Here is a 288,358-nt window from a genome sequence, read left to right as displayed (position 1 = left end):
TTAAAAAAGACAAGTCATTTTTGCTTATTTTACACAAGGCCACTAAAATAACCAGGCGCAGTGGAGTAACTTTGCTGAAAATGTTGGAGGGGTGTGGGATGTATTTACCCATGCATCCGAGCCCTACCTCAAAACTGTGCAGTACTGACATGGAAAACATCATGATGGCCAGAGCTTCCCAGAAAATGCACAGGGAAATGCATGAAGAATAGGCTGCCACTCATTTTTGCCGATGTTATGGGCACAGAAGGACACTGCCTAAAACCACCATTGGACTACCCACACAGTAGTCTGAAACCATTGGGAATGGCAATGCTGATTGCCAAAAGCAAACCCATAACTGTTGGGAATTCATTTTCTTAAATCCCAAAAAGGGGTGCAGTACCAGTACTCACCACTATCCAAAAGCCGGCGTTTTAAAACCACCAGATTTTGTAGAAAACTGAATAAATGAACCCAAAGCAAGCCAAAGAAAGACTTACTGAGAGGTGGATCCAATGTAAAGTTATATTCTGAAGTGACTTGAAGGTTTATAACAAGACTGGCTGAGCTGTGGATTTCAGCAGTTTAAGTAAATTTGGACTGAAAGACACTAAAAATTTAAATGTTTAAAAGAAATGAGTGACCTACTTTGAGTGTCACATAGGTTGCAATTGTTTAAATGTCATAGTTTTAAACTTAGAATCAGCATTCTAGCTGCATATGTAAAAAAATGTCTTGACTTAAACTGGGTAACAAAAAGTGGCATTTTATCTGAAACCTGGCTTAAGGAACTGAATTCTGCCTGGCAACTACCCCCATCAGGAGTGAAACTTGAGTCACAGCTGTGTTCCCATGCCTATCTGCCTTTTGCTGGCCACACTAAGGATATGCCATCTCTCTGATAATTGAATTAAGGGGAGCCCCCACAGAATACAGGAGCTCTGAACAAAGCCCTGTCCTGACTCAGGCAAATGTTTTATTGCAGATGTCGTAAAACAGCTTCCTCTTGGCAGAAGCTGGGAGTGGCAGGGTCACTGAGCTTGGCAGAAACTGGAAAGACTGGTTTCTGTACCATGTGACCTGAAAAGACACACCTCTATAGCCAGAATATGGTTTTAGAAAAAGATGAATAACTCATAGTACAGACTTGTGAAAATTATTTAAATGACACCATAATTCTTGTGATTTTTCTGCCCACATTTTAAGAGGTTTTTAGAACCGGTGGCATGTTCAGGGGGGTTTTAGCGGAAAAGAGGATATTACTCAAAATGTGTGCATGTGAAAAATCTGACACTTCATCAACTAATGTCCATACTCCTTGCGCACATGTGTGTAAATTTGGGGTAATGTCCGGTATTGCAAACCAGTTAAAAAGTGCAAAATATTGCCATTTCTGAATGCAAGCTCCCAGGAAGAGCAGAGTTTGAACAGGGTATACCTCCTGTAATGCATGATGGGTGCATATGATTTTAAAACAACATGTACCTCTGCAAATATGTATTTGGTTCAAATCTAGATTTGTGTGCAAGCTGACAGGAGGAGTGGACTTTCTGCAGGCTGTAAAATGACATCACACTGACACAACTTAGCTCCCCCAATCAGGGGAGAAATTAAAGCTTGGCCAATGATAAGTGGAGAGGGGTAGGGTCTAGTGATGATGCACACACACCCATTTTGAAAACACATAAAAGCAGACAGACAGGACAGATAGGGACCTTCAAATCCATTTGCAGCTGGAAGCTCTGCCGGGAAAATCCATACTTTACCTCCATCAACCTTCAGAGACCCAGACCAGACCAGCAGAGTAGAGCTGACCTGTTAGCAGAACCAGAGAGAGCTGACCGCGATCACTGTGAAGTGCAGAGACCAGAGTCCAGTCTAAAACCTGACCAGATCCGTGGCGAGGCCCATTTAATTCAAGAATATAGGGTGAGTACCTAGCAAAACTGTGCAGAACCCAATCTCTTAGTTAAAATAATCTAATGCAAGCTATTTTAACTTGAGTAAAGCTGTCACCGGTCATTTGCAAAGCTGTCACCTGTCATTTTCTAGTTGCAAGCTGCACTTGTCTTTTTGAACTTTAAAATTTCAAATCTGAAAAACGACCTTTATTTAATCGCTCATATCTCCGTAACCGTTTGTGCTAGAGACTTGCAGTAACTTTCATCTGGAAGCTGAGATCCTAGGCTGTCCTAGGACCCCAAAACGATAGTGATAGTCCTTATAGTTCCTCTGTAATCGCGCCCGGCGCACCCGCGAATTTTGCCGCGATTTGCAAATTTCTCCACGTGTAAAAATCTGCTGCTGCTTGCCTTTCAGTTGCCAAAAATTCGTTTAACCTGCTAGTTACATCCTAGATCCTTGCTAAAGTGAGCCTGGACTAATATTAACTAGATACCACTCACCCTGAACCTCTAGAGGGAATTAAAAGCATTTTAGCATATTTTTCACATCATTGCCAGCACATATAAAAGCATTTTTGGGCCTGTGTTTTCAACTTCTGTAGTCTAAGCTTGCTGGGGTGAACTGAATTACATTTGATTGCATTTCCTTCCATTTCCTTGCATTGCATAAAAGGGGGGGTGAATTGTACAAGAAAGTGATTACATTGTCTTTGCTGAAATCCTATCAAGTTATTTTCTTTACTGCATTTCATTCCACATTGCATCCATTTGAAACCATAAAAGTATTGTTGCTATCTTATCCATTTCATGTCAACTCCTTAGTGATTATAAAGAAGTGTGCTAGTGCCAGATTCTCCGTTGTTAATCTTTATCATATCAGATTAAGTGTGCTATTCAATTATTTATTTATTCTAAAGTGTGATATATATATCTATATTGTTTAAATTATCAAATAAACCTTTTAAACTTGCAAAACAGAACTACTTCTTGGCTCAGTGGGGTCAGGAGGATTCCAAGAGAGGGGTGTTATATAGGGGTAGTCATCCAGAACGCATGAACTGGACATAAAGATATATCAATAAGGGTTTTCATTCAGTATTCTAGACTAGGCGTTGACTTGGCTGTAGTGCTGAATGGAATCCTCTTACAAATTGGGGGCTCGTGCCGGACGTTTGGGTTAGATCTACCATTTGTGCAGATTAATACAGCGTGCCAGCTGACCAGATACACATATCCGGTCGGATCACCACGCTGTGTTACGCTGTAAAGCACTCCTCAAAGGAACGCTCTTAGGAAAAGGTCTGTTTTGCAAAAATAAAATACAAACTTCTGTAAGTCAGGACAGAGACCAATCTCTAGAATGACGACCTTAGTAGACATGAAAATAGCCAGAGAGCACCTCTTACATAAACTATTTGTGAGAGGTGAATGGACTGAACAGGGCCAGGATGCCTGGTTGCAGGCCATCACGCGACAGGTCACTGAAACAGGGTCAGACCTATGGAGAGATCAGGGTCCATTACATGTGGCCCTGAGTGAACTATATATGGCTCCTAAAGCCAAAGATGAACACAATAAGATTGCCAGGATAGCAGCATACCTGTACCTATATATGGGATACATGCAGGATAAATGCACTGAAAGCCAAGATCTGGCAAATAGGCAACAGATGGCAGTAGAGAAGGCCCGATCTGATCTGGCCTCTTCTGAGCAGAGGCTGCAGAGGAGCCAGGAGTCAGAAAATGATAGTAGGCAATATATCATTAAAATAAAAGAGGATATGGGCATCCTACAACAGGAAAAGACAGACCAGGATACCAGATTTCTGGCCCTGTAAGAAGGAGCAACAAGACAGTTTAGACTCCTTACTGCAGAACCAGAAAAAGTTGGAGCAACAGATCAATTTCAACAGGGCATGCGCGGAGCAGGTAGTCACCCTGCAAAGCCAGCTAGATAGAGAGAAAGAGGAGAGCAATAAACTGATTCTGAAAGACCTGGATACCCAGGCAGAGTTTGATGAGGAGCGCCAAAAAGCTGGTGCCTTTCAACGACAGAGGGACGACCTGGCAGCACAGATGCAGGATCTCAGTCAGGAAAGAGACACTTTAGGCCAGGAAGTCTGCCACTTAAAAAAGGAAATTGAAGAAAATCACCTGGCCCTCCAGGGGCTGGGTGACCTCCAAAAAGAAAACCAGAACTTGGTAGCGCACACCAGAAGGGTGGAAGATGCTCTGGCAAGAAAGGAGCAGGCCAGTAGGGATGGGACTCAGGAGGTAAACCTCCTGCAGCAAAGACTGGCCCAGTGCTCCAGGACCAATCAGGAAACGCAGAGAGAGAATGAGGCTCTCTGCCAGCACAATGATAGGCTCCAACAACAGGTAGCGATGCAGGAGAGACTGATAGAGTCTAGTAAGGCCTTAACTGAGGAACTGAAGGCGCAGGCTCTTGCATTGCAACAGGGAGCAGGGGCGGATAGAGATGAGGTTCGCTGGGAAAGAGAAACTCCTGAGCATAACCCCAGGAGCCCTAGTACCAGAGGCCTTTATTTCTCTCAGTCCCTGGACTCTGCCACCCCCATGTCCCCTGGCGCACATGAGCACAGGGCCACAGGGATGGCAGATTACTATCCAGCTAAAGGTATGGGGCTCATAGGCCAGTACCACTCAGGAATGGAGGGGTGGGCATCCGGGTATGGGCACCCAAGTACAGTACAGTTCAGTGGGGAACCCCAGGAGAGTAGGCCCCTTAAGGGCATCCTGAAAACCTCTGCCCAGTTAGGTCAGTGGGGGGGGGTACCCAGCAAATCCTGGCAGCAAGGAGGGATCTGAGGACTCCTCTGAGCACCACAGGAAACAGGAGACCAGGTCCCCACATTCTGCCAGCCATTCCCAGGCTCGCAGAATCCGGGAAAACCTGGAAGAACCGACAGGAACCTCTGGGAGCAGTGCCTCTGAGTCAGAGGATGAATGGACAAGGGTTACCCGAACCAAAAAGGCCAATAAGGCAAAAAGGGCCTTGCTTAAGGACCCCTTAAAGCAGATTAAGGCGATCAGGAGCGTCATCACGCCTTACCATAAGAACGCTAAGTATTCTGTTTGGGAGCACTTAGAGTTGTTTGAGCAAATGATGGAGACTTTCCATTTGAAGGACAGCCAAAGCTGTATTCAATATGTAAAGTGGACCTTCTCCCCGGAATACTCCAGTTTCTTTGCGGGGCTGGAGGACCAAAATCATTTAAGATGGTCCACCTATAAGGCGGCCATCTTGAAACATTTTTCCATTCATAGAAATCCTCAAGAGGCTCGCAAGGCAGCCTACAATTTGCAATGTGGGGAGGATCAGGCCCCACAAGAATTTGTGCAAGAACTGAAACGTGCTTTTGCGCAGACCACCAGAAGGGTGCGCACAGACAGTAGAGAATTCATCAATACATTTTTTCATGCCTTGCCCAAATACATAATGAAAATTAACAAGGGGGGTCCTGGGAGTCCCTCTGCCAGACATTAGTCCTGGTTACGAGAGACTTACCCAGAGTCTTTAGCTCACTATCTTTCACAGAGAAGAAATATCCCAAACATATCAGTCTTTGTCCTGCCCTGGGGCAGTCCAGCACCGAAATGCTAGGCAATTCTCCTCTGAACAAGAGTACCAACAGAAACCCCAGACACGTGTTTCGGTCTGGTTGGACCTCATCAGTAGGGTGGATCTGTGCCTCTTTAAGAATAGTGAGCAAGGGGTCCACGTCTGGATTCCCCTAGTAACTTAGGGTGAAACCCAAAGTTACTTGAATATGCAAATTAACAAGGGGGGTCCTGGGAGTCCCTCTGCCAGACATTAGTCCTGGTTACGAGAGACTTACCCAGAGTCTTTAGCTCACTATCTTTCACAGAGAAGAAATATCCCAAACATATCAGTCTTTGTCCTGCCCTGGGGCAGTCCAGCACCGAAATGCTAGGCAATTCTCCTCTGAACAAGAGTACCAACAGAAACCCCAGACACGTGTTTCGGTCTGGTTGGACCTCATCAGTAGGGTGGATCTGTGCCTCTCTAAGAATAGTGAGCAAGGGGTCCACGTCTGGATTCCCCTAGTAACTTAGGGTGAAACCCAAAGTTACTTGAATATGCAAATTAACAAGGGGGGTCCTGGGAGTCCCTCTGCCAGACATTAGTCCTGGTTACGAGAGACTTACCCAGAGTCTTTAGCTCACTATCTTTCACAGAGAAGAAATATCCCAAACATATCAGTCTTTGTCCTGCCCTGGGGCAGTCCAGCACCGAAATGCTAGGCAATTCTCCTCTGAACAAGAGTACCAACAGAAACCCCAGACACGTGTTTCGGTCTGGTTGGACCTCATCAGTAGGGTGGATCTGTGCCTCTCTAAGAATAGTGAGCAAGGGGTCCACGTCTGGATTCCCCTAGTAACTTAGGGTGAAACCCAAAGTTACTTGAATATGCAAATTAACAAGGGGGGTCCTGGGAGTCCCTCTGCCAGACATTAGTCCTGGTTACGAGAGACTTACCCAGAGTCTTTAGCTCACTATCTTTCACAGAGAAGAAATATCCCAAACATATCAGTCTTTGTCCTGCCCTGGGGCAGTCCAGCACCGAAATGCTAGGCAATTCTCCTCTGAACAAGAGTACCAACAGAAACCCCAGACACGTGTTTCGGTCTGGTTGGACCTCATCAGTAGGGTGGATCTGTGCCTCTCTAAGAATAGTGAGCAAGGGGTCCACGTCTGGATTCCCCTAGTAACTTAGGGTGAAACCCAAAGTTACTTGAATATGCAAATTAACAAGGGGGGTCCTGGGAGTCCCTCTGCCAGACATTAGTCCTGGTTACGAGAGACTTACCCAGAGTCTTTAGCTCACTATCTTTCACAGAGAAGAAATATCCCAAACATATCAGTCTTTGTCCTGCCCTGGGTAAGGCTCTTGTAACCAGGACTCATGCCTGGCAGAGAGTCTCCCAGGACCCCCTTTGTTATTAGCATATTTCAAGTAACTTTGTGTCTCACCCTAAGTTACTAGGGGAATCCAGACGTGGACCCCTTGCTCACTATTCTTAGAGAGGCACAGCTACACCCTACTGATGAGGTTCAACCAGACCGAAACACGTGTCTGGGGTTGCTGTTGGTACTCTTGTTCAGAGGAGAATTGCCTAGCATTTCGGTGCTGGACTGCCCCAGGGCAGGACAAAGACTGATATGTTTGGGATATTTCTTCTCTGTGAAAGATAGTGAGCTAAAGACTCTGGGTAAGGCTCTTGTAACCAGGACTCATGCCTGGCAGAGAGTCTCCCAGGACCCCCTTTGTTATTAGCAAATACATAATGACCCAGCTCGTGAGGGATTTTCACGAGAAAAGATCTTTAGACTGGGTCATTGAACAGGCTACCCGGATCTATGAGGTGCAGAAACCGGTAGATAGCAAAAGTAATGCCCAGAAAAACCCCAAAGCCAACAGCACCCCTGCTGCTGCCAAGGTGGCTGAGGTAAAGGTCACCCCCGTTTTGGATTTGGAGATGGGGGGGCCTAAAAACCTACCTGCACCTAATAATGCTAGGCCCAGGAGGTCCTCGGGTCAGTCACAGACAGGGAGCCAAGGAGGCAGCCCCACAAATGGGGTCCCTCGCTCTCCTGATTATGTAAGTCCCCGTTACAAGGGAAATCGACCCATCCTGGGTTATGTGTGGACTCCTCCAGCCCAAGGGGGGGGATCCAGCCAAGCACCTAACCCAGGGAACTTCCCTCCCAACTTCCCACAGGAGGGCAGAAATTCTCCAAATCCTGGGCAGAACTTTTTCCCCAGGTATCCACCCAATTTCCAACCCCAAAATCCTCCACCCTTCTTTCCCCAATTCCCTGAGCCCAGACAACCTAATCCGGGAGAGGGGAGGCCAAGGGTGGAGGGGTACCCAAATCTTCCCAACCCGGGGTATTACCAGAGGAGGGACAGCTACCCTTCCCGGGATCAGCCCAGGGGAGAAAACAGGGCCCCGTATCAGCCTGAGCGGGTTTCCCAGTTAGAGCGCCAGGTCCAAAATATGGCACGGGATCTGGGTCAAATACTGAGGGCGCAGCAGAACCCTCAGATCGGCATGCCGGCGCAGAACGCACCCAACTCTGGACCTGGTGCTCCAGAACAATGACGGGGGCAGCACCCCGATAACACACCGGTTCCCAGGGAGGAGGCACAAGGGGAAGGGGGGTGTAAAGCCTTGGAGGAAGCTTCCTTCCTCACTTGTAAACAGCCCCTGGAAATCCAGGAACCGGAAACGAAATCTCTTGCCCCTGAAAGTCTGCCTCCTAAGGAGCAGAGGGGTGGTAGGAGAAACAAAAGACCCAAACAGACTCAGTTTGAGGAGGAGGTACAGATCTTCCAATTTGAGGGAGAGGGATCCTCAGAGGATCCTGGGAAAAGGATCTTCTCCTTCAGAGAGGGGGGAACTCCTCCCAAAGAAAAATGGGTCCCTAGGGATGCAAATCCAGACTGGGGAGATGTGGAGACTGAGCTACCGCCGCCCACCATCTCATCCCAGAACCAACAGCAAGAAAATCCCCTGGTTCAAACCCATCCTGGTGACTGCCTCCAAAAGGGGGGGGGGGCGGCCCAGAACCGGAGCCAGGGGAACCCACAATGGCTCTGATCTCCAGTTGCCAACTTTTTCTTTCAGATTCCCAAGGCTCTCCACAGAATTCTGCCCAAATCTCTTCGCTAGCGATGTCCAAAACCAAAAAGTTAGCCCGCCAGTTGTCCAAAAATGTGCATTATCTGTGCCCCCTTGAGGAGAAGGAGGGAAGATACTATGCCCCGGTACAAGTACAGGGACAGGGTACAATTTTGGCACTGGTGGACACTGGATCTCAAGCTACCCTTCTGTCCAGAAGGGCCTTTGACGAACTGAATGCAGGAAGGGGAGAGAATTACCAAATTCCTCTCACCTCACTTCCTGGACAACTCCAGAACTTTGACGGGAAGGAAATTCCCGTCAAGGGGACGGCAGATTTGGACATTAAAATTGGGCGACACAAGTTGAAACACCCGGTCATAGTTGTGACTCCAGAGGGCACCCCTTGTTTACTAGGGAATGACCTCCTGAGGAGGTTGTCACCCCTAATAGATTGCGTAAACAAGGTCCTCTGGACCCAGACTAGCCGACCAATAAAATTAAAACAGAGTATCAACCATGTTAGTTTAAACGGCACCTGCCACATGGTTGAACAAAAATCTGACCAAGTAGAATTTCACTTCCAGAATAGCAAAATTCCAGACGTGACAGTAATAGCAGTAGGACAACAGACTGGTGATGGAGGGTCCTCTCTATTTCTGAAAATCAACCTTCCTTCCAGTCTAAAGTGGTACTCCACGCTGGAGGGAAACACTCTGAGATTCTATACTAATCCACAATCAGAAACTCCCACTCCTATAGTCCAGAAAGATGTGAAATCAGCTCAGAGCCTGGCTGATATTCAGCAAATTGGAGAGCAGTTGTTCATCCCTGTCCAATTAAATGATGGGAAGGACTCTGTTCTCGCTCGAGTGTGCATGAACAATGGTAAGAGCTTCATCAGCGAAGCCATGTTTCGCCAACTCCCAAAAGATCCAGCCATTCCCACCTTCAAATTGATAGACAAATGGGGAATGGACCTGGAAGCACCTAATTCCAAACATCTCCTGCCAAGCAGGTGTATGCTCAAAATCTCCATTGGCAACAAGAGCATAGTCCATAATTGTTGGGTCGTACGAGACGTCACTGCCGCCTTTTACTTAGGCAGTGACATTCTCAATCGCTTTGCCATTAGTTTGGACCTAATAAACTTCAAAGCTTGGTCCCGATTAGCGGATAATCCCATGGGCTTTGATGATCCAGAAAAAGCATTTAGGTCAGCTCAATTGCTACCTTATGCAGTTGAAATTCAGATTAAAGAGGAAGTCACCATCCCAGAAAGGACCCGACAATTCTCCCTGGAAGTGAAAGTTAAAAGAGGACAATATTTGCAAAACCCTGATGCTTACATACATCTAAACGCTTCTCTCCAACAGCAAGGGTTGGGGGTAAACCCAACACCATTAGTCAACATAGAACATGACACCATTCCAATAGAGGTGGATAACAGCGACTTAAAGAGTATTACTCTAGCCGCAGGCACCATTATTGGAATGGCGGTCGATGACCGACATTTCTCCATTGATCTTGGAAATGAACTGTTAGGGCCAATCCCCAAGGACTGCTTTGACAGTGACAGTGATGACAATACAACACCAGACAGGATTTTACCCGGCACGGGGGGAACTTCCTGGTGTACACTTCTTGCCCTTATGGTAAGGAAGATGTGACTTGTGACTTCAGGAGGGATGAGGTGATTTTCCAGGTCCATGAGGGCTGCCTTTCCCACCTGAAGCCTCCAGTCCAAATCAGCACTCTGACCAGGGACTTCTCCACCCAGCTGGAGGAGGCCGCTGAAATAGCCAAACCAGAAGTCTTTCCAGGCTTCAGGCAGATGTTGGAAGAGAGAGTTAACCTAGCTGATGCCTGTGTGACTCTGGAACAAAAGCAAAAGTTGAAACAAGTTTTCTTGGATTTCCAAGATCTCTTTGCGGTAGACTCATATGACTGTGGTCGCACCGACATCCACACAACAACAATCCCCACGGGCCCTGGCATGACTCCTGTGTTTGTGAAGCAATATCGCTTGCCTCTCGCATCAATGGAGTCCCTTACTGAAATAATTAAGAACCTTGAGTCCAGGGGAATAATCCGTCCAGTCCACAGCACCTTCAATAATCCGGTGCTGGGAATATTGAAGCCAAACGGCCAGTGGAGACTCTGCGCCGACCTCAGGGAGCTCAACAAACGGGTCCATACTTCCCGATGGCCTCTGCCCTACATTGACCAAGGGCTGGCCCAGATCCAGGGGTCACAGGTGTTCACTGCAATAGACCTGACCAATGGATACTGGACCGTGCCTGTCAGCAGGGAGGACCAATACAAACTGGCTTTTACCTTTGGGGGCCAGCAGTACACATGGACCCGGACTCCCTTCGGATACCTCAACTCCGGCAATGAATTCAACATTTTTCTACACAAGGCCATGCCCGACTTGGGTGCGAGGGGTAACCTGGCTTATGTAGATGATGTCCTCATCAAAAGTTCATCTGTGGAGGAACACATAGCGGAGATCCGTTATGTTCTGACCCAGTTGAGGGCCGCCGGAGCAAAACTTTCCTTTCAGAAAGCACAGTGGTGTAGAACCCGTGTTAATTTCTTGGGGCATGAGATTACTCCTCAGGGTCTCTGTCCCCAGGAAAAGAAAGTGGAAGCCCTTCAGAAACTGAAAGACCCCACAACTCTGCGGGAACTAAGGAGCCTCCTTGGACTGACTAATTACAGCAGAGAGTTCATTGAGGGCTACGCAGAGATCACCAGACCCCTGATCCATCTCCTGAAGGGGGGGGTCAAGTGGGAATGGGGTCCAGAAGAAGCCGAGGCAGTAAGACAACTCAAGAGAAGCCTCTCACAAGCGCCTTGCCTAGCTTACCCTGTCAGAAACAAGGAGTTCTTCCTGGAGACGGGGTTCTCTAATACGTGCTTGACGGCAGTATTATACCAAAAGCATGACAAGGTCAATAAAGTAATCTCCTATGCGAGCAAAACTTTATCCTCTGTGGAGGAAAAATTCAACGATTGTGAGAAGGCACTCCTGGCAACGGTGTGGGCATTGAAGAATTACCGCCCGTTTATCCAGGGGGAACACATCATAGTGGAGACCCCACACCAGCCTCTGCAATATCTCCAAAGTGACAGAATCCGGGCCGGAAATGTGAGTAATTCCCGAATTACTTCTTGGATTCTGTCAATCCAAGGCTTTCCTGTGGAGGTCAGATATGGCCAAAACAAGAAGAGTCCCCTCGCGCAAGGTCTGGCTGACTTGCATGATTGTGCCAGAGAAAACTGTCTCGAGGACGAAAGTCTAAAAATAAAGGACAACACGGAGGCATACCTTAATTCCCCACACAAAGTCTTTGAAGAGGACAAGTGTGAGGGAATGCCCACTGTCTATGTGGATGGATGCTCTTACCATGTTGACAACGACGGGGAGAAAGAACTGGTGGCTGGCGTAGGGAATGCATGGGTGAATGAGTCCCCAGAACCCTCCGCTGGATACAAAATTGGTCCCCGAAGTAGTCAGGTGGCAGAATTGATGGCGGTGCATCAGGCCATCCTCACTGCTGTCCAGAATCAACTCCGCGAACTGGTCATAATCACAGATTCGGATTATGTACGGAACGGGTTCGTGGAGCACCTGGTTAATTGGAAAACCAGAGGCATGTTATGTGCTAATAACAAACCCTTGAAACATGGGAAGTTGATCCAAAACATTGATGATCTGGTCACCTCGAAAGGAATGACCATCTATTGGAAGAAGATCAAGGGTCATTCCAAAGTAGAGGGACCAGACAAAACTGGAAATGACTTAGCTGATCAGCTGGCCAAAACCGGGGCCATCCAAGGGGATCTAATTGAGATTGAGTCCCTGTTGGGGGAAATCCAGGTCACTGCTATCACTAGGTCCCAGACAAATGCTCACAATGATCTTTCAATTGCACAATGGAGCAAGGAGACCCCTGATGCTGATTTGATTACCGCTCAGAAGGGGGATCCAATAATTGGTAAATTTTACCAACACCTTGAGGACCCTGAGAACTTTCCCCTGACGGATACCGATTACATTGGGAAAGAGGACCTAAGAGTGTTGATGAAATGTCCAAAAATGTTCCGGAACCAAGACGGTTTGTTGGTAAGGAAATCCAAAGCTGGCCACGATCAGTGGGTGGTTCCTACCTCATTCCGAAGCCTGATGTTAAGTCACGCCCATGATGCGGCCACCGCCGGTCATAGGGGGTTTCACACAACATTGGAAATCTTAAGAGAGGTTGCATACTGGCCACACATGGGGCAGGACCTCGACCAATACTTGAAGGGGTGTCTTGTGTGTGCACAATTTCAGCCGACGTCCCTCACACACCGCGCGCCTCTCCAAAAGAGGGGGATGACACTGCCATGGTCAGATTTACAAATCGACTTTGTAGGCCCTGTGATTCGCTCTGCTAGGGGGAATAAGTACATGTTGACTGTGACATGCTTGTTTACCAAGTGGGTGGAATGTCTCCCAGCCCCAAACTGCAAGGCAGAAACTGCAGCTGCCCTGATGATTAACCACATCTTTTCCCGTTTTGGTCTACCTCAAAGGATTGAGTCAGACAGAGGTAGCCACTTCACCAGTGAAGTAATGACAAAGATGTGGGAGATACTGGGGGTCAAAAGGAAGTTGCATATTGCTTATAGACCAGCTTCTTCTGGGGCAGTAGAGAGATATAACCGGACAATTGTGAGCATCTTAAAAAAGTTTGTGGCAGATTCTGGGCCAAGTTGGGATATCCGATTACCTCTGGTCCTAATGGCCATCAGATCTACCCCTTCATCTGCAACCAAAATGTCACCATTTGAGTTGATGACTGGGCGCAAGATGGTGCTTCCGCAGCATTTGCTCTACAGGACCCAAGAGCAGACACTGATAAATGCCTCCACTACTCATGAGTATGTGGAGAATTTAAGGAAACACCTTCAACATGCTTTTGCTTATGCTCAGCGGAATCAAGAAAGATCGGCTGATAGCATGAAGACCCATTATGACCTGAAAACTTCCAGGAAGGAATATCAGGTGGGAGACCGGGTCTATCTATACAACTTCCAAAGGAACCAGGCCAAGCAGCGCAAATTTTTGCCTACATGGAAGGGACCCTTTGAGATCATCGACAAGATCTCCCCTGTGGCCTACAAAATCCACATCCCCAAAGGCGGTTTGGCAGAGGGGGAAGACAAGTGGGTCCACATAAACCAGTTGAAATGTTGCCATCCTAGGCACACTCTGCAACAACTGGAGGAATCCTCTGGAATCCTAGCGGGTACTGTCTCAGACTAATTCAGTTCCAACCATAAAACATACCACATCTAGTCTCTAAAATATTGTGATTTGCATGAAACTGTCTCTTAGTTATACTGTTTTTTTTCAAAATAAGAATGTAATGTTTCGTTATGATGAAATGCATATGCTGCCCCACTATCTCAACAGTGGTGGAAAGACGTCTATGAGTAGGTATTGCCGCTTTTGCTTTATCATCCTAGGAGAGATGAAACTATGGAGAATGACCAAGGAGGATGACCCAGGGACGGGGAACGAAGATCCAACGGGCCCAGAGTACCGCCCAATATTCCCATCAGGACCGGCGAGGAGAACCGATCGATCCGACCGGATGGAGGAAAAGATGCTGAACTGTGCCATCTATTGGAAGAAGATGAGGAAACATCCCAGGTCTTGCGAGTCCCATCAGTGAAACCGAATGGCCATCGGAAGAGGGGGGCTTGTGGGATGTATTTACCCATGCATCCGAGCCCTACCTCAAAACTGTGCAGTACTGACATGGAAAACATCATGATGGCCAGAGCTTCCCAGAAAATGCACAGGGAAATGCATGAAGAATAGGCTGCCACTCATTTTTGCCGATGTTATGGGCACAGAAGGACACTGCCTAAAACCACCATTGGACTACCCACACAGTAGTCTGAAACCATTGGGAATGGCAATGCTGATTGCCAAAAGCAAACCCATAACTGTTGGGAATTCATTTTCTTAAATCCCAAAAAGGGGTGCAGTACCAGTACTCACCACTATCCAAAAGCCGGCGTTTTAAAACCACCAGATTTTGTAGAAAACTGAATAAATGAACCCAAAGCAAGCCAAAGAAAGACTTACTGAGAGGTGGATCCAATGTAAAGTTATATTCTGAAGTGACTTGAAGGTTTATAACAAGACTGGCTGAGCTGTGGATTTCAGCAGTTTAAGTAAATTTGGACTGAAAGACACTAAAAATTTAAATGTTTAAAAGAAATGAGTGACCTACTTTGAGTGTCACATAGGTTGCAATTGTTTAAATGTCATAGTTTTAAACTTAGAATCAGCATTCTAGCTGCATATGTAAAAAAATGTCTTGACTTAAACTGGGTAACAAAAAATGACATTTTATCTGAAACCTGGCTTAAGGAACTGAATTCTGCCTGGCAACTACCCCCATCAGGAGTGAAACTTGAGTCACAGCTGTGTTCCCAGGCCTATCTGCCTTTTGCTGGCCACACTAAGGATATGCCCACTCTCTGATAATTGAATTAAGGGGAGCCCCCACAGAATACAGGAGCTCTGAACAAAGCCCTGTCCTGACTCAGGCAAATGTTTTATTGCAGATGTCGTAAAACAGCTTCCTCTTGGCAGAAGCTGGGGGGGGCAGGGTCTCTGAGCTTGGCAGAAACTGGAAAGACTGGTTTCTGTACCATGTGACCTGAAAAGACACACCTCTATAGCCAGAATATTGTCTTTAGAAAAAGATGAATAACTCATAGTACGGACTGGTGAAAATTATTTAAATGACACCATAATTCTTGTGATTTTTCTGCCCACATTTTAAGAGGTTTTTAGAACCGGTGGCATGTTCGGGGGGGTTTTAGCGGAAAAGAGGATATTACTCAAAATGTGTGCATGTGAAAAATCTGACACTTCATCAACTAATGTCCATACTCCTTGCGCACATGTGTGTAAATTTGGGGTAATGTCCGGTATTGCAAACCAGTTAAAAAGTGCAAAATATTGCCATTTCTGAATGCAAGCTCCCAGGAAGAGCAGAGTTTGAATAGGGTATACCTCCTGTAATGCATGATGGGTGCATATGATTTTAAAACAACATGTACCTCTGAAAATATGTATTTGGTTCAAATCTAGATTTGTGTGCAAGCTGACAGGAGGAGTGGACTTTCTGCAGGCTGTAAAATGACATCACTCTGACACAACTTAGCTCCCCCAATCAGGGGAGAAATGAAAGCTTGGCCAATGATAAGTGGAGAGGGGTAGGGTCTAGTGATGATGCACACACACCCATTTTGAAAACACATAAAAGCAGACAGACAGGACAGATAGGGACCTTCAAATCCATTTGCAGCTGGAAGCTCTGCCGGGAAAATCCATACTTTACCTCCATCAACCTTCAGAGACCCAGACCAGCAGAGTAGAGCTGACCTGTTAGCAGAACCAGAGAGAGCTGACCCAGATCACTGTGAAGTGCAGAGACCAGAGTCCAGTCTAAAACCTGACCAGATCCGTGGCGAGGCCCATTTAATTCAAGAATATAGGGTGAGTACCTAGCAAAACTGTGCAGAACCCAATCTCTTAGTTAAAATAATCTAATGCAAGCTATTTTAACTTGAGTAAAGCTGTCACCGGTCATTTGCAAAGCTGTCACCTGTCATTTTCTAGTTGCAAGCTGCACTTGTCTTTTTGAACTTTAAAATTTCAAATCTGAAAAACGACCTTTATTTAATCGCTCATATCTCCGTAACCGTTTGTGCTAGACTTGCAGTAACTTTCATCTGGAAGCTGAGATCCTAGGCTGTCCTAGGACCCCAAAACGATAGTGGTAGTCCTTGTAGTTCCTCTGTAATCGTGCCCGGCGCACCCGCGAATTTTGCCGCGATTTGCAAATTTCTCCACGTGTAAAAATCTGCTGCTGCTTGCCTTTCAGTTGCCAAAAATTCGTTTAACCTGCTAGTTACATCCTAGATCCTTGCTAAAGTGAGCCTGGACTAATATTAACTAGATACCACTCACCCTGAACCTCTAGAGGGAATTAAAAGCATTTTAGCATATTTTTCACGTCATTGCCAGCACATATAAAAGCATTTTTGGGCCTGTGTTTTCAACTTCTGTAGTCTAAGCTTGCTGGGGTGAACTGAATTACATTTGATTGCATTTCCTTCCATTTCCTTGCATTGCATAAAAGGGGGGGTGAATTGTACAAGAAAGTGATTACATTGTCTTTGCTGAAATCCTATCAAGTTATTTTCTTTACTGCATTTCATTCCACATTGCATCCATTTGAAACCATAAAAGTATTGTTGCTATCTTATCCATTTCATGTCAACTCCTTAGTGATTATAAAGAAGTGTGCTAGTGCCAGATTCTCCGTTGTTAATCTTTATCATATCAGATTAAGTGTGCTATTCAATTATTTATTTATTCTAAAGTGTGATATATATATCTATATTGTTTAAATTATCAAATAAACCTTTTAAACTTGCAAAACAGAACTACTTCTTGGCTCAGTGGGGTCAGGAGGATTCCAAGAGAGGGGTGTTATATAGGGGTAGTCATCCAGAACGCATGAACTGGACATAAAGATATATCAATAAGGGTTTTCATTCAGTATTCTAGACTAGGCGTTGACTTGGCTGTAGTGCTGAATTGAATCCTCTTACAGGGGGAGGGTGGCATGACATCTGAAGAAAAAGTGCCCAAGCCAAATGAATGGGGACACAATGATGTGCCATGAAAGTTGTGGGGGACAAACACCCCTGCCCCCCTCTAAAATTACACGCATGACCAGGCGGACGGTGCCCACCCTCTGAAAAAAGTGAAGGACCTCTGTCCACCCGCATGTGCTCTCGACTTGACCCCTGGGTTGGAGCAGCGCAAATTTTGTTTGGTCAAAAACAAAGTATTTTGGCTGCAAATTCACTTTGCAGAGAACTGTGAATAAATCTTGTGAATACATTCCTTACACACCAGTGATTTGCCATGGGCAAAGATAGGTCCATGTTTGGGCTTATAGCTGTTTAAAACCCAAAAACATGTCGCATCGCAATAGCTTAAGAAATAAACACACAATGGGCCTCATTACGAGTTATGCCGGTAAGGGAAAAATGATGCCGGTATGTAAATACCGGCAAATGATGTCGGTATGTAAATACCGGCATCATTTAACGTTCCGTAGCATTCTGACCCACAAACCCGGTATTAACGGCACCATTATTTACGGTGCCGCTAATAGCGGCATAGGCGCGTACACGCGCCTCCTCAGGTAGTAAATGCCGGCATGCCGGTAATAGGGGGCAATCACAACCCATGCAAACATGCAAATACCGGCATCACGAACACGGTAATAACGGGCTGCATGATGCCGGAAAAACAGGCATCGCGGACCACCCGCAAACAGCAACCAAGATACAAGGCAGCTGCCACAGGTGCACACAATCCCCACAGGTGGAGTCAAAGGAGGCTGTGCCAGTATGAACTGAGCACACCCACACACCACAACCCCCCCCACAGGTGTAGGCAATGCAGAGTGGCGCAGTACAAAAGGAGCACACCTACACACCACACCCCTTCCTACACCAAAATGCTACCACTAGCATTTGCAATCATGGCGCAGGAGGACATGCCTATACTGCTACAACTACAGCAACAACAGCAACAACAACAACAACTACAGCAGCAAGAACAGGCAGCACAGAGGAGACGCAGGAGGAGAAGGAGGGTGAGACAGGCCCAGCAATTACCACCAGCGCAGCCACCAGCGCCTCGTAGGCAGCCACCAATCCCTCGCACCAGACCCAGCCCATTCAACCTAACCCCTGAGCAGATCCACACCCTGTACTGGTTGGAACGTGACACCATCACCACCATAGTGGACATGATACACAACGACATTGCCAGCCACATACAAATACGCAATGCCATCCCCCCACTACTGAAGGTGGTGTCTGTGCTACACTTCCTGGCCACAGGCACCTACCAACACACAGTGGGCCAGCTGCATGGCATTTCACAACCACTATTCTCACGCATGCTGAACCAAGTGCTGGATGCCCTCCTGAAGCACGCAAGCACCCACATATCCCTACCACGGACTGGCCAGGAGATAGCCGAAACCAAAGTAGGCTTCCAAGCACTGGCCGGCATGCCCAATTGTGTTGGTGCCATCGACTGCACCCATGTGGAATTGGTAGTCCCCCATGCCATAGAGGCGGTGTACCGCAATCACAAGCAATACCACTCCATCAATGTGCAAATGGTATGTGACTCCAGCAAAATCATCACCATTGCTGCGCCAGATTTTCTGGATCCACACATGATGCCATGGTACTGCGCAACTCCACGCTACCCCGTCACATGGAGCGACATGCTGGACCACGTGCCTGGCTGCTCGGTGAGTTGCACAACAGGCCCATGGCCATGCTGTGGGGTACTCATGTGTGCGGATGCAGAAGGGGGGATAGTACACCTGGGTGGGAAAGGGGGGGGGTAGTTTACCAGGGTGGGAAAGGAGGGGTAGTTTACCAGGGTGGGAAAGGGGGGTTAAAAGTACACCTGGGTGGCAATAGCCAGTGAGTGGAGAATTAATGCAGAGCTAAACACTCCTCACCTGACACAGCCAAACGGAAAATGACACATCACTGGGCCACATATCACAAATAATGCAAATGGATGACAACAAGTAAGAGGCACAACCGGGGCACCATGGTGATGGCAAGCAATGCATGACTGAATAGGATGGCAACTGTGCCAATGCGGCCAGTGTGACCATGCAAAGTAAAGAGTACACAGCATGAATTGGAGGCTAAACATTGTTGCACTGCCACAGCACATCTGCCTCAGCATGCATGATTACACCCTGCATCATCTATTCAACCCCATCCTGTGTTCCACACCTCTTTCCAGTATACATCCCATATAGGTGACTATTTGGTACACGTACAGGGACATGTGCATGCTCACACCTAATAGCTGCTGCCATGACCGTGCTCCCTGAAGGTGTCAGTTCAGAGTGACACACACCTATTTGTATCTGCTTGCAGGTGATGGAGGATATCCCTTGAGGCCGTGGCTACTTACCCCTGTGCGGAACCCGCAGAACAGCCATGAAGAGGAGTACAATCGTGTGCACACTCGTACCCGTGTCGTGATTGAGCAGACCTTTGGCCTGTTGAAGGCGCGGTTCCGCTGCAGGTCTGGTGGGGCACTCCTATATAGGCCTTAGAAGGTGGCAAAGATCACCATGGCCTGTGTCATGCTGCACAACATGTGCGTCCGAAGGAATGTACCACTGCCACCTGACATTGACATGCATGGCCCGGGTGAGGATGAAGGGGATGGAGACGGAGGTGACGGAGCCCCCCTGCCAGTACGTGATGCACGGGACGGCCATGCTGTACGTCAAGCACTAATTGACAAATACTTTTTTCGGAGTCATGGAGACATGGGTCATCCAGGCTCTCTGTCTCCGCCGGGGGGAGGGTGGGCCAATGGGTGTTGGGCTGGGCGATCCCGAAAATTCTTCGGCCTCTTCAACCACCTCTGTGGACAGGACGTCCATGGTGGCCGGCGGTACAGCTGGCACTGTCGCAGCAGGTGCCCCCTGCAGAGATGATGCCTTGCGTGGCACACTGGGAGTGGTCACAGGAAATTTTTTGGAGGAGGGGGTTGCAGTGTCCCTGGTCCCCTTGCTTGCACTGGATGTGCCTGACCCCCTGTCCTGGGTTCCACCTTCCTCATCGGTGCCTGGGGGATAGAAGAGATGCAGGTCATCAGTGAGATTGCCAAATGGCAGCTGTGATTTGTGGCAGTGTTATATCTTGATGCATTCAGGCATGATTTCATTTCTGTTTTGTGGCATTTGGTGTACTAAGGGGACATGTTGGCAATGATTGCATGGCTGGTGGCAATGGATTGTCTAGGTGTGGGGGGGACATGGGCATGGATGGGTTTACAGATTTCACGCAGCATGCGTGTGGTGCAGGGGGTGGCAATCAATATTCTGTTGGTGAGTTGATGTTGCCTTGAGTATGGGAATTGCCTTGCCTATTCTGACTCCCACCTTACTTGTGTCACATCATGTTTTGTTATGGGTCGATGTGATGGTTCACTCACCTTCCTCTGTTGTAGTAGCTGCCCCGTACTCCTGCTCTCCAATCCCCTCGATGGATTCTGGATCGATGAATCCACTTGCAATCTCCTCCCATGTGGTGAGCTTAACAGGGGAGTGTGTGCCACCGCCTGTTGCCATTGCGGCCCTCCGGTTCTCCGCAAGGATCTTCCGCACACGGAGGCGGAGGTCGTCCCAGCGCTTTCTGCAATCCTGGACACTCCTTGGGGTAACCCCCACTGCTGTTACCCTCTGCGCAACCTCCTGCCACACCTGTTTTTTATGCGTTTGGGCCGCATGCTTCAGGTCCGTGCTTCGGATAATGTCAGCATACTGTTGTAGGGTGTCCGCTAGCATTGTCAATTCTGCATCTGAGAAGCGCTGCTTCCTCTTCCTTTGTTTGCTTTGTTTGCTTTTTCCGGTGGCCTTTGACATCCTGGTTCTGTTTTGGCACTCAACAACACGGGTGTAGTGGTAGTAATGGAGGATGGCAATGGATTGTGTTTTTAAAGATGGCCGCTGGCCCATTTCCCGTTCCTGCGCGATAACGTAATTTCCGGGTCTGTTTTTTGCGAACACGGTAATACCATGGTGGTATTACTGTGCCGGTATTTACGGGTTAGTGTGAGGCGGTAGCGCAATTGGCGGGCCCCGCGATGCCAGTATAGGGGGCTTGGAGGCCCTTTACCGGCATGGCGGTGTTGCCACTACCGGCATGGGGGAACGCGCGTGCTCGTGCACTCGTAATGACCCGCTATTAGCGGGTTCATACGTGCACGGACCCGCTCATTCCGGCATGCCGGTAATGAACACGGTTTTACCGGCATACTCGTAATGAGGCCCAATGACTTGTAAAACAAATCAATAATTATGATTCAGCAACAATGATATTAATGAAATATCGTTTCATTTTTAAGGGACAAACAGTTTTTTCAAGAAAAAAAATTTCAACAAAAAAAGAAAAATGTTTCTTACTATTAATATTTGGACTTCTGATTTCCCTGTGAATTTTTTTTTTTCATTACTTTTAAGCATTTTGTTTAGACTGTCTCGATTTCGTTAACTATCTTCCATTTCCAAAACATGAAGTGACAACCGAAGAGGAGCCTCCAATTTTAGTGCAGAAGGAAAGGGGCAAAGTTAAAGATAGTATTTTCTTTTGCCAACAAAACCATGTCTAGCAATCAGGTGTCTATGACAGACGCCTTCATCTTGTAACTCTATCCCCTCACCCTTAGCAGCCTCGTTCTGTTAACTGCTGAGCATGCACCATGGACCAGACATGTTTCGTCCTTGTTAGAGCCACCTGAGCCGGACTGGGTGCAGCACTGCGTGTTTGCCGAAGCCTGCAACTCTGCTTAGGGCCGGTGAGCCTGCATCCGCACTTGGAAGAGAAGAGCAGCAGCAGATGCTTCAACACTGTGGTGCTTGAAAGGCATGCATAAAACATGTTCACCTTATTTTTATGTATCATTTGAGTTTTTATGCAGTTGCATAGCCGAGATTGGGCACAGATTGTAATTCACTATTCCGACTGCCCCTTCCTGTCTGCCATGCAAATGTGATATCATTTACAACAGCATAACATTTTAATGTCATGCTGGGGTAAATGCTTGGATTCCTATGGATTACCTCGACATGTCAAGCATAGACTATGCCAACAGCATCTACCTTGGAATGCCAGACTACCTCGCCAAAATACTGTGACAGAACGCAGCAGCAAATCTTCTCCTCAAACTCACTAAGAGAGAACAAATCTCACCAGCATTGAGTACCATACACTGAGTACCAGTCAAATAAAGGATTGACTTGAAAACACTCAACGTAATCCACAGGACAATCGATGGCGAATGGGCCGAATTCATGCAAGAAATCATCTCCATCAACAGGCCGTAAAGAATCCAGAGGTTTTGCTCTGACATTCAAATAATGTGGACTGCATTTTAGGGCATTGAAGAGTTTTCTTGAATATTGCTGAACAACTGCCTTTGGGGAAAACCTATGGTTGCGTGACCTGTGTTGGGTGAACCGTGTGGTCTGAAAACTGCACCTAGACCAGGAAGTTTCCTAAACACTGACATTGCCAATATCAAGAGTCAAATTACAGACAAAGCATGTGGTTGCGTGTCCTGTAGTGGGTGGACTATGTGGTCTGACAAATGCACCTAGACCAGAAACCATTAATACTGGAAAAGCAGCAAATAAGTGTGTGTCCGTGGTGAAGCTTACCAAAGTAAGGGTCAAGTGGACCGTGTATTCTTTTGTAAACTTGTGAACAGAGGAAATAAGTCAACTGCTCAGTATAGGTCTTGAGGAAGGGAACCCTGAGAACTAAAGAACTGGAGAGTGTTTATCTTGGGGAAGGGAGTCCCAAGATCACAGTATTGTATGAACGAGGTTACATTTGAATTTGGGGAAGGGAAACCCAAGACCCTCTTTTCAGGTTAACTGTGATACCTGTGAATCTACATAAGGTAACTTGAGAACATGATCAAACCTCTTTGAAACGAAGTTACCTGTCTCACATAGGGTTGGTTTTCTTCTAAATATGCATTTGCCACAAGTGACCCGCTATGGAAACCAAGGCATCACTGTGGGAAGTTTGGAAAAGGAAATGCCAATTTCACCTGTGTGGGTTACTTCAACTAGATGTATAAGGTGCCTAATAATGTAATTAAATATGAGTCTTCATTCAAAGCACCACCACCCATCCCCATTGAAGGATCTCCAAAGGACCAATAACGAACGTAAACATCAGGCTTACAGAATTATGTAAAAGTGATATTTATGTAACACACACCACAAGCTTTATATTGTTTGATGCTTAAAAAGATGATAGGATATAATAGGGATGTAATAATTAATAGGAAAGGATTTGGTTACAGTGTGAACTGTCGCGCTATGTAATAAGATACTTTCCACTAAGACTTCCTACAATTGTCTTATTCCTAACTGGAATGCGAAATCTTTGCTTTCAGCCATAGGAACGGCTTACATGTGATTGCTTTTAAAATTATATTGAAAGATTGGAAGAAAAATGTGTCATCCTTTTTTGAAAAAAAGAATAGAAAATATTTGTATTCAGTTTGTCTGATCTTCTAATGCATCATCAACTAGAAATTGCACTGATGGCAACAACTGGAGGAAAGTTAAACATGGTAGAGCTTGTGTTGCTTATTAGTTGAAAAGAAAACAGCAAACAAAAAAGATTATGAAAATGAAAGGGAAAGCAAATGAAAAGTAAATACCAATGAATGACAATGAATAAGGATTTGGAATGAAAAAGAAAGAAAGTAAAAAACGAATAAAGGGGAAGAGAAAGGGAAAAGAAAGAATGTGAATGAAAAAGGAATGAGAAAGAAAAGAAAGAGAGAAGTGTGGAAAAACATAGATAAAATAAATTAAAAGGACCATCAAAAAAAGTGTGCTTTAGTACCTTGAAGCATGTGCTGTACTAGATGGAATTTCCAAGTAAATACTTCGGACCCAATAACCAGGCAGACTCAAAGGAGATGGTAAAATACTGCTTTAATCTCAAGAAGTAAAGCAGGGCGCATATCCACTCATCAACTCCACTCATGCAGGATCACACAGTTTTTTCAATCACGCATAGTTTATATAATGCTAGATGCGTCATCTATGACATCATCCTACGTGGCAAACTTCAAAAACCTATCAAGGGGTGGGATTGGATTTGGGGATCATTTCTACATATAGAAAATGTGCGTGTTAGTCCCTCATTGGTGGTCTCTTTCTGTGAGACACACCCCAAGCTATTTCTAATCAAATGGTATAAAGCAATCGTCATAGCAGAAAATATGTCAGTGGACTAATATTTTGCAACATTATATGAAAAAGTGCATCGCAGGCAATTCTAATTGGTTGGCAATCCAAATCCAACCTTGGACATTCGGCTTGTTAGCAGCATGTACATCGAAACGAAATCAAGGTGGTTGGAGATCCGTCAGCTCTTCCTTTATTTCACAATTAGGCCATGTAAAGACTGGTAGGGGGTGTCTGTACTTCCGCTCTCTATATGGTAGAGGAGAGGCACAGAGGACCCCAGCCAAGATTCTCTATTATTGGTACGTGGTCGAGCAATCAAGGCCTAGCTTCTCAGGAGGTGATGCGGGCTGGTTCTTAAGTACAGTGTAGTCCCCGAACCCGCACAAAGGAATGTCCACACACTGTATTACTGAAAACACAGTCTTTATATAATTAATATTCAAAGGTATGTACACAATAACGCACTTTGTACTCGGAAGTCAATAATGATAAATATATACAATTCTAAAGTGGTACCACCAATGTTATCGAATCTCATTAAAGTGCATCAACTGTACGGTTAAAATGTCACAAAGATTAATAACGAGGAAACCAGCAATAGAGATAGGCAGGAACGTAAGATGGTTGAAACAATCGGCAGAATGCTGACCCCTACCACTAGGCACAGTTCTGTGTGGAGATCCCCCCACCTGGGCAACCTGTAAATAAAGATATATAGCACAAGCCCAGTCCATATATTGTCGGATAGTCTTACTTCCTCCTATTTAGGTTTTACCCCCCAATGTACCTGGTGGAGTAGAGTTCTTCGATGATGCAGAATGCATATTCTTCACACACTCTATTCACCCGGGTCCCACCACAGGAGGTACCCACAACGTACATCACCGGGAAGGCTCCGGCTAGTCTGGCCGGGCCTTCACAACAACACCATATATGGCATTTCCACCCAACAGCCAGTCAAGGGGAAGGGACAGAGTCAGGGCTTCCCAGGACTTTGGGAAAACAAGGTAATGGGTAATAGAAAGCAAGAGGCCACAGGGGCCATCTTGTTTTCCATCAGGAATCAACTGATCCCAATGGCAGGGCTGGGGTATCCCAAAATGGAGGATACTCCGCGCACCTGTCAAATTCAGCATGGAGCTGCCACCAGCCCATACCCTGCTCTGTGGGCCACCCACAGGTGCCCAAAAACATACACTAGGGTCACAGGGTCGTACCCCCACCCATGAGTGCCATAAGGGTATCCCATGGGTCCGTTCACCAAACCAAAAGAGAGAGAGCTGCACCACCAGGAGTCCCACATGAACTCCTGCGTGGAAAACACGACAGAACACACAATAAAAAGCAGTAAAGGACAAGGATGTGGAGGCCCTGTCTCTCCGATGCATTCCAGCATCACAGGCCATCCGGTAGGCCTCATGCCACTATCTTCCATTTTAATTTTGACCATGCCAGTCTGCACATTCTGGGGGCATCTGAGGAGGCTATGAATAGCCCTTGTTTGTGAGCTCTTCATCACGTGTTGCAAGACCATGAATTTGTCCATATCAACAGTGCTTTTAACCTTATTTGATTCCGCTTTTACTGGTTGCAGTTCTCCTTTTGTCCTTTAGAGACTTGCTCACTCTATCCCATATTGACTTTGTGCCTTTTAATCATCCAATATTTGGCATGAGGAAATGGTTGAGTTCCTCCTAATCTTTAAGAAATATGTCCTTGCACATGGTCAACTCATAGACTACCTTCATGCTTTTTCTTCATCTCTCGAAATAGCAACCTTGGTTCAAAGTTAATGTACTCCCCTATTTTGCAAAGAAAACAGTTTTCTGCATCGTCTCTCCATGTGTAAGATCCTGGGCCTGTGTTTTGAGGTAACTGGAATGATTGACATGAGCCGTCGTCCATCTTGTTCTGATGGTAGTCCTAAACATTGAATATATAAAACCCTCCCACTGTCAGGGAGACATCTGCCCAGCTTCTATCATTTAAGGAGGGAGCTAAAAAACCCTCATCACCACTCTGATAAATTATTCCTTCTCGTCTAATCAGGTTCCTAACAATCTTAAGGAAGCCTGGGTAATGCCTCTCTTAAAAAAAACAACCTTGATCCAAATATCCCCACAGACCACAGGCCCATCACCACCATCCCATTCCTTCTAAAAAATCCCGGATCAGGTGGCCTATCTGCAAATTCAGAATCACCTAGAGCAAGTGATATCCCAGGCCTTAGACAATCGGGCTTCAGACCCAGACATGGAACCGAGACAGCTCTCGACCTCAAGTTCCAAATGGACGCGGCAAAGGACAAATGTAAGATAGTGATCCTCCTACTCCTGGACTTATCTGCTGCCTTCAACCTCGTCGACCACCAAATTCTCACCAAACACCTTACCACAGCTGCAGCATTCTCTGCTAATGCATCTGACTTGGTCAAATCCTTCCTCTCCAACCGGACCACCAGAGTGTTCTCCCCATCAGCCTCAGCAGACCCAACACCCATACTCTGTGGAGTCCCTCAGGCTCTTGTGTGTCACCTACACTATACAATATATTTACAAAGATGCTATTCGACCGTCTAGACAATTTGGGTGTCATCTACACCAACTATGCAGATGACACCCAGTGTCACGACCCTCACCCAAAACCCCCTCTGGCAAACCCTTGGCCAGGTGGAGTCAGGACTCGGGTCTCTAGAGCCTGGCATCCTCTTCAAAAGCCCTCATGGGGACAGTCCTGGCGCCTATGGGGCCAGGCTCATACATCATGAAAAACAATGTGCTTGGGAACTACTTTATTGTATTGTCAGCCAACATGGAGGCATCGACATAGCTTGGTTCTTAAGAACCAAGCCATGAGGACTAGTGTTTTGGGTGTGGTAGCCTAGGGACTACTTTACCTGGACTATTTTGTTGGGGCTATTTAAACCACACCCGAGCAAGACAACACGCTTCGCGTTACTTTGCAGCTTGCAACGTGACGCTCACCGTGTCCAGCTATTCCCTCGAACCTCGGAGAAGAAGAACCTGCAAGGAGACAAAAGGAACATCATTAGCAGCAGCATCTTACCTGCAGTCTCCATCTTTAAACACTCGCAGCTACTGAGAACAGCTTCCTCGAATCTGCACGCCTCCCGGACAGAACGACCTGAAAGAGGAAGATAGAGGCAACATTAAAGAAAGCAGTAGAGACATTTACAAATTACAAACTGCTCAAAAGGCTTACCTGGCTGGCTGCCTCTCGGGTGGCACCACTCCGGACATTCCACTCGTGCTGAAGAACACCGTGACCTACAAGGAAGGAAAACACAGGTTAGCAAAGGCAAGACTTCGCAGCGCTGCGCATAGCGCTTACTTACCGCATCATAGTGCTCTTAATGCGCCAGCATTTACCAGCGTGGCTCAACCAAGCCAGTTTGCCGCGCTGAAGCTCTGCATACCTAAGGGAGAAAAAAGAGACATTTTAAACAAAGAAAGGCAGGCAGGATAGCAACAAAACTAAAGAACAGCAATAAGACCTACCTGAACAATATCAAATGGTCTGGTGTCAGTGAAGTAACTGGACCGCACTCGCCCATGATGGACAACGCGCCCCTGCAAAGAAGGCAGGACGGAGAGCACGCCTAATTCTACCACAAGGTCAGAAGAGGGCGCCAGAGGGACGGAAATCATACGAGGGTGGAGGGAGGATACTTCCCCCAGTCGGTCAGTCTTGAACACAGTCCTCCTGTATTTCAGGCAGAACCTTCCCCGCAGACCACATCAGGGCAAAGCTGAGAAGCATGCCAGCGAGTAAACCGGCTGGGTGGCGTCCCAGTGGATACCAGGTGAGCGTAACACCAAGTCCTCTTCCCCCTCACTGGCTGCTACGACCAAGACTCTAAACTACTGAACAATATTTATTTATCTTGAAATCCAAACCTGGATGGCCACTAACAGTCTATGTCTCAATGACAATAAGACTGATTCAATGATCGTGGGCACTCAGGTACGATTGAATAAACTTGACTCCAGGTATTCATCCTTCAGCATTGACGGCAACATAATCAATGTATCCAAAGAGATAAAAACACTAGGAGTCTACGTCACCTCAACACAATCTCTAAAAAAACAAGGCAGTAGTGTGACGCCCTCGACAGCTTACACAAACAAACTGATTTATTGCTGTAAATCATACTTATCTACAAATAGTTGCCTAACATTAGTTAGAGCACTCGCATTGTCTAAATTAGACTACTGCAATACTTTGTTCCTAGCATCCTCTGAACACAAACTAAATAGACTCCAAGTACTCCAGAATAACTCACTGAGAGCAGAACTCAGTGTACCCAGATCCTGCCGTATCTCTACTCACAGACACAACGCCAACTGGTTGCCCATTCATGACAGAATCACACTACACACTCTGGCCATCATGCACAAATGCCTCACAAACTCAGCCCCTAAATATCTGTCTGATATAATCTGCAAACTCCAACCCTCACGTACCACCAGATCATCTCACTCTCACAACCTTGTGTTTCCAAGGTTCAACCTAACCAATGTATATTGCCTCACCATGTATGTAACCGCTAAGTTTTTCAAGCGCCCAGTTAACCTAGGGGTTCTGTGCGCGATATAAATAATAAACAAATACAAATACAAAATATACCTCTCCTAAGCAAGCTTTTATTTATTCTTTCTACCTGGGTTTCAGCATACTTATAGTTATTGATCAAGGGGCCACTCCATTCTTCTTTATATTGGCAAATACTTAATCATGAAGTACATGTTTCTATTACTGCTTCAGTTACATCATTACTCTTAAGAATGTTCATATCATTTAAACATAAAGTCATAGATCTTCTTTTGGACATTCTTTTGCTGTTATAAGACTTTTAAAGTACACCCATATCACACAACAGTTTATTCATGGCTGCTTTTCGACAACTTGGCAAGAAAAATCCTTATTGGTAGGTTTCCTCCACTGTCTCAACATGAAGGTATCTTCTGAATTGCTGCCTGAGTGCATATCGGCTTTTACACAGTCGACGTGGTATGGACATGCTGCATCCACTTGTGCATGGTTTCCTAATTATGGCTCGTCATCTGTTACTCCAATAGGGTGATTGTGAGGAGGCATTGACTAGGGTGAATGCGTCCACTTGCTCCTCTACATTGTCCCTCTGGTAGTACTCTCGACCAGACTCTTCACCACCTCTTCGGCAATTCCTGTTGCTTCATCTTCTTCAATGATCGCATCATATTTTATTTTATTTCGAACCCATATTTTTGTCACCCCCATGGCCAGCATTCTTTATGTGTTCATTCACACTCCAGGTCATCAATCGACAATCTCCTGCTGGTGCACACAATATCCATCGTCCCACATACTTTTTCTGATCCTGGGGATAATAGAACTTTGTTCCCAGAGGTACAAGAAAACTCTTTATCTTTTCCTGAGTACCTTCATCTGTTTGCATCTGTTCTCCAGTATGTTTGTTAATCTCAATCATTATTTTCATTATATTGGCTGTTTTCTGACATTTTCCCAAGATGCTCCTTATGACAGAGAATCCCAACATTCCTAATAGTAATATTGCTCCAAGTAGTTTAAAAGCATTTTCCAACCATGATGGAATCCATCCAATCAATGATGAAAACCAATCATCTCCTGCTGTTTTATCAGTTTCATCTTCCATCTATCTATGCAAGGTTGTCAGCACCATAATTGCCTCTGTCAATGTCCCATTTTCTCCATCATGAGCAGGTGTAAATGTACAGCAAGAAGGTCCAACCTTGGCGCACACGCATCCTTCCATTGCTGTTATCAGAGTTCTGGAGAGTCATCAGCCTGATTGCTCTCAGTTCTTCCTTTATTGCAATTAATCCTTTTATTGTTGCATTGATCATCTGCTGCTTGAAGTCCTGGTACGAATATAGACATCATTATCATAGCAGTTTTGCTGAATGGTTTGTACTCATCCGGCATATTGTCGTATGCCTCATTGGACTTTGATGAGAAGTAATTCTCTCTTTTTAATCGACGAAGATGAAGTGATCTCTTCCTTCTGTTATATTCAGTCATTTTTGAGAACTCTTCAATATGCAAGTGACTTTTTCTGGAATCACTAGTGCTGGGACATGTACATTCAATATGCAACACACTACTCCCCAATCCATAGGCAACTCCATGTAGGCTCTGGATACACAAGCACAATATCGATCTATTAGACCTGCAGTTCCTCCATTCATTCCCGGTACTTCAATTATTTCTCCACATCCTTTATTTTTTCTAACATAGACCTTGCCATCATTCTTGAAGCAGGTTGTCACATTCTTCACTTGTAATATATGCACTGGTCCTGCTTCATTCTCAACCCAGGTTAGTAGTCTTGCATGCTTGGCCCATGATTCTAGGCATTCATCATTCACCTTCTGCACCTCGCAAATTCCTTCCTTCTCCAGTAAGTGTGCAGGGAATGATATTAAGCCATCTTCCCATCCAGTGCTGGTTGCTTTCCCAGCATCCTGGTTCTCCTGATTTTCAGTCATGTAAGAGCAATTCATTCTCTTCATATAAACAACTTGTATCTTCTCTCCAAATTGAGATGTATACATACATTTCTTGTTTGTCTACCCTTATCCATTCTCCATCCTTTTTGTCTTTACATATGTATCTTTGTATGGAAATGTTTGTCTTGATAGCCATCTTAAAGTTGCCCACTTCCTTTCGTATTTTCCTCTTGTAGTGCAGGCTGCTAAATGACTGAGACATTTTGTATCATGTGGACATATTTCTCTTGCAATAAATGTTCTTGCCACATTCATGGCATACAGTATTAAGCAACAGACATAGCAACTTTCTTCTGACGTTCTCTCTCCCACCTCTTTCAAGTGCTGATACCATACATTATTTGCCAATTGAGCCGATTTGTCTAAATATGAGTTAGTACTTTCATTATCTTCTCCAGCATCTCTTTTCATTCACGAAAAGGTTTTTTAATATCAGAACGTAATGGGGTCTTGGTCTCTAAATCTGGAAATGGGAATAATGGGAATGGTAGGGGATGTCGTATTTCCTACTTTCTCACTGCTTATAATATTTGTGAATGCCAGTGTTATAAGGGGAATGGTCAAAATCAGAATATCACAAAAAAATCAACAAATTATTCTGCATTTGACACATCTTTATCTTGGAGCTACAGCTCTCACTTCTTGAAACCTTTCCATTGTCACCACTTTAGTTTTGCTAAGTGTCAGTTTTTATCATTTTAATTATAAATCATAAATCCAGAGGCATTGCTCGGGGGGACTGATGGGACTATATCCTGGATAGAATCCCAGGAGCTACAACCAAAGGGCTATCTAGCCCGAGTCCCGACAGTCTCAACTTTAGCATAGCCCCAGACCTATTGCAGACCTACAGACCTAGCTATACCCCTGCAAAAAATCTATAGCAAGAATTGGAAAATGATTGCCAAAACAATTCTTAAAACAATGAAACCATTTTTTGGATCCCCGAAAATTGTCACTATATTCGTATTCTTTCTTATTAATGCTGGATAAGACTGAAGTTTGTAAGAGAAAACAGCAAGTAAAAATGTATGGAATAAATGCTCAAATATTGGGTTCCCGTTTTTGATTATTGCATAGTTTTCTCTATTCCAGTTCTAGAGAAGAAATTTCAATATTATTGCAGCTGAATTAATCCATAAATCGATTCTAATATAAAAGTGTTTTGTTTTCTTTATCCAAATCTTTGATCATTGATGTTTTGGTCATCCTTTGCTGTCCTTCTTGTGCTTCGCTGTGGACACTTGCTTCACTGGAAATGTTTGCTTTGCTGTGGACACTTGCTTCACTGTAAATGCTTGCTTCACTTGAAACGGGTGCAGGAAAGGTCAAGGTTGTTTCACTTTTCTATGGTTTGACATTGTGGAGGTGGATCCAAGCCCTTCTTCCTTTCAATTTAACAGCAGGAGGGCCTATGTCCTCCACCTCACATGGGCCTTCAAATTGAAGGGTACTCGAGGTGTGTACAAATTTGCATACTAACACTTGGTCCCATACATATACTGGCAATGCTTTTAATGAGTTTCCCAAATTGTTAGGCACATTGTCCTCTTTGTGTACACTTGACCCCACCCCTCCTGTTGACACTTGATTTGTTGAGAAATAAAAGAGAAATACTTGAAGTCATTGTTTTTGAATAATCATGCATTTCGTCACCTAGTGCCCTTGCTACACTGTGAGCATCTGTATTTGCTCTTGTTGGGGTGGTGAGACATCATATTAAATCCTTCTATATCCAACATGCATCACTCTTTCACTTTCTTCAACTCTTTTAACTCATCTTCACACATAGTTGAGTAATATGCGGCACGTTTGGCCTCTATGTATGCAGCTTTGTTCCCGCAAGAAATTAGGTGTGTCTTTTTGAATGCGCTGCACATTTCACGATTACTATGGTTGCTGGAAAGTTTAAGGCATCAATACGTTTATCTACTAGCCCTGCATGTTGCACTGTAGTGCCATCTGCGTCGAGGAAGCCCCTCCTCTTCCAACGTGCTAGGCCTGTGTGTTCTGTTGATGTCACATAGGCAGAGTCAGAGTACACCATCACTTCCTCATCCTCAAAGCCTCACAGTGCATAAATAAGTGCAGCTAATTCTACAACCTTCGCTGAATAAGTTGCCATTAATCGTCTGCTCGTTAGTACTTCAAAGGTGCCCTCTCGGGTCACCCTTACTACTGCCGATCCTGAATGCCTCACCCCAGTTTGTTGGTCAATCTTGGATGAACCATCATTGAAAACCAATGCCCCTTTCCCAGAGCATTCTCTCTAACATGGGGAATATCATTATAATATTTAGTGTAAGTGACACAGTCATGCACATCATCATCTTTTCCCACTGGTTAAGCTATGAGAGTTGCTGGATTCATTCTACTACACCTTACAATTTGAATCGCAGGGTTTGAGATAATTACTTCATACCCCAATGCCCTTTGGTGGTCAACGTGCTCTTGGGCTCCTCCAAAATTGCAAATAATGCATGCTCGGTAAATAGAGTTACAAAACCTCCCAAAAATATACTTGAAACCTTTTCTGTGGAAAAAGAAGCAGCCACCAAAGATTGCTCACACGGATAGTGTCCTTTCATAACTGGATCTAAGATCCCACTGTAATAAGCTAATGGTTTGTGACCATGTCCTAGTATTGTCTTTTGAGTAAGGCCTGTTTTCATGACCTCTCTATTTGAATGAGAAAATAAGTACCATTGTTCACTATAATTTGGAATCCCTAATACAGGATCTGTACTGATCGTATGTTTTAATTCATTAAATCCTTCAGGCATGTCGTCTGTCCACACCAATTAAGTCTTAGCCACCTGTGCTTCTTTAAGTGCTTTTAAAAGTGGTCGGATATATTTACTGTAGTCAAAGACACAAGCCCTACAGTAATAACATAAACCTAAATATTGCTGCATTTGTCTCATCGTATTTGGCTGCATGGTTCTCATAATAGCTTCTGCTCTTTCAGGTGTCACTCTTTTGCCTTCATTCGCAATTAACTGTGCTACGTATAATACTTCTTCTTGACAGTATGGTAATCTTACTTTGTCTACTTTGTACCCTTTTTCACGTATCATCATAAGTTTAACAGAGTCTTTTCTGCATCTCTCTTTTGTCGCACTTCACATTAAAATGTCATCTACATAATGAATAATGGCGCTTTCGAGCTCAACATTTCCTAAATCCATCTGAAGGGCTCTATTTAAAGTGGAAGGGGACTCACAGTACCCCTGAGGTAATCTAGTATGTTTTAGGCGAATTGTTCTTTATGAAAAGGAAGTCAAATCCTATGAGTCTTCGTGTAAGAGAATTGAGAAAAATGAATTTTTCAAATCAACAACAGTAAAATACCTGGCTGTTGATGGGATATTGCATAATATTGTTGCAGGGTTTGGTACTAAAGGGAACTCTTACAACCTTATGGTTTAAAAGGTAAAGCTCCTGGAAAAATCTCCATGACCCCCCCTTTGAATTCTTCATAAGGTACACAGCTGTGTTGCATGGCGAATCTGATGGTACCAGACTGCCTTGTTTCATTAAGGCGGACATGGTTTCAAATATCCCCCCATCTGCTTCTCTGGACATCGATCACTGTTTTGCACGTGGAAGAATAGCTCCTGGTTTAAGCTTAATTCTCACTGCTCATATTTCTTTCAATAGGCCAGGTCATATGGACGTGTGGTCCATAAGATACTTGCCACTTTTTCCATATCTTCCTGAAAAAGTGACGGCTTTATTTTTACCAACGCCATTCTCTGTTGTACCTCTACACTCCCAACTTAAATCCAATAAGCGAGACTTATAAAGAATGCTAATTTGTCATCTGAAATATCATCCCTAAACAGTTCCTCATCTGTTAAATCTGTCAGTCTATTTCCTTCATTGAGGGCTATCACTGTTCTCATCCTCTTCTCTCATCGTCTGTCCCATGAAGCATCACCCTTTCTTCTCTTACCACTGCTGCTTCTAATTCCAAAGGAACAACTTGCCCTTCCTCATCATCAATGGGAATTTCTGGCATGAACAAAAATGTATCCGGCAGCCTTATTATGTTACCTGTTAATTTAGGTAACCATGATAGTAAAATGTGACTCCATATATGAATACTTCCAGTGTCCACAAGAAATGAGTATGTCTTGCTTCCTATCGTCCCCGTAACCCTTGGTTCCTCTCCTAAAGGATGCTCCTTGTTTGCCCTGTTGAGTTCTGTACCCTTCCTTATCCCTCATTTGTCTATACAGTTTCCCCATTCTTGTTCCTATACTTTCTGTATCTTCTTCTCTCCATATTGGCATATCTAATGGTCCTCGCCATCCCCCATGGGATGTTTGCGATCCTCTCTCTTCTTCAGTTCGTTCTTGTGTTTTGTAAAGACGGGTGCCCCGCATTTCTTGAAGTGCATCAGAAATGTTTATTCTTAAGTTACAGGAACAACAAAAGACCTCCAACCAATACACAGGAGAGTAATAGAGCAACTGACCATAATCAAAGGATAACATTCCACAGCTAAGGATGGGCAATCTATATTCCATGCAATCTATATTCATGTCAGTGTTCCACCTAATGCTGAGCACATACATCACAAAACAGTTCCCTCCCTACACACACACTCACTCACACATACACTGAACGCAAAGTAGAACTATATACATGTAGATAACATCATGTGATAGTGTAGTGAGAAATGAGCATAACTATATACAAGGAATGACACATCATATTACATAAGAATGACAGCAAACATGACCATAATAATCAGGGTTTGGTCACTATATGAAGTAGAACTCTAGCTAGTCTCTCTCTCCACTACGACATCCCGCTGGACCGGTTTCACTCTCGCCACCCTACCCATATTCCACACCTGCAACACCACTCACTCCTACTGTACCCCCCAACACCTGCATTACCTGCACAGGTTCGGAATATAATCCAGCTCCCTTCCTTTTCACCACCCCCTTCTTGATTCAGATCCAATTTCCCATGTCAATCTCCAGCCCTTTGCTCCCTGTCTTCTGATTCACCTTCCTTACCCACTTATCTCTCTTCTTAATCATCCTTTCTCTCACTTCTTCCACAACATAATCAGAATCTTTTGTTCTTCCCAACCACGGTGGTGAAACTTTCGTGTTAGGGTTCCTTCCCCTCATCTATTCGAAAGCACTCATCCCTGTACACAAATGGGGAGCCACCAGTAAGGCATATAGCCTATCCCTCACTGACATTTTTTCTGTTCTTTCCACATGCTCCCGCCATCAGTACTGCTTCTACCATACCTTTGCTGTAAGGTTGGTACAATGCCATCCTCTTATGTTTCACTCCACACAGTTCCAAATATTCTTGAAAATATCCACCAGTGAATTGTCTTCCATTATCAGTCAAGATCGAAACTGGAAACCCTTTCCTCTCAAAAGTATCCTGTACAAACTTAACCAGGCTCTGTGCCGTCACGTCCCACACAATCTGAAACTCCATCCATCTCGAAAACAAGTCTACCAAGGGAATTATAAATCTTCCGTGGCCATTCCCCATATGAATTGGTCCTAGAATATACATCACCAACTCACTCCATACTTTACCGGGGACACCAACGTTTACCATAGGTTGCTGTTTTGCTACAACATTCTTCCCAGATATGTCATATTCAATGCATTTTCCCACCATCCTTTCCACATCACGATCAAATCCTGGCCACCAATACTCTCCCCTCAACACCCCTTTAGTTTTATACAATCAAATGTGCCCTCCATGGCCAACTTCTACCAATCTCCTCAATGCATTGGGAACTACAACGTGATCAAATCGATACAAGAATTTCATCCCGCACACCTAGCTCCGACCTTACCTCCCACAACGATCTCTCTTCACCACTCAATAGCCTTTTTTCCGGACAACTTCCTGGGCAAATCACATGATGCGCACAAAAATCTCCACTGCCTCCAACGCGGCTACCCATTCCTCTCAGGTAATCACCCCATCGTGAGATGCAAATACCATATTGGTAATTCCATCCTCCACCAACACATGTTCTATCTCACCCTCATCCTCACAAAGCCTTGACACGTAGTCTGCCCTCACATTCTCTTTTCCAGAAATTACCTCCACATCAAATTTGTGCCCCTGCAACCTCACCACCCAACATGCTACCCTCCTTGACACCTTCTCCAACCCTTTATTCTTAAAGATGGATTTGAGTGGTCTGTGGTCAGTTCTGATGGTGAACTCTACCCCCCACACGAAATTCCAAAATGTCTCAACAACCCAATGGCAAGCCAAAGCCTCCTTTTCCAAGGCCTGAGAGTTCCTCTCTGCACCCCGTAGCATCCTTGACGCATGTGTGACAACCACATCCTAGCCATACTTCCTTACCTGGTTTAACACTGCACCAATAACTGCATCACTAGCATCTACTGAAATGGTACACTTATTTCCGGTGTCAAACATCGCTACTGCTCTGGTCATATCAATTTCCCTTTTTATTCTTCGGAACTCTTCCTCGCATCTGGCATCCCACTGAAACTCAACACCTCTTGTGGAGCAAGCTTCTCATCTTGGTGACTTTGGCGGCAAAATATTTTACAAACTTATGATAGAATTCTATCATACCTAGGAAGGATAGTAACTCCCCTTTCCCTTTGGCAGATCTCACTTTCTTAATATCATCCACCAAGTAATTTCTTGACCGCAGCCTTCCGCTGATATCTCATGTCCCAAATACTCCACAGCCTCCTTCCCAAATGTACACTTTTATGCCCTAAATGTTATGCCTCTCTGTCCCAAAACCTTCACCACCCTTCTCACTTTCTCTTTATGTTTCTCCCAGGTATCCCAACAAGGAGCAAAGATTAGGTGAAGACCCAACCATACAGCCGCTCTCTGGAGTCCCAAATTGGGTTCAATAGTAGTTGTAGTTCTGCTCAATGTGAATCCTTTAGTTCAAATTCTTAATGAAATATGAAAGTCAAATGGTGGTTTTCCATCAAGTGAAAAATATTTATTTTATACAAAGAGGTGGCAAATAGCCACCAGAATATTCTTCATGAGGAAGAAATTGCCATTAATCATTCTATCCGTAGACTTCTATTGTGCCAATGCATTTCGGAATATAACATCCTTCATCAGGGCAAGTCTAAAAGGTGATTTTCAAATGCAATTATATCAACCATTTCGTAGTTATTACAAAATTAAACAAATTTCCATATTTTGAACAACACAAATATATCAACATTAACAGTCATCATCCAAATAATTGAAAAAGTAAAACAACACATACCGGGCCACGTAATGAGCCGGAACAGAAGGTAGATCCAAAAAAAAATAAATAAGAAAAACAAATCAATATGCAGGTAGATCAAGACATCTTGTAACTGAAAATGGAGGTAATCGGGTCTTTACCTGATTTCGGTGAGTAATGGCGGAAACTATTTTCCGGAGTGCAAGCTGCTTCCACCGAGTGCGGAGAGCAGGTGCTGTAAACGGTAAGAGAAAAACTCTATAGAAGACTTATTCTAGGTGTGCCTAATCACTAATAGTAAACTCGGGTGGTAGCTTACCCTCTGTGGAGAACGAAGCGGAGGAGTTCTCCCTGTGCCTACTGAAAGCAGACTGTCTTCGTTGCATCGGCGCGTTGCCGAGCAACCTGGATTTTGTAGGACACGTGATTGAAGGCTGAGTGCCTTCCTTGTTTAGACACGTTGCCGAGCAACCCGGCATGTGATCACGGCTCCATGTCCATAGGCACGAGCCGTGACCAATGTCAGGAAACTGTTCGATGAATAGCCTACAATCAAATTTGCTTACTAAGTGGCCCTCCTGGGGTAGAGGCGAAAAAAGTCAACACCTTAAAAGCGAAAAATGTGGATTGTAGTCCATAGACATAGAAAAAATACTAGGAAAAATTAATGAAAACTACAATAATGGGCGTTCCTAACTAGGATGGATGGAGCCTAGGGGTCAGCTCAATGGCTGTACTATATATGGAAACAAGTGTCTACATGCCGCTAGTGGTGTCGTCTAGACAGACGGCACCTTGGGTCCTGGAAGAGCTCCAGGATGCGCAGCATGGAGAACATTTAATTCATGTAAATCATTACTTTTTCAAATACATTCAAGTATTGGTGTCAATTTAAACCAAACGATGTTAGATATCACAAACAAAAACAATTGGAGAAAACAATCAGGTAACACACAATTAAAGTGAACGCAATTAGAGAAAACAGTGGTAGTTGATCTCCTCGTTTAACCCATTGGGTGCCAGACTTCCCAGTTTGTCGATCCAATACGTCTCTCTGCGATTCAAGCGTTGGCCTAAATCTTCGTGAGGGCTATTTTTGGTAAGTACTTCCAAAATCACAAATCTTATTTGTGACACATTATGTCCATTGGAGATCCAATGCCGAGCCACGGCTGAATTAATGTTTGCATTACGAATGCATGACCGATGCTCTCCCCATCTCAACTTGGCTGTTCGTGTCGACTGTCCTACATAGAATTTCCCACAGGGGCATTTAATACCATAAATGATATTGCTACTGTCACATGTGGCAAAAGTCTTGAGCAAAATCTTCTGCCCCGTCCTTGGATGGTTAATGGAGTTTCCTTTTATAACAAAGTCACAGTTAACACACTGTAAACATGGAAAAGTCCCAGTTCGCTGTGTCATTGGTTTTCTCGCTGTTGGTTTTGTTTGTACCAGTTCATCTCTTAAATTCCTACTTCGTTGGTATGCAAAGATTGGTTTTTCACTAAAGATATCTTGAACTCGGGTATCATTTTTGAAAATCTCCCAATGTTTCATAATAGTTTTCTTAATCTTTATGCTTTGTGTAGAGAACTTAGATACGAATACCGGTGACTTCAATTCTCTTTTTCTTTTGGAATTCTGTTCTAATAAAAGAGTCTCCCGAGGTAAAGCATCAACTCTGTCTGATGCCTGATCAAGTTCATCCTGCTTGTATCCCCGAGCCAGAAATTTCTCTTTCATTTCCATCTGTTGTGTCCTGTAATCTTCAGGATCACTGACTATTTTCTTGACTCTCAGTAGTTGGCTGTATGGCAGGTTCTTCAGTAAACTCGGCTGGTGGAAGCTGAGGCGGTGCAGGAGATTGTTTCGATCTGTCGTTTTCCGAAATAGTGAAGTGCTGTAGCATGCAGATTTCTTGTGAACTTGTACATCAAGGAATGTTATGATTTCGTATGAGAACTCTCTGGTGAATTGTACCCTCTGGTCGATATTATTCAGATACATGAAGAAAGTTTCAAAAGACTCTTTTGTACCTTTCCAAATCCCAAAGATATCATCTATGTATCTCGTCCATAGACGAATGTCATTCTTCCATTCCTGTTTGTTTAATACATGGTCAGTTTCAAATTTGTGCATGAAGCTGTTGGCATATGAAGGTGCCATAGTAGCTCCCATCGAGGTCCCTGCTACCTGTAGAAAAAATTGATTTCCATACTGAAAATAGGAGTTCTCAGCAATAAATTGTAATAATGCCAGTATAAATTCTTTTTGGGCACGTATCTCAGGTGCTTTCAGTAGCAACCATTCTACTGCTTCCATCCCCAGATCATGGGGTATGGAGGTGTATAAACTTTTCACGTCTATAGTGAACATCAGATCTTCAGGCGCAGGTGTCAATAAGTTCAGTTTCTGCAGGAAGTGGGTGGTATCCCTTGTGTAAGTGCTAGTCTTTTGTATCAAGGGCTGTAGGAAAAAATCTATATAAACTCCTAAGGGTTGGTTAATGCTCTCTATCCCTGCAACAATTGGTCTACCAGGTGGTTTCATGGCGTCTTTATGGATCTTCGGTAATGTATAAAAGTTGGGGATCCTTGGGTGTTCATTCAAGAGAAATTTCTGTGTATGCTCGTTAATCCAATCCAATTCAAATGCCTTTGTTAGGAGGCTCTTCAGATTCTGCTTGATCGAGAGGGTGGGGTCATGGTCCAAACTCGCGTATGTGGTCTGGTCTTGAAGCTGTCTTTTACATTCAGCGTCATAGTCACAAGAATTCTGAATAACCAGGGCTCCTCCCTTATCCGCCGGGCGAAAGGTAATGCTCTTGTCACTAAATAGATCTCTAATCAATCTCATCTCGTGTGGTTTCAAATTCCTGTATGGAGGATTTCTGTAGCTTATACGTTCGAGGTCCCGGGTAACTAATCTCTGAAATATTTCTATGGATGGTACTGTAATTGGTGGAACAAATCCGCTTTTAACTCTAAATTCTTGAAAATCTGGAATCTCGGTCGGATTCTCACGGGTCTCTAGTTCATTGAAGAAGACTTTCAGTTTGAGTTTATGAACAAACTTATAAAGTTCTATCTTTGTGTCAAACAAGGTGGTACCGTAAGTCGGTACAAAGCTTAGACCTTTCTGTAGAGTCTCTTCTTCTGCCTTGTTGAGTCTCCTATCTGAAATGTTAACCACTAACTTTTCTTGTGTTGTAATCTCGTTAAGGGTTTGTTTCTTGCTATGTCTATGGACTACAATCCACATTTTTCGCTTTTAAGGTGTTGACTTTTTTCGCCTCTACCCCAGGAGGGCCACTTAGTAAGCAAATTTGATTGTAGGCTATTCATCGAACAGTTTCCTGACATTGGTCACGGCTCGTGCCTATGGACATGGAGCCGTGATCACATGCCGGGTTGCTCGGCAACGTGTCTAAACAAGGAAGGCACTCAGCCTTCAATCACGTGTCCTACAAAATCCAGGTTGCTCGGCAACGCGCCGATGCAACGAAGACAGTCTGCTTTCAGTAGGCACAGGGAGAACTCCTCCGCTTCGTTCTCCACAGAGGGTAAGCTACCACCCGAGTTTACTATTAGTGATTAGGCACACCTAGAATAAGTCTTCTATAGAGTTTTTCTCTTACCGTTTACAGCACCTGCTCTCCGCACTCGGTGGAAGCAGCTTGCACTCCGGAAAATAGTTTCCGCCATTACTCACCGAAATCAGGTAAAGACCCGATTACCTCCATTTTCAGTTACAAGATGTCTTGATCTACCTGCATATTGATTTGTTTTTCTTATTTATTTTTTTTTGGATCTACCTTCTGTTCCGGCTCATTACGTGGCCCGGTATGTGTTGTTTTACTTTTTCAATTATTTGGATGATGACTGTTAATGTTGATATATTTGTGTTGTTCAAAATATGGAAAATTGTTTAATTTTGTAATAACTACGAAATGGTTGATATAATTGCATTTGAAAATCACCTTTTAGACTTGCCCTGATGAAGGATGTTATATTCCGAAATGCATTGGTACAATAGAAGTCTACGGATAGAATGATTAATGGCAATTTCTTCCTCATGAAGAATATTCTGGTGGCTATTTGCCACCTCTTTGTATAAAATAAATATTTTTCACTTGATGGAAAACCACCATTTGACTTTCATATTTCATTAAGAATTTGAACTAAAGGATTCACATTGAGCAGAACTACAACTACTATTGAACCCAATTTGGGACTCCAGAGAGCGGCTGTATGGTTGGGTCTTCACCTAATCTTTGCTCCTTGTTGTAATTTTGGGCCTGGGTGTCTCCAGGTCTTATTCAGCGTGCTCCTGTATACAGGATTCAACCTTCTAATAAGGATTAATCTCAGTAGAGACTTCTGTTAACAGCAGAAAGACGTGAAATCCCCGTGGTGCCCACTCAAATTTGCTTTCTCCCAGGTATCCCCACACACCAAGATGTGATCCTGAAAACAACATACTCCCCCCATTCCCTCCAGTAACTTTTCCATCACTTTTTGAAAGACTAATGACGCAGACACCAAACAAAATGGCATCCTGCTAAATTGAAAAAATTGCTCTGTGCATGATAAATGCTGTACAACCCTTGGATACGTCATCAAGCTGTACCTGGTGGTAAGCAGACGCCATGTCTAACTTGGTAAAAAAAAAATGTTGTCCCACCAATCAACACTAACATCTCCGACATGTTAGGCAAAGTGTGTCTTTCTGCTACAACACAGTTATTCACTTCCCTCCAATCTATACATAACCTCAATTCTCCACTGGATTTCATGACAACCAGGAGAGTGGACAACCACTCAACACTCCTTGTAGGTTCAATTATTCCCGAATCTCTCTCAACCTCTTGAGTTCATCTCTCACTCCATCCCTGAGAGCCATGGGAACTGGGTGATGTTTGCCGCCACTGCCCTACTTCCTTCAGAACAATTTTATGCACCATTCCCCTCACGCACCGAATCTTCTTCGAAAAGACGCACTACCACACTCATTGCTTATTCTACATTGAGCACTTGTTCATGCATATTAGGGTCCAATCTTATTGTTAGACCTTTCTGCTCCTTCCACCCCAGCAGTGCCTCTCCACTCTGTAAAGGAAGGTGGAGCGACCTCTGACGGGCCCATAGGATCAGAGCTCACCCTCGAGTACTTTAAGACGAGATAGCTGCACCTTGAGGTGGATGGGGTGTGGGATTCTCTTACTCCAACACCAATCAAATAGGGATAACTCAATGGTTTGGCAAAGGGAAGTCCGTTTAATGACAAGTACAAAAAACGGGGACACATGGAAATCAACAGTGATGCGATCACCCGTCTCGCTCCAACTCCCGCAATATTCATTCTAACAGCAATACTTATAGGCAAAATTTGTCATCATTGACGTGTAACACTCAAAAGTTTGTCATGCAATTCTATTGGTTGGAAAAGGTAACTTAAGTATAGGTGCTATATCTGTATATCGTAACATGGTGTGAGGATTGGATAATTCTTATCGGGTGGGCGTCTACACTCATCCCTCTATATCACTCGTGCTAGACGTCACTAAAAGTACGACGTCTCATTGGTTCTACTAGCTATAGGACCCTTGATTATTTGGTCCATTGTGATTGGGTCGGTTACACCCCTAGACATAAATCTCCACTTAAAATAGCAGCATGCAGAATGGTCACCCAGATGCGGTATGCCCCAAGATTCACCCTGCCTCCCTTCCATCAATCAGTACTTTAGGGCTATGTGTCAATTAGATGGCAGAGGATGGCCTCGAAACTGTAGCTTCTTATCAGGAAATGTTATGGCATCATGTGGTTTTGGTTGACATCAGACGTTGGTACATCTCCGCGCCTGGCTGGTCACGTGTTAGTACTCCGTGGAGCTGCTTCATTTTCCTTCTATTTGCGTATTTGATTCTCCCTTCAGCCTTGCCATCTGCCTGGGCCTCCTTATCTTGACCTTCACGAGGCAGGCTGCTATGCTCTTAAGTTTCGATCCTTCGAAGTTGCCGCTCTCCTACCTTTCTTGGGTTGACCTCGAATTCCCAGGCAGGAGCTGCTTCTTGCTGAGTTTCAATTCCGCTCTTTCGTCTGGCTTTGTGCTCGTTTATGAATCCTGGCCTGTTTGACCCCTACCATCCTGGCCTTAATTCTTTGAGGTAGATATATAGTTGGTGCTTGCTGCTCTATTCTTCTACTAAGCATAGCAAGCAGTACTGTTTCCTTAGCTTCTTCCGTTTCAAGCCTATTTACAGGCATTAGCTAGTTGCGTATCTTCATCCTGTCTTATGGTTACGTTTCTTTACAGTTTAGCAACGTCTCTTCTTATAAGTCCATTACATCTTTATTCATAACGTTTCGTATTTTGGTTATCATTTCGTTCGTCTGTAAGTCTGTCCGGGCCCTTCTGTCATTACCATTCGCCTTCAATTAAGGCCCTTTGGGTCCCTTCTGGGACAGTTTGCAAGTAGTCTTCATCGCGTGTCAGCTGCTGGTACGGTTGTCTCAATGGGTACCATGCTGCCCATGGTTGTCTGGTTATTGGCACTTCAACAGGTATTACTCTTCTAATGGGCACTGGGCAGAGCCCTAGTGCTGCTCTCTGCTGGTTAATTTGCTCATCATACGTCACATATCTCGGTGTGTACGTTCCTGGTACTTCAAAATGGGTGGCAGGAGTGCAGGCCATGTCTGGGACCTCCTCTACACTTCCCCCTCTGGTCAGTTCATGGACCACTTCCGCTTTCTTCTTTGGATTCGTCTTACTTGGTTCTTCTGTATCCATTTCTTCGTCTTCTGGGTTTGTACATGATGGTGTGAAGCAGTGTCTCTTTGGAGTCCATATTTTTATCACTCCTTTCAAACTTCCTGCTGTTTTTACATGTTCGTCTTTGTTCCAGGTCATTAGCTGGCACTGTCCATTTGGGCTGCCATAGATCCATTTTCCTTTATACTTTCTTAATTCCCTGGGATACACAAATTTTGTACCTTCTGGCGCATATTCGCTGTCCTTCACGAAGTCTCTTATTTCTTCATCAGTCAGGTCTCTGGGCTTCCATCCTGGTTTGACATCGATCATGATCTTCATCCCTATGGCTTTCTTCACAGTTTTCTGTAGTATCATCAATAGCAGGGTTCCCAGAAACTTGAATATGTCTGCCATCCATTGTGGGACCCATGAGAATAGTGTTCCAAACCAGCTGTCATCATCAACTTCGTCAGTTTCATCGATCATCTGGTTCTGTAGGTTTGACAACATACTTATGGCTTCTGTTAAGGTTCCATTTTCTTCGTCATGTGATGGTGTAAATGTGTAACATGATTCTCCAATTTTTGCGCAAACACCTCCATCCATCGCTGTGATCATGTCAAGTTCATATCTGTTCTGGAGAGTCATCAATCGAATTGCTCTTAGTTCTTCCTTAATCGCATTGAATACTTTTATGATCGTGTTGATGGTCTGCAATAACTCCCACCTGGTCATCTGCAACCATTTGGTATTTACTCCAACCTGGATTCTTGGCATGAAGATTGTTGTGAACACCGATGAAGTGAGGCTGAACAGTCTGTGTTCATATGGGATTGCATGGAATGCTTCTTCTGATTTGGCAGAAAAGTAATTCTCTCTCTTCATTCGGGATACCAATTCCACAGATCTCCTTTTCCTCAGGTGAACATCTGCTTTCGGGAAACTGTCAATATTCAGGTTGCTTTTCGGGATCACTAGTGCTGGAATGTGGAGGTTCACGATTGTGCATATACCTCCCCAGTTTTTCGGCAGTCTTGTGTACGCTTTGGATCCATACGCCCAGTAATGATCCGTAATTACTGAGGTTCTGTGAGTCATTCCTGGAGCTTCAAAAATTCGTCCGCAGTTCTGATTCTCTCCCATCTTCCTCGTGCTATTGTTCCTGAAGCACAATTTTGGGCTTTCCAGTGGCACTATCTGCAAAGGTCCTCCCCTGTCTTCGACCCATGTCAGTAATTTTGTGAGCTTTGGCCATAGAGGTTTGCACAACCTCTGTGAGTATTCTATTGTTTCTTTGCAGGCTCCAAGGACCATCCATGCTCGGCAGATCACCACTCCTTCTTCCCATCCATTTGGTGAAACCACTGTGCCCCAAATCTGCATTTGGCCTCTGTTCTTCCAAATTTGAGCTTCTTCTGGAGTTTTTCCTTGGACTTCAGTCTTGGGTTGATTTCCCAACTTATTCCTGCTCCTTTAACTTCAGGCTTTTCATACCTGATCACATGATGCCTAGTATGAGCTCTATTTCTCGTCTTAATGTCCTGGATGTAGTTATCTTTATTGGGGTAATCCGTTTTGGTTGCCCATATCAATGAGGCATCCCTCCCCATAAACTGTCCTCTGGTGCTGCACATTGCTACGTGTGAAAGACAGTGTGCTGTCCGTACATCAATCTCTACAGCCACGAAGATCTTGGATTTTCCCATGCTGCACGGTAGGAGTACACAAATGAAGCATTCTCCTTCTGATTTGTTCTTCCGACTTCTTTCATGTGTTGGTACCAAATGTTTCCTAGATGTGCTGTGCTGTCCAGGCAGTCGTTCAGTTCATTGTTATTTTCATGTAGGCTCCTCTTGACCCTTAGTGTCTTTCTGTAGTTTGCTATAACTACATCCCTAAATGTATGTGTGTGGCTTTTCCTTGCTGGAGGACTCTCAGGCATTCTGGTCCACGTTGCAGGTTTCTTTATCGGCATCGAAGGGGTAGATGGAGGTTCTGCAGTTCTCTTCCTCTCATCTTGCATCCTTTTCCTGCCCTCTACAAGTGCCTTTATCAGCCACCAGCCTATCACTGGCCCAGTGTATGGTTGCATCGTGGGTAAGGTACTTGTCCCTTGTGTTGGAACTTGTGTGCTTGTCAATACACTTTCTGCAGTTTTACTTTTCAGTTCCTCATGCCGTTTCTTCGCTCTAGCTATAAACGGGAATAAATGATCTATTAACATTTGGTTCCTTGCAGTGAATTCTCCTGCAGCCGCTTCTGTCTTCTTAAGGGCTTTTGTTATGTTTGCTTTTGTCAGCCTTTCTCTTGATTCTTCTCGGTTTCTCTCATTATTTTCTAGGACTGGTTGTGCAGTAGGCAGTCTCGTGCTCTCTGTTGCCTTTGCTCGAGGTTCTGTGGCCATTGACACTTGCCCTGGTTCGTGTGCATTCAGTGTGTGTGTGCGTGTAGCTGTCAGCGCTATGTTTCCATTCATTCCGTGCTGACCGTGTCTCCAGCTTTTCTCCTCATTCATTACCTCAAGTGTGTATGTACCGCTGCTAATCACATTAATTTTCGGTTCATTTACCTTACCATCAGATTTCCTGGGGACTGGAATAACTATATAGGGTCTGAGTGCTTTTGTGGGACTCATACGTACACCATCAGGTGGGTGCACTCTAATTGGAACGCTTCATGCACCAATAAAAAAGGCAGCTCTGATTGTTAAAGACAGCAGAATAATGATTAACACAATGCATAAATACATGATGGTGTGGTAGGTCAGGCGGCAGCATTTCCTTCCAGAGAAGCGGGGGTGCCCCTCTGCTTCTGGGAGGACCAGGTTACTGTCCTGGGCCCTCATCCCGATCATTTACTCAATGTCAACGTTATTGATTTCCCCCAATTCAATATTGTTCTTGAACAGTTTGTATCATAAAGTGTCTGGTGCTTCACAAGTGTCCCCCCTCTTGCGGGTGATGATTGTCTCTAGATACAGGATACAGTATCCTTGCTAGACTATGGAGAAATAGATTAGACTAACACTTCGATGAGTCACTTTTACTGTGCATGTTCAAAGTAGGTGAGTTCCCAGTCCATCCCCCGAATCTGCTTCAGTCCTGAGGACATGTTGGATGCTGGACAGTGTGAAGAAATGAGAAAAATGGCAATCAACAAGTATAAGGTGTCTCTGCTGCCTTGATCTGTCCCTCGGAGGAATGTTTCACTGGAATCTCCTCAGATAATCTCTCTGAAAGTTCGACTACTCCACCTGCAACATCATGCCATGGAGGAGTGTTCCCATCTGTGTGACATTACCTGGATTTCTGATGAAGGTGAGGATGTCAACCTCGATAGGTCTCCCCACCATCTCTGGAAAGTCTGTGACTAGGCGAAAAAGGACATTATGTGCCAGTCGGCTGTCTTCGGGTGACAGGGACATTTGACCTGCCTTGGGTTCAGGATTACAGGCTCTTCCCTTGATGTGAACAATGCTTGCACTTTCCGGACGCGTGGATTGCTACCAAATAGCTTAGTTTGTTCCACAGCTGGCACAAATGTTCAGTGTTTGCTGGATCTCGAATAAAGTTCAGAGTGTCAGTTGTTCTCCCGACAATGGATGGGCACTCATCGATTATGCGATAGAAAAGCGTATTGATGAGTTCATCTAGAATCGCCTATGGTGGAAGCATTTCTGTCTTTATCACTGTATTCAGGTAGTACAATGAAGGCTCCCGCGATGACGGTAAGTAGTTGCCAGATTACTTTCTTGTTGGCAGGCTCTTGGATAAAGTCTGTGACCCTCCCTACTAGTGACGGATATGATACCAACACTAACTGGAAGTAGGTAAGCACATCCTTTGTGATGTTTCTGCTGGGGGACACCATAAGTGCTGCCAAAGAAGGTCTCAATATAGCACGAATCAGGAAACTGTATTTTGCTTTCAGTGTGAAAGACCTTGGTCAAAGTCTATTATAGTCTTTTCCTCAACAAGGCTTAAGTGCGATTCGGTTCAAAAGTTCAAAAATCAACAATGGGCTGTGGCTTATGTGCGCAATTATCTTCTACACCCTGCAACTAGGATGCACAGAGTGTCTGGTTCATGTCCTTATCCCCTTTTTTACTTAGCGGAAATGTCCAAATTAAGCCACAACTTGCAAAGGGATTTCTTTTGTCTTGGCTTTGCTGCTCATGCGTCCTTCTTCCTCATCATGGATCTCGTCTGCATGTGCTGAGGTTCTTCCCCATTGTCTGTAGTTTCCTTGCGGTGGGGTGCAGCTAGAGGGCCTTCTCCGATATAGGGCTTAACGTCATTGAGGAAAATTCATGCTCTCCTGCCCTGCAGTTTCACAGCTGACGGAGTGCAGTCCTCCACGATGAAAGGACCATTGAATCTTGGCTCGTCCCACTTTTTACTCATGTGGTTCTTCACCAACACAGCATCCCCAGGGAAGATGAGTGGAACACGTAGACTTTGAACTGAGTCTGTTGTAGTGTCTCCTGCTGTGTTTTGTGCTGTCCTGCACCATTTTCGTCGTCGTTGCAGCTGGTCTGAAATTACAGTAAGGCTGGATGTCATGCAGTTCAAATACTTTTGCATTTTGGATCTCAGGACCTCTTGGGTTGACTGGGCATCAAATCTAGCTCTGTCTCGAGGGGTCAGCAGAGTGTTCATTCTCCTTCCTGTGACTATCTCGTGCTGCATAAAATGATGGTCGGAGCTTGGTTGGTTTCAAAGAGCATACAATGCCAATGGAAGGCAGTGCAACCATTCCTTCTTTAGAGTAAGCTTCAACTTGGCTATCCTTTCCTTTAACAAGCCGTTGAGCCTCTCACAAATACCATTACCTTCTGGGTGATACGCCGACGAGAACTTGTGCTTTACACCAAGCAACAAGCTAATCTGTTCAAAGACTGTATTTACAAAATGAGCCCCATTATCTGATCTCATCACTTCACACACCCCCCATCTAGGGAACACTTCCCTCACTAGGAATTTGGCCGCACAGGTAGAGTCTGGGTGCGTACATGGACCTGCTTCTATCCATCTAGAGAATGGACACACCACTACAATTAAGTATCTGTACCCGTTACACACTTGAATCATGTCAACATAGTGGATATGTAAGTGCTGAAAAGGCCCATTTGGCCGGGGAATGACTCATCTCACTACTTTTCATGTGCGCCCAGTGGTGAATTGCTGGCAGATTATGCAGTTCACCATAAAAAATGCAACGTGCTCTGCTAAATTCAGTATAAACCAGTCTTCCGTGAGCATTGCTGCTAGATTTTCTTTAGACATGCGTATCGGGTAGTGTAGTTGCTCCAATGCTATTTTTAGTAGGGCTACAGGCATTACTGGTTTACCAGTGCTGTCTTGCCACCACAATCCGTCTGAGGGGTTTAAAGAACACCCTTGATGTTTCTACAGGTTCTTTCGTACTGCGGTGCCTCCCCTTGAAGCTCCATTAGTTGTGTCTACCCCAGATTGCAATAGGCATCGGGTGTGGTACGTGCCACCATCATTCTCTCATGGGTGCATGCCACTTCCACCTCCATGATCGTTTCACTTTTTGATGCCATACACTTGGCTTCCGTGTCTGCTGCGTGGTTTCCACATGACACAAAATCTGTCCCTTTGGTGTGGGCGGCACATTTCACGACCGCTATGCCCACTGAGAGCTGTAGTGCCTTAATCAGCCTGTCCAATAAGGCTGTGTGCTGCACTGGCGTGCCGTCTGCTCGGAGGTGGCCCCTCCTTTTCCAGCGTGCTAGTCCTGCGTGCACTGTGGACATCACATAGGCAGAGTCACTGTACACCGTCACTTCCTGACTTCCTGGTCTGCGTGATTTTCAATGGTGAGTATCAACGCCAATAATTCTGCAGCCTGTGCTGAATAACGAGATGGTATTCGCGCACTGACGAGTACTCGAAATTCTCTGTTTGCTATGTGTTTCATAACAGCAACGCCTGTATATCTTTGTCCGTCTTCCTGGTCGATTCTCGAAGATCCATCAATAAAAACGATCTCCTCTCCCGCTAGGGGGCATTTTCTTTTACCCTGGGGATTTCATCATAGAATTCTTCATAGTTTGCACAGTCATGTATCAGCTCTCCTTCAGTGACTGGCTCTTCTATGAATGTAGCTGGATTGACTGTTTTACATGGGATTATTTTGATCGATGGATTAGATATGATCACTTCGTAAGCAGAAGCTCTCTGAGACGTCAATGTGCCCTTTGGTTTCTCTAAAATGGCAAATAGTGAATGTTTGATGTATAACGTCATGGAACATCCCATCACAATAGTTGTTGCCGTTTCTATGGCGAACCCTGTGGCAGCTAAATTTTGTTAGCATGGGAAGTGGCATCTGATTACTGGGTCCAGGTTCCCACTGTAATATGCCAGGTGCATGTAACCCAATGAAGTTTTTTGAGCGAGCACTGCCATCATAACGTTGCCATCTGTGTGCAAAAACAGGTAGAATTCCTCTGCATAATTAGGAATCCTGAGAACTGGAGCCGTACAAATCACTCTCTTGAGTTCAGCAAATCCCTTTTCCATTGCCTCAGACCATTCAATCTTTTCTTTTGTCACCTGGGCCTTCTTTAGAGCCTGAAGCAAAGGCTTGGTATATGAGCTGCAATCGAAAACCCATGCTCTAACATAGTTGCACAGGCCTAAAAAGCTCTGCATTTGCTTTATCGTGTGTGGCTTAGCCGTGTTCGATGGCTTCAGCCCTTTCTGGGGTCACCTTTTTACCTTCATGTGAGATTAGCTGGCCTATGCATAGCACCACCTGTTGACAATATTGTAAATTTTCCTTGTCAACCTTATAACCTTTCTCAGCCAGTATAGTCAGTAGCTGAACAGAATTGCGCCTGCATTGCTCCTCTGTGGTGCTGCAGATTAAGATGTCGTCCACATACTGCAAGACAACACTTTTTAATGCAATATTGCTTAGGTCCATCTGCAGGACTCTATTGAGATGGACGGGGACCCACAGTACCCCTGTGGCAACCTCGTGCTTTTCAGGCGCATTTGTCTGAATGTAAAAGATGTCAGATCTTGTGAGTCACGGTGCAACGGGATTGAGAAAAAGGCATTTTTCAAGTCAATCACCGTAAAGTATTTTGCCTCGATTGGTATATTACATAGGATTGTAGATGGATTAGGGACTAGAGGGAACTCGGCTTCAACAATATCATTTACTGCTCTTACGTCTTGGATTAAACGCCAAGACCCTCCCTTTGATTTCTTGACAGGATAAATCACCGTATTACATGGTGACTCTGACATGAACAAGATGCCCTGGTTCATCGTGGTGGAAATTGTTTATGCAATCCCTTCATCTGCCTCTCTGGACATGGGGTATTGTCGGGCTCTCTGTAAAATTGCTCCTGGTTTCAGTTTAATTTTCACTTCTCCCACTCCCTTCAGGAGGCCTACGTCATAAGGTCCTGCAGTCCATACTGAGACAGGCACCTGAGCCATGTCGTCATCAAAGTATTCCAGACGTATCAGAGCCAACATCATTCTCTGAGGCACTTCTCTTTTGATCATTTTTAACCAGAATACGAGACTCACTTCCACCCTTGTCTCTTCTGAGTCTGGTTGTTCTTCAAACAGATCGTCATCGGCGACGTCAGTCACTCGATACCCTTCTTCGATGGCGATAATCGCACACCATTGTCTACCTTCATCATCGTAGCCTTCGACCAGTGCTACTTTCCCTCGCATTGCTGCAGCAGCATGTATCATCAAGGGAAATACTTGTCCCTCCTCTTCATGCATTGGTATTCTTGGTCTGAATAAAAATTCATCAGGGGTTCTCATGGTCCTATCTGCAAGGCCTGGCAGAGCACACGCATGCCATATGCGAAAACTTCGGGCTCCAACGGTATAGCTCTCATGGCTATGTGTCCTGAATATGCTGTGATCATATCGCACACATTTGAATAATGCATTCCTGGGGTGGAGCATACTATGCCCTCCTCCGTGAACGAGATTGTCATGTTCACTTTTGTCATTAAGTCACGACCCAAAATGTTTACTGGGGTCTGCCGTGAATATAATAAAGGTACATTCATTTCGCACTCTCCTATGGAGACTGGGAGTGTGTCTCTAAAGGGAACTCGACTGTGAGCTCCTGTAAAACTCTGAGTATCTATGGCCTCGCCGGACAAGGAAAACTTCCCTTCACTTATGCACGAGCGTGTTGCACCCGTGTCAATTAGGAAGGAATATTCTTTACCCCCTATGACGACATTCACCCTAGGTTCCCTATTAAGGTCTGGTGTCACTGATAGGATAGAGCACATCAGGGTTCCCAGTGAGCTGTCCTAGTTCATATATAAGTTTGGTCCACTGTACAGTTGTGGAGTTTCTCCATTCCCAGGGTGGCCTCCTCTTCCGGAGTTTGTGCCCTTGTGTGCGGTGGTACTTGTTGGGATTGCCCTTGTGGCAAATTTCCCATGTTCGGTAGTTGAACCCCGTTGCGCACCTTGCTGCACGCCTGGCGCTTGCTGCTGCACCGTGTGATTCTGTGCACCTCCATGTGAGACTGCAGGGTGATTCGATGCGCCAGCTCCCATTTCTTGGCTATTTTGCCACGCACCTTGACTTCTGCACGTGCGCGCCAAATGCCCTGTCATTCCACACAGCCCATACTGGAGGTGGTTGGATTATTTGTCCATTTGACATATCTGGGTTGCCCGTTTTCATGTTTTGAAAACCTCCTAGATTACTTTGGAAACCTCCTTGATTACTCTGCCATCCTCTTCCTCTAAATCCTCTTCCCCTCGGTTACAGTCCTACGTTGCCATGGTTGTTCTGCTGTGGATTAGCCACCTGTGGCGTGTTTTGTTCAGCTGGGTTAGTTAGCATGGCTCCTTCAAGAGCATACTTTGATAATTTCTTTTGCACCAGCTTTGCTTCCTCACCCTTTTGAGTTGCCTCCTTTTTTCGATTCTTTTCTTGCAACAATCTACAGTAGTGTGCGATAGTTAACTGTATTTCAGCCCAAGGTTTAGCCTCAACCCCTACCAATTTCTTGAGCTGTTTCTGCACTGGATCAGGCAACCCTTGGCACAATATGTGATAAAACACCAGTATAGTTTTCGTCCAAGATTCATGCGTTTCAAGCACCAACGCGTCTTGGAAATTCTGGATATAAATCAACGGATCTTCTGACTCCTTCATTTTTCGATTATGGCTCCCATATCGGATGTGTCTGGGTAAAGCACTCGTAGTGCTTTCCATACTGCTGCTCTGCAATTATTAAATCGCGCTCCGTCGTGTGCAGTGTTAATTATGGTTACACCAAGGTACCTGCCCGTGTCCACACATCGTCTGCTCTCTCACCAAGTATGGCGATCAGGAGACCTTTGATGTCCCCTATTGCGAGCGTGAATCCCACCGTCATTTTTTCTAACTCATGTATCCACTTCCGGACTTCCGATGTCAGCATTGGAAGCTTGTTTTTTACTTTTTCTCGATCCATGTGTGGCCATGGAATATATTGTGGTCTTGCTCCCCACTTTTCTAGAAGCAGAAATTGGAACATGCAGCCTTCTTTCTCTTCTCTCATAGCTCTCCTATCTATTGCTGGGGTAACACTCCTGCATCGCCGTCTGCTTGGCAATGCCCTCAACCCGTCTACATAGGTGGGTGCGGATACCGCCCTCTGACCATGGGGTGTTCCTTCATGCAAGTCAGACTGTGCGGCAGATTCTGATGTCCTCGGTGCGGACTCGCTAGCGCCTGACCATCGTACCTCTTTGTCCCTTGGGAGCCGGCTTTCGCCCTGTCTACCTTCTTCATTTGGCTCGCACTCCTTCTCCTCTCCAGAGTCGGACATTGATTGTTCCCAGCTCACGCCACTCCCTGTGTCATTATCGTTTTTACTGATTTCTAATCTGTCCAGGGACAGTTTCCTGCTCCTGCCACTTCGGGTGAAATCCTCAGTATCATACAGCTGAGTGATTGCCAAACACTCGTCTTCCCACTCCCGTTGGGGTATTTGTTTTAGCCCCATTTCATCATATATTTTATCGATCGTTTCCCCCAATGCTTCTGGTGTCGAAGTGATCTTCAATATTTGCCCCAGTCGTGCCTGGTACTGAGTCGTACGCAGGAAAGAATTCTTCAATGTCTTCCCAGTCTACCACTGGTTCTGGTTTTTTAACTTCCCTCTCCAAATATTCAAGATTGTGTACCCTCTGTCTACACTTACGTTCAATATCATCATCAAATTCTTTACGCTTCCTCGCCACTCTTCGCGGACCTTATCTTCTTTCCTTCTCCTTTCATTTCTACATTCATCTGCCCTTCAAACTTCCTCATCTCTCTGTCTCCTTATCCTTTTTGCACATACCCTCTGCTCTTCTTCCAACCTTTGCTGTTTCTGTCTGTCTTGGTCACAGGCTGCTCTCTGTTTGCGATTGAGCTGCTTTTCTTGCTCTTCGCGATATAGCTGTTCTCGCCTCAACCTATCTTTCCTTCTTATCCTTTCATCTCTTAACTCCTTCTCTTTCTCCTTTCTCTGTGCCTCATCTACCCTTTCTTTGGGTCTCACATCATCACTTCCTTTCCCATCGAGTTTCAATAATATTTGTCCTCCCATCCATTCGTCTTTTGCGAATGCTATCTCATCAGTTCGGCTTTCACTTCCTTTCCACTTCTTACCCTCTCTCCTTATCGAGTGATGCACTTGTCTGTGCCTGGTCCTTTCTTTCATCATCGCGTCTCTCCTTTTTTCTAGTTTCTTGCCTGTATATGTGGCATGCAAGTAAGTCGCCATATGCTGTAAGACGGCTTTAGATAAGGACCTATTTTGTGGCCACGGCATAAACATCTTGGGGGCGGTACCCTTATCCCACTCAGTGCTATATTTCTTAAGATTGGGTGCATGTTTCGGCAGTTGCTTTCGTAAGTGTGCTAACAGTGTAATTTCTTCCATACTTAAATCTGTCCTACTTTCCTCTTATACAAAACTTTTCAATGCTTTCAAGTAACTTTAACTCTGTCAACAATATGAGCGAGCACCAAAACACTGCAAGCTCCAATCCAATTGTTTCCAACCAAAACTTTTATATCACCAATTTACTCAAAACATCAATTTGTGTGTGATTCTCATTCAACTATAGAATCGCGTAAACTCCCAATTCAGTTCTTATCAACAAAAAACAAAATTCCTTACATGTGACACACATCAGAACACGTACGACAGACACTTGACAGACTAGATTTACACCAGCTGGACACAAATATCTCTGTCTCTAATTTGTACCCCGACATGGAGTCTAAACGAACTGTGTTCACGATGTCTTTAAACGTGGTGGTAGCCTAGTTGTCCCCTACTATGCGGGGCTCTGAGTTCACGTTTCCTCTGACTGCTATATTAAAGCGCAGGAATAAGGCGTATCCTTTCTCTTTCTCTCAGGTGTCCACCCTGGTATCCTTTCTCTCCCCAGGTGTCTGCCCTGGTAATCTGTTTCTTCTTGGGTGTCTACCCCGGTAAACGCTATTTATTAAATTTTCTCGAGTCATTATCCCCTTATACATATACAGTCTTCTCTACTTCTGATGATTTATTTTTATCTGCCTCCCTCCGTTACCTTTTCCCTTACTGGTTCTAATGCCCATGACATTTGCCAAATCATTCAATTTTTCGTTTCACTCACCATTCGCATCGTTCCTCTCTGGACCCTTGGGATCACCACCTCTGTTACCGCCTCCTTCAGTCTTTCGCCTGATCCCCTGCCCGTAGAAATGGAAGGGTTATGTTTTTAAAACGGGTCCCTTCAGGCCCACTGCAGTTTTGGATCGATTTAAACTATCATTGTCCACAGAAATCTTCACAGTCTACTCAGCCGACTGGCAAAGGACTTGTGATATTGCCAAAGACCTAGAGTTACTTCGTGTTGACGGTCAATAGGTGTCTTATTTTAATCAATAATCAATAATCGATGGTCAAAACCATCCTCTCCGCTACCAAGCATACAGGAGGGTGGACCGACCTCTGACGAGCCCATAGGATCACAACTCACCCTCGAGTACTTTAGGATGAGATAGCTGCACCTTGAGGTGGATGGGGTGCGGGATTCTCTTACTCCAACACCAATCAAATAAGGATAACTCAATGGTTTGGCAATGGGAAGTCTGTTTAATGACAAGTACAAAAAACGGGGAAACATGGAAATCAACAGTGATGCGATCGCCCGTCTTGCTTCAACTCCCGCAATATTCATTCTAACAGCAATACTACAGGCAAAATTCATCATCATTGACGTGTAACACTCAAAAGTTTGTCATGCAATTCTATTGGTTGGAAAAGGTAACTTAAGTATAGGTGCTATATCTGTATATGGTAATGTGGTGTGAGGATTGGATAATTCTTATCGGGTGGGCGTCTACGTCCATCCCTCTACATCACTCGTGCTAGATGTCACTAAAAGTACAACGTCTCATTGGTTCTACTAGCAATAGGACCCTTGATTATTTGGTCCATTATGATTGGGTCAGTTACACCCCTAGACATAAATCTCCACTTTAATTAGCAGCATGCAGAATGGTCACCCAGATGCGGTATGCCCCAAGATTCACCATGCCTCCCTTCCATCAATCAGTACTTTAGGGCTATGTGTCAATTAGTTGGCAGAGGATGGCCTCGAACCTGTAGCTTCTTATCAGGAAAAGTTATGGCATCCGCTGGTTTTGAGTGGTATCAGACGTTGGTACCTCTCCGCGCCTGGCTGGTCACATATTAGTACACCGTGGAGCTGCTTCATTTTCCTTCTATTTGCGTATTTGATTCTCCCTTCAGCCTTGCCATCTGCCTGGGCCTCCTTATCTTGACCTTCACGAGGCAGGCTGCTATGCTCTTAAGTTTCGATCCTTCGAAGTTGCCGCTCTCCTCCCTTCCTTGGGTTGACCTTGAATTCCCAGGCATGAGCTGCTTCTTGCTAAGTTTCAATTACGCTCTTTCGTCTGGCTTTGTGCTGGTATATGAATCCTGGCCTGTTTGACCCCTACCATCCTGGCCTTAATTCTGCTTTTGTAAAATGGATTCGCACTTGTATAATGTGCTTCTTTGAGGTAGATATATAGTTGGTGCTTGCCGCTCTATTCTTCTACTAAGCATAGCAAGCAGTACTGTTTCCTTAGCTTCTTGCGTTCCAAGCCTATTTACAGGCATTAGCCAGTTGCGTATCTTCATCCTGTCTTATGGTTACGTTTCTTTACAGTTCAGCAACGCCTCTTCTTATAAGTCCATTACATCTTTATTCATAACGTTTTGTCTTTTGGTTGTCGTTTTGTTCGTCTGTAAGTCTGTCCGGGCCCTTGTGTCATTACCATTCGCCTTCCATTAAGGCCCTTTGGGTCTCTTCTGAGACAGTTTGCAAGTAGTCTTCATGTCGTGTCAGCTGCTGGTACGGTTGTCTCAATGGGTACTGTGCTGCCCATGGTTATCTGGCTATTGGCACTTCAACAGGTATTGCTCTTCTAATGGGCACTAGGCAGAGCCCTAGTGCTGCTCTCTGCTGGTTCATTTGCTCATCATACGTCACATATCTCGGTGTGTACGTTCCTGGTACTTCAAAATGGGTGGCTGGAGTGCAGGCCATGCTTGTGTGAAATATACCTTCCCTTGAGTCGCCCTCCCTTTGAACTCCAAGCATGCCATAAAATACCCAATGACATTAATCTTTCCACAGTTGTACCCACTGGGTCTCTTATCTGAGGGAGCCAGATCTGCCACTTTGCCACCCACAACACTCTCATACACTTTGCGCAACATCAAAGATTATTTTGCTCCAGAATCAGCCATCATTCGCACCACCTTCCCATTCATGCAAATATTGGCAAATGGACTATCACAACCATCTTCTCCACTGCACATTACCATATTCACTGTGACAACTTCCACTCGCTCTTTCTCTTCCTCACCAGATGACTGGCGTGCCTCCTCACCAACATAGAACACCTTCTTCTCACCTCCCACCATATAGTTTTTGCAGTAGTTCGCATAATGGCCCCATCTCTTACACTTATTTCATGTCACCTTTCTTCCTGGACATACTGGCGAGCTGGAAAAGTGACTCGCGCTCGCACACCGGAAGCACAACCTCTCACCACTTTTGGTCCCCTTTGCTTTGACACTCCTCACATCCGTCCCTTCAAACCCCTTCTGAACTTTTTCTTTCCCTATTTTTCTTCACATTCCTATATTCCTTGGTGGTATCCGCCACTCTCAGTATTTCACTCAATACCACCCTACTCTCCTTCCTTGCCAACTTCACTAGACATTGCAACTCCACCTTTTTTGCTATCGCCACCACCTCCTCCAAGTCTGGCTCGTCTTAGTGCCATATTTCCTCTCTTATTCTGTCATTCGAACAATGGATCATGAATTGATCACATACGTGTTCATCCAGTTTCTGTCAGGCTTTATTTTCAATCAGGATGTTGTCTGCGGAAGCTGCTGAACCCCCGCAGTCCCCTTTGGATGCTAAGCTCTTAACTGGTAACAAACAGTTCAGCTGAGAGCATCCCCAAGGGAAAGGGGGAAAATGGGACAAAATAATAAACTTCAGGTTTGGCTCAGCTTCTTAATATCTCTTAACCTGTAGATAAAATAACAACAATAAACTTTAGTCACTAACCTTTCTTTTCCTAGACTCTGACTTCTCTTTATCGAATTGAATAAATAAACACGCCACCATACCTGAATATCCTCTATTGATAACTTAGAGGAAGTGCTTGTTTTCTTACTGAAGAGAAAATAGTGTCCCTGATGCTATTACTATCTCCTTCAATTCAGAATTGGAAAACTGCTGTCTTTAACTCACTCTCTCAGTTCCATGAATTAGTTTTCTAGCAGTTCAAATTCCAAAACACACATGCCCATCTGAAAATGCTAGGTCGGTTTTTGTGTGAATCTCTAGCTTTAACACAAATTCCAAATATGAAAACACACACGCCCATCTCAAAATGCTATGTCGGTTTTTGTGTGAATCTCTAGATTTAACACAAATTCCAAATATGACACTCTTACTTCTTCCTTTTAGAATTGTTTGCGCATGTGGAAAGAAAGCAGTGTTCACTAATTGGATCTTTTGCTTGCGTATAAATATCGCTCTTCAAGGAAGCGTTCACTTGACTGGAGTCATGCGCATGCGTGAAGATATTCCTTTTCCTTCTGAAATGGTGTGCGCATATAAATAGAGAATAGAGTTCAAAAATGGCATAAGCGCATGCGTAGTAGTTCAGTATTTCTCCCTCCTTAATTTAATTTGTTCACGTAGGAAAGAGGAAATTACTGAGCTCTGGACACTGATCCTTGAAGAGGCAGCTTAATGAGGTATGCGCGCCAGGTTAGAATGTTAGTAAATAAAACATAACGTTTCTGGATCGCGTGTCTATAACACTGTCACTTGCGCAGACAGTGTAAGATTTCTAGCGCTAACCCGACTTTAAAAGAAAGCTCTGTTACCGTAAGAAGGAACAGTGCTCAATACTTTTTATACGGCCGAAAAACCCCACAACGCTGAAAAAGTGAACAGGCTTCCACACACCAACTTGCCACACGCTAAATATGTTGCGCAGTTCATTAAATAAGAGTACTGTTCAAGAAATCCAAAAATAATGTCTTTAAGGAACAAAACTAACTAACTCTTTAAACAAAACAAAAATAAGAAAACAGGAACTGGTTAATAAATTGTTAAGAAATATAACTCCTTCCTGAATTTAACAAAGTTCAGTTAAAAATTATGAAGTCGGGGGCGCTGTTGAGCAGCCTGCTAGATGGCTGCCTAGCTTTGAAGCTCTGTGCCCGACTGCTGTATATCCGCCTACATCAGCGGTTCCCTGCACCATCCGACACTGGGAGTGAGCGCATCGTCTTTGCTGCCCTCGGAGCGACATATTGATCCAAGTCGGGGTGAAAATCGTAACTTTATCACCGAGCAGGACCCTTTTTTCTCCCGACCCGGCACCCCGCTCATTGAGGCCTACCGTGCCACGTGATGCTGCGGTAGGCTCGGCCCCAGTGTGCTGCTGTGACTTCCAATTCCTAAGCCTGGCGGAGCGGCTGCCTGCCTCTGGTGCCCTGCGGAGCCGTGCAACTTCGTCGGGGGAGTGGCCCCCTGGAGGCTGCGGAAGCGGCGGACTATATTTCTTCCTGGCCTTGCCACCTGCGCACTTGACCCTCTACGAACCGCCCGGGCGGTGCCTCCCTCCCGGGCTTGTCCTCCTGGGCTGACCGGCGCCTGAAGCGGTTCCTATCCTGAGCAGCTCCTGGTTGCTGGCTTGCCCGCAGCTGAAAGATTCGAGCTACGCCCTTGCAGGTGAGGAGGTTGGTGGCTGCAGTTGATGTGTGGAGCCCCCGGGTGCGTCCCACCGGCTCTGGGGCCCCTATGTTTGTCAACTGCTGTGGAACTGTAGCCCCGGGGCGATAAACTGAACCGTTGCGGACCCAGCCCTCCTCCTACGGACCCGCCGCCCTTGGGGCCCTGCCCTGATCGCATCGGGCTGCCCATACTTGGTGCCTGAATTGCGGCCTCCGTCTGAGCCCTCCCTCCTCTGCCGCTGCTACTACCGAGATCTGCGATCCTGCTCTCGAACGTTGTTACCCAGTGAGCAGTTCAGCCCTACCCGTACACCGAATTTGGATTCCTGGTAGCGGGAGATTGGGACACCCCTGCCTGTCCCGATACTACTGCACCCAAGGGGCCCAAGGATTACGGTCCTAACAACCGGCAAGAGCTGCCCCGTGGTGCTCCATTGCACTCCCGTAGCATGCCAAGTAAATCACGCGGGACCGACAAGGTGGGAGCAATGGACAAATACGCTAAGTCGCTTCCCAGACAGGAGCGGGGAAGGTCACCTCCGAACCAGGACGACTCTGAGCCACCATCGGGACCCCCGCAGCATGACCTCACCACCCTGATGGAAACCATGGCGAAAAACTTCGCCTCATTTCACGAGAAACTGGACGACATAAATGCAAGTGTTGCCTCTATGCGGGCCAAATTGGATCAGCACGGTACCAGACTGGCGGAGGCCGAGACACGTATTGGGGCCACCAAGGATGGCGTGCACACTCTTCAAAACACTGTTTCTGAACTGGTGCGTGATATGAGGCAAGTCAAGGCAAAGTGCGACGACTTGGAATCCAGGTCCCGTCGGAATAATCTCTGCATCGTGGGGGTCCCAGAGTCCGCACTAAAGGGCAAGATGGAGCAGGCAGTTGAGAATCTGCTAAGAGAACTCCTGGGTAAGCCCCAACTTTCCCCGTTCTTCACGATTGAGCGCGCCCATCGGGCGCTTACCCCCGTCCCAAACCGGGAGACTTCCCCAGGCCGATCATTGCCAAGGTTTTGAGTTTTCTGGACAGAGACCACATACTACGTTTGGCCCGGGAGAAGGAGGAATTGAAATTTGAATCCCAGACCATTAGAGTTTTCCCAGACTTTTCCATAAGTGTGCAAATGGAGCGCAGGCAGTTCAACGGCGTGAAAAAACTGCTCAGAGAGAGGAAAATTGAGCATGCCATGCTATTTCCGGCACGCCTGAAGCTTACTCATCGCAACAAGTTGTACTTCTTCACAGTACCGGAGGAGGCAGTGAAATTCATCAAAGCCCACATTCCTCTTCCCGACTCGCTTGAAGAGCCAACAGCAGATGACTGAAGAGGTGAACACTGACCCATGCACATGGCCGCCATGGGCGCTACTTACACGCGCCGTTTATGCTTCCTTTGTTGTACTCATGAATCTCGCATCCTCTATATCCTCTGCTAAGCGTAACCTATTGTTAAAGCTCCCTGTAATGTACTAATTGATACCACTACATAATACACGGTGCGCTGCACCAATCTCACATTCAAGTTGGGTTAACGGCAACAGCGACCCCCGCTGCAGCTGCAATGCCGAGTTTGGCATGTTACGGCCGTTGTACGCGCCCCAGTTGGGCGCGCAGCCGGGTGCGCCCTTGTTCCGCTGGGCGCACCCCTGCTGGGTATTGGGGTGGGGTCTTATACACTGCTTGGTTGGGGAGGGCAGTGAGGGTAGAGGGTGGTAATGTTGAGGGATGTTACTGTAAAAATGGCAAGGAGCGTGTGGCTTGGAGGGTGGAAGGTTGTGGCCCTGCATCGATGATTACTACATGGTCAACAATCAAAGCTACGCGATGCTGGGATGTCCCTTAAGGTCGTAACATGGCTATTAGGCTAATATCATGGAATGTTCTGGGGCTCAGTAATTTCACCAAGGCTCGTAGGATAACTGCATACGCCCAGAGGCATGGGGTCAATATTCTCCTGTTGCAAGAAACCCATGCACTTGCGCACCTCTCCGCCTCCCTGGCGCCGGCATGGGGAGCCAATAAATTCTACACAGTGTACGCCTCTCAGTCCAGGGGAGTGCTAACCTTAATTCACAAATCAGTGGAATTTTCCTTACGTACTAGCCACATAGATCGAGAGGGTAGATACGTGATCCTCCACTGTCTATTGGCTAACACGGAATGCCTGCTGGTCAATACATATGCCCCGAGTATAGACACCCCCGACTTCTTTGATGATATCAATATCCTACTTTCGAGATACATAGGGATACCGGTTATTTGGGGGGGGACATGAACCTCCTACTAAACACCAAGCTTGACAGATTAGGCACTGCACACAGGACAATGTCCAGAGCCGCTCGTCGGCTCCAGGCACACATGGGCCCAGCTGGCCTAATTGATGTCTGGAGAGCACTCAACCCACTGGATAGGGAATACACGTTTTACTCCTCTGCACACGACAGCCATTCCAGAATTGATCTCTTTCTCCTGTCAGCGGGGCTGATGGGGAGGAACCTCAGCATGCAGATATTACCACGCACACTCTCAGATCACTCCCCAGTGACACTCGACATTATCCTACAACACACACTACCGCGTCACTCCGGCTGGTGCTTTAAATCTGAGGCACTGCATGACATTGTTTTCAAGGCCGACATCCTTGCGGATATCAATACCTTTTTCGACACCAATAAACGCCATGACACAACGGACGTGGTCCGGTGGGAGGCTTTCAAGTTGTTCATCAGAGAGATGTATATTTCTAGGGAAGCAGGGGTCCTGAAAGACATTAGGAACTCTCTACAATGCTCCGAGTCAAAACTCAAGGAACTAGCGCGTGAATACGCCTCTGCTCCCTCCCCGCCCAAGCTGGCACAGATACGGGCGGAATTGGAGACCTTCGCGGTGCATGCCCTCAGGGAGATATGATATTATGCACGACCCATTGCGGCTCGCAAATATGGCGAGGGGGAAAGACCCGGTCGAATTCTGGCCAGCCTGGCCCGGATAGAGGGGGGCAGAACCCGTATCAACAGTATTAGGAGCAAGGACGGCGTCCGTCACTGGGCTGACCAACCCATTCTGGAGGCCTTTTCCGACTTCTATGCAGCCCTTTACGCCCCGCAGAGTGAGCACAGTCCCCAGGACCTGGATCGTCTCCTCGATAGTATCCCCATGTCCTATATATCTCACGCCACCAAAGAGCAGCTGGACGCTCCCATCCCTATCTATGAAATTACTGAGGCTATCTCCACCCTCCCCAAAGGCAAGGCCCCCGGTCCGGATGGCCTGACCGCTGAATTTTATCAAGAGCATGTTGCTCTACTGGCCCCGCGCTTGCATGAAGTATGGGCGAGTCCCTTTGCCTTGCCATTCTCCCCCAGTCCCTACGCGAGGCTATAATCACTGTACTCCCAAAGCCAGGCAAGCCCCGGAGGATTGTGGCTCCTACAGACCTCTTTCCCTTATGAATACAGACACAAAATTTTCGCCAAGATAATTGCGAACAGGTTCCTTCCCATCATGACGTACCTTATTCACCCGGACCAAAGCGGCTTTGTCCCTGCCCGCTCTACCTCCTTAAATATCCGGCGCCTGTTCAACGTCATGTCCAGAATTGACCCTAAAGCTAATGCGGTCGCAGTGACACTAGATGCCCAAAAGGCGTTCGACATGGTGTCATGGCAGTACCTGTGGGCGGTGCTGGAAAAGATGGGAATTGGCCCACGCATGCTCTCCTATATCAAACTGCTTTACACGAACCCAATGGCCAGAGTCCTGGTTAATTCCCATATCTCGGCTCCCTTTGCCCTCCACAGAGGGACGTGCCAGGGGTGCCCATTCTCCCCCCTACTATTTGCGATGGCTATCGAGCCAATTGCGGACAGTGTAAGAGACAAACATACTTGTAAGGGGATACGCCTTCGTGACACACACGAAATTATATCTTTGTATGCGGACGACATGCTTCTGTATGTCAGGGACCCCTCGGTCCACTTAGACCCAATCATCCGCGAGATCATCAAAATCGGTACATTTTCGGGCTTCACTATAAACTACACCAAATCAGATATATTCCCTCTCACACCTGCAACCCCCCAACCATTATGCGAATTCCCACTCAGGTGGGCCCCAGAAGGCATTAAATATCTCAGGGTCCAGGTCTCACTGGCTAGGGCTTCCCTCTTGGCAGACAACTATAGTGCTGCTGCGCAGTACGCGGATGCAAAACTGGAGAGGTGGCGTAGTCTCCCCCTGTCCCTAGTGGGAAGACTGTCGCTAATCAAAATGATTATAGTTCCAAAGCTCCTATACATATTCGCCAACGTCCCACTCTGGCCCGGGAAGCACTATTTCACAAACTTGCATGCAGGGTTTGCCCGGTTCCTGTGGCACGCCGGGGCCGTCCGCAGGAAGTGGCAGCATATCACCTTACCATACGAGAAAGGGGGACTCAATGCGCTGGATATAGCACAATACTGGATTGCCGCACAGGCCCAACACGCAACTCACTGGTACAAACACCAAGACCCACCTCCCCATGTGAAACTCGAGATCCTGGCAACTGAGGAGATAAATGTTATGTCACTGATCCTTTTCCACTCGTACCAGTCTGACGCCCCGGCTGATCCAGTGTCCACCACTATCAGGTCATGGAAACATATGCTGCAACCCCACTCTAACCTTCGTCCGTACTATAAATGGCTTCCCATATGGTCATTCCCAGGCCTCGCCCCCACGCAGGATAGGCTTCTCATGCAACACTGGCAGGACCTGGAGTATCAGGCGCTCTCTGACCTGTTCCCCGAGGGGAAATTCATCACCCTGCTGACATGGAGGCCAGGACACTCTGGCTCACCACTGGAGTTGCTGCAATACTTTAGACTCAGAGCGGCAGTGCAGGACATGTGGCCCTCATACCCGGACGAACCCCCAGAGTCCACCGAAATCTGCTACATTGCTAACTCAGCGGGGGTAGGGACATGATATCTGCACTTTATGAAATGTTGGCTGAGCGTTCTACAGAACCATCCTACAAGATTTGTGATGCTTGGAGCCAGGAACTGGGGTTGGTAATCACTGACGAGATGTGGGTGAAGATGTGTGCGCACACGCGTAAGGTTTCCCTCAACTCTAGATTTAGATGTATACAATTCAAACTCCTTAATCGCCTTTATTACACTCCTCAAGCGGTTGGGAAGTTTGCATGAGATCAACCCCATGTTTGCCAGAGATGCAAATCCAACGAGGCGGATCATGCACACATGTTTTGGGCCTGCGGGGCGCTGGCCCCATTCTGGGAGGCTGTGCTAGAGGTCCTCTCGGAGATGGTGGGATTCCGGATAGACCCTGACCCCCTGGCAGTGTTGTTCGGGAGGTGGGAGGGTGAGAAGGCAAGACGGGTTGCAACATTTTTGAACATGGGAGCCATAGTGGCCAAGAGATGCATACTGCAGTGCTGGAAGCGGCGATTCCCCCTATGCTAGAAATGTGGCTTAAGGCTCTCACTTGGACACAGGTGTGTGAGGAGGACTATATCAACACATTGCCTGTGAATGCTCGCCCCAAAAACATATGGACAGAGTTTTGTAGTTACCTGAACGCTAAAGCTGATTTGGAACTCTTATCCTCGCCTCCAACGCCAGATCGGACAGAGGTGTAGGCTGTACTGTGGCTCCCCCCACGGGACTCGATCTGTTTTCTGTGAATGTGCCTGCTCTGTCACTAATGTATTGATTGTTTGTCCATACCCTTGTATATGCAATATGTTTTTGTTGATGTAGTATGTGATCCACTTGCTACTGCTCCTTGCCAATAAAGAGAAGTTTAAAAAAAATAATTATAAAGTCACTTAACTTGCTTCTTTCTTTTACCGGAACGTCAGGGTCGGACTGGAACAAGAAATAGGCCCGGACACCCAAAAAAAAGTGGCCCTCCCTCGCCTCAAAAAAGTGGCCCAGCCTTCAAGGTCACCTCAAAAAGTGGCCCACCCCTTGCATCAAGAAAAGTGGCCCTCAAACCATCATCAATGCAAGCAGACGTCCAAGGCCAAATGATAATATGTTATTGTATAGCATCTACTCTTAAGCTCTTTTTTATAGAACAAATATGCATACAATATCCCCCAACCTGTGTTGGTACTCATTTATCAACCTCAGAAGGATGAAAGTCTGAGATGGCCTTGCTGGGATTCGAACCTGCAACCTGCAGATCACACACACACATCGCAGAAGCAAGCGCTCAACCCACTGAGCTATCAAATCAGCAATAGTAAACTGAGCAATTGTTATGTAGTGGATAACATTAAACTGGTAACTGAGATTTAACAGCAGACCAGTTAAGTTCATCTGCAACAAGCTTTTAGGCGCAAGGATTTCCACATTTCCAAGAGGCAGGCAGCATTTAAAGAAGGTGCATCCGTTGCACCTTTTTTTTTATTCTTTCAGTAATGGGGCAATGGAAGCAAAGTGTTTTGCATAGGTTCAATCACACTGACATGTAAGCTGGAGTGTGAACTCAGGCATCCTGGCTTCACGGGACTACAGCTAAAGAGGCAGTGCTTTCTTGTTACTGACTGCTTGATTACCAAGCATCAGGTATTCCCCTCATAGGCTATTGCGGGGAATATGGTTTGCGGTGATACTGCATTACAAATCTGACTGTGCATTATTCTAAATAGTACGATGTGCTACTTCCATTCCCATCCCCCACACTGACTGGGATGGAACTTTTTTTTGGTTAGTTAATAGCTACCATGGCATGATTTCTGAAAAATCGGCACATTTTAGCAGTGGCAGTTGGGCAGCAATCCGTAACACTGCAGCAGGCCCTCATGTAGTCCGTATGATGTATACTGTATGCCGTCAGTTATCATTACATTCACTAATTTAAAATATTATGTAAAATGCCTGTTTTTTGCAAAAATGTGAGCTCTTTTTCAAAAGGTATGTTTCTTGCTTGGGCCCAATTATACTGGAGTGTGTTTACTATTTATAGTTCACAAACCACATACATGAAGAGCTCATCTGTTGGACACATGTGTGCCCTCAATGATGCATTCAGCAACTCCTCTCTGCGTCTCGTGTTAGTGTTAAGTGGATGTAAAAATCAGGAAACTGGAGCTTGTCTGTGGAAGCAACAGGGAGGAGAAAGGGAGAGGACTCAGGAGCCTTTGTAATAAATCACACTTTTTATGGATGACACACACAGAAACCCACTGACCGTCCACCCTGGCGAGCGAACGAACACCAAAGAAGGCAGAGCTGCCAGGGTGTTGCAAAAAATAACAATGAAGGGCACCTTAGGCTTCGAACACAACAACCCCCAGTAAGGAAAATCCAGGAGTGTCTCCTAATGTTACACTCAGACTAGAGCGTAGGTAGCCCCCTCCCTCCACCCAACAGCAACACACTGGCCCCCTTTGTGCCTGCGTGGTGCAAATCCACCCCATCAAACAACAAACATGAATGTATGTGACCGCAGTGGTCCTGTCAGCTTTGCCCTTTTATGGGACAGCCTGACAGCCAATGACCCAAAACATTTTCTGGAAATGAGTTCACACAAAGGTGCTTTCCAAGTATGGCGAAATTTGTGATAAGAGTATTTTTTTAATAAACTACTAAACAGTCAGCTTGAGCAAGCAAAGGTGTGCCAAAGCAACATGGAACCTTTGCTTTGAGATGTAAATGGCCCCACCCCCAGTCCACTGCTAATTATCCCAAGCATTCCCTCGTGTGTATGATGTAGACCACGCTAGATGTTTTTCCATTGCAGGCCATCATCAATTGGAGGGGTCTGCGAAGTTTATGAGCCACCTCGTAGACCGGCAGCTACTGCCATCCAGCACTGCAGATACATGGGGCTCGAGTCTGAGCATAAAAAAAAGGAAGTGCCCGTCTCCACAATCATGCAGAGTGCAGTGTGGAAAACATGCCACAGTCTGTCGCTCTACTTATCACGCAGAGTTGCGATGCCCTGTGGTGCATACCTCCATTCCCTCTCTTTGGGTGGGTGTCACCAGCCCTGGACAATGTACACCCTCACGCCAAACCCAAGACCCCTCCATAGACTTCAATGTGCCTAAATCATCAAAAACAAAAACATCCGATTTCATCTGCATTGTCCATTAACCAGATTTAGAGGCCAACCATAGTAGTCTTTCCTTGCTCCTAGCTGCCAGTCACAACTCTCCACAGCAACGCCCAATCATGGCAAGCAGTGAGTAGGAGCATGCCCTGCGGGTCGCTATCTCATGTTTTTGCCCCACATGCATGGCAGGAATGTTCCTCTTTCACCCCAACAGCATAGCTTGCTGCTCCTGGGATCTAATGATGCTGTGGTGGGCACTGGTGGAGAGAGAGTTGTAAGAGTAGTGATCAAAAAGGGTGAAGGGGAGGCAGTGGGAGAAAATGGAAGGGCAACAAAGAATTGAGCTTTGGTTATCAGGGTGTGGAGCTAAGAGATACAAAATGAGACAGGTGGGGGGGCATTAATGATAACGATGTGTTATTTATATAGCGCCTTAATCCAAAGCGCTTTACATACTTACATACAATATCAACCAACTAAAACTGGTACTCATTTATCGACCTCGGAAGGATGAAAGGCTGAGTTGGCCTTGCCGGGATTCAAACCTGCGACCTGCAGATCACGCTCAGATTGCAGCAGTGAGCGCTCAACCCGCTGAGCTATTTTACCGCCCATAACCACATTTACGGCCGGTGACTCTTACCTCCTCAGCTCAGCCAGGGGTGTCTCTCCATCTCCGCTGACGCTGTGGGGTGGTGACTGTGTGGGCAGGGAGGATCGGGGGGGTCGCCCGTGCCCGAGTGCCTGTGTGCCCTCCTGGGCTGGCCTCTGCTGCACTGCTGGAGACGAGTCGAGGGACTCTTGCTGTGGTGTGGAGACAGGGGCCTCGACCTCGCCCATGGCACTGGTAAGGTCCTCATTTGTGCGCAGCTTCCTGCAGGCTACAGCTCCAATCCTGACCTGGGCTGGGAGTGAGGGGTGGTGGCGGCACAGAGTCTCGCCGCATTTTCATTGGCCATGGCCAATATTAGTTGCTTTCAACTTTGCAAAGTGGCGTGCAACAAATGTGTTACTTGCTTCCTGCAAAGTTGAAAGCAACTTATCCTGCCTCTGGCCAAGCCCAGCCCTGCAGGCGGCCTCCAGGCTCCTCCATCAGACTGCCTGCTGCTGCCCCAGGTCCTTCAAGGACGAGCAGTTGCAGGAATCTGTTACTTTTTTACAAAACACTGGTAGCAGGCCAGGCTGAGGCCAGCCCGACCCACTACCAGTGTTTTGTAAAAAAGTAACACTTCCTTCACAATCACCTAGCAGCAGCGCCATGGTGTCAGTCTCGCGCCGACTTGCTGCCCGCAGGCCCTGATCATGCAGAGCAGATCAGCACTGCAGGCAGCCCTGAGCCAGCGCGAGACCGGCCCAGGCATGGGCTTGAAACCCGGCCCCTCGCCAGCCTCTAAGGATTTCGTATCGGCCACGGGCCGATCGGCCGACGGGCCAATCCGACACTGCGGAACGTTTCTGACTTTCTTCTTGAATTCTCCAACACTTTCCTGATCCAAATAAATCCTAGGCTCAAGGGCCCAGCTAAAGTTTCTAAATCTTCAGAACTTCAAAAATAAGACCTTCCTGCTGGGCTGTTGACAATGAAAGGCATTTTAGAATGTTCTAACAATGCCTTTCTTTTACTTCTGACCAATCACTGATCCTTTTTGAAGTCTCCATTTTGACTTGGGAAGCTCTCCACACTTTGCACTAAAAGTTAAGGCCCAAACCATAATTTTTGTTAATCATACACTCATTCCACCACATTCAACCAAACCCCATGAAACCTGACAGTTTCTCCCCAAATTTGCAACTCAGTGCCAGGTGGTGCAATGCTGTGATGTACTCCTCCACATTCTCCCCGTCTTGTTGCTCCCTTAGTCCAAAATTGTACCTCTCCAACACAGTATTGGTCTTAACATCATACTTGTGATCTAGTTTCACTAATGCATTGTCAAACCCCACTTTCCTGTCAAGGTCAGCAATCTCTGGCAGGGTTTCATAAATCCTCTGGCCCTCATACCCGAGGAAATGCATCAAGAGGGAAACTTTATGCTCAGCTGAAATGCTGTTCCCACGTGCAGCCTTCACATAGTGTATAAAGCCCTTCTTCCAGGCTGCCCACTTTATTTTCAATGGTACAGGGCTCGCCATGAACATAGGTGGTCCTGGAACTCCTGCTACAGCCATTCTTACAGTAGACCCTCCTCTCAATCACTGGTCACCACCCGCTTGTGTTTGCAGTCCCTCTGTACCAGTGGTTACTGTATTGTGGAGGATTTTACTCACTAGGCTTTAGCTTCACCTTCAAGATGTATATCTTATATCACATCAAAAAGCGTACTGCCCCTTTCAGTCCTTCCTAGCTTCAACTGGGGTTTGACATATACCAATAGTGTTATTTATCCTCACCTCATTATTATTTGGAATCTCTTCAACAATTTCGGTATAGTCAGCTTGTGTGTGCCCCTCGTCGCACTGGTGAGCCGCCTCATCAGCCGACCTATTGCCAAACTGCGTTGCTAGGGATGTACACGCCATCGTCACAGGCGCGCGCATTCCGCATTGATGTCACCGCGCGGTGCAGTGTTTACCAGCTGATCCTCGTAGTCGTTACGACCTGTTGTGAGAGTGCACACACCGTTGATGCGGTGATGTGCGTATCATCTGTTCCTGTGCTCCGAAACTGCATGCAAGCCTGTGTGCAGTTTTGGTGGGTGCACGCTCTGCTCTCCGTGCCTCTCAGCTGTTCCTTCTTTCCGAAACTGTATACAGGCCTCTGCTACAGTTCTACCTCTTCTGAATGGCTGCCACTGCATGCCGCTCTGCCCCTTCCTCCTGTACAAGTCTGTTCCGTTTCCTCACAGCTGATTGCTGGAAACGCTGAATGGTGGGGGTCTTACGCGTCTTTTTAATCCCACCTTTTTCGCCATTGTAAAGACAGGTGACAGACATTTCTAGAAGTGAATCAGAAATGTTTATTCTTAACAACAAAAGACCCCCAACCAATACACAGGAGACTAATGGAGCAACTGACCATAATCAAAGAATAACATTCCACAGCTCAGGCTGGGCACTCTGTATTCAATGCAATCTATATTCATCTCAGTGTTCCACCTACTGCTATGATATGATATGATAGTTTATTTATATAGCGCCTATACACAATGGGCCTCATTACGAGTTTGCCGGTCTGGATACAACGGTACCAGTAAGCTTGCTGGTATCGTTGTATCCGGACCGGCAAACTCTGAGTTGTGCTCGCGGGTGCCTTTCATTCCGCCAAGTCTGACCTGGCGGAATGAAAGGCACCCGCGAGCACAGCAAGCCTGTAGCACCAGCACGGTAATGAACCGTGCTGGTGCTACAGGCATCCCCATTCCCATTGAGAGCCCTATGGGGTTCAAATGGAAATGGGGATCTACCAGTTCTGGCACCCGCAAATGGGCAATTACCGTGGTTTGGCGGGTCCCGAATACCCTGGTAATTACCCATTCATGGGTGCCGGATATTTTCGGAAGTTTGTCAGTAGCCTGCCAGTTTTACCGGCAATGGTACCGCCAAACTCCTAATGAAGCCCAATGTGTTTCAAAGCGCTTCAGGGCAAGGGAGAGAACAAGGGAAAATACAAGGACATTCTTACAGGCCATGAACAGTAAGGATGTGAAATTACCAATTGTGCTCGGCCTGACGACATTTCAGATAGTGCAAGAGCTAAACCATGGATAAGGACGGGAGGGGGAGAGTGGGAAGGAAATGGAAACAGATAGGTGACTACCGTACTAGGCCTAACAACATTTCTGGTAGAGCCAGAGAAAAACAAAATGTGATGTAAAGGGGTGCAGAAAGGGAGGGGAGGAATAAAAGAAGCGACCATCGTTCTAGGCCTGACGACATTTCAGAAAGTGCTGGTGGGGGGGAATAACAAGTAAGGGGAGGGGAGAGGAGTCAGACGAGGTTGCTATCATACTAGGTCCAGGGTCAATTCTGATAGAGTAAGTGCATAGAAGAAAGTAAGGGGAGGAGGGGAGGAGATAGGAAAAGGGAGAAAGCGAGAGGGGAAGAGAACAGAGAGTAAGCCGTCAAAGGGAGAACAAATACAATTGCAGAAGTCAGTAGAAACACGTTGGGCCTCATTACAAGTTTGCCGGTCCAGCAGTAATGGCGCCGGTAAGCTACCGTCGCCGGTACTACCCGACCGGCAAACTACGAGTTCTGCTCACGGGTGCCTTTGCGGCCGCCAGGTCTGACCTGGCGGCCGCACCGGCACCCGCGAGCAGAGCATGTCGCATGCACCGGCACCATTTGCAAATGATGCCGGTGAATCCGGCTTCCCCATTCCCATTGAGCCTTATGGGGCTCAATGGGAATGGGGAAGAATATTTTCAGGAGGCCCAGGAATGGGCAATTACCAAGTCCAGCAAGGCCGCAATGACCCAGTAGTTGCCCATTCCTGGGCGCCTGAAAAAATATTATACCAGCGGCAGCCGGCTACCGCCAGTCTCGTAATGAGGCCCAGAATGTTGCAAGCCAGGATACAAGATGAAGATGGGAACAGCTTAATCCAGGGCCACCATGAGTACAAGATGCAAACGAAGTCCAGCATGAGAGTTGAGAAAGGGTGACGCACTGTGAATCAATGAAGTCCATAAAAGTCAAATCCAACATTGACCACAAGATGGTGATGGTGAAACCAGAATGAATCAGGACAGACTCCTGCAGAAGTAGGCTGGAGCGGGCAGGGGGACAGGGTAGAAGAATCAAGCAAAACAGGCAACACCTGTGTGCGGGAAGGAGGGGCACAAGGGAACATCACAGGGGGACCAGAGGGGTGGGGATGGACTGTGGGGAGAGAGGGAGTAAACACATGTTGATGCATCCTTACCTGCTGTCTAAGCAGGGGTTCGGGCCATAGGTCCTCCTGGTCCGAACAGGTCCAAACAGGAATTGCCCTTTTCTTCATCTGCCCTTCACTTCGGACGCCCTGGCAAGAGATGCCCTTGATCTAAGAGTTAAGAGTAGGAAGGAAGAGGCAGGGCTAAGAAGGTGGGTGGTGCTTAGGCCAGGTAGATCCACTTGCACCTGCTCCCCATCTGCAAAGGAAAAGACGCTGGGGGGCTCCTTAAGTAGGGGAAAAAGAGCGGCAACCAGGAAGGCATCAGGTGGGCGGGGCTCCTTAAGTAGGGAAAAAGAGCGGCAGCCAGGAAGGAACAAGGTGAGCGGGGCTTAGGCCAGATGACCTAGATCCACTTGCACCTGCTCCCCAACAGCTGAGCACATACATCACAACATGTTTCTATGGGTATTATGCTTCTACGGCATAAATATTCAATTTCATCATCTTTAAATCCCCTGCCTCTATTCATTTCTTCCTTCCTTCTCCTAATTTCCATTGATTGCTTTTCCTCACACCTTCTTTGTAACCTATGTGCTTTCATTCTTTGGGCTTCCACCTCTTCTCCCTTCTCCTCTTCTAACCTCTCTCCTTTTTTTGCCTAATGCTTCCTTCACTCTTCTCTTCATTTACATTTTGTGTCCCTCTCCTATTTATACAAACTCTCTACTTCCTTCTCTTTCACTTTTTTATCTTGTTCTTGCCTTTCCTCTCTTTCTCGAACTCCACCAATACCTATGTCATCTAACTTAAGTAAAATTTGTCCTCCCATCCATTCATTCTATACTATTGTTGTACCCTTAGTTGTATCTGTTGTTCTCCTTTGTTTCTCTGCCTCTTCTTCTATTTCCATCGGTTTATTCTGTCTATCTTTCTTCTCATCACGCTGCTTGCTTTAATTGCATGTCTGTATATATGTACGTTCTCTTCTTTTGCTCTCTTCTTCTGTCTCTTCACTAGTATAGGCAGGGGGTTCATATGGTTGACTATCATACCCTGCTGCTACTTCAATTCCTTTAAAGGGTAAAACTCCTCCTCTTTATTCTCAATGTCTTGTTTCTCAGAAGACTAAAGAGGAGCTGAAGGTGTTACATCTTCCCCGCTATGTTGACTAAGCATCCATGCCTTATAGACTGGGTCATCCTACTCATTCTGATACATTTTCCAGAGCTCTAATCTCTTCCTAGCTTTTTTCCCTTATACGTGGCATGCAAATATGTTGTAAAATTTAATAAAAAATGTTTTATTGACTGTGCCCTTAATCCATTCTGCATGGTACTGCATAATCTTGGTTGTATATTTTGGAAATCTCCTGCATAGGGGTGTGAGAGGTGTCTCCTCCATTACGACAAGCCAATTCAAGCTGCCAATACTTACTCAAATATTTCTCTTACTTCCAAATTAATTAAAAATATAATTTCCATATTTTTGAGTAGGCACCATCAATCGCCACTCGTGTTCCAAAAGATCAGGATGTTTCTCCTATCTTTGTTAATTTTTGAAAACATAATGTGTTCGACGTTACTTTTCTACCTCCTTCGTTTTAACTTTCCGTTAAATATTTGTATATTGTTCTTGGTTTTTTAGTATGTTTAGACGGTCTTCTTTACTTCTATTTCGGTTTTATCTAACTAAAACTTTTTGATCAACGTCAATCCTTTGTCAAAACCTGTAAGGACAAAATAGTTTTTATTTATTTATTTATCTTGCTCTATTCTTTCTTTGTATTTATTTTAAACACATTGGGCCTCATTACGGGTCCGGCAGTAACCCTGGTGGTGCTGCCGGCGGGTTGCCGCCAGACCCGTAAACAATTACCAGCGCCTGACTTCCCGGTGCCACCGGGCTATTCCAAGTCCTTGCCGCCGGGTAGTCAGACACCAGTAATTTCATTAATCCTCATTGCCACTATGGGAGTGGGGATACAGAAGCACCAGCTCCGTTGACAATGGTGCCGGTGCTTCTGTGACAGCTTTGCCTGGCACGACTGCTGGACCCGGCAGGGTCAGACCTGTCGGGCACAGCGGCTGCAGGAGGCAAATCCTTAGTTTGCCGGTCCGGAAACAAGGGTGCCGGTGAGCTTACTTGTAATGAATCCCATTATCTTTTATGCAATCATATTATACCCTTTATCTTTGTGCATTTGTAATATTTATATATTCGCCTTTACGTATGTCTTTTCCCACTGCCTTAGTGGGTGTATTCTCCTCTCTTTTTATTTACCCTCTCTGGGGGTTTGACACTCGCTCTTCTGCCTGGCTCTTTCAGTAGGAATCCTTAATGTTCTGCTTTAGAACTATAGTGTGTGCCCTTTCCGTCTCTCTTGAGTCCGTGAATTCGAGGTATCCTTATCTCTTTTTCTTTATATAATCCCCAAAAATCTAGTTACTTTCTATACTTTTGTTTACAACATAACATAATTACAATCCCTCCCCCATATGCTTTTACCAACTACGATGGTCTACTTACTTCTGGTCCTCAGCTCCAGTCCCCAGCATTGACTCTCTGTAATCAAACAGTTCGCCTTTCGTCCGCGGGGCACCTGCGGGGACCGAACAGGAATTTCTTCAAAGGGGGAACTGCCGACCATATATCAGTCACGTGACTTCAGTTTTAGAGCACTGCTCACTGCAGGCAACTCTGTGCTCGTCTGGTTTATGGCGGGAGTCATTGATTGTCCGGGAACCTGGGTCTGGGTTCTAGGTCTAAGTTCTAGGACAATTAGACCAGAACCATCTGCATTGCTACCAAATGTTCTTCAGCACCCTGAAACATTTGTTGTACTAGATCGAATTACCAAGTAAATACTTCGGACCCTATAACCGGGCAGGCTCAAAGGAGATGGCAAAATGCTGCTTTAATCTTAAGAAGTAAAGCAGGGCGAATAAACACTCATCAACTCGACTCATGCAGGATCACACTGTTTTTTCCATCATGCATAGTTTATATAATGCTAGATGCATCATCTATGAAATCCTATGTGGCAAACTTAAAAAACCTATCAAGGTGTGGATTGAATTAGGAGATAATTTCTACATAGTGAAAATGTGTGTGTTAGTCCCTCATTGGTGGTCTCTTTTTTGTGAGACACACCCCAAGCTACTTCTAATCACATGGTATAAAGCAATCGTCATAGCAGAAAATATGGCAGCGGACTGACATTTTGTAATATTATATGAAAAAGTGCATGGCAGGCTATTCTAATTGGGTGGCAACCCAAATCCAACCTTGGACATTCGGATTGTTAGCCGCACGTACATGGAAACAAAACCCAGGTGGTTGGAGATACGTCAGCTCTTCCTTTGTTTCTTTTATCGGTAGGCCTTATGCCAGTGCCTTCTCTTTGAATGTTGGCCTTGCTAGTCTGCAGAGTCTCGGGACATCTGAGGGTGGTTAGGTACACTGCTACCTTAACTCCAGACCCAATGAATAGCACTTGTTTGTGAGCTCTTTGTCACGTGTTGTAAGACCATGAATTTGTCCATATTGACGGTGCTTTAAACCTTATTTGAATCAGCTTTTACTAGGTCCAGTTCTCCTTTTGTCCATTAGAGACTTGCTCATTCTCTCCCATATTGACTTTATGCCTTTTAATCATCCAATATATGGCATCAGTAAATGTTTGTGTTCCTCCTAATCTTTAAAAAATATGTCCTTGCGCATGGTCTACTCATAGACTCTCTTCATGCTTTTTATACATCTCTCAAAATAGCATCCTTGGTTCAAAGCCAATGTACTCCCCTATTTTGCAAAGAAAACAGCATTGTGCATCGTTTCTCCACGTTTAAAATCCTGGGCTCGTGCTTTTGAGGTAACTGGCTTGATTGACATGAGCCGTCGTCCATCTTTTCTGATGGTAGTCCTAAACGTTGAATACATACCTCTAATAAGGAAGATTCTATGTATTCTTTCTACCTTGTGTTTCAGTGTATTTACAGTTATTGACCAAAGGGCCATTTCATTCTTCTTTATATTCACAAATAGGTCATCATGAAGTACATGTTTCTATTACTATTTCAGTTAACATTGTTAATCTTAAGTATTTTCATATAATTTCAGCATAGAGTCATAGATCTTCTTTCGGGCATTCTTTTGCTGTTATAAGACTTTATTTAACGTACATCCAGATTGCGCATCAGTTTATTCATGGCTGCTTTTCGACAGCTCGGCAAGGAACATCCTTCTTGGTAGGTTTCCTCCACTGTTTCAACATGAGGGTATCTTCTGAATGGCTGCCTGAGAGCATATAGTTTTTCATACAGTTGATGTGGTATGGACATGAGGCATACACTTGTGCATGGGTTCCCAATTATAGCTCCTCGTCTGTTACTCCAATAGGGTGGGGATGAGGGGGCGTTGACTAGGTAGATTGCGTCCTCTTACTTCTCTACAAAAGAATTAAAGACAGATGGATAGATGGTCAAAATATAATTGCAGGATTGCATCATACATGTCCTATTTGAGAACTAGTTCATTTCTATCTATTTATTTATTTATTTATTTATTTGATTTGTACAAAGCATGCCATGCAGAAAAAGATCTGCCTTACGGCACATCAGGAGATAGGAAAGAGGGAGTAAGAGTGTTCATAAGTGATAGACACATGTTGTTCAGGGGTCTGACACCTATGGCTCTTCAGACAATTTGCAATATGACTCCTGTGATCCCTCACCATTGAGTTTGGTGGCTATGGGTAATGGGTGTTGTAGTTGAAAACATCTGGAGAGCCAAATGATGCAGACCAATTGCGAAGGGCCATAAACAGCTTACAGATAAATGGGATACAATTGCATGGATTCACAATTCAGTGGGCATCTTTCTGGGGAATTGAGTAAGGCATGTGTTCCGGGTCACCAGGCTTAAAGGATAGTTCCGGGACTTTTTTTTTATTGTCCCTACGGTTCGGCCATGTGTTTTTAAGCATAAATCGGTAGATCGTAGAAAACTTTCCTATGGACCTTATCCGACTTTTCGTCCATTAACGCACTCGAAATCAGCCGCCATTTTCTGATAATCCTATCATTTCCCCCCATCGACCTGGCTCACCTGCTTTTGCGGCACTAAATCAAATCCCCCGCCCCTGAAACAGACTTTATCAAAACATTCATATTCCCTGCCTCTATCCGTGACGTGACTGTGCTGCGTAGGCAAACGCGCCCAGGCGTCTTCTACACGACTCCACACAGAACCCGGAAACCAACACAGATCAGCTCACAACACAGCGCGCCACAATTCGGAATATGAAACTGTACTTTTAAATCAAACCGCAAGATTGTAAATTTGGTAAAGTACATTTATTTGACATCAAATGTTTAGAGAATATTCAGCGATTTTCATTTTTATTTGCTCACGTTCCAAAAAGTTCGTTTTGAGGCACGCGATGTTCCTTTGCTGTACACAGGGTCTTAGATCATCTCACAATACAGCGCCACAATTCGGAATATGAAACTGTGGTTTAAAAGCAAACGGCAAGATTGTACATTTGGCAAAGTACACTTATTGGGCATCAAATGTTTAGAGAATATTCAGCGATTTGCATTTTTTCTCGATCCAAAATAGTTCGTCTTGAGGCAAGCGATGTTCGTGTGCAGTACACAGGGTGTTGGTTTCCGATAAAATAAGCTCTTCGGTCGCACTGATAATCGCATGGCTGTTCCAACAACGAGGCACTAGGCCACCACAACGGTCTGTATGTTACATCTAGCCGTTAGTACCGCGTAAGGGCATACTTGTACTTGGCGATCGTCCCATAAAATGGTCAGGGTGGTAACGTTGTTCACGCGGAGAAGCAACTGGCGGTTGTAAAAGCCATCCGCCGGTGTCTGGTACTCGTGACACATACAATAATGAAGGATGTACCTGTTTTAAAAACATAAAAAATGAAATTAGTCTCACCATCAGATCTTTATTAAAATTATTCATTTTATATATTAGGTCGGGAAATTATTTCATAGCTAGGACAGTGCAACTGGGTATTATACGTCAAGGGGGGGCTGTAGGATACTGAGACCGTCCCCCAGTGCAGGGGTTGACAGGGAGGCAGTGCAGGTGGAGAGTGGAAGGGCCCAGGACCGAGGTCGCAGACAGTGGACCAGTTGTAGCAGGGGAGAGGGAGAGAGAAAGCAGAAGCAAAGAGGAAGGTTTTGAGGTGCTTCCGTAAAAGGAGATGGTTCTCCTCAAGATAGTGCGCGGTACAAAACAATATGCCACATAGAACGAACAAGTACAACTTAACCCGTCTTTAAAGCTACTGTATAGTAATTAAATTGCGGTATAAACTCATCTAAAGAGTTACTTACATTATATTTGCATTTTCCATTGTGTCTGAGCGTAGGGCAGCCCCGAAATACCACTCCTTCTATGCCGACGTTATTTCTTCTAATGAAGGAACATTAAATGGCTTTCGTTTCTGAAATTATATTCATTATCGTTTCTTACGTTATTGCCCCACACCCCCAAAAAGAAGTCTTTCGGGATGGTCCCGGCCTGTCAAGGTCAAATAACAATAGAACCTTATACTGAGTCGTGGGCCATTCCGGCACCCGAGCAAAAAATCAAAGCAGCTGACCTTCACTTTGAACGAGCACACATTCCTAGTTAGCTACATTCAGTGTAAGGCCATCTCACAGGACTTGAAATTTACACTCCATATTTGCATTTTGTCTGCGTGCATTTTCAGCCCCAGCGAACCATAAATACGGAGACATTCTATATTTTTTGAAAAATGATTTATATTACTGTTTGGTTTAATTTAATGCGCAAATGAACAAGGGTGGAGAGACACATTGCATGTACACTGAGCAATCACTTTTATTTACACAATACATAGCTACACATATTCAATGGGCCTGCGACATGAGGAGACTCGAGAGAACAGACAATCAAATTACAATCATTTAAACCGTGATGTGTATTTCTCAATGAGCTCTGCTTTAGGTGGACATGGAACAGAGGCAATGTTGGGTGGCAATGCAGTTGTCCCCTGCACAGGTTCGTTCACAGCTCCATGTATGTGCCTATCTAGGACATCAACAATAAGTCTCTCAATAAACTCATATTGCATATCCTCAAACACTGGTTTGATCACCCATTGTTTACTTCTTTTAGTGAAGGCCTTATTGTAGCGAAGCGTCCCTAAAGTTCCGGTCGTCCTACTTTGTTGACGGCCAACATTATGGTTATGTGCCAAGACCGCTAGAAGAGTCCGATTTATCATGCCCGCCATGCCAAAATGCAATCGTTTTGGCCTGTACTTTAGGCACATATTGTGGAACACCTCCAAATCTCCTGTGTGGCAGAATTCCGTGAGTCCCCTCAAATCTCTTGTTATAGTTTTATCAAATACAATCTTTTCAATGGCTTTGTGAGTGGGTGATGAAGGAATCAACCACTTCTTCTTCCGTGCCTCCTCTGTGGACAAATGGCCATGTTCACAATTGTGGAAATGTTGGTTTGTGGTCCAGCGGTGAACGTTGCTACAGTGTAGCATTACTGACCGCCATTTTTCCAGTAGAATTTCCAACGACCCTCCACATGTTTTTGAGCTCCACCAAAGATGGTTGCCGATTGACTTGGACCACTGTGAAATACCTTGCATATCTTTTTTTTTACCTGCAGCCGACATTTTTTTATTGATTGTTTTTGCAAGATGCCAAACGTCAAATTGGTGATTTATATTTTTGTACTCTTCTCTCATTGTCTTGGCAATTAAAACGTGTCTGTCTGTGGCTATCAGGTCGATCACCATTCCCCGCGATTGTAGTTCTTGCAATGATGCTACAAAGCCAACTTTCTCCATGGCCACTGAGGATGTACTTTGTGACACCTGCACGACCACCGAACTCACAATTTTCTTACTTTCCATATCCTGAAAATGGTAGGTGCAGTACTTGGCTGAAAATCCTGGGCTGTCGCACTGTCCATCACCGGCTAGCCTGAACCGTTTGCCCGCGAATGTACTATCAATAGACATTTTTTCCATTCTCCAAGCTTCGCTAATGGCTGGAAATAGATAATCGGTTTGGTATTTGTAGAACTGAGTTTTCGCAATGAAATGGATTCCCACAAACTGAAAGAAAGACTCTAACTTTTTAAAACTTGAACCACTAAAAAGTGCAGCCGCTGCACAAAGTAGATTGCCTGCTGGCAGTTGCCCCAGCATGGGTTGTGCAGACCATGAGAAAGGATGATATTTTGTACAGGTGGCATGTATTTTAAGGTTAGTGCCTCGAATTGCACGAGTCACATTAATCAATGGCTCCCCACATACTTCCCCACCAACCGAATGCCCACATTTCATCCGAATAATAATATCAATCAAACAACTATCGAATACAATGAATTTGGCCTCTTTCCTTATACTGTCACTCTGCATCCCAGCTGGTTCGGCCTGTAACGTTGAGGACATGTCACTCACATGAAAGGTAGAATCTCTGATATCGTCTTCCGCTATGTTCAGTGATATTGATGGTGTTTCATTGTCGTCCACTTCATTCTCTTCCATTGCAACATTTGTTCCTTCTCCGGCGATGGGTGAATAAAACAATTTCTTCAACTTTCTCGCGGTCTTAGTTTTTGCGGGTGTGGATTCTGTGAATTGATCTCCGACTGCATCCGAACTACCAGGAGGACATTCACTATCAATGGCTGGTGGTGGTATAGCTCCGTTGTCAATCACTTCATATTCTTCCCATTGGCACGATGCATCTCCAGTCTCAAGTCCCTGCCAAAAGGTTTGACAAGCAACATCTCTCGTTCGCTTCACTGTCTGTGTAGATCTAGTTCGTACACCCACTCGCAACTAGAGGACAGATTGGAAAAGGGATGTTCAGTTTAAACACAACTTACAGTATTGAACTATTAACAGTGAAAAACAACATAATATAGTGACCAGGACACTAACCTTCTTTTGCTTTCTTTTCTTTGAAACTTTCTTGCCTCGAACTTCAACATCAGGACGCTGTTGCTCCGACTCGTGTGTGCATGTCTCCACTTCCTCTTGCGCTGCAACGACTATATTTTCATGATAAGCACATCCATCACGCACTGACGCTCCATCGACTCCCTGAAACATAGAACTTTCATTAGTATGTATAATAATATTGAAAACGCAAAATGTACTTGGGGACCAATACCCACGTACATCTCAATAGCAAAACACGAATGAACGCTTTGTGTAGAACATTCAAACGACAATTATTCACGCATTGTTGATCTAGTTAGATGGAACTGTCAAGATCCATACCTCGGGCTCCTCATAGACTTCCATTGATGATATTATTGAAGATAATGCTTCAGTAACTCCCTGAAACACAGTAATTGCATTAGTATGGTTTTCTATTTTGTTAAAAAGAACATAAACTTTGTGCAGGCGTCAACGGCTCATCTAAATAGACCTGCACAAATGATCAGTTGTCTAAAATAAATAATGGATATGTAAATATGATTCGATTTGCTCGATCGTTGGAAGAGTCACCACCCAGAGATCTGCATCAACTACTAGGGGTGATGTTCTTGTAGAAGAAGCTCCGTCATCTCCCTGAAACATAGTACTTGCGTTAATAAAGAAGGAAGTATAGCGGATGTAATCACGTCATATGATTTCGCTTGATCGAACTGTCAGTATCCATACCTCGAAATGCATAAGAACATCAAGGGACGATGTAACTGCGGTGCACACTTCTGCAAGCTGTTGCGCCGACCCGTAACTGCATGCTCCCCCTTCTTCTTGGACTAATGCTCCATCGACTCCCTGAAACATAGGACTTTCATTAGTAATGAACACAATATTGAAAAAAGAAGACACATAGGAGGGCGACGACAGAAGGACATATCAATGGCTAAAAACGAAAGAAACATTGTGTGTAACAATCACGCTACAAGAATTCAAGATCTGATGATCTCCATCGATGGAACTGTCCGGAAACGTACCTCGAGCATCTGAGTGACATCAACGGTTGTCATCAATACGTTGGACTCCTCAGCATCTCCCTGAAAGACAGTACTTGCATTATTTTGGATAACAATAATTATAACTGAAAACAAAGACTAGAGGACGAGTACAAGGGTGTACCATTAGAGAAAATAATTACACGATAAATTAAAACTATTGATTTACATGCCTAAAACAAGTCAGTGGCAGAATAGCCAAGTAAGATTACCCGATAGGCGCTTGAAGTGGCTGATGACTGCAATAACGACACGGATGGAGAATCTTCCGCCTTCATATTGAGTGGATACATAAATGGAGAAATTATTGTTAGCTAATGCTACACACTACCGCAAGGCCGAGAGATAAATACGTAAACTTGACTCACCAGTGGAGGGATGTGGACGAATAGAGTGGGAATAGCGGTTGAGAGCAATTTTCGCTTCGCTCGCGGTGTGTTCTTCTTTATTAGCAATGATGTGGAGTACATGTCTGAGCTAAAGTGCCTGCTGCAGATGCGGTATCGATCACCCCTCTTGTCCGCAAAGACTTCTAGGACTCTACTTTCAAGCTCAGACGGTGGATATCCGCAATATCGGACCCATTCTCTTATCTGATCTATTGTCTTAGGGAAAACATGCATTATAGTACCTTCAGATTTATTATGGGTCTTCGAAGGGCAACCGCCAATGGAACAGGCAGGCATTGTGGAAAGTTCTGAAAAGTAAAGATCAACAATTCTCTATGAATACCAATGTGTTAAAAAATTAAATGACACATAAAAGGTTCAATGCAAGGTTCGTTTTGGTTCTTGGAACTATACACGTTATTCACATGCGGATAAGTATTTGAATAACTTTAAAAAAATAGAAAAATAATTTGACTAAACTCAGAACATGTGACTAGTTCCTTGCATGTACTGTCTTGAACGAAAAGAAATTGGACGCAAAATGATTATGGTACATGGCCTTACCTTGACGAACAAACAGTTAGATGCAGGGATCAGAGTAGTTTCTTGTCGTAGAACAGGGAGCAGTTCACAGGTTGCAAACTGACGAGTTTCCTCGAAGTGGTCACGGAAGTTCACAGAGACGAAGAGCAGATAACCAGCACCTTCACGGGTTGACTAGCAAAGCGCAAAGAAGTTCTCATTAGAAATATGAAGTGGGTTATAAAGAATTCGAAACAGGGGTGTGTTTGTGAATGAATGACGTGTATATGTCGTGACATTATGCGGTTTGCAGGGGGCCGTCCAGCGTGAGGGGGGATGCTTGGCAGGAGACACGGGGTCTGGAGGTAGACATGGGAACAACAACCCATGCTCTATAGACCACTTTGAAGTGTACATGGTCTTTGGCACCTCTTGGCCTTTATCGCTCCCTGACAGCTCCACTTGCCAGCACAAGTACCCCGGTGCGAACTGCCTTTGATAGGGCGGGGGGTGGATTGGGGCGGTGGTCGTGCAGACAAGACACAGGAAGACTCGTGAATGGAGAGTACATGGAAGGCAGGGGGGTGAGTTTATAAATACCTCACCCTCCCAGGAGAATATATGGTGCAGTTCACCCTGGAGACCCTGGATGCCTAGGCAGTTAGTCAGCAGCAGGCTATTATGATCAACCATATTGATTATTTACCTATAACCATGTTTTGTATCAATAAAATCCAACGGCCTTTTATTGCCAACGCTTGAACAAAGTGGTGTGGTAAGTATTTTTGGGGGAGGAGGCAAGGCCGGGAGGCTTGATGCCAACCCGCAAAATAACATATGTATGTCTGCTGCATATGGGTTCAACGGTTATGTGGATTGAAGGTGGGCGGCCAGCGTGAGGGAGGATGCTGGCCGGAGACATGTGGTGTGACAAGACAAGGCACAGGAAGACTATTCAATGGAGACACACTAGATTAATTTAAAAAATCAAAACAACCATTGTTAAAATATATGTTGGGTTTTATTTTAGATCTTAATTTCAATTGAACATAAATAATAAACATTACACATTGTAAAGTTCCAGTTGCAGCACATCCAGGGAAAATCCGCGGTATTGTCCACTGTCGCTGGGGAAATGTTGTCTAATGGCAAGTACCGCACAGGCAGGTATTACTCTCCGAACGCGGTGTCCGAGCCTCCCGTGAAGCCACCAAGTGAAGCAACGATAGGCCACCAGCTTGTACCACCTGTGAAAATGAAAGATGCAAACTGTATTAAAATGACAAAACTTTCTTATCACTGTCGATTCAGGTAAAAAATGTCATTCTGCTTTGAAAAAAATTCTATCTAGAAAATGCACAATATGGAACCAATTTACATGCATTCGAATGATATGTAGATGTAATTTTATATGTGGGAGACGACCATGAAATAGTAGTGGCATCACTGACATCACAACCAGAGTATACTTACTCGTTACTCGGATTACGCGGACGAACAGTGCCGCGAAGTTCGTGCATAAGCACCATCATCATCCTCAACACGGTCCGTGAGGGGCAGGCTTCCCTGAACTCTGGCAGCTCGGTGATGCATTGCGGACTTGGCTCGCCTTCCGAAATGTAGGCCAAGCACCCGGAATTTTCACGGCAGCAGCAGTTCTCCTCCTCAGTTGGCATTAGCTCGCACCGATTGCACGTGCACCAGGTGGAGACGCCGTCCATGCGACATGGTCCAGGCTCTTCATCCGTTGACTGGTCCTCCCAACTGCCGTCCGAATCCCCATCGTTTTCGCGTGCTTGCCTTTCCAGTAGTTCTTCCTCGGTGTACTCGGGCTCGTACATATACGGCATTATTGTAGCCATTGTGTGGTAAAGAAAGTAAAATAATTTACAGAGATGGTACAGGTGTTCACAAGGCCTAGAAGCGGCGAAGGTAGCTGACCAGAGCACAGAAACGAGTCACAGAATACTCAAAGTAACACAGAGAGAGTAATGGAATCGAAAATCTGCTGCTGTGTGTTGTGAAACGGTGTGTTTATACTTATTGAGGAAAGAGGCGTCCTGCCATTTCCATGGCGACACTTCATTAGCTGAGGCGCAGCGATTGTTGACACGAAACGTGCTTTGGCGTTGGGAAATGGGCGGTACGCATCTGCTGATGTCAGGCTCAGGGGCGGGGGATTTGATTTAGTGCCGCAAAAGCAGGTGAGCCAGGTCGATGGGGGGAAATGATAGGATTATCAGAAAATGGCGGCTGATTTCGAGTGCGTTAATGGACGAAAAGTCGGGTAAGGTCCATAGGAAAGTTTTCTACGATCTACCGATTTATGCTTAAAAACACATGGCCGAACCGTAGGGACAATAAAAAAAAAGTCCCGGAACTATCCTTTAATGCCAAGTGGAGGAAAGTTATGAATATACTTGGCTGTTGAACAGTTACTTTTTTAGAGGTTGCTAGATCTTTCTTGAGATATGGTCATCGCAAGACCGTTCCAGAGTACTGTTCCTTGGACTGTTGATAGTTTTTTCCTATCTTGATTTTCAGTATTGTATCATTGCGCTTCAGTGTTGGAAAATGTTTCCTCCAGTCACGGCCATTATTGACCGTTCGTATAGCCAACCATTGCCTAACAGAGTTCTACGAATTGTTCTGCAGTGATCTGTCAAGTCTATTAATATTTGATTACAGGAGCCATGGGCTCATCTGAGGCAGTGGGAAAGATGACTGCCCTAGGAGCAAACTGGAGGCCTAATTTTTTCAAGTTATATATTTTATAAATTGGTTAGTTACGTCTGGTGAATACTTCAATATTTTTTTTTAAAAATGATGGAGACAACCCTTTTAAATAAATGCATGGATGGTATTCGCAAGTTCATTCCCCTGACTAAGCGACCCCCCTCGAAGATCTCCAGCACCTTGCACTACACACACATACCACCAAAGATGGCTGCCACAGGCCTAACCATTAGCACATGAACACTAAACAAATGATGACTACGCTCATGTCTTTTGCCCTATCACACTCATCAGGGGCTAACCAAGCTCAAAGAGCTGTAGTCTATCAAATCTGGTCCTCTTCCCTATGGATAACATACTCCCATGTCCCTCAGCCAAACCCATACAATGCAGATTGGCACACAGGTAGCCACTGTCCCACTAATGGCCCCCATGTCCCCTCATTCTAACAGAGCCATACAGAGTGAGACCACCAATAGTTGCAGATGGCCGCCAGACAAGACCACTTACATTATGACATTAGCTAACTTTCACCACAGCCTCTCATGCTTGATCTTGTCAAAGGCTGTAGCAAAGTACCTGAACTGATCCTGTCAAAGGCCGTGATGAAGTAAATGAACATAGACCAGATTTGCTGCCTTTGCCACAGTCTGCGATGACACAAAGACAAGACCACCTCATTAGGCAACAGACAGGCCCTTTTGAAACCCTGATTAATAAAAACGAAATGCTATAAGAGAGTTTGATAAGATGCCTTAACAATATCTTAGTAAATAATATACCTGGGGCATCTAATAAGGGTATGGCGTGATAGCTAGACAGGCTTCGGCATGGAGCTTTCTAATATAAAGGGCTTGATGTGCTGTGTCACCTCTTTAAACGCTTAGATGAGCACCTTTGACCACCACTCGGGGAATGTGTCTGTAAGACCATCGAGCCTCACAGCCCATTAATACTTCAGACATTTCCCATCCATTGCCATTCGCAGTAGCCTATGTACTTCTACCTCTTCACGTTACACGTTTGGCCACCACAAACCTGGTCTATAGAATTTCTCCAGGCAGAATCAAAAATACCTGTTCTTATAGAAAGGTGTTAATCGTATTGTGCTAATAATCCATCCAGAGGAAAACTCTCTTATCCTGTTTCCTTATTACCTCCTGCATTTGTATCATCCAACATTTCAAGCAAGGAGCTTTCATAGCTATCATTATACCCCCACGTATTTTTTTTGTATATTGTAGTCTCTCTTAATCAGTCTAGTTTAGATTTTTCCTAATGAATCTGAGTTATTTTAATATATGGTTTTGCTTAATAATAACATTTGCACTTGTATTTATTTACGTTACGTTATGTTCGCTGAATTTGTAGCACGCACATTCACCAAAGGGCATCTTGGAGCGAGGACAAGCACAGCAGGGCCGCAGCCATCAACGGTTTAACAGAAAAGGACGGTTTTAAGTAGATGGCAAAAGTCCAGATGGCTCTCGATCTGTTTAAGTTTAAGTGGAAGGCTATTCCAAAGTTTACCAGCTGCCACAGAGAAGGCCCAGCCACCAACTATCTTAAGGCGGAAGTTAGGAAAAAGAAACAGGCGATAATTTCTGGAATGCAGAGTCCGGTGAGGAATATAAGGATGGAACTTATCCCGGACTTTATAGACTGCTTAAAATAATCTCTTAGCAAAGAAAAAATGAACGGTACAAACAAAAGTACATGATGCATTATGAATTACAAAATGTACTTAAAAATGAGAAGAATTAAGGTTTCAAGCCTACTACGGAACACAGGCAAAGAAGCAGGCAAAGAAGCAGAGGAGCAGGAAGGAGAAGGATCAAAATCGGAACGAGGCACAGAGGGGAGAAAGAGAGGTTGGGCCTCATTCCGAGTATGGCGGTAAGGGATAGCGGCCACCGCTAACGAGAGCGGTGGCGGTAATCCCTTACCGCCATACTCCGAGTTCCCTTAGCGCCATGGTGCTTTTAACACCTGCTTTTAGCAGGCGTTAAATACCATGGCGCTAAGGGACCTTGATGTTAATTACGCCACCGTAATTTACGGTGGCGTAATTGACGCCTTCCCCACTCCCATTATGCCCTATGGGGCAAGAATGGGAATGGGGAAGGGTAAATGGGGATTGGGGAATTACCGCCCCGCCAACCTTGGAATGGGGCGGTAATTCCGCCAACCACCAAGGCGCTGCCGGTCCGGGTACGGCGTCAACCAAGGCGTTAATAGCGCCATTGGTTAGCGCCGTACTCGGAATGAGGCCCGTTGTCCGCAAAGAGAACGTCCGCAAAGAGAACGTGGAGAGGAGTAGAGCAAAATTTAAGATGTTCAAGCAAAATTCAAGATGATCGAAAACAATGAATACAAATTTAAAAAGAAGGCGAGCTTCAAACAAAAGCCAGGAGAGAGGGAGAAGGGCAGAGGAAATAGAGGCGCCAACAGGAAGAGAAAGAAGAGTGCAAATGGAGGGATGATACAGCCAGCAAAGTGGGGAATGCTGCTGTGCAGGAAGAGTAAGGAGTAATGAGGAGCAGTGAAAGAGGCGACAAAAAATAGAAGAAAATATTAGGGTTTTTGCAGCAGTAAAAGACAAAAGATGATGAATCCTGCGGATATTACGAAAGTGGAACCAACAGTTACTGGCAATATCATTAATATGATGGAAAGGAAAGAGTAGACTCAAAGAGTACACCCAAGTTCTGAGCAGAACCAGAGAGAGGTAACAGGACAGGAGGGAAAGGGAGAGCAGAGACTGGAAGAGAAATAAAGGAAGAGGAAAAAAAGAAAGGGACTTTGGTCTTTAAAGGGGAAGAGGAACAAAACGGGAATGCATCTAATGTTAGATAGCAAGCAGACAAGAGAAAAGGGAAGTGTGGAGAGAGTAAGGGAACTTAGAGAAGGAAAAGAAGATTTCAGTTTCGTCGGCATGAAAGTGAAACGAAAAAACAAATTTTTAGTTAATCTGAGAAAGAGAGGAAGTCGAAAGAGAGAAAAGGAGGCGACCAAGTGCAGATCCTTGGGGACACCGAGTTCCAGCTGGAGGGAAGGGATGAAAACCAGAGAAGAACAGAGTCAGAAAAAACCATGGAAGGGAGAGAGAGGAGAGAAGTGTAGAGTGATTAACCGTGTCAAAAGCAGCAGAGAGATCGAGTAGAATCAGTATTGAGGAGTGTTTAAGGCGTCTGCCAGTGAGGAGAAATCAGCTCCATATGAAATATCCTCAACCCTATTACACCTACCCCCTCGACTTTGAGTTACCATTATGCACAAAAACAGTTTCACCCTGCTCCACCCACATTTCCACAGCCCGGAAAGCTAGAAATCTTTTAAGGCTCACTTTTCACTCATTTCACATTACGGTCCTAGGTGTTTTCACGTACTTTTGCTGAGCTGAATCTGCTATTGCCTTAGAGCGGCTTCAATGTCAATCAGCCTCGGGGCCAAATTTAAGAGGTTACACAGAGTAACACTGAATTACACCTCGAGAGAGCTAAGCTATTTACAAAAGAAGTTGCATGGAGTAACTACCTGACTTATTTGCTGTAAGTCGGGTGTAAGCCAAATTTACTCGGGCCTGATTATGAGTATGCCGGTCTGGTAACAATGGTACCGGTAAGCTACCAGCACCATTACCGGACCGGCACCCTCCGAGTTCTGCGGGCAAATGCTATCCCGCCCGCAGACTTTGACGGAAGCACCGCCACTGTTGCACACACTGCCGGTGCTTCCGTCCTCCCCATTCCCATTGAGTCCTCTTGGACTCAATGGGAATGGGGAGTAATTTTTCCGGCACCTGGCTATGGGGAATTACCGGGACCTCCGGGGCTGTAATGCCCTGGTAATTGCCATTTCCAGGCACCGGAAAAAAATGAAGCCCAATGTGTTTCAAAGCGCTTCAGGACAAGGGAGAGAACAAGGGAAAATACAAGGACATTCTTACAGGCCATGAACAGTAAGGATGTGAAATTACCAATTGTGCTCGGCCTGACGACATTTCAGATAGTGAAAGAGCTAAACCATGGATAAGGACGGGAGGGGGAGAGTGGGAAGGAAATGGAAACAGATAGGTGACTACCGTACGAGGCCTAACAACATTTCTGGTAGAGCCAGAGAAAAACAAAATGTGATGTAAAGGGATGCAGAAAGGGAGGGGAGGAATAAAAGAAGCGACCATCGTTCTAGGCCTGACGACATTTCAGAAAGTGCTGGTGGGGGGGAATAACAAGTAAGGGGAGGGGAGAGGAGTCAGACGAGGTTGCTATCATACTAGGTCCAGGGTCAATTCTGATAGAGTAAGTGCATAGAAGAAAGTAAGGGGAGGAGGGGAGGAGATAGGAAAAGGGAGAAAGCGTGAGGGGAAGAGAACAGAGAGTAAGCCGTCAAAAGAGTGGAGAAGCAAGAGGGGAGAACAAATACAATTGCAGAAGTCAGTAGAAACACGTTGGGCCTCATTACAAGTTTGCCGGTCCAGCAGTAATGGCGCTGGTAAGCTACCGTCGCCGGTACTACCCGACCGGCAAACTACGAGTTCTGCTCACGGGTGCCTTTGCGGCCGCCAGGTCTGACCGGCACCCGCGAGCAGAGCATGTCGCATGCACTGGCACCATTTGCAAATGATGCCGGTGAATGGGGAAGAATATTTTCAGGAGGCCCAGGAATGGGCAATTACCAAGTCCAGCAAGGCCGCAATGACCCAGTAGTTGCCCATTCCTGGGCGCCTGAAAAAATATTATACCAGCGGCAGCCGGCTACCGCCAGTCTCATAATGAGGTCCAGAATGTTGCAAGCCAGGATACAAGATGAAGATGGGAACAGCTTAATCCAGGGCCACCATGAGTACAAGATGCAAATGAAGTCCAGCATGAGGGTTGAGAAAGGGTGACGCACTGTGAATCAATGAAGTCCATAAAAGTCAAATCCAACATTGACCACAAGATGGTGAGGGTGAAACCAGAATGAATCAGGACAGACTCCTGCAGAAGTAGGCTGGAGCGGGCAGGGGGACAGGGTAGAAGAATCAAGCAAAACAGGCAACACCTGTGTGCGGGAAGGAGGGGCACAAAGGAACATCACAGGGGGACCAGAGGGGTGGGGATGGACTGTGGGGAGAGAGGGAGTAAGCACATGTTGATGCATCCTTACCTGCTGTCTAAGCAGGGGTTCGGGCCATAGGTCCTCCTGGTCCGAACAGGTCCAAACAGGAATTGCCCTTTTCTTCATCTGCCCTTCACTTCGGACGCCCTGGCAAGAGATGCCTTGATCTAAGAGTTAAGAGTAGGAAGGAAGAGGCAGGGCTAAGAAGGTGGGTGGTGCTTAGTCCAGGTAGATCCACTTGCACCTGCTCCCCATCTGCAAAGGAAAAGATGCTGGGGGGCTCCTTAAGTAGGGGAAAAAGAGCGGCAACCAGGAAGGCATCAGGTGGACGTGGCTCCTTAAGTAGGGAAAAAGAGCGGCAGCCAGGAAGGAACAAGGTGGGCGGGACTTAGGCCAGATGACCTAGATCCACTTGCACCTGCTCCCCAACAGCTGAGCACATACATCACAACATGTTTCTATGGGTATTATGCTTCTACGGCATAAATATTGAATTTCATCATCTTTAAATCCCCTGCCTCTATTCATTTCTTCCTTCCTTCTCCTAATTTCCATTGATTGCTTTTCCTCACACCTTCTTTGTAACCTATGTGCTTTCATTCTTTGGGCTTCCACTTCTTCTCCCTTCTCCTCTTCTAACCTCTCTCCTTTTTTTGCCCTAATGCTTCCTTCACTCTTCTCTTCATTTACATTTTGTGTCCCTCTCCTATTTATACAAACTCTCTACTTCCTTCTCTTTCACTTTTTTATCTTGTTCTTGCCTTTCCTCTCTTTCTCGAACTCCACCAATACCTATGTCATCTAACTTAAGTAGGATTTGTCCTCCCATCCATTCATTCTATACTATTGTTGTACCCTTAGCTGTATCTGTTGTTCTCCTTTGTTTCTCTGCCTCTTCTTCTATTTCCATCTGTTTATTCTGTCTATCTTTCTTCTCATCACGCTGCTTGCTTTAATTGCATGTCTGTATATATGTACGTACTCTTCTTTTGCTCTCTTCTTCTGTCTCTTCACTAGTATAGGCAGGGGGTTCATATGGTTGACTATCATACCCTGCTGCTACTTTCAATTCCTTTAAAGGGTAAAACTCCTCATCTTTATTCTCAATGTCTTGTTTCTCAGAAGAGTAAAGAGGAGCTGAAGGTGTTACATCTTCCCCGCTATGTTGACTAAGCATCCATGCCTTATAGACTGGGTCATCCTACTCATTCTGATACATTTTCCAGAGCTCTAATCTCTTCCTAGCTTTTTTCCCTTATACGTGGCATGCAAATATGTTGTAAAATTTAATAATAAATGTTTTATTGACTGTGCCCTTAATCCATTCTGCATGGTACTGCATAATCTTGACTGTATATTTTGGAAATCTCCTGCATAGGGGTGTGAGAGGTGTCTCCTCCATTACGACAAGCCAATTCAAGCTGCCAATACTTACTCAAATATTTCTCTTACTTCCAAATTAATTAAAAATATAATTTCCATATTTTTGAGTAGGCACCATCAATCGCCACTCGTGTTCCAAAAGATCAGGATGTTTCTCCTATCTTTGTTAATTTTTTAAAACATAATGTGTTCGACGTTACTTTTCTACCTCCTTCGTTTTAACTTTCCGTTAAATATTTGTATATTGTTCTTGGTTTTTTAGTATGTTTAGACGGTCTTCTTTACTTCTATTTCGGTTTTATCTAACTATAACTTTTTGATCAACGTCAATCCTTTGTCAAAACCAGTAAGGACAAAATAGTTTTTATTTATTTATTTATCTTGCTCTATTCTTTCTTTGTATTTATTTTAAACACATTGGGCGTCATTACGGGTCCGGCAGTAACCCTGGTGGTGCTGCCGGCGGGTTGCCGCCAGACCCGTAAACAATTACCAGCGCCTGACTTCCCGGTGCCACCGGGCTATTCCAAGTCCTTGCCGCCGGGTAGTCAGGCACCAGTAATTTCATTAATCCTCATTGCCACTATGGGAGTGGGGATACAGAAGCACCGGCACCGTTGACAATGGTGCCGGTGCTTCTGTGACAGCTCTGCCTGGCACGACTGCTGGACCCGGCAGGGTCAGACCTGTCGGGCACAGCGGCTGCAGCAGGCAAATCCTTAGTTTTCCGGTCCGGAAACAAGGGTGCCGGTGAGCTTACTTGTAATGAATCCCATTATCTTTTATGCAATCATATTATACCCTTTATCTTTGTGCATTTGTAATATTTATATATTCCCCTTTACGTATGTCTTTTCCCACTGCCTTAGTGGGTGTATTCTCCTCTCTTTTTATTTACCCTCTCTGGGGGTTTGACACTCGCTCTTCTGCCTGGCTCTTTCAGTAGGAATCCTTAATGTTCTGCTTTAGAACTATAGTGTGTGCCCTTTCCGTCTCTCTTGAGTCCGTGAATTTGAGGTATCCTTATCTCTTTTTCTTTATATAATCCCCAAAAATCTAGTTGCTTTCTATACTTTTGTTTACAACATAACATAATTACAATCCCTCCCCCATATGCTTTTACCAACTACGATGGTCTACTTACTTCTGGTCCTCAGCTCCAGTCCCCAGCATTGACTCTCTGTAATCAAACAGTTCGCCTTTCGTCTGCAGGGCACCTGCGGGGACCGAACAGGAATTTCTTCAAAGGGGGACCTGCCGACCATATATCAGTCACGTGACTTCAGTTTTAGAGCACTGCTCACTGCAGGCAACTCTGTGCTCGTCTGGTTTATGGCGGGAGTCGTTGATTGTCCGGGAACCTGGGTCTGGGTTCTAGGTCTAAGTTCTAGGACAATTAGACCAGAACCATCTGCATTGCTACCAAATGTTCTTCAGGACCCTGAAACATTTGTTGTACTAGATCGAATTACCAAGTAAATACTTCCGATCCTATAACCGGACAGGCTCAAAGGAGATGGCAAAATGCTGCTTTAATCTCAAGAAGTAAAGCAGGGCGAATAAACACTCATCAACTCGACTCATGCAGGATCACACTGTTTTTTCCATCATGCATAGTTTATATAATGCTAGATGCATCATCTATGAAATCCTATGTGGCAAACTTAAAAAACCTATCAAGGTGTGGATTGAATTAGGAGATCATTTCTACATATTGAAAATGTGTGTGTTAGTCCCTCATTGGTGGTCTCTTTTCTGTGAGACACACCCCAAGCTACCTCTAATCACATGGTATAAAGCAATCGTCATAGCAGAAAATATGGCAGCGGACTGACATTTTGTAATATTATATGAAAAAGTGCATGGCAGGCTATTCTAATTGGGTGGCAACCCAAATCCAACCTTGGACATTCGGATTGTTAGCCGCACGTACATGGAAACAAAACCCAGGTGGTTGGAGATACGTCAGCTCTTCCTTTGTTTCCCAATTAGGCCATCCTCTTTTATCGGTAGGCCTTATGCCAATGCCTTCTCTTTGAATGTTGGCCTTGCTAGTCTGCAGAGTCTCGGGACATCTGAGGGTGGTTAGGTACACTGCTACCTTAACTCCAGACCCAATGAATAGCCCTTGTTTGTGAGCTCTTTGTCACGTGTTGTAAGACCATGAATTTGTCCATATCGATGGTGCTTTAAACCTTATTTGAATCAGCTTTTACTAGGTCCAGTTCTCCTTTTGTCCATTAGAGACTTGCTCATTCTCTCCCATATTGACTTTATGCCTTTTAACCATCCAATATATGGCATCAGTAAATGTTTGTGTTCCTCCTAATCTTTATAAAATATGTCCTTGCGCATGGTCTACTCATAGACTCTCTTCATGCTTTTTCTACATCTCTCAAAATAGCATCCTTGGTTCAAAGCCAATGTACTCCCCTATTTTGCAAAGAGAACAGCATTGTGCATCGTCTCTCCACGTTTAAGATCCCGGGCTCGTGCTTTTGAGGTAACTGGCTTGATTGACATGAGCCGATGTCCATCTTTTCTGATGGTAGTCCTAAACGTTGAATACATACCTCTAATAAGGAAGATTCTATGTATTCTTTCTACCTTGTGTTTCAGTGTATTTACAGTTATTGACCAAAGGGCCATTTCATTCTTCTTTATATTCACAAATAGGTCATCATGAAGTACATGTTTCTATTACTATTTCAGTTAACATTGTTAATCTTAAGTATTTTCATATAATTTCAGCATAGAGTCATAGATCTTCTTTCGGGCATTCTTTTGCTGTTATAAGACTTTATTTAACGTACATCCAGATTGCGCATCAGTTTATTCATGGCTGCTTTTCGACAGCTCGGGAAGGAACATCCTTCTTGGTAGGTTTCCTCCACTGTTTCAACATGAGGGTATCTTCTGAATGGCTGCCTGAGAGCATATAGTTTTTCATACAGTTGATGTGGTATGGACATGAGGCATACACTTGTGCATGGGTTCCCAATTATAGCTCCTCGTCTGTTACTCCAATAGGGTGGGGATGAGGGGGCGTTGACTAGGTAGATTGCGTCCTCTTGCTTCTCTACAAAAGAATTAAAGACAGATGGATAGATGGTCAAAATATAATTGCAGGATTGCATCATACATGTCCTATTTGAGAATTAGTTCATTTCTATCTATTTATTTATTTATTTATTTATTTATTTATTTATTTATTTATTTGATTTGTACAAAGCATGCCATGCAGAAAAAGATCTGCCTTACGGCACATCAGGAGATAGGAAAGAGGGAGTAAGAGTGCTCATAAGTGATAGACACATGTTGATCAGTGGTCTGACACCTATGGCTGTTCAGACAATTTGCAATATGACTCCTGTGATCCCTCACCATTGAGTTTGGTGGCTATGGGTAATGGGTGTTGTAGTTGAAAACATCTGGAGAGCCAAATGATGCAGACCAATTGCGAAGGGCCATAAACAGCTTACAGATAAATGGGATACAATTGCATGGATTCACAATTCAGTGGGCATCTTTCTGGGGAATTGAGTAAGGCATGAGTTCCGGGTCACCAGGCTTAATGCCAAGTGGAGGAAAGTTATGAATATACTTGGCTGTTGAACAGTTACTTTTTTAGAGGTTGCTAGATCTTTCTTGAGATATGGTCATTGCAAGACCGTCCCAGAGTACTGTTCCTTGGACTGTTGATAGTTTTTTCCTATCTTGATTTTCAGTATTTTATCATTGCGCTTCAGTGTTGGAAAATGTTTCCTCCAGTCACGGCCATTATTGACCGTTCGTATAGCCAACCATTGCCTAACAGAGTTCTACGAATTGTTCTGCAGTGATCTGTCAAGTCTATTAATATTTGATTACAGGAGCCATGGGCTCATCTGAGGCAGTGGGAAAGATGACTGCCCTAGGAGCAAACTGGAGGCCTAATTTTTTCAAGTTATATATTTCATAAATCGGTTAGTTACGTCTGGTGAATACTTCAATATTTTGTTTAAAAAATGATGGAGACAACCCTTTTAAATAAATGCATGGATGGTATTCGCCAGTTCATTCCCCTGACTAAGCGACCCCCCTCGAAGATCTCCAGCACCTTGCACTACACACACATACCACCAAAGATGGCTGCCACAGGCCTAACCATTAGCACATGAACACTAAACAAATGATGACTACGCTCATGTCTTTTGCCCTATCACACTCATCAGGGGCTAACCAAGCTCAAAGAGCTGTAGTCTATCAAATCTGGTCCTCTTCCCTATGGATAACATACTCCCATGTCCCTCAGCCAAACCCATACAATGCAGATTGGCACACAGGTAGCCACTGTCCCACTAATGGCCCCCATGTCCCCTCATTCTAACAGAGCCATACAGAGTGAGACCACCAATAGTGGCAGATGGCCGCCAGACAAGACCACTTACATTATGACATTACCTAACTTTCACCACAGCCTCTCATGCTTGATCTTGTCAAAGGCTGTAGCAAAGTACCTGAACTGATCCTGTCAAAGGCCGTGATGAAGTAAATGAACATAGACCAGATTTGCTGCCTTTGCCACAGTCTGCGATGACACAAAGACAAGACCACCTCATTAGGCAACAGACAGGCCCTTTTGAAACCCTGATTAATAAAAACGAAATGCTATAAGAGAGTTTGATAAGATGCCTTAACAATATCTTAGTAAATAATATACCTGGGGCATCTAATAAGGGTATGGCGTGATAGCTAGACAGGCTTCGGCATGGAGCTTTCTAATATAAAGGGCTTGATGTGCTGTGTCACCTCTTTAAACGCTTAGATGAGCACCTTTGACCACCACTCGGGGAATGTGTCTGTAAGACCATCGAGCCTCACAGCCCATTAATACTTCAGACATTTCCCATCCATTGCCATTCGCAGTAGCCTATGTACTTCTACCTCTTCACGTTACACGTTTGGCCACCACAAACCTGGTCTATAGAATTTCTCCAGGCAGAATCAAAAATACCTGTTCTTATAGAAAGGTGTTAATCGTATTGTGCTAATAATCCATCCAGAGGAAAACTCTCTTATCCTGTTTCCTTATTACCTCCTGCATTTGTATCATCCAACATTTCAAGCAAGGAGCTTTCATAGCTATCATTATACCCTCACGTATTTTTTTTGTATATTGTAGTCTCTCTTAATCAGTCTAGTTTAGATTTTTCCTAATGAATCTGAGTTATTTTAATATATGGTTTTGCTTAATAATAACATTTGCACTTGTATTTATTTATGTTACGTTATGTTCGCTGAATTTGTAGCACGCACATTCACCAAAGGGCATCTTGGAGCGAGGACAAGCACAGCAGGGCCGCAGCCATCAACGGTTTAACAGAAAAGGACGGTTTTAAGTAGATGGCAAAAGTCCAGATGGCTCTCAATCTGTTTAAGTTTAAGTGGAAGGCTATTCCAAAGTTTACCAGCTGCCACAGAGAAGGCCCAGCCACCAACTCTCTGAAGGCGGAACTTAGGAAAAAGAAACAGGCGATAATTTCTGGAATACAGAGTCCGGTGAGGAATATAAGGATGGAACTTATCCCGGACTTTATAGACTGCTTAAAATAATCTCTTAGCAAAGAAAAAATGAACGGTACAAACAAAAGTACATGATGCATTATGAATTACAAAATGTACTTAAAAATGAGAAGAATTAAGGTTTCAAGCCTACTACGGAACACAGGCAAAGAAGCAGGCAAAGAAGCAGAGGAGCAGGAAGGAGAAGGATCAAAATCGGAACGAGGCACAGAGGGGAGAAAGAGAGGTTGTCCGCAAAGAGAACGTCCGCAAAGAGAACGTGGAGAGGAGTAGAGCAAAATTCAAGATGATCGAAAACAATGAATACAAATTTAAAAAGAAGGCGAGCTTCAAACAAAAGCCAGGACAGAGGGAGAAGGAAAGAGGAAATAGAGGCGCCAACAGGAAGAGAAAGAAGAGTGCAAATGGAGGGATGATACAGCCAGCAAAGTGGGGAATGCTGCTGTGCAGGAAGAGTAAGGAGTAATGAGGAGCAGTGAAAGAGGCGACAAAAAATAGAAGAAGATATTAGGGTTTTTGCAGCAGTAAAAGACAAAAGATGATGAATCCTGCGGATATTACGAAAGTGGAACCAACAGTTACTGGCAATATCATTAATATGATGGGAAAGGAAAGAGTAGACTCAAAGAGTACACCCAAGTTCTGAGCAGAACCAGAGAGAGGTAACAGGACAGGAGGGAAAGAGAGAGCAGAGACTGGAAGAGAAATAAAGGAAGAGGAAAAAAAGAAAGGGACTTTGGTCTTTAAAGGGGAAGAGGAACAAAACGGGAATGCATCTAATGTTAGATAGCAAGCAGACAAGAGAAAAGGGAAGTGTGGAGAGAGTAAGGGAACTTAGAGAAGGAAAAGAAGATTTCAGTTTCGTCAGCATGAAAGTGAAACGAAAAAACAAATTTGTAGTTAATCTGAGAGAGAGAGGAAGTCGAAAGAGAGAAAAGGAGGCGACCAAGTGCAGATCCTTGGGGACACCGAGTTCCAGCTGGAGGGAAGGGATGAAAACCAGAGAAGAACAGAGTCAGAAAAAACCATGGAAGGGAGAGAGAGGAGAGAAGTGTAGAGTGATTAACCGTGTCAAAAGCAGCAGAGAGATCGAGTAGAATCAGTATTGAGGAGTGTTTAAGGCGTCTGCCAGTGAGGAGAAATCAGCACCATATGAAATATCCTCAACCCTATTACACCTACCCCCTCGACTTTGAGTTACCATTATGCACAAAAACAGTTTCACCCTGCTCCACCCACATTTCCACAGCCCGGAAAGCTAGAAATCTTTTAAGGCTCATTTTTCACTCATTTCACATTACGGTCCTAGGTGTTTTCGCGTACTTTTGCTGAGCTGAATCTGCTATTGCCTTAGAGCGGCTTCAATGTCAGTCAGCCTTGGGACCAAATTTAAGAGGTTACACAGAGTAACACTGAATTACACCTCGAGGGAGCTAAGCTATTTACAAAAGAAGTTGCATGGAGTAACTACCTGACTTATTTGCTGTAAGTCGGGTGTAAGCCAAATTTACTCGGGCCTGATTATGAGTATGCCGGTCTGGTAACAATGGTGCCGGTAAGCTACCAGCACCATTACCGGACCGGCACCCTCCGAGTTCTGCGGGCAAATGCCATCCCGCCCGCAGACTTTGACGGAAGCACCGCCACTGTTGCACACACTGCCGGTGCTTCCGTCCTCCCCATTCCCATTGAGTCCTCTTGGACTCAATGGGAATGGGGAGTAATTTTTCCGGCACCTGGCTATGGGGAATTACCGGGACCTCCGGGGCTGTAATGCCCTGGTAATTATCATTTCCAGGCACCGGAAAAAAATTACCCTGGCGGCAGCCGAGCCGTTTTTACTGACACCGCTACCGGCAGGTTCGTAATGAGGCCCAGTGTAACTTTGTTTCTGAGTAGCATCGCCCTCTACATATGAAAGACAAGTGTATGCCAGACTTACGCTGTGCAACTTCTTTGTGAATTAGGCCTTAGTTTCTTTAAAACAATATGCATTAAAGGAGATGATCACATTTGAGACGCACAGACATACACAGGATTTTACTTTTGCTCCAGAGTAATTTGGCAAGTGGGATTTTTGACTCAAATCACCCATTATTCTGTCATGTGTTATTTTCAAAAGATATCCCTCGAACAAGGTGCTCCACTTACCCGCTCTATCGTTCCTTGTATTCGCTGAAATACCCAGGTCAGTTGTATTCCACGTTGCATGTATCCTGTTATTTTCCTTATCCAATGGCAGGACGGAAGCATGCAACGCACGCATCACGTGCACCGCCATTGCATCACGGATTTGACGATTTATATAGAACGTCCATGTGGGCGTCTGAGAATACCATGCCTGTGCTCCAAAACATTTGCCCCACAGTCACTGCTCAAAAGCATTTGCCACAGGGATGTCATTTCACCGAAATGCCAGGGGTAGCAGAAGTGACATCACACGATCCTTGACCTCTGTCTGACATCACAGGAAGTGATATCATTTGAGCCCACCCAGAAGTGACATCACAGGAAGTGATGGAACACAACCTTTCACCCATTAACAAAACAGGAAGTGGCATCACATAGCATTGTTCCTAAGTACACTACGATAAATACGGTTACGATATCACTGTAATGTGATATACATTTCATACAAGCATGAATCACCATATGTGTCTTTAATATCAGTGTGTAAAGGCCCATGTTATCAAATTACTTTGAATGTAAGCAGACGTCCAAGGCGGAATGATAATGATGTGTTATTATATAGCACTAACACTTGAGTGCTTTATATGAAACAAATTTACATAAATATCACCCAACCTGTGGTGGTACTCATTTATAGACCTCAGAAGGATGAAAGGCTGAGATGGCCTTGCTGGGAGTGGAACCTGCAACCTGCAGATTACACACACATTGCAGCAGTGAGCGCTCAACTGACTGAGCTATCTTACCAGCTATAGCTATCTTACCGGCTATACCAAAATGAGCAATTACATGTCTGAATGTTCTCAAAGTCAGAAAGCAAATTACACTCTGTAGGGGATACCAAAAAATTGGTAACTGAGATTTAACAGCTGGCCAGTTCATCTGCAGGGCTGGTGCAAAGTTGGCCACATGCCAAGCCTGCATGGATCTAACTTTCAGGCTTCAGAGGGTGGCAAAATACATACCATTGGGAGGTATCATAACTGTGAATTGGAGAATTTAGAGTAGTGGTGGGAAAGCAGCGCACTCACACGGCTTCCCATACTCTGGGCACTCGTTACCTCATACATGCAAACAAACATCCTGAACAGCATGCCAGGGAGACAGGAAAGATAGACACATTACAACAAAGCATTAACTGTGGCAAAATGAAATCAAGGACCACTTTGTGTGCTATGGTCAAACCTTTCTACACTCTACACAACCAGGTTTTAGGCACAAGGATTTTATCAAGTGACCGAGGACACTGAGATGGAATGTCTTGTGATGATCGTAACAGAGACAACGGCAGAAAAAAACATGCTATAACTGCAACTGCGAAAAGCAAAATACATATCGTTTTTATCTGCATTGTGAATTTGAGATGTTTAAAAACAGACTAATTCTGACTAAATCAGTGACTCACCCCCTGAAGTGTGCCTAAAATAAACCTTTAATGAGTCTAGCAATTATTATATAGAATTCCACAAAGACTATGTGTTATTCCTGTTCTTTCTTATTTAGAGTCACTGCTCAAAGTGTTACACTTGTGGAAACCCCTGTTTTTTTAAGAGGCCTGAACAAGAAAGCCAGCCACTCCAGAAACAAAGAGCCACGTGGCACTGGCCAGAGCCCAGGAGCTTCCATAAAATAAAATAAAAATACAATAAAAAAAAGAAAAATATTTGTTTGAAGTTTTTTTTAGGGGTAGCAAGGGAGGCCACAGGAGTAGCAAGGGAGACCTGGGGGGTCACAGTTGCGACCCCTGGCGACCCCAAATGACGTCCCCGATTGGCCCCCACAGTCACTGTGGGACCAAGACTCATCGTGTCAATGGAGCTAACCACAAATTGATACTGTAATTCGGTGATCTGTGATTCCTGAGACATATTTGCTGATTAGATGAAACAACACATTGGATTGTAGTTGCTGGCGATCTGGCCACAGTGGCTCACGACGAAAGAATAACGTCACGTCAGGAAACGAGTAGTATTTTTCAGCATTTTGCACGAGGAGAAAAACACCCACTATTATTTGTGATTAGCACGTAGATCATTGCAAGTATTGGCATTTTTTCTTAATTTGGCCGTATCTGATATGAAAACAGGTGTAATGAGAACCAAAAGTACGATATTAAACTGTATCTGCCCTGGTAGCACATAACACATGAAACAGTCCTTGCACATAGAGAGAAGTAGTCTACCGATATTATAGTGCGGCTATGGAAGAAACATATCACCCTTTCCCCCTACGGATGTGTTCCCAATAAAGGCACCCAGGGTCTAACCATGCAAAAGGCAGAAAACAAAAATAATGTTTGAAAGAAAGGAGGGGACAAAGCTGCTGCGTGAGTCCTTCCCGTTAGGAAGCGGAGGAAGGATCCCTTGTGCCCTGTTATGAAAATAATATTAATGATAATAGCAATACTACGGACTCCCCAAGATACACAAAGACAAAGACAATCCTCCTCTTAGACCTATTGTAGCAGGAACGGAGAGTATATTTCACCCCTTGGCTATTTACATCGATAAACTACTGCAACCGATCATACAGGCAACATCCACCTACTTAAAGGACACAACCGACTTTTTGAACGGCCTCAAAGATTTTTCAGTTATCAGTGAAGAATGTATTCTATTTAGTCTTGACGTCTGCAGTCTGTACACCTCGATCCCCCATGGCGAAGGTCTGGATTCTGTTGAATGGCTACTACTTAACAATTCAGAGATTCAGGGCAATCCACAATTTGTCCTAGAGTTGCTCAACCTCATTTTATTTAACAGTTACTTCAGATTCCAGGGTAAATACTTCTTACAGACTTCCGGAACCTCGATGGGATCATCAATGGCACCTGTCTATGCAAGTACATTTATGTTTCAGTTTGAAAGCCAAAATGTGTTAGAACATCCCACATGGTCCCCTTACATCCTGACATGGAAGAGATTTATAGATGACATTTTCGGCATATGGTGTGGCACACGTGCAGAATTGGACCTGTTTTTTGAGTACATCAATTCAATACACCCTCGTATCAAGTTCACCATGGAAGTCGATAATCCATATCTCCACTTCCTGGATGTTAATTTGAGAATTAGTAACAACGTAGTCGCTACATCCATATATCATAAACCAACTGATGCAGACAACCTGCTACATTACTCTAGCTTTCACCGCAGAGCTATGCTCCAAAGCTTACCATATAGCCAAATCCTAAGGCTTAAGAGGATTTCTGATCCAGAGGTTCTAACACAGGAATGCAACAACCTGGTGGATAAATTTGAGAATAGAGGCTATCCTCAAGATGTTTTGGAAATTGCTAAAAACAGAGCATCAGAGATTACACGCACCGACTTGTTAAAAACAAAACCAAGTGGTAAGGACACACCGTTGTTATTTATATCGAAATTCTCAAGACAGAGTTTTCAAATCACAAGGAGCATCAAGAAGCATTGGAACATTCTTCACAATGACCAAACTTTGCTAGAATTATTCCCAACCCCACCAATGATGTGTTACAAAAGGGGTAGGAACATTAGAGATAAACTAGTAAGGGCAGAAAAAATACCGAAGGATAAGCAACTGTTTCTGACCACTAAAAAATTGGGCACCTTCCCTTGTTTGGGATGTACACACTGCAACAACGTCATCAAAGGTGATGTAGTAACCCACCCGAGAAATGGACAAAAAATTAAACTTAGAGACTACTCCACCTGTTTGTCATCAGGTGTAATATATTTACTGAAATGTCCCTGTAGGAAGGTATACATTGGCCAGACAAAAAGACCCATAAAACTAAGACTAACAGAACACAAATCAAACATACGATGTAAGAACCAATATTCACCAGTAGCCCGACACTTCAATTCTGAGAAACATTCCATTGCCCAAATTAAATTTCAGATACTTGAAGTTGTTAAACACCCAACAAGGGGCAGTGACTTTCAATCCCTCTTACTACAGAGAGAAGCCTATTGGATCGACAGAATGGGCTCTTTGCAACCTTGGGGCCTCAATGAAGATTTTACCCTTAATTGTTTCCTGTGAATAGGGTATGTTTGACCTCTAACACTAGCATCTTGTTTTTTTGTAAAGATCAAAGTTATGTCAAGTTTATTTTATCTGGAAATTTTAACTGCCAACAAGTAATATCCGATTGCTTTTTGCAATGACTTGTATTATTCTCTTGATACCCTTTTAATACATACTCCACTGAAGGTTGAACTAAAATGTATATATATGTATATACATATAATGAACTCTTGTGTTATACGTTGGACGACAACTTATGTATACAAACTGTGCTTATTTTCTTTTGTCCACCCTTCAGCCATACATTATGCAAATTAACCTTGTGAGTGGTTAAAATTCCCTCTTTCATTTGGACTCTGGCGGATGGAACTTGTTTCATTTTGACGTTTCTGTATTTCAGTGGCACCTCCTACTCTTTCTACTTCTCCATTGAATAGTCTCTTTTTGCTGACTCTGCAGGATTTCTCATTAGTATTGTTTACATTTTCTCTTCATACTTTTTCTATTTTCCCTTTATTTTTTATCTTTATTTTCATCAATTTTATTATTTATTCCACATATACTTTCACTCCTCTTGACACATTGTGGTTTACCTCGGTAGGCTCACGCGATGACTTCTTACTCCATTCTAAAATGGCCGATCCTTTAGGTGACTACTTTAGTCCCTTCTCTATCTTCACATTCGCCAACCTTTTTCTTCCACATTGCGCACCGTTCCCATAGCTGCTAGGACGCATTGACCGGCGGGAGCTGTCTTTGCGATTGGTCTCCTATTGTGCAGGTAAGCGCACGTTACCAGGCATTTTCTATCCCATTGAGATTTCTAGTTTAAGTACTTTCTTAACCTCGATCCGGGTTAATTCTCCGTTACACTTTTTCACAGATCATCATCTGCGCATTGAGACTCGTAGTGCACAAGTGCACTGTATTTGTTTTGCCTGAGTTCCTATCCTTACAAACCGCCCACTGAAGAAAGCGCATTGCCAGCACGCTGTGCCTGACAGCTCGCGCACCATAACTGCTAAGCGTATACCACAAGGTATTTTTTTCATCAGCTAACACTTTAGTTGTGGATAGTATTGTATCAATATATGTTGTTTTAGTATTCCTCTCAAGCTCACACTTATATCGTATTCTCTAGAGTGCTTTGCTGACTCTTGATGAACGTTGAACAGAAGTTACACAGTGTTTAACGTGAATTAACCCCGAATATATCAGGCTTCCATGCGTTCGAATATTTTCTCCAGCACTTGCCACTCCTCTTGTACACTCCACAGGTACTACATTTCTTCTAGTGCCTAGGGTTGAACTTACCTTTCATCATAGTTTGATTTCTACTCACTTGCTTCTCATTTTTGTTGCAGCTGTGTCTTCCTCTTGACTACAGCAAACTATATTTCCCGTGGAGGATCTACACATCGCTTGATTCACCACCAAGGATCTCTATCTGCACCCGATGCCCTCGAACACTTTTCTTACTGGTAATTATACTTTCTTATATCTTGTCCTATATGGCTCCTTTATCTACCTACATTCTTTCTAAACACTTCTAAACACTTTTGAACGACGACTTCTCTTGCACTGGACTAGAAACGTCTCTCTGAACCTCTTCTCCTCCCCTCACCCTGAATTTAACTGGGAATGAATGTGCCCTTGTGGTACTAGATTAATTTCAATTTCTCTGACAATGTAGTCTGTTCTGGCTCACAGATGAGACTGAAATGTACAGCATGAGTTTAATGAATTACCTCAAGGTATAAAAAACTTGTACAAACGTTCTCCCCTTTGTTTTTTTCCTTTTGTATGAAGAATTCAATTTTGGCCATATGAAGAAGAGGAAAGTATCCTCGAAACGCGTCGCCACATGAATTGGATTCCACCATTGTTTCAAATTTATTGTGACCTACTATTGCACTGCTTTGCTTCTTGAATTTGTAAATTTTTCTCCTTTTGAAATATTGTGTATTTGACACTTTAGATATAAACTTTTGCTATAAAAACACATAACTGAACTCTTTGGTTTATATGTTTTTTGTATTAATATGAGAAAACAGTAGTGGACTTAGTCCAAACATCCTAAAGTGTGCAGGGGACGGGAGGGTTCCCTTGTTGAATCCTCATTCCAATTGTCTCTTGTTTGTAAGGGTCTTGTGCCATGGCCTCAGTTCCTCCCCCGCACCTAAAATTAATCTACAGCATCTCTTAAATGTATGTTTCATTGCCATTTAATTTGAGGTGTGCATCAATAATCAACCTTTTTCAATAGCAATACTAGTTACAGTTATTTGCATTGCATGAGAATCAAGTACTTGGCCTCAACAGAACAGGAATTTGAAAATATCGAAAAGGAAGCTCAAAGCAATGGCACTGAAAGATCTTTTTGCATGCAAACATGTGCAATTTCGATGTAATAAATTTGGAGAGAAAATAGAACGGTTCGCACCCACCAGTTATCCCCTTGAGGTGTGGCTTCAAACATCAACAGTGCTGCCTCATAGTGTTTGCATTGTACAGTAGAGCTTCCATCCTCCAGGGCACTGTAAAAAGGAGCAGCCAGAAATTGGCAAATGTTCTATAAGATCAGATGTCCTTCTAATTTGACGGCAGGAAGTGAGGTGTGTGATCATTTCAATGACGGGGTGAGGAAGATGGGCTTGAGTCATCTTTTTACTCCATGAACATCTCAGAGGAGATCTGGCAGGAAGTGGCATGTCCAGACTCCTTTGACTTGGGTGGCCCAAGTGGGGCACTGATTTATGCAGGGGTGGCATTAAGTACGAGCGCACACACGCATAATGATCATAGTTTAAGATAATGGGGTGGCACCTGGGGTGGCCAATCAGATTTCAGCGGTAGCACGTGCCATCCCAGGCCACTCCCTGGACACGCCACTGCTGGCAGTAGAGTCAACCCCCTCTAGCTGGTCTTTGTGTGAGTTTTACTGGGCAATGAAACTTTGCAGTGAGCTATTTTTATCTTCTGCAGTAATTCTAAAGTTACTCCCTAGGTTTCAGTAGATGTCTACTCATGGCGTGTGTGTTCCAACCGCCTTTACAAACACATCTGGACTTGGTGCTTTTGAGGTACAAGAGGTTCTGCTGTACACCTGGTTCCATAAAACAGCTGGAGACAACTCTGTACACCTGGTCCCGTAAAACAGCTGGAGACAACTAATACTAATATGGATTACATTAGTGTGGTCAGGGGAGAGACCAAGAGTCTCATTCGAGTTCGGCATTAAATCTGCTGATTTACCGCCAAAATCGTTTACTGTTATTGCCACTTGATCCTGTGGGTTTACCACAGGAATAGGAGTGGTGGTATGGTGGTGAAAATCCCAATTATTGGTGTCCAAAGAACTGTGTCATGATTTTAAGTGGATTTACTGCGAGTGGTAATATGGCACGATAAATACAATGATTTTTGCAGATAAAGTTGAGGATTTACCTGAAGCTTTTTGCTGGTGGTGAATCCTCAAATTTACCTCAGAACTTTCATTTTGGTGGTGCAGTAAAAGTGGCAGTACCCCTTATGAGAAAAAGTTGGATGAACACATCAAGCTAGGTCCGGCGCTCTCCGTTGGAGCTCTTCTGGAGCTCACTGTTCAGATTGTGTTTATTTTCATGTTTAATAGGCTTACAGTTCATCGCTCATGGATATCTAAAATCGTATTTAGAGCCACTTTAGAAAAATTTCGAGAGTATAATCCTGAATCTGAGGAGCATCAACAGCTGGGTGTTTTGCTAAATGAGAAGCAGACTTGTTTCATTTTGTGTACGGTTGTTTTAATGCCAATGCATTTCGGAGCGTATCTCCTTCTTCAGGGCGTTAACCATACCACTTATTGTAAATTCTTACATAATTATAATGCAAGAATAAATGAAAATGTTTCAATCCACATCATGAGAAAATTCCAAATCAAAACAAGATTATAGTTCCAATCAATAGTTTGAGAGTAAATAACCAATATTCACATAGTTCACCATAGTTGAGTACACAAATCAACAAACACATAAAGTGAATAATTGAAAAACATACATACCCAGTAAAGGTCATTTGTTAAAGATGGAAGAATAGATGGTGGGGGGGGGAGAAAACAACAACAACATGGAGCCCTTGTAAGGTAAAAGTAGGTACATGTTTGCGCACATTCATTTCTAAATCCAAAATAAATCCCATGCATGACTATCATGTTTATAAAATTACCTTAATCATTTTCCTGTGGTGTCTAGCACGCTTCTTTAAAGAACAACTTCTTACGTACAGCACTCCAGCCGTCTGTATTCTAAATTTAAAGAAAAGTAATACTAACAATGATGTATACTGTAATCATTGTTCTATATGTATACAAACGTTATACCTAATTCTTCTTAATTGTGGGGCACAGACTCACCCGTAATGTTGTTTAAAAGTCTGGATGAGCTTCTGTCTAACACTTCACTCGCGCTCTGCCTATGTTGCATATACGCTGGTCCACGGGGAGCCGCGTTCCAAGCAAAAAAGGTGAAAAATGGCTTCTAAGTGGTTGCTGAGGTAACCACGTACATTGTGCGTGGTCACCTGACCACTATTCAGTACTACGTCGTCACGCGTCCCATGTTTCCTTGGAAACCAGGAAGTCGGACGAAAAAGTGCCGGCGCATACTGCGCTGCTGTCAGGCATTTCAAATAACGATTGCTGCGTGCAGGTTTCAATGGAGACTTATAGTGACTCAGTGATGCTATTAAACAAAAATCAATGTAACTGCCCCATTGAGTGTACGCTCGCGCCTGGCTGATGGCCTGCGTGGCGACGCCTTGAGTCCCGTGTCCCCATGGAAACGGGGAGACGGGATGTTGGGGGTAATTACATTCAATTATATCGCTGCATATATGCTTATGTTTCCCATACGATTACTTATTAACCGATGTCATTACGTAAGCCTTAGACGTACTAAGTTATATTCTAACTTCTATCTACATGTTCGTTAAGAGTGTGTTACACTAGGCATAAACTGAATATTAATTTGTACATACAAAATCACGTAAATAGGTGAAGTTAAATGATGACTGATATTCTCCACTGTCCGTAATGCTTGCGCCCAAAAATGTTATGTACGTTACTCTGTACGTGTAGTTTACAATAATGATGATAGCTTGTGCATGTTCTATCAGGCATGTATATTGCATTGTGTGTAGCAACCATCTGTCTGGATCTGGTTTTCGGACCTAAAATGCCTAAGTCTCATCCTTGCACCGCTTTTCTTTTTATATATCCACAACTGTTATTTAGCCATAATATATATGTCCATGTTGGTGTTCCCCTCCCCATCCTTTTACATAAACACTAGCATGTTTATAAGAAACATGCCCAGTTTATCTCTTCATTCATTCCTCTCGGGGTGAGACACCCCAGCGTTTCAATCCAATAACATTCCCTTCTGTCTAATTTGTTTTGTATGTTTTCATGTGGATCATTACTCTAGACAACCTCCAGCACCATGATTCGAATCTGTGTCAAGTTATGTCTCTCTTTGATCCAGTGTCTTGCGACCGCAGAGTTTAGATTCTTGTTCCGTATACACGAGCGATGCTCGTTCCATCGAAGTTTCGCTTTTCTTTGAGACTGTCCCACATAAAACTGTCCACAGGGACACTTAATACCGTAAATAATGTTAGTGGTGTCACAAGTTGCAAATGATTTCAGCATGATTTTTCTTCTTGTATGTGGATGGTTGATAGTTGATCCTTTTTGCACATAGCTACAGTTACTACATTGTAGACACGGAAACGTTCCAACACATTTCGTCTCAGATCGTTTCTTGCATTGTCTTGCCTGTACCAAACTGTCAAGAAAGTTCCTGCTTCGTTGCTAAGCAAATATAGATGGTTCTTTGAAAAGATCCTCGGTCTTCTGATCGCAAGATAATACTTATCAATGTTTTTTGATAATTGATTTGATGCGGCCACTTTGTGTTGAAAACCGTGTGACGAATACCAATGATGGTTCTGTTTTTGCTTTCCTTGCAGTTGTAAGTAATTAATTCCTGTTTTTTTGCTCTACCTTGTGTTTAGCTTTTCTAATTTCCTCCTCCTTGTATCCACGTTTCAAGAACTTTTCGCCCATTTCGTCAAGTTCTTTATCATAGTCTCTCGGATCACTGATAATGCGCTTCACTCTAAGCATCTGACTGTACGGTAAGTTCCTGATCAAGCTAGGTTCGTGGAAACTCAGTCTATGTAGCAGATTATTGCGATCCGTTGTCTTTGTGTATATATTGGTTTTGTATTCATGTTCCACGGACTCCACATTCACGTCAAGGAAATGAATGCTTTTTATAGAGAACTCATAGGTGAACTGAATTTTTTCACTAATTGTGTTGAGGTATGCAAAAAATTCCAATAGATCTGTCTCAGTACCTGTCCAAATTCCAAATATATCGTCTATGAAACGAACCCAAATAGCCAAATGTGCCTTCCATCTTTGCTGACTTAGTATATGGTCTGACTCAAATGTGTGCATAAATGTGTTGGCGTATGCGGGAGCCATCGTGGCTCCCATAGCAGTTCCTGTTATTTGCATGTAGAATTGGTTCCTATATTTAAAGTAGGAATTTGTTGAAATAAATCGTAATAGAATAATGATGAATTCCTTGTTAGCTTCGATCTCCCCTGTGTTTAAAAGTAACCATTCTATTTCTTCAATTCCTAGGTCATGAGGAATAGACGTATATAAATTCTTTACGTCAACAGTAAACAGAATATGTGACGATGAATGTGGTACTGTTGCTAGTAATTGCAGAAAATGGGTTGTGTCCTTAATGTACATTGTAGTCTTCTGGATGAGGGGTTGTAAAAAGTAATGAATGTATTTTCCGATTTGCTGCAATACACTGTTCACCCGAGCCACTATGGGTCTTCCGGGAGGATTAGTGAGATCTTTGTGAATTTTGGGCAACATATATAGGTTAGGGATGCGTGGATTCCTGTTCATCAAAAATTTGTGTATATGATGATTTATCCATCCATTCTCTTCTGCTTCATCCAATAAGGTTTCCAGATTTTGTTTGATTCTTATTGTGGGATCATTGCCTAGTTCTTTGTATGTGATGGTATCTGTGAGTTGTCGTTTACATTCTTTGTCATAATCCTCTGTGTCCATTATGACTAATGCTCCCCCTTTGTCAGCAGGTCTGAATGTGATTGATGTGTCACTGTAGAGATCCTTCAGTAGTTTGAATTCATGAGGTTTTAAGTTTTTATGTTTCGTGCTTTTGTAATTGATCTTCTTTAAGTCTTTTAAGACTTGTTTCTCAAAAACCTCCACTGCAGGTATGTTGATCTGTGGTATAAATTTGCTTTTTTGTTTGAATTCCTTGTAAGGAGACCCTTCTTGTGGGCCTTGTGGTATTTCTGTTTCACTAAAAAAGGCTTTAAGTTTCATTTTCCTCACCAATCTGTATAGTTCTACCTTGGTTTCAAATAATGAAGTGTCGAACGTAGGAACAAAACTCAATCCCTTCTCTAGTGTATCTGTCACTGTTGTAGTTAGAACTCTAGATGATAAATTGATCACTAGGTTCTCCTTTGTTGGAGGCGTGTCTGTGGACCTCCTCGACCTTTTTCTTTTGCTCATGCGGGTTCTTTTCCTCTTCCTAAAAAACCACCACTGACTGATGGTCCTGGTCTAGTGTCTGATGGTTCTGAGCTTGTTGTTGGTGGACTTGCTTCTGTTGGCCGAGTGTCACTGGCTTCTGTACCCACCAAAAAAAAGTTTGGGATATTGTTCTCTTTGACTCCCTGCTAATGTGAGCCACAGAGAGATCGCCCATGGAAAGACTAGAGAGTCCAACATCTGGCTGCGTACCTTTGAATGTTGCTTTTACATGTACACATTTGTGTCATCGTGATTTAGCCGATTCTTTCAAATTCTTGTACTACTTTTCAGGGCCACATGTATTGTGATGGCTTCATTTGTGATTTGTTTCTTCTTTTTAGTTGTAGCTATTTGGGGGACCTTCACGGCCACCTAACAAGGCTAAACAGTTGGTCTGCACTGTGACAAAAGGGCGAGGGAAGATCAGAGGCTGGAAGGATCTGCAGGTGCACCTAGGCTAAGTACTTTTGCTACACTCATGGTGCTTTAGCGCCACCATTAGTCATGGCTCAAATTTGGCACTTCCGCTTTTCAGAGACACATGACCACACACACCCTTTTTAGGAGACAGCCCACTCCCCCTATCTGCTTCCCGGCCCTGTTGCCCTGTCCCCAGGACCGTCATTGGCCCTCACTGATGTGGACACATAATTTGGCCCAGAGGTGGCAATCCAGGGCCAACATTAGTTTTGCCTCCTAGCACCAACCCGGGGGAGCTAAGCATCTTGTTATAGATGTATGGGATGCTGTATGCAATAGAGAGTGAATAATGTGAGGGAGGTAGGCATGACTGATGAGTGGGCATGGTAAGGGAGTGCAGCTGTACTGCGCTCCTCCCCCATCCCGTGGAGGTCCTCCTTGGGCCTCGCAGTTTGCCTCCCCAGTCTCTCTACCCGCGACTGTGGGAGTTCCCTTTAGTAAAGCCAATTCTGCTGGTGTGGTAGATGCTTCTTTCACGTCAAGATGTTCACACTTGTAATAAATGACCAATAGAGCGCTAGAATTATTCACTATGCGTGGCTCTCCATCATGTGGGAAATTGTCAACATGATCTGATGCAGTCTTCTAGTTATAATTATAATTGTTCTTTTATAACGCGCTTAATACCGCAGAACAGTTTCAAAGCGCAAGACCAGGATTCAAACCTGTGTTGCTATCCAAGACAAACGCATTGCCCCTGAGCTATCCTCCCGGCTCTGGGTTATTTGTACATAGTGATAGCTACGTACCCTAATAAATATGTGCTGTGGACTTATTTCATGTTTGAGAGAGAGAGAGAAAGAGAGAGAGAGAGAGAGAGAGAGAGAGTGTGTGTGTGTGTGTGTATTCTGACGCTTTCACATGTCCATTTTCATAAAGTATCTGTTACTGTGCATTTATCTGTACGAACTCAAACACCACGTTTGCACGTAAATTAGTCAGGTTAGTGTTGCAGTTCCTATTGTATTATGCGGAATTATATGATGTAATAACATTCAGCATTTTATATTGCACTGTATACCAGACATTCCAATTTCAGACTTCTTGGTAACAGGTGTTACTAATTGGCGCTCAGTTTACCACTGCAGAAGGATGACGTATGACTCGGACCATTGTCCGAGTGGTATAACCCCCTCATCGGAGATGCCTACACTAGGTGTAGAGCTATCCACTTCCCCACTGACAAGAGTGCACGCATAGTCCTGAATGCTGGGGTCTGCCACCTTTGATTTGTACTACAAATTCCATCTGCCCTAGCCAAGACAGTCAATGGTTATGGTCGGATCATGGAGTTGTAGTCCAAAAACATCTAGAGAGCCATAGGTTGCAGACGCCTGATCCATGGGCAACAGTGGAATAGGGGAGAGAGCAAAGCTGTGACCACAGTCTAGAACAGAGGTTACTCAGAAGAGGCTTGCATGTTTGAGAATGCTTGTCTGAATGCCTGGATTCTTAGCTTAGTGGAGAAAGCAGGGTCTTTTGATGCATTTGGCATAGATGAGTGCTAGGTTTGTGGATCAACTGGCAAGAAAGCCATCTCACTCCCTTTACAAGCCGATGTTTTGGGGCACCGAGGGGACCTTTGTAGGCATGGGCTTTCATAATTTTGTGGTCAGGTCAGCAGGAGCGGCATTTTTGAGTACCGTAACAGCCAAGAAGAGCCATTCTCTTGGGACTCTTGTTTATTTGTCACCGCAACCATGGGATCTGATGACTTGCTGTGATAATGAAGGTGGGGCTGCCACCTTCTGGGGACCCAACTGAGTGTGACCAGCTGCCATACAGGAAGTTCTGTGAAGTAGGCATTGCTGTGGGCAGTAGGCATCCCAAACAGGCTGTGGGATTAAATAGCTTTGAATGAATAAATAAATGTTTGATTAAAGAAGGGGGGGTTCTTTTGCAGGTGGACTCTTGATCATGAACTAAAATAATAATGCCCGACCACTATGAAGTCATATTGCCCATTTTCATAGATTTCTTTCTAGCATTTTAAGGTTTTTGCCATAAACACGAGGTTATCATGCTGCGGTCATATGCTACTCTAAACAACTTTTGAATAACAGAAGGAAGCAACAGGGATGTTACCACTAATTAATAAAAGGAAGATATGAAGGAAAGCTGAAATTGACGCAGGAATGCAAACTACGAACAAGAAACAAGCGCGATAATCTCAATGTACCATGATATACAAGAACAAGAGAGCCATCAGGACGAATGATCATAACAAATGTTGTGTGGATGAATATCACTTTAATGTGGAATTTGGAAAGTCGATCTAAATAATTAATGAATCTTGATTGGTTTGGATAAGCCTTGAAGAAGCTCACTATAGATCAAATAATGGTTAGTTGGATATATAATGTGAAACACATGTTGTTTGTTTAGGACAAATGAAATGTATGTTATGTTCTTAGCGAATCAGTGTTTCGGGCAAATTAGTGTTCATTGAAGGCAAATTAACACTATGTTGTGTTGTTGGCACATTAATGTTTTCGACAAAACAAATGAAATCGAAGTTGTTTTGTTGAGCCTCATTTCTTTGGAGGGAATAACCTGCTAATATTCACAACAAGGGCATGCTATTTGCATAAAACCAGTGATGATTTATAATCATAGATGTGCAAAGTCGTTTTCCCCTCCCTCTGGCTTTGCCATTGCTTGTTCTCTACGTGAGCCCTTATGAGCCTGCTCTCTGCGGTGGGCCAAAAAGTGCTGTTCAGCAGAAACTGATGCCAAGGTCGCCAGCGCCCATGTGATCAAGTGTACTGGCTAAAACTGCTAAGGACAACGGAACTTGTCATTCATGACCGGAAATCATCATGAGGGTGGAGGAACAAAGCCCCTCGGAACTGATAGTCTGACTGCACACTCTAAAATGACATCACAAGTGAACATAGAGAACGGACTGCTCCTTAATGAATGATTCCGATGTTTTGGTGGTAGGCAGAATGAGTGTGCCGGAAGGCCTATTAATGGTTTTCACAATTATCCTCACTGGTCACTAGTGCTCCATAAAGGTAAGGAGCCTGGAGGGTGGGTCATGTCAGTCAGATGGGGGTCTTGTTAGACGCAGGATGCTGTTTTCCTTGACCTGCGAACCAATGAATAAATAAAAGTGGCATCTGGTGCTATTCTCCTGGGCAGTGTGTTGGAGGCAGTCTGCTGCACAGCTGAGCGCGTCACATGGATAATGATAAAAAAACTCCATGACTGCGATTATGTAGGACATGGGTAACAGAAGTTGCAACATTTTTGCAAGGTTTGGAATCAGTTTCCAAACTCTAATATCAACCAAGCTCTTAAAACTTTCCTGGGCTTTATTACTGATAGCGGCCTGCAAACCTCATTAGGTGTGCCCAGAGGGTTCTTCTGGCGAACATATGCATGTGCTCCACCCTTTTGTTGCTTGCTACAGCGTCTACTGTCTCTGAAGCTTTTAACCAGGTTCACAGTGACACTAATTGGCTTAAAATGTGACATCTTTCATATCGAGACAAAAGACATATGCGGCAGCAGGCATAATCACAAACGACAAGCCGGCCCAGCCGCCAGATGTTGCATGCTCTCCCACACTTCAAACACTGGAAAATGAGTTTGCTGAAGACATCACGTAGACCCAGGCAGGAGCTGCTGCACCCCTCCCCAGCACCAGGCATAGCTGACAGTAATGGGCTGTTGACAAGGAGTGTACGTTGTTCACAGGCCCAAACACTCCATTGAAGATTGGTTTCGGAAACTGGCCCACTGTGTCGGAGAAAGTGTGTTTCCAAACTTACAGAGAAAACGCCGGAGCAATTATCCTAGAGCACACAGCAGCCTACCCACAACACAAGGCTGGGAATGGCCCACCCGTAGCTCCCCAAAGCCAGGGGTGGACTGGCCTACAGGGAATTCTGGAGATGTCCCCGGTAGGCCTGTGGACCAGGGCCTCTTTTGTGAGGGTACCCTGCTTTTCGGCTCCTCTTATCCTCTTCCCCATTTACGCGGGCCCTTCCCTTCCATCTCTCCTGAACCGCCACATCCATTTGAAGCAAATAATTAGTTATAAACCCTACGTAGAGGAGAAGGTCTTTCTCGCACTGTGTAAAATGGGGCCACTTTACAAAAGATGTCCAGGGCCAGTGTTGGTTTCCAGTCCCCCCCTGCCAAAGCTGACCAGATGGCCACCCTGCAGGCTGACCTCAGAAGCCAGGGCACGGAACCAAACTGCATGGTTCTTTGTGGTAGCATTTTTGGTCTTCTATGTTTGGAAGGTGTTGCCATGTTTTTTAAACAACTATTTCAATCCGTACATTACAAATAAGGCCGTCACAGTACAACTTTAAACAGCAATCGCGGCTCTTTCCAAAGGAGCATTGATGTGTCTGCATTTGTTGCCATCGTGAAATGGAGGTTACTGACGAGCAGTGCTCTGTTGCTAACTCTCTGAGACACGCTCTCCCTAACCCCCCTAAATCCAGGGTAATGGTTCCTTCCTTGAGACCGCTTTAGGAGGCAGGAACTGTCATTGGCGTGATGAACATCTGGGGGGTGCACAACTGGTTTCACTGCAGGGACGAATGCACCACACAAAGTCGCATACAGTGGGCAGCACTATCCATGGGAATGAGCAGGTGGTAGGGGCAGTGGTGAGCAAATGTGGGTTTAAGAACATGGGTTTTCCGGTTTATGTATTACTTTTCCACTGAAACTCATGTATACAGAGCCAGCTAATGACATAAATAATGTCCTGAAAGACCGCATGTTGTGCTCCTCTGGCCGAGGATGACAATGAGGACATTGAGGACACTCGCCTAAAGGTCGCTTTAACAGCACATAACGGTCGCTTCCCTCTTCACAAAGTTTAACTGTAACGGCACGGGTTTGACTGTCCAAATTGGCCAGAAATGGGTTCAGTGGGCCGATCCTAGTTCCCAGTGGTCAGGCACTGTCTGTTCATGTGTGCACTAGTGTGGCCCTTGCCACATAAACACTTGCACGACGTCACTCATCTGGAAGTCATCTGCTGTGTACAGCGCGCGTGTATGCTACATGGCCGCAACTCCAGTGTGCTTGTGGGTAAGCATGCAAACAAACAGCAAGGTCGAAGAGAGCCATGAGTGTGCATGTTGCTGTTATCAGCCCTCGCATTTTCAATTCTTGACTATTTCAAAGGACCCTTGTTGCAGTGGCGGTATCACAGGGGAGCTGTGTAAATGCTCTCGTGCATAATATGGATTGTAGTCGTTTTTCAAATCCCCCTTTATAAGGTATGGACTGGTCTACAGGGAACTCTGGAGATTTCCCGGTGGGCCTCTGCATCCTGGGACTCTTTTGCATTTTATTTTTTACATTTTCTCATAGGAAAAGGGTTGGGTTTGCTCAAAATGTCTAATATGGGGCCACTTTCAAAATTATTTCCAGGTCCTCTTTTGGTTCCCAGTCCACCCCTGCGGCCTTTATTTTTCGGGGAGATCTGCTTGGTGTCTAAGGCCTTCAATAGCTGTGTACGTCTGAGCTTGATGTAGTGATGTGGGTTCCTTGAGTTACAGAAGAAGCCAGATCCAAGCCTTCTTGTGTAAGTAGCTTTAATGTCTGTTGTGGTAAATCCTGCCTACAAGATAAATTGACAGAGAGACCCTGACAGTCAAACCACTGATATAGGAACTGAGTAGAGTCCAAGCTACCTCACCCTTAGAGCGCTATGGTGACCGTTGACACACATCAAACAAGGAGCTAGTGTAGCATGGTTAGATTTGTAGTTAAAACAAAGTTTATTCTAAAACAGAAAGCAAAAAAATGGTGACAGCAAACAGTATAACAACAAAGTAGTGTATGCACAAGCATATCTAATTACAGTTCATAGTTTGTCAGAGTATTTAATACACAACATAGTTTGTGAGCCATGGATTGGTTACATGGCCCATCTCAAGAGGGACTGTCGACACTATGTTATGTGTTTCTAGTTTGGAGAGTGTGTAATATCTGGGGTGCAGTCATCTTGTAAGACCATATATGCAATAAAGGCACAATAACCATATACTAATGACACGCCATTTATGAGGTTCGTTTCCCAAACAAGTCTGGTTTATTTTCAGAGTATCTCAGTCAGCCGACCGGGTCTCAACGCCTCACGACATGTGTTCACAGACACCGTGAGAGGAGAGAGAGCGAGCATCAGTAAAGCAGTAATATATATACATAACACATCATCATTGTACAGCGTTATTCGGCCATTTACGTGACATACAAGCTAAGGTTCAGTAATTGACAGTTATGCACGTAATTACATTCAGTCTAAACATGTGTTATTTCTAGCCGAGGCAGCAGAGACAGCTTTCTGTTTTGGGGAACACAGGCACTGGCACGGGGAAGGATATCGTGTTCTAGCAGGGAGACATTTCAACTAACTTTATCTACTCACTGCGCTCATGGGCTAAGGGTCAGACAGTTCTGAAGCATGGAAAATACCATCTTTCATGAAGAAGCACCGTTAGTTGCATATAATTCTTATTTAACTGTCTTCTACAACATTGTTTGCAAGACAGGCTGGCACCTGTTGCTGATTAGTCTCGGCTTATGTACAGCTTCGAGGCTTTACAGAATAAGAAAAACAACATATTTCTGCAGGGTTTCACATTCCTGTCTACATTAGCATTCAAATTTAAAGTTGTGGCTTTGCACCGTGTGTAGGTCTGAAGCACAGAATATATTTGCAAAAAGCGGTACAGAAAAGGAAATTGCAGGCAATTACAAAATGGACTCCCAATGGTCACATTCAGGCTCCATGGTTTGCAATGTTTGTCACATGATGAAATTTGCTTCTGGCCAACATACTATTCATACTATTCTGGCTATACGGTTCCATTATGGTTTTACCAACCCTCCTTATGGCCTTAAGCCAATAGCATCATCCAAACATTGCGTCACCATTGGACCAAGTATCACTTTCTGAACTACGCAGGTCGCTATCATAATCGTTATCAGAAATATTGATTGCCATAAACTCCTTGATTATTTCATTTTCATGTTTGAGACCACAAATTATCGCATTGGGTTCGGGCTTCAGGACCTTTGTACTAATCATCTGTACATATTCATTTGTAATTATGGAGCAAATGGCCGGCAAACATTGTATGCAACAACAGCAGAGTACGAGAATACTGAATATCATGATCAAAATTGCGATCAATTTCCATCCCCGGGATCGTAACAGTCCCCAGAACCACGTACTCAGATTTAGATTCCAGCCACCTGTGGGAACGTGGATTTCAGAACTTAGAGCGTGTAATTTCTTAATCGCTACAAATATTGTAGGGGAGGAGTCACTTACAAAAACACAGCACGCTGATCCCACTAACTTGCATACACCTCCACGGTCAGCCAAAATAATGTCAAGAACCATTCTATTTTGAAGTGCAACTAGCCTGATTGCTTTTTGTTCCAGTGTCATGTTATATAGCATGTCAGTGGTTCCATTAATTGTTTTTCTAACACCCTGGACAGTCTTCTAATATTCCATGAATTTATTGATTGTCCCCAAAAAGGTATAAAGGATTTAGCTATGTCACCAAAAATGTGCCCAGCATTATCATCTCGTTGCGGCCGAGATCTGGATACTTTTGCTATTTCAGAGGTTGTAGCGAGAAATACACCAGGCAAAAGTATCTCTAAATAACAGGTACCTTCCCAGTTTCTAGGTAACCATGGATAAGCTTGATCCCCACATACAAAATAGATTGGACCGCCTATATATAATGGTTTTTCTTCATGCTCAAGTACAGCAGTATTCACACATCTGGTAAATGTTCCCATTGGGTGAGAACCATTTTTCCGCAAACAGAATGGAACAGAATGTGGGCTATGTTAATGGTGTAGGAGGGAGGCATGGCATCTTTGTTACCTACAGGAGCCATTTTAAAAGTAATCAGTGACTGGTAAGGTCTAGAGACTCTATAAATGGGACTGGTCGATGCAGTGTTAATTTTGCTTCTATTTGAAAACACGGAACAACTCAAAGGTGTCAATACCAATCTTTCAAATTCATTTATGTTCGTTCCATCAAAGTTTCCAGTGACACTATCATTCCATCTCCCAAAAAATAGAGCTCTTAGTGATGCATAACAGGCAGTACTCAGGGGCAGAGGATGTATATACCAACCCATTCCTCTTTCCTCATGCTGGGGTAAATGCGGGCACACCCAACAATTAGACAGATTCAAGATTGCATGTGTCATATTCATAATTAATAACAGAGTATTGTTATCGTAACCTTTTCTGTGTTTAGCATCTCTTTGAGGGAGAGTGTAAGAAAGCACATGAGCCTAGGGTCATAGTGGGAGTATTGACAATAGGGTATTCATGGGATGTATATCTTCTAAATAACAGGACATTGAAATTAGCGTAAATATAATGCAAATTAGTATGATGCCCAGGAGCAGTTTAGTCTTAATAGACTGAGTCTTTCTTGAAGCGATTTCAATGTCAATGTATATAGTTCTATTGATGCCTTCATCAGCGCAAGAGGCAGGAGGAGCGAATACAGGCATGAACTATAAAAGGATTATTTCAAAAGTTTCTCAGCGTCCGTCGAAAAAGGTCTTACACGGCAACACACGTTTAGTCGGTAGAGTGTAAGCAAGTTCAGTTCAGCCTGCTTAAAATGGCAGCCAGCTGGTGTTTACCTCAGAGGATCCAAAATATGGGAGCAAGTATCAATATCAGTTTTTCATAGTGTTGGTACCTTTGCCCCCGCTTCTCCGCGCTAGGTTGCAAAGCCCTTCACTTTGAATGATAGCACCAGGAAATCGCATGTCAGAGCTTTCATCCGATGCAGCTCAAACGCTCCCTTTTCCTAGGCCTCCATTTCCAGCTCCATCCGTGAGCTGGAAACAAAGGCTGTTACAATGACATCCGAATTTGTGGACGCAGATTGTACCTTAAAGCTCCAGGTACAGTGTGATCGATGAACAATCACTATCATTGTTCGCAGCAGATACAGAAACAGTGCCAATTGGTGATGCAATTTGTGAGGATGAGGCAGCATCCAAACAAGGTTGAGGTAACACTGAAGTTTCAGATTTTGTTGCAGTCTCCCGAGGCCCCTTCTTGGGCTCAGAAAGTGGTTTTGGCAGAATTTTGGCGATGTCTTTGTGATCAATTGCAGCTGGTTCACTCTGGAAATCAGAATCATCGGTCTCTTTCTCATGTGACAAAGGAAACTGAATTCTTTTCATGTGCGTTTCATGGATCCAATGCTTGCGATGGTTTACTTGAACTGCAGTCTGCGTGGCCAGGAGTACCTGGTATGGCCCCTTCCACCGTGGTGCAAGCAAAGACTTTCTCTCAAAGTTCTTTATCAGGACCCAGTCCCCTGGTTGGACACGGTAGCCTGGGCCCTTGTATCTCATAGGAAGAGACTCCTGCACCTGCTGATCAATCAAATGCAAGTTTTGAGTCAACTGTTTACAGTATTCAGTAAGTAATGGATACTCTATATGCTTCAACCTTCTCGGACGTGGCACATTCCATACATTGGCTGGTCTCCCCATAATCATTTCGTAGGGGGAGAGACCAGCCTTTGCTTGCACAGACATACGCATAGATAACAAGGTAAGCGGTAAAGCATTGTGCCATTTCAAATTACTTTCGGCGCATACTTTCGCCAGTTTATTTTTCAAAATACCGTTTTGCCATTCCACAAGACCGGCACTCATCGGATGTCTGGCTGAATGGGATTGTTTATCAATTTGGAGGCCTGCACAAATCTGTAGTATCACGGCAGCTAAAAAATGCGGGCCGTTATCTGACCATATGACACGTGGTAGCCCAAACCTCGGAAAATATTCTTTTAACATGGATTTCACTGTTGACATAGTTGAACAATCTTTCAGGGGATAGGCCTCTACCCATTTGCTAAATGCAAAGACCACTACAGGGGCATATTTGAAGTTGTGGAATCTCTCCATTTCTATAAAGTCGAAATTGATTACTTCAAAGGGCATTGAGGGAGAACCTAAACTTCCTACTGGTGTCACTGTTCCCTTTCCAATGTTGTGTTGTAAACAAGTCATGCAGTTTTGAACCAATCTCTTGGCAGTTTTTGTAATATTGTCATTGTACCATCAGAATCAAGGTGCTGACAAATCTTTCTCGCACAAATATGTGTTGGACCATGGGCCATAGTAACCATTGCCATAACATATGCATTTGCCAACATCCATCTATGGTTCTCTTTGTCTACCCAACAACCCTCGGGATCTAATTCTGCTGGACCCTCGGACCATTGTTTTATTTCCTCAGGAGTAGCTTCTGCTTGTATTTCTTTTACATTCCCAATTCCATCCTCTATCATGCAGAACACCCTCTCTGTTGTTTTGACATACATTTTGGTGTGCAAATCAGTGGCAGTTTGTTTTGCGATTCTGTCCGCAAATGCGTTTCCTTTTCCAACATTACACGTTACCTTTTTATGGGCGTTACGTTTCATTATTGCTAATCGCTTAGGAAGCGCAAGTGCTGACAACAGTTTCACTATTAAAGTTCTATGTTGAATCTTGGTTCCATGTGACGTCAGAAAACCCCTTTCAGCCCATAATCGGCCAAAGTTGTGGACCACCCGAAGGCGTATTGATTGTCAGTGTATAATTTCACACTAAGGTTTTCCGAAATTTCACATGCTCTAGTTTAAGCTATTATTTCCGCAGCTTGTGCTGAGTTATGTGGGATTCGTTTGCTCTCTACAATAGTTTTCAGTGTAGTAATGGCATAAGCAGTAGTTGATATGCCATTCGGTAATTTAAAACAAGAGCCATCACAAAACAGTTCTCCATCTGGCCCTTTCAGGGGTAAATCGGTTAAATCAATTCTTCCTTTCGTCTCTTGCTCAGTTATAATTAGGCAATCATGTGATAATTTCTCCTCACTCCCTCCTTTACTTGGAGGAGGCAATAACTCGGCTTGATTCAAAGAGCAACATCTCTTAATTTGGATATGTGGTGCAAATAGGATCAGTTCATACCTTGTTAGTCGGGCGGATGTGAAATGTTGCACCTGCGTTCTATTTTAAAGAACGATTACTGAATGGGGTACCATCACAGTTAAAGAGTGACCTAAAACCATCCCCCCGGTTTGTTTCACTGACGTGGTAGCAGCGGCAACAGCTCGCAAGCAACGCCTCAAAGCACATGCAACAGGATTCAACGTGGACGTAAAATAACTGCATGGTCTATTTCTGCCTCTGTGTTAATGAGTCAAAACAGCCAAAGCACATCCATCGCTTTCATGTACAAACAACATAAAACACTTCTCATAATTTGGTGTGCCCAAAACCGGAGCTGACATCCTTCCTTGTCAGTGCCACTATGGGTGTTACGCTCACCTGGTATCCACTGGGACACCACCCAGCCCTGGTTGGATGATTTGCACTCTATAACCCTCTCCCAGTCTCTTGGTAATGCCTCTGGTTAAAGATGGGTCTGCAATATAGGAGAGCTGGATTCAATACCAGCTTGTCTTTATGTTTTGCCACCACCCTTGGCCTCAACTCCTTCCTCCCCCTTGGGCATTCTCCTCACCTTAATATTGTAAAAGGTGGATTGTCCATCCTGCTCCTCGTGGCAGGGGTGCGTAGATGTGGGGGCGAACAGCGACCAAGTTCCTTCACTGGTGCAAGCCCCCTGTGGGAATCCATGTCATGACCCGTGACCCAAAACCCCACTGGCATGGTCACATGCCAGTAGGGTTAGGACTCAGGGTTCATTTGGGGCCCCAAGGGCCTTGCATTATCATCATAGACTCTTCTAGAGTCAGTCCTGGCGCCTTTGGCACCAGGCTCATGTTCAGATTGGGACTTTACCTTGAAGGGACTACTTTTTCTGTGAAGGCCTGCAGCCAACATTGAGGCACCCACACAGTCTAGTTCCTAAGGACCAGACTGTGCGGTGCAGTGTTTTAGGGTGTGGCAGCCCGGACTACTTTACCTGGACTACTTTACAGAGGGCTATATAAACCACACCCAAGCTACAGAACGTGCTTCGCGTTATTCTGCAGCCAGCAGCGTGACGGTCATCGTGTTCAGAGACCAGCACCCGGCGATCCTTGAACAGCAGACCTGCAGAGGAGACAAAATAACATCATTAGCAGTCTCTGCTTACCTGCAACTTTCCATCCGTCGATTCCTGCTACTCGCGGTCTTCCATCCAGTTGGCAGCATCATCAGGACACCACGCATGCACTGGAACGAAGCACCTGGAGAGAAAGAGAAAGAAGGACAACGTTAAACAGGTTACTCACGGCATTCACAGCAGTAATCACAAAATCCTCACCTGGCTGGGCATTTCTTGACTGGTTCCGCTCCGGAAATCTTCACACGCCCAGGAAGACCATCGCGACCTGAAAAGGAATAAAGAATACAGGTTAGCAAGAAAAGACATTACCGCGCCGCACTTCACGCTTAACCTACCATCCATCATACGCTCCTGCATCCATCATCCTGGCAGGAGCCTGATCCAAGTAGCGCACCCACCGAACCTCCGTGCACCGAAGGGGAAACAAACAAGAAAAGACATTAATAGCAAGAAAGGAAAGCAAGGACATTTAACGACTGCTATAACCCGATTTACCTGCTTAAAGTCACTTGAATGGGTTAGCACCAGTTAAGTTAACTCGGTCGCTTCAACCCGCAGAAAACTACGCGCCCCTGCACAGAAGGCAGGACGGAGATCATGCCAGACATCATAACAAGGTGAGGAGTGGGCCATCAGGTCGAGTCCAGGGGGCTGGTGGGAGGAAACAAAATCTGTTCCTAAGTCCAGTCCTCCTGTGTTTTCAGGCCTGACCGCCATAGAAGGCATCATCCAGAATTGGGAACGTCCAAGGTGAATCTGGCAACCAGGGCATAAGGGCGTCCCCGTGGATACCAGGTGAGCGTAACAATCCAGGCCTGCTGCGACTCTGTAGATTTGCTGTTTTACAGTCTTTAAATGCAGTTCTTATGTTCCTCTTAGTTCGAATAATAATGTCTTGCTTCTTTCCTTTTAGGTATGGAAAGGTATTTTGGTGTTGTCATGCAGTTTGAAGATGAGCATGGACCGGTAGGCGAAAGCGCGGTGTGCGCAATGCTGTCCGGTGAGTAATGCGTGATGCGCAGCGCTGTTTTGCCTTTTATATTGCTAACCTGTGTCTTTTCTCTCCTTGCAGGTTGCGATGATCCTCGCCAAGCGCAGTAATGTTCCAGCAATGATACTGACCAGGAGATGACTACCCAGGTAAGAATTGTGTGGATTTCTTCATTCGGGAGGAAACCTAAGTAAACGCTTACTAATGCTGTCTTTCTTTCTCCTCTTTCCAGGTTATGGTATTCCAGGATGCATGCAGTGCCGGATGATGGAGTTCGTACCTTCAGGTGAGTGGAACTGAAGTCAGCGATGGATTGAAACAGGATACTGTTACAGGTAAGTTTCGTAGTGTTCTTTCTCTCTCTGCAGGTCCTTGGTTTCAGGTAAGCTGGCATCAAAGAACTGGACACGGTGAGCGTTACGCTGCCCACAGCAGAATAACGCAAAGCATGTTCTGCTGTTTCGGTGTGGTTTAAATAGTCTCAGGTAAAGTAGTCCAGGTAAAATAGTCCCAGGCCTGCCACACCCAAAGTAGTCCAGGTAAAGTAGTTCCAGGCCTGCCACATCCAAAAGACTAGACCGCATAGCTCAGTTCCTTGTAACTGAGCTATGTGTGTGCCTCCATGTTGGCTGAACCTCCCCACCCCCAAGTTAAATAGTCCCAAGTAAATAGTCCCATTCTAATGTTGGTCTTCATGATGGTTATGAGCCTGGCACCAACAGCGCCAGGACTGACTCCAAGAGAGTCTTGGATGAGGTTTTAAGGCCTTTGACCTGGCCCTAACTGGAAGGCTGACTTGATAGTTAGTGTCAGGGGCAAGGGTCATGACAGCACTCCCCCCCCCAAGGCCCCTCTCACGGTGGCACTTCTGCCTGGTCCTGGTTTGGCTGGGTAATTCTGATGGAACTTTTTATTTAAGCGAGGTGCATGGATGTATTCACTAGGTTCCCATGATCTGTCTTGAGGGCCGTATCCCTTCTAATCAACTAAGTAGTATAGTTTGGATCTGGTGTATTTTGAGTCTAGGATATTCTTTACTTCAAACTCTGGTTCTCCATCAACTAATACTGGTTTTGGTGGTATTGTAACCCGAGTACCTGGTTGTACCGGTTTCAGGAGTGATAGTCATATGTAGGGTTTTTAACCGCTGGCATTTCCAAAGGGGTTGGGAGATCCAATTCTGAAGTACGTGGATGTCTACCATATATAATCTAGAAAGGGGTTTGTCCAGTGCTGGTGTGTAATGAATTATTATAGGCATATTCAGCTATCCATTACAAGTCCTTCCAATTTCTTTCCACTTGATGTAACATGCAACATAAGTATTGCTCGAGGGTTTGGTTTGTTCTTTCTGTTTGGCCACCTGTTTGAGGATGGTGACTTGTGGATAGTCGAATGTCAATTTGGGTCATTGAACAGCATTTCCTCCAGAAGTTGGATACGAACTGACTACCTCGATCTGAGATCAAGACTGATGGAAAGCCATGTAGCCGTACGATTTCCTCCAGGAATACTTTTGCTAAATTGGATGCATTTGGAAGACCCTTAAAAGGAATAAAGTGTTCCATTTTAGAGAACAAGTCTACAACTATTAAGATGGTGTTGAATCCTTGACTGGGAGGTAGATCTGTAATGAAATCAAGGTACAGTGTGTGCCATGGTGCGGGAGGAATTTCCAATGGTTGGAGAAGACCAGCTAGTTTCTGCTTTTGGGACTTGTTTTGTGCACACACACCACAAGATTGAATAAATTGTACGATGTCTTTACGCCATGTGGGCCACCAATAGTTCCGTTTTACTTTAGCTAGAGTTTTGGCAATCCCAGGATGACCTTCAATCAGGGAGTCGTGATAACCCGAAATAACCTGCTCTTGTAAATATTTACTTGGCAAGTATAGACGGTTCCTAAAATATGGTAACTGGTCTTTAATGGTATAATGTTCTCCTTGAGTACACCACTCCTGTGATAAAGTGGGATCCATTAAGAGTTGGATCTTGTTTTGGAGTTCACCCTGTGGCAACGTTGCCGTAAGACCGAGGAGTTTGTCTTCCGGAATGATGGCTACTGGATCTGGAGTTATGTACACCTTTTCATCAACACCCATGCGGGACTGTGAAAGCAAAAAGAAAATATCGAGGTTGAGTACCCCAAAAGGAAATGCACCAACACGGGTTTACAAAGATACATAGATCTTTATTCTACAACTGAACAGTTTAAAAAAGGACAAAGCAACAGATAGCTATCAGGCCCTCAGTACAACACAGCGAATACCAGCCCTGTTCGGTGTGTGAAGTGAGTGGGGCTTTACATCAGAATGGTCGTGTCTTTTATACAATATGTAATCTGATGTTCAGCCCACTTACAGGTTAACCATTTCCTTGGACTAGGGGTTCATGCCGATTTCGTTCCTAATTTATGCATCTATACATTTATGGATTATCCTTAATACATACTCCAATAGGTTACAATAGCAACAGTGTGTCTTTGAATTCTACATTAAGTCTTCGTACATATTCTCATACAATATAGTCAAACAAGTTTTCACCTTAAATGCTCGAACAGTATTGTACATAATATATGTTCATGGATTAGTATCATTGGCACAGGTAATCCTCTATCCACAGGTCAACGAAGGACAAGGTCTCATTACATGACCCTAACATTTGGCCTGCGGGCAGTTAAAGCATTAACTCATATGCGGAGGTCAAGATGACCATGTTACAAGCAGAACAACACTGTCCACCATCTTAGAACCCAGGTTGACTTTGGAGTGAGAATCAAAATGGCAGATGAACCTAAAATGGTGGCTAAAACTGATCTAAGGGCAGGACCTTGCAACGTGGATTTCTTCGCAGAGCGACTGGGCTTAGGCCAATATATACAATAAAGGAGGCGTGATATGATTTCCCATTCAACAAACCAACCCTCCTTTTGGCCTAAGCCAAGCGCTAAACTACTTCTAGTCACTTTACAACTAACTCCACGTCTCAACTTCCATACACCCATCACTATCGGAGATATCAATTGCCATTAAATCGGTTACTAGAATTTCTTTCAGCACATATTCGTTGGAGTTCTTGTCTTGGGTGTATACCTTGCCTCCTAATGTACCCATCGCCTGTGCGCAACATCCTCCTAACATCAAACATATACCAGGAAGACATTGTATACAACAGCAAAGAAACAGCAGAATTCCTAGGATAATCAGCAAGACCGAAAGTAGCTTCCATCCCCAAGATCGCAAGAAGTTCCAGAACCAAGCGCTAAGATCCCAGTTTCCCTCAGGAACATGCACTTCTGAACTTAAGACATGTAGATTCTGTATTGCCTTGAAGATAGTTGGGGAGGAATCTGGCACGAAAACACAGCAAGCGGACCCCACTAATTTACATACCCCTCCACGTTCAGCCAGGATGAGATCTAATGCCATCTGTTCTGAAGTGCTACTAACCTTATTGCTTTCTGTTCTAAAGTCATATTATAGAGTATGTCAGTGGTCCGGTTGATGGTTCTCTCCAGTACTCTCGCTAGTCTCCTGATATCTTCAGAGTTCATGATTTGCCCCCAAAATGGCACAAAGGATTTAGCTACATCGCCCAGAATTTGTGTTGAAGTATCACCATCCTCGTCCCGCCGTGGACGAGCCTTTGAAACTTCTATGGTACTGGCTATGAATACCCCGGGTAACAGGATCCCTAAATAATAAGTTCCCTGCCAATCCCTGGGTAACATGGGAATGCTACATTACCACAAACAAAGTAGACAGGTTCGCCTACATACAGAGGTCTGTCCTCCCCAGTCAAATTCGCAACATTGGGGCAACCTTTAAAATCACCCATTGGCCCTCATTGCGACCCGGGCGGTAAGTGAATAACGATGCCGGTAAAGGATTACCGGCATCGCTTACCACTCTGCACGATTACGAAAGGACAACCCGCTATTAGCGGCACCGTACTTTATGGTGCCGCAAATAGCGACATGAGCGCGGGCACGCGACCCCTCATCCCAGAAATAGCGACATGGCGCAAACAGGGGAACATCACGACTCATGCGGACATGCAATTAACGCCCGAATGAAGGCCGTAAAGAACCTTACCGCCATGGTGCAAATACTGGCATCGCAGACCACCCGTAAACGGCCATGTGCAGTGTTCCCAACTGCCACAGGTGCACACAATCAGCACAGGTGGAGGCAATACAGACTGGGCAAGAACAAAAGGAGCACCCCCCACCCCTTCCCTTCCCACACCCAGTCACACTCCACAATGATTCCAATACTACTAGCAATGCTGGGGCTGGAGGCCCTGATTGCAGTGGAAGTGCTATGACAAAAACAACAACAACAACAGGCAGCACAGAGGAGATGCAGGAGGAGAAGGAGGGCAAGGCAGGGCCAGCATGCCCCACCAGTGCAGCCAGTGGCACCACGCAGGCAGCCCCCAATCCCACGCATCAGAGCCAGTCCATTCAACCTAACCGCTGAGCAGATCCATACCCTGTACCGTCTGGACCGGGATACCATCACCACCATTGTGGACATGATACATGACAACATTGTCAGCCTGATTGAAACACGCACCGCCATCCCACCCCTACTGAAGGTAGTGTCTGTGCTCCACTTCCTGGCCACAGGCACCTACCGGCACACAGTGGGGCACATGAATGGCATTTCACAACCATTATTCTCACGTACGCTGAACCAAGTGCTTGATGCCCTCCTCAAGCACACAGACGACCACATTTCCTTACCACGGTCTGCCCAGGAGATCTCAAACACCAAAGTAGGTTTCCATTCACTGGCTGGCATCCCTGGTTGCATTGGTGCCATCGACTGCACCCATGTGGAATTGGTGGTCCCACATGCCATGGAGCAAGTGTACCACAACCGTAACATATATACCACTCAATCAACGTGCAAATGGTATGTGACTCGAACAGGATCATCACACATTGTTGTGTCCGATTCCCCAGATCAACCCATAATTCAATAGTCCTGCGGAACTCCACAATACCACGCTACATGGAGCAACATGCAGGGCAGAGATCCTGGCTTCTCGGTGAGTCGCATGTTATGCCCATGGAAATGTGATGTGGGTAGGTGATTGAGGTATAGATGCATACATCACCTGGCTGAGATGGGGGGAGGAGATGCATACTTCACCTGGCTACGAGTGTCAGAGGGAATGGAGCATGCTCATACCCCAAAGCAGCCCAGACTGGATCTGACGCCTGACCACATAATGCAAGATGTAAGCAGCCCTACCATGTAAATGAAGCAGTGTCTCAACCATTCCACAGCCATCTGCATGTGCACTGTACCAAATCAGACCAAATCCCCCTTAACACAATGCAGCTACAAGCAATGACTATAGCCAATACACAGCACCAAACACCATCAACTGAAAGGACAGTCCCCCATTACTGTGTACAAAGGAGTCACATGAGGGTCAAATACATCAATACACCACTACACTGACACAGAGGCCCAACTGAATTGCATGACACCATTTGTTGTGCGTAGTGAGATCATCATGAGGCTGACATCAACGGTGCCAGGATGAAAGCATACAAATTACTGGACATCTGCCAGATCACAGATACAACCGCCGTGGTCTAACACAGTGCATGAGCACTCACAAGGAACTGGACCCCCCTGCGCCCACTAGTTGATGGCATGCACACCAGTCCATAAGAGGAATACACACATATCAGTCACATTGTGTGTCTCCATTCATGCATGGAAATGGGGTTGAATTGAAGACCTGCAGAGGAGACAAAATAACATCATTAGCAGTCTCTGCTTACCTGCAACTTTCCATCCGTCGATTCCTGCTACTCGCGGTCTTCCATCCAGTTGGCAGCATCATCAGGACACCACGCACGCACTGGAACGAAGCACCTGGAGAGAAAGAGAAAGAAGGACAACGTTAAACAGGTTACTCACGGCATTCACAGCAGTAATCACAAAATCCTCACCTGGCTGGGCATTTCTTGACTGGTTCCGCTCCGGAAATCTTCACACGCCCAGGAAGACCATCGCGACCTGAAAATGAATAAAGAATACAGGTTAGCAAGAAAAGACATTACCGTGCCGCACTTCACGCTTAACCTACCATCCATCATACGCTCCTGCATCCATCATCCTGGCAGGAGCCTGATCCAAGTAGCTCACCCACCGAACCTCCGTGCACCGAAGGGGAAACAAACAAGAAAAGACATTAATAGCAAGAAAGGAAAGCAAGGACATTTAACGACTGCTATAACCCGATTTACCTGCTTAAAGTCACTTGAATGGGTTAGCACCAGTTAAGTTAACTCGGTCGCTTCAACCCGCAGAAAACTACGCGCCCCTGCACAGAAGGCAGGACGGAGATCATGCCAGACATCATAACAAGGTGAGGAGTGGGCCATCAGGTCGAGTCCAGGGGGCTGGTGGGAGGAAACAAAATCTGTTCCTAAGTCCAGTCCTCCTGTGTTTTCAGGCCTGACCGCCATAGAAGGCATCATCCAGAATTGGGAACGTCCAAGGTGAATCTGGCAACCAGGGCATAAGGGCGTCCCCGTGGATACCAGGTGAGCGTAACAATCCAGGCCTGCTGCGACTCTGTAGATTTGCTGTTTTACAGTCTTTAAATGCAGTTCTTATGTTCCTCTTAGTTCGAATAATAATGTCTTGCTTCTTTCCTTTTAGGTATGGAAAGGTATTTTGGTGTTGTCATGCAGTTTGAAGATGAGCATGGACCGGTAGGCGAAAGCGCGGTGTGCGCAATGCTGTCCGGTGAGTAATGTGTGATGCGCAGCGCTGTTTTGCCTTTTATATTGCTAACCTGTGTCTTTTCTCTCCTTGCAGGTTGCGATGATCCTCGCCGAGCGCAGTAATGTTCCAGCAATGATACTGACCAGGAGATGACTACCCAGGTAAGAATTGTGTGGATTTCTTCATTCGGGAGGAAACCTAAGTAAACGCTTACTAATGCTGTCTTTCTTTCTCCTCTTTCCAGGTTATGGTATTCCAGGATGCATGCAGTGCCGGATGATGGAGTTCGTACCTTCAGGTGAGTGGAACTGAAGTCAGCGATGGATTGAAACAGGATACTGTTACAGGTAAGTTTCGTAGTGTTCTTTCTCTCTCTGCAGGTCCTTGGTTTCAGGTAAGCTGGCATCAAAGAACTGGACACGGTGAGCGTTACGCTGCCCACAGCAGAATAACGCAAAGCATGTTCTGCTGTTTCGGTGTGGTTTAAATAGTCTCAGGTAAAGTAGTCCAGGTAAAATAGTCCCAGGCCTGCCACACCCAAAGTAGTCCAGGTAAAGTAGTTCCAGGCCTGCCACATCCAAAAGACTAGACCGCATAGCTCAGTTCCTTGTAACTGAGCTATGTGTGTGCCTCCATGTTGGCTGAACCTCCCCACCCCCAAGTTAAATAGTCCCAAGTAAATAGTCCCATTCTAATGTTGGTCTTCATGATGGTTATGAGCCTGGCACCAACAGCGCCAGGACTGACTCCAAGAGAGTCTTGGATGAGGTTTTAAGGCCTTTGACCTGGCCCTAACTGGAAGGCTGACTTGCTAGTTAGTGTCAGGGGTAAGGGTCATGACAGCACTCCCCCCCCCCAAGGCCCCTCTCACGGTGGCACTTCTGCCTGGTCCTGGTTTGGCTGGGTAATTCTGATGGAACTTTTTATTTAAGCGAGGTGCATGGATGTATTCACTAGGTTCCCATGATCTGTCTTGAGGGCCGTATCCCTTCTAATCAACTAAGTAGTATAGTTTGGATCTGGTGTATTTTGAGTCTAGGATATTCTTTACTTCAAACTCTGGTTCTCCATCAACTAATACTGGTTTTGGTGGTATTGTAACCCGAGTACCTGGTTGTACCGGTTTCAGGAGTGATAGTCATATGTAGGGTTTTTAACCGCTGGCATTTCCAAAGGGGTTGGGAGATCCAATTCTGAAGTACGTGGATGTCTACCATATATAATCTAGAAAGGGGTTTGTCCAGTGCTGGTGTGTAATGAATTATTATAGGCATATTCAGCTATCCATTACAAGTCCTTCCAATTTCTTTCCACTTGATGTAACATGCAACATAAGTATTGCTCGAGGGTTTGGTTTGTTCTTTCTGTTTGGCCACCTGTTTGAGGATGGTGACTTGTGGATAGTCGAATGTCAATTTGGGTCATTGAACAGCATTTCCTCCAGAAGTTGGATACGAACTGACTACCTCGATCTGAGATCAAGACTGATGGAAAGCCATGTAGCCGTACGATTTCCTCCAGGAATACTTTTGCTAAATTGGATGCATTTGGAAGACCCTTAAAAGGAATAAAGTGTTCCATTTTAGAGAACAAGTCTACAACTATTAAGATGGTGTTGAATCCTTGACTGGGAGGTAGATCTGTAATGAAATCAAGGTACAGTGTGTGCCATGGTGCGGGAGGAATTTCCAATGGTTGGAGAAGACCAGCTAGTTTCTGCTTTTGGGACTTGTTTTGTGCACACACACCACAAGATTGAATAAATTGTACGATGTCTTTACACCATGTGGGCCACCAATAGTTCCGTTTTACTTTAGCTAGAGTTTTGGCAATCCCAGGATGACCTTCAATCAGGGAGTCGTGATAACCCGAAATAACCTGCTCTTGTAAATCTTTACTTGGCAAGTATAGACGGTTCCTAAAATATGGTAACTGGGTCTTTAATGGGTCTTTAATGGTGTAATGTTCTCCTTGAGTACACCACTCCTGTGATAAAGTGGGATCCATTAAGAGTTGGATCTTGTTTTGGAGTTCACCCTGTGGCAACGTTGCCGTAAGACCGAGGAGTTTGTCTTCCGGAATGATGGCTACTGGATCTGGAGTTATGTACACCTTTTCATCAACACCCATGCGGGACTGTGAAAGCAAAAAGAAAATATCGAGGTTGAGTACCCCAAAAGGAAATGCACCAACACGGGTTTACAAAGGTACATAGATCTTTATTCTACAACTGAACAGTTTTCAAAGGACAAAGCAACAGATAGCTATCAGGCCCTCAGTACAACACAGCGAATACCAGCCCTGTTCGGTGTGTGAAGTGAGTGGGGCTTTACATCAGAATGGTCGTGTCTTTTATACAATATGTAATCTGATGTTCAGCCCACTTACAGGTTAACCATTTCCTTGGACTAGGGGTTCATGCCGATTTCGTTCCTAATTTATGCATCTATACATTTATGGATTATCCTTAATACATACTCCAATAGGTTACAATAGCAACAGTGTGTCTTTGAATTCTACATTAAGTCTTCGTACATATTCTCATACAATATAGTCAAACAAGTGTTCACCTTAAATGCTCGAACAGTATTGTACATAATATATGTTCATGGATTAGTATCATTGGCACAGGTAATCCTCTATCCACAGGTCAACGAAGGACAAGGTCTCATTACATGACCCTAACATTTGGCCTGCGGGCAGTTAAAGCATTAACTCATATGCGGAGGTCAAGATGACCATGTTACAAGCAGAACAACACTGTCCACCATCTTAGAACCCAGGTTGACTTTGGAGTGAGAATCAAAATGGCAGATGAACCTAAAATGGTGGCTAAAACTGATCTAAGGGCAGGACCTTGCAACGTGGATTTCTTCGCAGAGCGACTGGGCTTAGGCCAATATATACAATAAAGGAGGCGTGATATGATTTCCCATTCAACAAACCAACCCTCCTTTTGGCCTAAGCCAAGCGCTAAACTACTTCTAGTCACTTTACAACTAACTCCACGTCTCAACTTCCATACACCCATCACTATCGGAGATATCAATTGCCATTAAATCGGTTACTAGAATTTCTTTCAGCACATATTCGTTGGAGTTCTTGTCTTGGGTGTATACCTTGCCTCCTAATGTACCCATCGCCTGTGCGCAACATCCTCCTAACATCAAACATATACCAGGAAGACATTGTATACAACAGCAAAGAAACAGCAGAATTCCTAGGATAATCAGCAAGACCGAAAGTAGCTTCCATCCCCAAGATCGCAAGAAGTTCCAGAACCAAGCGCTAAGATCCCAGTTTCCCTCAGGAACATGCACTTCTGAACTTAAGACATGTAGATTCTGTATTGCCTTGAAGATAGTTGGGGAGGAATCTGGCACGAAAACACAGCAAGCGGACCCCACTAATTTACATACCCCTCCACGTTCAGCCAGGATGAGATCTAATGCCATCTGTTCTGAAGTGCTACTAACCTTATTGCTTTCTGTTCTAAAGTCATATTATAGAGTATGTCAGTGGTCCGGTTGATGGTTCTCTCCAGTACTCTCGCTAGTCTCCTGATATCTTCAGAGTTCATGATTTGCCCCCAAAATGGCACAAAGGATTTAGCTACATCGCCCAGAATTTGTGTTGAAGTATCACCATCCTCGTCCCGCCGTGGACGAGCCTTTGAAACTTCTATGGTACTGGCTATGAATACCCCGGGTAACAGGATCCCTAAATAATAAGTTCCCTGCCAATCCCTGGGTAACATGGGAATGCTACATTACCACAAACAAAGTAGACAGGTTCGCCTACATACAGAGGTCTGTCCTCCCCAGTCAAATTCGCAACATTGGGGCAACCTTTAAAATCACCCATTGGCCCTCATTGCGACCCGGGCGGTAAGTGAATAACGATGCCGGTAAAGGATTACCGGCATCGCTTACCACTCTGCACGATTACGAAAGGACAACCCGCTATTAGCGGCACCGTACTTTATGGTGCCGCAAATAGCGACATGAGCGCGGGCACGCGACCCCTCATCCCAGAAATAGCGACATGGCGCAAACAGGGGAACATCACGACTCATGCGGACATGCAATTAACGCCCGAATGAAGGCCGTAAAGAACCTTACCGCCATGGTGCAAATACTGGCATCGCAGACCACCCGTAAACGGCCATGTGCAGTGTTCCCAACTGCCACAGGTGCACACAATCAGCACAGGTGGAGGCAATACAGACTGGGCAAGAACAAAAGGAGCACACCCCACCCCTTCCCTTCCCACACCCAGTCACACTCCACAATGATTCCAATACTACTAGCAATGCTGGGGCTGGAGGACCTGATTGCAGTGGAAGTGCTACGACAAAAACAACAACAACAACAGGCAGCACAGAGGAGATGCAGGAGGAGAAGGAGGGCAAGGCAGGGCCAGCATGCCCCACCAGTGCAGCCAGTGGCACCACGCAGGCAGCCCCCAATCCCACGCATCAGAGCCAGTCCATTCAACCTAACCGCTGAGCAGATCCATACCCTGTACCGTCTGGACCGGGATACCATCACCACCATTGTGGACATGATACATGACAACATTGTCAGCCTGATTGAAACACGCACCGCCATCCCACCCCTACTGAAGGTAGTGTCTGTGCTCCACTTCCTGGCCACAGGCACCTACCGGCACACAGTGGGGCACATGAATGGCATTTCACAACCATTATTCTCACGTACGCTGAACCAAGTGCTTGATGCCCTCCTCAAGCACACAGACGACCACATTTCCTTACCACGGTCTGCCCAGGAGATCTCAAACACCAAAGTAGGTTTCCATTCACTGGCTGGCATCCCTGGTTGCATTGGTGCCATCGACTGCACCCATGTGGAATTGGTGGTCCCACATGCCATGGAGCAAGTGTACCACAACCGTAACATATATACCACTCAATCAACGTGCAAATGGTATGTGACTCGAACAGGATCATCACACATTGTTGTGTCCGATTCCCCAGATCAACCCATGATTCAATAGTCCTGCGGAACTCCACAATACCACGCTACATGGAGCAACATGCAGGGCAGAGATCCTGGCTTCTCGGTGAGTCGCATGTTATGCCCATGGAAATGTGATGTGGGTAGGTGATTGAGGTATAGATGCATACATCACCTGGCTGAGATGGGGGGAGGAGATGCATACTTCACCTGGCTACGAGTGTCAGAGGGAATGGAGCATGCTCATACCCCAAAGCAGCCCAGACTGGATCTGACGCCTGACCACATAATGCAAGATGTAAGCAGCCCTACCATGTAAATGAAGCAGTGTCTCAACCATTCCACAGCCATCTGCATGTGCACTGTACCAAATCAGACCAAATCCCCCTTAACACAATGCAGCTACAAGCAATGACTATAGCCAATACACAGCACCAAACACCATCAACTGAAAGGACAGTCCCCCATTACTGTGTACAAAGGAGTCACATGAGGGTCAAATACATCAATACACCACTACACTGACACAGAGGCCCAACTGAATTGCATGACACCATTTGTTGTGCGTAGTGAGATCATCATGAGGCTGACATCAACGGTGCCAGGATGAAAGCATACAAATTACTGGACATCTGCCAGATCACAGATACAACCGCCGTGGTCTAACACAGTGCATGAGCACTCACAAGGAACTGGACCCCCCTGCGCCCACTAGTTGATGGCATGCACACCAGTCCATAAGAGGAATACACACATATCAGTCACATTGTGTGTCTCCATTCATGCATGGAAATGGGGTTGAATTGAAGAAATAAATGCATGCCATGGTGTCACTTAATAAGGTCCCATATGATGTGATGACTTACACATATATTGTTGCCCACATGCAGGTGATGCAGGCTATCCCTTGAAGAGGTGGCTCCTTACCCCAGTCCGGAACCCACAGAACAGGCACGAGGAGGACTATAATCGTGGCCATACACGAACCCGTGTGGAGATTGAGCAGACATTTGGCCTCTTGAAGGCACGGTTTCGCTGCCTCAGCAGGTCTGGTGGGGCACTCCTGTACCGCCATGAGAAGGTGGCAAAGATCATCATGGCATGTGTCATGCTACACAATATGTGCATCAGACGGAATGTGCCCCTGCCCCCTGACGCTGAACTTCAACCACCTGACGAAGAGGATGAGGAGAGTGGGGATGGGGCAGCACCTCAGGGAGGCAGCGATGCACAGGAGGGACGTGACATGCGTCAGACTCTGATCAACCAATGTTTCTAGCACACATGGACGGGGGGTGTTACATGGAGATGGCACTCGGGGCACTGGGAGTGTCAGGGACATGGACACTGTAGACTGTTAACCAATAAAGCACACGTACGCAACAAGCAATGCCACACATGTGAATTATGAGTAACCAAAATGTGTATTGAAGAAGCATAACTAAGTGAACAGCCCTCCACCCCACACACCCTCTCCCCTCAACTCCCCCACATACCCTCTCCTCCATCAACTCCCCCACACACCCTCTCCCCCTCCCCCCTCAACTCCCCCACACACCCTCTCCCCTTTGCCCCCTCAACTCCCCCACACATGGTGTGCAGTACTGTGCAACAGTGGACCACATGGCACCAGTATGCAAGGCTGTGCCTACTGGCATCCCCCTCTTCCAGCACCAGGTGACCCCCTGTCTGATCGGCGCAGGTTCCTGCCAGACCTGCGCACGGGGCTGGTCCTGGTAGAACTAGCAGCTGAAGATGTACTTGGTTGCTTGGATAACTGTGGTGGACGCATGTCCCGCATTGCTGCCACCATCTGAGACAGTACGTGCCGCACTGCGGCCAGTTCTGCACATATGTCCTTTGAGGCTGACTCTATTGCTGACTTCAAGGACGCAGCACATTCCCGGATGTCGTCCCTTACACTCCCACATTCAGTTATGTGCTGTGTCAAGAGGCCAGTGAGCTGCTGCTGGCGCCTTTGAATGTCCTGGACCCCCTCTTGGGTGTTTGGGGCTGCGGTGGATTTTTGAGGGGTTCCCAAAATACTATGTTTCTCAGGCACAGTTGGGGTGGGGCTGGGAGTTGCTGACCATGAGTTATCCGGAGACAGCCTGTGCATGCTGGTGTCAGGCAGGCTGCATGGGGACAGGAGTGGGGAATGCAGGGGGCCATTGTGGGGAGTTGCAACATGCAGCAGATCCCCTTCCTCATCATCCGAGATTGCTGCTGTGGCAGCTGTTTCGCCACCTGTGCTGCTTGCAGCCGATGCAGTCCCTTCTGCCGCTGACACTTGGGTGATGGTGGCTGTTGTGGGTGCCATAGTGGGGGACGTAGAGCACATTGATGCTGTGGCCTGTGGTGTGGTCTTGGCCTTCCGATGTTGTGCCGGTTGGCCTATGCCCCTTGAAGTGGACAACTATGCCCCAGTGTTGTCCCTCCTCAGCCCTGGCCTTCTTCCGTGTTGTGGCACCGGTGTCCTCATCACCGCTGTCAGAATGTGTGCCTGTGGGGGACCAAAGGAGGGAGAGGGTTAGTGATGGGTCTACGGGCATTGAGCATGCATTGGGGTGGCTGCATAGATATGGATTGGTAGATGAGTCACATTGGGGGGAGTGACATACAGGTTGCCTCACTCTTGGGTGGGTGATGCATGGAGGCATTTGGGTTGCAACACAAATGGGGTGCATCATGCATGTGGACAAGGTTATGCTCTGCACTGTCTGTAGACAGTCTTGTGCTTATGTGTCTGGTGGACCCTGATATACATCATTGCACTGTCAGTTCAGGTGGACATCATCGTGGTGGTATTGGCATTGTTTGATTAGAGACACCTACCTGCATCTGCTGATGACGGGGCTCCTCTCTCCATGTCCCCGACTCCCTCTATTGCCTCGGTGCCTATGGTGGAGGCACATATCTCCTCCCATGGTTGGAGTTTTATGGGTGACTCCGCACCTCCACCTGTCGCTATCCCAAGGTTTCGGTTGGCCTACAGTATACTTCGCACACGTAGACGTAGGTTGTCCCATCGCTTACGGCATTGTTTTGGTGTGCAGGGTGTGGTGGCGACAGCACTGACTCTCTGGGCGACCAATGCCCAAATCTGCTTTTTACGCTGCAGCGCGGGTCGGGACATGTCATTTGGAAACACCACATCTGCATGCTCCTGCAGTGTCTCAGCCAACATGGTGAGCTCCTCTCTGGAGAAGCGCTCCTGACGCAGCAGATCTCCAGTTTTTTTGACAGCTTTTGGCATCCTAAATTCAAACAGGTAGTGGTTGAGGTGTGTGGGAGTTCTGGGGGTCAGATGGCTCCTGGTTGTGGTGGATGGCAATGGATTGTGTTTTTAAAGATAGCCGCCATGCTTTTTCCCGTTCCTGTGTGATGACGCTACTTCCGGTTCCGCTTATTTACGGTCACCGCTAATAGTGGTTACCGCTATTTGACGTGACCACTATTAGCAGTGACCGCTAATGCCGATGGCTAGGATGCCGGAGGTGCTATTTCCACTGCAGACGATGCCGGAAAGGGGGATTTTTCAGGCTTTTGCGGCATGGCGGTGAGTTCATTACCGGCATGGCGCAAAGCTCGTGCCCGCGAACTCGTAATGGACCGCTTTTAGTGGTCTATTGCCAGCAAGGACACAGGAATTGCGCCATCCCCTGCCCGGGTCGTAATGAGGGCCATTGACTGAATACCATTCCTCTCTATGCAGAAAGAAACTGAATCGGGGCTATGGTTAACAGTGTAAGAAGGAGGCATGGCATCCTTATTGCCTATAGGAGCCACTTTAAAAGAAATCAAGGATTGAAATGGACGAGACAGTCTATCAGAAGGCCTAATAGAAGCAACATTAGGCTTACTCCTATTTGCGAAGAGCGAGCATCCCAAGGGAGTCAGAACACATTTTTCAAACTGATTCAAATTAGTCCCATCAAAGTTCCCTGAGATGCTATCGTTCCAGCGACCAAAGAATAGTGCTCTAAGAGAAGCACAGCATGCAGTTGTCAAAGATAGAGGATGAATATACCAACCTAGCCCCTTATTCCCGTGTTGCGATAAATGTGAACAGACCCAACAATTAGATTTGTTAAAGATGGCATGTGTAGCATTCATGATAAGTAATAGTGTATTATTATGATATCTTTGTCTGTGCTGAGAGTCTCTAGGAGATAGAGTGTGCAGATGCATGAAAGGAGTAGAAACAGTAGGTACATTTTCAGTCGGCAACAAATTCTCAAGTGGATGCACTTCTTCTAGATACCAGAAGCCTAAAACAATGACTATTATAAAACCAATTAACATTATCACAAAACAGCAGTACGTTTTCGGAGCCCATGTAACAGTTTGTCCTAATTTGTACGAGCGGTAGTGGTAGCAGGCATTGTAATCTTCAAACAAAAACACGAGTGTTCTTAGCTGGCGACCTCCAGGCCGAACGTCTTCTTAGTCTTCCAAAAACCCTAGCCAACAGAATCCCCTTTTCAATTAATCGGGCCAAAAGGCAAGCCCTTGATGACTTTCTTCTTCTCCGAGCGCACAGCCGAACCGTGCCGTAAGTCTATTTCCTTGGACGCAGATCGTGCCTTGTGATCCCTGGTACTGATTGATCCGTGAATAACGTGCCATCACTTCCCACTGGAAACGGCGAATGAGCGGAAGCAAGGTCAGAGGTACAATTGGGGATCGCTTCTGGAAACAAAATGGCTGGAGAGTGTGGGGATGTAATGGCTGTTTCCCCAGACCTCACAGGATCAGGGAGAATCCCTGACACACTTTCGACGCTAGTTACTGCTTCGGGATCGTTGGTTGCAGTACTGATGAGGGGTTCTGCTTCTTCTGTATCGTATGGCACTGGGTGTGGAATCTTCTTGGTATGTGTCGCATGGATCCAATTTTTCCAGCCTGCCACCCGCACCGCAGTCTGTGTGACCAGCCGGACTTGGAAGGGGCCCTGGCAACAAGGTTGAGGCAAGAGGTTCACTCGAAGGATTTTACGAGGACCCAATCCCCAGGTTGTATACTGTGACCGGGGCCCTCGTATCGTACAGGTAAAGCCTCTCGCACCTGGTCATAAATCAAATACAAGTTTTTAGTCAACTGGCTACAGTAATCTGAAAGAAGTACATTTTCAACATTTTGTAAAGAATGACATTTCGGAACATTCCAGATATTAGCAGGCCTCCCCATAACCACCTCAAAGGGAGAGAGCCCAGTCTTAGTTTGAGGGGTTGTCCGCATTGATAATAACACGATCGGTAAGGCGTCCGGCCATTTTAGTTTGGTGCCGGCATCAAGCTTGTTTTTGATGATGCCGTTGTGTTTTTCCACTAGTCCTGCACTCTGAGCGTGTCTGGCCGAATGGAACCGTTTATCGATCTGCAATCACGCACATATCTGCAGAATTACAGCAGCGATAAAATGTGGACCATTGTCCGACCAGATGATTCTTGTTAGCCCAAATCTTGGGAAGTACTCTTTTAACATAGTCTTTGAGTGGTCATGGCTGTAGCGTCTTTAACAGGAAAGGCCTCAACCCATTTGCTAAAAGCACAGATGACGACTAAAACGTACTTTAGATTATTACACCGTTCCATCTCAATAAAATCAAAGTGGATGACCTCGAAGGGGACAGAAGGTGGACCAAAACTACCCCTAGGAATTGATGTGCCCTTTCCCACATTATGCTGCAAACAAATCATACATTCCTGAACAAAGCGTTCAGCTACTTTAGAGATTTTATCATTTACCCATACTTTTTCCAACATTTATGTGATTTTACGAGCACATATGTGTGTGGGACCTTGAGCCATAACAACCATCATCATAATGTACGTGTCAGGAAGTAGCCACTTCCCTTCAACTCTATCCACCCAACGCTCATCATCATCAAGTTTCCCCAAGCCCTCAGCCCATTTCTTAGCCTCTTCTAACGTAGCATTGGCTTGGATATCCCTTACGGAATCAATACCCTCATCCATAGTACAGGCATTTGTGGCCTCCCTTGAAGTATACATGTCTGAAGAGAGATCAGTGGCAGTCTGTTTGGCTAGCTGATCAGCAAAAGCGTTCCCTTTTCCTACATCATCTACAATCTTCTGATGCGCTGCACATTTTAAGAGCTCTAGCTGAGTAGGGAGTGCAAGCGCTGAGAGTAGCAGTACTGTCAAGGAACCATGCTGGATTTTTGTACCATTTGAAGTCAAGAATCCTCTTTCTGACCAAAGTCTCCCAAAGTTGTGAACCACCCCAAAGGCATACTGGCTGTCAGTGTATATATTCACAGTGAGCCCTTCGGAAAGTTCACAAGCTCGGGTCAATGCTATAATCTCTGCGGCCTGCACAGAGTTATGCGTGATTCTCTTGGTTTCCACGACCGTGCTCAATGTAGTGATTGCATAAGCAGCTGTGAATGTACCATCCGGAAGTTTGAAGCAGGAGCCATCGCAAAACAGCTCCCCTTGTGGATTGTTCAAAGTATCTTTCAGATCAATTCTACCCTTTGTCTCTTGTTCGGTAGTGTAAAGGCAATCATGTGACTCTTCGTCACTGCAAGCAGTACCTTGCGGAAAAGGTAAGAGTTCAGCCGGATTAAGAACACAACACCTCTTAATTTGTATGTGTGGTGCAAACAAGATCAATTCATATCTCGTCAACCGTGCGAAAGTGAGGTGTTGCGTTTGAGTTCTGTTCAGTAGAACATCCACAGAGTGAGGTACCATTAGGGTTAAAGCATGGCCTAGGACCATTCCCTCACTCTGTTTTACAGATGCAGCAGCAGCAGCGACATCTCGCAAACATCTTGGCAAAGCGCATGCTACAGGATCAAGGGCGGAAGAAAAGTAACCGCACAGCCTATTCTTCCCTCCATGTTCCTGCGTTAATACAGACAAAGCACATCCATCACATTCATGCACAAACAACACAAAGGCCTTTTCATAATTTGGTATGCCCAAAACCGGTGCCGAGCACAATGCAGTCTTGAGCAAATCAAATGCATGCTGGTGCTCCATGTTCCACGGCAATGGCGAAGAAATGCCCTTCTTAGTCAGAGCCAACATCGGCTTAATCACTAGCGAAAAGTTGGGGATCCACTGCCTACAGTAAGAAGCCATTCCTATCAAGGCTCTAACTTCTTTCTGTGTATTTGGGATAGACATGCTAGAAAGGAGTTGTCGGGGGGAAATTCTGCCGGGGTCGGCCGGGCCGTCCGCAGACCTCCGGGCAGGGAGGCCCCAACTCCTCCCGTATATCCCAGATGAGATAGAGTATGAGACACACGCAAGAAGCAAGGTGACTCTGCTGTTTATTAGACAAAAACGGCAGGGATGGGTCAAGGAGCGTACGCGTCCGTCCTGACACACACACAATCGTAGGGCTCGCAGGCCCTTTTTACCTTAGTATGACGCGCTACTTGCGTCACCTTGGAAAGTTAGCAAAAAACCTATCGCCACTCTTAATTGGTTGCTCGAGTGGTAGGGTTAGTATAGCATACGTATAGAGAACAATATTAGTGGACAAGGGTTAGTCAGGTGATATATCTGGGTTGTCCCTACAATTAGATACATGAGAATTGTTACATGAAGACCCCTGATGATTGGTTAATGTTAATGGCGTCAGTGATAGGAGCCCCATGTTCTGATTGGTGCGCCCGCGAGCTTCCCAGCCTGGGACCATCGCTGTTCCCAGCTCTCGGTGTACCTGTCATTTGCAACAATGTTTCACTATGGGTACGTGCAGACAATGTGAGGACTTATTCATAGCTGGAAGACCGACTACTCCCACTGTCGCAGATGTCCATTGAGCCTTTTAATTGTATCTGCCTATGTCTTGTAACGAGGGATCCAGACGCCTTCTTCCTCCTGGGCTTGGCATCCTGTCAGGTTCGGCTTGGTCACGTGAGGTGGGACCGTGTTTGAGGCAGAATTCTGCACAATTAATATTGTTTTTCCACTGTGTGCCTGGTTTAATTTGCAGGTGTGACTTTAACGTTGATGTGCGGTGTGCGAGGTTGCAACATCGTGCCCTTGATGGTCTGCTTTCGGAATGTGGGTTTGCAACATTGCGACCTTGGCTGTTTGCTTTCGCCGGGCTCATTCTGCAGGATCAGCAACCTGACTCTTGTTCTTTTAACGTCCATGGAAGCTCTTGCTTGCGGCCTACTTAGGCCTGGTGTATAGGTGGAACCGTTTGGTGCACAGGCGCTTTAGGTTACAGTACCATAGTGTCTTATGACCAGTATCGTGTCTTCATTATATTTCTCATTGTGGCACCTGGTTTTAGGAGAAGCGTAAGCAAGCTCTTTTAGATGAGTTCATGATGCGTCTTGCGTTTCTGCATTTTGAAAGCCTATGTGGAAAATAATAAAGATGCACGTCCGTGAGTATGTCTGTCGCCTACGTCATAGCACTGAGTATATTCTTTGTGTAGATTGGTGCGGGAGTGTCCAGTGTGTATATTTGTACAGGTGTGCTGACCGTTGGCTAGGTCGTCATGGCATCTCTAACGACGTGTAGGTTTTAGTCTAGTTGATCCGCGCCGCAGGTGTCGGCATGGCCAGGGCGGGCTGCTGGGCAGGCAGATGGACACATCCGTATGTTCCTGTACCAGGGTATTTGGTCGTCTGGTAGATGGGCAAACTCTTCTCGTGGCGGGTGCCTGGGTCGTGACCCTTTAGGCCAAGCGCGAGAGGTGAAGGACGGGAGCCTGGTCTTCCATTCTCCCACTTCAGTCCCCCCTCTGGTCGACTTGTCGACCACAAACATATCCTTTTCATTATCTCCTCTTACTCTCCATATCTTAGTTATTCCTCCTAAATGTCCATAGTGGTTCACATGATCTTCAAATGACCAATACATATATTCACAGGTTCCTCCAGGAGTACAGTATACCCATTTCCCTATGTAGCTCCTGGGGTTTCTTGGGTTCTCGATCTTCACCGATGGTGGGTCCAGATGGTTGGTGATGATCTGGTTGCGCAACTTCTCTCTCTCTTGTATGATTATGCCTGTGTGTTGGCCGTCATCTGCTGGCATCAAGGGGTGCATACCGACCATTTCAAGCAACTCGTCAGTGGTGCGTGCCTTCCGGGCCTTCCAAAATCTTATTATGATCAGTGTAGCTCCAGCCAAAATAGTACAACCAACTATAATTTTCAGTCCATCTGACAGCCAAGATGGCATCCATGACCATAATAGTGAAAACCAGCTCTCATCCTTGTTCACACCGTTACTTTCATCCATCATTTTGGAGTGCATCTGGGCCAATTGTGAAACGCTTCTGTCAGTGTACCATTGTCAGCATCGTTGGCAGGAATGAACGTGCAGCATGATTGTCCTATCTTTGCGCAAACTCCTCCTTCCATGGCTGTGAGGAGGTCCAATACATATCTGTTCTGGAGTGCTACCATCCTTATAGCTCGCAGCTCCTCTTTTATTGCGTTAAATCCATTTACTGTAGAATTGATGGTCATCATTAGTTCCCATCTAGTTATCTGAAGCCATTTTGCGTTTGCGTAAGCCTGCAGTCCCGGATGGATTATTGAGGAGAAGAACATTGCTGCTCTGCTGAATAGTCTGTGTTCTGGCGGGATTGAAGTGAGTGCCGTTTCTGACCTTCCCCACAGGTAATTTCCTGTCAGAGGTTCTCCTTGTCTTTTCCTTCTATTTAGGACAGTATCATTGCTGTTGGTCCTGTTCCCTTGCTCCTCCTGAGGTGGTGCAGATCTCTTCTTTCTCTTGTCCCCTTCATCCATTTTGGGAAAGTTCGCCACATTCACATGCTTCTGGGGTACCACTAGTGATGGTACATTGACGTGCACCATTGTGCACACACCATTCCACAGGGGAGGCAGTGTATGGTATGCCTTTTCTCCACAGGCCCAATAATGGTCCATTATTACTGCTGTTCCTGCTCCCCCCTCAGGTAACTCCATCACGCTTGCACAGTTGGTGTTGTATCCTACGTCCACCTCTCCTTTATGTTGGTAGCATACTTTAGGCGCAGTCAGCGGCAGTATTGTTATTGGGTCTTCATCCGTCTCTATCCACGTGAGCATGGGTACGTACTTGATCCACGTCGTCCAACATCTGTGGTTGTGTGCCTCGATAGTTGAGATAGTTTCTTTTTTTACCATGTTGCTGCCAATCACTCCTATCTCCCAATTGTTGTCCAGGTACACCTTCCCTGTTATCGTCACCAGTGGCCTCTCCCAACATCCTGGTTTACCAGGAACTTCAGTGGCGTACCAATCACATGGTAAATACTGCAGTGTTACTTTCTTTGTTTCCCCTTTTGCAGGACCACTTGTTATGTATTTGAATGCTTCAGCATGTAGACTGCTCTTGTGGTAACTCAAATAAGTCTTGAGGAAGTTGTTTTCATATGGGTATGAGTCTCGTGTTTTCCACACCATATGCACCACTGTCCCTTGGAATCTTCCTTTCGTTTGGAACAGTGCCAAGTATATTATGCATCGTGCTGTCTTTTCATCTATTTCTGTGGCAACGAATGTTCGAGAAGCGCTCATGGCGTATGGTATTAATGAGCAAACGTAGCAGCTGTCCTCTGTTGTCTGCTTACCAATACGGGTCATGTGTTGGTACCATATGTTGTTTGAGACGTGTGCTGAATCTTGTATATAATTATCAATACCTTTATTATCTGAGTATGTGCTGCGTTTAACTCTATTTTGCTTTTTTGCAATTTTACTAGTATCACCTGACGTAACACCTGTTGCAGCTGGGGATGGGGGTGTATTAGGTTTGGGTGCAGCAATAAGATGGATAGCATAGCTGTACTGCCATACAGAGGCAGCCAAGAACCCGGTGATCATCAAAATCCCTATTATTTTTATTACATATGCTAATTTCACCGGCATTTTGCTCTTACCTTGCTGCAGTCCTGGCAGCGTATTCTTGCGACGTTAAAGTTGCCCGCCTGAAAATTCTCAATATGCTGGTTATTAAATGTTAGTTGTTTTTTTTTCTTTAAGCTCTCCCTATCAAATAGTCATTCAGTGCCCAGGCGAAGAGCTGTTCCCACGCTACTCTAAGTGATCTATCTCTTAGGACAGGCAAGTATGGGTGGAGGTGGGGCATTGAATATTCTATGGCCAAGAGGAATGCTGTGTAGTAGACACGTACCCTTCTCCTTTTCAGGTACGTTGGCCTTTTTATTTCATATACAAATTGGTGTGACAATTCTTCCGGGTAGTTATTGTCTGAGGGTACCATCTACTCCTGGGCAGTGAATTTGTTAGTTATCTATTTTCTTAGCAATACAATAATACGCAGTTCCTGCATGTGCGAGAGAAAAGAAAAGAGAGCATTCACGTGTTTACATGTGTACGTGTGCAAGGCGATGTTCTTCAGTTCAGTTATTACTGTAGTGGGGGTAGGGGTCAATGGGCAGGGGGTTTGGGCTCAGCTGGCGGAAGTATTTTTACTCTTTGAGCGTGTGACCATGGGGTGGGCAGTATGGGGATCACCCCTTTCTTCTTCAGTTATTGTCTCTAGGGAATCTGGGGAGTGACAGGGTATGGGAACACTTGGGTCGTTGGCTGTGGTAGAACTCTCTTCTTCCGTTGGTGATGTTGTTGCTGTTCTCCCAATGGACCTGTCGGTGGCGCTGGGGCGGGTCTGGAGTTTGTAGGCCTTTACATCGTGTAGGTGGTTCCAGGCACGCTTGTCCTGTAGCTTTACTGCTCTTGTTGATACTTCCTCTACCAGATGGGGGCCAGTAAATCGTGGACTATTCCATTTCCTGTTGAAATTGCGAAGTAGTACGTGGTCACCTTTAGCAATTTTACACAGTCTTTCCTTTTCCAATTCTTTATCCGCGTCTTCTTGTTGATTGCTGTTAGACCCGCCCCGTGTGCGCTCGAGCTGTTGAGACACAAACACTACACTAGTAATCAAAGAAGACACATATTGGTACATTTCATCACCAAGAACACTCGCTGTGCTTTCGTGGTCGGTAAATGCTCTTGATGTTGGCGTTAGGGGAAGGCGCATTTGACGTCCGGTAACCACCTCGTGTGGGGTGAGGTGGTGGTCGGACCCTGGTCTATTCCTTAGCTCAAATAGGGCTAATGGAAGGCAATATAACCAACTCTTCTTTGTTGTTTGCTGTATCTTTGCAATTGCCTCTTTTAATAGGCCATTCAGGCGTTCACATACACCGTTGGCCTGGGGGTGGTATGCACATGCAAATTTATGCTTTATGTTCAGCAAGGATGTGATGTGCTGGAACATTTCGTTTGCGAAATGTGGGCCATTGTCTGACCTTAACACCTCGCACACTCCCCACCTGGGGAAGACCTCCCTCACTAGGAATTTAGCTGCTCTAAATGCATCTGGGTGTGAACAGGGCCCTGCTTCAATCCACCTAGAGAATGGGCATACTACTATAATCATATACCTATTTCCTTGACATATGTTGATCATATCAACATAGTCAATATTGAGATGCCGGAAAGGTCCCTGTGGCCGGGGTATAGTACCTCTTATCACTTTTAGGGTATGGCCGGCCGTAAACTGTTGACATGTGAGACAATTGCTGATACAATTTGACACATGAGAATTTAACTCGGGGCAGAACCAATCTTCTCTAATTCGTGCTGCAATTACTTCCTTGCCTGTGTGGGCTGGATGATGTAGTTGGCTCAGGGCGGTGTTCAAAAGTGCCAATGGTATTACAACCTTTCCAGTGCCACCCTGGCGCCATAGTGCGTCGGTTGGTGACATTGTGCATCCTCTTTTTACCCATATTTCTTTTTCGGCCATTGGTGCAGCCGCTTGTAGCTCCATAATCTGCGTGGCTGGGAGATGGGTGTACCCTTCTCTTATCAACATCTCCTTAGCCATTCCCCTCCCTCTCCCTCTCTGTGACTCTGGGGGGTTCCATATCTCACCAAAGTATGCAGCATACTTCGCATGTGCGTCTGCTGCTGCATTCCCCTTCGAGACGTGGTCTTCACCATTGGTGTGTGCGGTGCATTTTACTAGGGCTAATTCTTGGGGGTCATTTATTACTTCAATTAGTTCAGCCAATAAGAGGGCATGTTGCACTGGAGTGCCATCAGCTCTCCTAAACCCTCTTCTTCTCCATTTTGACAGCCCTGAGTGGACAGTGGATATAACATATGCGCTGTCGGAGTATATGGTCACTCGTTTGTCAAAGCTTTCCTTCAACGCCAAGATCAGTGCAACTAATTCCGCTGCTTGAGCGGAGTAATGCTGTGGTAATTGTACACATTTCATAGCCACACACACCGGTACCTCCATCATTTTTACCACTGCTGCCCCAGTTCTCCTTATCCCATCCCTTTGATCGATAGTTGATGAGCCATCAATAAACAAAAGCTCACCTCCCTCTAGTGCGTTTTCTTCAACCTTTCTAGTACATGAGTACATTTCAGTTATTTGCGTACAGTCATGGGCATAATCTCCCTCCTCAATTACTTCTGCTAGGAACCTTGCAGGGTTGACCATGCTACATCTAACAATTGATAGTTCAGCTCTGGATAAAATGATCTCATAACCTGATGCCCTCTGCGTGGTTAGGGTGGACTTAGGTTTATTCAATATTGCAAATAGTGCATGTTCCACAAACAGTGTAGTTGGGCACCCCATGGTGATTGCTGATGCTTTTTCCACTGCAAAAGCAGCTGCAGCGAGACCTTGTTCACAAGGGAAGTGACCTAACATCACAGGATCTAAATGACCGCTGTAAAATGCTACTGGTTTGTAGCCCATGCTTGTTTTTTGAGCCAACACTGCTTTCATTACTGCTGAGTCGCAATGTGAAAATATAAAAAATTGTCGCTCATAGTCTGGGGATGCCAGTACTGGAGCAGTTGATATCGCATCTTTCAATTCATCAAAAGCCTCTTTCATCTCCATCGTCCACCCCAGCTTTTTCTCCCCTTTATTAGCTTCCCTTAACGCCTCAAGCAGGGGTCCTATGTACGAACTGTAATCAAATACCCATGCTCTACAGTAGTTGCACAGCCCCAGGAATTGCTGCAGTTCCCTCACAGTTTGTGGCATTGGAGTGCTTGAAATGGCCTGTGCTCTTTGTGGTGCAATCTTTCTTCCATGTTGGGATATAAGTTGACCAATGTAAAGTACCTGTTCTTGACAGTACTGTATCTTTTCCATGTCTACCTTGTAACCTTTTTCAGCCAATATTGTCAACATTTTTAATGAGTCCTCTCTGCATTTTCTTTCGTTTGTACTGCAAATTATTATGTCATCCACATACTGCAACACTGTGCTTTCCACTTCAATGTTACCCAAATCCATCTGTATTACTCTATTGAAAATTGAGGGTGATTCGCAATACCCTTGTGGCAATCTGGTATGTTTCCACTTTGTGTTTCTGTAAGTGAAGCTCGTCAGATCTTGTGAGTCTGGGTGCAATGGTATTGAGAAAAAAGCATTTTTAAGGTCGATCACTGTAAATCGTGATGCTTCTGCTGGAATGCCACACAATATTGTGGCCGGGTTTGCTGCTACGGGATATTCTGCTTCTACTATGTTGTTCAAGGGCCTGAGATCCTGTATGAAGCGCCAAGACCCCCCTTTAGCCTTGCGCACTGGGTACACAGCCGTGTTACATGGTGATTCTGAGGGGACCAATATGCCATTGTTTATAAGGGCCGTAATGGTTTCATATATGCCCTCATTTGCCTCTTTTGATAGTGGGTACTGTTTCACTCTGGGGAGTATAGCACCTTTTTTCAATTTTTTCCTTACTCTCCCTATGCTTTTTATGCACCCCACGTCATAGGGGCTAGTAGTCCACAATGATTTGGGTACCTTTGACATATCCTCCTTAAAGAAGGGGACTGGGGTGCATGCGGGTGCCTCAAGTGCCATTGCAATTTTCTGTGCTACTTGTTTGTAAGCCACTCTTAGCCATATTTCTACACTCATCATGAACACCATTTCACCTTCCTCCTTTTCTTCTGAGAACAGCTCCTCATCTGACACCTGGGTCAGCCTACATCCTTCTGCTAGTGCTATCACTGCCCTCCATGCTCTTCCTTCTCTGTCTTGGGCATGTACAGCAATGTAATCAGCTGTTGCAATAATGCTCTCAATGTCCATTAGAACCACCTTTCCTTCTGGTTCATTAACAGGTGTTTCTGGTCTGAACAGATAGGCTGCTGGCCTCCTCCATATTTTCCCTTCTATCCCTGGCATCCATGCAAATGCCATATCTGTTCCATACTGGAATAGTTCGCCATCTACTGGCTCCGCCCTAATCGCTGTCTGTCCGCAGTATGCTTGCATAATCTGTCGTGCTGTGAGCATGTTAATCCCTGGAGTAGAGCAAATTATGCCGTCCTCAGTAAAGGAGATCGTCATATTCAACCTGTTCATTATGTCTCTCCCCAGTATATTTACTGGTGAGGCACTATAATATAGAAGTGGAACTGACAGATCATAATCTCCAATAGATAAGGGAATGTTATCAGTAAAGGGAACCAACCCTCTAGCCCCAGAGAATCCTTGGGTGTTCATGGCTTCGCCTGACATCTTAAATTTACCTTCCCTTATGCAAGACCGGGTCGCCCCGGTGTCAACAAGGAATGATAATTTTTTGTCACCTATCGTTACCTCTATGCGTGGCTCCTCCGCACTATTAGGTGTTACTGACAGGATGGGACACACCAAGGCCGTCTGTGGGCTGTCCTATTGAGGGTACAACGATTGGCCATTTCCTGTGTAAGGGTTGTGTCCCAAGACCGTCGCCCTACCCAGTTGGGTTTGTTGTGCTTGGGGTTGTTGTGTCATCGCTACCTGTTGTTGTGGCAGTGAATATGTCTGTGGCTGTTGTTGTGTTATTTGTTGTTGTTGTTCATTTCCCTGTTGCAACGTCTGCTGTTGCTGTAGGCCCTGCTGTTCCTGTGAGGGCCTTGGTTGTCCCTGTTCACTCCATGATGGTGTTCCTGGTCTAACTCTACACGTGCGTGACATGTGCCCTAATAGTCCACAACTCCAACACACCGGTGGTTCCCTACTCTGCCATGGAAAGCTCCCTGTGTTGTCCTGGTATACTGGTTGCCCTGTGGGGTAGGAATTTCTAAGTCCTCCCACCTGCTGTTGGGTGTTATATCCGTATCCTCTCCCTCTCATAAATCCTCCTCTCCCCCTGTTATAATTATAATACCCAGCTCCTTGCATTGGGTGTCCTCCTCCCATGTTGGTTGTGTATGGTTGCAGTGGCGGCGCGTTACAGTCTGTGAAGGTGGTATTTGGGCGGAATCTTGTGCAGCCACTACTTGTGTGGGGCTTTGGGTCATTGTTGTGGGCGTAGTTATTAGTGCCCCTTCCATTGTGTATTTAGTAAGTTTTTTCTGTACTAGTTTAGCCTCTTCCGTTTTCCTGTCCTCTTCCTTTTGTTTCATTTTTCCTTGCCATGTCCTGCAATGATGCACTATAGTCAGTTGTATTTCTGGCCATGGTTTTGCTTCCATTCCCACTACTTTCTTTAGTTGTTTCTGAACTCCTTCTGGGAGCCCTCGTACTAGTATATGATAGAATATTGCTGGTGTTTTATCCCATTGCTCTCTAGTTTCCATGTGCCACTTCTCTTGGATCTCCTGGATATAATCAACATGATCTTCATTCTCACGCATCTTGCGGGAGGTAATTGCTCCTATGTCTGATGTGTCTGGGTACTGTACCCTCAGTGCCTGCCATAGTGCATGTCTGCAGTTTGCGAATAGTGCCCCATCATGCGATGTGTTTGTTATTGTTACCCCATGGAATCCCGCTCTCTTCCAAATGTCATCCGCTCTATCCCCTAATATTGATATTAAAAGGCCCTTTACATCTCCTACTGCCAGTTTCTGTCCTGCGGTGTGTTTTTCCATTTCATATATCCACTTACCCGCACCTCCACTTAATGATGGGAGCCTGCATTTTATATTTTCTTTATCTGTATGCTTCCAAGGGACATACTGTGGTCTAACCCCTCCTCTCTCCAAAAGTGGCATTAAGTTATGTCTCGTTTCACCCTTTGTGTTCCATAATATCGAGTCCTCACACCCTTCCTCCTCTTCCCTTTCTTCTACATCTTCAATTTCGTCCTTATTACCCCTGCTCGTAACTCTTTCTTCTCCATCTTTTCCCCTTCTTCCATCATTTCCTGTATTTAATGTGGGCATGTGTATTCGTCTGTCCTGCCTACGACTAGGGAGGTCTCTAAGCCGACATGCATAGGGTGTCAGTTCGTCTGTGAAGGGCGCGAGTTTTATTTTGCGCAACGTGCGTGAGGTGGTTGAGCATGTAGGGTGCGATGGGGGAGGGCGTGATGGGGATGGGGATGGTGCGGCCTCATGTGTCTGTCTTTCCGCTATTCCTTGCTCTCCCTCCTCACTTCTCTCCAGCTCATCCTTTCTCCTACTGATCCATGGTGAGTCTATGTTGGTCCGGGTGAGGTATAGTTTATCTAAGCTTTCCCTTTCACTGTTTCTTCCTTCCTTCTCCACTCCTTCTTCTTCCTCACTACAAAAGTCAGCCATAAACGGCACCCCCCACTCTGTCTTTTTCCCCTTGATCGTTACTGTTTGTAAGTCTATAAGGTCCAGTTCTCCTTTTTCTCCTTCATCAACCGCTCCCCTTTGTGCTGATGTTGTTGCTACTTCTGTGTTTCTATATACATCCCCCCATGCTCCACTCCCCCTTCTCCTATCTTCTCTTTCTCCTTCATTTCTCTCCTCAATCTCCCTACTATTTTCCTCCCTTTTCCTTTTTAATTCCTCCATCACTTCACTACTCATCTGTTCCAATATTCTTTCATCCTCTTTCTTCCTTTCCCATTTCACCCTTTCTCTTTCTACTATACTCTCTATCACCCTCCCTTCTTCATATTTCTTAGTTGTTTCTGATAGTAACCTCCTCTTCCACATTGCCATTTCTTTTTCTTTTTCTTCTTCTTCCCTTTTCTTCTCTCGCAGCACTACTCTTGATACCCTTTCTGCTGCTGCTTTTACCCTTTCAGCTTCTCTCCTTTGCTCCTCATTCCGTTCCCTTATTTTTTCCAATTCGTTCTTACCTTCTTTCCTTTTCCTCGCTCTCTCTCTCCTCCCTCTCGAGCTGTTTGATCAATTCATTCTGCTCATCCCTTAGCTTTGCTAGTCGTTCCTCCAAAATCTCTTCCTTTTGTCGTAATAGCTCTTCCCCCCTCATTTCACTCTCCCTGGCATTATCCTCGTCTGTTTTCTTTACTACCTCCTTCTCTTCTCCTGTTAATGAACCTCGTAATTTTAATAATATCTGTGCAGCTACCCACTCATCATTTCCTATTTCCACAGTCTGGTCTTCTCCAGTCCTCCTCTCCCCTGCTGCCATCTTCCTATGAGCCACATATGGTGGAGGGCTGTATGCCGGGTTCGAGTATCCCTCAGCCGCCCTTAACTGTCCTCTTTCTATTTCTCCTAATTCTCTTAAAGGGTATAACCCCCCTCCCTCTGTTTTCACTCCCTGTGCTATGGGTATCTCGTTGCCCGGTTCCTTTTTTATGTCATCTGATGTATTATTCTTTTCTCCTCCCTCTCGTCCGTTCCCCGTGTTCTTTGGGTCTTCACTCCCCTTTTTCCCATCCTCTCCTTCCTCCTTAATCTCTTTCTCTTCCGGTATTTCCCCCATAGTGAACATTCCATTTGGTCCTGGTCGGGACCCTTGGAACATCCTCCATAAGTTAAACACCTCCACATGGTTTGCCAACTTCTTCCCCTTGTATGTATTGTGCAGATGGTTTAGCAGTGAATGTTGGGCATATGGATCGAAGCTACCATTAGGCGGCCACGGTGTTAGCATTTTGTTATCCGTCCCCTGGGTCCATTCTATGCTATACTTAATCAGTTTCTCCCTATGGGGTGGCAGTGTTGTGCATATGTGTTGTAGTGGGGTAGTGAGGGTGTTCCCCCACCCTCCCGATCCTGTCCCGTATGACATAGTAGCGCTCCACTTGTTACCCTTCCCCTATCTGGTAGCAGTTTATCTCACTAGTAGTTTACAATATACAACCTTATATCGTTTACCTGGCCCCGTAAGTCTGGGGACTTGCGATAGTCCGCTAAGGAAAATTATAAGGAATATGGTATTTTACATTTGTATATTTTCTTCAGTCTTTCTTTCTTTATACAACACCCTTACGGCCCCCTGCGGCCGAGGCGCACGTAGCCCCCTGCGTCTGCGTACCCCTTATGACGCTCTTATACAGTCGTCCTATTTTCACGTGCTCCTCCCCCTTTTACACTTGCCATGGCCGGCGTTCTCCGTGCGCAGCCACGTCCCCCGTTTCGCCTTTCCCCGATCAACTCTTTTACCGTTTATCTCCGTTTCCACTCCCTTACCACAGTTCTCTTCCCCACCACTCTCAAAACGAAGATGCCTTGTGCTCGCGATATCCTATGAAAGCCCTACTGGTGATGTCACCGATCTCTTCGAGCTACTGGTAAGTTCTTCATATATTCTTTAAGTTCAAAATACACTTGCAATCTACCCCCGTTAACCCTACAGCTGTCTTCCTGTCACTCCTGGAACAAGGTAATCAAATCAATAATATAATCGGACTGCGCACGCTGCGTCGCCTCGCGTGTGATACGCCCCTCAACAGGAGGGCTTAACCAGCCAATTATCTTCCGTATTGGGCAACTAACTAGCTACCGCCTACAGGGAAACGTCATCTACCTATCGAGTGTCTTGCTCAAACAATAGGGATCCTCATCTACTCATTGATCAATAAATGCCAAATCGTAGGAAACCACACACACCCACCCTTACACGTAGTCGCTACCTAGGCCAATCAGTTTCTACGAGCGGCCGCACGTGATGTTTTCGTGCTCCGCCCCCCTCTCTCGCGTGACGTAGCCGACTGCTCTCGCACTCGTTCCACTACCATTCATTCCATTGCCAACACTAAATTGTCAAACCTTCGCCGCGCACCTGTGCAACACCTCCCACCTCCCGTATTTAATTCCTCCCCCCTCCCTCACAATTTCGCATTGCTTGTTGTGCGTGTCATGCTCACCAAGTTCTCTTGATGCGGGGCCGCTCGACTGCGTGCACCCCTCCAAGCGGCTCGTCACCTCCCCTCGTCTGGACCACGTCTGGACACTCGCCAACCGCGGGCGGGATACTTCTCAACCGGCTCCCGAGGGCCAATATCCGGATTGCGCTGTCCGGCCTTCTCGCAGCTCCGCGATGGTCCTGTAGTCCTCAGAAGGGGGCAACGGCAGAGGGGGCCGCGCCGCCGGGCCTCCTCGCAACGGGAGTGCCTGGAAAAAGTAAAAATAAAAAGGCGGATCTTAAACAGATCTCAGCAGTGCCTCCAACTTGTCGGGGGGAAATTCTGCCGGGGTCGGCCGGGCCGTCCACAGACCTCCGGGCAGGGAGGCCCCAACTCCTCCCGTATATCCCAGATGAGATAGAGTATGAGACACACGAAAGAAGCAAGGTGACTCTGCTGTTTATTAGACAAAAACGGCAGGGATGGGTCAAGGAGCGTACGCGTCCGTCCTGACACACACACAATCGTAGGGCTTGCAGGCCCTTTTTACCTTAGTATGACGCGCTACTTGCGTCACCTTGGAAAGTTAGCAAAAAACCTATCGCCACTCTTAATTGGTTGCTCGAGTGGTAGGGTTAGTATAGCATACGTATAGAGAACAATATTAGGCGACAAGGGTTAGTCAGGTGATATATCTGGGTTGTCCCTACAATTAGATACATGAGAATTGTTACATGAAGACCCCTGATGATTGGTTAATGTTAATGGCGTCAGTGATAGGAGCCCCATGTTCTGATTGGTGCGCCCGCGAGCTTCCCAGCCTGGGACCATCGCTGTTCCCAGCTCTCGGTGTACCTGTCATTTGCAACAATGTTTCACTATGGGTACGTGCAGACAATGTGAGGACTTATTCATAGCTGGAAGACCGACTACTCCCACTGTCGCAGATGTCCATTGAGCCTTTTAATTGTATCTGCCTATGTCTTGTAACGAGGGATCCAGACGCCTTCTTCCTCCTGGGCTTGGCATCCTGTCAGGTTCGGCTTGGTCACGTGAGGTGGGACCGTGTTTGAGGAAGAATTCTGCACAATTAATATTGTTTTTCCACTGTGTGCCTGGTTTAATTTGCAGGTGTGACTTTAACGTTGGTGTGCGGTGTGCGAGGTTGCAACATCGTGCCCTTGATGGTCTGCTTTCGGAATGTGGGTTTGCAACATTGCGACCTTGGCTGTTTGCTTTCGCCGGGCTCATTCTGCAGGATCAGCAACCTGACTCTTGTTCTTTTAACGTCCATGGAAGCTCTTGCTTGCGGCCTACTTAGGCCTGGTGTATAGGTGGAACCGTTTGGTGCACAGGTGCTTTAGGTTACAGTACCATAGTGTCTTATGACCAGTATCGTGTCTTCATTATATTTCTCATTGTGGCACCTGGTTTTAGGAGAAGCGTAAGCAAGCTCTTTTAGATGAGTTCATGATGCGTCTTGCGTTTCTGCATTTTGAAAGCCTATGTGGAAAATAATAAAGATGCACGTCCGTGAGTATGTCTGTCGCCTACGTCATAGCACTGAGTATATTCTTCGTGTAGATTGGTGCGGGAGTGTCCAGTGTGTATATTTGTACAGGTGTGCTGACTGTTGGCTAGGTCGTCATGGCATCTCTAACGACGTGTAGGTTTTAGTCTAGTTGATCCGCGCCGCAGGTGTCGGCATGGCCAGGGCGGGCTGCTGGGCAGGCAGATGGACACATCCGTATGTTCCTGTACCAGGGTATTTGGTCGTCTGGTAGATGGGCAAACTCTTCTCGTGGCGGGTGCCTGGGTCGTGACCCTTTAGGCCAAGCGCGAGAGGTGAAGGACGGGAGCCTGGTCTTCCATTCTCCCACTTCAGAGTTTTATCCATTCAGGCGTCAATCTTCTTCCCTCCTTTGACAGGAGATAGCCTAAATAGGCGACCTCCTGACAACAATATTGAAATTTTTTAAGCGAAGCTTTATGTCCATGTTTAGCTAGGTGAATAAGCAACAAAACAGTGCCCTCCTTACAAGTGCTCTCTTAGTCAGCGGCTGAAAGTAAGTTATCAACATATTGAAGCAGTGTACAAGTAGAGGGCAATTCAAGGGTGTCGAGCTGCTCTTTCAAAGCACTACTATAGATGGAAGGACTTTCCCTGTAACCTTACGGTGCATGGGTAAAGGTAAACGAACGTCCCCCAAAGGTGAACGTGAACAGGTATCTACTGTCCTTGTGTATAGGAATACTAAAGAAAGTATTCTTTAGATCCACAACAATAAAGTAAGTAGCTGAAGCCGGAATCATAGTCAATATCGTCGTCACATCAGGCACAATTGGAAATTGTGGAATGACGATCTTATTGATGGCACGCAGATCAATTATGAAACGAAAAGGAATTGCATTATCGCCTTTTTTGTACACGGGCAAAATCGGACTATTGCACAAACTACTTGCAATTTCCTCAATCACCCCTCGATGCACAAAATCAGAGATGATGCATTTCAAAGCTTGCTCACCATCGACTGAAATCTTATACTGTGAAATATGTGGCAGCTTTACTCCATGTTTCAAGACAATTTTAACAAGCTCAATTTGCAGAACACCAACATCATTGTCGTCAATTGCCCACAAACACTCCGGAACATCACTAAATTCCGGCGGCAAAGGTCTAGTCAAGAGTTGAGAGACGGATAATTGCTGTGGTGAAATCGTCAAACACACTCCATCAGAAGAACAATGAATTACCGCATTTAATTCCTTCAACAGATTCAACCCCAGCAAATTCTCTCCACAATTTGAAGTCAAAAGGAATGGACAATGGTCCGTAAAGGGACCCAAAGAAATAGGTACCGGCGAAGAAACCGGACAGACAACTGGTGCGCCAGAAATCCCTACAGAAACGTTAGTTTGCCCTGACAGTGGAATGTTTGGAACCCGAGAATGATCAATAGAACACTTCTGTGCCCCTGTATCTATCAAGAATAGATGTTTCCTATTTCCCACTATCATTTCAACGTAGGGACTTTTCTGATTAACGGGAATAGGCTTTGGTTCCAAACCCTGCTTTGGGCAATCCTAGCGAAACAAAATGTCGTCAAAAGGAAGTTCTTCAGAGAGGTAAGCGGCAGAAGGATGATCAGAAAATGTTTCTACTATCCGCACTTGGTGCCTGATTGTCCTGTGAAAAAGGTTGCTGTGAATCTTGTGAAAACTGACCTCTACCAGGGCCCCCTACACCGGGGCGACCTCTGGATCATCTGCCTTATTCCCAAATGTGTTATTTGACCTCTGTTGGAGGATCGGGCATTGTGCACGCCAATGACCCTCTTGCCTACAATAGGCACACTGATTAATATTTACAGTACAAAAGGGCGCATTTTCCTGTGGAACATACTGACCTCTAAATTGTTAATTACCCCCTCTAGGGCCTCTAAATCTGCTGCAATAATACTTTTGTCTTCAAATCCCCTTTCCTCTTTTCGACTCTTTCTTTTTCATGATTGACACGATTCTCGTAGTACTGATCCATATGCAGTACTTCTGATTGAGACTTTGCTTGGCAAGCACTCTCAGAAGACATAATTTGCGACTGGATGTCAGGCAGCAATCCACGCACAAATTTGTCTACGAATAATCTTTTCCCAGACTCTGTGCCTAAGTCTTGTCCACTGAAATCTGAAAATACCTGTTCGAAACGATTAAATAACTCAGTAGCACCCTCAGACTTCCCTTGATCACAGGCAGTAGGCTTGTCCCAAATAATTCTCTTTTCGGGAATTATAGTTTTCAGTTTCGCAACTATTCTATCAGGTAAAGTTAGTATCACCTGAGGCGGTCTTTCTCCATCGAGTCTAATTATGTTAGTCCATGTGTCTCCTAGCACTGCTACATCATCTATAGTTCTAATCTGTTTCTAATCTGTTTCCACAAGTCAACTAGCAGAAACACAATCAATATCACAGATCAATATCACTAAGCGTGAATACTGAGGATTGCAAGACAGACTCTATTTCTTTGTAGAACCCTGTCGGATTCTTCCTAATGTCGGGAATAGATTGTCTAATAGTGTTCACTTCCTGTCTCGGGAATGGGACATGAACAAACTGTGACACATAATGGGCAGGAATATCATGAGCAGGTGTACCTGCTGCAACATAAGCAGGAATCTCAACTTTTGGGACAAATGTCGGAGGAACCTCCCTCATAGGCAACTGAGAAGTAGGCAACTCCGAACACTTACTAAGCAACAGAGCCAAATCAAGCGCTAAAGCAGCCGAAGAAGTGTCAAACAAAAAAGCTCTCTTGTAAATACTCAATAACTCTGCAGGACAACAAATCTTTCTTTTTACACACTCATCCTGTAGGTATTTTACCATTACCTGTATCACTTTCCTCTGCATTTCTGGCGTATACTGACTATACGTGTCATATACTTCAACGGGAGTTATATCGATGTGTCTGAAATCCATCTAATTGCGTCTTTCATGCAAATTCGCGTTTCCTCAGATATCGATTTACGACAAGGAAGGGACCGTTTCTGCACATACATAATGTCCAAACTATCTCTATCTTCATCCTCATTCTGTAACCTTTCCAACTCCTTTCTATACTCAAGTACCCTCTCAACATGCTCTTGCACTTTCTCTGCAGTGTCTCTAGAGAACGCTGAAGTGTTCAGATCCCTCAACCCGTGTGGGAGATCTGTATCATTTAGCCTGTCCCACATTACACACAAATGAATTCCTAATCCCTCAATAAAAACATTTTTCTCATATTAGAAAGTGTGGAAAAATATTAGCTTGATCACCCTTCTCCATACAATACCTAGCCCATGCAGTTAACTCACGTTTCTTCTCTGGAGGTACAGCATAGCGGGTGACAACCCTCAATCCCGCTCCCCGATCTACTACAAGCAGTGTAGAACCACTTGGAAGAGGGCGAGTAGGCACATTTTGAACGTCAGGTACAGCAGGTAAAAGTGGAGGAGCAGGTAGGGGAGCAGCGACAAAAGGAGGACCAACAACTTGAGGAAGAGGAACAATATGAGGAGCAACAGGAGCATGAGGAGCAGGAGGAGGAAAAGCAGCAGGAAGAGGAACATACGGAGGTGGAGCAGTGGCACCAGGCCTTCGTTCATTTAACAATTTATCAATAAATACGTCAGAAACATGAAAGTCTTTAGAAGGATAGATTTTCTGAATACCAAGTGAGAAAGCCCTATCCATATTCCCAGCTGACTCAGACTGTTTATTTTGGTCATATAGCAATGCCTTTTCGGCGTTCGTCTTATGACGGCGCGCATGTTTTTCTCTACTCTTAAGCTGCTGCAAAGCTTCTTTTTTCCAATTCTGTAATATGTCAAATGCTGCAGGTCTAGTCTTTTTCTTTAATAAAATAGATTCTAAATACTCAATACGAGGGATTTCAAAACTACCATTGATTGGCCACTGAAGTTCGGAAGCATGTCTAGTTTGTCTGTGCCAAATATCATTAAATACTATACTACTAATGCCGTGCTTACAGTACATAATACATGCCAGCGACCCCTCCATTGGCGCCGGTCGGCCAAATTCCAAAGATTGTCTATCACTGCGGAATAACGCCCTGAAGAAGCCAGATAATTTCCCAGGCATATCAGAATACTGGTGTTACCTGGTCAATAATTGTACTCGCGAGTGCAATGCACCAAAACAAATGATCAGGATACTTAAGAATCGGGTCATGACTCACCTGATCAAATCCTAAGGAGGTCCGATCGGATTTCAAAGTTTTCTAACAAAGTTTACCTTGTGTTTGGTGATTTCGGCAAATCTGCCCGCCTCGATATGTGGACCCTCATCAAGATGCTGACTCGGACCGCGTGCTCACCGTCCAGTGATCGGGCCATGCAGCGCTGCTGAGGTGTCACTTCTCATTCAGGAAAGGGGCCCCCTTTACACTGCCCGATCCCGGTCCGATAGCCGCATCAACCTTCAACGAGCTGGCATCAATCTTGAGGGTCCCTATTCGGGTGCCATCTGTGAAAGCAAAAAGAAAATATTGAGGATGAGTATCCCAAAAAGAAATGCACCAACACGGGTATACAAAGATACACAGATCTTTATTCTCCAACTGAACAGTTTTCAAAGGACAAAGCAACAGATAGCTACCAGGCCCTCAGTACAACACAGCGAATACCAGCCCTGTTCGGTGTGTGAAGTGAGTGGGGCTGTACATCAAAATGGTCGTGTATTTTATACAATATGTAATCTGATGTTCAGCCCACTTGCAGGTTAACCATTTCCTTGGGCTAGGGGTTCATGCCGAGTTTGTTCCTAATTTATGCATCTATACATTTATGGATTATCCTTAATACATACTCCAATATGTTACAATAGCAACAGTGTGTCTTTGAATTCCTCATTACGTCTTCGTACATATTCTCATACAATATAGGCAAACAAGTGTTCACATTAAATGCTTGAACAGTATTGTGCATAATATATGTTCATGGATTAGTATTGTTGGCACAGGTAATCCTCTCTCCAAAGGTCAATGAAGGACAATGTCTCATTACATGACCCTAACATTTGGCCTGCGGGCAGTTTAAGCAGTAACTCATATGCAGAGGTCAAGACAACCATGTTACAAGCAGAACAACACTGTCCACCATCTTAGAACACAGGGTGACTTTGGAGTGAGAATCAAAACGGCGGATGAACCTAAAATGGAGGCTAAAACTGATCTAAGGTCAGGACCTTGCAACGCAAATTTCTTCGTAGAGCGACTGGCCTTAGGCCAATATATACAATAAAGGAGGCGTGATATGATTTCCCGTTCGACAGGACAAGGCGTCAGCCTTTCCGTTTCAGACTCCTGGCCGGTAGGTGATCACATAGTCATATTCAGCGAAGAAAAGAGCCCACCGCAGTTGACGGGATGATTGAGCCTTTGCTGTTTTTAAGTATTGCAGATTTCGATGATCAGTTATGACCGTGACAGTATGTCTAGCACCAAGGAGATAGTGTCGCCATGCCTTGAAAGCTGATTTTATAGCCAAGAGTTCTTTGTCTGTGATAGCATAGTTGAGTTCGGGAGGTGAGAATTCTCATGACCAGAAGGCCACAGGGTGTAACTGGTTAGTTCATGGGTCCCTTTGTGAGAGAACAGCTCCCATAGCCATGCTAGAGGTATCTGTTTCAACTGTATAAGGGTGGGGTCTGGGCGAGCATGCTGTAGAACTGGAGCAGAAGTGAATTTTTTCTTAAGTTCTTGAAAGGCCTTCTCTGCTTCTTCGGTCCAATGGAACTTTTTATTGTTTTTTCTCAATAGTGATGTAATTGGATGCACTAGTTGGGAAAAATCTGGGAAGAATCGGGGGTAAAAGTTTGCAAAGCCCAACATACTCTGGATTCCTTTAAATGAAGCTGGTGAGGGCCATTTAAGAATGGCATCTACCTTGTGCCTATCCATTCTGATACCTTTTGGTGTGAGGATAAAACCGAGGAACTCCACTTCGGTGACATGAAAAGAGCATTTTTCGAGTTTAGCATACAGTTCATGTTGGCAGAGTTTAGTAAGGATGGAGCGGACATGCCTGACATGGTCTTCTTTTGTAGCAGAATACACTAAGATGTCATCAATGTAAACCAGGGCGCAAACGTCGATTAACTCCTGCAAAACATCATTCATAAAGTACTGGAATGCAGCAGGAGCATTGCAAAGTCCAAAAGCCATTACCTGGTATTCATACAAGCCGTATTTGGTACGAAAGGCGGTTTTCCATTCGTCTCCTTTCTTCACTCGAACAAGATGGTGCGCCCCCCTAAGGTCCAGTTTGGTATAGATTTGGCCGTCTTTGACTTGATCCAATAATTTGGGAATAAGGGGCAGTGGATAAAGGTTTTTTACAGTGTTCTGGTTTAATGCACGATACGCGATGTAAGTCCTCAAATCTCCTTCCTTTCTTGGGTCGAAGAATAAGGCACTGGCTGCCGGTGATTTAGATGGGCGGATAAATCCATTTGTCAGGTACTGATCAAGATAAGATTTCAAATGGAGGTTTGCTGGTTCAGTAAGTGCATAGATTCGACCACAAGGAATTTGCGCAGCAGGTATGAGGTCGATCTGACAATTGTAGGGCCTGTGCGGTGGTAGAGTATTGGCTTGTTCTTTCTGGAAAACGTCTTGAAAATCTTGGTATTCATTTGGTAGAGTACTAGTCACATCTAGTACAATTGCCGCCGTACCGGGAGTAGCAGATGTACATAAGTCTGTTTTGCCCTTTTCTTGGTAATAACAGGTGCGAGCACAATCATCGGAAAAGGCCAACTTCTTGGCAGGCCAATCTATTAGAAGATTGTGAGCTAACAACCATGGCATCCCTAAGATAAGTCGAAACTGAGGAGCTTTGATGAGATCAAATGCAATAGATTCTCGGTGTCCATCCTGGCACAGTAGGGTTAGTGCTGCTGTACATTAGGTTACTGGTCCGGAAGCCATTTCTGTCCCATCAACAGTAGTAACTTTTTCAGTAGTCGACCTAGAGCATAAGGGAAGCCCCCTCCCTGCTGCCAGATCTTGGTCTACATAATTCCCAACTGCTCCGCTGTCTATGGGCCTCATTACAAGTACATCGGTCCGGACTTAACGCCGCTGGTATAACCATACCGGCACCGTTTCCGCATCCGCCCAATCATGACCTGCGGCCCCGGAAATAGCAACACCCCCAACCGCCACTGCGGAGTTAAGGGTCCCGTAAAGTCCGCCTGCACGGAAACCCCTCCGTTACCGGTTATACGAAACACTGCGAGCATCACAACTAGCACGGACATGGAAACACCGCCTGAAAAATGGCATTAAAACCGTGATCACGATGGCGGTACCGCCGCCACCGCGAACATGATGTTAAACAGTGCCTGCTGAACTGAATCAGGGCACAGGTGCACCAAATCATCCCAGCTGGACCCATCAGCCCACTGGGAGCCTACAAAAGGGCCACACCCAGCCAAACGCAATACAGAACCAGGCAGGCAGCAGCTCTAGTAGCATTGGGACTGGGCCTACTCAACCAATTGGCAACACTGCACATGATGGCAGTAATGGTGCAGAGGAGGAGGCAGAGGCGTAGGAGGCTCAGGCGGCAACCAGCCAACCCTGCACTTATGGCAAACCCCATTGTCCAGCCGGCACAACCCCGCAGGCAGCCTGCAATACCACGCATCAGGGCCTCACTCTGGAACCTTACCCCAGGACAGATCCACACACTATACCGGCTGGACCGTCCAACAATCCTGCACATCACCGCCATGATTGAGGATGACATCAGCAGCCACATAGACACCCCCACCGCCATCCCCCCCTCCCGAAGGTTGTGTCTCTATTGCATTTCCTTGGCACTGGCACCCATAAACACACAGTTGGTGAGCTGCACGGCGTATCACAACCCTGTTTCTCAAAAATCCTGGTACAGGTACTGGATGCCCTGTTGCCCCATGTGTCGGAACAGATAGCCCTACCCCGTACCCTCCCCGAGGTCAGTGCCACCAAGTTGGCCTTACATGCCATCGCAGGCATGCTAAATCGCATAGGTACAGTCAACTGCACCCACATTGAGCTGACAGTACAACGTGCAATTCAGATGGTGTTCCGCAATAGGAAACAATATCACTCGCTGAATGTACAGATGGTATGTGATGCCACGCAACTGATAACACACTGCTGCGCACATTTCCCAGGCTCAACCCATGACTCAATGGTACTGCAGAATTCCACGTTGCCACGGTACATGGAACGCTATGCCGGACAAAGCACATGGCTATTGGGTGAGTACAGCTGCCAATGCACCGATCATGTTGAAGTGGTGTGTGTGTGTGTCCAGGCCAATGACCAATGTGAGTGTGCTGCTGTGAATGCACATGCATCATCCCCCCCGGCTATCAACTGAATAGACAGCGGATCCTAAACATCACAAAGCAACACATGACAGGTCACCACAATGTGCCCGTACACACCCTGCCACATGACACACACAGCCGATACTATCACTGTCCCATACACCTTATGCCACTGCAAACACCCACCCACAATATGGAACACTGCCCTCCCAATGCACATGATGCCTGTACATGAGACGTCCTGCATCGACTACTTCATCACAGTGGAGTGACTCTGCCATGTGTGCACATCACTGCACAATGCCATACTCACAATCAAATGTCACCCGTAGGGCAGAGTACACATGCACACCAATGCGTTGGTCAATGTCCAGTTGCCAACGTCCTCTGTGATGGCCAAAGAACACAACCAACCACTGCATGGCACATATGCATGAATGAACAATGACACAAGATAGCACAGCATCAGATGAAGACATGATACCACAAACACTGACATACCCCCCCATCTATATCCCATGTAGGTGATGCTGGATATGCACTCACGCCATGGATGATGACACCTGTACGGAGGCCAAGGAACAGGCATGAAGAGGCGTACAATAGGGCACATGTCCGCACACGTGCAATGATTGAGAGGACATTCAGACTGCTGAAGGCCGGTTCCGTTGTTTGAGCAGATCTGGCGGATCACTGCTGTACAGCTCAGTGAATACGGGTAAAATCACGCTCGTATGTGCCATGCTGCGCAGAAACATCCCAATGCCCCAGGACGCAGATGAAGAAGATGTGGATGGAGATGGGGGTGGAGATGGGGATGGGGATGGGATGGCACCACCTCCTCCTGGGGGTCCACTAGATGCACAAAGAGCACGGGATGAACTGATTTGCATTTACTTTTGAGACACAGCACATTCACAGCAATGCATGGATATGGTGATGCCAATAAATGAATTGTTGTACTGTAAATGAAATGATAGATGTCCACTCATGTATGTTTTTTTTAAATGATGATATATTGATGAATTAACAACAGGGAAGGAGGTGCAATGGTTAGGGAAGCTGTACACCCGTGCCCACCCACCACCCAAATGTACCCACCCCAACCAGGCCCCAATGTTCAAACCCCCCAAACGACCTCCCCCACCACCCAAACGTACCCACCCCCAAACAGGCCCCAATGTTTAAACCCCCCAAACGAACTCCACCACCACCCAAACGTACCCACCCCTCACACCCTTCAAGTCCACATGTGTCCTGCAGTGCCCGACACACATGCCATCACTTCCGTGTGCGCTTCTGTGCTTGTGCATCCTTGCCCGAGAGCCCTGTTAGCCGACTCGAGCGCCTCCTTGGACTGGCAGTGGTGGAGCTGGATGGGGTGGTGGTATTTGATGGCACAGAATCAGGAATAGATGGCATATGTGCAATATTTGCCTGTTGGCCAATCAACATGGACTATATAAGCCTGGAGGTGTTGTCATTGCCCTCCCGCACATGGCATGCCAGGGTGACTATAGTGCTGGCAAAGCATCCAATGGACCTTAAGAGTCGACGTACTGACGTGCTGTAGCACACCCTCTGCAGCCTAGATTCCTCGAGCTGCCTCTCCTCCAGCTGGCTGAGGGTAGCCTGCTGCTCCTCCATCCGCTGCATGCAGGAATTTAGCTCTGCCATTGATGGGGTGGGTGACCTCATGGGACTTCGGAGTGATGTGGGACTGAACTCCAGCTGATGGAAGGATTCAAAGTCATCCAATGTGGGCATCTCCCCCTGTGGGCCAGTATAAGGGGCACTGTTGTCATTAAATGCCACCTCTTCTGCAGTGCAGCTGCTTTCTGTGGTGGGTTGGGTGGGCATGATGGGTGCCCGTGGCACCTGTGTTGTGTCAGGCAGCGTGGAGACGGTGGGGATGTCGGTGATGGTGCCCGGCACATGTATTGCAGTTGCTACTGGGGGTAGAGGTGCCGAACTGCTGGCAGCATCCTCCTGTGCAGGGGCGCTGGCTTGGACACGTGCCGGTGCTGATTGCCTGGGCTGTTGTGCAGTATCACTGTCACTTGATACGGCTGTGGGGACACAAAGGACATGCAATTAGTTATGTGGTGGTGCCTGATGGGTGCATCACATGCATCAGACAGGTTGATCATTTAATAGTGGCAGTTACATGCATCTGCTTGTTGGGGGTATGCATTGTAGTGATATTGGTTGCCATATGGATCATAATGGGTCCTTTGCCCTGGCCCAGTCATGCACTGCCTGGGGAGGTGGGGGGGGGGGGGTTTGTGAATGGGTCCTTTGGCCCAATCATGCACTGCCTGGGGGGGGGAGTTGTTAATGGCTCCTTTGGCCCAGTCATGCACTTCCTGGGGGTTGGGGGGTGGGGGGGTTGTTAAAGGGTCCTTTGGCCCAGTCATGCCATCAACATATACTCATATGGCATTCATGTTTGCCAACTTACCAGCATCTGCAGGTGGGCTCACTCCTGCCTCAGCCTCCCCGATCCCATGGATGCCCTCAAGGTGGAGGACACTGCTGCAATGCTCATCCCATGCTTGCAGCCTCAGTGGGGAAGGGGGTCCTTCCCCTATCCCACTGCTGCATTGGCGGTGTGTGGAGATCAGGTTCCGAACCCTTAGCCTGAGGTCGTCCCACCGCTTGTGGCAGTCCTTTACACTCCTCACAGTCACACCCACAGCGGTGCACTCGCGAGCTGCTTCCGCCCACACTTCCTTCCTCTGCTGCTGTGTGGTATGCCGTTGATCGGCACTGAACAGCATCTCTGCATGCTCCACTATGTGCTCCACCAGAACGGTTAGCTACGCATCACTAAAGTGCTGTTTGTGCTGCCTCTGGGCTGGAATCCTGGCAGACATGCTGGTGGTCCCTTTTGGCTTCTCACAGTGTGGATTCTGCTTGTGCTGACTCTGGATGGCAATGGATTGTGCTTTATATGATGGCCGCCTCTCTTTTTCCTGTTTTGGCGATCATGGTCAGCAAATATGTGTCTGGGGTTGCTGTTGGTACTCTTGTTCAGAGGAGAATTGCCTAGCATTTCGGTACTGGACAGCCCCCGGGCAGGACAAACACTGATATGTTTGGGATATTTCTTCTTTGTGAAAGATAGTGAGATAAAGAGTCTGGGAAAGGCTCTTGTAGCCAGGACTCATGTTTAGCAGATCGTACGTGCTGGAGTTTGTCCTACGGCAGGAATTTCTACTTTTGGGACAAACGTGGGAGGCACCTCCCTCATAGGTAATTGCAAAGTAGGGGATTCTGGATCTGAGCGTCTATTAAGCAACAAAGCCAAATCAAGGGAAAAAGCAGCAGTTCCGGTGTCAGACGAAAATGCTCTTTTATAAATCGCCATCAAATCAGCAGGACAACAAACCTTTTTCTTCATGCATTCATCCTGTAAATATTCCACCATAACCTGTAACACCTTTCTCTGCATTTCCAGTATATGTTGACTAAACGTATCATGTACTTCAATCGGGGAAATGGCAGCATCCATGATCCATCTAAGCGCATCTCGCGTACAAATTTGCATCTCTTCACTACAGGTTTCAACGGCGGAAAAAATTGTTTCTGGAAATATGACATATGCGATTCACGCTTACTCATAATATCTTTATGCAATCGGCCAAGCACTCGCTTAAACACAAATATTCGCCCTACATGTTCTCGTGAGTAGGAAAGGACAATCAAATCGTGCAACTCTTGCGGTATCACAGTATCAGTTAAGTCACTCCATACATTAACAAGATAATCTCCCATATATTCTAACAATACCTGTTGTTCACCAAGGCCTCTATGACCAGATGCGGAACTTTGCACAGCCACTTCATTGCTATCATCAATATACGTCTCAGCCCACTGTTTCAGTTCGTCTTTTCGCTCCTTAATAATCGTATTACGAGTCTGTCTAATACTTCCTCTTTCAGGCCCTACTGATGTAGAACTGCCAGCTAAAGCATATAACTCATGCTCTGTAGGAGGTGGAGGAAATGATGTCATTGGCGCAGATGGTTCGGTTACTGCAGGTACAGATGCAAGCGTGGTAATAGCAGCAGGAGGAGATACACAGGGAGGCAGTGCAACTGGGTCAGTACTTGCATGTTCATTTCTTCGCTCATTCAGTATCTTATTTATTCATTCATCTTATGTATGCAAATCCTGTGAAGGATATTTTTTCTGTATGTCTAATTGGAAGGCCCTATCCATGTTCCTTATGGCTTCTATCTGCTTCTGTTGATCATGCACTAACGCTTCCTCTGAATCTGACATATGTCTACGAGCATGTTTCTCTTTACTTTTCAAGCGTTGATTCGCTTCCTTCCTCCAGTCCCTTACAACGTAGAACGCTGCAGGCCTGGCCTTTTTCCGTAGCAATACTGATTCCAAATGTTCTATGCTCGCTAATTAGAAGCTCCCATTATTCGGCCACTGAAGGTCTGATACACGTCTGGTCTGCCTATGGCAAATCGCATTAAACACTATTGCCCCTATACCATACTTAATGTACATTTCATATGCAGGCGACCCCTCGGATGGCGCGGCCTGGCCTGTTTCCAAAGACTGTCTACCGTAGTGATAAAAACTCACTAAGCAGAAAGACAATTTCCCAGGCATGGTTAACTCTTACCTTTTTCACCTGGGTGTTTGTACTTGCAAGTGCAACACTAAACCAATATCAGGATGTTTAAGAATCGGGGCACGACTCACCTGACCAATCAATTCGTCACTCAAGACGCAATTCGCCCGTATACAGGCGCAACCAAGAATCGTCACGACCACGTGTCTGACACAATTTGCCTCACTTCCAGGACCCTCGCCTTGATGCTCTCTGGGCGCTGCTCGTCGATCAGGGATCGGCTGTGTACAGATCTGCGGAGTAGTCTCTAATCACTTCTGCAGGGGCGCCCCGAACACCTTCCGATCTCGGTCCGACAGCTTCATCCTCGACTCGGCGTTGCCTTCCACGTATGTGATGGTGCATCACATGGAGGGTCCCTATTCAGGCACCATTTTTGTAAGACCATATATGGAATACAGGCACAATAACCATATACTAATGACACACCAGTCGTGACGTTCATTTCCCAAACAAGTCTGGTTTATTTTCAGAGTATCTCAGTCGGCCGACCGGGTCTCAACCCCTCACGATGAGTGTTCACAAACACCGTGAGAGGAGAGAGAGCGAGCATTGGTAAAGCAGTTATATATATACATAACACATTACCATTGTACAGCATTGTTCGGTCCGCCCATATACGTGACATACAAGCTAGGGTTCAGTAATTGACAGTTATGCTCCTAACTACATTCAGTCTAAACATTTGGTATTTCTAGCCGATGCTGCAGAGATAGCTTTCTGTTTTGGGGAACACGGGGCACTGGCACGGGGAAGGATATCGTGTTCTAGCAGGGTGACATTCCAAATAACGTTATCTACACACTGCGCTCAGGGGCTAAGGGTCAGACAGTTCTGAAGCAGGGAAAATACCATCTTTCATGAAGGAGCACCGTTAGTTGCATATAATTCTTATTTAACTGTCTTCTACAACAGCGTTTGCAAGACAGGCTGGCACCTGGGTTACTGATTAGTCACGGCTTATGTACAGCTTCAAGGCTTTACAGAATAATAAAAACAATGTATTTCTGCAGGATTTCACATTCCTGTCTACGTTAGCATTCAAAGTTCAAGTTCTAACCTCGCACCGTGTGTAGGCCTGAAGAACAGAATATATTTGCCAAAAGGGTTAAAGAAAGGGAAATGGCAGGCAATTACAAAATGGACTCCCAATGGTCACATTCAGGCTCCATGGTTTGCAATGTTTGTCACATGATGCAATTCGTTTCTGGCCAACATACTATTCATACTATTCGGGCTATACGATTGCATTACGGTTTTACATTCTAATGCCATGAGTCACCCAAGAGTTCCGAACTGTCATCAGTACTCGCAAAAGCTGATGGGTATCAGGGTGTGTGAACAAAGGGCGAGTGCTTCACCAGTCGACCATTAATCAGTGGGTAATAGATGGAGAGCGCCTTTGGGATAAACACAAGCCTTCGTGATCCATCCTATGTCCTAATTTTTTGAAGTTTGATCACAGGATTGAAAATAGAAAATCATTTTGACCACTTCCACGACATGACCCATTTGGCACCACCGTGTTTAGCCCAAAGGCACTCTCCATCTATCACACACTGATTAATGGTCGACTGGTGAAGCACTTGCCCTTTGAATACCGCTGGTGTAGACCTTGGCTACCCACCTCCTCACGGCACCTCAGTGCAGCCATGAACCTCAACATACCTACACAGACCGTGTAGACCTTGGCTACTCACCTCCTCACGGCACCTCAGTGCAACCGTGAACCTCAACATACCTACACGTACCATGTAGACCTTGACTACCCACCTCCTTGTGACAACTCACTGCAACCATGAACCTCACCATACCTATACAGAACATGCAGACCTTGGCTACCTACCTCCTCACAGCACCCCACTGCAACCTTGAACGTCAGCATACCTAAACAGATTGTGCGGACAGTGGCTAGCCACCTCCTCACGGCACCTCACTGCAACCTTGAACCTCAGCATACCTAAACAGACTGTGCAGACCTTAGCTACCCACTTCCTCATGACGCCTAACTGCAACTGTGAACCTCAATATACCTAAACAGACCATGTAGACCTTGGCTACCCAGCTCCTCACAGCACCTCACTGCAACCGTGAACCTTAGCGTACCTAAATAGACCATGTAGACCTTCGCTACCCACCTCCTCAAGGCACCTCACTGCAACCGTGAACTGCAACATACCTACACAGATAATATAGACCTTGGTTACCCACCTCCTCACGGCACCTCACTGCAACCTTGAACCTCAAGATACCTAAACAGACTGTGTAGCCCTTGGCTACCCACCTCCTCACTGCACCTAACTGCAACCGTGAACCTCAGCATACCTAAACAGACCGTGCAGACCTTCGCTACCCACCTCCTCATGGCACCTCACTGCAAACTTGAACCTCAATATACCTAAACAGATTGTGTAGACCTTGGCTACCCACCTCCTCACAGCACCTCACTGCAACTGTGAACCTCAGTACACCTACACAGACCATGTGGACCTCAGCCATAAGCCTCTTTCAGCACCCCACTGCAAACGCGACCACTAAGACAACACCTATCCAGTTCATGTAGACCTCAGCTAGAAGCCTTGGTCACAAACCTCATTCAGAACCCCACTGCATCCGTGAACCCTTAGAGCATGTAACTACGATATAAGGCACCCCCAAAACAGACCAGCCTTGCAGCAGTGCACTGCAACCTCCTCAAGAAAACACAACCAGACAGCAGCCAACCTCTGCCAGTGAATTATGCAGCAACACTCACATCCTGAAACGAAAATACATACACAGAACAGAAAGAGCTAAAATAAAATATGCATGCACACCTGCGCACACATCCTCATTCAGCCATAACGCCATTGCCCCCAATCATAGGAACATGGTGCACTAGATACATGCAAGCACATCCTTCCACACTAGATGCATGCAAACACATCCTTACACCTATGAACATACTGCAGACATGGATGAGCTGGGGGCGGGGTATGGTTTTAAAGTATGCTTTAGTGCGGCGGATGTTTGCTGAAGGGTAGAATTTGCAGGGGGTTACAGGCAGTGTCCTGGCTACTGTCGTATGTGGCTGATCGGTGCATGCAGTGAAAGGTGGGAAGATGAGAACCTAGACAGCCACGCTATAGAATGAAGCTGAGTACTGGGACAGCACAAAGACACCGGTACCTTGGGTACTTGTGCTAAAAATGAATACCTCGCCAGTCTTCCATTTGCACGACACGTGTGGAGCAGTGACTAGACCCTATCAATGAAACATGTGGGTGTTATCTAGGCAGCCAAGCGACAGATTTACATTGTTCAAGTAAATGCATGTGCTGTGATAACAATATTCGTGTCTTAGAGGGCGATGGACAGGCTCGGGCAGCCTCTAGGGCAATATGCCTATGGCCTAACCAAAAACGCAAAATGCTTGTCTGGGCCAGTTTGTTGGCCATTGTGGCCCACTTTCATGAGATACTTCACCATGCGGCTAATAGTTTTTACCAGTGTTACTGAATAAATAGTCTTTCAAATGTCCAATTTGCATCACATTTGATCAAAAACCTCCCCCTTGGGTAATATTCAAACAGCGTCACAAAATGAATGACTTCCCATTTGCAACCGTGGGCACTTTTTCGTTAGTGCCAGAGAAAATGTTATGTCCCAGTCCGACCAAGGCGATGGAATGTAAATGGTCCATGGCCGTACCTTGATGAGGGGTGGGACAGACCATCCAATATGGAGGTATAATTATACCGCGAGATTTGAATGTAGTGTAGGGCTGATGAGACACGTGTTTTTACTTTCTCATAGGGAATTCAAGCCCTGGAATAATACAGGGAAATCAACATGTGGGCAATAAATGCATTTAAGATATACACGTGGCCTTTGCAGGTGTTGGCATTTAAATCCCTGAGAACCTAGGGCAGATGATGTACATGGCTGTAGTCGGTGCCGGCCCCAGGTCTGCCAGCGCGAGATGCCTGCGCCCCAAAACTCCCTGCCCACTGCAAATGCAGAACATCAGGGGGTTCAGTTCTCTTCGGCTGAATAATAGAATTGGCCCCCCTGCTGTTCTTGTAAAGTGTGTTTAAGGGTGTCTTGCCGCCAGCCCAGTGTCATGTAAATAGCATCTATTTGGCGCTGTTTACGTCACATTGAGCGACATTGAGCTGGCGGCAAGGTGCCCTGCGCCGTGGGTGCGCCCTTGTGCGGCTGCACCCTCTGAGCGCACCTTGAGCCGGCGCTGACTGTATTAGTGGTTGGAAGAGGGAGACGCAGTGGGTGAGATGTCCCAGAAGGAGAGGTTTGAGTCTCTTTTCTGAAATCAGGGAGCTCAACCACCAGATACACCTTGATCAGGAGCAAATCCCGGATTCTCAGGGACCACCCAGACAGGGTCTTTCGGGTGTTGTTCTTTCCTGGATGTTGGAATTCCTCCTCATACTCAGTCCTTGCAGTTATGCACCCGCCAGCCACTGTGAGCCCCGCCTCAATATGGACCCTTTTGAAAGAGGCTGTAGCTGGTGTGGTCATGTTGCCGTTTGGGTGAGTGACTAAGTCCAGTTTTTCTCGTCGTGTTATTATATTGGTGAGTGAGCAGCAGGCTGTACCACTTCAATGAATGTGAGGTGTTTTTTGGGGAGACTGTGTAGCAGTGTGTTTTGGTCAGGGAGGGGCGGGAATTGGGTGGGAATGGCCATAGGGATTAACATGCCCCCCCTCTGGCCACCACTCCTCCCTCTTTCTCTTCCTCTCCGGCCCACCTGTGGCCACCTCTCCTCCCTCTTTCTCTTCCTTTCCTCTGTTCTCCCCTGACCCACCAACTCTTTGTCCCGCACTAAGAAGAGAGCCCACATCCAAGCCTACATTTCTGCGGTATCTAACAACTCAGCCAAACTCTTTAAAATCTGCAAGGAGCTGGCCAATCCTGTTGCAGTCTCTACCTCTCTTGTCCCCTCCCGGGCCCTCTCCACAGCCCTGGCTTCTCATTTCATTTCTACAACCCAGGACATCCTGTCCACCCTCTTGTTCTCTCCTCCTCCTCCCCCTACTCTCTCCTCGACCTCCAACCCCCTGTGGCCACCTCTCCTCCTTCTTTCTCTTAATTTCCTCTTTTCTCCCCTGACAAGGTTTCTAGATTAGTCTGATCTATGAAAGTCTTGTCAAAACAGGTCTTCCCTTTTCTTCCAAAACCATTAAAGACCACATTGACACCCTCGCTGCCCTTGCTGACTTTTGCAACCACTCCTTCGCCACTGGAGCCTTCCCTTCCCCCCAAAGCACTCTCTTGTTCACACTCTTCTCAAGTAAACCTCAGCCGACCCCTCCTGCCCTGCTAACTATCGCCCGATCTCCATCACTCCTTCATGGGCAACCTCCTGGAAAAGCTGGCCATCTCCCAGCTTAATCTTCACACTGAATCTGTTGGTCGTCTCCATGAACATCAGTCTGGTTTCAGAGCAGCCAGAAGCACAGAAACTGCTCTCCTGAACATCCGTGAAGACCTGCTCTCCAACGTCTATTCTAATCTCCCCTCTGTCCTCATTTTACTCAATCTCTCTTCTGCCTTCGACACAGTCAACCATGCCACCCTGCTCAATCGTCTCTGTGATAACCTGGGTATCACCGATCAGGCCCTGGCCTGGCTGACCTCGTTTCTCTCTGATCGACCCTCCCAGGTCCCACTTGGGTCCTTCCTTTCCTCTATCTCACTCTCTACCTATGGTGTTCCTCAGGGGTTTAACCTCCCTCCCTGGCTGTTCAGCCAATACCTGGCACCGCTCACTCACTGCATTGCCGCTCTCTGCTCCAACTTTCAGTGCTATGTGGATGACACTCAGCTCGTTTTCAGGCTCCCCTCAACCACCTCTTCTCCTTCTCTCATCTCGGACTGTCTGCTATCCAGGAGTGGTGTGCCACCAATGATCTCTGCCTTAATGCCAGTAAGACAGAGATTCTCCTCATCGGCACACCTACACCCTCCTTGCCTGTCGCTCTCTGGCCAGCCTCCCTTGGCCCTCTTCCTGCTCCCACCTGTGAGGCTAAGAACCTCAGTGTCATCTTAGACTCCACACTCTCCTTTTCTCCTCACATCTCTGACGTCTCTAATAAGTCAAACTACCAACTGCACCTTCTCAGATGTATTCATCCTTTCCTCTCCTTCCCCCAGAAGCTCACTGTCTCTAGAGTTCTGGTTCTCTCTAGGCTGGACTACTGCAACAGCCTCTTTCTAAATCTGCCTGCTTCTACTCTCTGCCCTCTGCAACTCATCCAGAACAGGACTGCGAGACTTGTCCTCGGCCTCAAGCCCAGGGATCATATCTCTCCAGCACTGAAATCTCTGAATTTGCTCCCAGTGGCTGCAAGGATTAAGTTGAAGACTCTCTGCATTGTCCACGAGACCTTCTGAGGTCTGGGACTTCAATACCCCCAACTCTATCATTGTAAATAACTTCTTACTCGAGCTCTTTGCTCCTCCACCTCCAACCCCCTCAGGGTCAGTCGCTTCTCCAAGCAATGGGTTGGTGGTAGAACTCTTTCTTCGGCTGGGGCCTGCCTCTGGAACAGCCTCTCAGCCTCTCTGAAACCTAAGGAGGACCATCTCTGGTTCGGGAAGCATCTCAAGACCTTCCCCTTCGCTTCTGCCTTCTCTCTTCCTCTCCCCTGCTGATTTCCTGTCTGATACTGCACTGGCCACCTGGCTACCCTCTGATTTCGGGACCAGGTCCCTGCCCGCCCAGTTGCACACCCGCACTGCCTCTCTATCTGTAACTCCACAGTACCCCTACCTGCACTTTTGGACAACTGTTGTCTGCACTTACCTTTCCACCTGCCACCTGCTGGCCGCACTTCTTATTATTGTTTTGATCCCATGTACAGCATTGCCCCCCATCACCTTTCCCCTGGCACTTTTCCCCTCCCCCTCCCCTGCACTTGCGCAATCTCAATGTCACTTGACCTATTAAGATCATTGTTTCTGTCCTCCTTCTGTTCCCCCTTCCTTGCCTCATCTTACCTTGATACAGTTGTGTATAGGTGCGTTACAAATGCCATATCATATCATAGCTGTGCTGTAGCAACTTGAAGCAATTGTTGCGCCAGATGGAATTACTATGCAAAATACTTTGGACCCAATAACCGGACAGACTCAAAGGAGATGGTAAAATACTGCTTTAATCTCAAGAAGTAAAACAGGCCGAATATACACTCATCAACTCGACTCCTGCAGGGTCACACTGTTTTATCATTTGCTGTTAGCTTATATGATGCTAGATGCATCATCTATAACGTCATCCTACGTAGCAAATAGTAAAAACCTATCGAGGGGTGGGATTGGATAATGGGGTCATCTCTACCTATAGAAAGTATTTATGTTTATGTTTATGTTTATGTTTATTATTTGATAATGCGCACAAAACCCAGGGGTAGCCGGGCGCAGCAGGTACAAGGTTACTTGAGCTTAGATTACATACAGAGGATAAAAAGCATAACAATATAGTGCATGTTAGTCTCTCATTGGTGGTCTCTTATCTGTGAGACACACCCTGAGCTATTTCTGAACACAGAGTGGGTCATTAAGACCCTGGCGCTAAGTGTTTAACGGCACCGTAAAAGGCCATGGCGCTGTTAACCACTTAACGCCTGATTACGAGGTCCTTTTGCGGGACCCGATCTTAACGGCTGGTACAGACCAGCCGTTAAAGTAGGGTGCCGCAAAGGGACCTTGGTGCTAAGTACGGTACCGCAATTAGCGGTACCATACTTAGCGCCTTCCGCTTTCCCATTGAGCCCTATGGGGCAAAAATGGGAATGGGGAAGGGCCATGGCGGCATGGGGAATTACTGCCCCGCCAACCTCGGAATGGGGTGGTAATTCCCCATTCCGCCATGGCGGAGTCGGTAAATTACCGGCATGGACCATGGTGCTATTAGCACCATGGTCCAATGCCTGGGTCGTAATGAGGCCCAGAGTGTAAGGCACTCCAGAAAATGTGTCAGCGGACTAATACTTTGCAACATTGTATGTAAAGGTGCATGGCAGGCTATTCTAATGTGTTGGCAACCCAAATCCAACCTTGGACATTCGGCTTGCTAGCAGCATGTACATAGAAAGGAAACCCAAGTGGTTGGAGATACGTCAGTTCTTCCTTTGTTTACCAATTAGGCCATCCTCTTTCATCAGCCTCATGCCAGTGTCTTCTATTTGAAGGTTGGCTTTGCCAGTCTGCACAGTCTCGGAATATCCGAGGGAGTTTAGGTACACCGCTATCTTAGCTTCAGGCCTAGTGAATAGCCCTTGCTTGCCAGCTATTCATCACGTGTTGCAAGACCATGAATTCATCCAAATCAACAATGCTTTTATCCTTATTTGATTCAACCTATGCTGGGTGCAGTTCTTCTTTTGTCCTTTAGAGACCTGCTCACTCCATTCCATGTTGACTTTTGTGCTCTTTAACCACCCAATATTTGGCATCAGTAAATGTTCATGATCCTCCTAATCTTTAGAAAATATGTCCTTGCTCATGGTCTGCTCGTGAACTCCCTCTGTGCTTTTTCTTCATCTCTCGAAATAGCATTCTTGATTCAAAGCCAATGTTCTCACCTATTTCGCAAGGAAAGCAGCTTGTTCATTGTCTTTCCATATTAATACTCTGGGCTCACATTTTGAGGTAACTGGGTTGATTGACACGAGCCTTTGTCCATCTTGTTCTGATGTTAGTCCTAAACGTTGAATATATACCTCTCATAAGCAAGCTTCTATGTATTCTTTCTACCTTGCATTTCAGTGTATTTACAGTTATTTACCAGGGGTCACTTCATTCTTCTTTGTATTCATAACTACTGCATCATGAAGTATGTGGTTCTATTATTGCTTCAGTTACATTGTCATTCTTAAGTATTTTCATATTGTTTCAGCATAGGGTAATATATCTTTTTTCAGAAATGTTTTTGCTGTTGAAAGACTTTGTTTAACATACATTTATGTTGCGCACCATTTTATTAATGGCGGCTTTTTTCGAGAACTCGGCAAGGAACATCCCGCTTGGTAAGTTTCTTCCATTGTTTTAATGTAAAGGTATCTTCGGAATGGCTGTCTGAGTGCATATCATGTTTCATGCAATCTACCTGATATGGACATGTTGCATAAACTTGTACATGGGTTCCCAATTGTAGCTCCTCATCTGTTACTCCGATAGGGTGGGGGTAAGGGGGTGTTCACTAGGGAGAATGCATCCAATTGCTCCTCTACATGGCCATGGGCAGTCAATGGGTGGGCAAATAACCAAACAACATCTTCTAGCTTTGTGTCCCTCCTCATATGCCATTTCTCCCTATCTGTGATATAATGCCATAGTTTTGGCTTATAGTTCTCGCTAAAGTGCCACCTTAAAGCCTTAACTAAAAATAATCAATGATCTCTGAAGATAGGAACATGTGATCACCAGCTGGACGTAATCACAAACCCATCAAAGCACTTGTCTGAAGCCCTATGAAACATAAAAGGGCTCAGCACCAGCGTAAGGTATGATGTTGCCCGAGATGGACGAGCCGCCACTGCCCCAAACCATCCCGTAAGAGGATGTGCTACTATTTTCTTTAAACCAACAAACTGCACTATACATCTTGCTTAAATTGAAATCCTCTCAGTTACAATGTAAAGCTATTTTCTTGAACTTAAGTCACTTCTGTAATTTAATGTATGCTTATTTTTTGGCGGGAATATAACTCTTTTTCACATCATGCTTAATAAAATGTTTAACAGGATCAACCATTACATCTCAGCGGAGAAGATATAAACTAAGGTATGACCCAGTGGCCCAAGTCAGGGATAGGCTCCCCCAGGACTAGGTTTTTGTTTCCATCACAGTGCTTTCTGGTATTCCCATGTTTAAAGTGGGATATGGAAATTACAAATCCTGTCAAAAATACGCACTGAGGTGAGCTAATTAAAGTACTCTGTTTGCAAAACACCCCAACCCTTACCCAGCACAACTTGAGACCTAACTTGCTGCATTTTTCTATAAGGTTAGTGTAAACATCCAGCATCCTCTGGATCTTTCATTTCCATTAGTCCAGATTTTTGGAGGGTGGAGATCTGTAGAACACTTCCTTAACAAGTCTAAAAAGGGACTGATTTGAAATCCAGGCACACGTCATCCCTGCTCCCATTACACCTTCCCTTGCATGTCCCTAATATTACTATAAGGATGCAGACTGATATAATTCAACCAACTACTAATGGGAACCCATATTTTATCATGGGAAGAAATCAAGTTCACCTCAAGAAACGTTGGTTTATGCATCTAAATCCTTGGCCACAAGACATTTTGCTACCGTCGAGGAGGACCGATCTACTCTCAATAAGGACGTGACTTCTGCTGCCATTTCTCTGGGATCCCACTTTGTTTGCTCTGGTGATGTGTACACATGCCTATCCTATATCTGTAAATAATGATCTGGGTTGCGGGGATCCCCAATCTCTATTTCGCCCTTTGCTGTTCCCAGGGTTTGGATGAGACGATCAGTAAGGGTTGAAGGATTCAAACCACTCAATCACAGTGTTATTCTCTCCATCTTCCTGGAAAGGGCTGATTTGTATTTTCTGTCTTCCTCTGATATAGAATGCGTTTGTTTTTCCTACTGTACAATGTACTTTTGTGGTTGAAATGGCCTAGAAGACCCTGGTGGGGGCTAATGCTATTTTAGCTGCCAGTAATGATTTATTAGCTGGGGGTTATGAGGTCTCGAGCACTCCTTTAACTCCTCTGGATAAGGAAGTGTATGATATGAATATGCACACTGATCGTGATGGTCCTGCCAAGTCGTTGGTTGTAAGCGCTTCCAAAAATGTAAGGTGGAGCGGAAAGGGCCAATCAGGAGACTTGTAAGTGGTAGCCAAGTTTAGGGTTTGGAGTCTCTTGCCTGACATTTTATTACAAATATTTGAAAAACTGGGAGCTGTGGACGATTCACTTTAGTCAGCAATGAGTTTTGTACCACAGTTTGGAATACGAGGGGTTCCAGTTCCTTCAAACATGTTACGATCAGGGGAGGACATTTTTGGAAAGTGTGATCTGGTAGTGTTTCAGGAGACCTGGCTAACCATTTCATTTGAGATTGATGGGTTTTCAGTTGTTGAACAACTGGCAATAAATCATGGTGAAGGTCACCCTGTTGGCGGCCTCCTGACTACATTAAGAAACTCCTTCATATTAAAAATTGAACGAGTCAGTTGTGAAGTATTTGGTATCCTGGCAGTGAAAATTGACATAAAAGGGATTGCCTCTTCAATCCCTACAGTGGTTATAGACATCTATTGGAATCCCCTCTGTTACAGCCTGTCGGTCTTCCTGTCTTCCCTTTCGGATTTGTTATTGAGAATTAATTGTATGTTTTGTCCAGTGGGAATAATCCTAATGGGGGGCATTAACTCACAATGCATTCGGTCCTGTAATAGAGCAAGCTCCAATATTAAAGAGCCTACAGCAACTGGCAGTCAATGGTACTCCTTCCTATCAGAATGGGAGTTGATGATGGCCAATGAGAGCATAGAGGGGTATGTTCCCCCTGCTTTCACTTGGAAGAGAGGTACCCAAGGCTCGACCATTGATTATCTTTTTTGACCAGAGAATGGTTTGGGGATTGTAAGAACTTCCATATTAGAGAATTGGGCTCTATTGATCATAATATGCTGATTGGCTCTTTCACACTGTGTGCAGTTTCTCCATCAAAATGCCTGATAAGGCCAGTGCAGGTCAACAACAGTCGAAATAGAGTAGTGAGGTTTAAGGGGGGTGGGTCAAGGCTAAATCATTTTCTCCACTCCTCTGTTTCCTCCTCTTCGAGGGTTGAGTTGACAATTCTGAGTAATCCCTCAAACTTCGTAGACTGTATCTGGAATTTGAACTGTCCAAGTTCATCTACAGCCAAGTCGAAGTTCAATAATTTCCATTCCTTTGATAAAGCTTCTTGGGAGCAGAAAAACGATCTGAAGCACTCTATTAGAGCCTTTAAAAACTCTCTCCTAAGTCGCTCTGATAAAATAATTGGAGTGAGAAGCCTGCATAATGATTATAAAAGCTGGTTTAGATCTAATAAATATTTAAGCCTCCAAAAAGATGGGGACGATATGCTGAGGGTGGTTAATGCTTCAAACTGACAATCCTTCTGGTCCATTATTAATTATTCACAGGCCTCACAAACCAACAAGCAGAGTATAGGAGTGATGGAAACCGACTGAGTTCCTAGGGAGTTTATACAGGAAGCCTTCTGGTTTGGAATTTGATCTGTTGCCTGTTGTTTCCTGGCAACTAAATCTATCTGAGGATACATTAGTCGATTTGATCACTAAGGCCTCCTCTTCTAGGGCGTCTGGCCCTCATGGCCTAACTGATCAGATCATAAAATCTGACATTGTATTGTGGGCAAGGATCCTATTGATATTGTTTAAGGAGATCCTGAAAGAAAAACGTCTGCCTGATTCTTGGCGTCTGGCAATTGTAATTCCTATTTGTAAGAAGGGTGATGAGGGGGATCCTTCTAACTACCATCTGATTGCCTTTCAAGAGGCCAACAGAAACTTTTTTGAGGGACGGTGTTGAGGGACCTGGAGTCATTGGCTGAAGCAAAGGGTATTCTATTCAAGCATCAAGTTGAATTTTGGAGGGGCTTGTCTACCTCCTTAAACTGAATTTTTATGAGTACTGTGACCGCCAGCTCTTTTCTCAAGGGGGGCCTACCTTGTTCTGTGCCTGGGTAGATCTTACAAAGGCATTTCATACCAGAGACAGGGCACTCCTCTGGTCTAAATTCTTGAAATGGTGGCTTCCTCCGGCATTGCTGTCTATTATTGTAAACCTACACAACCGTTCTCAAATGTTGGTGAGATTAGACATGCAGGGTCATTTGTTAGATCCTGTTGTGGTAGATAGAGGTGTGAGGCAGGGATGCATTCTTGTGCTCTGCTCTTTAACCTCTACCTGATAGATCTTGCAGAATCATTAGATCAGGCTGCGCTGGCTAGCCCTTGGATTGGTCCGGAAGACTGAACTGGATAGCCTATGCTGATGACATAGTGCTCTTTGATTATACCCCCAATGGTTTGCAGTGCTGGGAGTGTATGCTTTAAATAATAATTTAAAGTCTAAAATCGTCAAATTCAGGAGGCCTTTATAGAAAGTGCCCTCTCATACCTGGTTTATGAATGAGCGCAAGGTTCCAGTCACAAATGAAGTCCTGTATTTGGGCTTCAACTTGTGATCCTTTCCAGTAATATCTAACTTCATTTCTGATTTGGAAAGGAAATTAATCCAACTCTCTTCGCAGATAAAGAAGCTAATGCGCACTTTTTGCAGGTTTTCTATTTGCCTCTAGTTACCTTTTTATAAAGGCAAGGTCACACTTGGAGGGAAAATTGTGGAAGGGCGTACTAAATCTCCCTCAAAGATTGCCAATTGCGATCCTAAGGTATGAAATGGGCTTGTAGTCGTTGACTGAATATATGGATTGGAGGGTTATCTATTATGGGCCTCATTACGAGTTGGGGGTAAGTGGTAAAATTATGAGTTTTGGCTTTGAGTGGAGGATTTACCTCCAGCAAAACCCTGGAGGTAAATCTTCCCATTCAATGCCCAAAAATCGGCCAAATTGGTAGAATTACTGCAGCCCCATTGGGTCTAATGGACCTAAAATAGTTGGGGAATTACACTGCCATCACCACTTGTAATCTGGCAGAAATTCCGCCTGACCAAGTGGCGGTAACGGTAATTTATTTTCTGCTGATTTACTGTGGAATTACCACCTAACTCGTAATGAGGGTCATAGGCTTCTGCTGGTACCACAGGGGAATTGCTTGTTTAAGGACATTGGTTTACAATTGACTGCCGCAAGTAATCTGTTTCTGGTGGAATTTAAAAAGGTAGCACTTACAATTCTCTGAATGTGTGATTGATCTGAAGATTACTTAATTTCGAACCTATTAAGTGTAAAAGAAGCGCTGAAGAGGACTGATTGGATTCCCACGATTTCTGTAATGCATAATTTGGTGTTGGCAAAACCGCTGTCCCAATTTGAGAAGCCCCGAGGATTTTTACCAGCTTACTTAAGACACTTCCCAAACTCAAGATGGTGCTATGAATTCTTAAGACTCCCTCTCAATTTACTACCAAAGAGACAAATTCAATGTTTTAGCTTTAAGAAAGTCCATGAAGATAACTTGTGTAATTTGTGTCGAGATCAGAAGATTCAAACTCTTAGGCATATATTGCTTGAATGTAAAGGGACTTGGGTTCTCCGAATAAGATTACTTGTTGTGCTTTGTGCATCATGATAAATGGTTATCTTCAGACTCCTTTTGGAAGAGTTTAATATCACAACACGAAGCTCGTCTATCAATAGAGGTTCTAAAAGTTCTGATGGAGCTGGAATTAATTTCGAAATGATGAATTAATTGCTATGTGATTAATTTATTATTTCTATTCTTAGCCTGTTTTAATTGTTAATTGGATGAGTGAAATGTTCTATGTTTTAAATTTTGTATGTATATATGAAAAGTCGTTTTTGTATCTGACTATATCACATTAATTAAAAAAAAAGTGTAAAAAGGGGGAGCATTGTGTGCCCACAGGGCAAATGTGCATGGATTTGAATTGTTTAATACAGGTTTGTGGGAGAGGTGAAATGTTGATGTTTATAGGGTGTGTTGGGAGGGTGTTGAATTGCTGTCTGTGGATGTCTTGGTCAGTATGCATACAATAAAGTAGAAAGTAGACTTTGAGAGTCTTATTGAAAGCAGGAGGCTACAGAGGCCCCAACAGGCATTGGAAGTATCTTATGCAGTGTAGCCGGGTGGACCCCCTAGTAGCGGTGCACCTCAGAGCTGAGTCGCTGTGGGGAGAGCTTTGGCGCGCCCTGCTGTGGGTGAGAGAATCACTGCCGGCAGCAACTAAGTGAAAATCACAGCAAAGTAATTGCAGAAAGGATTTGCCAACAAGAATTAGCAGATCAGTGGAGCAAAATAGCAGTGGGGAACTTAGTGATGAAGTGATGTACTCCAAAGTTTCTTAGGTGAGGGGCTTGATTGGGGCATGAATCAGCTGTGTAAGGGTCCATCAGAATGCTACTGTTACTTGCCTCTGCCTTGGCCTTGATGTCTCCACCTTCTACCCAGTTTCGGAGTAGGGTTGGTTCTGGCACTAACTTGCCTTGCTCCTGGATGATGCCTGCCACACATTTGTCTCCCCTCTATTCCACAGTCAAGGGTATCGGGTGGCACCTGCTGCTGACACTTCTGTCTACTGAAGGCTGGGAGAAGTCCCTCCAGGCATTAGACCAAATAGCAGCTCTGTTTGCTGCTCCCACCCTAAAACAGGAGGGCATGAACCATCTCAATTGTACTCCTTTGAAGAGAGGGTCCCAGGAATGCCCCTCCTCACCCCCAGGAACATGACATGAAGTAGAGCCAGGAATGCTTGAAGTCACCCATCTTATTTCAGACGAGTCCGAAGTGCACCGTTTGCTGACACGTACATGAAAGGTATCCCCTCAATCAACCATACAGACCCAATCCAGCGCACATTCTTACAGGTATTGGGGAGACAACGGAGATCGTGAATGGGAATGGACAGTCTCGACTAAAAACCAAGAAGCCACGATGCTGATGTCATTAGTGACACCACAACATAGCAGCATTAGTCATGAAGCACACTCACACTCCAGCACTGCATTACACGAACATGCATATGCATACACGAAGAACATGCTTTCACAGTTCTATAGCTAGAGGATGGATATATATATATATACTGTTAAAGCTTTTATTATGTTTCTCATTAGCCAAATGCAGCAACGAGGAAACGCAAGGTAGCAAGTGAGACAGAGCAAGCTTGCAGATGCTTATGGCAAACTAACCCTATGGAACTACAGGAGTATATATGGAGTCTGATAGGACCATGTGTGACTAACATATAGTTTACTTAGTATAACACGAGCAGGTAGAAATCACATTAATGAAAATTACAGAAGGCCTCAAGCGACAGCGCACGAGACGAGAAGAGCTGATTCAGGCTGCACAGAGAGCAAGGCAGGCTCACAGCCAAGGTAAGAGATACACAGCCACATTCCAAACTTTAGATTACAAGCTGCAGAGAAATTTAAAAAATCCTCACAAATGCAAGCTCAAGAGCTTGATTTTGTTGTCTACAAGCACGTGATGCAGCCGAGCCAGACAATGGGCATTTACCTGTGGTGGGAAAGCAGAGCTGATAGCAGCAAGCCAGATGGGGAATGAAACAAGTGTTGCAATGTAGGAGCGCACTCTCATAGGCAAAGGTGGTACACTACCAGTTACAATACAACCACATAATCATTTCACATTACCTTGAAGAGGTCCACAGAGGGCTGAGAACCAAATCGAGTCCCAGGCCTGGGTAGATCAGCTCTAGCCAATCTCAGATTAGAAAATCAGGGGGTGGATGGCAAGGGGTAAGAACCAATGGTAAGTCCATGACTGTGCAACTATGTAATAGATAATTTCTTGGGAACGGGACAGGCCAGCCCCCTGATATGCAAGGATCAGTAGAATAACCTCTATAGGTGACTTCCATAGGGATTACCACTCTCGATACCCAATCATTCGTGGTGATAGGTATTTTGGGGAAGGGCCCAGGGATGACATAATTTATTCACAAAAACGGAGCGTACACCATAGAATACTGAGTTCTACTGGAGAATCTTGATTGTCTTTTATGATCCCTGTTGGTTTTTGTAATAAACCGCATTTCTAACTTGCCGTTGGCCAAGTCCTCCGTTTATTCTGGGGAAGGGTGTTGGGCCTTTTGGAGTCGGGCGGACCCCCAGACAACCTCTGACATACCTAAGAGAATTACCCCAACACCTTTTATCAGTCTCAGAAGAAAATTGTTTACTGGCACATCACAGGTACAAACTAGTGAATTGCAGCTAGCACACATATCTGGAGCAGGTGCATCAACCAACTGAGCACCGTTACAAAATACAAAGTGTATATTCTACAGGTTTAACTACTGAACTATAACTGAAAAAAATATGTTTGGTACAAGAACATTTTATTTCGGAGGAGAGAGTGGAGCAAAATCAAAAAGTGGAAAACGCTATGCTTTGAATTAATCATGACCACTATCATTGATTTGGATAACCTTCCACGCCATAATTATTTATGCCTCTGCAATTACATAAGGGGACCAGCCATTGGCAAATGAGTCTTGGTCCTGCCACCCAAAGGTCCAGCTCATTGTCAACCGCTTGGCCGTGTCTCCTTTGCACTGGACTGCAAACCACGACAGGCATTTTTAGGCCTTGGGGCCTAGCACTTTGGGCAGAGCTGCTCACATTATTGGCAGGACAACGGCTAATTTGCAAGCAATGGTATGGAAGGTGGACCAGAGCAATGCCAGTGCTTATGATTGATTCAAAGCCTTACATCCATCCTTTTTTAGTTTTGGCTATTAAGTGTAAACCAAAACTATTGCATTGGGATATTGATGGGGAGATCGAATGTGAGGAGGGTCGCACAGCCTAAGGGCTTATTTGGTCATTGGCCTACCCATTCTCCATCGATGCTCATGTTGATCCCCATGGCCATTCCCACCAATCACCTGCCACTTCCCACAGAAAACATACGCCGTCATCGGGAACACTGTGAGCTAGCTCCATCATAGAGTAACCTCAAACTTTGGGCTGCATAGGTCCTGCAAGTGTTATTTCTAAGGATTTTTCCCAGAGTTAATGGCTTGTCACTGTGAAAGAACTCCTGGTGTAATAAAACATATCTTAATAATATGCACACAAAACATATATCTCACGTATGGCTGGACTGTTTGGGAAATGCATGGTGTAACTCCTTGGTATTTTGGGTACTCCTACACTGTCACCCCCCTGCCCCTATCCCCGATTTCAACCCTAGCCCACCCATGTACACATTCCTGGAGCCGGCGCTGATTCTATGGGTCCCGGCCAGCACAGCGTAGTTTATGCTCTTCTGGGCATCTGACGCCCCCGATAGGCTGTGTTCCACCTCGGCCTCCTGAGACGCAAATCGTTTATTCTACACAAAGGCCCAATAAGCCCAGAGTAGATTTCCAGAAACCGTTGCAATTTTCCATGGACACTGTAGCAACCAAACGCATGCACGTTCTCGGAAATGGGGATGGAGAGTGCACTGCTTCCAAGAATTAGGGCAGAGCATCGTCCCTCGTTCTCGGATAATTGCCCCTCTGTGGATGTCCTGTCCGGCCCCCGTGACTTATTCAGGCAGGACTGGCACGTCTGCAGTTGGGGACGTGCCCACCCTGGCTTCCTCCTTTCCCCTGGTGGCCTCATATGGGAGTTATCTGATGCTAGACTGAGGGGGTGGGGGCGGCATACAGATGCAACCACTCCCCCCCCCACCCTCCAGTACCAGCAGCGACCCATGCTGGGCCATGGAACAGCTGAGAAGGAGCCAGTCTAATAATACCACAAGAAGCCAATGACAATGCCTAGACCCTGGGAACGCTATGGTGGGTGAGGCAATCGCCTATGCTAGCAGGCTTGCTCAGAGAGTTAGGTGACATTCCAGAATCGGGTGTCATATTCCAGGTGTACAGGAGCAGGGCATATGCCAATGTTACTGGTTTCGAACGGTGAAGCTCCAGCTCCAGGAATGCCCCCAGGCCCAGGGTATCGGGGCGGCGTGCTATACCCACGCTGCACCCGAGCATCCAGCTCGCTCTTTCAGATAGCACTTACTACTAAGTGGCCGTGCAGTGCAGGCCGTCAGTAGCCAGCCAAACCCCAGGCCCGCCAACATTAACAGTTCAGATGCCAGGGCGTGTATTTCTGCGTTCATTCTCTCCTGTTCGGTATAGCGCTTTGAAGCGTCTTACATAAGAGGCGTGGGGCACATGTTCACACCCAGAGGAGCAGGCTGGCTCTATTGACAGATAACAGATGTGTTTTCCCCATTAGGGCAGTATACGTCCTATACGAGTAGGTGAGGCAACACAACAGTACATTGTGGGTAAAATAAGTCTTCCAGGTCAATGCAAAGTAGGTCATGTCCGCAGATAGCAACAGATTAAAACTTCACGCCGCCTTAATGCAAGAAGACTGCTCGCATCCCAAGGCTGGTGATGCCCATGCAATGCCAATGATACTGCTTCCACCAACATCAGATCCATGCCACAGGTGCCTGGCAAGAGTCCTTACCAGACTCTGGATTCACGTGTGTCTCCTTGCAGTTCATCCGCTTGTGGCACTCCTCGAGCACAGCTTAATAATGCATGGTTCAGGTGGGTACAACCTAGCTGACGTGAGGGCACTAATGGAGCGCTAATGCCTGCGCAAGAGAGTCATATTGTGTGGGCGGTGACTGCTGCCCAAGTAACTGGTCCTGAGTCAAGGCGAGGGCCTCTAATGAGGGTGGAGGTCACTTACTACACATTAGAGACAGATTGTAAGGGCTGTCACCCCATTAGAACCACTTCTGCACAAGGAAAAGGACTGCTACACATGTTGTCCATTGGCCATGCGTCCGTCATCAGTGCCCAATGTGTTCACATCACAGAAGGAAGCTTGGAATGCAGGCTTTACAGGCAGTTAGGGCCTCTGTTCCAAGCTTGCTGATTGGCTGGAGAGCTGGAAACAGTGAAAAGAGAAAAGGAGGAGCATGGCATGTAGGCTTGTATTCCGGAGAGCCTGCAATCCACACCTTCTGAATGTCTAAAGAGGAGAACAGATGCTCTACTAGGCGAATAAGACAATGGGGCTCATTACAAGTTTCCTGGTAATTCCAGTGGGATACTGGGAAACTGCCCCTACCGTCTCCGCCACCTGATATCCTGGTATCACCGGGGTATTACAGGCGGCAGAGACACTGGATTCCATGGGATGGGATTGCCAGAATTACCGGTTCCGGTAGTACCAGTAGGGGCCAGATCTAACAGCAGGTCAGGCCTGCCAGTAGATCTGTGCCCCCACCGGCAAACTAGTGTTTGCCCGGTCTGGAAAAAATGCTGGTGCCGGAATTACCAGCATTTTTGCTGGCATTATTTCCGGACCGGTAAACTCCTAATAGCAATGGTTGGAGTACACTAAAAGAAGTAGTGGAACTATGTTCCCTATTGGCCTGCCCTTGATCCCCACAAACACCATCACCACGCCCCCTCCCATGCGCAATCCAAACCCCCAAACACACCTGCTGTTTAAAGGAATGTTCAGTCCAGTGCACTAAAGTGCAAGTTTCAACTTCTTCCTACACTTTTTTTTAAAAAAAGTAAACCATTCCGGAATGGTTTCTTTTTCAAATAAAAGTATAGGAACAGTAATACATAGAAAAAAAAGTAGAGGAGCACCGCTCCCAACCGCTCCTGCCCACTTCGACCACTGGTACTGGGGCATTGACGACGGAACCCTCCCCGGGGTTCTGCTACTCATGTTTGGTAATGTGTTCAGGGCTTTAAGTGGGCCGGGCCGGCCATGGCTGGGCCCCGGCCATCTCCAGAAAGGGCTCTCGAGCTGGGGCCCTGCCGCGGCCCACCCCCAACTAGCCCCAGCCAGCCGGCACCTCAGTAGAGACTGCACGGTTACAGGACCTGCCTGCAGATGTCAGCATGGCACGCCTTTTCTTTTTTCTAAACCAAAGTACTGACCCCTGCAGGCAGCTTGTGTAACCGTGCAGTGTGGGCGGCCTTATGTCTATGTACTCGAAACAGTAGGAGGGCTGGACTGACCAGTTCTCCTGGACCCTCCAGCCCTCCTCCTGTTTCAAGTAGAGAGATACCAGCAGCAGGCAGACTTTTCATTCAAGGCGCCCGTGGTTAAAGGGGGCTCCTTGAATGAAAGGGCTGCCTGCTGTGTGCAAGCTGGGGCACACTAGTGTCACACGTTTTGGTGGACCCAGCCCCTTCTATTGTTTAAAAGGAGGGGCTGGGCACATCAAAGTTAATAATGCCAGTGTGCCCCAGCTCCACCTCTTTTACCACTGCCCCCGCCCTTAATCGAGGATGGCTCTCCTTAGTGGGCTCGTCCTTAGGCCAGACACCCTAACTAGAGCCCCCCCTTGATTTCCAATCCCACTTAAAGCACTGAATGTGGTGCAGGCAGTATTCTCACTCACTGACATACACTGTGTGAACTGTGCGGGAAGAGGCGGAGGGGCGCTTATTTGAGCAGCCTCTTTGCACATGCGCAGCTTGAATATTTGGATGGGATACCATCACTTTTTAAACGTCTCGGTATGGGTCCTTGCTGGGACGATAACTTCCTGCTCCCATGTGTTTGTAAGTGGCATTCCGCGCCCAAAGCAACACAGGTAATACGTACGGCACAACCCTTTACAACTAAGTGCGGGTGTGAACACAAAGATCGACTTTGTACACACGCTTTTCTCACACTTTAATGCAAATACTAATCAAAGACGGCTCACCGACAAGCAATTTGTGTCAGCTAGGCCCACGTAGCAGATCTAATCTGCACTATGGGAGACTGTGAAGGAAGGAGAAAGGTCACAAGTTAGCAGCTTGGGTCAGGGGTGCCTCCAAGACGGGTCAGGGGGGCCACGGCCACTCTTATAAAATGGGAGGCCCTCTCCCCACCCCCAAATAGAAAAACAATGGGCGTCATTATAAGGTGGGCAGTAAGGGATACCGGGCACCGGTAAGGAGACCGGTGCCGGTAATCCCTTACCGCCCTACTACAAGGTCCCTTAGCAGGTCCTGCCAGTAACGGCAGGTCTGACCAGACGTTATGGACGGGAACCACTAAGGGACCAGGGCGGTAATAACGGGCTTGACATGCACGAGCCCGTTATTTGCGCCCTCCCCATTCCCATTGAGCCCTATGGGAGCTCAAATGGGAATGGGGAATGGCATTTCAATGGGGACTTACCGGGCCCGCAAAGGTCGGACTTCACCGGCAGGGGTGTTGCTAGGGGGGGGCTAAGGGGGCTATAGCCCCTGATCTTTTGGTTGTAGCCCCTGATCGAATCTCAAGAGCTACAGCCAAAAGACTAGCTAGCCCCCAGTCCCAACAGTTCCAACATCAGCCTAGCCCCGGGTCTTTTCCAGACCTAGCAACTTCCCTGTTCACCGGTAAGTCCCCATTGAACTAGACCGGTGCCGGACCCGTTATTGGTGGCAGTCATGGCAGAAATAGCGCCATGACTACCACCAATCTCGGAATGAGGCCCAATATCGGTATTTTTATCGCTGTTTTTGTATCTTAAAATTGCCTGTCTAAATGTGTTTTCGCTATGATCACATAGAACCGTTACTTCGTAATTCCAACTGCTCTAACACCAGAGTGCAGGCTGTGTATTTCTCAGGTGTGCTGCCGCGTCAATTACTGTCTGTATTTATTCGTGGCAGCAGTTGCTTTCATTGGGGCTGGCTGGGCAGCAGCTGGGGACAGGATGTAGCAGCCGAAGGTTTGCACCCTGAAGACATACACTTCCGAGGGCGCAGGCAGGTTAGCAGGTTTCCAAGCTCCAGCTCGATCACACTGGCAGTAAAACAAAAACAAACAAAAATGTGGGGTGAGGGAAACAGCATGACAATGGGCCTCATTACACGGAAGGCAGTAAGGGTTAACGGTCACCGGTAATGGTACCGGTGACCATTGACCGTTAACCGTTAACCCTTACCGCCTTACTACGAGGTCCCTTTGCGGGTTGGTACTTTAACGCCTGCTTTTTAGCAGGCGTTAAAAACCAACCCGCAAAGGGACCAGGTTGCTAATTACGGTACCGCAATTTGCGGTACCGTAATTAGCACCTTCCCCATTCCCATTATGCCCTCGGGGGCAAAAATGGGAATGAGGAAGGGCAATGGGGGAAGGGGGAATTACCGCCCCGCCAACCTTGGAATAGGGCGGTAATTTCTCTTTCCTCCAAGGCGGTGCTGATATTTTACCGGCATGGACCAAGGTAAATAGCACCTTGGTCCACCACCTACCGTGTAATGAGGCCCAATATCCTTTCACAGAGACAATAATGCCAGCATCGGGCAAATCTAATGCTAACACGGAGTCATTGAGTGGGTGGCCTGGAGAGAACAGGATCCTACCCAAGCCCGGGGATGTCATTTCACCAAAATGCCAGGGGTAGTGGAAGTGACATCACACAACCCTTGACCTATGATGACATAACAGGAAGTGATGCCATCTGACCCCACCCCGAAGTGACATCACGGGAAGTGATGTAACACAATCTTTCATCCCTTGACAAAACAGGAAGTGCCATCACATAGCATTGTTTCTAAGTAAACTACGAAAAATATGGTTACGGTATCACTGTAAAGTGATATGCATTGCATACAAGAATAGATCACCATATGCATTGTTAATATCAGTGTGTATAGGCCCATATTTCCAAATTACTGTGAATGAAAGCAGACACCCAAGGCCAAACAATGACGATGTGTTATTATACAACACTATACATACAATATCCACCCAACCCTCTTTGTGGTACTCATTTATCAACCTCAGCAGGATGAAAGGCTGAGTTGACCTTGCCGGTTGTCGAACCTGCAACCTGCAGATCACACACACATTGCAGCGGCAAGCGCTCAACCCACTGAGCTATCTTACTGGCTAAAGCTACCAGAAAACCAGCCACTCCTGAAACAAAGAGACACATGGTACTGTCCACAGCCCAGGATCCTCAATTTTAAAAAAAAGGATTTAAAACTTTTTTTTAGGGGTAGCAAGGGAGACCAAAGGGGTTGCAAGGGAGACTTCAGGCGTTGCAGTTGCGACCCTTGGTGACCCCTAAATGTCATCCCTGCCCAAGACCCCGTTCTTGGGTTGGTGGGCTGGCCACATTGGATTCAGGAACACGCAGTAAGTTGCATGGAGGGGAAAGAAGAGATGTGTGACCGGACACAGATTATGATACCAGTCTATGCCGGGAACACTGGTTTACACATTCAATTTGGATGCCCTCACAGCCGGCCTTCCAGGGCCTAATTTCCCCCTGGTCCACATAACATGGGGCAACCTTTGGCCGGGTGGGGGTCAGTGAAAGTCAGGAGTGGGACATCAGACGGAACTTTGAACAGGTGAACAGAACAATCTATTCAAGAGTGGCCTAGAAACATTGTGTTTGATTATTATTATTATTGCATGGTATTTGTTGAGTGCAGACCTAGCTCCGAGAAGCAACGGAGAACTTTACAAAGGTATGCAACAATACAGAGACAAAACGGAGTGCTTTACAGAGGTGTACAACAGAACAGATATACAGCAAGGGGTGGGATACAGGAGGGCACAGCGGAGGGGTACAGCTGTACTGGGTGATATGATATGGCATTTATAACACGCCTATACACAAGTGTTTCAGGTGGTGGGGATTTGATGGGCCGGCGGCGTCTAGTGAGTCAGTTGGCAGGGAGGCGACGTGATGCCTAGGTGTTGAGGAGGAGAGATTCCTTGAAGAGGTGGGTCTTGAGTTCTTTTCTGAATTGTAGGAGCGTGGGGGCGAGTCTGATGCTGACGAGGAGGAGGGTTCAAAGGCTTGGGGCGTAGGCAGAGAAGGCTTGTTTTCTGGTCCCCTTTGCAGCGGCGGATTTCAAGTCTGCACGTGTCCTGGCTTCTGGTGGTGCGGTGTCCGCCGGAGATGCTGAGTTTCTCTGCAAGGTGGCTGGGTGACTTGTGGGCAATGGCCTTATAGATGATGCAGCAAGACATGATGTGGGGATGGTGTGCTCACTCATAAGGAAACTGCCCCCAGTTTCTTACAAACACTTTACATAAAATAGCACAAAACATGAGTACCGGCCCATGATCCACCCTGCTGGAGCTTTGCGTAGGCTCCAGGCCTGTCTTTACTTTATAAGTATCAAATCAAATACTGTATTTAGCATTTTAGTTCATACAAACCAAGCACAAAATACTGCAAAACATCTTAAAAACAGAATGGGCATTTAATCACCATCCACGTGTCCTGGCTCGCCCATCATTTGATGTCATAAAACTAATTGTCCTAGCATACCTGCTGCATTTACACTAAACAAGAAATTTAGCTCAGTGGGCTGACGTGTGTAAACTGCAGTCCACATGGTTGAATCGTAATAGGTTCAACACAGCCTTTCATGCACTGGCGGATAACATGTGGATTGCTGATGTGGTTAACAACTTTTATTTTAGTGCCAAGATGAAATCTATGTGTGTTGTGAGCTTTAAAGTCAAAATCTAACTGGTACACAGAAGGAGCTTTACCACCAGAGCCTTTACGCGTCTCCACGGCTGTATAGACATGTAGCCACCCCCGACCCCCCACCTTATTGCCTGTGACCCCTCCCACCATTACAACCTCTATATTTAGCTTCAGAGCGTTTAAACTGCTCTGAGCAGTAAAGCACTGTAGAAGCTTTCACATCATTTGGCATGGTGGGCTAGCATGCCTTTACCCCCATATTCCTGGCATGGGCCTTACACTCAGATCCTGATTTAATCCACATTTCCGTGCATTTACCATCCCTTCTGTAAAGAGCAACTTCATCAGGCTAGTCCTGAGTCTCCTGGACCATGGCTCTATGAACGCATGCCCAGTGGATTTTGAGTCTCTCGTATGTGGTGTTGCTCGTTGCTGTACATGTTCTCTGCTAGGCAAGGTCTGCGCTGTGCTACATCCAACACTTCTTTATACACGTGTCCAATTCAACACAGTTCCATCCTGTGACCTCCTTTTTCAACAGAATGCTATCATAGGAGTGGCCCCAAATCCCCTGATAATTCCTCCATGACAAAACTCAAAACACGTGTGTACTTACAATAGACTATACTGGCCAAAGCCACCATGAGTGTGTGCTTACAGTAGCAGTAATGGCCTTATTGGTAGCCAAAGCCATCATGAGTGTGTGCTTACAGTAGCAGTAATGGCCTTATTGGTAGCCAAAGACATCATGAGTGTGTACTTACAGTAGCAGTAATGGCCTTATTGGTTGAAAAAGCCATGATGAGTTTGCACTTACAGTAGCAGTAATGGCCTTATTGGTAGCCAAAGCCATCACGAGTGTGTACTTACAGTAGCAGTAGTGGCCTTATTGGTAGCCAAAGCCATGATGAGTTTGTACTTACAGTAGCAGTAATGGCCTTATTGGTAGCCAAAGCCATGATGAGTTTGTACTTACAGTAGCAGTAATGGCCTTATTGGTAGCCAAAGCCATCACGAGTGTGTACTTACAGTAGCAGTAATGGCCTTATTGGTAGCCAAAGACATCACAAGTGTGTACTTACAGTAGCAGTAATGGCCTTATTGGTAGCCAAAGCCATCACAAGTGTGTGCTTACAGAACTAGTCCTGATTATGTTGGCTCAAGCCATAATGAGTGGGTAGATCCAGTGGCAGTATTGGCTTTATTGGGGAAAGCGTGTCTGTGTGTGGCTGTGTATTTTCAGTGACAGTACCGGAAACATTTGGAAAAGCAAGTGGGTACTTACAGTAGCAGCACTGAGATGATTGGGCAAAGGCATTGTGAGTGTGTACTTACAGTGGCAATGCTGGTATATATTTTGGAGACCAGGTCTCCTGAACATGCATTGGACAATGATTCAGTGTACGCTTGGTGACCTGGCATCTATTGGATCTTTTTCATGTGTTAACCAACATGACCGATTGTAAACTGTATAGCATTTTACACAATTAACCTTTAATTTTACATTTTTGCTGGGGTAAATCCTCACACCCACCCTGGTGGGTTTGTGCTCTCTCACTGTTCTTGGGCACTTGCTCTCAGTTTTGAATGTTTTTTTAATTTTTTATTTTATTGTGTTTTGGTTTACAGAAAACCTTCCACAAATTTACAAAGCATGAAAGAAGATAAAACAAGAAAAACAGAAGACAAATCTTAGTTTGCACATAACATAGAGTAAAAGTCGAAACAATTATAAAAGCTAATTAGCATTTTCTCAAGTTCGTAGTAGATAAAAAAGTACAAAAACAATCTTCAATTCCACAATGAATAAAAACAGATAATTAACAATTAAAATCTATACCATCCAGAAAGTGTACAAGCGCAATAATCAATGATGTGTTCGTTCCCCACATCAGTCTAGACCAGAACAATTCTCTGAAATATTCAGCAAAAAAACTCTCCCTTTCCTTAACAAAAACAGTCAGTCTAATTGTACTGAGGGCTTCGCAGTACAATATCCAATGTTTGAGAGTTTAAGTGAAATCTTGGCATTTACAGAAACGACAATTTAATAGGGGCCCCACGCCATGATTGTACATAGTCCAGTGCCTAGTTCTCCCTCCGGTGTGGAATTGGTTAAGCTTGAAGCGTGAGAAAACCTGTTGGATCCTACGACAAGGAAAACACTCCAATATATAAGTAGATCTCCCCTTTTTCTGGAGAACTTGGCATATTCACTATAAAGTGAATAACTAGACAGGGTCTCGATAGTCAGACTCCTGTCATACTGGAATAATTTAAATTTAACTTTATCTCGATGCAACTTAAGTTCCATTTCTGATTAACCGATTTCTTCCAGTAGTTCCCTCATGCGAATCCTAAACACATTTACAGAGGGAACTCTACCACATTCTGCCATAAGTGGAAAATCCACAAATAAGGAGTTAGCTGGAGGCCTGAAGAACTTGGAGTAAACCAAGAGTTGTTTCCGTTGCTGTCGAGCATGAAGTGATACAAGATTAAGTTTGTGGCGATTTACCGCATTAGGGATCGATGATGCCACCCCCAGTACATTCTTCCACAAAAGCCCTTGCAGGTTATCGAGAACAGGCCACACATCGCCAGACGCCATATCAAGCCCGTGCAACAAGACAGGTTCTCGTTTTGAATGTTTACGACCCTCCATTGAAAGAATTTGCCAGCCACCACTGGTTTGGGGGGAGCTTGATTGAGTCAAGGTGTAGTATCTCAAGCAGAGATGTAAATGGCCCTCCATCTCTATGCTAATTTGTGTTTTTATAGCTGCTAGGCATGAACCACTGCCCAGGCCAAGCAAATGATCCCTGGCCGGGCCTACTGTTGTGCAGCTCTTCTGATGCTAATCGCTCAGAGACGCGACCCGGTGCTCAGAAACTAAATCCTGCCCACTCCCCAAGTCACAGTGTTGTTAACACCACTGGAAAGGCCTCCTTTCTACGGGGTGGGGCCGAGGGTGTCTTTAGACAGGCCTGATCCCCGTGGCCCACCTGTTGTTGCTGGTACTGAGTGGGTGGTTTTCAGTGTTCTCTCTTTGTTAGGGTCCCAACACGACTCTCCCACCCACCTGAGCAGATCTGGGTTCAATAGCAGACAGTGTGAGGGGCTGAGGTAAGTAGAGACACCTTGTTAAGAGATTGGAACACTGTGGGTAGACTGGAATAAATGGGGTCTGAGGGGCCTGGGCCAGATCGTCCAACATTGAGGAGATTGTGGCCCATGGAAAGACGCTGCAGCCATCTTGCAGAACGTGGGCATACCGTGTGTGGAACTCGTGGAGCATAGCCAGTGTGTTAGACTTGGTATTCTTTGGCAGAGTTAGGAACATGGGACACTTTGGCAAAGTGTGATGTAGAATGGGGCACACAGACAGTGTTTAGTAGTTTGGGGCACACGGGCAAAGTCTGATGAGCATGGGGATTTTGAGGCGTGTGGGGTAGTTTAGGATATGCAGATAAACATTGTGAGGGACATGGGGCACCTGGGAAGACAGTGACAAGGATAAATGCATGGACGGACACTGTGACATGCACGGAAGGACACTGTGACAATCAATGGGTACGTTGACGGAGAGTGTGAGGAATGGAGTTGTCATAATCAGATGAGAGGGTTGACACACATTGGCAGACAATGTTAGGAATTTGGGGTGCATTGATAGCCTGGCGTGGAGCATGGGGCACATGCACAGACAGTGTTCAGTAGTTTGGGGCACATGGGTATATTCTGATTAGCTTGGGGTACTGAGGCAATGTGAGGAACTTGGGGCAGGTGGACTGACAGTGTGGAAGCATTGAGGCACAAAAACAAATTGTGAGGCCGCTTTGAGGGCATGGCAAGGCTGCTAGGTGGTATGGGGCATGTCAACCGAGGGTGTGAGAGACTTGAGTCCCATGGACTCACAGTGTGATGGGCTTAGGACAGAAGGACAAACTGTTGGGATGGCTTTCGGTATGCTAACACAGTGTAACATAGCTTGCGACACATAAACAGAGTCTGAGATGAATGAGCCAAGGAGGCACATGAACAGACCGTGTGCCGCTTGCGACACATGAAGAGACAGTGTGAGGAGCTTCGGACACCTGAAGAGACATTATGGGGAGCTTGGTGTCCATGACAAAGTCTGGGGTATACAGGGTCGGACTGGGGCATAACATTGTCCCGGGCACCAATAGAAAAGTGCCTCACAGTTCCAAATGGCAATTTATTCCTTTTGTGACAGACCACTTGAGTAGTACCGAAGGGGGAGTTTTTTGATAAAAATGTGATACAAATTGTGCATTTTAAAGAATATTTATTCAGTACCACTGGTCAAAACTACTAGCCACACGGTGAAGTAACTTATCAACCTGTCCCACATTGGCCAAAAAGGTGGCCCACTTTGACCAAAAAACCGGCCCACACTAGCATTTTGTGTTTTTGGTTCAGGCATTGCCCTGTTGCCCTATAGGCCAGTCTGAGCCTGGTGCTAAAGCACAGGGAGATGAAACCTCACTGTAGACCCTCCTGAGTGGACACCATCCCATAGAACTGGCTGCTTGGCCTTGTTTCTTCTCAGTGTAGGAAGCCTCACACTTTTGGCACCGGGTGTGAGAAGCTTGAGGCACATAGAGAGATAGGGCCTCATTACAACTCAGGCGGTAAGGGTTTTACGGCGCCGTAAACAGCGCCGACCCTTACCGCCTGAGTACGAGGTCCCTTAGCGCCATGGCGGACTTAACACCTGCTTTTAGCAGGTGTTAAAATCCATGGCGCTAAGGGACCATGGAGTTAATTACGCCACCGTAATTTACGGTGGCGTAATTAACGCCTTCCCCACTCCCATTATGCCCTATGGGGCAAAAATGGGAATGGGGAAGGGTAAATGGGGATTGGGGACTTACCGCCCCGCCAAGGTCGGAATGGGGCGGTAAGTCCGCCAACCACCATGGCGTAAATGTAGTTTACGCCATGGTGGTAAAGTCACGGCCCAGGCGGTAACTTACCGCCTGGGTCGTGATGAGGCCCATAGTCTCATAATATTTGGTCGCATGAGGAGTGTGATGTAGTCACAGGCTGCAGGCTAGGGAATGGAGCTGGGGTGACCCTGGGAGCATGGATCACCAGCCACTTCAGAAGCAGGCCTTGGAGGAGGCATATGACATATCTCCCAAAGTTCACCATTACATATCTAGCCTTGTATGTATATCAAGCCTTGTTCTCCTTAACACGACTTGGCAGCCTAGAGGTCACCTCAGAGGAAACACAAGGAGACGTAAGAGGAGGACCATGCCACCTGCAGAGTCACGACTGCAGGCACCCACATGATATTCTTAAGTTCCGGAAACTCCTCAAGATCTTCCTCTTCTCCTCTGCCTTCTCTCTCCCCCTGCTAACCTAGGTCTCTGCTCTTCCCTCTCTCCCTCCTTCCCATACAGCTCACTCACTGGCCGCCTGGTGTACCCCAGAGTCTCACAGGTCCCAGGCACCCCTGCCAGTCTTTTCTGCACTTACCTCAGGGCCCTGCACCCCACCCATTAACTGCACTTGCAATAAATCCCGAGAGCTTCTCACTCCACACTTCCCCAGTCTCTACTGACTGGGTGCACTTGGTCCCCTGCCCCTCTCTCGTCCTACATGCTCTTACACTAAAGCTCTGCCTGTAGATCGTTATGTCCTTCCTTGTCCCACCCCTTAATGTGCACTTGAATAAAGCGCAGAATCGCCATCAGGCCTATTTGTTGTATCTTAACTGTTAAATGTACCACATTCACTTAATCTGCCTGTGCAGACCGTTATCGCTTCAGAAATTCAGGGGCTCTGAGCGACTATTGTTTTTTCCTGTGTTCCCACCCACCTTGAGCGCTTTAAAACACTTGCCGGTGTATAGGCGCTTTATACATAAACAATACCATACGATATCATACCACAAACCATGCAGTGCAGACAGAGAAAACTTAATCCCTGAAAGAGAGAGGGTCAAAAGTCCTACTCACTCAGCAGACTGTGGACACTTCTCGCTCCCACTCACAGGGACCCACACGTCAGAAGCTCAAAATCTTAAGTAATTGTCAAACAACTTGGACACAGACCCTTTCAATCAGTGGCAGCAACGCTGCTCATGGAGTGAATTCAAATATCAGACGGATGTGTTATAATCTTCGCTGGCAAAGCTGCAGTGCAGTTCACTAGGCAATTACTCGCACATGTGGAAAGCCCAAAGGAACAGCACCCAGTTGCATGATATGCTTATATGGCAGACACACCTGAATACACTCAAACAACTGCATGTCCCTGGCCTGATCCCGCAGAGGCATAAAAGTGGTGCATGGTCGAAAAGCATGGATGTGGGACAAGGAATAAACCAGGAGAAAACAAAGTGGAGAAGGTGGGAGATAAAGAAAAGAGGGAAGAAGTGTTATGCTCACCTGGTATCCAAAGCGTTGCCACCCAGCTAGTTGGTCGTTGGTGCCCTTCCCAATGATTCCCTGGTGTGGTCTCGGTGTCGATGGGATTCCGCCTGGAAATAAAGACTATATTAGGACTGGGCGACCAAAGTAAGTTTTCCCCCACCTCCCTTGTATTTCCAGCCCCTCCAGGTTCTCTTCTCACCTGGTTGTCGGAATCGGTGGGCCCTCCGCCCTGCTCTCTGGGCAGGGGTGCGTTGTCTTTTGTGGGCGCGGGCGGTCCAGTTACTTCACTGACTGCTGCCCTTGTAGTGTCTTTCAGGTAGGTCTTATTGCGATTGATGGCGTCGTAATTCTTGCATGCCTTTTCTCTGTTCTAAATATCTCTTTTTTTATCTCCCTAGGAGCGCAGAGTGTCCGCTTGGAGAACTGGATATGCTGGTTCTCACCGGGAGATGATGGCGCACTATAGCACTATGATGCGGTAAGGAGGCGCTTTGCGTAGCGCAGCGATGTCTTGTCCTCACTGACCTGTGCTTTTCTCTTTTCGTAGGTCGCAGTGAGTTCCCAGCGCAGATGGAGTTCTGGAGCTATGCCGGCTGAAAAGCAACCAACCAGGTAAGTCTTTAAGCGCTTTGTGGTTGTAATGTCCCCACTACCTCGTTTAATTATGTCTTTCTCCTTTTCACAGGTCCTTCGATCAGAGCGGTGAACTCCACCAACAGAGCTGCCCAGGAGCTGCAAGTAGTGAAGGATGATGAATGCAGGTAAGATTCTGCTGCTAACGATGTTATTGGTTTTTCTGCAGGACCGGAATTCACCAGGCTTGTGAGAAAGCTGGACACAGTGAGCATCACGTTGCTAGAAGCAAGGTAACGCGAAGCGTGTTGTCTTGTTCGGATGTGGTTTATATAGCTACCGTAAAGTAGTCCAGGTAAAGTAGTCCCTAGGCCACCACACCCAAAACACTGGACCACATAGCTTGGTTCTAGGAACCATGCTATGTAGATGCCTCCATGTTGGCTGAAAGCCTAAATAAAGTAGTTCCTCAAGCAGATGTCTTTCCTTACTGATGAGCCTGGCCCCAAGAGGGCCTGAGAAGTGGATGCCAGGCCTTATTAGTGATCCGAGCCCTGATTCCACCTGGCCGAAGGGGTTGCCAGTGGGGATCAGGGCTGAGGGTCGTGACAAGAGGTGGAGGATAGACACAGTGAGGAGAAGGTGGTAGAAGAGAGAAAAAGAAAGAAGAACAGAGGCGAAGGAAAGAGAGATCAATGAGGTATAGTTAAAGGAGTGATGGAGAAAAACAGATGTGAGAAGACAGAGAAAAGCAGAGCAAATGGTGAGAAGAGAGAGAAAAGTGGCAGAGATGGGGATAAGATAGCGATGAGTGGAGGAGGAAAAGAGAAGACAGAAAAGAGCAGAGGATGTGGGGAAAAGACAGAGAAGGATGGTGGAGAGAGAAAGGAGATCAGAGGTGAAGTAAGGACAAGGAACTGGGCCAGAGAAAATCCCCCACACTCAGACAAGGAAGAGTCCTGACATGTGACAAATCTTTCCATTTATTAAAAGCTGTTGCAACAGGGATTGAGAATCACATATCGCATGATTTCCAAAGCTCTCTCTCTCACAGTAACAGGCCTGTCATGGAGGTTTTAAGCCCCAGTGGCATCACAAACAAAAGATACATTCTAAACCTTCAGGTCAGATGGGATTGGGTGAACAGTATAGATAGACATACATTCTATAGGGGATTGATGATCTAAGTGGCCCGGCCATATCAGGTAACTCCTCCCAGTACCACCTACAACATGTTGAAAATACAAGCATGCCAGGCTGGCACATTTCTATTGGTCCTTTGAACAAAGTGTGAACTAGCGTCGATGGTGAGTAAGGGTTGGTTATTGCAGGCCGTCTCAGCCTGGTAAAGCAACCAGCACATGAGCACAATGGGGGTGGGGAGGAGGACCCCAGAGTGCCTCCTTTTCCCAATAAGGTTACCACTCTCTGACTCCTCTGGCCACGAGCAAGGACATTCTAGCTTTCAAAGTCAAGCTGTGTCATTTTTGTATATTCTCTGCCCCAGTGTGCAGGTCCCCAGACAGGATGAAGCGCAGGAGCTCTCACACGCTGGCCCCGGAGAGAGCTGTGTGTAGAACAGAAATGAAAAAGTAATGTTGGAAATAATCTCGCTGAGAAAATAATGTGGGATACAAATGTAAATAATGCCGAGGGATGATTACGATTCAAGTAGAGAAGTCCTTCATTCAAAAAGTGACAGATTGCGTCTACCCTGTTACCCACTTGGACTTAAACTTTGGCAATGAGATATAAAGATATTCATTACGCGTCTACATCCAATAAAATAATTTTAAAAAATCATACTTGATCTATCATTGTTTATCTATTTCTTGTAAACGTCAAGTCAACTACAAAATGCAATATGTGAAAGTGATCCAGCAATAATAACATGTTTGATAAGTTATTTTTTTTTTTAAATGATACAAATAAGGATGGCATGTTGGGAAAAGTAACCCTTTGGGAAGAGGAGAGTAAGGAAGGGAGACACTGCTGCCGGGGTGAGTGTCACAGTAACAATTACAACCCTTAAAGGAAAGAGGGTCTCAGGAAGACAATGGAGCTCATGTTGGCTATGTCATAGCGTAAAATGCATGCATGACATTGGTACTCATGCATTTCATGCCACGTCACACCTTCATTCATTTGTATGGCGCGGAGGTGGCACGAAGGCAATTTACGTTTCCGCCTCCCCAATACTCTGCAATGCAAACACTCTAGCACTTATGGCAGCATGACATTGTAAAGCTGGCATACATTCTCTGGATTTCTTTGCAGTCCGTTCGCTTTTGTACACCAGCAAAACACAGGCGCATTCCGTTGGAATCCATTGTAAACGCTGTCTACCATGTGTAAATGGCAGGCAGCGTTTACTCGGTTAGCACTGCGAACTGCAACTGGTGAAAAGAGTGTGAGGTGGCCTGTTTGCATATAAGCGCAAGCGTAGATGGTACCCTCTGCACAATTTACAGGGACTTGGAGCATACATAAACCCTAGTGTTGCAGACATGATTATCGTGATAATAATGACAACCCTTAAGAAAACAGAGGGCTGAAGTGAGAGACAGTGTTGCAACAAGCATACCCTGGAAGCGGAAGAGCGCTACAGAGAGAGACACTACTACTGCAAGTGTGAATGCCATGGTGAAACGAGAACCTGTGGGAAGGAAGACGGAATACGAAGGGAGTGAAAATCAGACAGCAAAGGCCGCTGATGGAATAGAAGAAGCGGTGCTTCGGTGTATAAACCGCTGTTGCCATCACAATATAGAAAGTGTTCAAACATACAAACTGCTTGTGAATTAACACAACAGTATTGTGGAGGGATTGTGAAGTCAAAGTACTAAGAGGCTGAGATTCAGAGAAATTGCCTATTGGTATTTTTGCTCATCTACTGCATAGTGAAAGACGACCCCCTGCAAGACAGACAAAAGTGGGACTTGCACAAATCATGACACCACCTGTGAAGCACTGAAAGCCACGCTTAATGCAGGACTGACACGCGCGTTCTTCGCCCAAGGCATCATCACTGGAAGGTGGCCCTTGATGCAGGGCAGATCCAGTGTTCCTCACCCGCGACAGAGTGCCACCACCGCTATTCTGATTGGTCCCCCTCACTGCAGGCTCGTCTAACGTGGGCCGTGCACAGGACAGGACAGCACCATTAAAGCACTGCCAGGGGACCCTCACTTCAGGACTGAAACAAGCGCACCTCACACAGGGGACCTGCAACACAGACGGAAGGCCCACATTGCTGGACTAAAACCAGTGTACTTTACACAAGTCACCACAACATAAAGAAAAGTGGCACTGACTGAATCTGTGATACAAGTGCAAATACAACACGACCAGATATCATCATGACAAATCTCACATGAGGCATGTGTTGTAAGTCTGTAAGTAGTTCTCTGATGGTAGTTCTGTGTCTGCAATACTAATGGCCTCAATACAGTTCTGATGGTAACAGTAAAAACAAATGGGGGGTCATTACGACCCAGGCGGTAACCATGGCGCTAGTTGCGCCATGGTTGCTGCCTGTATTTTACCGATTCCGCCAATGGTAAATGGGGAATTACCGCCCCATTCAAAGGTTGGCGGGGCAGTAATTCCCCATTTACCATTGGCCCTTCCCCATTCCCATTTTTGCCCCATAAGGCTCAATGGGAATGGGGAAGGCGGTAATTACGGTACCGCAAATTGTGGTACCGTAATTACCTTCAAGGTCCCTTTGCAGGTCCCGTCCTTAATGGCTGCCCCGTCCTTAATGGCTGGTACAGACCAGCCGTTAAGGTCGGGACCCGCAAAGGGACCTCGTAGTAAGGCATTAAGGGGTTAACGGCGCTGCAAGCTTTTACGGCACTGTTAACCCCTTAACGCCTGGGCCTTAATGAGGCCCATGGTATTTTAAATACCTCCGACTTTTAAAATACCACATACTTAAAGATAGGGATCCCATGAGTAATTTACAGCCTGGGGTGTGTAGGATGTTTTAATCAGGGAACAACTAGTTTGGGAGACTTTTTCACCCACCCCAAATCACGTGGGCCCAATTTTTATGTATTGAATAACGTTATTTTTATGAACCTAAGGCCCCCAACTTACAGCCATCCTCCTATTATTGGACAAGAAACACAGAGGTTTGACCTGAAGGTCTATTTACCAAAAATATGAATAATTAAATCAATCTAAATATCAGCAAGTTGTACATCTATGAAATCCTTACTTCAATGGCCAGTACAATGAAGAATGATCAATACACTGGTCGCATCACTTTTCAATGCTACATATACTTGAATATAGACTTTTGTAAACACACGCATCACCATCTATACATTTGGTTTCCCTGAGCGCACAGCCATCATGGACTGAGAAATGTATGGAGGGCCAGGATAAAGCTTTAATTTGGACTAAAACAAAATGAAATCAGGACATCCTGCTAATCTAAATCTTTATATTTCGTATTCATTGTAAATAAACATCTGCTCTTTCCCCAATAGACATGTGGGCATCTCAAACAGTTTTCCTGAAAACTAAATTTAAAAGAAAAGCTACTTGACATTCCTGCATCTAAATCGCTTGTAAAATGGAAATGTATGTTTAACATATATGTTTGCTATGTTGCCTTCAGTGGTGTCTCTATTGCATTAATGTATAAAAGTGCACATTTGTCATTTTCAATGGGCTACGTAAAGGTGAGAAATGGGTAGCAGTTACCAAGCGTTTCCCCTTTGGCTTGAATGGTTCAGCACTAATAACAAAACTCTGCTTGCGGATGTAACCAGGGAATGACTTCAATTACATTGTTTTTCTAGGTAAGTAAACAGTGGGATATCAGTTTGGCTCCCAAAATAATTCCTCCATACGTGTGCAGTACAGAGGATAAGTAATGGGATCTCCCGATATGCACACAAATTGACCTATTTTCTCATATCTATGATTCCAGAAGCACATATGCTTCTGAAATATCACTAAATTCCACAGGATGTACAGTCAATTTATATGCCCACCCCCGCCTCAGTACTTTCACAAATAAAAAGGGCTAGGACTCCACTCCACTTTACAGTAGAATTCCTGCCAGAATTATATTTTCCCTTAACATTATAGCACTGGCATAATGGGGCCCCCCGCAGCCCCTGTGGTGTGGGGGGGGCACCACCACATGTCCTGTGGGGCCCACTTGAACTAAAAAAAACAAAAAGGATTTTTTATGAAGGAAGAGTGACTACAAAAGAAAAAAATATTTTTGAAGCCCGAGGGCTCTCTCCACCCCATGACATGGGCACCTCTAGGCTGGAGGCCTTCATGTCATGGGGTGGGGGAGCTCTATGACTTCAAAAAGAAATAGTTTCTTTTTGAAGTCACTCTTCTTTCATGAAAAAAAAATCCATTATGGTTCAGTCCTTAACGGAAATAATTTATTTTTTAAGTCGGAGTGACTTCAAAAGAAACCATTTCTTTTTGAAGTAATAGGGCTTCCCTCAACCCCATGATGTGTGTGAGTGTATGGTGAAAGGGTGCAGAGTTAAATTAAATGTAGGGGTGGCTGGGTGTGCGTGCTGAGTCTATGGGGAAAGGGTGCATAGTTAAATGTATAGGTGACTACCTGTGTGAGTGTATGGTGAAAGGGTGCACAATTAAATGTATGGGTGGCTGGGTGTGTGAGTGTATGGTGAAAGGGTACACAATTAAATGTATGGGTAACTGGGTGTGTGTATCAAGTGTATGGTGAAAGGGTGCACACTTAAATGTATGTGTGGCTGCCTAGGTGTCCCTGAATGATGAAAGGGTGCTTACTTAAATGTATAGGTGGCTGCCTATGTGAATGTATGATGAAAGGGTGCACATTTAAATGTATGGGTGGCTGGGTGTGTTTGTGTGTGTATGGTGAAAGGGCACACAATTAAATGTATGAGTGGCTGGGTGTGCATATAGAGTGTATGGTGAAAGGGTGCACACTTAAATGAATGGGTGGCTGCCTAAGTGTCCCTGAATGATGGAAGGATGCACACTTAAATGTATGGGTGGCTGCCTGGGAGTGCATGTGTGGTGAAAGGGTGCACAGTTAAATGCATGGGTGGCTGCCTGATTTTGCCTGTATGGTGAAAGGGTGCACACTTAAATGTATGGGTGGCTGACTGGGCGTGTCTGTTTGGTGAAAGGGTGCACACTTAAATGTATGGGTGGCTCTGTGTTTCTGTGGGTGTGTATGGTGAATGGTGTGTGTGCTTTTGTTCTGGGGCACAACAAAAGCTACATTTTCAGGGGGTGCTAACCCTTCAAATGTTGAGAGAGGTGCTAACTTCACAGGTAGTGGGGGAGGGGCAAACATAATGTGTGGAGCATCTAACTTCTTTATGCATTCTAAAGAGACTATTCTAGTGCAGCTTCAATGTTACAAGCAGTTAACTCTCTCCTTTAAGTTTGAAAGTACCCACTTATGGACTGCTGTGACAATACGCAGTCTCCTGTCATCTCTCTACCCTTCCAATCACTTCCCTGTCATACCAGTACTAAACCCACATCAAAATTTCAATTGCCTAAAGAATTATGCATTTGAATGCAGGTACTAACAGTGAAATGCTTTATGTTAGTAATTGCTGGGCCTTTGTTAAAAGCGAAACCGAGGTGCCGTTTAACATCTGTGTCCTGTACTGTCTGGCAACGGCTCTGTAGGTCAGCCATTTCGAGTCAACATAGCCCTTAATTTCAAGGGGGTGGGGTGGGTGGGACAGCTCAATGATTTCGTGCCACTACTTGTGTTTAATCCCTTGGATACTTATTGGTCATCTGCATTACTCATAGCCTTATTCTTCTTTGTCCCAGTACTTGTTTATGAGGCACTTTAACTCATACAAAAATACTGGGATGAAGTAGAGGGACATGGAGGCAATGCCTGGCTTAGTTACCTATGATGTTCGTTACTCCTAGTCCCACTCCTCCTCATCCCACTACTTACCCATGAGGCAAGGAGCCTCGTACGCAAGCAATGGAACAAGGAAAAGGGACATGGAGCTAATTCTGGGCCAAGAAGCTGATTTTGGGGGTTGGGGCAGGGGGTGCGAGGGAGAGGGGACCTGTGGGGGTGGGGGGTGGATTGTACGATAAATCGTAATGGTCATCAATGTCCAGGCTAAGCAGCCGTGATATGTGGTATTAGTGGCTAGAGAGTCCTTTTGGTGCAGTCAGTCTAGTAATTGCTAGTTTGGCTTGACTTTGTTTTAATTGGGCATCTCTGATAAAGCAGCCCTGCTAAGTGTAACGACCTGGCTGGCTACACTGGCATTTGAGTGCTGCCAGTCTAGCCGTATCTTACTGCAGCATTGTATATTTTTCTGGGGACATCTGTGATAAAATAACCATGATAAAAGTGTTATTGCTTCGACTGGCATTTTGGTGAAACCAGTCTAGGTATGTCAAAATGTGGCCTGACATGCTTTACTGTAATATGTTATTACGTGTCTAGACTGATCTACATTGTGCAGCCAGATGGACATGTTTTCATTGTGGCAATGCTTTTTTGATAGCAAAGCATAATATTAATGAAAGCATTAATGTTCCTGTGCACTTTTGGTGACTTGCATGCATTGGATTTTTGGATTGGTGTTACCCTACAAAACAATTTCAAACACTCTGGCCTTTTTGCCACTTTTTCTCAGAAAGTGTGCTGTGTAATGCATTAAAACACATATTTATATTTTTCTCCTAGTGCAGTGTGCGGCGTACCCCTGCAGCAGCACATTCGTACACATTGCGCAAGCATGGTAATCTACGCCAGCCCAGAGAGTGGCCCAACCCGTGATTTGTTGCTGATTTCGGGGGGACCCTCAGCATGGCTCGCATGGGGGCCCCCAAATTTGATGTTACACCACTGCATTATAGTTATATAAAACAAAATATTTTGGCTGTCTCACAGAAAGGTGGCCCACCTCCTAAGGAATGGCTACATTCCACGGCTTTAACACTAGGTGGGCATCAATCAGCAAGATGGGGTCATCATCCCTCCACAGCCTGGTTTCTCATATAGTGCACAGCTAGTAATTAGAATTAGAATTGTTCTTTTATTATTATTATTATTACATTTTTATAATGTGCCGCATGCCCATAGGCCACATGGTGCACTTGATAATTCGCTTAATACCAGAGATTGGTTTCTAAGCGTGGGATCAGGTTCAAACCTGTGTTACGCTGTGTTTTCTTGCTTCCAAAACAAATGCAGTGCCCCTGAGCTATTACCCTCACCGGGGTTCAAATGGGTCCGGAGGAAAACAATCTATTCTATTCTCCTTTCTGATGTTGTCAATTCTCCTTTCTTTGATTCTTCCTAACAATCAGTCAGTCTTTCAGTCAGTGAATGAGCGTGTGGGAGTTCCCCAAATCCATGGGTTTGGACTACAACAGATCAGATACTCCCCCCTTTAGGGAGGTGTATTATGTCTCTAAACTAATTGGCCAGTGTATGTGATTCGATACATGGTTGTTTTCCTAGGCCTGACCCCACTGTAATGGATTGTCTTGTTGTTTATCTGCTTCCACTGCATGTAACCATCTATGTTGCAAGTAACATGTTGTAACCGCGCCTCGATGCCAACGGGTTGCTGCGCACTTTATAAATGTAATAATAAATAAATAAATAATATTCCAAAAGTGACATCCCACCAAACCATCCCTTTGGTGCTCATTGGTCATATTAATGACGAGGGCAGTGTAATGGGAGTAACCTCTAAACTCACTTTCCCTCCCCTTTCATTTCATGTCATTTTACATATTTCCACATTAAACAATTGTGGTTTTCTAAAACAATATGTTCCTCACACGTGATCATGCCACTAATCAGTTTGCCAAATTTCCCTTACTGACGTGAATCCAATGATGTTAGGTGATTCCGGCTCCACATGTGATGTGTGTGTTACTGATTTTTGCTTTTTACACTGTGACACTTTTACACAAAGAGTTGTTCTCAGCTCTGAATAATGGCCTCGCCGGAAAGGAAACTGGGATATATGAATCATTGGTGTGTGACATTTATGCGCAAAATATCTACATTTGTCTAATAGGCATTATTAAACAATTATTTCAGAAAATGATTTAATAGTCAGATAGAGCTGTTCACCAAGAACAATTTTAAAAAGTAAGTTTCTATGACCTTCTGCCAAAATGTTTATTTAAGAAAATGTGATTCCATATGTACAATTTTAATAGGGAAATGTATTGATCACAACTTGAAATGACATTACAATCCCTGCCTGGTAACAGTCATAGGGTGTTAGTACCTTTTGAAGCACAGAGCTGGGCCATTTACAACTCCTTTATAACTCCTGAGAATGTGGCTGCCATGTGACTCTTAGTCACCAGGCTCTTTGAAATAAGGATGCCCTGGGTCATTTGTTGACACTGGTTGCTGCCTCTTGCTTGATTACAGCCGCCTTCTGTCACTTGAGCCAGTCTCCAGGTCTCCAAAGGTGTAAATGCATCTTCCTGGAAGGACCTTACTGATGGGAAGATCTGATTATTTGGAGAGAAGACCATTACTCAGAATCTATTCTTTGTATTTATAAGGCATTTGTTTTCCTCTGGAAGGCCTGGATTTTGAGAATAAAATCAAGTCATTTGATCAATTAATCTAAGCAGTGTCAACATTTTATAGCACATATTTAAAGGCCCTGGGTTAACTTCCTTGAAGCAAACCACCCGCACTCCCCAATTCAGCTGGGGGAAAAATGTAATGTTTATGTCCAGGCCATGTTGCTGGCTTTATTCAAAAATGTTGCATTTAAAGTCACATGCTTTCTACACTCCCACACTGCATTTGTCACTTTAAACAGGGCACCAATATACCATTTTTGCAATCACACTCCTATCAAAAACTTCTATCTCACGTTTCTGTATGTTTTTTTTTTCTATACAAAGCGGATTATAAATCCTGTAAGGGAAAACAGACCCTATTCAGGCCCCAATTCGGTGTTTTACTTCTCTGTAAAATGCTGTGGTTTTCATCCCATATTGGACTGTTCCTTCTTCTGATAAAGGTGGCTGGATACTTTCATGTAACTGAAAAGATTTCTTCTTGTGCCATGTCACAAATTGTGGACGAATACACTCTTGTTGTAACTGAACTGCTGACATCACAACATTTCCTCGCCTGTGTCTTTTTCAGATTCGCTTTGTACAGAATGTAGTTTTCATGTTTTTAAACAGGGCATTTTTATTTGCATCTCAGTAGCCTACAGACTGCAGAGGAAGGGGACAGTTTTAGCCCCCACAGGTCTGAAAACAGGACTTTTTTTACCAACCGGGGCATTTTTTCCCAGCTGATGTATCATCAGGAAGACCCTACAGCTGGGAAAAATGCGTCGACCACTGGTTTCTGGGATTCTGAATACCAGTTTTCACACTTATTTTTGTTTAGACCCATGGCCTGCTAATGGTTAACAGTTTAATGTAATGGCTGCAGCAAACCCCTTCACATTTGGGCCATTGCTGAAGGGACCTGCTCACCTTCCCAGCTGTCAATAGCTGAAAAAGTACAGATGACAAAAGACATTTTAACAATGGCCTCCCAATTACTGCTGCAAAACATTTCTTTTGTTAGTAGAACCTTTCTTAGGCATGAGTGTTTAGTAACTTGGCAGCGTGATGGGACATTTCCAAGTAAAAGTATTGACACCAGACCAGTTACTTACCAAATCTGTGTCTACTACCAAGACATTTGAACTGAGTAACGTAATAAAGCTCCTTTAAAGGTTAATTTATATCCATTCTGTCAACTAGCTTGACATGCAAAAAAGGTTTCCCATGTATGCGCATAGTCAAATGATAGCAAGCCGGATGTTTGTGGCAATCTCTGTACCAAGGAGAACTTGCTACAAATCTTTTTTGACTGTGTATCTTAAAGTGCTCAAAGTACAGTGGTGTGAAACTGGAAATGTTTGAACTTGCACTGTTTTGCATTCTGGTACTTGTAGTTTTCCACACATGAAGTGGAAATAAAGCCTCAAATATGTTTGTTTGCCTTAATGGCCAGGTTGCTTTATTATGTTATGTGTGTCTGTTGCAGGTCATCACAACAATACACTATTATTGTAGTCCTAGAACACCAACATGCAAATATGTGTACCAAGTAAAGCTCAGAAAGTAAGTGGTCAATTGACTAAATTGCAGAGTGGGATAAAAACCTGGCTTCAATGCGCAAACAAAGTGGGTGATCCCGGACAAATGGTTTAATCTCACTGTGCCTGAAATGCAAAAAATGTAGTCCTAATAAGTGATTAGGTTCACAACATTCAAACAAATCTTTCTTACAATAGGGCAGATTTAATGATTTCAGAGACAAAATTGTGTCTCCTCATGCTCCTTAGTTTGTGGCCCCTGAGGCCATCACATAGAGGTGCATTATTATTGTACTGGCTCTGCTTTTGTCTCATAATAATTGTTTTTACAGGCATATATATAGTCTGACTAGACAGTCAGTGTACCAAAGGTTCTAGTTTAGCGAACTAACTCTGGTATAACCAACATTAATTTTCTCCACTGTTGACAATCACTGAAGCAACTTGGGCTGCCCCAACTACTATCCCACAGGCAATACGTGAAACACTTTCCATATGCCCTGTAATGTTATGCTATTTAGTCTTGCATTGTCCACCTTCTGCTGTGTTTATGGGTTCTTGGTGCTTTATGATTTTCAAGAGGTGTGGTAGGGGACTGGTGTAGGAGTAGAGGGAGGAGGGTAAGGTTGATTTGCAGCAATGTTGGTTTGTGCAGATCTGTGGTGTGTAAGTTTTAGATATTTTGTGGGTTTCCTGATACAGTGGTTAATGTACGCTTCATGTTCCTACTGTAAATTGCATGTGTGGTGATGTCACAATTAGCCTGTAATAAGAAAGTTATTTCCAGGCTTTTATACGAATATTGCAGGATTCCACGTATTATAACAATATAATGCCTGGCAGCTGCAACATCTGTATATCTGTGACATCACAACTGACCTGTAATAACAAAAGTGCATCACAGCTGCTCTGTAATTAGTTATCACGCTTCAGTTGTGATGTCACAAGGCCTGCTGCTTGAGCCAGCAGAGAGAATTCCAGCAGTCACTGCAGTACCTAATTGAAATGGTGAAAAGTTTTTCAAATTCCTTGGTTGCAGAATAGTTTTCTGTGTCACTTTAAATGACAAGGAACTGTTTATGGTAGAATGTTTAACTTGTGCACCGCTGGAGTTTAACACGTGAGCAAGAATATGCATGTTATCACTTATTTTAAAGCAAAAAATGAAAACTTTTTTGACGCATTTAATTAAACTGCTTAACTATTTTTCTGCAAAACATTAGGAGTTTCATTTTTGCTTTTTTAAATCCAAATTAATTCTATATTAATTATATGGATCAGCAAATGGAAAATCGCTTACAGTGTACTATATAAGAGACGAGGTATTAAAGGGAATGGCAGTGTGTGACCATGTATTACAAGGAATCAAATAGCCCCTACCATACATAATAACGATACTGTACATCACTTTGGAATTCGTGACCTTAAAAAGCAACTCGTTCGGCCTCATTTCTCTATTTGGTCATGAAACTCCTCATGGACTTACAATATCCTTAAAATGTACGGTAGTGGGTAATTTAACCCATATTATAAGTACAGGCGTCTATATAAATAATGGAGAATTCCGTGTATTATACAGGTGTAATAAGTCACAACAAAGTGCAGTGCCAGTATGAACAGTACATGCATGCTGGCTGCCTTATATTACACAGGCCTCGTAAACGATTTATAAAATACATTTGTGGGTACATGAATGACTGATAATGTCCATTTTCAGGTACATTACCATGAACATATGCATGCGACTACAGACACACACACCAACCGAGCAGCGAGGTCAGAGACTAGGGCAGGAATCAATAACACGCGCTCTTCTGACCAGGCCGTGCCTAGCACCCCCAGGGATGGACCTGAACAGGGAAGCTCTCTCTGACCGAATCATGCTCCGATAAGCGTGCTGCCTGCGACATGCCCAGGGATACAGTCTTAATGGCGGATGACGCAAGAGCGTTCTGCGTGGGAGTACCTGTGCTCCTACGCTTGGTGAGAGAAGCCTGTCAAGACCGGAACTTCACATTTCAATGCTCAGACACTAATGTGTGCTTCTGATGTACTGTATCCCCCACTCCCCCGAGGCTGAAGACGAGAAGAGACATTATGCTCGATGCATTACATGGTTTCCTCACTTGTTAGTAATAAAGTACAATCAGTCTATGCACAGACCATCTGCATCAGTGGACACCCATATACGGCCTTCCACAGGCTCTTCTCCAGGTCCCCCCTCCACCTTAACACTCACTACCTGTTTTACTGCACACTGCATGTTCATTCCTTTTGCAGCGCGGGTGTTACCAGTTTCTATTTGCCCCCGTATTTTCAGGCTGACATAACCCTCGATGTAGCATTCTGTATAACCACATTGTGGTGGCCCGCCTCCGGTCACCGGGGCGGGCCACACCAGGTGTCGGGACCACCCGACACAGGTCCTTTGGGGGCTGCGCTCACGCAGCTCTCCTGCGGCAGGGGTCACCCTGCCCAGTCCGGATCACCGGACAGATCAGCTGGGGCATAGCTCTCAACTCACACGCTTTTGGCAGGTGTCACCCGCCTTGTAAAGGGCCGAGTCACCCGCCAAGCCCCCTGCACGCCCATTCATTCCAATGGGCCTCTCACCCGCCAAAAACGAAATCGGGTGATTTCACCCGCCTTTTCAACACAAATGGTTGAGAGCTATGCTGGGGGCACCCAGCACTTGGTGGCCACGGCCTTGGGGCACCCAAGCCCGTCCAGCACACACAGGCCACGATCACGTGGCAGACCCATTCACAATAAATGACGCAGACACGAGTTGACGCTTTCTGGGGCTCTGCTGCACTGCACTCAACCACTAGACCTACACACAACATCCCTCCTTTATTATAACAAAAGAAAAATCACCCCCCCGCTACAAAACAGCGACTCTATACTGGGTCTAACTTGGTGCATTCTAGTCCGCGCACCCATTCTACTCTTACATCATCACTGCAAACACATGGTGCATTCCAGTCAGAGCACCACCTACTAACTAATCAGAACCTTGAACTTTTAACACTGCAAACAAACAGGTGTGTTCCAGTCCGCACACCACAGGGCCCGACAGTGGGCTGTTTGAACTCAGAAAATTCCAGGATCAAACTGGCCAGTGGTGCTGCTGCAGGACAAGAAGAATACAATTTCTTCATCTTCCTCCTCTCCCACATCATACTGCGTTCTCCTTTGGTCTTCCGCCACTTGGACCGCAGCCACTCTGGGGGTCTTTCTCCCCTTCGACTCACTCCCCCCTCACGATGTCCCCACCATGCTGGCTGGTGTCGGGGCGAGGCACACCCGTGTGAAGTGATCCACCTTCCAGCACCTCCCACAGATGTGTCCTTTCGCAGGGCAGTCCTGCGGGTGTGGAAGATCCCACCCACACTGATGGCATATTGTGCCACTGGGGTCTCTCCTTGGCCAGTCTCCCCTCTTCGTCAGCTTTCCACCTTGCCATTTGCCGACAGCTGACACCTCCCCCAGCTTGACCCGCTAAATGGGGGCCTCCAGCTTGAGATGTTGTCTGGATGAGTCCATGACTGAGGCCCGCATCTCTGCCAGTTCCTGGGCATGGCCAAGGTACAGTATCCAGTCGAGGGTCAGCGCTGGGTCCCTAGGACTTGAATGTGCAGTTTCAAAGAGCTGCAGCCATAGATGATCTGCGCCCTGATCTCATCCTCCTCGAAATTTCCCAGGGCACAGGACAGTGCAATGCTGGGCAGCTTCCCGTGAAAGGCATCGAGGCTCTCCCCTTCCTCCTGCCTCACACACTTCATCCTGAATTGTTCATAGTCCCTGTTGACCATGGGTCTGAAGTATTCGTTCAGGGCTGCGATGGCTGCACCACAGGTCTGATTTGCGGGCCTTAATGTCTTGAACAGCCTCTGAACGGCCAGTCCGGCGGAGTACAGGAGGGTTGGGCATTTGGCCTTGTCCTTGATTTACACTGCCTGAAAGTATAGTTCCAGGTTCTCTACCCAGGCTGTCCACTGGGGTCCCAGACTGGCAGGCGCACCCACCACATCAAAGTGAGGTAGCAGTGCGATCTGCCCTTGACATGCCCTCTCGTCGTCTGACATGATAGACCCTGGGCAGGCACAAGATGTAACTACGGCTGGTGGGTCTTAGGGTGCCTGTCCCTTGTGGATGTCTTTGAGGGTGCAGGAGCACTCCCCCAGGGAGCCGCTACCCTTGGGGTCTGGTAATTGGTTAGTACGGGTGATACAATCACTGTTTGTTGGCTCTTGTGTGCTGAGGTCCCAGAGGGCGCACAAGCACTGCTTGGGGAGCCGCTTCACTGTGGGACGTGTGGGAGAGAGTGGACAAACCGGGAAGGGTTAGTGACGCCCTGTGCCCTCCCACAACACTGGGCACTCAGGTCCTGCAGCACTGTCCAGGGGAGGACCTTCCTCCTACTTATTGCCTCACAGCCATAAATTTGGGAGGGAAAAGAACAAAATGTTAGTCACCTCCCTTTCCTGTTGGCCCGTTATTCATGGGCTCCCTTTTCAGGCTCACAGCCAGGGCCAGCTGTGTCAAATACAATCCGCTTCACCGCTGAGGCCCGAATTCATAGGCCACACCCCTTGCCTTTGTCTCTGGGGTCGAGCAGTTGAGGCTGTGCCCCTTACAGGCTGCACTGCTACCAAAACGAGATGCTGCTTTAATCTTGCAACTCGTATGTAGATTCCACCCTGTTGCAGCCTGGGTCCTGATGGGGCGCTCTCAATTCCCTCACACTGGCGGGATGATGGGATAGTTCACAGCCACGGCCCGGCTGATGGGGAAAATCACTGCCGCAGCCCAGAGTAGTAGGCCTGCCCCTTGTTAGGCGACTACACCGGCAGAGGCCTTGAACATCACACTTTTTTTCCCCCGCCGGGCCCGGGTGGCAATTGGCCCTCCACCTCAGCAGACTCCTCACCGGGGTTCCTCCAATGATGCTGGGGGCTCACGAGGACCAGCCACGGCCCTCCTCTCCTTCACCGCTGCAGGCCCAGGCAAGCTCTGCCCCCTTTGCTTTGTCCTGGGTCATGGGTGTGTCTTGCCACGTGGCCCAGCCGGCGGTTCCTTTGTTTCGTGGCTACAGCCGCAGATGATAGGCCCCTTTTTCAGATAGTCGAGGTGACCAGCGCAGACACCCAGCATCCGGTACCAGGCCACTTGCCATGCGGCCAATGCTGCTTCTTCACTGCGCATGGCCGTAGGCTGCGACCGCACACACGGATCCGTGGCTGCGCCCCCCATGAAATGCAAACAAAAGACAACAGCTCCCGGGAGTCCTTCACACGGGCATGTGAGGGGGGCGAGACCACCTCATTGCCAATGTGGTGGCCTGCCTCCGGTCACCAGGGCGGGCCACACCAGGTGTCGGGACCACCCGACACAGGTCCTTTGGGGGCTGTGTTCACGCAGCTCACCTGCAGCAGGGGTCATCCTGCCAAGTCTGGATCACCAGACAGATGCCTCAGCTGGGGACAGCCAGCACTCAGCGGCCACAGCCTTAGGGGAACCCAGGCCGGGCCAGCACACGCAAGGTCACAATCATGTGGCAGACCCAGACTCAATAAATGATGCAGACAAGAGTTGCAGCTTCCTGGGGCTCTGCTGCACTACCTTGTGCATGTCAGCAGAGCCCCTTTTATTAGAGAGGTGTCATGACGATGTCATGACGCTCTCTCGCACTGAACCACTAGACCCACACACAACACACACCATGTCGTTATGTGATTTGGGCCTCATAGGAAAAGGCCAGAAATGACGTCAGGAATAAAGCAGTTAAGCCTTCATCATGGGTGGTCGTCATTATTTACAGCTGCACATCCTCGGGTAGAGGATACTGCCCTGGCGACGAGGTATTACGTTGCACACCCTGTGTGTGCTAAGGCGGCTGCATGCTCTGTGGACGAGCAACGCCGACCGCCCACCCATGGACCGGGGCCAAAAAGGTTGATGTTGATAGTGCAGTAAAGGAGCCGGACCTGCGTACCTCCACCCAAGCGCATCAACGGCCCACCCATAGAATGGGCTGGAGAGGTGTGTCGTAAAGAGGTCTCACTAAATACTCTGGGAAATCGTATTGCAAGTGTGGCTTTAATGTCACTATTGTCTTTTAGTACACTCAGGATGGGAGTGTCTTCTCCCGGGTGAATTCTAACTCGTAGAGCAGCTTGTTCTTCCCAACCTACAACAGACAAAACATTTTTTGCTATGTACAGTCTGCAATATGTTTCTCTGTCACAGAACTTCAATTTTACCCAGGTGCACCCGATGATATCAATAGGAATCTTTCCATTACCCGTTGCTCTCACACCAGTGCACTGTATCTCCTGCAGTTTGCCATTCAATACCTCAACAAAAGTTCTGACATCAACCATGGTGTACGGGGACCCAGTGTCCACCATGATGGGCAAGGATATCCCATTTATTTGCATGTTTACCCGTGGTCCTCTATTCTGTTCTAACAAAGAGACAGTGGGCCTCATTACACAGTAGGCGGTAGCCATGGCTAATAGCGCCATGGCTACCCCTTACCGCCGTCGGAGTCCGGGTTCCCAGAATAGGGACTTACCGGTCTATTCTGACCTTTGCGGGACCGGTAAATCCCCATTCCGGGAACCATTCCCCATTCCCATTTGAGCCCCTATAGGGCCCAATGGGAATGGGGAAGGAGCTAATAACGGTACCGCAATTTGCGGTACTGTTATTAGCTCTGAGGTCCATCAGTGGGAACTGCTCATAACGCCTGGGCAGACCACACGTTAAGGACGGACCCGCTGAGGGACCTCATAGTAGGGCGGTAGGGGATTACCGGCACCAGTGCCCTTACCGGTGCCGGTAGTCCCCTACCGCCTACCGTCTAATGAGGCCCAGTGAGTATCTGTACATGCTGCGTGTTCTCACTGCTGATGGCCAGCATGCTGTCATGTCCAGGATTCTCTTAAATGGCTTTCACTGTGTTTCTTGATGGCCTGCTGAAGGGGTACCTGCTGACTCTGCTCATTCTACCATGCATATTTCTGCACACCTTGGCAAAATGCCCCATGTGACCACACTTGTAGCACTCTACAGCTGCTGCAGGGCATTCCTTCTAAACATCGTTGTGTATGTTCCAGCCGCATTTCTGACAACGGCTCTGGTTTTGGTTCCTGTACCCTGCATCTCTGCCTCTTCTAGAGTTGGCTCTTGAGTTGTTAGTGGACATCCTCCTCACCATTGCTACTAGAGATTCCTTGGTGTCATCTCTTATTTCGTCTTGAACCATCTTGATCTCTCTGTCTTCTGTCTTGTCATATCTTTCTCTCATGCAGCGATCGCCACGTTCCATACTTCTGGCTATCTCCATGGCCTGCTACAGTGACGGATTATTGGTTTGCCACAACCGTTGTTGTATCTGTGAGTCTGCTACGTTCAACACAAGTTGATCTCTTAGGCATTCCTCGCCGATGCCAGTGAAATTGCATGTGGACATGAGTCCTCTGAGAGATGTTATGTAAGCATCAATTGACTCTTCTTTCAATTGTTGTGTTGAAAAGAACTTGTACCTTTCCAGTACTAGGTTGGTTTTGTTGCCAAAGTGTTTGGCCAACATTCCTAGTACGCTCTCAAACTTGTGGTTATTGTCACCGGAACCACCTTCTGCATTGTCCAAATCAGGGGTGTCCTCAAAATTCTTAAGGCCTCTGCCCCAATGCAGTTTAGCAACGTAGCCTCTTTGAGGTCATCATTATACTTGCTGCCACCAACAGCCCTCAGGTATACCTGGAAGCCGTCAATCCATTGCTCCCAAGGACATGTAGGATTTCCAGGATGTGGGAGAAATTGTACTGGCGCCGTGACATGCTGCATTGTGATGGGATATAAGCTTACTTGTCTCTGTTCATTTGTTTTCTCTTATAGTATGGGCATAGCTCTCAACCATTTGTCTCGGAAAGGCGGGTCAAATCACCCGATTTTGTTTCTGGCGGGTGAGACGCCCATTGGAATGAATGGGCGTGGAGGAGGCTTGGCGGGTGAGTCAGCCCTTTGCAAAGCGGGTGACACCCGCCAAAAGCGGGTGAGTTGAGAGCTATGAGTGTGGGTGTAGCTTTTTTTTTTTAAACAAAATGCCTTTCCCGAATGGTTGTTGCTGCAGACTTGAACGTGTTGACAATTCTAGAAGCAGTCCGTCTTTTACTATTATATTTCCTTTTTATTTTTTTTAAACACTTGGTGTATGGCGTATATGGAGTTTTGTTGTTTTATTTCCCACTGCTTGAAAAGTTCTTAAGGTGTTTTCCCAAACGTGACACAATAATATTCCTTTAAATGTACTGTCAACATTATCTACGGTCCACACAAATGCAGCCCCTCGCTCGCATCCGTTTACATTTATTATTCGTTGTTCACGTTACTCTTATGCTGTTCGTCTTTTGTTGACTTCCTGTTTTCCAGCTTGTCAGCTGATGCCCAATACATATGTGCTTCGTAATCCGGTTGCCAGGGTTACATATCCACAATCAGCCTTGCCCTTAAAATGGCTGCCACGCTATGGCACGTCTTGGGGTGCTTTACTCTAATGAATCATAACGTCAAGGATTCGTAAGATGCTTCGCGCTCGCGCCGCGTGGACCAATAATGCCCCTCGATATTTTCTTTTTTTTTCTTTTTCGTGCCAGCAGCTCACCTTGCACCCTTATGTGGGGACGTGTGGGGAGCAAGCATCCTCAACTGCTTAGACAGCAGTCCTCCTGCATCTGTCCAGCGATCCGGCGTCGGGCGGCGCAGCCTCGATCTTCATGTATTGGGCTGCGGTGTTGAACTGAACTCCGGGGGCTCAGCTTACAAGGTACCTCCTCGCCAAATGTAGTAAAGAGGTCCGTCAGACATATATGATTTAATGAGGTTTATTTCTTGGAGCCCCCGGAGCCAAACATCGCCGGGTCAACCTCACATCCACAAATGGTTCGAGAAAGGCTACATTCTCGAACCATACTACAACATAGATTCTACATAACGTGCATACACATTTACTGAAGAACTACGTAACAAGGTGGCTGAATACTGCGACTGGGAAGAGGCTGGGCCCGTGTGTAGTAACCCGTGAGCTCCCACCCAGTGAAAAAGCCCTGTGAAGGAGTCAAGCAAACCACCCTCCCAGAGGATGTCGGAGGATGTCATGGAGCCCTGAGACTCCCTGCACGAGAGTGGTGCACAGTATGTGAGATACCGCCCAGACACTCCCGCCCAGCGGCAGTGAGCACCACCAGGCTCAGCTGACGCGGCAACGCCTTAGAGCTTCCAAGGGGCCCATATCAGATGCTGGACCAGTGCATAATTACCCTGGCGCACCATTGAAGCACACGCCACAAGGGAGTAGCGGCCAACAAGGCACTGAATGACAGTGACAGATAAGATACAAGTGAAGGGATTCCGTAGACAAGAAAACAAGGGTGTGCACACTTTGTGACCAATGAAGAGAGAAAAACACAGTGACTCAAGACCAAGGAAGAGACAATGTGGTCAATTCATGAAATTAATGTGCGCCGAAAATTCCTGCGCAGAGGTGCCAAAATGTGCGATTCGCAGTAAAAGTGCGAAAATCGCAGTGCAAGTGCAAAAATCGCAGGGAAACCAGCGCACATCGATTCATTGAAGTCCGTGCGCGAGAAAAAAATTGGATGTGCGCTGAAAATGTGCGCCGCGCACGCCGGCGCACAGGTCATCCAACAGCGTGCGCCACGGCCACTGCGAAATCGCACATAGCGCGGCGCACATCACAAAAGTAGGCGTAACACGGGGCGTAACACTCGGAATGGGGAACAACGCGTGAAAATATGAGCGTCACAGGGGAAGTACAGCAGGCAAGTGTGCGGAACGCCCACAGGCTCGCCTACAACACATATTCATGGAATCGAATAGGGCAAACCAGCGCACGGTCAAAGATGCGCACAGGGCCAAACAAGTATGCCACAAGAAAGCAGGCGGTAGTGTCCCTGCGCCTGAAGAAAATGTGCGTCAAAATGTGCGATAACAAAAAGCACCCATATACAGCCATGATGAATGGTCCATACAGTGGCCCTCTAGGACAAATGAGGTGCAAAGGGGTACCGACAAACACGGACACCCGCTGTGTGAAAAATAGTATGTGCATGTGTTCCTGGGTGCGCGGGAAGTTCCACACGCGATTGACCTGGGTACGTGTGTTTCGGGGTGCGCGGGAAGTTCCACACACGATTGGCCTGGGTACGTGTACTTCGGGATGCGCGGGAAGTACCACACGCGATTGGCTTGGGTACGTGTACTTCGGGTGCGTGGGAAGTTCCACACCAATTGGCCTGGTTACGTGTATTCCGAGGTGCGCGGGAAGATTCACACGCGATTTCAGCAGGGTACGTGTATTTCGATGGTGTCGGGGAATGCTACACGTGATTTGGCCATGTGGGTCCTCCCGGGTGTTCCCACTACACCCTCCACGGCCCCTGCAGGCAGCCCACACCACAGGGGACTACTCTGCACCCCTGCTCATGTCCCACAGGCAACCCATCCACCATGGCCATGCCCCCCAGCCAACCCACATGTCACCTTGCACTACTGATCACAAACACATGTCTCCCAGCACCCCCACCCCCCAGCCACCAGGGGCAGCCTCCACCAGGCCCCCACTCATGTCTCCCACCACCCCCACCCCCCAGCAGTGCAGGGGCACCCTCCACCAGGCCCCCACTCATGTCTCCCACCACCCCCAGCCACCAGGGGCAGCCTCCACCAGGCCCCCACTCATGTCTCCCACCACCCCCCAGCCACCAGGGGCAGCCTCCACCAGGCCCCCACTCATGTCTCCCTGCACCCCCACCCCCCAGCAGTGCAGGGGCAGCCTCCACCAGGCCCCCACTCATGTCTACTACCACCCCCACCCCCAGCAGTGCAGGGGCAGCCTCCACCAGGCCCCCACTCATGTCCCCTATCACCCCCACCCCCCAGCCACCAGGGGCAGCCTCCACCAGGCACCCACTCATGTCTCCCACCACCCCACCCCCCAGCAGTGCAGGGGCAGCCTCCACCAGGCCCCCACTCATGTCTCCCTGCACCCCCACCCCCCAGCCACCAGGGGCAGCCTCCACCAGGCCCCCACCCATGTCTACTACCACCCCCACCCCCCAGCAGTGCAGGGGCAGCCTCCACCAGGCCCCCACTCATGTCTCCCGCCAACCCCACCCCCCAGCCACCAGGGGCAGCCTCCACCAGGCCCCCACTCATGTCTCCCACCACCCCCAGCCACCAGGGGCACGCTCCACCAGGCCCCCACTCATGTCTCCCACCACCACCCCCCCCCAGCAGTGCAGGGGCAGCCTCCACCAGGCCCCCACCCGTGTCTACTACGACCCCCACCCCCAGCAGTGCTGGGGCACCCTCCACCAGGCCCCCACTCATGTCTCCCACCAGCCACCAGGGACAGCCTCCACCAGGCACCCACTCATGTCTCCCATCACCCCCAGCCCCCAGCAGTGCAGGGGCACCCTCCACCAGGCCCACACTCATGTCTCCCACCACCCCCCAGCAGTGCAGGGGCAGCCTCCACCAGGCCCCCACTCATGTCTCCCTGCACCCCCACCCCCCAGCCACCAGGGGCAGCCTCCAGCAGGCCCCCACTCATGTCTACTACCACCCCCACCCCCCAGCAGTGCAGGGGCAGCCTCCACCAGACCCCCACTCATGTCTCCCACCACCCCCAGCATCCAGGGGCACCCTCCACCGGGCCCCCACCCATGTCTCCCATCACCCCCACCCCAGCATTGTAGGGGCAGCCTCCACCAGGCCCCCACTCATGTCTCCCACCACCCCCAGCCACCAGGGGCAGCCTCCACCAGGCACCCACTCATGTCTCCCATCACCCCAGCCACCAGGGGCAGCCTCCTCCAGGCACCCACTCATGTCTCCCACCACCCCCAGCCACCAGGGGCACCCTCCACCAGGCCCCCACTCATGTCTCCCACCACCCCCACCCCCCAGCAGTGCAGGGGCAGCCTCCACCAGACCCCCACCCATGTCTCCCACCACCCCCACCCCCCAGCAATGCAGGGGCAGCCTCCACCAGGCCCCCACCCATGTCTACTACCACCTCCACCCCCCAGCAGTGCAGGGGCACCCTCCACCAGGCCCCCACTCATGTCTCCCCCACCCCCCAGCATTGCAGGGGCAGCCTCCACCAGGCCCACACTCATGTCTCCCACCACCCCACCCCCCAGCAGTGCAGGGGCAGCCTCCACCAGGCCCCCACTCATGTCTCCTACCACCCCCACCCCCCAGCAGTGCAGGGGCAGCCTCCACCAGGCCCCCACTCATGTCCCCTATCACCCCCAGCCACCAGGGGCAGCCTCCACCAGGCACCCACTCATGTCTCCCACCACCCCCAGCCACCAGGGGCACCCTCCACCAGGCCCCCACTCATGTCCCCCACCACCCCCACCCCCCAGCAGTGCAGGGGCAGCCTCCACCAGGCCCCCACCCATGTCTACTACCACCCCCCAGCCACCAGGGGCAGCCTCCACCAGGCCCCCACTCATGTCTACTCCCACCCCCAGCAGTGCAGGGGCAGCCTCCAACAGGCCCCCACTCATGTCCCCTATCACCCCCCAGCCACCAGGGGCAGCCTCCACCAGGCACCCACTCATGTCTCCCACCACCCCCAACCCCCCAGCCACCAGGGGCACCCTCCACCAGGCCCCCACCCATGTCTCCCATCACTCCCACCCCCCAGCAGTGCAGGGGCAGCCTCCACCAGGCCCCCACTCATGTCTCCCACCACCCCCACCCCCCAGCAGTGCAGGGGCAGCCTCCACCAGGCCCCCACCCATGTCTCCCATCACCTCCACCCCCCAGCAGTGCAGGGGAAGCCTTCACCAGGCCCCCACTCATGTCTACTACCACCCCCAGCAGTGCAGGGCCAGCCTCCACCAGGCCCCCACTCATGTCCCCCTGCACCCCCACCCCTCAGCCACCAGGGGCACCCTCCACCAGGCCCACACTCATGTCTCCCTGCACCCCCACCCCCAGCAGTGCAGGGGCAGCCTCCACCAGGCCCCCACTCATGTCTACTACCACCCCCACTCCCCAGCAGTGCAGGGGCAGCCTCCACCAGGCCCCCACTCATGTCTCCCACCACCCCCAGCCACCAGGGGCAGCCTCCACCAGGCCCCCACTCGTCTCCCTGCACCCCCACCCCCCAGCAGTGTAGGGGCAGCCTCCACCAGGCCTCCACCAGGCCCCCACTCATGTCTCCCACCACCCCCACCCCCCAGCCACCAGGGGCATCCTCCACCAGGCCCCCACCCATGACTCCCATCACCCCCACCCCCCAGCAGTGCAGGGGCAGCCTCCACCAGGCCCCCACTCATGTCTCCCACCATCCCCCAGCCACCAGGGGCAGCCTCCACCAGGCCCCCACTCAAGTCCCCTATCACCCCACCCCCCAGCAGTGCAAGGGCAGCCTCCACCAAGCCCCCACTCATGTCTCCCACCACCCCCAGCCACCAGGGGCAGCCTCCACCAGGCCCCCACTCATGTCTCCCACCACCCCCACCCCCCAGCAGTGCAGGGGCAGCCTCCACCAGGCCCCCACCCATGTCTCCCATCACCTCCACCCCCCAGCAGTGCAGGGGAAGCCTCCACCAGGTCCCCACTCATGTCTACTACCACCCCCAGCAGTGCAGGGCCAGCCTCCACCAGGCCCCCACTCATGTCCCCCTGCACCCCCACCCCTCAGCCACCAGGGGCACCCTCCACCAGGCCCACACTCATGTCTCCCTGCACCCCCACCCCCCAGCAGTGCAGGGGCAGCCTCCACCAGGCCCCCACTCATGTCTACTACCACCCCCACCCCCCAGCAGTGCAGGGGCAGCCTCCACCAGGCCCCCACTCATGTCTCCCACCACCCCCAGCCACCAGGGGCAGCCTCCACCAGGCCCCCACTCGTCTCCCTGCACCCCCACCCCCCAGCAGTGTAGGGGCAGCCTCCACCAGGCCTCCACCAGGCCCCCACTCATGACTCCCATCACCCCCACCCCCCAGCAGTGCAGGGGCAGCCTCCACCAGGCCCCCACTCATGTCTCCCACCATCCCCCAGCCACCAGGGGCAGCCTCCACCAGGCCCCCACTCAAGTCCCCTATCACCCCACCCCCCAGCAGTGCAAGGGCAGCCTCCACCAAGCCCCCACTCATGTCTCCCACCACCCCCAGCCACCAGGGGCAGCCTCCACCAGGCCCCCACTCATGTCTCCCTGCACCCCCACCCCCAGCAGTGTAGGGGCAGCCTCCACCAGGCCCCCACTCATGTCTCCCACCACCCCCAGCCACCAGGGGCATCCTCCACCAGGCCCCCACTCATGTCCCCTATCACCCCCACCCCCCAGCAGTGCAGGGGCAGCCTCCACCAGGCCCCCACTCATGTCTCCCACCACCCCCAGCCACCAGGGGCAGACTCCACCAGGCCCCCACTCATGTCTCCCACCACCCCCAGCCACCAGGGGCAGACTCCACCAGGCACCCACACATGTCCCCTATCACCCCCACCCCCCAGCAGTGCAGGGGCAGCCTCCACCAGGCCCCCACTCATGTCTCCCACCACCCCCACCCCCCAGCCACCAGGGGCAGCCTCCACCAGGCCCCCACTCATGTCTCCCTGCACCCCACCCCCCAGCAGTGTAGGAGCAGCCTCCACCAGGCCCCCACTCATGTCTCCCACCACCCCCAGCCACCAGGGGCAGCCTCCACCAGGCCCCCACTCAAGTCCCCTATCATCCCCACCCCCCAGCATTGCAGGGGCAGCCTCCACCAGGCCCCCACTCATGTCCCCTATCACCCCCACCCCCCAGCAGTGCAGGGGCAGCCTCCACCAGGCCCCCACTCATGTCTCCCACCCCCCAGCCACCAGGGGCAGCCTCCACCAGGCCCCCACTCATGTCTCCCACCACCCCCACCCCCCAGCAGTGTAGGGGCAGCTTCCACCAGGCCCCCACTCATGTCTCCCACCCCCCAGCCACCAGGGGCAGCCTCCACCAGGCCCCCACTCATGTCTCCCTGCACCCCCACCCCCCAGCGGTGTAGGGGCAGCCTCCACCAGGCCCCCACTCATGTCTCCCACCACCCCCAGCCACCAGGGGCAGCCTCCACCAGGCCCCCACTCATGTCTCCCTGCACCCCCACCCCCCAGCAGTGCAGGGGCAGCCTCCACCAGACCCCCACTCATGTCTCCCACCACCCCCAGCCACCAGGGGCAGACTCCACCAGGCACCCACTCATGTCCCCTATCACCCCCACTCCCCAGCAGTGCGATTTGCCTGGGTACGTGTGTTTCGGGGTGCGCAGAAAGTTCCACACGCGATTGGCCTGGGTACGTGTACTCTGGGGTGCGCGTGAATTTCCACACGTGATTGGCCTGGGTACGTGTACCTCGGGGTTCGTGGGAAGTTACACACGCGATTGCCCTGGGTACGTGTATTTCGGGGTGCGCGTGAACTTCCACACGCGACTGGGCCTTTGAGAGTGGGGTACGTGTATTACAGGGGTGGGCGGGAATATTTACTCGCAAATGGGCCTGGGAGAGCGTGTTACGAGTAGCCTTTTTGGGATGCCTGATGACCATGTGTATGGGAGGTACAGGTTTCCACCACACATAATACTGGTCCTGGTCAGTGAGTGGGAGGATGACCTCACATCACCCACCCTGTGCTCCCAAGCACTCAGCCCCCTGGAGAAGGTCCTCAATGTACTGCACTTCCTGGCCACAGGATCATTTCAGCGGACAAATGCCATAGTGGGTCGGGTGTCACAGGCCACGCAGTCACGCTGCCTACACCAGGTCTTGAACATCATCACTGCACGCCCATCAGTCCGTAGGCACATATACCTGCCCAGGACACCTGCAGAAAGGCAGGCTGCCGCCCTCGATTTCTACAGTGTGGCACAATTCCCCAAAGTGCTAGGTGCCATTGACTGCACCCATGTGGCACTACGTCCCCCCAGGGCATCTGAGCACATCTATAGGAACCGCAAGCACTGGCATTCCATCAACGTGCAGGTAGTATGTAATGCCAAGGGAATCATCACCTCAGTATATGCCAACTATCCAGGGTCCACCCACGACAGCTTCATTTACCGAATGTCTACCCTAAGCCGGGACCTAGAAGCTGGGCGGCATGGCGATACATGGCTGCTTGGTGAGTATGAATGCCACTGCACATGCATGCATGTCAGATGCAGAGTTATGTCACTACCCCACTAATGATACCCATCACCTCCTCACCAGGGGACAGTGCACACCCTCTGAGCACCCACGTGATGACGCCAATTCGGAACCCCATCACGCCTCCAGAGGTAAGATACAACACAGCCCATATTGCAACCCGGGGCATAGTGGAGCGCACATTCGGAGTGCTCAAGTCACGCTTTCGCTCCCTTGACCGTTCTGGCGGGAAGCTGTTATATGCGCCCCCAGTAGTGTGCAGGATCATAGTGGCAGCATGTGTCCTGCACAATGTTGCAACACGGCGGGGCCTGGCTGTGGACATGGTGGTGCCCCCACATCCCCAACCACATGCACGCCCGCTGCGCATGGGAGGGGAGAGGGCACGGGGTGAGGCAGCCCGTACGCAGCTGGTGGCTAATTACTTCACATAGCAATCACACCCCTGTGGAGTGCACACAGCCCTGGCACATACCATCTGATAAGCAATGATGACTCGACCTGACAATTATGTCCAACAAAGGGACAGTCAACTGTCAGAACCATAGCAGCCTGAGATTGTTCATGTGGAAGTGTCACAATGTGTGCATCCCTACCTACACAAACACCACCAATGCAGTGTCATCAAAAGACACACTTCCATGCTGCAGAAATGAATACCCACTTCCAAAATACTACATGAAAACAGTGCCATGTCACCCAACCCCTCCCCGGCACGGCCACACAACACACCATGTCATGTCATGCAATGTGAGAGCAAACAAATTAATCCCCACAACATGCCCTAAGTGTCACCAAGTACAGTGTGCCTAATGGAAACATGGCCACACATGAAATGCTCACAGTAATGCCGGACCTACAACACACATTACCAAATACTTACCAAGAATACCAATCACCTACACAACCTCCAACCTACCTTAAACATGACATTACAGACTTAAAAATTTGCTAGCCTCACTACCTGATAATGCCAGCACTTCAAACACTTCCAAGTATACAGTGTCAGTGCCACGCAAGACTGTAGGTGCACTGCTTACAACAGGGACTCCAGTTCCAAGGTGGACCGCCTTGTGAAGACATGAGAAATGGACCTGCAAATTAGGAGGATGAGATGGATGCAGAGGCACATATCAATACACCATGCAGTGTACAATACAACAACAATATGCACTATGAATGTATACACAGTATTGACTACAGACTGCCCACACATCGAATGGGAGTCCAATGTCACCATGTACGTCAATTTCACTTGGGCACACCCTTTGCAAGCCCATGGAAACGGGAAGCAGGAGGGGTGTGTGTCACAAAAACCCAAGCATCTGAACCAAATGCATGACAATCCTGCATGTGCCCAGCCACAATGCAGCGTATGCCCACGGGAGCCAAACAAGGCAACACAATGTCCCAAAACAATGTCCCAAAAAAAAAAGGCCAGTAATGGGCCCAGGGGGGTGGGGGAGGCCACCCAGGAGGTCCGAGGACAGGGTGCACACCAAAACCCACCTGTGTGGTTCTTGCGAAAAAAAAAACACCTCCATGGGCTCATGGCCTACACGGCTACCCTATTGTGGGAGAATCACTGCTGTTGCTCTCCTCACCGTCTGCAGCTGCATCAGGAGGTGGTGGCACTATGGGAGGCAGCCCACGCAAAGCCCTAGTCTGTTCCTCCATGGCTGCAAGCATGCGGGTGTGGTAGGTCTCGTTCTGGAGGATAATTGTGCGGAGGTCCAACAACTCACAGGATGCCCGGACCTCTGCCCTAGTTGCCTGCATCTCAGCTGAGAGCGTACATGAGAGACGCGCGAGCTGCTGTTCTGTCCTTCTGTTTGTTGAAGCCTCAAGCTCTATGGAAGTCTATGGAAATGGCTTCCTGCAGACTCGGCAGTGCCGCCCGCCTGTCCCTGTCGGACGCCAACATGTCCTCCCTGTGTGACTGGCAGATGGAGTCTGTTGCCTGCTGTAGTCGCTTCATCAGCCTTTCGGGTGGGGACAATGGAAGTGGCCACCCTATCCATGGCCTGAGCCATCATCTCTGATGATGCTGCCTATTGGGTTGCCATACCGTATATGGATTGCTCCCATGCGGTATTGCCAGGTGGCTGACGGCCACCACGTCGGCGGGCACCACACCTGTCTGGGGCAAGGCGAACTGCGCCTTGCTGTGCCGGCACTGCCTGAGGCTGCAGGACTGCATTCCCCCTCTGATCTGCTGGCCCAGGAACAGGATCAGATGTCGCGGAGTGTGACCCTGCATCCGTAACCACCAAAGGCATACCTGCCAACACTGACATCCCCATTGAGGGTTCTAACCCTGGTGCAGGTGGGTCGGACAGAACAGAATCCCTCCCAGGAACACTCACCTGCGACGGCACATAGGTCTCATCATCCGAATCGACACCTGAATACAGCTCGGGAGAGGTGCAGCCAGAGACACCCCTTGAGAGCACGACCTGCAGCAGTTGTGGGTTCTCACCCACCACCACACCACGTCCCTCACTGGTGGTCGGTCGGCCCTCAGACCCCTCCTGGATCTGCACCATCTCCACAACCCCAGCAGTATCAAGTGCGTCATCCCCTGCAAAGACATAAAAGAAAACAAATGGAAACAGGCATTAGCACTATGGCACACAATTAGGGCTGAGAGGCTACAGAAACAGTACTTGATTGACACATGTCCCACATGACTAAAACTCTCCCATGCATGCACCGTCACTGCGTGTGAAGGGTAGGCAGATGGCACACATTGATGACACCAAGATGGAAGATGAACACATTTGATGCATGCTGCCTAGGAGTGGCATCACACATTGGCCAGTGATTGGCAGGTCGAATACACATGCCATCACACAGATGGCATGTACCCTAGCCCTGAAGTGAAGAGGGAGAGGAGGTCACCAATTGTTCATTCAGTCCAGTTTGCTAATGAAATTGATTTTTTCATTGAAATGGTTCAAATGTTTAACCTGGAGCTGCCAGTCCAAAATGATCCTATAGCACAGGGACATGTCTAAACAAATCATGTCCAGGAAACAAAGCCAGTCCACTGTACCATAGCCATGTCAGAGATGTGACAATAGGACTGAGAAATCCCGAGTAAAAGTGGTGGTATGCAAACAATCTGCCTGAATAAACAGAGGTAAATAAGCAACAATGTTGTGGCAAGATGACACTCGAAGGGCAACTGGCGTGGTGTTGGGCTGGATGTCTAAGGTTGGCAGAAGGGATGCTGCTATACCCAAATGCTGGTGCGCAGAATGTATAGGAAGAGGCACATGGGTGACCCAAACCAATCAGGCACACACACCCTCCCCTGGCACCCAAACAGAAGCCCTCCCACACACACCATGCACATGGTTGACACACACATGCATGTGCAGTCACCGGACAATGCCTCGTAATCTGCCAGTTCTCCCACGCCTTGGATCTGTTCCTCCGTGACGTAGGTCCCAGCAACCTGCTCATGTGGAGTGAGTTCTATGTCGTCTGCTGGAGACCCACCTCCAGTCACTAGAGTTGCGGCATGACTTGAGGCCAGCTTATTCTTTGCCCTGCGCTTCTGGTCATTCCAGCGCTTGTAGCATTCAGTAGCTGTGCGCCTCACGATTCCAAGGGCACTTATGATGTCCGCAATGGTCTGCCAGTGTGCCTGACGTTGTGCAGGTGTGGTCTTGGATCCTGCAACAATCACCATTTTGCGGTCATGTGCGGACACATACTCTACAAGTGCATTCAGTTCGGCCTCATTGAAGCTGGGCTTCCTTGACGGGCCGGACTGTGTAGCTGTGTCTGGGGCATCAGCCTCTACTGGACGAGCACTCTTCCTCTTCCGCTTGGAAGGTGCTGGGGATCCTGAGTGTCCTACGCCGCTCTGGACACTAGGGGCAGGAGCCCCGGTGGACTCAGTACTAGGAGTGTGGGATTGCAAACTCAGCATGGGAGTTGGTGCAGGCATTAGCTCAAGTGTGATGGTGTCAGGGGGAATGTCAGCATGATGGACTTGGACCGACACTGTCCTGGCTGGGTGTGTGAGAGGTGGGGTGGATGGAGCCGCAGCTGCCCCTGCAGCCTCCCCAGCCTGCCTACGCGGGGCAGCAGATGACCTAGCTGCCCCTGATCCACGTGCCCTGATGACGCCAACGTTCACCGGCGCACGTGGCCTAGACCTGCTGACCTGGAAGTCAGCCATGGAGTCACCCTGTGCCAGGTCTGGTTCCACAGTGGGCTGGTCCAACAAGGGCTGAGCATGGATGGTGTCAGCCATGTTAACCTCAACGAGGGGGGGGCATGGGTGTCCCTGACTGCTCCTCCACACATGGGGGGTTAGGGGCACCCTGCAAGTCATGGCCACGTCCCCTACCGGATCCACCACGGCCACCACTTGGGGCTCGGCCACCTTTGCCACCCTTACGGCTTGTTCGTCTCCCAGCCATGGCACTGATGTTATTGTGCGTATGGGAGTCGATGTGAACTATTGTCCTGGGCAATTGGGGGTCAAAGGGTTGGGTACCAGATGGTAATCGTACCCTAGTGCTCTAGCAAGGCTGTATGTCACCCCTGGGGAAAGATGACGGGTCACGCAATGCACAGGCACCCCAAAAAAGGGAAGTAAGGTGCACGCAACCCCTCCTAGACCACGTGCGTGGAAAAATAAACCTGCACTACGCTGTGGCACCCAGAAACACAAGAATGAATGTATGCGTGTCACACGCAGCCTAGAATGACCTCTGAAGGGGTACGCAACACACGGGGCAAGCACAGATGTTAAATACGTGCGCGTCTCACCATCTGCCAGGAATAAAAGCGTGAAAAATATGCGCGTGTGCGCGTTGGCAACACCCCCGCCAAAAGAAGAATTGTACGCTGTCTGAGGAGACAGGACAACAGTAGAAGGGAACGCTGTTTCAGGAAACAGGCCCAGGAAAAAGAGGAAAAGAGAAAAAGCTGTCAGAGGTAACAGGGAGTACGAACTGGAAACGCCGTGAAGTAAATCGCGTGTGAACCGACAAGCAGTACAGATTTCACCCACTCGCTCTCCACGAAAAGCACGTACAAGGAAATGGCGTTCTACACGTACCTTTTATACACACGTCACAGACGTGCATACGCGATGAGGCCATTTCCACCAATTACACGCTTTGACACTCGGACGTGTATCTCTTTTTTTTTACATGCGCCATTCTCAACGGCCATGCGCGTGACATCACAGCTGCGCGCATGGGGCCCTTTGGGCCAATGAAATTGCGTATGCGTGCAGACGCGCTTATGCGCTAAGGGCTTTTCCTCGAATTACACGCAGATGTGCAGGATTTTCACGTGCCAAATCACTCCGTATCAAGCTGGCCACGCGTAAGCACACGGAAGACCACGCTCCTGCCCAGCAAGCCGATTTACTGCCCCCCAGAGCCCCGAGCACGCTCCCACCTGCCATCTGCTGCTGCCTGACTGCCTGCTGCCCACGTACCCTGCCATTTGCTGCCTGCACATCAGCCAGGGGTGCTGTTGCTGTGACCACCCCTGCTGGAACCGAAGACTCCCGACTGGGATTCCATCGCTCCACAGCCCAGCCCCAGGACCCAGTTGCCCACCCACTCCTGCCTCTGGGGTTGTCATGTCGGGCACTGCAACATCTGGCACCACTGACAACCCCCGGCCAGAGAGGCAGAGGGGCACCAGCTTCAGTGCCAGGGAAGTTGGTGTCCTGGTGGAGCAAGTCCTGGGGCAGTATGATGCCCTCTTCGGAAGTTCCCGCGCCGACAAGGAAGGACGGACTCGGATCTGGACGGACATCGTGACTGCCATCAACGCGGAGGGGGTGGCAGTCCGCGACTTCCAACATGTCAAGAAGCGCTGGGAGGACTTCAGGTCCAGGACCCTGAACAAGGCCCAGCGCCTCTTGAAGGCAGCGGATGCTAAGGGGCGCCGGGGCCACTTGTCAGAAGATCAGATGAGGGTCCTGGAATGCATATCCCCAGCGCTCCACATCCAGGTCCTTGAGAGGCAGACCCGTCTGGAGTCGAGCGGTAAGTGTACATGCATCCTGATTGTAAGCTGTGCATGTGGTGATGTTTCAGTAGTGTGCAGGTTGCACATCTGTTTGTGTGGGGTCGAGTATGGGTGGGAGTGTACAGGGCCGTGAGGCTAACACATGCGAGGGCTGTCATGTGTGAGACATGGATGGTGTAGGCTTGCATGCCAAATGCAGTTGTGTGGGCACACATGTTTGGGTGAATGTGTATGTAAGTAGGCATGTTTGTGATGTCACGCATGTATGTTGTTTTTAGCTGCATGTATCAGCACTGTGTACATGTGCATGTGTGTGTATTTGACAAGGGTGCAACAGTGATGCAACATGGATGCATGTGACAGCGGGATGTGGAAGCCTGATTGGCAGATGTGACATGGATGCCCATCCTAACACTGCGACACTTGGCAGAGGTGTACACATGCATGCAAGTGTGGTGGTGTGTGTGCATGTGTAGTGCTGTGTTTCATGTGATGTCTGGCTCACCATTGCCTGCTCATGCTGTTGTATGTGTATGGATGGTGCTGGCAGTTGCGATGTGGCTGTGGTATGGCTCATGTGTGCAAGTTGAAATGACGTGTGTTGGGGATTGTGATGGCATGTCTGAGGTTTGCCAATGCCACTCATGTACAACTGTCATGTGTGTATGTGTCCATTGTACAGTGCCCTGATGCCTATCTTTTATTTCTCCCTGTCTGCAGCGTCAACTGATGAAGAGGGCGGAGAAGGTGCTGTGGAGCACAGCGGCGGGGATCCCACCGCCAGCCGGAGACGCAAGGCCCGGCTCCCCTCCCAGGTTGTGATCTCATCGGGGAGTGAGGAGTCCGGTGCCGCGTCCCAAGCCGCAGCTGCCGGGGGGAGGTCCAAGAGGCAGAGGTCGGAGTTGGACTCCTCGGCAGCAGAAGGGGCAGCTGGGACCCCATAGGGCCCAACGGGGGAAGATGGCACAGAGTCATCCAGGTTGGTGGAGGGTTTGGTGGAGGAGGAGGCCGTGCAAGCAACAGAGACGGGGTCTGGTGGTGGGGATTCCACTGGTGCTAGTGGTGCAGTGCAGGACCAGGGACAGGAGGCAGCACAGGCCGCCGCGGAGGTGCCTGTGTGCAATCCTGTCCCTGATCCTGTCCCTGATCCTGTCCCTGCATCATCTTGCACCAGCAGGGATGCCTACGTCCAGACCCGTTTTCAGGCAGGGGATGAGCTCACGTCAACTGGCCTTCCTCTGCCTGCAGACGTGGCTATCTGGGTCCGGGTTGAGCCTGTCCTGACTGGTGTGGCGTTGCGTCAACGGGCCATGCGAGGTGACCTGCAGTCTTTTCATGAGGAGACTGCACGTCATCTCGAATGGCTCGTTGACCGCGTCGGCCTACTGGGACAGGTCACCCAGGCCGGATTCCTCCGTTTGATGGGGCTTGCTCAGACCCCCTCCTCAACTGAACCCCCTATGCGCCAGTCGTCCTCCGTGCCATCTTCCCACCCATCAGTCACCTGGGTGCCCTGTGGAGCTGCCTCTGACGGTGCGGCCAGGCTGATGGAGGAGGCATCCCTGCCACAGTCGGGAGTCGGACGTCCAGCAGGGGTGGCCTCATCAACGACTGCACCCCAGCCAGCGGAGGACGTGCAGGCAGCAGGAGGCAGTGCACGGGCAGAGGCACAGCAGCAGCAACGTGGTGGGAGCCATGATGGCTCGGGGCCTTCGACATCGGAGGGGCAGGCATCGGCCGGAGGGCAGGAGGACCCAGGACGGGAAGTGTCTTCCGTGTGGCAGCGGGCGGGCCACGCTATAGATGCGGAGCGGCAATGGGCGGAAGAGGAACGGCTCACGATGGTCAGGGCGGAGAACTCCATGCGGAGGGCCCTGAGGCGGGCCGAGTGCCTCGAGGCAATCCGCAGGGGGTTGGAGGTGGACACGTCGACGGCCCTGCGGACCCTCGGGGCCATGGAGGAGGACCGCCTCCGGGACATTGAGCAGGGGTTCGATGATGCCCTGGCCCGGGACATCCAAAAGTGAGCCGTCAGACTAGCCCGCTGCCCTTGTAAATAGTTCTGTAGTTAGTGTTAGGTTTCCTTTGGTTTTGCATTTTTTTGGACCTTTTGGACAATGGGCCACATTTTTGTATATAGTTTTTTTTTTATTAGGTAGTGTTATTAGATAGGTTTCATTTCTTCTGTTGGGATCATGGACCCTGGCTTGTTTATCTGTATATAGTTGACTGTTGGATTTTCATTTTTTTTTACTATTTACCCATGGAGCAATGGCTTTCAATTATGATTTTCCATTGGATTTACTTTTGTGGACTGTGACTTTGGACACCTTTCCTTTGGATTATGATTGTGTTTTTGCATAATTTCACGGACATGCTGCTTTTTATTTTTTTAAATTCCCATTTCTATTTGTTTATTTTTGATTCAATTTCTGTGGCCCTCATTAGGACCCTGGCGGTAAGGGGTTTACGCCAGCGTTAGCTGCGCCGACCCCTTACCGCCAACTACGAGTTCCCAAAGCGCCATGGTCACTTTTACGCCCGCCTTTTGCGGGCGTAAAAATCCATGGCGCTATGGGACCTTGGTGTTAATTACGCCACCGTAATGTACGGTGGCGTAATTAACGCCTTCCCCACTCCCATTGAGCCCTATGGGGCCGAAATGGGAATGGGGAAGGGTAAATGGGTCAATGGGGACTTACCGCCCCGCCAACCTCGGAATGGGGCGGTAAGTCCGCCATCCGCCATGGCGTAAACGGACTTTACGCCATGGCGGAAAAGTCCGTCGATGGCGGAAAAAATCCGCCAGGGTTCAAACTTCAATGTGTAGTATCGTCTCATTGGTTTCATGCATATCATGATATGGGTTTTGAAATTCACTGACACCCATTTGGTGTATGTGAGGGACATGTGTTCATTTCCAAACTTGCAATTGTGGTTCTATCATGTTATTGCCATTTCGAAGTGGGTGGATGCAATATTCGGGTGGGTGTTTGGCATTTGGAGGCTGACCATAGGGGCCAGGGATCTAGATTGTGATGACATGTTGGCTGGGGGACATGAGTGGGGGCCTGGTGGAGGCTGCCCCTGCACTGCTGGGGGGTGGGGGTGATAGAGGACTTGAGTGGGGGCCTGGTGGAGGCTGCCCCTGCACTGCTGGGGCGTGGGGGTGATAGGGGACATGAGTGGGGGCCTGGTGGAGGCTGCCCCTGCACTGCTGGGGGGTGGGGTGATAGGAGACATGAGTGGGGGCCTGGTGGAGGCTGCCCCTGCCCTGCTGGGGGGTGGGGGTGATAGGGGACATGAGTGGGGGCCTGGTGGAGTCTGCCCCTGGTGGCTGGGGATGGGGGTGATGGGACACATGAGTGGGGGCCTGGTGGAGGCTGCCCCTGCACTGCTGGGGGGTGGGGGTGATAGGGGACATGAGTGGGGGCCTGGTGGAGGATGCCCCTGCACTGCTGGGGGGTGGGGGTGATGGGAGACATGAGTGGGGGCCTGGTGGAGGCTGCCCCTGCACTGCTGGGGGGTGGGGGTGATGGGAGACATGAGTGGGGGCCTGGTGGAGGCTGCCCCTGCACTGCTGGGGGGTGGGGGTGATAGGGGACATGAGTGGGTGCCTGGTGGAGTCTGCCCCTAGTGACTGGGGGGTGGGGGTGGTGGGAGACATGAGTGGGGGCCTGGTGGAGGCTGCCCCTGCACTGCTGGGGGGTGGGGGTGATAGGGGACATGAGTGGGTGCCTGGTGGAGTCTGCCCCTGGTGGCTGGGGGGTGGGGGTGGTGGGAGACATGAGTGGGGGCCTGGTGGAGGCTGCCCCTGGTGGCTGGGGGGTGGGGGTGGTGGGAGACATGAGTGGGGGCCTGGTGGAGGCTGCCCCTGCACTGCTGGGGGGTGGGGGTGATAGGGGACTTGAGTGGGGGCCTGGTGGAGGCTGCCCCTGCACTGCTGGGGGGTGGGGGTGATAGGGGACATGAGTGGGGGCCTGGTGGAGGATGCCCCTGCACTGCTGGGGGGTAGGGGTGATGGGAAACATGAGTGGGGCCTGGTGGAGGCTGCCCCTGCACTGCTGGGGGGTAGGGGTGATAGGGGACATGAGTGGGTGCCTGGTGGAGTCTGCCCCTGGGGGGTGGGGGTGGTGGGAGACATGAGTGGGGGCCTGGTGGAGGCTGCCCCTGCACTGCTGGGGGGTGGGGGTGATAGGGGACATGAGTGGGTGCCTGGTGGAGTCTGCCCCTGGTGGCTGGGGGGTGGGGGTGGTGGGAGACATGAGTGGGGGCCTGGTGGAGACTGCCCCTGAACTGCTGGGGGGTGGGGGTGATAGGGGACATGAGTGGGGGCCTGGTGGAGGATGCCCCTGATGGCTGGGGGTGGGGGTGATGGGAGACATGAATGGGGGCCTGGTGGAGGCTGCCCCTACACTGCTGGGGGGTGGGGGTGCAGGGAGACATGAGTGAGGGCCTGGTGGAGGCTCCCACTGGTGGCTGGGGGGTGGGGGTGGTGGGAGACATGAGTGGGGGCCTGGTGGAGGCTGCCCCTGGTGGCTGGGGGGAGGGGGTGGTGGGAGACATGAGTGGGGGCCTGGTGGAGGCTGCCCCTGGTGGCTGGGGGGTGGGGGTGGTGGGAGACATGAGTGGGGGCCTGGTGGAGGCTGCCCCTGCACTGCTGGGGGGTGGGGGTGATAGGGGACTTGAGTGGGGGCCTTGTGGAGGCTGCCGCTGCACTGCTGGGGGGTGGGGGTGATAGGGGACTTGAGTGGGGGCCTGGTGGAGGCTGCCCCTGCACTGCTGGGGGTGGGGGTGATAAGGGACATGAGTGGGGGCCTGGTGGAGGATGCCCCTGCACTGCTGGGGGGTGGGGGTGATGGGAGACATGAGTGGGGGACTGGTGGAGGCTGCCCCTGGGCGGTGGGGGTGGTGGGAGACATGAGTGGGGGCCTGGTGGAGGCTGTCCCTGCACTGCTGGGGGGTGGGGGTGATAGGGGACATGAGTGGGGGCCTGGTGGAGGATGCCCCTGCACTGCTGGGGGGTGGGGGTGATGGGAGACATGAGTGGGGGCCTGGTGGAGGCTGCCCCTGCACTGCTGGGGGGTGGGGGTGATGGGAGACATGAGTGGGGGCCTGGTGGAGGCTGCCCCTGCACTGCTGGGGGGTGGGGGTGATAGGGGACATGAGTGGGTGCCTGGTGGAGTCTGCCCCTGGTGGCTGGGGAGTGGGGGTGGTGGGAGACATGAGTTGGGGCCTGGTGGAGGCTGCCCCTGCACTGCTGGGGGGTGGGGGTGATGAGAGACATGAGTGGGGGCCTGGTGGAGGCTGCCCCTGCACTGCTGGGGGGTGGGGGTGATAGGGGACATGAGTGGGGGCCTGGTGGAGTCTGCCCCTGGTGGCTGGGGGGTGGTGGGAGACATGAGTGGGGGCCTGGTGGAGGCTGCCCCTGGTGGCTGGGGGGTGGGGGTGGTGGGAGACATGAGTGGGGGCCTGGTGGAGGCTGCCCCTGCACTGCTGGGGGTGGGGGTGATAGGGGACTTGAGTGGGGGCCTTGTGGAGGCTGCCGCTGCACTGCTGGGGGGTGGGGGTGATAGGGGACTTAAGTGGGGGCCTGGTGGAGGCTGCCCCTGCACTGCTGGGGGTGGGGGTATCGCACGGGGACACTGTGCGCCAACCGCGTGCGCCATTTTTGTGCGAATTTCTATGAATTACCCTCTATGTTGTTCCAGCACCAGATGGAATAGCACAACAGGCGAGAGATATACAGCTCCCTGTAGTGGATATTAGTTGAAAGCAAGTCTTGCAAGCTAGGTGAGAAGCCGAACGAACGGAAATTTGAAACGGCTGTTAAAGAGGCGGACGATCCCGAGAGTCAGAAGTTGAAAAAAACGAATGGTGAGTAAAACTGAGTGAGGTGGCAAAATTGTGAATGGGCAGTGGGTGAAGAAAGTGATAAGGGAAAAAACAAGTAAAGGAGGGAGGTTAGGGTAAAGTAACATGAGAATATTGAGCATTGATATATTAGGTAATTGACTTGAGGAGAGGCCAATCAATTAAAAGGTATTGTGAGGGAAGGTGCCATGGTAAAGGTTATGCCCATTTTTCCTGCGTCATGAAGACGTAACAGAAGGAATCATTCCTAGAGCCCTATTGATGGGTGATGTAGACTACGAACTCGATTAAAGATGAGTTTAAAGAGGATGATTCACATCCAAATTGGGATATTTTTATGGTTAGGTAAAGTTCGGTCTTTAGGAGAGGACTGAAATATATGTGGCCGGTCGAGTATGTCCGTTTGTCTATTTGTTTTATGTGACTGAATATGGTGAAAAAGCAATAGAGGAATTGATAGATGTGAAAAGAAAACACAAGATTTGAGAATGATTATTAATTTAGTGGAAATTGAATTGATGATGTTTAATGAAAAAAAGTCGATTAAAGTTAAACAAACGTGATATAAAGGGTTTGGAGCCTGCAACGATTGATGCACGCTCAAATTGTGTTGTTTTTCTGAAATGTATTTTTGAAATCTGCAAAGTGTAAGGGTGAGTATTGACAGTCAAGTGTGACGAGTCAGAATGGACTTATGCACCGCTGCAAGCAGTTGCCGAAACACGCACCCAAGCTTAGACAATACAGTGCGGAATGGGTTAAAGGAACGTCATACAAAATGTGCATACTATGGCCACAAGGGGGATCCTTATCGAAGGTAGTTTTGCAGCATATGATGACATATTTGCATGCAGCATATATGGGAAAAAAGTTAGATAAACGACTAGCGAACTTGGAGCTCTGGAAAATGTACCAGGAGGAGAGAGAAGAGCCACCTCCTGAAGCCTGGATATTGAATATATGCAAAGAAGCGGGTGAGGAGCCTTCTGCTCTACCCGTCACGCCTGAATCAGACAGCAATAGTAATAAAGACGATGGGTTATACCCATTAACAGAGCTTAAGGCAGCAACGGGGTACAGTAATCCGGCATATGAGTCGCCTGCGCAAAGCAGCGTTGAGGGCCAAGAGAAAATACCAGAGAGAGATATAATCTCTAAGCTCCTGAGGGACAAGGAGAGATGCAACAAGGAGAGAAGTGATCAACCAAGTACATCCTTAGAGATAGACAAGAAATAAAGAGATGGAAAGGAGAAAAAGATGAGACTGATGAGTTAGCACTTGTACAGAACGAATGGATGGGTGGTCAGATTTTGCTCAAACTCGATGGTAACAGCATCGAGGATGTAAGGCAAAAGGAAGATCAAGACGAGCAGGACAAAAAGGATAGAGAAAGAGAGAGGAGATTGAAAGAAGACAGAGTGAAAGGGAAGGAAAGGAAAACACCTGAAACACCTGTGTGTAGGCACGTTATAAATGCCATATCATATCATTTCTAAGACGGGAACAGTTGTATCAAGAGGAGCAACTGAGAAAGCAGGAAAGCGCAGAGGAACAGAGATAGTATGAGAATAGACAGAGGGCAATCGAAGAACGAGAAAGACAAGAAAGAAAGAGAGAGGAAGAGGAGGAACAGAAATTAAGGGATAAAAGAATGCAAAGACAAAAAGACGAGGAGATACTAAAGGCAAATGAGAGGAGAGATATGAAAAGAAAAGAGGAAACAAGAGTAAGGGAAGAAGCAAGGAAACAAAGAGAGTATGATGATGAACTAGAAAGAAGGAGGAGGCAGAGAGCACGCGATCCTGAACGTATGGAAGAGGAAGTAGACGATCCTAATCCAGTAGTAGCATGGGAAGACATAGAAGATTTCTTCCCAGCTCATGAGCCAATAGCAGGTCCGTCTAGAGCATGGGTGCACAACATACGGCACGCGGGCCAGTTGCGGCCCGCCATGCTCTTTTGTCCGGCCCACGAGGCACAAAGACTTTAATAATGGAGGGCGGCCCGCGGCCGCCCTCCATTAGGAAAGTCTTTGTTGTCTTCCGGGCCGGACAAAACACTGGCCCTCATTGGCTCAGCACACACACGCACCACGTCGCTCCTACAAGCCACGTAGTGCGTGTGTGCTGCACCAATGGAGGGCCAGCACTACGGCTGGCGTGGTCCATAGGCTTGATGCCGGAAGGCATTTCAGCCTTGGACCACGCCAGCCGTAGTACGATTCCAGCATTCCAGCTTACCTGCCGCTTACCTGCCTTCCAGCACGTCTCCGGTAAGTGGTCTGTTTGTGTTTGTGTGTCGGGTTTGTTTTGCTTTATGTTTGTGTGTGTATGTTGAGATGCGGGGGTGGGGTGGGTGTGTCAGATGTGTATGAATGTTTGGATTTGAATGTATTTTGTATGTATGTTGAGATGCGGGGGTGGGGGGGTGTGTCGGATGTGTATGAATGTTTGGATTTCAATGTATTTTGTGTGTATGTTGAGAGGCGGGGGTGGGGCGGTGTCGGATGTGTATGAATGTTTGGATTTGAATGTATTTTGTGTGTATGTTGAGATGCGGGGGTGGGGGGTGTGTCGGATGTGTATGAATGTTTGGATTTGAATGTATTTTGTGTGTATGTTGAGATGCGGGGGTGGGGGGGTATGTAAGTTTGAAATGCAAATAAAAATCGTTACCCCTCAAAAACATTCTTTTTCCATGTGTTTAGTACAAATTGGGGGTTTAAAAAGCCTCCTGCCACGCCCCGCCTACTGCCCGTCTACTGCCCCGCCCACATTTACTTTTCGGCCCACTATAGGCCTCATGTAAGGTACTTTCGGCCCTCTGTCAAAATCAGTTGTGCACCCCTGGTCTAGAGCAAATCTAGATGATGAGTTTGACTCTAGAAGCATTGAGGACGCTATCAATAAAGTCTATCATGATATGAGGACTAAGAAAGAGCTGCAGGTGAAGGGTAAAAATGATTGTCTTGAGAGTATGCAAAGAGTATGCAAAGAAGGAGACTCATACAGTTTTGAGCCAAAGGAGCGGTCTTTAGATAGACTGAATCTGAATAAAGATGAAGAGGAGAGAAGTTGCACGAGTGTGGGACAGGATATGTCAGACGAGGACAGGGAAACCTTCCATGGGGAGGAGGAAGGCAATGCACGTGGCCATGAAGGGTGTTTTTCAATGGATAGGAAGTAAGATGTTTGGATCTAGACCTACCCAAATCTCTGGTGTCAGAATCATTGACATGGCCAGATCCACCTAGAAGGTGATCCCATGGTGAGAGTGGGGACTCGGGACCTTATGTGGGCAGGTCAAGGTCGCTGCCAGGTAGGAGGCAGTGCGGAACCATTGTCCCTGCTATGGAAAGACAGACAATGGGAGACGAATGTGAGTTTGGGATTTTGCAGTTTCCTTTGTTAGAAAAAGGAGAAGCTGGGCCACAGTATATACCTTAGCCACAGATGGATAAGGATAATTTAAGGTGTAAACTCCAGAGTTTATCTTCCGTCGCTGGGAAATGGATACATGAGTTAGAGAAAATGACAGAAAGAAACACGTTAGCTATAGCGGAAATTAAAGGTCTCTTGATTGCCATCCTTGGGGAAAGGGATGATGACATATGGTCAAGAGCAGGGTATTCTAGTGTTACCACAGTAAACACTGCTCATGATGGAGCACTGTTCAATAACTATAGGGCAGCAGTCTGGAAAGCGCTTAGAGTACTGTATCCAGACACGTCCGACATGGGAGCTATAATGGCAGAGAAGATGCAGGAAGGGGCGGATCCTCTTGTTCACATTCAGAATATACAAGAGCAGTGGGCTTTGGAGACACGTGGGGCTTGGGGAAAATCCATACCTGTATTTGATCATGTATTGTGCCAAGGACTGCAAGAAGCAGTACAAAAGCAGCTCAAGAAATTAGTGCGCGTGGAAGCAAAGCCATGGGCAGAGATTCAGCTAACTATCGTGCATTATTGCAGGCTTTTGCAAGAGAATAATCGAAAGAAAGACGATGCTAGGAAAGGTGAAGAGGCCAAGTTAGTACAGAAAAAACTATCAAAATACGCCATTGAATGGGCGATGTTGACTAGTGGAGATGGATTGGGTTTGCAGCAAGCAGCAAGCATGCCGCAGGTGAATAACCAAAGACAGTTCAATCAAGGTAATAGTGGATTTGCACCACAGGGAAGGGGAGGCTTTCAAGGTGGAGGGTTCCAGAATAGTCAGGGAAACTTCCAGAGCAATCAAAGTGGGTTTCAAAACATGCAGAACGATAGTCAAGGCATGCAGGAGGGGCAAGTTATGAGACCTTCTCCTATTTGTTGGACATGTGGTATGTCAGGACATTATGCTTGCACATGTAGAAGTCAAGGATTTGTGCAGAATGCGCAATTCTCAAGAGGGGGGACAGCAAACCCGCCTGCATACTCGCATAACCCCTTGATCAAAATTATCAGGTGTTGCGTGGTAAACCCTGCCAGATTTATGGCAGAGCCAGTGAAGGAGGGAGAGTACATGAACGATTGCACAAACTATACTGAATATCATGATGAGGTACCCCATGTCAAGGAAAATGCACTAGGCAATTATTTTCATTGATGGGTCCTCATCGATTGATCAGAGCACCCATGAGAGGCAAGGTGGGACAGCAGTGGTGAAAGCAAAACCAAATGTCAGCTTTGAGACAGTGACAATCGTGATATTTCCAGTTCATTTCTCAGCACAAGCAGCAGAATTGGTAGCTTTAAAAGTTAGCACTTGAAACACATGAAGATGAGGTGGATGGTGTGTTCCAACTCTGCCTACGTGACATCAACAGTACACGCAGGACTATCACGGTGGAAAAGAAGGTATTTCTTGCACACAGACATCATATCAGTACAGCATGTACCATTACTAGACAGGCTCATAGATGCACTCAAACTCTATTGCCATGGTGAAGTGCGCAGCGCACACTAGAGGTGCAGAAAGGATTTCCCACGGCAGCGAGGCAGCTGATGCAGAAGCAAAAAGAGCAGCATATTTTCCAGGAATTACAAATATTGCAACTGTACCAAACACATACACATGTGCATGCAAGGCTTTAATAAATTGCCCATAGCACAAATAGTGGAATTACAGGGAAGGGCACCACCAGAAGAACAGGAATTATGGAAAAGGAGAGGATGCTCATTGTACCCCACTGATGCAATGTGTCGGCCAGACAGCACAAGGCAACCTGTTACGCCCCAAGGGCTGCTTACAATAGCCCTAGAGCAACTGCACCACCCAGCACACACATCCAGAGAAAGTCTTGCAGTTCTGATTTCGGATGGGTGATGTGTCCCTAATTTGGGAGAGAATGTTGCTATCTTTGTGTTTAACTATTTGATATGTCAGAAGCTTACCGCTGGCCACATACAGAGAACTGTGAGGGGAGCAATACCTCATCCAACAGGACCATTTCACCATTTTCATATCAACTATGTAGATATGTTCCGAAATTGTAAGGGACATGTTGGTAGTAGTATGCCCCTTTTCTAAATGGAATTAAGCAGGTCAATGCACCCATCCAGATGCCACTTGTGCAGCAACATTCCTCGCTCGAGAGATAATTCCAAGGCGGGGAGTGTGCGATGTATTGCGTCCAGACAACAGACTGCATTTTGTAAATGAAGTATTCAAGCACATAACCCTCCTACTGGGGTTAAAGCACAAATTCTCGTCCACTTATCACCCACAAGCTAATGCTATTTGTGAGTGTCTCAATGGCCTTTTAAAGGAAAGAATTGCCAAAATAAAAGAGACTTTAAAAAAAAGCTGGTTGCAGTGCCATCCCTTAGCATTAGTAGCATTATGTAATCAGCCAGGCTCTGACCATCACCTGACTCCACATGAGCTGGTGACGGGATGGCAAATGCCCACGCCCATTGCTCCTCCCACACAAGCTCACACTGATGCCGAAAATGCGGCACTGTGTTAGGAAAAGAAATGCATGATTATTTGACAGTGATGACAGCTTCTCTTAAATGTATGTCTCAACAGGTGAAGACGTGGGAGGGGGTACAAGGCACACAGATGAAAACATTGAACAACCTAACAGTGACACCTTTGATTTACTCCGGCGACCAAATACTATGCTGGAGTTTCATCAGGAAATGGCACAAACCCTGCTTTGAGGACCATTTGTCATAGAAACTGTCACCCCATCTGGAGTAAAAATAGAAGGGTGCAGCACCTGGATCCACTTCCACGATTTCAAGCTGTACAAAGGAAACACAGCTCTGTCCACAGATTTTGAACTCAAAGGTAAAGAATACATTCAGCAACCTGAAATGTGAGCAGTGGCAAGAGCAAATCAACAGTGACAGCAAGAACAACTGAAATAGAAATAAGACATTTTCCAGCACAAGAACCTTTTTCCTAGCTGACATTCGTCAAAAGAGGCACTCACACTTGTGTTGTTCGGATCCTTTCATTCCCAGTGAAAAAACTATTTTCTGTCAGGAACCCGGAATGTCAAACAAGCTGCTATATTGTGTAGAAATAGAAATAAAAAAAAAATTTGTATAACATTTCTTTTATATGACTAACAAAGGGTAACCTGGTAAGAAGAAGGACAGAAACATTTTCTTTGGTAGAACCATGCGTGCATTAAACACGATTATATATTGGGCCTCATTACGGGTCCGGCGGTAAGAAATCGTAATTACCGGCATGCCGGTGCTACCATTTCAGTGAAGTACAGCTATCGGAAACAACGGCTGATTCCGTGTTGGCTTGCATGTGCATTCCGGCATACCAGATATGGTGGCACCGGCATGCCGGTAATTACACTAAACATCTCCCAAAATCCCAACACCACCACCCTCAGTGCCGGTGATGCTGATTCCAGCACCACGCTCCCTGTTCCACCAGCACCGGTAACAACAGTGCGCTCTTAACATGACCGGAAATACAGTGATCGCAGGAACAGGAAATTGACTGGCAGCCATTAATAAAACACATTCCATTGTAATCCTCAGAGACCAGGACTGATACACATATCCAGAGCATTGATCTTGCAAAATAAAGATGACATCAAGGGTACCTGCAACCCGAAGATGCAAGCCACGCTTTAGCAAGTCAGAACTGTCCATGCTGGCAGACACAATTGTGGAGCATGCCGACCAACTGTTCAGCACAGACCTACGCAGGCAGCACAGATGAGAAAAAAGGCCATCTGGGAGGAGGTGGCACAGATGTTACTGCAGTTGCCACAACCCCCCGCACCGTGCGTGACTGCTATAAAAGGTGGGAACACCTGCGCTTGAGGGTGCGCAACCTCCTGTTGGTCCAGCGCACCCAGGGTATCGCCACAGGAGTTGGTGCTGCGTAGGCTGGTGAGTACACGTAACCCCAATGTCACATCAACATCCCTGTCCACCGTGAACACACTAGAGTTGCCAAACACATCAAGTGCATTGTGCACAACACCAGTACAGCCCTGCCGGGCACCCACCCCTTGCAACCTGGTTGCACACATCGACATACACCTTGTCCCCAAACCTCACTCATACAACTTATCACAGGCACCCTGTATCGCCAACACTACATGCTCCTGCTGGCACTCAGACACACATCCCCCTTGCCACAGCATAACTTGTGTTGTTTCCGCCGTGCTAGCACAGGCACAAAGTCACGTCAGTGCTAAGCACCTACACCACCAACAAATGACCAGCATCACACACCAAGGAAACATGTGACTTCCTCGTCCCATCCAGCATGACCCATGATGCCAAATTATCACTGACTCAATAAGTGCCACAGGCAGCAGGCACTTGTGGAAAACATCCATGGCACAACCCGCCACAACACAACATCATACAGCTTGTGTGCCACACCCCTAACACACCACCCAAAATTCACAAGTACACCACAAACGTATCTACAGCACTGCACACACCATGTGGGCTCATCACACAACCACCCGCACAGTATCCATGACACAAGCATGTGTGCACCATGCCATGTCCCAGACACAGCACTGTCATCAATAAGTCAAAGCATTCATGTCTGTCTCATCAATCCACACGCATCACTGATGCCCTGCCTTTCTGACTCCCTCAGGCATATCATCTGGCAATGAGGACAGCCAGCCCAGTACATCATGGGGCACCAGGCGTCGCCGCCGAAGGACCACCACCACCTCAACACAGGACTCCAAAGCCTCAACAGGCTGATGTCCAAGTGCTACCACAGCTGCATCCCTCCAGTCACGGCAGGCCCCTATGGAACCTCCACCACAGCCACCACGGATCCCTGTTGCACCTCCATCACAGCCACCACAGATCCCTGTGGCACCTCCACCACAACCACAAGGACGTGCACAAGGGTGTCTTGAAGAGAACTCAGCTGACGAGGGCGGCCCGAAACTGGCAACAGAGACCAGAGCATTGAAGAGGCCCTGCCCTTCAATCCCATGGGCCCAATGAGCACCCTTCTGCAGTGTGAGGGATATAGAAGGCTGTCTAACCAGGATGTAGCAATGCCAGTATGCTCTCACATCCCTGGTGCAACAGCACCTTAATGAGGCACAGCTAATGCGAGAGAGCATGCAGGCCAGTTCCAGGTGAAATTCACAAGCACTTGGTCAATGCACACGTGCCATAGTTCAAATGTCACGTAGGGTGAGTGAGGGCAACACCGTCATGTCTTCAATCTCTGAAACTATGGCCATGTTGTGTAAAATCAAGGAAATATCAAGGCTTGGTACCACCAAAAATTGGATCCGCCAGTCACGAAGTTTCAAAGATTTATTCTGCACAGATTCAAATATCAAAGCAGATAGCTATCTGGTTCACAGCACCTCGCAGCGTGTACCAGAAACACTGTGAGGGGAGTGAGTCCTGGTCATCACAAAGCATGCAGTATATATGCACAATCCACATCATATCTCAGCCAATCGCCATACTAATAAGTTACAAATTTGGGTTCATGCCGAGTTCACATAGCAAATACAACAATATTGTCTCTACATACGTCAAGTGTTTTCCAGTCCTCAAAATACAATGGTTACAACTTTGTTCTGTCTGGTCATGTTAGTTATTCAGCTTAGGCTGATCCTAGTTCCAAGAAACAAATTCAATAGCTTTTTGCTAAGGTACACAGTTTATATTTTGCCTACATTCAGTTCTTATGTTTGAAAATAGCTGAGGCTATTGATACAGAAAACACTTTAAATTGGAGTTCACTTTAGCTCTAAGGTTCCTGAAACATATTGACAAACTTTGTTGCCGTCAGCTGTGTGGATCTTTAGCTTTCCAATGTACAGAGGATTTCTTCAGAAACTCGCAGCATCAGTTTGCATTCATTGTATAACACTGTGGGAAGATGAGGTTTGTAGACATAGAAAACCCTTTGAATGGGAGTCGTTCTGACTGAAAGGTCTTGTTTGCACAGGACAAATAGTCTGCTCTGCCAGCCCTGGTGTTGACATAGGCTCAAAGGTCGATTCTGTTTTTGCAGTTGAAAACATAGCTAATTATTTACTGAAGAGTGAGCAGGAGTTTCAGAACCAAAGATGGAGGGCTTTTTCCAAGATGGCGCTTGAAGTCAATTCTAATTCAGAACTTTGCAACGCGGATTTCCCCATAGAGCAACTAGGCTTAGGCCAATAGGAATCAAAAGGAGGCACTAATATGATTTCCATTTAACAAACCCTCCTTTTGGCCTAAGCCAAGTGCTAAACTAAAACTAGTCGCTCTACGAGTAACTCCACGTCTCAATGTCCATACATCCTGAATCACATTCATCAGATATATCAATCGCTATAAGGTATACAGCAGAAATTTCCTTCAACACAAATTTGCTTGTCACTTTCTCCGGGGCGTGTACCTTTTGTCCTAATGTTCCCATCGCCTGTGGACAACATCCTTCTAACACCGAACATATGCCAGGAAGACACTGTATACAGCAACAGAAAAACAATAGAATACCCAAAATAATCAGCAAGACTGAAAGTAGCTTCCATCCCCAAGATCGTAAGAAGTCCCAGAACCAAGCGCTAAGATCCCAGTTTCCCTCGGGAACATGCACTTCTGAACTAAGGACGTGCAGATTTTGTATTGCCTTAAAGATGGTTGGGGAGGAATCTGGCACGAAAAAAACACAACAAGCGGACCCCACTAATTTACATACTCCACCACGCTCAGCCAGGATGACGTTTAATGCCATCCGGTTCTGAAGTGCCACTAACCTTATCGCTTTCTGTTCTAAACTCATGTTATAGAGTATGTCAGTGGTCCGGTTGATGGTCCTCTCCAGTACTCTCGCTAGTCTTCTGATATCGTCAGAGTTCAGTATTTGCCCCCAAAATAGTACGAAGAATTTTGCTACGTCACCCAGAACTTGTGCTGAAGTATCGCCATTCTCGTCCCGTCTTGGACGAGCCTTTGAAATTTCTACAGTGCTTGCAATGAATAACCCGTGTAACAGAATCCCTAAATAACAGGTTCCCTGACAATCCCTAGGTAACCAGGGGAAAGCTACATTACTGCAAACAAAGTAGACAGGTTCGCCTACATTCAGAGGTCTGTCCTCACTGGTCAAGTTCACAATATTGGCGCAACCCTTGAAATCACCCATTGACTGAGTACAATTCCTCTGTATGCAGAAAGAAACTGAATCAGGGCTGTGGTTAACAGTATAAGAAGGTGGCGTGGCATACCTATTGCCTATAGGAGCCACCTTGAAGGAGATAAAAAATTGAAAAGGACAGGACAGTCTATCAGAAGGCCTAATAGAAGCAATATTAAGCTTGCTCCTATTCGCAAAGAGTGAGCATCCCAGGGGTGTTAAAAGACGTTTTTCAAAGTCATTCAAGTTAGTTCCATCAAAGTTCCACGAGATGCTATCGTTCCATCGGCCAAAGAATAGTACCCTTAGAGAAGCATAGCATGAAGTCGTCAAAGGTAAAGGATGAATATACCAGCCCAGCCCCTTATCTCCGTGTTGCGGTAAATGCGAGCAGACCCAACAATTAGATTTGTTAAAAATGGCGTGTGTGGCATTCATGATGAGTAATAGAGTATTGTTATGGTAACTCTGTCTGTGCCGAGAGTCTCTAGGGGATAGAGTGTGCAGATGCACGAAGGGTATAGAAACAGTAGGTATATTTTCAGTGGGTAACAGAATTTCAAGCGGATGTACTTCCTCCAAATACCAAAACCCTAAGGCAATGACTATTGTGAAACCGGTTAACATAATCACAAGACAACAATACGTTTTCACGGCCAATGCATTTGATTTGTTCATTCTTACGATTGGCCACACAGTCTCTTATCTGTTCCGTACGAGTGGGAGCGGTTGCGGGCATTGTTTCTTCAAACGAATACACCAAAGTTAATGTGCTGGCAATCTCCAGATCAAGCGTTTTCTTAGTCCTTTCCCAAACCCTAGCCAACAGAATCCCCTTATGTACAAAAGATCAGGCCAGAGAGACAAGCCCTTCAATGATTTTTCTTGATGGCACAGCCGAACCGTGTGGTAAGTCTATTACCTCGGACGCAGATCGTACCTTGTGATTCCTGGTACTGAGTGATCTGCAAACAACGTGTTGTTACTCCCTGATGGAAGCGGTGAATTCAAAGCAGGATTTAACACAAGATTCGGAATGGAATTTGAAAAAGGAACTGTTGGAGAGTGTGGAGATGAAGCAGCTGTTTCCCCAGACCTCACGGGCTCAGGGAGAGTCTCTGACGCACTCTCGATGCTGTTTGATGCTTCGTGATCATTGGTTACGGTATTGGTGAGGGGTTCTGTGTCTTCTGTATCATGTGGCAAAGGGAAGGGAATCCTCTTGATGTGGGACGCGTGGATCCAGTGCTTCCAGCCCTCCACTCGCACCGCAGTCTGTGTGACCAGGAGAACTTGATGCAGGCCCGCCAACGAGGTGCGAGGCAAGACGATCTTTCAAATGATTTTATCAAGACCCGGCTCCCCGGCCGTATGCTGAGGCCTGGGCCCTCGTACCTAACAGGTAGAGCTTCTCGCACCTGTTGGTAAATAAAATACAGATTTTTAGTTAACTGTCCATAGTAGTCAGAAAGAAGTACATGTTCAACATCCCGTAGCGAGCGGGGCTTTGGAAAATTCCAAATGTTAGCTGGCCTACCCATGACCACCTCAAATGGAGGGAGCCCAGTCTTAGTTTGAGGGGTCGTTCTCATATATAATAACACGATCGGTAAGGCGTCCGGCCATTTCAGTTTGGTGCTGTCACACGTTTTAGCGAGCTTGTTCTTGATGATGCTGTTGTGTCTTTCTACTAAACCAGCACTCTGAGCGTGCCTAGCCGAATGGAACCGTTTATCGATCTGTAATCCCGCACATATCTGCAGAATTACAGCAGCGATAAGATGTGGACCATTGTCCGACCAGATGACCCTTGGCAAACCAAATGTAGGAAAATATTCCTTAAGCATGGTTTTCGACGTTGTCATAGCTGTGGCATCTTTAACAGGGAAGGCCTCAACCCATTTACTAAAAGTGCAGACAACCACTAGTACGTATTTGTAGTTGTTGCAACGCTCCATTTCAATAAAGTCAAAATGTATAACCTCGAAGGGGACATAAGGTGACCAAAACTACCCCTAGGAGTCGATGTGCCCTTTCCCACATTATGCTGCAAACAGATCATAGAAGTTTCGACGAAGCGCTCGGCTACTTTGGAGATCTTATCATTCACCCAAACAGTTTGCAACATTTTGGTAACTTTTCGTGCACAGATATGGGTGGGACCATGAGCCATAGCGACCATCATTGTAATGTACGCATCTGGCAGTAACCATTTCCCTTCCACCTTATCCATCCAACACCCGTCATCATCCAATTTTGCCAAACCCTCAGCCCATTTCTTAGATTCCTCTAAAGTGGCATCAGCTTGAATGTTTTTCACAGATTCGATACCCTCATCCAAAGTACAGGCATTTGTGGCTTCCCTTGAAGTATACATTTCTGAAGAGAGATCAGTGGCAGTCTGTTTGGCTATCTGGTCAGCGAAAGCATTCCCTTTTCCCATATTATCTATGACCTTCTGATGTGCCGCGCATTTCATGATTGCTAACTGAGTGGGGAGTGCAAGCACTGAGAGTAACCGTACTATCAAGGAGCCATACTGGATTTTAGTGCCATGTGAGGTCAAGAAACCTTGTTCTGCCCAAAGTCTGCCGTAGTTGTGAACCACCCCAAAAGCATACTGACTATCGGTATATATATTTACTGAAAGCCCTTTGGAAAGTTCACAAGCTTGAATCAATGCTATAATCTCTGCGGCCTGCGCAGAGTTATGCGTGATTCTTTTGGTTTCCACAACCGTGCTCAATGTGGTGATTGCATAAGCAGCCGTGGAAGTTTGAAACAGGAGCCATCACAAAACAGCTCCCCTTGTGGATTGTTCAAAGGAGTATCTTTTAGATCGATTCTGCCTGTAGTCTCTTGCTCTGTGGTGTAGAGGCAGTTGTGTGACTCTTCATCACTGCAAGCAGTACCTTGCAGGAAAGGTAAAAGTTCAGCTGGATTGAGAACACAACATCTCTGAATTTTGATGTGCGGTGCAAACTAGATCAATTCGTATCTCGTTAATTGTGCGCAGGTTAGATGTTGCATTTGTGTTCTGTTTAATAGAACATCTACAGAGTGAGGTACCATCAGGGTTAAAGCATGGCCTAGGACCATTCCCTCTCTCTGTTTCACAGATGCAGCAGCAGCAGCGACAGCTCTCAAACATCTTGGCAAAGCACATGCAACAGGATCAAGGGTGGAAGAAAAGTAGCCGCACAGCCTATTCTTCCCTCCATGTTCCTGCGTTAATACAGCCAAAGCACATCCATCACGTTCATGCACATACAAACAAAAGCCTTCTCATAATTTGGTGTGCCCAAAACTGGTGCCGAACACAGTGCAGTCTTGAGCAGATGAAACACTTGCTGGTGTTCCAAGTTCCACGGCAATGGCGAAGAAATTCCCTTCTTCGTCAAAGCCAACATTGGTTTAACCGTTAACGAAAAATTAGGGATACACTGCCTACAGTAAGAAGCCATTCCTATCAAGGCTCTGACTTCCTTCTGTGTATTTGGGACAGACATGCCAGAAATGATTTTTATCCACTCAGGCGTCAACCTTCTTCCCTCCTTTGACAGGAGATAGCCTAAATAGGCGACCTCCTGTCGACAATACTGAAACTTTTTGAGTGAAGCTTTGTGTCCATGTCCTGCAGGTGAATAAGCAACAACACGGTGCCCTCCTTACAAGCGCTCTCTGAGTCAGCAGCTAAAAGTAGATCGTCTACATACTGAAGCAGTGTACAAGTGGTGGGGAACTCGAGTGTGTCAAGCTGCTCTTTCAAAGCCATACTATAGATGCTAGGACTCTCTGTGTAATCTTGCAGCGCACCGGTGAAGGTAAACGAGCGTCCCCCTAGGGTGAACGCGAACAAGTATCTACGGTCTTTATGTATAGGAATACTAACAAAAGCGTTTTTAAGATCCACAACACTAAAGTGAATAGCTGAAGCTGGAATCATAGTTAATATTGTCATCACATCAGGCACAATGGGAAATTGTGGAGCAACAATCTTATTGATGGCACGTAAATCAATAATAAAACGAAAAGAATTGCATTTTCACCTTTTTTGTACATGGGCAAAATTGGACTATTGCACAAACTACCTGCAATTTCCTCAATTACCCCATGATGCACAAAATCAGAGACTATGCACTTCAAAGCTTGCTCACCATCAACCGAGATCTTATACTGGGGAATACGTGGCTACTTTATTCCATGTTTCAAAGTGATCTTAACAGGCTCAATTTGTAGAATACCGACATCATTGTCATCAATTGCCCACAAACACTTTGGAACATCACTAAATTCCGGCGGCAAAGGTCTGGTCAAGAACTGAGAGACAGAAAGTTGCTGTGGTGAAATCGTCAAACGCACTCCATCAGAAGAACAATGAATTACCGCATTTAATTCCTTCAACAGATTCAACCCCAACAAATTCTCTCCGCAATTCGTAGTCAAAAGGAATGGTCAGGGGTCTGTAAATGGACCTAAAGTAATTGGTACCGGCGAGGAAACCGGGCAGACTACTGGTGTGCCAGAAAACCCTACAGAAACATTGGTTTGCCATGACAGTGAAATGTTTGGAACCCGTGAATGGTCAATGGAACACTTCTGTGCCCCTTTATCTATCAAAAATAGATGTTTCCTATTTCCCACCATCATCTCAACGTAGGGACCTTTCTGATTAACGGGAATAAGTGTCGGTTCCAAACCTTGCTTCGGGCAATCCTAACGAAACAGAATGTCATCAAAAGGAAGCTCTTCAGAGAGATATGCAGTAGACAGATGATCAAAAATGTTTCTATTATCCACACTCGGTGACAGATTATCCTGTGAAAAAGGTTGCTGCGAATCTTGCAAAAACTAACTTCTACCAGCACCCACTACCCCATGGCGGCCTCTGGATCATCTACCCATGGCACCAAATGTGTTATTCGACCTCTGCTGGAGGATCGGGCATTGTGCACGCCAATGACCCTCTTGTCTGCAATAAGCACACTGGTTTATGTTTACAGGACCCAAAGGCGCATTACCCTGTGGAGCATACTGTCCCCTAAATTGTGTATTACCCCCTCTAGGGCCTCTAAGAATCTGTTGCAATAGAACTTTAGTTTTTAGGTCTCCCTTTCTCTTTTCAATTCTTTCTTTTTCGTTATTGACACGATTCTCATAGTACTGAGCCATATGCAATACTTCTGACTGAGACTTTGCTTGCCAAGCGCTCTCTGAAGACATCATTTGCGACTGGATGTCAGGCAACAATCCATGCACAAATTTGTCCACAAATAGTCGTTTTCCAGAATCTGTGCTCAAATCTTGTCCACTGAAATCTGAAAACACTTTTTCGAACCGATTGAAGAATTCAGTAGCACCCTCAGATTTCCCACACAAGCAGTAAGTTTGTCCCAAATAATCCTTCTAGGAATTATTGCTTTTAATTTTGTCACTATCCTATCAGGCAAAGTCAATATTAACTGCAGCGTCTCTCGCCAGCTGGCCTTTCTCTATCTAGTCTAACCATATTATCCCATGTATCTCCTAACCCTGGTACATCGTCTATAGTCCTAATCTGCTTCCACAAATCAACGGGTAGGAGTACGGGAAATAACAAATCAATATCGCTCAAGGTAAATACTGATGATTGCAAGACAGACTCTATCTCTTTTTAGAATCCTGTCGGATTTTTCCTAATAGCGGGAATAGATTGTTTAATGGTGTTCATTTCCTGTCTCGAGAACGGGACATGAACAAACTGTGACACATAATGTGCAGGAATATCTTGAGCAGGTGTACCTGCTGCAACATGAGCAGGAATCTCAACTTTTGGGACAAATGTCGGAGGAACCTCTCTCATAGGCAACTGAGAAGTAGGCAACTCCAAATGCTTACTGAGCAACAGAGCTAAATCGAGCGCTAAAACAGCTGAAGAAGTGTCAAACGAAAATGCTCTCTTATAGATATTCAATAATTCTGCGGGACAACAAATCTTTCTTTTTATACATTCATCCTGCAGATATTCTACCATTACCTGTATCACTTTCCTCTGCATTTCTGGCGTATACTGACTATACGTGTCACATACTTCAACGGGAGTTATCGACATGTCTGAAATCCACCTAATCGCATCTTTTGTGCAAATTCGTGTTTCCTCATTTAACAACTTACAACAAGGAAGGAACCGTTTCTGTACTAACATAGCGTCCAAACTATCACCATCAATATCTTCATTCCGTAACCTCTCCAACTCCCTTCTATACTCAAAAACCCTCTCAACATGCTCATGTACTTTCTCCGCAGTATCTCTTGAATATGCTAAAATATTCAGATCCCTCAACCCTTGTGGGAGATCTATATCATCTAATCTGTTCCACATTATACGTAAATGAACTCCCAATCCTTCAATAAAAACATTTTTCTCAGGAAAATTATCTAAGTTAGAGAGTGTGGTTAAAACATCAGCTTGTTCACCCCTCTCCATACAATGTCTAGCCCATGCAGTCAATTCATGCTTTCTCTCTGGAGACACAGTATTACGAGTTACAATCCTTGATCCCGCTCCCCGCTCAACTACAAGCGGTACAGAACCACTTGGAAGAGGAAGAGTAGGCAAATCTTGTACATTTGGTAACAAAGGTGTTATTGCTGGTGCAGCAGGTAGACCCACCAAACCCGTAACAGCAAGCAAAGGTGGAGGAGCAGGTGGAGGAGCATCGACCAAAGGAGGAACAACAGCCGGAGGAAGAGGAACATTAAGAGGAGCGACAGGAGGAGCAGGAGGAGCTATGGGAGGAGGAATAGCAGCAGGAAGAGGCAAAACAGCAGGAAGAGGAACATACGGAGGTGGCGCAGTGGCACCAGGCCTTTGTTCATTTAGAAGTTTGTTAATCAACTCATCAGATACATGAAAGGATAGATTGTCTGAATACCAAGTGAAAAAGCCTTGTCCATACTCCTTACTGACTCAGACTGTTTATTTTGATCATATAACAATGCTTTTTCAGCATTGGTCATATGACAGCGCGCATGTTTTTCTCTACTCTTAAGTTGCTGCATAGCTTCTTTCTTCCAATTCTATAATACATCAAATGCTGCAGGTCTAGCCTTTTTCTTTAATGATATGGATTCTAAGTATTCTATGCGAGGAATTTCAAAACTACCATTGATTGGCCACTGAAGTTCGGAAGCATGTTTAGTTTGTCTGTGCCAAATATCATTAAACACTATACTACCAATGCCGTGCTTACAGTACATAGTACACGCCGGCAACCCCTCCATTGGCGCCGGTCGGCCAAATTCCAAAGATTGTCTGTCTCTGCAGAATAATGCCCTAAAGCAGGCAGACAATTTCCTAGGCATATCAGAATACTGGTGTTACCTGGTCAATAATTGTACTTGCAAGTGCAATACGCCAAAACAAATTATCGGATACTTAAGAATCGGGTCACGACTCACCTGATCAAAGAACTAAAGGAGGTCCGATCGGATTACAAAGGATCAACGTGGCTGGTGATTCTGGCAAAAATACCCACCTCGATATGGGGACCCTCGTCAAGATACCGTCTCGGACCGCAAGCTCACCGTCCAGGGATCGGGCCCTGCAGTACTGTTGAGGTATCGCTTCTCATCCAAGAAAGGGGCCCCCTTTTTTCACCGTCCGATCCCGGTCCGATAGCCGCATCAACCTTCAACGAGATGGCATCAATCTTGAGGGTCCCTATTCGGGTGCCATCTTGTAAAATCAAGGAAATATCAAGGCTTGGTACCAACACAAATTTGATCCGCCAGTCACGAAGTTTCAAAGATTTATTCTGCACAGATTCAAATATCAAAGCAGATAGCTATCTGATTCACAGCACCTCGCAGCGTGTACCAGAAACACTGTGAGGGGAGTGAGTCCTGGTCATCACAAAACATGCAGTATTTATACACAATCCACGTCATAGCTCAGCCCATCTCCATACTAATAAGTTACAAATTTAGGTTCATGCCCAGTTCACATAGCAAATACAACAATATTGTCTCTACATACTTCAAGTGTTTTCCAGTCCTCAAAATACAATGGTTACAACTTTGTTCTGTCTGTTCATGTTAGTTATTCAGCTTAGGCTGATCCTAGTTCCAAGAAACAAATTCAATAGCTTTTTGTTAAGGTGCATAGTTTATAGTTTGCCTACATTCAGTTCTTATGTTTGAATATAGCCGAGGCTAGTGATACAGAAAACACTTTAAATTGGAGTTCACTTTAGCTCCAAGGTTCCTTAAACATACTGACAAACTTTGTTGCCGTCAGCTGTGTGGATCTTTAGCTTTCCAATGTACAGAGAATTCCTTCAGAAACTCGCAGCATCAGTTTGCATTCATTGTATAACACTGTTTGTGGGAAGATGAGGTTTGTAGACATAGATAACACTTTGAATGGGAGTTCGTTCTGACTGCAAGGTCTTGTTTGCACAGGACAAATAGTCTGCTCTGCCAGCCATGGTGTTGACATAGGCTCAAAGGTCGATTCTGCTTTTGCAGTTGAAAACATAGCTAATTATTTACTGAAGAATGAGTAGGAGGTTTGGAACCAAAGCTTTTTCCAAGGTGGTGCTTGAAGTCAATTCTAATTCAGAACTTTGCAATGCGGTTTTCCCCATAGAGCAACTAGGATTAGGCCAATATGAATCAAAAGGAGGCACTAATATGATTTCCGTTTAACAGTTGCTCCAGGCCTTCCTGGACCAAAGCCCCTGGCAACACCACCTACTCCATCAATTAGCACCACACCAGGGAGTTCAGTACAGAGCAGCCCAGAAATATGCTCCACGCGACTGTCTCGCCCTGCACACAGCCGCACACTGGAGCATAAAAGGGGCCACAAATAGGCAATGGACCCATAGGTGCCCTGTCAGTGACGTTAGCCAATGTACATGGTAAAACAGAACAGGAGTAGGCTACAGACAGTTGGGGAGGGGGTATGGGGAGAATTAGTTGAGGAGGGATTGTGGCGAGGGATAGTTGGGGAGGGGGTGGGAGAGGGATATTTGGGGAGAGGGTGTGGGGAAACGAGGGTGGGTGTGCTGCACAAGAATTGGACCTTCTTGCTGCATATGCACACCTGCCCATGATGAAGAGAAAGCAACCCTCACAGAGGCAATATACACCCTGACTGAATTGCACACAAAAATGGTGGAAGAAATGGGCAACATTATGGATGATGACTTGCCCAGTTATCTGTTCTTCTGGATAACCATGTGGTTGGCTAATGGATGTAAAGTAGTATTGGCTATACAAGGGATTCTCCATCTTTTGAATAGCCATAAACCAATGTAAGAAAACTGCAAAAAAGTTAGTGGGAATGAAAATAGTGATAAACCTGGACACCCTTGTGCATGAGTGCACACACGAAGATTGCTTCTTCCATAACTCAGAAGTAAAGAATCCTATATAGCCCCTCCTGGGTCAAAATTCAAATATCCTCCATATCCACAGAACTACACAGAGCGCTGGGTGAGTTGTTGTAAAGACCAGAGGGGGGTGTTTGTACTTCTACTCTCTATATGGTAGAGGAGAGGCACAGAGGACCCCAGTCAAGATTCTCCATAAGGTAGCAATGGACGAGCAATCAAGGCCTAGCTTCTCAGGAGGTGATGCAGGCCGGTTCTTAAGTGCAATGTAGTCCCCAAACCCCCACAAAGGAATGTCCACACACTGTAATAGTTAAAACACAGTATTTATATAATTAAGATTCAAGGTTATGTACAATATCATGATAACTCACTTTGTGCTCAGTAGATCTACAATGGCAAATATACAGTTCTATGTGGTACCACAATTACTATTAGATCTCTTTAAAGTGCATCAACTGTATGGTTAAATGTCACACAAATCCGTTTGTAAAGGAAACCAACAATAGATATAAGAGGAAAGCAGTTGGTTAGAACAATAGGCAGACGACTGGCCCCGTTTACCTAGACACAGTTCTGTGTGGAGATCCCCCCACCTGGGCAACCTGTAGAATAAAGATATATCACAAGCTCAGTCCATATATTGTTCACAAGAGTCTTTCAAATAGTTCAGCAACACCAAAGTACCTGGTGTTGTAGAGTTCCTTGTCGGGAAATCGACAGCCCTTCTTGGGTGCACTCCCTTTAAGGCAGGAGCCACGGGTCATCGAACATCCAGCGATGAACACGGTGAACTTCGGCGGTGAAGTGGCAGCTTCGTTCCCAGTGGTGCTCATCGATGGGGAAGCGCAAACGTCCTGCAAGGAAGAGGCGTGTGGGGCACCTCGATGTCGATAGTTCTGGACCACAAAGAGTTTGAAAAACTGTGGCCCAGCAAGGGCGTTGAGTCATCAGCGTCTCTGTGGTCTTTGGGTGGCGGGAAACCCACCAGCGGATGCTCCTCAGACGTCAATGGCCTGGCCTTCTCTGGCGGGATAAGGCGGGCCGTGGTGCAGACGAGCGCATGCGTGAATTGAAGGTTCATAGGCAATGGGAGCATGGCGGCTCCGGTCGGTGACGGTGGTCATCGATGGTAGCGGATAACAGTCCGGGCGCTTCTCTTTGGGATTCCTCAGCAGTCCCTGTCTCCGGTCGACAGCCTGTTGAAGGTCTGTCTACCAAGGAGCTTTGGCAAAGATCAGCTGGTGCAAGATGGTCCCTCATAGCTCGGGAAGAGGACGCCTTACCAGGTCCTCTCTGGGTCAGTCCTTGGAGACACAGCAGCTTTCAGATTGATGAAGAAGGGCAACAGCAATTCTTCTCTTCCAGCAGGGCTTCAAGGTCAAGCTTCAGTTTCACTCCAGTTACTCTTCGTAGTTTGGACTTCAGCTTCTGAACACGAATTCTAGCACTGAGAGGCCACCAGATATACTAGTTGACCTCCCATTCATTCTGCTGGGTCACACCCAGGCAACCAATCGGTCAGAAGGGCATTCATGCAGGCAGGCAGCCAATCAAGTGCATAGTGCATTCAGGCCATTCACTTCTCTCCAGACACTCTCAACAAGTTATGTATATTGGGACAAGTACCCAGACATTCAACACTCCACACTGCATTCATACCAGTTTCGGGCAGGGCTGTCTCAGTCATTGTGTCAAACACCAGTAACCAGACATCCACAACAAGAAGTGCATATTGGTCATACACTCCGTTCACCGAGGTCCCACCCACAGGCGTACCCACAACATAAAGTCACTGGGAAGGCTCCAGCCAGTCTGGTCTGGACTTCACAACAACACCATATATGGAACTTCCATCCAACAGCCAGTCAGGGGGAAGGGACAGAGCCAGGGCTTCCCAGGACTTTGGGAAAACAAGGTAACAGGCAATAGAAAGCAAGAGGCCACAGGGGCCATCTTGTTTCCTATCAGGAATCAACTGATTCCAATGCCAGGGCCTGGGTATCCCAAAATGGAGGATACTCAGAGCACCTGTCAAATTCAGCATGGACCTGCCACCAGCCCATACCCTGCTCTGTGGGCCACACACAGCTGCCCAAAAACATACACTAGGGGTACAGGGTTGTACCTGCATGCATGGGTTCCATAAGGGCATCCCATGGGTCTGCACACAAAACCAAAAGAGAGAGCTGCACCACCAGGAGTCCCACATGAACTCCTGCGTGGAAAACATGACAGAACAAATGATAAAAACAGTAAAGGACAAGGATACGGAGGCCCTGTCCCTCCGATGCATTTCCAGCATCACAGTTGTGATGCCTCTAGGGTGTGCAACTACATGCCATGTGGCATTGACAATTATGTGAGATGTGGAGGTGACCTGTGGGGGTTGGGTAAAATGTGGATATCCATGGAGCCTTATTTGGGGGAAGAACAAAAAGAAGAGCATGGTCCAGAACTCGACCATAGGAGGAATGTTGGGAAGCAGATGTATAAATCATTCATCGCTTCTGCCCTGCCCCAATCCAATACTGTACATGTTAGGAGCGTTACTCACTCAGGCAACCTTACTGCCCTTATCCCAGGCAGGTACAACAAGCCTTGCAGACAATCTGAACTGAAGATGGCAAAAGATTTCAAGCTGACATCATAACGTCAATAGGCGCATACACTAGACATGAAGTAGATATGCACTCCACATGAAGAACACGTACACTAGGTCAAATGTGTATTTAGACATGAAAAAATGAACTTAGCAACCACAAGACATGAAGAACATAACAGAACTAACGTATAAGCTGAATGCAACACAAACGATGCATGAGTACAGATCACTAGCATAGAAAACCAGAGTTTAATAGGGCAGCCATCTTCTTTAAAAGGGAGGCTGCAGCATGCTTTTAAGTAGACAAAAGCCTCAAGACCTTCAAAGAACTCAAAAGGATGTATCCGCAAAAATACAGAGCTGTGCAGAGCTCAGGAAGCAGTTAGTGGGTAGTGCCAAGAACAGAAGCAGATAGGTTGGATGGAAACGGAAGATCAAAGACATGAGATAGTGATTCCCAGAACATAGGTAGGATACTCCATATATTAATTCAAGCATACAAGAGCACAACCAATCCTTGTTAGTTGAAGACCAGGACACAGTGAGCAAAACGGACCCCGTGGAGAATAACTCACGAGAGTCCCCAGAGGCAGCAGAAAACATGGCACACGCATTAATAATATCTAAAATCCCAAAACAATAAGAGGTAATTCCACCTCATACATGGTCCTCTAACACTTGACTCATAGTTGGAAGACACTTGGTATGAGTTTTTCGTGTAAATAGTTGTTATGGTAATAAAGTAAAAAACTACTGTATAAGTTTAAGGTGTGGGGGAGAAAAATCAGTCCTGGCACTTGGGCTGAACAATAATAGCAAAAAGATAAGTTCCCAAAAGAAGGGAACTCACGTCCCCTGCACTCTTTCACAGGCAAGAGTAGCCAAACCTTTAATACATGATCTTAAAAGAAAATGTGTCTTGCATCTAATATCATAGATAGTCTAGATCCATCTTACTAACTTCAAGAAATTCAATAAAATTTAAACATAATACACTTCAATCGAGATTTATCATAAAAAGGATACATTTAATCAAGTGACCCAATGCATTTCGAGAGTTCATCCCTTCATCAGGGTGTCTTGATCAATTGATATTTCTACAATCAAAGAAATATTTTCTTGTATGAGTATATTCCATGAGGTAATAATCTCAAAAATGATATTTCCAACATATAGCCTGTTAACATATGTTTAGACATCTACCTTGTGACTTTAATGTCCTAATGGCACCAATGTTCTAAATAGTAGAATTGCAGGAGCTAGGAATGCAAGCATGGGACTTTCAGTCCCTAATAACACAAAATAATAAAGTGTTGTAGTCTCTGTAGTTATTACAAGATATAAAAGTGTAGGAAAAGAATGAACAATTGCCTCATCTTTCATTTTTCAAAAAACTTGCTCCAATTCCTGTAGGATAGATATAGGAAGGCTGAAATCCTTACAATACAGAGTTGTTTATTAGTTGATATCTTCCTCCTACCAATGAAATTCATAAAGGGAGAAATTGTGGTAGCTGACCCAGTTCAACATGGTGGGAGCCAGGCATGACATCAAGAGATGACACAGACAAATAGATAGATTTGAAAACCTTTATTTTTGGTGGTCAGGATGGAAAAATACCTATCTTGCCCTAACTCTAGGGTGGGAATGCTCCCTAATGAAAAGAAAACTAAGGGAAGTCTAAGTCTGTCCATAAAAAGTAAACTACTGTCTGTGACAAAACCTATGCTTGCCCACACTTAAATAATAGGGTAAGTGGGTTTTTGGCCGACTTAACAGTGTTCAGAGCAAAGTCAATGTGAAAATGGAGCTCTTCCACAGCTCCCTTCCCATGTTCAAGACAATCAGGGTAAGAAAGGTCCACAAGGATTTACGTGGCAAAATGTACTGTACCTTTCCTTATCTAGCTTCACTTATTCACAGGGTCTCTCAGGCTCCTCTTGAGCTGTGACCCTCCTGGTTATCCTTCAAAATGCCAATGTTCAAGGTTACTTTGATTTCAAACATAAATGTATAATTCACAACAGTTCCTTCAGGAAATATTACTCTTCTCGGTTTGCTTGTGGGACTCCATTCCCATTCAAAACCAAGTCCTTGTGCCCTACAGCTTCATTATCTCAAACAAGTCCTTAGTAACTTTTTTTTTAAACACAAAAGTATATTTCACAACAGTTCCTTTGGAAAATATCACTCTTCACTTATTGCTAGCGGGACTCCCTTCCCCATGCAAAACCTTCTTATTTTGGGCCTCCCCTGGTCATGGCACAGTTTGCAGACCACACGGTCCACCCATTACAGGCCCTGCAACCAAGTGCCTAACTTTACTCTTAATTTACTCACAGTTTATTAGGGTGGGGTCTCTTCGGCCCTCCTGGATCAGCCTCCTGGCTTGGGGCCACCCCAATGCTTCTCAACACTCGTGGTTCAATCACAATGGGCCACATTACAAGTATACCGGTCCGGTAACAGCGGTGCCGGTAAGCCTACCAGCACCGTTGTTACCAGACCAGCACACTACGAGTCTGCGGGTGGGTGCCGTCCCTCCCGCCAGGTCAGACCTGACGGGTGGAACGGCACCCGCTTGCAGCCTTTCCGGGAAGCACCAGCACCATTATTAACAGTGCCGGTGCTTCCCTCATGCCGATTCCCTTTGAGTCCTGGTTGACTCAAATGGGAATGGGGGTTTACATTTTTCTGGCACCTGACTTCCAGGAACACTAGGGTCGTAATCCCCCAGTGTTTCCGTGGAGCCAGGTGCCGGGAAAAATGCACAAGTTTTGCACAAATGCCGATTTTACCGGCAAGGCTACTGCCGGACTCGTAATGAGGCCCTTTGTCTTTTAGTAGTAGGGATTCACAGTTTTGCTCTTACTTCAATTTTCATGTAGCTTTCTTTTTTCCTATTTCCACTTTGCTCTTTACTTCAATGTTCTTCCAGCTGCCCTTCAGATGAGGAGCTCCTGTCAGGATCTCTATTTTACTCAGTTTTAAACTCTGCAAAGTTTTCCTGACATTGCGTCGCTTTCCTTTACTTTCACATAGACTTTCGAATGTCTATATCCTTATACGTGACCGCTTACTAGTACAGTTTCCTTCCCAAAACGCTTTTACCAGTGTCCTTTTGTTAGCAGTATCTTTTTTGCATTGCTCATTTGTTAAACTGGCTAACGGAGACTTTCAATAATGAGTGCTTTCACTCGGGGTCACCCTGATACAATGTAGACCATTTTATCTTTCCCGACAAAGGAATTAACAGCCTCCTTCAGCTTTCTGTTCTTAATGGTCCTTGCTTCTGAGGTCAGGGTCTCCCCACCTGACCCTCATATTCTCCTGGGCTCTTGTTCTTCCCAAGGGGAACTAGCCTGGACTGGGCTGCATGCAACATGGGATAAGCACGCCCCTCGGCTTCTTCCTGCAGACACTTCCGCCACAATTTCCTCGGCTTCACCTGACATCCCCTCAGTGTTTTGGCATCCCATTCTCCTTCGCGGTTTCTGGTTCTGCTGTAATCCACCCCCCACCCCCAACTCACGTTCCAGATCGTTCTCGAACCCGCTCACTTACTTGCCAAGCATTTGTGTTCCTTCTATATTAATCTAAATAGTTAACAGGCTGCAGGTGGGCATAGTTGAAGTCAATTGGCTGACCCTACCTGGCCTTGTTAGTGAGACATGTCCATTGGGGAGGTTTGTGTGCCTTGATCTGCATCTTCCTCGTCCCAGTAGCATAGTGGTGTTTCTCGTGAGAAATCTGTACTCTTCTTGATTTCCTCTTCTTTGTCTCAGTATTTGAATAATGTTTAGTGAAAGGAGAAGTATGTGCTTTAATGTACCCTATAAAGGCTGGGGGTGGGTTGGAAAGAACATTATCAAGAAGAGGGTGATACCATGTCTCATCCTCGGATATTCTCTCCCCAATCCCTAAGGACCCTCTATCCAGATGATCCTCCCTCGCTTGTCTGCCCCCAGGGTCAGGATCCAAATGCAATGGCCCACCCCTGGCCATCTGCGTAGAAGATCCCTGTGGAGTAGGTTGGGAAAGACCTTTATGTTTTTCACAATAGGTAATGTGTTTAAATGTAACAGACCCTTAAGTGGTCTAACAGCAGTATTCACCTCCTCTCTTCTCATTGATACGTTGAAGAGAGTGAGAATGGTTGAGCTGATAAAAGTTACAGCTAAACAATTAGACAGATCTGTGGTCTGTGAAATAAAAAGTCCTTGTTTCAGTGGGATTAGGTCACTTGTCAGTGAAAAGTGCTCGTTGTGTTGTTATGTAAGTTTGCAAAAAATCCACACACCCCTTCTTAGGTGTATGAGATGTGAAGATGTGGGTAGAGTAGTCCAAAACTAGCTCAGAGCGAGGACCTTATGTTCTGCCCCTATTATACTAAAACAAAACTGTAAGGTATTCCATTTTAATTATATCCTAATACCATACATATTTTGTATATTCACAAGTTATATGATTAATTCCCAAGTACTTACTCCCAAGTTGTGTCTGACTTCTAAATTCTTCATGGCATGAGCGCTGTATCCGTGTTACAAACATCACCACAAAATCATTCAACAAAATGGGTGTTCTAAATAGCAGCGTACGTTCCAGGTGTGATGACGTGGTCCCGTTATGATGGAGATGACATCATTAATGTAAACTAATAGACCTGTTCCATGACTAACTCAGGACTTAATGGAGTTGAAGACACTGAGTGTTCTGTGCTAAAGTTGTGGAAAAGACAGACAGCCTCATTACGAGTTTGGAGGTAGCCATGCCGTTTTAGCGGCACGGCTACCCCCAAACCGGGTACCGGGTCCCAAAAATAGGAATTACCGGATCATGCCGAAATTGGCATGCCCGGTAATTCTCATTCTTGGCATCAGGACCCAGTACATCCCCATTTTAGCCCCCAAAGGGCTCAATGGGAATGGGGAGGATGCTAACAATGGGCCCGTTAATGACAGGCTCATTGTTAGCATCCTGGTCTGCTCGCAGGTGCCTCTAAGGACGTCTGGTGTAACCAGACGTCCTTAGAAATGTGGCGGCCCGGAATGAATGGTGCCAGTCCCTTACCGGCACCGTTCATTCTGCGGCCGCCCTCATTGTAATGAGGCCCAATGAGTGTTGGTTGTCTTTAATAGTACTAGAATGCAGCGAAGCGAATATTAGTAAATGGTAATCCTTGTATGGGTAATATGATCAAAAGGATAATGTCAAAACCCACCTTTCTTGAGATCAATGTTTATATTAAAAAAGAAGGAGAAGACTAAATGGTCTTGAGGCACATAAAATACACAGAACATCTTTCTTAAGGCTGGACATGAAATAAATGCGTAATGTTATACTACATAAAAGTTTGAGTCATATTGTGGCTCAATTTTCAGTGCATATCAACCAAAGACAATGGATTACCTCCCATTGTACAGACAAAATATAACAGGGGTTTAGACGAATGATACAATTAATTGACACAATATTGGGGGGTTTTGTACACAGTGTTCACAATTAACACACACAAGTCACATTCAGTAGTCTACACAGGTGTGTTTCGGCCCTCACAGGCTACTTGATGAACTTAGCTTGTACGGGCCTTCATCAGGACGAGAAGAGTTGTGAAAATGGCCTGTTCGATGTAAGTGCTGCCTACAGATTGACAAAACATGAGGCAGTGTCAGTATCTTGGCATGATCAAATAGGGAAGTTCGAGATAAAAAAATGTTTAATTTAAATTAAATTCAATTAATGCTTACATTTTTGTCTGTGTTTGCATGAATTAATCAGCACGGTATCAATCAATGGAAGGAAAAAATTCTTGGCAGTTCTCTCTGATGAACTTCAGTGTTTTGAATGGCGAAGTTCAATCTGTGGGATGAGAGCTTGTGTCAGACATTGGCCATAAGGATCAAATGATGAGCCTTCGCATTTACAGTTATGTTAGCCTTGTTTTTAGGATGAACCGTGGCTTACTTGTATTTAGCCACGGCGTCTATTGGGCAAAAAAGTCCTACGGATTGTAAGTGATTTCAACCGGGCACTTCACCTAAGTCAATGCCTAGCGTGGGATGCACAATTGAAACCCTTAATTATATATTTATGTCTATAAATTCTTTTATTTCTGAATGATGTACCCTTATATCACGCCCCTCTCTTTGAATCCCCCCCGGTCACACTGAACAAGGAAGCAGGCTGTTTTGCAAAGTTAAAAAGATTTATTCTAGGTATTTTCACTATATATATATATATATATATCACACTATTTAATGGTTTATACAATAATCACCAATGGGGTGATGTCGCAATAAATCTCCTTAATCACACAGAGTATTGATAGGAAAAATAATGCAGCATAGAAATAATACTTTTGTGTGGGTTCAATCAAAATGCAATGTGATTACTCTTTCCCCCTACACACTACTCAATCCCCCCAATATACAGTATAGAGAGATGGAAGGAGAGAAAACAGGATTCAGGAATACACACTCAACAAATACAGTATCAATCCCAAATTCCCCCCAGCGAACACAGAGAAAAACAGGAATGATGGCAACTTGTCAAAATGGTTTTGAATGTGGCTTTGAATGGATGGGAAACACCAAAAATGGATTTAATTCACTAAAATGGATTCAATACTAGTGGGAGCCACTTTGTATGGGAGCAGACAAACACTAGCAATGATTATTGAGTAACTAGCAGGTTGAAAACTTCACTCTGAGGTCGGATGCAATGGACAGTTGTTTCACACGTGATAGATTTGAGCCAAATGAAAAATTTGCTGCAAACTTTTCCGTGCGCGGTAAGCGTGATTGTGGAAAAACTAGAAGGAAAGCAGAGGATGTTAGCTTCAATTAGACACTTAAATTCCGTTTCTAGCATATACGGTGTAGAAGATATGAAGGTTTTTGTGGAGGTCAGTTTTTTTCAGAAAGAGTCAAAATTTTGTAAAACAAGGTTGCATTTTTTAAAATTACAAACAAGGTTTCTTATACTAGGGAGACTATGAAGCCACAAACTACATGACAGCACAGCCACTAGCCCAGCGACGCCTCTGGATGGTTTTTGCCCACCGAGACGCTTGCCTTGCTTCAGCAAATATATTAGCGCAAAGATGATTTTAACACTACTATTACTAAAGGATTATAGGGATGAGAGAAAGAGTTCAGGTAAGACAAAAGATTTTCTACAATGCAGTTCTGGATATAATAGAATGGGTTTGTATAGGATTACTTATGGATAATACATATGCTAGCGACAATCCTATGCTATGGATACTCACTACCAATGTTTGGAATGGACCCGTCAGAGATCCGGTCAGGGATACTTTCTGGACTGGAATTCTGCTAGCACACCGGACTGGACTCAAGGTGCTCTGGTTCTGCACTCAGCATGGCACTCTGGATACTCTGGATACTGCACGGAAGGATTGGTCTGGATCTGAAGGTTGGTTCTGGTTCGCTGCTGTCTGGTCACCGCTCTGCTCTACTGGGTCAGATCTTTGGATTCTGGCAATAATTTCAGCCAGGCTGTTCTTCTTTTTTTTGTTCCCCTTGGAGATCTGGGGTCAAATCAGGTTTCAGGATTTTAAAAGGCCAAGCTGAGAAGGGTTCAGCTTTGGAAAGGGGCTTTTCTGCTTTCAAAGTTCTGGAGTCTGGAATATGGATTTCTCTTGCAAAGTGCTCTGCCAGCAATTGGATGGTGGGTGAATGTGTGTGTGTGTGTCTCTAGGTCCTAAGCTATCTCTATTTATGTATTTTCTAAATACGTGGGTATGCTGACTTCTACTAGACACACCCCTAGGGATTCTATTGGTTAGGGTATTTCCTCTCCCCTGATTTTAGAATGAAAACAGAGTGTCATGATGACGCTGTATTTTACCAGGGAGAACCTCCCCTTTGTTTCTGCACATGAAATCTATTTTTCATACAAGACATATTTACAATTTTATAGACTTAATACCAATAGCATATTTATATCAGATATTTGTTGGAGCTAGTATTCATTCGAGCCCCATCTCAGTGAGAGCTTGGGTCTAGATTCGGCAATTTCTCGCACTTTTGGTGTCAGATTTGTCCAAATTTTTACACATATGTGCGCATGATATCTGGGCATAATGATATGAAGTTTCATGTTTCTGGCATCACCACAATTGCTACAAAGCCACACATTCTGTAGTCATGTCCCTGAACATAGCACAGAGTAATGAGTAGTTTTAAAACCTGACCAGAATTTTCATATTAACAATACTGGATTTTACAAATGTTTCCAATTTTGCACAGTCCTCTGTCAGTCCTTTTCAAAAATATACTTTCTTGTGCTTTAAGAATACACATAACTGTCTGTCCCCGCCTCCTAAGTTTTGGTGGATCAAGAGCAATCCCTGCCTCTTTCCTCTGCCAGGAGTTTCTGTTGACAGTTGCATCTGCATATCTTTTCAATCAAGGGAGTCTCTTGCTGCTCTCTACCCAGAGCAGCAGAGCAAAATCCCCTCCCCTCTCCATTAACACCTGAATGGGAGTTCCTGGGCTTTGAAGAGAAGCAGGAGAGATGCCTTTTGTTGGAGCAAACTGTGGAATTTGCTTTGAAGCTCTTTGGCTGGCATCAGATTTACTTTAAAGTCAATTTGTTTAAAATTGTCTTTGATAAAATAAACTTACATTTTCAAAATAGGCAAACATATCTCCAATTCCAGTCTTTTTAAACATAGAGATTAAATAGTTGCAACCTATGTTTTTGATAGCAAGTCCCTTAATTTCAACCATGTGATTTTAACTGCACAAGTTAAGCGTCCAATGTAATTAATTGACAGCTGTCACACAGGCAGCCAGCGGTACTGCGCCCATTTCACACAGATTTTACAGACCAGCACACTTTTTAATGTGGATATTCTTGTGATGGAATCTGCTTTTCCTGATATTGTGTGCTTATGTGGAATCTTTAAATAAAGTGATGAGTAACACCCAGCAAGGATGTTGGATATTTTCTGATGTTTGGGAACCATTATTTTGTAATTTCAGCAACCAAGGAAAAACGGATTTCAGAGCACTTCTGAGTTTCCTTGCAATTAAGCACTGTCTTTCATGTAGTTTCCCTTTTCACTCTGTGGGCAGCCCAATGACAGGTTCTAGCAGGGTGATCTCCTGTTCCACCACTGACACAGGCAAAGTAGATTGGCAATATTTTTTCTGGTTTCACAGCGCAATTTTCATGGGTTTAGCGCGCATAGGGCTTTTTAAAGCCATTTTGCTGGTTCTGGTGCCACCAGCACACAGTGATGTCGCAGGGCAGAGCCAAGTGCAGTCGGAGAGGTAACCTTCAATACTGACTCTGATATTCTATTTTCTATGGACGTAACGAGTTTATATACCAACATGAGGGTTTTCTCACCTACAGCAGCTGCAGACCCCATCCCTATTACCTGCGGTGTGCCACAGGGATCGTGCGTTTCACCAACGCTATATAACATATTCACTAAGCCCCTGTTTGATGATTTGGACCATCTGGGTATCACGTATACTAACTACGCTGACGATACCCAGATCCTCCTCCCACTCACGGGGGTTTACGAAAAAGATCTAGCACTGGTGAACAAAATATACAGCATCGTTCAGGCATGGATGGCAACCCACGGCTTATGCCTGAACGATGATAAAACTGAGCTTCTCATCCTAGGCACCACACCCCTCATCAATAAACTAAGCACAAATTACTCTTCCTTTATCATAGATGGGAACTGCATACAAGTTGCTAAAGAAGTTAAAACATTAGGGATCTACCTTGATTCTACCTTATCATTTTCCAAACAGGTAAATTCCCTAGCTTCCTCAACAGCCTACACATGTAAGCTCATTAGAGCAGGAAAACAATTCCTATCCCAGCACAGTTGTTTAACACTAGCCAGAGCCCTTATCATCTCTAAACTAGATTATTGTAACGCACTGTACATAGGAGCCACTAAATCCATCATCAACAAAATCCAGATACAGCAAAACAAGGCCCTCCGAGCGGCTTTGGACATCCCCAGGAGAGAACACATTACAGAAACAAGAAGGAAACACAAATGGCTCTCCACCCATGAGAAAATCAAACTTAAAACTGCATCTCTCACATACAAATCTCTACACAACAAAGCCCCTCAATACCTTAAGGACAGATTCACCAGATCACACTCCACAAGACAAACCAGACTTGCCTACACCAATCGCCTCCAAGTACCTCGCTTTAAACTGACCACCATAGGCGGAGCTAGCTTCCCAGTCAAAGCTGCTCAATTGTGGAACGAATTACCCACTACCGCGAGGCTAGAACATTCTCCTTCCAAATTCAGGCAAATTGTAATTAACTGGCTGACGACAGCTATTGCTAATTGAAATTATGATAATGCTCACGCCTGTTTTGCTACACAGCATCTATACCATATGATTGTAAACTTGTATTGTAAACCTGCATCTGTAACTTGTAATTATCTGTAACATGTAACTGTAACCTGTAATTTATGCTCTAAGCTGTACATCTTCTTACTTCCTGCGCCCTTATACCCCAGGGTCCGGTGCGCATAATAAATACCAAACAAACAAACAAACAAACAAACATCACGCACCAAGCCGGACTGGAAGCTGTGGAATGGATGTTACTCAATACAACAGAACCAGTAAAAAGTGACCATCTTTTTATTTTGAAACTCCTGACGATTGTACTCAACAACAATTTCTTCTCTTCGAAGATAGATATTTTGTTCAAATATCAGGCACGTCAATGGGGGCCGTGATGGCCCCAAGTTATGCGAATATCTACATGTCCTACTTGGAAGAAACACGAGTAATCAACAACCCAAGATGGAAAGACAAACTTAAATTCCTTACGAGATTCATTGATGACCTATTTGGAGTTTGGAGTGCAGAGGAAGCAGAGCTTTTAGAGTTCTTTGATTTCATGAACAATTTAGCCCCACGCATTAAATTCACACACACATATAGCCGGACCACTGTGGAGTTTTTAGATGTCCGAATATACTTGAAAAACAACAAATTGGAAACAATGATTTTCACAAAAGAAACAGACAGGAACAGCCTCCTTTTGGCCACAAGCTTTCACCCCAGGAATAAAGTGTCTAGTATCCCATTAGGTCCGTTTTTGAGGTACAGACATATCATCTCAGAGGAAGCAAGCAAGCAACTGCCTACATATGATCAAGGTAGGAAATATGTGGAAAGGTGAATAGTCATTAGAATCTTTGATAACCGCATCCAGTACGTCTCCTAAAATCTACCCCTGATGTTTTTTTTTCAGGGTTTTCCGATATGTAAACAACATATGAGACAGTGGCAGTGACCCACAGACTCAACTGCTTTAACAGTGGTGAGTGAAAAATGCAACTCTTTAAAACACGTATTGCTCTTGAGACTCGTATGAATTAGGTGATGAGCATGGGGACCCAGCGCTTACCACAGCGACTGTTCCCTCTGCACACCACCGCCCCATTTACTGACGATCACTTTATGGTGACACACATTTCATTTTTTATCATTACAGCTTTGGAAATTGACCCTGTGTGGGCAGCAAGCTTTTCTCTTGATACGTATTCTAAAGGTTAGTTCATTAGTTTTGAGCTAGTAAAAGTGTAATTCTTAGTTTTCAGAAAAAACATAATATTAAAATAATTTGAATATATTTGAATTTATGTTTTACAGAAAAGAATCCAATACTCTTTAAAACCTGAAGAAGGGCATTAATTGCCCGAAACGCGTAGTTTAGAAGATAGGCAACTAGATTTGGAAACCTATCAAGATTATTGGATCACATGAACAATTAACAGTTTGTAACACATGAGAAAAATATGTGAAAGCAATATGTATTGTCAGAAAAAATGTATATATATGAGTGAATAACATTTTTGTTTGTGATGCATAACTTGAATCTATGAAACAGCAATGATTATATGAAAAGAAATGTCTTTTATGACTATAAAGATGATTCATTTGAATTAACATGCACCAATTGTTTGATGTACTACTAAGTATTTGGTAATTGTAAAAGAATCCGGAGCAAAATTTGTTTTGCCTTATGCTGTGCCTCAGTTTGTACAACAAGGTTTTCGTTGTACCATTTCTTTTCACATTGTGTTAGAGTAGGGGTAGCACTCTACTAGCTGGGAGCACCTTGAAAATCCACTTAAGTACTATAGGAATTGATCTTACTCTAAGAAGAAAGTATTTAACACAGAGTGCGCCTCCACACACTCCATACCAGAGCCAAGTGCATCCCCCAGGATCTTATTGTTGCACAAATGGCTGAACGGCCCATGAGTATTAGACCGTGGGTACCCGGATTAGGTTGCGTCTGTTCGCTGTGGGGTTTAGAGATAAGGGAAGTTACTGATCTCATTATATGTATACATACTCTCGATATGCTAGAGAATAATAATATAAAAGCATGCCTACAAACCACCTTGCTCCTTTTGTGCGGGGCTGTGTGCGCAGAAGGAGTCTTGATGGCTATGTATTGATTCACAGTGGGATAATGCCCAGCGCGGGTTACACACGTCTATAGGAGAGGAAGGCAAAGAGGTCTAAGTGTCTCGCCGTGTAGTCTACTGAGATGGCTATATACTGTGGATGCTGTTCAATGCAGGTAAAAATGGTAAAAATAGAACGAGTCGGTTACCTTAATGTGACTCGGTCTTTAGTAAATTAAGGAAGAACTAGCGCAATGTGGATCACGTCCTCGGTCGTGGCAAGAACCCCACGATACGGATGTCTGTGGAAAAGACTGGGAAAGGTTTGTTAGTTATGTGGCCGCCCCTGGGATCCCTAGTGTGGACCTTATTGGGAAGAAAGCTCACCTCTGACGCCGTGGTAATAGAGCTCTGCCGTCCAATCGTGTAGCAGCTAGAGACGAATGGTATTCATGGCGACCGTGTATATATAAAGGGTCCGCCATTTAGAAGTGCGGACGTGGCATAGTCTGTGTATAGAGTGTGCAAACTCTCTGGTGTGCCAATCTATCAATGGTCACATAATTACAATGGATGTGTGTCCCGTGACTAAAATTATGGTCAAAGAAAAACTCAATGTTATGAAAAATGGTTTCCATTGTAACCATTTGTGTCATGATGTTTAGTCTGATCTCGAATGTTGGATCGTGTCGGTTTGTCCAAGAATATTTACAGCAAGTTGGAAAGCCAAAATACATACATCAAAATGATGTTGAAGTGGCGTCACGCGGAGGTGCCGACAAAATGGGTCTGGTCTATGCTGTTGCATGGCCCAGTCATGTCATTGTGGTCTACGACGTGGGGCATATTATCAGATATTGATAACTCTTCAAGGTATGTAGACGGGTTAAGATTAGCCCATGGAAGTTGCAGTTTGTCAACATCTATACATTACATGAAACATAAATACCCAATAATGTAACAATTTTGGTTGTTACAGATTCAGAACTTAATGCATTCATGTCATGCTTGATGTGGAAATGACACATGCATGTCGGAGAACCTTCTATTAAATCCAACCTATACATATACAAGTCCGACTTGTTTTTTACTCATTGTGGTCTTGCAGGATCATTAAAAGACACATATAAAGATTGATCTCAAGAAAGGTGTGTTTCTATTAACATTCTTCCTAGGGGCATCAAGTAGGGGAAACTGACCCTGTTCACTTTGCTTGTTTACTATAGAGCCCTCCTGGGAAGAATAGGGTCCCAACCAGGAGCCCTGATATATATAATAGATGTTAAAACCCTGAGTGATCCGATCCATGATAATCTATTTACAATTCAGTTTACCAACTATGATTATATTGTAAGTAATCCTAATGGTGGGCAGCTATACAGAATTAAGCGCGGGAACTGTGTCATGTCCTTCATTAAAATCAATATGAAATCTCTAATCCTAATCTAAATCACCTCATTTGAGAGAGAACACTATTAACTTCATTGGCACTGGAAAATGTAACTAGAGAAAGAATATCTTAAGGCGCTCCAATGATTGATTTATAACATGGTGTAGTAAACAGCAAGTTAGTGCATTCTGTCAACATGGTCCAGTTGTGTCCACACTGACTCATCCCTCCATGGGGCGTACAATCTTGTCCAATCCTGCTGTTCAGATCCACGGAAGCTGCTGAATCCCACATACCCTCTAAAATGTTTAACCAACTACTGATACGAAAACAGCATGAGTTCAAACACTCCAGGGAAAGAGGAAGTGGATAAAATAAAAAATGACACAGACTTCTATCTTCAACTTTAGCTGGGAAATCTGTAGAAAATAGAGAACAAGAAACATAGTTAATTCTACTCTATTGAACCTACCCCACAATTCATACCCCTGAAAAACTAAATCTACCTGTTCAACCTCTACGAAGAGCTGGTAGGTGTAAAATAGTTAACCAATGGATTATTTAGATTAACTGACTCTCTCACTTCTTACTTAAAGAGAACTCTCTTAACTTCTTCAAGACTTTTATTTTCTTTTTCAATTAAACTATTAGACTCCTCAGGAACATTAAGTGGAAGTAAATCTTCAAACTTGACCTTCGGCTTGCTATCAGACAAAATGTCCTATTCACATTAGGAATCTTGTTTTCAAGAGTTTATTCCAATTTGCTTTCACTTTGATGGATAGAGCTATTTATCATTCCCTTCTATCAAGAAATTGGTACAAACAAAAATGAAACTGTGGCTGAATAACTTCAAATATCTCTTAGTAACGTTTAGCTTTTTTCTTTAAACCAGACGCTATCTTCAAAGGAATCTTGCTCTTCCCTAGAGAATAATGCAGTGACTGCTTCACACTAGCTTGAGGGCCTGAACACTATTGCGGCCCTGTGCACAGGCTCAAACAAAACTTTTTCCTTTTCGTGACAATACTCACACTCAGCCGCTGCGCAGGAAGAAATAGCTGGTTCGTTCAACCACAAAGGCCTGAACATTGTCTTCGATCCAAAGTGCATGCTCTAGAAGGATTTTGTCTTTGCCGTAATGCTAGTCATGAATGGGCGTTGCGCTGAGCTCCACTCTTCAAGAGGACATCAGTGTTTAACTTCAAACGATTCTGACCAGCGCTTGGGCCTGAACACTAGTCACACCTTTCCAGAGCGTGACAAAAGAGAGACTGCGCGGCCTGAATATTTATCGTCCGCTAGGCCGCTTGTCTCCTCACACACATGCAAAAGTGAAAACAAGACAGAAATTGTATACTGATTCGCTCTAGGACTTGGCTTCAATCAGTAGGGCTTAGAACCTTTCCTTTCAAAGTCTAAATAGCGTGCAGTTCATTTCCTCACTAATTACCTAAACTAACTCCACTTAAAGAGATAACTACTTTTTCACAAATTATTTTCAATCAGTTCCTAGTTTTCACAAGAGTGCTGCACTCCTACCAATGTCTCTGGTTGTCTTGTCCCACGTTGGATTGAAGCTTTGGTTTCCTTCTGCTGATCTCCTCAATAATTCTTCCTGAAAAGGCTTCATAACTGGAGCTACTAAAACACAGGAACCTCCTGCTTGGGAAGGACAATGAAAGGCAGTTTACAATGCCATTTCAATTCCCTAGAACCCCAAGGCTCCAATCAGATTCAAGTCCTCTTCTTCACCAATCAATTGCCAGATTCTTCACTGCCATGTTGAGTTGGGGAACAGTCTCTCTACAAACCATATGGTTAAGGGCCAAACCAAAAGAGATTAAAACTTAAGCTCAGTAAGATAGTGTAACTCCCAGTGTGTGGGGAATTGCAATACAACTAACATAAATCATAATGCAGATCATAATGCAGACCTGACAAATATAAACCTCTGGGTACATCAGAGTCTATCAGTGTGTGTTCTTATATAAAGTGAGACCATGCATGTCTGTCTCCTGGGAGTGTACAATCTATCAGCCTGTAATGTCCATTGTATTTCAACAAAATACATATTAGGCAGAGTGAAGATGTAGCTGTACTGATATCACATTCTTATAGAAATCATCCTGATTGATACATATACAGATATCCAAAATGTGATAATATACATTTGTAACAATCAACATACAATTCCCTTTCTGTCATGTACTTAATGCAAACTGTCAATTGCAATTGGTGTCTGTATAGAGATTTGATTGGGCAATTTTGCAGGAAAAACAGTGACCACCATGGTAGCCGGAAGGCGCTGCTGGCCCCCTTGCAAAGCCCACATTTAAGGCCATTTGATACATTCCCTGTCTGACCATGTCAGGCCAAGACAGGCCAGACACCAGCAACCAAATGTACTGAGTATGTAACACCTGCAGCTACTAGTTCTAAACGCTCTATCCTTACCCTATCTAACCCGACACATGCCCTCCCCACCATCGCAATATATTCACCATGAATGCTGAGCCCACACCGGCCTCTAGCCACCCTCTTCTACTAATCCATGCACAACTACATCTACGAACAGGTGCCAAGCATCACGGCTAAGCGGTTGTCACCAGTACAGAATAGCCGCACCCCCTACTCCCAGCACGAGAAACAAGCACAAGAGCACCAATCCCCTCACCGCGCTTCACAAACGCCACTCCCTCGTGATTCAGTTTCCCAATCAAGTGTACCATTTCCTCCCAACTCGCTCCCTGGACTTCAGATAAAAATGTACAGCTTGCGCTAGACAAACAGGACTAGAAATCTAATCCTGGTAGTCCAATCCATCTGCAATCTGCACCTCCAATACTCCTGCCCCATACTCCACCGTCATCAATTGAATTTTTAAGGTTTGTGCCCCTGACCTTGCCAATTGCAAGGTGAATGCTATTGCCCGAGGTCTCACGAACACCATGCCAATTGGAACTCAAAGGCTACTGCCCCAGATTTTACTGGTGCAAATTGTAACTCAAATGCTACTGCCCCAGACTTTACTGATGCAAATTGTAACTCAAATGCTACTGCCCCAGATTTTACTGATGCAAATTGTAACTCAAATGCTACTGCCCCAGATTTTACTGATACAAATTGTAACCCAAATGCCACTACCCCAGACCTAACTGATGAAAATTGTAATTTGAATACTATTGACCCAGATCTCACTGTTGTTAATTGTAAGTTGAATACTATTGCCCCAGGTTTCACTGATGCCAATTGTTACTTGAATGCTATTGCCCTAGGTTTCACTGATGCCAATTGTAACTTGAATGCTATTAACCCAGGTTTCACTGATGCCGATTGTAATCTGAATTGCCCCAGGTTTCACCGATCCCAATTGCTGCAATCCTCGCACACCCGAGCCTACTAACTCAGTTCTAGCCAAGACTACTAGCACCTTGAACTAATTATCCCCCGCACACACATCTTACAGCACTGACAATCATGCCCTCAAGGGCAGCACTAACTCAGAGGCAACTATGCTCACTATGCTCAAGGGAGCTCTTATTAATGCCAGATCACTCCTGCACATGCATTAGATATCGCTGGCCTCATAACTACTAATAACCTAGACTTCATAGCTATCACGGAAATGTGGCTTCATGCAGCAGCCGGCCCAGCCCTCTCACTTGCCACCCCAGACAGCTACACCATCTTCAGGACAGACATGTCTCCAAAGGAGGCGGAGTAGCATTCATTGCCCAGAACCTACTCCCCATAAGAGAAAACCCCAACCAAACATTCCAATCTGATGAACAGCTGTCTATCAAAATGTCCTACTACCGTCACCCTTACCCACCACCTTATCTACAGACCCCAGGTCCTTTGCTTTCCGTCGAGTAAGATGTTGTGAAACTTCTTTCAGAGGACACCAAGCCTTGCTCCCGAATCATACTCCTGGGAGACTTAAATCTGGGACTTAACGATCCTACCGATGACAACGCACTTGCCCTCGCCAACCCCATCAAAGCTTTAGGCTTCACCCATCGCATCACTAACCCCACACATGACAAAGGATGCACACTTGACTGGTTGGCGAATACCAACTGCAATACCAACATCCTCTCTAACATGCCCTGTCCTTGGTCCGACCATAACGTCATCTCCTTCAATATCCCGAAGAACACCCCTACAGATATTACACCAGCTGCCCTATCGAGAAATACTCGCAATATTACGGCAGATAAATTACTCCTGTTCATGCAACCTCTCATTGACTACACTAATGATTTTATCAATTACCCCTCCACTATGGTAGAGCTATATAACCAAACTCTCCTAGCCACCATCGACAAAGTAGCACCTCTGACTATGCGTAAACCCAAACCTATAGCCCACTTAAACTCCTGGTACACCCCAAAGCTTAAAACATTGCGCTGCACCAAGAGAGCTGCTGAGACCAATTGAGAAAAAGTCCCCATAGAATCCAATAAAGAAATCTTTAATGCTGCATCCAAAAATTATAAACATGCTATACTTCAAACCAAAAGTGCTATATATAATGAGACAATTGATAAAGCTTACTCTGACACTAGGGAGCCTATTCGCCTTTCTGCGAGAACTTGAATCACTGGTACCACATCAAGACTGTTGCCATAAAGACGCTATCTCGTGTTCAAACATTCAAAAGGCTCTCCTTGACAAAATCACCTTACTACAAACAAAAATTGAATCTGAAAAGAAAAATCTAACGTCTAGACAAATTCATCAAGACCATGTACCTACACCCTACACAGTTTGAATTCACCCCTATCACAACTACAGAAGTTAGTAAAATTATCACAAGCTTTAAGCCTTCCAGATGCCAGGGTGACGTCTGACCTACATCGCTCACCAAAGACTGTGTTGTTGAACATGCTCCCTTCATCACATCCTTGATCAATATCTAATTCTCAACGGGCAATGTTCCTGCTAATCTAAAAGATGGCTTGGTCCTCACACTATTGAAGAAACCCACTCTAGACCCTAACATTCCTATCAATTACCGCCCTATCACGACAGTGCCCTTTCTCCTCAAAATATTGGACATGGCAGCTTATCTGCAAATCTAAAACCATCTGGAATCTAATAACCTCTTAGGTCTACACCAATCTGGCTTCCACCTAGGTCACGATAAAGAATCAGCTCTTCTGAATCTAAACATAGAAATGGATGAGATCTAAGATAACAGTACTCGGTTTAGTCTGGATCCCTAACACAGAGGCTGTATTAATTGCCCTTTTTAGCTCTTCAAATCCTTCTGCCATTTCATCTATCCATGATATGTCATCTTTACCTACCTTTGCTTCCATAAGACCTTTCAAACGTGGTCTAATATATGTACTGTAATCAAAAATCCCTGTCCTACAATAATTACATAGGCCTAAAAAATGCTGCATTTCCCTCACTGTCTTAGGTCTCAGAGTTTTCATGGTCACTTCTGCTCTGTCGGGTGTCACCTTTCACACCTCTTGAGAGATTAGCTGTCCCATGTACAGGACGTCTTCCTGACAAAACTGCATTTTTCTTCTGTCTCACTACACATTAATATTTCATCTACATACTGAATGATTGTGCTATCTAGTTGTACATTAACTAGGTCCATCTGAAGGACCCTATTAAAGATCGATGGGGACACACAAGCCCCTGTGGCAATCTTGTATGTTTCCACCGTTGATTTTGATATGTAAATTAGGTCAAATCTTGGGAGTCCTCATGAAGGGGAATTAAAAAGAAAGCGTTCTTCAAATCTACTACTGTAAAATATTGAGCTGTAGCTGGGATTTTGCATAATATCATAGCTGGGTTTTGAACCAGAGGAAAGCCTGATTTGACAGTATTATTTAGGGAGTATGGATCCTGAAAAAATCCCCATCCCTCACCCCCCGTTCATTTCTTTACTGGGTACACAGCTGTGTTACAATTCATCTGCTTCTCTGGACAAAGGTTACTGTTTTGTTTGTGGTAAAATTGCTCGTGGCTTAAGCTTCATTTTAACTGCTTCTGCTCTGCTCAACAGACCCATGTCATATGGACTATTGGTCCATAAATGCTTGGACCTTTTTCTAAATCTTCCTGGAAAAATGGTGGTTTATTTCTTACCAATGTCATTCTCTGTGGTATTTCCCTATCCTCAACTTTAATCCAATAGGTGAGACTTATGAAAAATATTAATTCATAGTCTGAATGCTCATCTCTGAACAACTCCTCGTCTGTCTAGTCTGTTAGTATATATCCTTCATCAAGAGCTATAACTGCTCTCCATGCTCTTCCAGTAGTTATAATAGGTTCAAAATACTCCCCTATTACTCACTATCTCTACCATCAGGAGATATATAGAATTATATTCATAGACAAAGAGATAGAACACCAAGCATAAAAGAACAATTGTAGATATCAAAAAAAGGGAACACAAAACACCTCTCTAGATGATGTACCAGTACTTATATCTTGAAAAAATAGATAAAGTACAAACAAATTATCTAAAAATATATAATTTATTATAAACAACAAAGACCCTAGATATGCACAACCAAAAATCGTATTAAATACATTTATAATACTTAGTTTTCATAAAAAACACTTTTTAAACAAATACATGGACACACATATGGCAGCAAATCACAATATTATAAAATGAATGTGTCACAAACAACGACATGTAGCATGTTTCAGTTCTTAATGCCTTTATGTGGCTGAACTTTCTTCAGGGGAAACAATTCTTGTAAAATCCTTCAATATTGTGCAGTAGTGGTCCTAAGAACATCCACCAACGGATGTTATCAATAAGCTGAAAACGTCTTCAACAGATGGTCAAAATAAGCTTTCAACGTGTGTAGGTCAATACAACACTGGAAACATCAAAGTCCCACTCAGCATCTCGGCGGATATGTCACCACAAAAGG

Source organism: Ambystoma mexicanum, chromosome 1p, assembly GCF_040938575.1.
Source record: "Ambystoma mexicanum isolate Mex_15411 chromosome 1p, UKY_AmexF1_1, whole genome shotgun sequence".
Taxonomy (NCBI): domain Eukaryota; kingdom Metazoa; phylum Chordata; class Amphibia; order Caudata; family Ambystomatidae; genus Ambystoma; species Ambystoma mexicanum.
The sequence above is the reverse complement of the archived record's forward strand: the minus strand, read 5'-3'. Positions refer to the sequence as shown.